The sequence below is a fragment of the Lissotriton helveticus genome, chromosome 5_1 (assembly GCF_964261635.1).
Source record: "Lissotriton helveticus chromosome 5_1, aLisHel1.1, whole genome shotgun sequence".
Lineage (NCBI taxonomy): Eukaryota > Metazoa > Chordata > Amphibia > Caudata > Salamandridae > Lissotriton > Lissotriton helveticus.
The window spans coordinates 67,449,019-67,737,376 of NC_136065.1; the positions used below are offsets into that span (position 1 = coordinate 67,449,019).

General features: G+C 47.5%; 1 protein-coding gene and 1 long non-coding RNA gene across 2 annotated transcripts; one reads left to right on the forward strand and one right to left on the reverse strand.

Moving 5' to 3' along the window:
- The first annotated feature begins 16,527 nt into the window (after nucleotides 1-16,527).
- On the forward strand, nucleotides 16,528-25,231 carry LOC144752961 (uncharacterized). The gene is made up of 3 exons (XR_013594157.1): nucleotides 16,528-16,575; nucleotides 23,080-23,186; nucleotides 24,623-25,231. It is a non-coding gene; the product is annotated as an uncharacterized LOC144752961 (long non-coding RNA).
- A 15,310-nt stretch (nucleotides 25,232-40,541) lies between these two features.
- On the reverse strand, nucleotides 40,542-222,624 carry LOC144752383 (uncharacterized). Its single transcript, XM_078640318.1, has 14 exons — nucleotides 222,494-222,624; nucleotides 178,087-178,188; nucleotides 162,280-162,522; nucleotides 154,929-156,524; nucleotides 146,471-146,629; nucleotides 141,443-141,619; nucleotides 125,469-125,582; nucleotides 113,621-113,839; nucleotides 110,869-110,946; nucleotides 109,786-109,869; nucleotides 86,232-86,315; nucleotides 81,761-83,371; nucleotides 42,859-42,956; nucleotides 40,542-41,723 (listed from the first exon to the last, which is right to left on the reverse strand). Exons 1-14 carry the CDS (start codon nucleotides 222,570-222,572, stop codon nucleotides 41,586-41,588), a joined length of 4,782 nt encoding a protein of 1,593 aa, XP_078496444.1. The 5' UTR covers nucleotides 222,573-222,624; the 3' UTR covers nucleotides 40,542-41,585.
- Between the last annotated feature and the right edge of the window lie 65,734 nt (nucleotides 222,625-288,358).

Consider the following 288,358-nt stretch of genomic DNA (forward strand, 5'->3'; position numbering starts at 1 on the left):
CACTTCTTGTTGGACATTTATTAAAACGAATTTTTTTTTTTAAATAAACATTTATTTTTAACCCAATGACTTGATGTTGTTACCACAAGTTAGCCAAAATGTTTCTTGTTTTCTATTTATATAGCCTATATTGTTATTAAATGTACAACAAGATTATTTTATATTATCCATATATAAGTGAACTTTTGTAAAGCGCAGAACCTTTACTGGACTATTTCTATGTGATCTCAAAATGGGCCGTTAAGGACAATGATAGATAGTGAAGTAAAGCGATGGGCCACGGATCACACAACTGGGTCAAGAGGGGAAGCTGGGATTTGAGTCCAGGACTGTGCAGTGTGCAGTTCAGTACCGTAGGATGACACCATTCTCACTTCCGATGAACCCCAACCCAAGCACAGGTACGCATGTGCCCAGTCATATGATTCACAGGTGTGCAGCTCTGTATGGAATACTTCCACATACAAGGAGGATCGAACAGGGACCGGCGGTGTCTGAAATCAGGCTGCGGAGCACACTCCGTGTTTTTGATCATTTCTAATATTTAATTGTAGTCATTGAGGTGTTGAGCCGCTCCTAACATCATTTTTTTCTCAAGCTTCCCTAGCTAACCCTCAGTGCTTAATTTGTAAAAAAAAAAAAAAAAAAAAAAAAAGGGCGAGGGCGCCTTGCCTGGAGGCCACCACAGCTTGCACCACCCATCTCACCTGCTACCATTCCCAATGTCAGCAGCAACACAACTACTAACCCTCACACTGCTACAAGTGTGACAATTCAGACTCTTCAAGGCCCTTAAGCAATTACAATGGCCTGGGTGGCAGGTATTAGTTTTTTTTTAATGTATATTGATTTAATTACCAACTGCTTTTCTACTCATCTTTTAATTGAAAAAAGAGCACCACCATGTGGCAGCTGTCATAAGTGCCAGTGTTGATAATTAAGTGCCAGTACCAAGCACCGGAAACCACCAGCTTAAATTAAGCACTGGCTAACTGTAAAATTAACATAACATAAAAATCACAGCCTTCTCCTATGCTGCTGGCTCCCCAGACTTGACAAACAGATCAATTTTAGGAGAAGCTCAACACCTCAATGACAGTAATTCAATCATGAATAAGACGAGGAGGTCTCTGAGCCTCCACATGGTTTGCTCCTCAGGTTACCACCCTTCATGGAGTCTTAGAGGATGCGCGGTGGGCGTCAGAGAGACAGGTCATGTCTGCCCCTGCTTGAAATCAGTTCTAGCTAATATTCTGGGGGATGTTGTCCCTTGTTCCCACCAGGTTCCAAAATCTGAGGGGTATAAAGCTTCTATCCCCCACAGTTCCTACACCAATGTGGGGGACTGAGCTCTCCATCCCCTAAGGTTCCTACACCTATGTTGAGGACTGAGTTCTCTGTCACCCATGGTTTCTGCACCTATGTAGAGGAGTGAGCACCATGTCCCTCACAGTTCTAACACCGAAGTGGCGTACTGAGCTCTCTGTCCCCCACAGATCCTACACCCATGTAGAGATCTGAGTTATCTGTCCCCTATGATTCCTACATCCTTGTGGAGGACTAGGCTCTCTGTCCCCATGGTTCTACATCCATATGGAGGACTGAGCTCTCTGTCCCCCACGGTTCCTACATCCATGTGGAGGACTGAGCTCTCTGTCCCCCATGGTTCCTACATCCTTGTGGAGGACTAGGCTCTCTGTCCCCATGGTTCTACATCCATATGGAGGACTGAGCTCTCTGTCCCCCACGGTTCCTACATCCATGTGGAGGACTGAGCTCTCTGTCCCTCACAGTTCCTATACCCATGTGGAGGAGTGAGCATCATGTCCCTCACAGTTCTTACCCCCATGTGGAGGACTGAGCTCTCTGTCCCCCACGGTTCCTACATCCTTGTGGAGGACTGATCTCTCTGTCCCCCTTGTTTCCTACATCCTTGTGGAGGACTGAGCTGAGCTTTCTGATGCCCATGGTTCCTACACCCATGTAGAAAACAGAGCTCTCTCTCTCTTCCTCACGGTCCCTACAACCATGTTGAAGAGTGAGCTGAGCTTTCTGTCCCCTCCGGTTCCTACATGCATGTGGAGTACTAGGTTCTCAGTCCCCACGGTTTTACACCCTCGTGGTGGACTTAGCTCTCTGTCCCCGATGGTTCCTACTACCATGTAGAGGAGTCAACTCTGTCTCCCGTGATTTATACACCCATGTGGAGGACTAGGCTATCTGTCCCCCACCGTTCCTGCACCCATCTACAGGACTGAGCTCTCTAGCCTCCACAGTTCCTACACCCCTGTGAAGGACTGAACTCTCTCCCCATTCTACGATTTCTACAGCCATATGAAGGTCTAGACTTCCTGTCCCCCACAGTTCCTACAACCCTATGGTAGAGTGAGTTTTCTCTCCCCCACAGTTCATACACCCATTTGGGGGACTGAGCTCTCTGTCCCCTGTGGTCCCTGCATCCATGTGAAGGACTGAGCTCTCTGTCCCCTGTGGTTCCTGCATCCATGTGGAGGACTGAGCTCTCTGTCCCCCATGGTTCCTGCATCCATATGGAGGACTGAGCTCTCTGTCCCCTGTGGTCCCTGCATCCATGTGAAGGACTGAGCTCTCTGTCCCCTGTGGTTCCTGCATCCATGTGGAGGACTGAGCTCTCTGTCCCCTGTGGTTCCTGCATCCATGTGGAGGACTGAGCTCTCTGTCCCCCATGGTTCCTGCATCCATGTGGAGGACTGAGCTCTCTGTCCCCCGTGGTCCCTGCATCCATGTGGAGGACTGAGCTCTCTGTCCCCCGTGGTTCCTGCATCCATGTGGAGGACTGAGCTCTCTGTCCCCCGGGGTTCCTGCATCCATGTGGAGGACTGAGCTCTCTGTCCCCTGTGGTCCCTGCATCCATGTGAAGGACTGAGCTCTCTGTCCCCCATGGTTCCTGCATCCATGTGGAGGACTGAGCTCTCTGTCCCCCGTGGTTCCTGCATCCATGTGGAGGACTGAGCTCTCTGTCCCCTGTGGTTCCTGCATCCATGTGGAGGACTGAGCTCTCTGTCCCCTGTGGTTCCTGCATCCATGTGGAGGACTGAGCTCTCTGTCCCCCATGGTTCCTGCATCCATGTGGAGGACTAAGCTCTCTGTCCCCTGTGGTCCCTGCATCCATGTGAAGGACTGAGCTCTCTGTCCCCTGTGGTTCCTGCATCCATGTGGAGGACTGAGCTCTCTGTCCCCTGTGGTTCCTGCATCCATGTGGAGGACTGAGCTCTCTGTCCCCCATGGTCCCTGCATCCATGTGGAGGACTGAGCTCTCTGTCCCCCGTGGTTCCTGCATCCATGTGGAGGACTGAGCTCTCTGTCCCCCATGGTTCCTGCATCCATGTGGAGGACTGAGCTCTCTGTCCCCCGTGGTTCCTGCATCCATGTGGAGGACTGAGCTCTCTGTCCCCTGTGGTTCCTGCATCCATGTGGAGGACTGAGCGCTGACCTCCATGGTCCCTACACCCCTGTGGAGGGCAAGGCTCTCTGTTCCCATGGTTCTACATCCACGTGGAGGAATGAGCTCTCTTTTCTGATGTTAGAGTTTTATATAGCGCGAACTAGAACATCGGGTATCAGAGCGCTTTACATGATCACCAGTTTCCCTACAGATGGGCACATTCATTTGTTTTTAGGCACTGGGAGATTAAGTGATTTGCCAGAATCACAGGATGTTGAGCGTTGTTGGTTCCCCACCTCCCAGCTTCGAGGTTGACCACTCTAGCCGTAAGGCTACATCCTCTCTCTGTCCACCACGGTTCCTACACCCACGAAGAGGAATTATTTTTTGTCCTCTATGGTTCCTACACCCTTGTGGAGGTCTGAGCTCTCTGTCTCCCACAGTTCTTAGACGCTTGTGGAGGACTGAACTCCCTTTCTATCATGGTTCCTACACCTATGTAGAGGAGTGAGCTATCTGTCCCAGGGTTCCAGCACCCCTGTAAAGGGTTGTATGACATTACAACGCATGCTAATACATCGCATGCCATTACATCGCGGTTTTTACAATGCAAGTCGTTACAACGACTTGCGTTGGAGGGCGCTGGACTTAGGAGTAGTATAATTTACTATTCCAACTCCAGTCTACGTACAGTAGGGAAGGTGTTGGATAGGAAATTGTACTATTTCTTGTCCTAGAGCGCCATCCAGCGCAAGTCGTTGTAACGACTTGCGTTCTAAAAATCGCGATGTAATGGCATCGCGATGTAACGACCGCGTTGTAAACGACGTTTCCCCTGAGAAGGAGTGAGCTATCTGCCACGTACAGTTCCTACACCCCTTGGAGGAGGAAGCTCCCTTCACACAGCCCCCTCAGCAACAAACACTGTTGAGTTCTCAACACAAAACTCACAACCTTTCTCACCAGGGCCACGAAAGCTAGTGTATTCTGGCAAATGAGGCAGGAAATGGCCTCCTATGCTCTGATTGTGGTGGGTAGAGGCATCCACTGGAAAAGAGGGCGATTGTCCTCGGATAAAGCCTGGTAGAGGTTCATGCTGGAATCTCACATCAATACCACTCTTCAACATGAAACCCATAGGACTGCTTCTTTAACAAGAAACAAAGACGCCACTACCACCACTGGTACCGTCAAACCATTACCACTATCTGTTTACCAAGAACCCATTACCACCATCTCCTTACCAAGAAAACATTACCACTATTTCCTTACCAAGAAACCGTACCAGTGTCTCCTCACCAAGAAACCATTATCACAATCTCCTTACCAAGAAAAGGTTACCACTATCTCCTTAACAAGAAACCATCACCACCATCTCCTTACCAAGAAATCATAACCACAATCTCCTTACCAAGAAATCATAACCACAATCTCCTTACCAAGAAAACATTACCAGTATCTCCTTACCAAGAAAACATCACCACTATCTCCTTACCAAGAAAACCTTGCCAGTATCTCCTTACCAAGAAATCATAACCACAATCTCCTTACCAAGAAAATATCACACTATTTCCTTATGAAGAAGCCATCACCACTATCTCCTTACCAAGAAACCATCACCACTACCTCCTTACCAAGAAACCATTACCACTATCTCCTTACCAAGAAAACCTTGCCAGTATCTCCTTACCAAGAAAACGTTACCACTATCTCCTTACCAAGAAACTATCACCACTATTTCCTTTTTTTGTTGTTGTTTTTATTAACATTTTATGTCACCAAGCAACCATATACATCTTCATGATCAAATTAAGATTGAATACAATCAAATTAATACATACAACATATTACAGCATGACATTAGCAGCGGGAACCCAAGTAGTTCATTTTCAAATCCATCTTGACAAGGGAGACCAGAGTTCCATTCCAAATAGCTTCATTCTAAGCCCCTTTGCTTTATACACTGCATTCTCTAAATAAAATGTCGATAGTAATCTAGATTGCCAATTATTAAATACTGGTGGTTCTGTATCTAGCCATTGAGATGTTATACACACCCGAAATATTGGCATGCAAATGAATAAAAAACCTTGCTCGGCTTTCGCCCTAACACACCCTTGATTTGACTGTAAACCCAAAATGACCAGTTCCGCAGATAATTGTACCTGTATCCCCAAACTAGCAATCAAAAAATATTCAATATCAGAAATGAATTGGCTTAGTTTTGGACAATAAAAAAACATATGAGCAGCATCTGCCGCTATAACCCCACATCGATTGAATTTATCCCCTTTAAGGGAACTCCATTTAGCCAATTTCGCCAGAGTATAATATAAATCAAATAAAGCCATAAAATGTTGGCTTTTTAAGGGGCCGTTAACTAAGACGTTTATCGATAATTCAATTGCTCTAGCTAAGTCAATTCTATCCTTTCCTAGCTTCCTTTGCCATTTATCCTCCCAGACTGCCAGGTCATCATCTTCAGTTTTTAACAAAGGTTGATAAATTAGGCCTATTTTCGATTGCGCCCTTACGGCTTCTAGTATGTCAACTTTTTCAATAGCTTTTTTATTTTGTGTGCTTTTTAAATCCAGAAAACTTCGTAATTGTAAATATTTTAAAAAATCTGTCCTAACCAAATTATATTTATTCTGCAATATGCAAAAAAAGAAAAGAGGCTATTCGGTTCCCCTGCAGTAAATCACTGAAAATACGGATCCCTGCTGCATACCATCTACCCATCACCCGATCTCTAAACACTTAATAAAAAACAATTATTTAAAGGTGTATAATAATTTACATTTTAATTCCAATCCCCACTATTTCCTTATCAAGAAACCATCACCACTTTCTCCTTACTAAGAAACATTACCACCATCTCCTTACCAAGACACCATTATCACTATCCCCTTACCAAGAAACCTTACCAGTATCTCCTTACCAAAAAACATTACCACTATCTCCTTACCAAGAAACCATCACCACTATCTCCTTACCAAGAATTCATAACCACAATATCCTTACCAAGAAACCTTACCAGTATCTCCTTACCAAGAAAACATTACCACTATCTCCTTACCAAGAAATCATAACCACAATCTCCTTACCAAGAAACCTTACCAGTATCTCCTTACCAAGAAACCTTACCAGTATCTCCTCACCAAGAAAACATTAGCACTATCTCCTTACCAAGAAATCATAACCAAAACCTCCTTACCAAGAAAACGTTACCACTATCTCCTTACCAAGAAACCCAAACATTACCACTATCTCCTTACCAAGAAATCATAACCACAATCTCCTTACCAAGAAACCTTACCAGTATCTCCTTACCAAGAAATCATAACCACAATCTCCTTACCAAGAAACCTTACCAGTATCTATTTACTAAGAAACCATTACCACTACCTCCTTACCAAGAAATAATAACCACAATCTCCTTACCAAGAAACCATCACCACTATCTCCTTACCAATAAACCATTACCACTATCTCCTTACCAAAAAAACCCTTGCCACTATCTCCTTGCCAAGAAATCATAACCACAATCTCCTTACCAAGAAACCTTACCAGTATCTCCTTACCAAGAAATCATATTCACAATCTCCTTACCAAGAAAATATCACACTATTTCATTATGAAGAAGCCATCACCACTATCTCCTTACCAAGAAACCATCACCACTACCTCCTTACCAAGAAACCATTACCACTATCTCCTTACCAAGAAAACCTTGCCAGTATCTCCTTACCAAGAAAACGTTACCACTATCTCCTTACCAAGAAACTATCACCACTATTTCCTTTTTTTGTTGTTGTTTTTATTAACATTTTATGTCACCAAGCAACCATATACATCTTCATGATCAAATTAAGATTGAATATAATCAAATTAATACATACAACATATTACAGCATGACATTAGCAGCGGGAACCCAAGTAGTTCATTTTCAAATCCATCTTGACAAGGGAGACCAGAGTTCCATTCCAAATAGCTTCATTCTAAGCCCCTTTGCTTTATACACTGCAGTCTCTAAATAAAATGTTGATAGTAATCTAGATTGCCAATTATTAAATACTGGTGGTTCTGTATCTAGCCATTGAGATGTTATACACACCCGAAATATTGACATGCAAATGAATAAAAAACCTTGCTCGGCTTTCGCCCTAACACACCCTTGATTTGACTGTAAACCCAAAATGACCAGTTCCGCAGATAATTGTACCTGTATCCCCAAACTAGCAATCAAAAAATATTCAATATCAGAAATGAATTGGCTTAGTTTTGGACAATAAAAAAACATATGAGCAGCATCTGCCGCTATAACCCCACATCGATTGAATTTATCCCCTTTAAGGGAACTCCATTTAGCCGATTTCGCCGGAGTATAATATAAATCAAATAAAGCCATAAAATGTTGGCTTTTTAAGGGGCCGTTAACTAAGACGTTTATCGATAATTCAATTGCTCTAGCTAAGTCAATTCTATCCTTTCTTAGCTTCCTTTGCCATTTATCCTCCCAGACTGCCAGATCATCATCTTCAGTTTTTAACAAAGGTTGATAAATTAGGCCTATTTTCGATTGCGCCCTTACGGCTTCTAGTATGTCAACTTTTTCAATAGCTTTTTTATGTTGTGTGCTTTTTAAATCCAGAAAACTTCGTAATTGTAAATATTTTAAAAAATGTGTCATAACCAAATTATATTTATTCTGCAATATGCAAAAAAAGAAAAGAGGCTATTCGGTTCCCCTGCAGTAAATCACTGAAAATACGGATCCCTGCTGCATACCATCTACCCATCACCCGATCTCTAAACACTTAATAAAAAACAATTATTTAAAGGTGTATAATAATTTACATTTTAATTCCAATCACCACTATTTCCTTATCAAGAAACCATCACCACTTTCTCCTTACTAAGAAACATTACCACCATCTCCTTACCAAGACATCATTATCACTATCCCCTTACCAAGAAACCTTACCAGTATCTCCTTACCAAAAAACATTACCACTATCTCCTTACCAAGAAACCATCACCACAATATCCTTACCAAGAAACCTTACCAGTATCTCCTTACCAAGAAAACATTACCACTATCTCCTTACCAAGAAATCATAACCACAATCTCCTTACCAAGAAACCTTACCAGTATCTCCTTACCAAGAAACCTTACCAGTATCTCCTCACCAAGAAAACATTAGCACTATCTCCTTACCAAGAAATCATAACCACAACCTCCTTACCAAGAAAACGTTACCACTATCTCCTTACCAAGAAAACATTACCACTATCTCCTTACCAAGAATTCATTACCACAATATCCTTACCAAGAAACCTTACCAGTATCTCCTTACCAAGAAATCATAACCACAATCTCCTTACCAAGAAACCATCACCACTATCTCCTTACCAAGAATTCATAACCACAATATCCTTACCAAGAAACCTTACCAGTATCTCCTTACCAAGAAAACATAACCACAATCTCCTTACCAAGAAACCTTACCAGTATCTCCTTACCAAGAAAACATTACCACTATCTCCTTACCAAGAAATCATAACCACAATCTCCTTACCAAGAACACAATACCCCTATCTCCTTACCAAGAAACCATTACCACTATCTATTTACTAAGAAACCATTACCACTACCTCCTTACCAAGAAATAATAACCACAATCTCCTTACCAAGAAACCATCACCACTATCTCCTTACTAATAAACCCTTGCCACTATCTCCTTGCCAAGAAATCATAACCACAATCACCTTACCAAGGAACCTTACCAGTATCTCCTTACCAAGAAATCATAACCACAATCTCCTTACCAAGAAAATATCACACTATTTCCTTATGAAGAAGCCATCACCACTATCTCCTTACCAAGAAACCATCACCACTACCTCCTTACCAAGAAACCATTACCACTATCTCCTTACCAAGAAACCCTTGCCACTATCTCCTTGCCAAGAAATCATAACCACAATCACCTTACCAAGGAACCTTACCAGTATCTCCTTACCAAGAAACCTTACCAGTATCTCCTCACCAAGAAAACATTAGCACTATCTCCTTGCCAAGAAATCATAACCACAATCTCCTTACCAAGAAACCATCACCACTATCTCCTTACCAAGAATTCATAACCACAATATCCTTACCAAGAAACCTTACCAGTATCTCCTTACCAAGAAAACATAACCACAATCTCCTTACCAAGAAACCTTACCAGTATCTCCTTACCAAGAAAACATTACCACTATCTCCTTACCAAGAAATCATAACCACAATCTCCTTACCAAGAAACCATCACCACTATCTCCTTACCAAGAATTCATAACCACAATATCCTTACCAAGAAACCTTACCAGTATCTCCTTACCAAGAAAACATAACCACAATCTCCTTACCAAGAAACCTTACCAGTATCTCCTTACCAAGAACACAATACCCCTATCTCCTTACCAAGAAACCATTACCACTATCTATTTACTAAGAAACCATTACCACTACCTCCTTACCAAGAAATAATAACCACAATCTCCTTACCAAGAAACCATCACCACTATCTCCTTACCAATAAACCCTTGCCACTATCTCCTTGCCAAGAAATCATAACCACAATCACCTTACCAAGGAACCTTACCAGTATCTCCTTACCAAGAAATCATAACCACAATCTCCTTACCAAGAAAATATCACACTATTTCCTTATGAAGAAGCCATCACCACTATCTCCTTACCAAGAAACCATAACCACTACCTCCTTACCAAGAAACCATTACCACTATCTCCTTACCAAGAAACCATTACCACTATCTCCTTACCAAGACAACATTACCACCATCTCCTTACCAAGAAACCATCACCACTATCTTCTTACTAAGAAACCATTACTACTATTTACTTATCAAGAAACTGTAGGAGCGGAAATCTCACAATAATGTCTCCTTCGAAAATGTAGGAAATGTTGTACTATCTCCTTTGATTAACATTACCCTTTTTTCCGCTCAAGGCGATAGATCTTGGCCACCGTGTTTTGACCAGGAATCTCCTTCATAAACATGAGCAATGAATCAAATTCAAAGAAACATTTGAGTCAAAAACAAGAGTTGTGAATAGTTTTAAAGGGATTTATCTTCCAATCAATATTTAATATTTTCTGATTCTTCATTCATTAATCAGGTATTAGTCAGGTTACTGAGTTGATAATAGAAAAATTAAGTTAGAGCAGAGCACATCATAAACTGCATACCGAGCGTTCCATAAAGGAAAGAATTCCTATTCTAAGAAAATGAGGCACAAGTGAGGTCAGGCAGAACTCAGGAAGAGTTGAAGAATAGAAGCAAGAGTGAGCTTAGCAAATAATTTCATAATCTCCCATGAAGGGAAATAAGTATAGAGCAAATAAGCCTTGGCAAAGTCAGTTAGTCAAAGCATAAAGCTTGAGGATTTTAATAAAAGTCAGAACGTGCAAAACCTACATCTAACCTGCCGACGTCTACCTCCACGTTGCTCTCCATCAAGGCCTGACCTCTCCTGTCCTGCATCTGCAAATCACATCTGCCCTCCTCCCTTCATTTCTGCATCGGCGTCAGAAACTCCTCTACATCCTTCCGTCTCTAAATCTGTCTACGAGGGTTCGTGCCAGTGTTCTGAATCTCCTAACTAGGAGCACTTCTATCAAAGAATAATGTTACACAGCATGCAGCGTGACTTTGCATTCATTCAACTGGAATCCAGCCTTTTCCAAAAGGACTCCTGCACCCCTTGGCAGACTGCATACGTCACCTCTCAGACATGCGAAAGTCCTTCCCATGGCATATTCTGCAGCTTCATTTAATATAACTCAACTTCCTAACTTTCCTTTAAGGAAACATTTTATTTCTAACTTAACACATAACATGAGCTGCAAAATAAGTTTTTTTAATTAGCAAGAAATATTAAACAGAATATGGTAATGCACTTTTAAAATATGTGTGTTTTCTATTCTCTCTAAAGCAAAGAATGAAATGAGGCTTTGTTTAAACATTTCCAAAACTTCATAGATAAGGCTCTGAGGTCACAGCTGTAAAGTACGCCAAGAGTTCTTCTTCAAACAGAGAGAAAATCCCTTTGCTTATCTGGAAGGCCAAAAGAATCTCACAGAGCGAGAGCTAAATCCAGTGCTTAATTTGATCATGTGCTTTCCGGTGCTCAGCACCCGCACTTAATTGGTTTCTGGTGCTTAGCACCTAATTGTCAACACCATACTTAGAAGAGTCTACCACATGGTGGCACTGCTCACCTAATTTAGAGATGAGCAGAACAATGGTAATTTAGGAACACATTGTACATTAGAATTGCTAATCCCTGCCTTCCCAGCCATTCCTTTAGCTTTGGGGACCCCGAATAATGTGAACTGTCGCATTTACATGCGAGAGAGATGGTCAGTGGTTGTTTTGGCAGCGATGACAAGGGCGATGGGAGGTGGAAGCTGCAGCGGCCTCCCGGTCAGAGCCCTGGCACTTAATATTTTACAAATTAAGCACTGATGCATTCATCTAAAGCCTTCTAAAGGGTTTAACGCTGTTCATCAGATTTCTGCAATTAAGCTGATGTCTGCACATTTTCTAAGATGACATATGTGATTGGCTCTACCAGACTTAGGTTCACAGCTGTGCTGAGAGTCGATCTGCACATCTGTTTCCTGTCCCTCGTCTTTCTGTCCCTCGTCCTTCCTGTCCCTCGACTTTCCTCCAGCCTGAGGCCTCCGTCCTGACAAGTGGCTCATTTTACGCAACTTTCCGTTCCTGCCTTTGGGAAGGGCACACATTCCTGGTTTTCCCGCCTTTTTCTGTCCAGGCTGCTCGCTCTAATCCTTGTTTTCGTTGTTGCTCACCCTCTGATCCGGGGCGTGAGGGAAGCCGACGGGAGACAGACAGACGGACACGTGGAGGCGCACAGGGCGTCGAAGGCTCCTTGTTGCAAGAAAAGACAACAGGCGCTGCCCTGGGCTTGTTTGTGCAGCTGAGGTGGCCGGAGGCCACTCACCCCTGGGAGATGTGGGCCCCCCCTGGCCAGGTGCGCAAGGAATGCCGCAGGTGACGCCGCGTCACAGCGCCTGTCATCCCACCCGGATCAAGGAAACGGGCATCTCCTGATGGTATATAAAGATGCCAGCTCCGCTCTCAGGGCATCGCAGTGACTTGTCCAGGCTCCCACAGGACCCAGCAGAGGCAGACAAGCCAGAGAGCTCAGCTTCAGCGCCTAGAGGCCTCCAACTCACCAGCCTCAGCGCCAAGAGGCCTCCAACTCACCTGCCAGAGAGCTCAACCTCAGCGCCAAGAGGCCTCCAACTCACCTGCCAGAGAGCTCAACCTCAGAGCCAAGAGGCCTCCAACTCACCAGCCTCAGCGCCAAGAGGCCTCAGCCACACCATCCACAGACCTCAGCTTCAGCGCCAAGAGGCATCAGCCTCCTGCCAAGGGACCTCAAGCTCACCAGTCACAGCCTCAGCGCCTGGAGACCCCCGCCACAGCGCCTAGAGACCCGCGCCTCGCCAGACCCACCTTCTTCTTCTCCACACCATGGCGCGCACCTCGACTGCCCCCAGACTGGCCCTGCGGCTGGTGGTTTTGCTGGTGGTCGTCTGCCTCCACAAAGCAGGTACGGAGTTATATAGACCTACCAGTCGCATGTAGCGCCTCTCTCTGCGCCACGCGTCGTGGCACTGTAAATGTAGCGCTGCCTCATGTTCCGTTACACAGCAGCAAGCCCGGGTCTAGGATTGTTTCTTTGGAAGGGCCGATGAAGGGTACTGGCCAAAAACAACAAAGTATTTAATGGATCTGATATTTCAGGAATTGACACCTGTCCACGTTTCACTTTTTACACAATAATCAGCGCCCAGAGAGAGGCATCCTGTGCTCTCGGTGACGTGCTTCCGGCTTTGGGGGAGGGGAGGGGTGCAGCTGGTCAGATCTTTAAGATGGAGACCTTTAAGCCTGCAGCATGCTCCCAGTCACGTGCAGCATTGGACATGTTTCTGCTGCCACGCAGAGCCACCTTACCGCTTTTCTTGTTTAAAAATAAAAACGTTGGCAGCTTTTTAAATTGCAAAGCATTACAGTTTAAAACTAGGCTGCAATAAGCCCCGAATCATCATTCACTTTTCAGGACACCCAGGCTGGGTATTTGTGCGTCACAGCAGCTTCTAAACTCCGGTGACGTCACGTCTGATCTGCAGATGGCTGGGTCCAAACTGGGGTGGTGTGGTGAGCATAAGAATGATGGATTGAACCCAGGTCCTTGTGACTGGGGGTGAATGCTTGCATTGTCCAGCGTTCCTCCATCAATTGTTTCTTTGCATACGCCCTCTCCTCCCAGGCAGTGGCAGCTAATGCCACTACGGAGTAGCGGGGTGGCAGGGGAGCAGGAGCATCAGACAGGGAGATATATATATTTTCAATAAGGTACCTGTTCCCGTGAGTGCCACGCGCTTCGGTGCTCGTCCATTCTGCTGCTCCCGGCAGTCCCTGGCACAACAGACTCCACAGCCAATCCAGACGCTGCTCTCATACTGTGAGAGCAGCTTGGGGATTGGCCTGAGCCGGCTGGTTTTATGCTCCACTCCGGCACAGGGAGTCTGTGCCTTTCTCTAACCCAGCTGTAAATACCAGTCAGGTTAGAGAAACCTAAGTGCGCATGTCTGTTTGGCCGGCCTACTCTCTTCTCTCAGGTAGGTCTTTCGTCTCAGGTCTGTCCTCTCTTCACCCATCTGTGCTCTCCGGTTTGTCCTCTCTTCTCAGGTCAGGCCTCTCTCCTCAGGTCTGATCTTTACTTTAGTCTGTTCTCTCAGGTCTGTGCTCCCCTCTCAGGACTGTCCTCTCATTTGTCATGAATGTGGCCTCTAATCGGTCACAAAGGCATCGATTGATCCAGGGCTTAATTTGAGCCAGTGGTTTCCAGTGCTCATTACCAGTATTTAATTGTCAAAATTGGCCCTTATGGTATTCTGCCACAAGGTGGCATTGTTTCCTAATACAGAGACTGGTACGATAATAGTTATTTCTTTGTTTAATATACATAAAAATGACTCATACCCGCTGCTGAAGCCACTCATAGCTCTGGGGGCCTGGAATAGTCTGAATTGTCACTTTTGTAAGAGTGCGATGGTTGTAGGTGTGTTGGCGTTGTCACTGGCAGCGCTGGCAGCGGCGATGACTGGTGCAAGCTGCAGCGGCCTCCTGAGGGGGCCCTGGCACCTATTGTTTTACAAATTAAGCACTGCATGGCTCGGCCCCTTAGTTTTGTTGCGCCTTCTGCAGCTGGGACTGGAGTCTCCTACACTTGGCCTGTCTCTGGGAGACTTTTACAAGTTTTAAATCCTGCTGCTTTTTTACTCCTGTTTCTATGATCTAATAAAGAGGTGTGATAAACACTTCAGTGTCTACACGTGGGATCTTCTGAATAAAGATTATTGTATGTATTATTCAAATGCAACATGCAGTAATGGCTTGGCATTTTCTCATTTCAGCTTCTCAGGATACCACGGCTAATGGGACCACTGCAAATTCCACTTCAGGTAGGGGCCCCGACGACTCCGAATCACATCAGCGCCGGCGTAGCACGGGCCCCTGAGCACCAGCAGTGTGCGGGGAGGGGGTGGGAAACCCTCCAGGGGCCCCTCAACCGTTCTGGAGGCTCCAAGCCTTCAGGCCCCCCCCCACCCTTCATGGGCCCCTCAACCATTCAGGGGCCCCTCAACCATTCTGGAGGCTCCAACCTTTCAGGGGCCCTTCAACCCTTCAGGGCCCCCCCACCCTTCATGGGCCCCTCAACCATTCAGGGGCCCCTCAACCATTCTGGAAGCTCCAACCCTTCAGGGCCCCCCCACCCTTCATGGGCCCCTCAACCCTTCATGGGCCCCTCAACCCTTCAGGGGGCTCTCAACCCGTCTGGAGGCTCCAAGCCTTCAGGGGCCCCTCAACCCTTCAGGGGCCACTCAACCCTTCTGAAAGCTCCAACCCTTCAGGGGCCACTCAATCCTTCAGGGACCCCTCAACTCTTCAAGAAGCTCCAACTCTTCAGGGGCCCCTCAACCCTTCTGGAGGCTCCAACCCTTCAGGGGCCCCTCAACCCTTCAGGAGGCTGCAACCCTTCAGGGGCCCCTCAACCCTTCTGAAGCTCCAACCCTTCAGGGGCCCCTCAACCCTTCTGGAGGCTCCAAGCCTTCAGGGGCCCCTCAACCCTTCTGGAGGCTCCAACCCTTCAGGGGCCCATCCACCTTTCTGGAGGCTCCAACCCTTCAGGGGGCCCTCAAACCTTCTGGAAGCTCCAATCCTTCAGGGGCCCCTCAACCCTTCTGGAGGCTCCAACCCTTCAGGGGCCCCTCAACCCTTCTGAAGCTCCAACCCTTCAGGGGCCCCTCAACCCTTCTGAAGCTCCAACCCTTCAGGGGCCCTCAACCCTTCTGGAGGGTCCAACACTTCAGCGGCCCCTCAACCCTCTGGAAGCTCCAACCCTTCAGGGGCCCCTCAACCCTTCTGAAGCTCCAACCCTTCAGGGGCCCCTCATCCCTTCTGAAGCTCCAACCCTTCAGGGCCCCCCTCAACCCTTCTGGAGGGTCCAACACTTCAGGGAACCCTCAACCCTCCTGGAAGCTCCAACCCTTCAGGGGCCCCTCAACCCTCTGGAAGTTCCAACCCTTCAGGGGCCCTTCCACCTTCAGCCACACACACACACACACTGAGCTACAAAGAGCCAAAGTGAGACAGAGTAAGCCACAGTGAGCCAGAACAAGCACACCCCCTCCAATAAAGCACATGGGGCTCTTACCAATCACGCTATAGGCTGACGACAGCCTCCATACACCATACGTGGCTCTTACAGGTTATTCCATATGTTACGGGCAGCCTCATTGGACCACAAGCTCCTTCTTGGCCTCCCAGATATACTGCGCTATGTGTTTGTTTATTCACTCACTCACTCACTCAATCTTTGTTTTTATACGCTGATTCTTAAAGACGGCTTCATTCACAGCTGATGGTTCCTCCAGCGCTGCGTTGGCCAATCAACTTCCTTTGTTGTGTAACTGACTAATGTAATCTTTATCGCAGGTACCGCGACGACTAGAACAACCACCACCATGACAACCACCACCAGTAAGTATCTCGTCTCTCGTGTGTGGTGTGGACTAAAGAACAACACGAGTGTGCGTGGGGTTTGGTGGACATGTGCAGTCCAGGACGGTGCAGTGCTCCCTGCTCCTGCATGTTGGCCCTCTTGCCAGCTGGGTATCAAGGCCTTTAAGTGAGCTCATGAGCCGTGTGTGGGAGCTATGGACATCAGACATTAGTGAACTAATGCTGCGAGCGTTCACTGGGAGACACGACCGCCCTCTAGAAGTGGATTATCTCAGGCTTAGCCCTACCAGGCGAGTGTGACAGTGTGCCTCCAGTGGAATTTTAAATGGGTGGATGGCACCGTGTGGTATCCTAGGCTGATAGGTGTCTTATGCAGTATCTCTGGTCATAGAAGACACCTGATGGTATCCTAGGCTGATAGGTGTCCTATGCAGAATCTCTGGTCATAGAAGACACCTGACGGTATCCTAGGCTGATAGGTGTCTTATGCAGTATCTCTGGTCATAGAAGACACCTGACGGTATCCTAGGCTGCTAGGTGTCTTATGCAGTATCTCTGGTCATAGAAGACACCTGACAGTATCCTAGGCTGATAGGTGTCTGATGGCGGTATCTCTGGTCATAGAAGACACCTGGCGGTATCCTAGGCTGATAGGTGTCTTATGGCGGTATCTCTGGTCATAGAAGACACCTGACGGTATCCTAGGTTGATAGGTGTCTTATGCAGTATCTCTGGTCATAGAAGGCACCTGACGGTATCCTAGGTTGATAGGTGTCTTATGCAGTATCTCTGGTCATAGAAGACACCTGACGGTATCCTAGGCTGATAGGTGTCTTATGCAGTATCTCTGGTCATAGAAGACACCTGGCGGTATCCTAGGCTGATAGGTGTCTTATGGCAGTATCTCAGATGATAGAAGACACCTGACGGTATCCTAGGCTGATAGGTGTCTTATGCAGTATCTCTGGTCATAGAAGACACTTGACGGTATCCTAGGCTGATAGGTGTCTTATGCAGTATCTCTGGTCATAGAAGACACCTGACGGTATCCTAGGCTGATAGGTGTCTGATGGCGGTATCTCTGGTCATAGAAGACACCTGGCGGTATCCTAGGCTGATAGGTGTCTTATGCAGTATCTCTGGTCATAGAAGACACCTGACGGTATCCTAGGCTGATAGGTGTCTTATGCAGTATCTCTGGTCATAGAAGACACCTGACGGTATCCTAGGCTGATAGGTGTCTTATGCAGTATCTCTGGTCATAGAAGACACCTGACGGTATCCTAGGCTGATAGGTGTCTTATGCCGGTATCTCTGGTCATAGAAGACACCTGGCGGTATCCTAGGCTGATAGGTGTCTGATGGCGGTATCTCTGGTCATAGAAGACACCTGGCGGTATCCTAGGCTGATAGGTGTCTTATGGCGGTATCTCTGGTCATAGAAGACACCTGACGGTATCCTAGGTTGATAGGTGTCTTATGCAGTATCTCTGGTCATAGAAGACACCTGACGGTACCCTAGGCGGATAGGTGTCTGATGCAGTATCTCTGGTCATAGAAGACACCTGACGGTATCCTAGGCTGATAGGTGTCTTATGCAGTATCTCTGGTCATAGAAGACACCTGACGGTATCCTAGGGTGATAGGTGTCTTATGCAGTATCTCTGGTCATAGAAGACACCTGACGGTATCCTAGGCTGATAGGTGTCTTATGCAGTATCTCTGGTCATAGAAGACACCTGACGGTATCCTAGGCTGATAGGTGTCTGATGGCGGTATCTCTGGTCATAGAAGACACCTGGCGGTATCCTAGGCTGATAGGTGTCTTGTGGCAGTATCTCAGATGATAGAAGACACCTGACGGTATCCTAGGCTGATAGGTGTCTTATGGCGGTATCTCTGGTCATAGAAGACACCTGACGGTATCCTAGGTTGATAGGTGTCTTATGCAGTATCTCTGGTCATAGAAGGCACCTGATGGTATCCTAGGTTGATAGGTGTCTTATGCAGTATCTCTGGTCATAGAAGACACCTGGCGGTATCCTAGGCTGATAGGTGTCTTATGCAGTATCTCTGGTCATAGAAGACACCTGGCGGTATCCTAGGCTGATAGGTGTCTTATGGCAGTATCTCAGATGATAGAAGACACCTGACGGTATCCTAGGCTGATAGGTGTCTTATGCAGTATCTCTGGTCATAGAAGACACTTGACGGTATCCTAGGCTGATAGGTGTCTTATGCAGTATCTCTGGTCATAGAAGACACCTGACGGTATCCTAGGCTGATAGGTGTCTGATGGCGGTATCTCTGGTCATAGAAGACACCTGGCGGTATCCTAGGCTGATAGGTGTCTTATGCAGTATCTCTGGTCATAGAAGACACCTGACGGTATCCTAGGCTGATAGGTGTCTTATGCAGTATCTCTGGTCATAGAAGACACCTGACGGTATCCTAGGCTGATAGGTGTCTTATGCAGTATCTCTGGTCATAGAAGACACCTGACGGTATCCTAGGCTGATAGGTGTCTTATGCCGGTATCTCTGGTCATAGAAGACACCTGGCGGTATCCTAGGCTGATAGGTGTCTGATGGCGGTATCTCTGGTCATAGAAGACACCTGGCGGTATCCTAGGCTGATAGGTGTCTTATGGCGGTATCTCTGGTCATAGAAGACACCTGACGGTATCCTAGGTTGATAGGTGTCTTATGCAGTATCTCTGGTCATAGAAGACACCTGACGGTACCCTAGGCGGATAGGTGTCTGATGCAGTATCTCTGGTCATAGAAGACACCTGACGGTATCCTAGGCTGATAGGTGTCTTATGCAGTATCTCTGGTCATAGAAGACACCTGACGGTATCCTAGGGTGATAGGTGTCTTATGCAGTATCTCTGGTCATAGAAGACACCTGACGGTATCCTAGGCTGATAGGTGTCTTATGCAGTATCTCTGGTCATAGAAGACACCTGACGGTATCCTAGGCTGATAGGTGTCTGATGGCGGTATCTCTGGTCATAGAAGACACCTGGCGGTATCCTAGGCTGATAGGTGTCTTGTGGCAGTATCTCAGATGATAGAAGACACCTGACGGTATCCTAGGCTGATAGGTGTCTTATGGCGGTATCTCTGGTCATAGAAGACACCTGACGGTATCCTAGGTTGATAGGTGTCTTATGCAGTATCTCTGGTCATAGAAGACACCTGACGGTATCCTAGGCTGATAGGTGTCTTATGGCAGTATCTCAGATGATAGAAGACACCTGACGGTATCCTAGGCTGATAGGTGTCTTATGGCGGTATCGCTGGTCATAGAAGACACCTGACGGTATCTAAGGCTGATAGGTGTCTTATGGTGGTATCTCAGGTGATAGATGACACCTAACGGTATCTAAGGCTGATAGGTGTCTTATGGTGGTATCTCAGGTGATAGAAGACACCTGACGGTATCCTAGGTTGATAGGTGTCTTATGCAGTATCTCTGGTCATAGAAGACACCTGACGGTATCCTAGGCTGATAGGTGTCTTATGGCGGTATCTCTGGTCATAGAAGACACCTGACGGTATCTAAGGCTGATAGGTGTCTTATGGCAGTATCTCAGATGATAGAAGACACCTGACGGTATCTAAGACTGATAGGTGTCTTATGGCAGTATCTCAGATGATAGAAGACACCTGACGGTATCCTAGGCTGATAGGTGTCTTATGCAGTATCTCTGGTCATAGAAGACACCTGACGGTATCCTAGGTTGATAGGTGTCTTATGCAGTATCTCTGGTCATAGAAGACACCTGACAGGTATCCTAGGCTGATAGGTGTCTTATGGCGGTATCTCAGGTGATAGAAGACACCTGACGGTATCTAAGGCTGATAGGTGTCTTATGGTGGTATCTCTGGTCATAGAAGACACCTGACGGTATCCTAGGTTGATAGGTGTCTTATGCAGTATCTCTGGTCATAGAAGACACCTGACGGTATCCTAGGCTGATAGGTGTCTTATGGCGGTATCTCTGGTCATAGAAGACACCTGACGGTATCTAAGTCTGATAGGTGTCTTATGGCAGTATCTCAGATGATAGAAGACACCTGACGGTATCCTAGGTTGATAGGTGTCTTATGCAGTATCTCTGGTCATAGAAGACACCTGACGGTATCCTAGGTTGATAGGTGTCTTATGCAGTATTTCTGGTCATAGAAGACACCTGACGGTATCTAAGGCTGATAGGTGTCTTATGGCAGTATCTCAGATGATAGAAGACACCTGACGGTATCCTAGGCTGATAGGTGTCTTATGGCAGTATCTCTGGTCATAGAAGACACCTGACAGGTATCCTAGGCTGATAGGTGTCTTATGGCGGTATCTCAGGTGATAGAAGACACCTGACGGTATCTAAGGCTGATAGGTGTCTTATGGTGGTATCTCAGGTGATAGAAGACACCTGACGGTATCTTAGGTTGATAGGTGTCTTATGGCGGTATCTCTGGTGTTAAAAGACACCTGATGGTATCTTAGGTTGATTGGTGTCTTATGGCGGTATCTCAGGTGATAGAAGATACCTGATGGTATCTTAGGTTTATAGGTGTCTTATGGCAGTATCTCTGGTGATAGAAGACACCTGACGGTATCCTAGGCTGATAGGTGTCTTATGGCGGTATCTTAGGTGGATAGGTGTCTTATGGTGGTATCTCAGGTGTTAAAAGACACCTGTCTGTATCTTAGGCTGATAGGTGACTTATGGCGGTATCGCTGGTCATAGAAGACACCTGGCGTTATTTTAGGCTGATAGGTGTCTTATGGTGGTATCTCAGGTGTTAAAAGACACCTGTCGGTATCTTAGGCTGATAGGTGTCTTATGGCGGTATCTCAGGTGGTAGAAGACACCTGGCTTTATCTTAGGCTGATATATGCCTTACGGCGGTATCTCAGGTGATAAAAGACACCTGGTGGTAACTTAGGCTGATAGATGTCTTATTGCGGTATCTCAGGTCATAGAAAGCACCTGTCGGTATCTTAGGTGGATAGATGTTCTATGGCGGTATCTCAGGTCATAGAGGGCAACTTATGGTATCTTAGGTTGATGCATAAAGCATGCCTTATGGTGGTATTTCAGGTGGTCTTAGGCTGAAAGGTGTCTTATGGTTGCATCTCGGAGGGCATCTGGGGAAATTTCAGGTGGGTATGGGGCACCTGGTGGTAACTCAAATGGATGTAAAGCCCTAAGGGTGCATCTCATACCAGTAGATGGCTTGTGGGGAAAACTCTGAAGGATAGAAGGCAAGTAGTGACATTCTCGGTGCGCAGAAGCCTGCTGCTGGTTTCTTAGGAGGGTAGGTGCCACCTCAATGTTTTCCAGCTTAGACAATCGCAAGTATTGATATCTCAAATGTATAGTGTGCTACCTGTGGTGTAACTGGGGTGGATGCAGTGGAGCATGCGGTGGTAACTAGGCCTTGGTGTAAAATTCTGCTCGCAGAGTTGCTCATCCACATAGAGTGCAGAGTTCTGAAAAACTCAGCAGTGCAGAGTTTTTTCCTCGCATGCCAAGGTGATGATCACAAGCGAGGAACATCTTACTCCAGACCACCTCAGGTGAGATTTCTCAATGTGGGTGGTCACGGATGGTCGCTAACCCTTGCATTGAGAAACAGCACATCTATGCGAAAGGCAAAAAGAAGCATCTCTCTCCTGAGCAGCGCATGGTGCCGTTCGCTGTGATTTCCCAGTGCGGGACAAACACCCAGTGCTAAAAATCTGCACGAACAGCGCAACATCTCACACTCCGCCGCTTGCGGAGCTCCGCGTAGTGCAGCAGTGGTTTTGGTCAATTCACAGCGTTCCGTGGAACTCCACAAACTCCGCTCAGACCTCGTGGTAACTTTGGTGGACACAGTGGAGTCTGTGGTGGTAATTTGGGTGGATGCAGTGGAGACTGCAGTAGTAACTTGGAGTGGTAACTTGGGTGGAGAGAGTGCAGCCTGTGGTGGTAAGCTGGGTTATGACTCAGAGTCTTCTGTAGTACTTTGGGTGGAGAGATTGCTGCCTATGGTGGTAAGCTGGGCGGACAGCGTGTTGCCTGTGGTGGTAAGCTGGGTTATGACTCAGAGTCTTCTGTAGTACTTTGGGTGGAGAGATTGCTGCCTGTGGTGGTAAGCTGGGCGGACAGAGTGCTGCCTGTGGTGGTAAGCTGGGTTATGACTCAGAGTCTGCTGTAGTACTTTTGGTGGAGAGAGTGCTGCCTATGGTGGTAAGCTGGGCGGACAGAGTGCTGCCTGTGGTGGTAACTTGGGAGGACACGGTGCTGCCTCTGGTGACAACTTTGGTGGAGAGAGTGGGGCCTGTGGTGGTAAGCTGGGTTATGACAGAGAGTCTGCTGTAGTACCTTTGGTGGAGAGAGTGCTGCCTGTGGTGATAAGCTGGGTGGACAGAGTGTTTCAAGTGGTGAATGGTAGGGACGGGGTGGCATGCCTAGAGGCCAGGCCTCCCTCCTGGTTCATCCACTCACCTCTACTCTCTTTCCCGCCACAGCCACCCCTTCCTCCGGGGTCAACTCTGGGATGAAGGCCTGGGAAATTGTCCTCCTGGTGCTGGGCTGCATCTTCGGTGCCTTCCTCGTCTTTGGTCTTTACTTCTCGGTAAGTATTCCAGGCTCAGTCCAGGACCAGGTTTAGCTCAGGTGGACAGGTAGAGAGGTGGAGCAGAGAGGGAAGATGCAAAGTAGAGAGAGGGGAACAAGAGAAGTAAGGTGTAGAGTGTCAACCTGTGTAGAGAGAGCAGTACAGCATGGAAAGGCAGGGAGTGACAGGAAGAAAGAGATGCTGAGCAGAGGCAAAAGAGGGCAAGGAATAGAATGAGGCAGACCCCAGTGGGTAGAGAGAGGGGGGAGGTGTGAGGCTGAGCTAGGCAGACTTTGGCCAGACAGAGATGAGATGTTCCATGCATTTTGGTGGTAAAGCAGAGCTGTGCAGGAGGATGACAAAACGTCATAATATAGGGACTGAGAGGCATATTTACAAGCCCCTATCACCACCACAATGTCACTTTTAGGGGTCCCTTCTCATTTTCAAGGCAGCTTTAAGCCACGCAACATAGCTTAAAGCTGCCTTGTAAATAAGGCCCCCTTTCATGCTCTGTTTAGCGTGGAAGGGGAGGGCAGTGGGTGGTGTGGTGGGCATTCCACCGCAACACCTTTTGATTCTGTTACTGCCTCCTATTTACAAGGGAAGCATAAATAGGAGTCAGCACAAAAATTAAGACCAGGATAAACCTGGTCTTAAACAGACTAAACAAGGAGACATGCTTTATTTCTCCTCGTTTCTGATGTTTCCATGTGTGCTGCCTTGTGCAGCACCATGGCAGGGCTCTGACCAAGAGGCCACTGCAGCTTCCACCACCCATCGCCCTCGTCATTGCTGCCAAAACAACTATTAACCATCTCTCTCGCATGTAAATGCGACCGTTCAGATTATTCCAGGTTCCCAGAGCCGAAGAAATGCCGGGGAGGCAGGAATTAGCAATTTTAATGTACATTGTAGTCCTAAACAACCGTTGTTCTGTTCATCTCTAAATTAGATGAGCAGCGCCACCATGTGGTGGACTGTTCTAAGTACGGTGTTGACAAGTAGGTGCCAGTGCGGAGCACTGGAAACCAATTAAGTGCTGGTGCTGAGCACCAGAAAGCACCGGCTCAAATTAAGCACTGAGTACATCCCGTCTGGGCTGCCCCATCCCTGCTCCAGTTTAGGAAAGATATGATGTCACACCTCATCATGGGGCAGGAACACTCCGCTACCCCTTCAATACTTCACTGACTGTAACGTGACCTTTAACCCTGTAATGATGCTTGCTATCCTTTCGGCTAAGTTTGTGTCACGCATGCACGCACGTATGCGCACACACACACCTGTCGACAGATACCTCCCACAGCAGTGTGGCCACACCCTCTTCCTTAGTCCCCACTAGGAGCTTAGGAGAAGTGGGCGGGGCTTCTTGCATGTGTGGGTGGTAGTCGGTGTCTTAGCCATTACTGTTAGCTGCTATACTGACGATTTTTACTTCTCTTTTCTGCCAGCTTTTCGCTTTCAACGCCTGATCCCAGAGCAGCACCATGGGGGAGGGGCCAGCCCAGCATCTCTCAAGATGGCTCCCAAGGTTTGGCCTCCATTTGACCAAGAGGCTCCCGCAGGGGGTCTCAGAGGGCCCACCCAATTCTTTCATGTCCTGTACTTGCTATAATGTGATTTCGATATGAACAGTGACCTTTCACCCCTCAGTGACTTTGAAGACGGACGATGAGGCCAGCATGCTTGTTTGCACATGGACTTTGATGCACTATTCGGCTAAAATGCATGCAGGCGCTCTGCCCTGCCTGACTGAGCCCCAACCCAACCAGCTTTTCAACAGAACAACCTGGCCTTATTCTTGCTTCTCCACCCCCTGCATGGACAACTGCAGGGTCACACACCGACGTTTGATTAGTTAGGGCTGTTTTGCTGCCATGATGCACTTCCAGGGATAGGGCTGGTCAGTCCAAGCAATGGATTTCGGAAAAACTGATGTGGTCAGCCATGTTTGTTTTAAGTGAACAGATTCAAAGTTCCCTCAATGTCTTTTATTTATTTTCTGAAACAATGTTCTATGGAGTTTAAACAATAAAAGATAATATTTATTTGCCCATTAATACGTCTGAATACTTTTGTGATAAAAGTGGTGTTGAGTTGTCATTAGAATACACAACTTGAAAGGCACAGCCCAGTTACTCACATTGTGTGTTTAAACTTGCAAAATGTTATAGTGGGGATGCTAAGCAATGTGGGTAAAACAGGTCAGGCCAGACTGTAGAGGCTGTGGGAGGTTTGCAAGGTTAGCGCTGAGCGGTCTGCGCTGTGGGCATCAGAGCGCTATCTTGGTGCACGAAGATGTCCCTGAGTTTGGAGTGCATTGAGATGGATTTTTGTTGGGTGTGGAAGGCCGTGACCTCATATTTGTGTTAATGTCTGGAGAAGTCCTGGGTACCCTTGGAGACAGCCAGGTCAGGCTCTGCGGAGGCTTGTGGGCGGGACATACGAGTATAGATTCTCAACCCCATTGATCGTTAAATAGATCCAGAATGGTTCCAACAGAATCCTTGTGCACACCCTCAGCCACTTTACACCACTCACCGCTTTCCTTGTCACTTTGCTACAGCGTCTTACATAGTTCAAGTTTAATTTATTTGCATAGTTAATTAAAACCATTGCAATACAAAAAATATACTCATTTAAAAACTGTCATGTACATAAGTAAAACTCTTGTATTTAAAAAGAAATATAGTCTGAGTACCCAAATCATATACTCAGAATGTTCGCACACCTCTTGCACTAATGCAAGTGCTATTGCTGGTTCGGTTCCTATTGTCGGTATTTCTGGCATCTTACTGCCGCTCAGTCTCAGATATTTTACTGTTCTACAGTTCATTTGTGGCTCGCTCGGTTCAAAACATGCTAGCAGAGCTTGCCTCCTGGTACGGATCCCTCGTTGATTGAAAGGTTGTTTCAGATTTTTTTTTCGTTCCATTGTAAGTTCTCTACAGGAGCATAGTAGGTGCAGCATGTCTTCCTGAGCTGATCCACATAGACGGCATGCAGAATCAGCTACAGCGTCTTACATATCGCCGGGGCGACTCCTAATATCCCTCGTCTACTTCATGCCAATTACTACTGGTATCACCCGGTAATGCCTAAACTGCTCTACTTGCCAACATCCAGTCAACACCCCCCTTTCACCACACCAGTCAGCCACACATGTATGCCCCAACAGTAGCATTTACCCCACCCACTTACATCACCACTCACTCCCCATCACTGAAAGCTCAACATTTGTTCACCCTTGTCACACCTTACTCCCACCGGTTCATTGGTGATACCTCCTACACAGGCTCAAAATTACACCACCCACACCATTTGCTTGCTTTTCATCACTCAGTACCATTCAGAACCACGCCATCTTTACGTGCAGATTCGCTAGCACCACAACTCGGCTTCAGGCAGCACAACCAGTCAACAACATTTGTCCCCACACTACCATCAGCATTCACCCCTAAGAATATACATATCATACATAATTCACTCAACAACAGTCTTCTAAACACCCTTTCATTATAGCCACCCACACAGCCAACTGTTCAAGGCATTTACCCCAGCTTCAGTTAGCCATGTGCAACATAGCTCAGCCATCCACATGCTAACAGCTCATTCCACTCCTGTATAACACGACTTGTGTAACTATCCCACGACACTAATCACTCATCTCACTCACCGTAACACTAAGCCCGGGCGTGGTTGGCGGAGTGCCACAACGCGAAGTCCCACAGAGTTGGAAAAACTCAGTGGAACTCCGCTCCCCCCTACTAAAGACGTACAACATAGGGGTTTGCAAGGACGAGGACGGCAAGGATGAGGAGAGAGAGAGAGACCACAGCGAGGAGGAGGACAGCCCGGAAACGCCACAGCAGGTAAGAAACAGTCAGAAACAGTGAGGGCCTGACAAGAAGAAGTGTGGCTCACTGGTTAGAGGCAGCAGACCAGAGAGCAGAAGTCGGCCCGGGATCAGGGTTCAATTCCTGACGCGGCAGGGTCGTGGACCTGGGTCAGCGGACTCGATAATTCTCGCTTCGGTGCTTACTCTAATCAGGGGTTCCACTCGGCAACTCTGGGCATTAGCTTGCCTAATCTCCAAAACGGCCCCATCAATTCCGGGGATGCCTGGCTCCACGGGACTCCCAGCAAGGGACCATCCCACAGGTAAAGTCAGGACGGGTTCCCCAGAGTTATACAGCGCCAGGAGACCTATGGACGGGTAGCAGTGCGCTTTACAAGCTCAAATACAAAATTCAAACTTAAACCTGCACCCCAGCCAAAGAAGGCAGTAAAAAATGTGGGCTTTTGGATTGACAGCGAACTCTCATTTGATGTGCAATCCAAGGCTCTGGCGGGATCTTGCTTTGGTCTCCGAAGAGGGTTGAGGCCCCTACTTAGTTATTTTGCACCAAAAGTCTGCCAAACCATCCTTCAGGCTATAATTTTTTCAAGGTTGGACTATGGGAATTCCTTATATTTAGGCGCCAACAAGTCCTGTATTGTCCGCCTGCAGAGAATCCAGAACGCAGCAGCTCGCGCCCTGCTAGCTTTGCCTAAATCATGCTCGGTCTCGCACCTTCTGCCTAAGTTGCACTGGCTACCGAGAGCGAATAGAATTCAGTTGAAGTCTTTGTGTGTGGCCCATAAAATATTGACCTGCCAAGGACCGCAGATTTTGGCGGACCTGCTGGCTCAATATGTACCGAAGCGCCCTTTGCGATCGGCTAATGCGGGCTTGTTTTGCACTCCCTGTTTTCTCATTCTCACACGTCCAGGACCTCTTCAGTTATCACACCTCCCTGACACTAAAAGCTAAAGCCTCTCAAAATGCCCCTCAGCCACACAAATCACACCTTTCTGTACTCACAGATTTCATGGCCGCTCACATCATTTGTTCAAGCCACGCACAATCCGCTACGTCCACAGCTCTCTTCCAGAAGACCAACACACACCTCCACTAAACTGCAGCACCCCCTTGACCACTCACATACCCACTTAGAGGCTTACATAAAGACACTCAAACGGATGTATGACATTACAACGCATGCATTTACATCGCATGCCTTTACAACGCAAGTATTACAACGCAGTCCATTACAACGCATAGTGCTTTTGGGCGCTGGATAGTGAATAGTTTAATTTACTATTCCAACTCCAGTCCCCGTGGACACTAGGGAAGGTTATTGGATAGTAAATTAACCTATTCCCTATCCTAGAGCGCCCCCCAGAGCAATGCGTTGTAATAGTTTGCGTAGTTATGGTTGCGTTGTAAAGGCTCTGCGATGTAAAAGTTGCGTTGTAAGTGTTGTTCACCCACTCAAACACAACATCTTGACCATTCTCATGCATGCGCAGCTACTCACTCAAATCCAATCCTGTACCAATAGTGCTTGCGTTGTACAATTACTATTGTACATCTCCCATCAACAAAATTACTTGATTGTAGTGACAAAGATCAAAGTTAGGTAATAGAGGCGAGACAGGATTAAAGGGAGGGCAATAATACTATTAGTGGTCTCGGCTTGTGTAATAGCTCAACGCCCCGTGCTATTACGCTGAATTAGCAAAACTGATGATCATTGAAACCTCATGAAGGAGTAATTGTGGAACTACTTTGGAGTGAACTAAACATATCCTAAAGTCCTCACCAGAAGGATGGATACATTTTCTAGCTGAATTGAATTCCAAGCCAAGTTGCCTTTTGCTCTTTCTTTTGTTTTCTCTGCACACATAACATAGTGAACAGCTGAAAGTATACTGTGGTGATCTCTGAACTACTGAGAGAGTACCTGCCCATCCCTCCAAGCTCAGTCTGTGACTGACGAGCAAGGACAGTGCCGTGGTGAATGAATTTCCACAAGCCAGTCAGAAGGGCATAACCACAGCATTTTCTTATGTGAATTCTAAATTGCTGTTTTCATGCCATCGGAATAGTTCTCTATGGTTAGTCCCTTCTGATTGGATGCTAAGTACCCATTAAAAGTAACATTGCGCAGCGCATGCCCCCATGGAACAGTGAGTGAGTGCTTTTCTTGTGTTCAGACTATGAAGCCTCTCTTATTTTATTTGAGGCCAGCCCATAAAGCAGTCATTTGTGTTTTTTTTTGTAGCCATGCTATTAAAATGATGAAGCTTAATTTGTATAAAAATCCAAGTATTTATTTTAAGGTTAGTAGAAGAAGCACAGCACGTCCGTTACAAAGTAGATCCTGGATAAAACAGTTGAATATAGAATCTGGAACCCAGCATGTAAGATGCAGGCACGCCTCACACATTCCAGGCTCCAGCAACCAAAAAAGATATGTAGAGATAGAAAACATAACTTAAATAATTTAAGAATGCAACACATCTTATCCCTAAACAAAAAGATATTAATATAAATATCTACTGGGTATTCTTTTTGGTCTAACACCATCTTTAACTCTAGAGGCAATCGATAAATCATTTTGTAGTGAGTCTTGAGGACACTTATTATAATTGTGTACCAACCTTCCCAGATTATTATCAGGACAAGACATTTGAGAACAATGTGGCTTGTAAGTATCAGGACATTTAGCCACTCTTCGGACATTCCCAACTCTTCCATCTTGAGTGACAACACTGTTTTTAAAAACCTTAACCACCTTAATGGGAGGAAAAAATGTAGAAAACCCGTTGGTAATAAAACCAGGTTTTTTAATCCTCACCCATTTTTCTACCGCAAAATCATGAGCTTTGACATTCATTTTTGAATCAAACAAGATCTTCATCTTTTGTTGTTTATCCTCAACACGTTTGGCAACACATTCAAGATCAACCATAGAACTATTTTTGTTCAACTTTTTAATCCACCAGGGACAAATATCAGAGGATGGTTCTCTTCCTTTCAGAAGTCTGAAATGACTCACACCAGTGACAGAGTGGGGTGTGATGCGATATGTCCACAACCTTTTCCTGACAACTTCCAACCAATCACCACCAGAAGAATTTACACTATTAATACAATCCTTAAGAACTCGGTTGAAACGTTCAACCTGGCCGTTTTCCCTAGGCTCATATTAGGAGGTAGTATGATGTTTAATACCACAACTCTTAAGGAAATCTTCAATATCGTAAGAAACAAGTTGCGTACCGTTATCAGTGATACATGTTTCTGGGAAACCTTCCCTAGCAAAAATCTCCTTCAAGAAAACAATATTTACTTGCGAAGAGGCATTTCCAACAAACTTTACTTCGGGCCATTTCAAGTGGTAATCAACCAAAACCAAAGCATAGCGAGCATTTAACGGCAAATGTCTGAAAGGACCAGAGATATCAAATGCTACCTTCTGCCAAGGAAAATTAGGCCAACTCACAGGCTTAAGGGGAGCAGAACATAGATGAAGCATCTTATCACTACTAATACAGTGTGAACAGTCCCTCACCATTCTGTCTATCATTTTATCAATACCAGGCCACCAAAATTTTTCCCTAACTAGGCGTTTCATAGAAGACATACCAATATGACCTTGGTGGGAAAGTAACAACATTTTCTCCTGTAAAGAACAAGGAGGAATTATCTTACCAGCCTTAAACAAAAGACCACCAAACTCTTCAATTTCAGAAGCAACCTGACAAAAAGGGGCTAAATCCGCAGAAATACACTTACTATTTGGCCATCCTTCTCTTACATAGTCAAAAATCTGCTGGCACACAGCATCCTTATTCAATTCCTCAAACCACTCTTCTTCACTTAAAGTTAAAAACTCTTGAGAAACACAATCACCAAAGGAAGCAACAACATCAACATCCTGTTCAATAGTTGAAACACTATCATCACTACAGGGTAATCTCGAGAGAAAATCCGCCGTAACATTGCTCTTTCCCGGTACATAAACAATTTCAAAATCATATTCTTGAAGACGTGAAGATAACCGGGCTACCCGCGCTGTAGAGTTCCATCCACCACCAGGAGATAAAATACCCACCAATGGTTTGTGGTCCGTTCTCAAAATGAACCTATTTCCCCACACATAATTTCTAAAATGTTCCACAGCCCAAATACAAGCTAGCAGCTCTTTTTCAATAACTGAGTACCTTCTTTCTGTGGAAGACAAAGTCCTTGATGCAAATGCCACACACCACTCATCTTTACCCGAACACTGACTCAGAACTCCTCCAATCCCATACAGACTAGCATCCACAGTAATAATGCATTTCTTATTAATGCAGAACGATTTTAGAGTAGGAGCATTGACAATCTCATTCTTAATTTGCTTAAAAGCAAGATCTTGTTTGTCCGTCCAAATGAATTTAGCAGAATTCCTGGTCAACTCTCTAAGCGGTTCCATTTTGTTAGCAAAATTTTGAATACATTTGCTATAATACTCACATAACCCTGCAAATGAGAGTAACTTTTCCTTATTATCAGGAGCTGGCGCTTTCATAATAGCATCCACCAGATTTTTCTTTGGTACAACCGCTTCTCCAGAAAGGGTATGTCCCAAATACTCTACAGATTTACAGAAAAATTTACATTTGCTAGCCTTCATCGTTAAACCACATTGTTCTAACTTGGAACATACCTCTTTAAGGTGAGAATGATGTTCAGAATCATTCTTTAGAAAAAAACAAGTATATTGTCTTGAAAACACTTGACAAATAATCCTAGATCTTTAAAAATATGATACATGGCCCTTTGAAAGAACTAAGCGGCCGAAGCCAAACCAAATGGCATCCTCCTGAACTGAAATAAACCATGAGGGGTGATAAAGGCTGTAAATTGTTTTGAGTCTTCAGTGAGCTCGATCTGGTTATATGCAGACCTAAGATCTAATGTCGAAAACACACATGCACCATCCAACATACACAGCATTTCATTAATGTTGGGAAGTGGGTGACAGTCAGTAAATAAATTCTTATTAAGCGCTCTTAAATCCACACATAACCTAATACTCTTATCCGGGGTAATGGCTAAAACAATGGGAGAAACCCACTCTGACGATTCCACTTCCTCAATTATGTTTTCCTTCACCATAGTATCCAACATATCTCTAAGCTCATTCCTAATACTAATAGGAACCCCACTTAGCTTTTGTTTAACTGGAACAGAATTAGGTTTAACCTTGATCCTGTGACTGAAACCATTCAATTTACCTAATTTATTAGAAAAGACTTTTGGAAAAGACTGGGAAATTTCAGTGGACCCAGGTAAATCACTAGACTCCCCATCAGATATTGCAAGAACTGACACAGGATCCTTTAACCTAGGATTCAATGTAACTCCTAATTTTGCTTGATCTCTCCATCCCAAGACATTCACACCTTTCCATGCAACATATAGTTTGATAATAGCAGAATTACTTTTGATGGTAAGGAGAACTTCCTTAAAACCAATAAAGTTGATTTTAGATCCATCAAAGTTGTAAGCAATGATATCAGGTTTAGATAATGTATTGATATCTACTAAATCTCCAAATGATTCTATACAATATTCCTGAGTGATAATAGTCCATGGGGAAAAAGAGTCCACCATAAGTTCTAATACCTTCCCCAAAATATTAACAAAACTTTTAGGAGACGATAAGCTATCAGCTTGTAAAATATCAAAAGACTCTTGTACAGATACAACAATACCAAATTCCTTAATATCTGGATCACTCGCCCCTTCAGAATTAACATTTGAGACATTACCACTAGAATATTTAGAAGTAGAAAACGAAGATTTTTTAGTGTCTTGGAAAGATTTTGTAGGAGTTTTGCACATTTTAGAACAATGCCCAGTACGGCCACATTTGTTGCATTGTCTATTAATAGCTGGACACTGCGGAAAAGAAGCAATATAGTCAGGATTGCCACATCTGAAACAAAAAAATTGCTTACTCTTACCATCATTCCTATCGGAATAATAATTAGTCTTTGTTTCATGAGGTTTAACAACACTGACCTCATTACTAGAGGTAGAAGGACTAGAAGTGGATGCTTTATCGAAAGATTTAATCCACCTATCTGACTGCTCAAGAGCTTTTGCAGTACTGATAGCTGTTTCCAAGCTAGGATCACCTAAAATCCAAAACTGTTCCTGAACTTTCTTACTCTTTACGTGCACAATGATCTGATCCCTGATCATTTCATCCGTCATGAGACCAAAGTTACAATGTAATGATAATGCCCGTGAAGCAGTAAGAAAATCATCAAAACACTCTTTATCATCCTGAACTTTGTATAGAATTTGAATCTGTTGAGAGCTACACTAGTAATAGGTTTAAATCTCCCTTCAATCCGTGAAACAGCTTCATCATACACATTACTATCACCACCCGACCTAACAGGCGGCAATGTTCTAAATACTAACTGTCCTTCTGAACCAAGACAATGTAAAAAAATGTTCTTTTTCCTCTCTGCAGACATCCATTTTCCATCCATTGCCTTGAGACAAGTAAAAAAGTCTTCTTTCCATCTTGTCCATGGAATTGGTGGATCACCTTTGGACTGTAAAAATTTTGATGGAGGATGAAATTGCATATCAAATGATATACAAAATCCTAAATGTAAGATAAATACCTAAACAAATAATACAGAGTGCTAACACAGTAGTTCATCAAAACCAACAAAAATAAGAACAAGAGAATAAAATAATATCTCCAGATAGTGTTTAAAACTAAGGGGCATACTACCAACAATTAGTGATAATTATCTCTATGTTGGTTTAGCGGCGATATTTTTATCGCCGAGCTGCGGCGATTTTTATCGCTTAGGAACCTTGCTATTATCAAGGTTTATCTCCTAAGCGATAAAAATCGGCCGAAATGCATGAATATCGCTGTAAAGTCAGCGATAACATGGCTAAGAACTGCTCAGGGGCAGGTGTTAGCTTTTGGAGATATTCGCGCTTAGCACGAATATCTCCAAAAGTTGGTAATAGGAGATAGCGATGTTAGCAACTGTTTCCAGTCGCTAACATCTTGGCACGCCCACTTTGCATGTCATTAGTGATAAATTTCACTGACATGTAAAGCGGGGCCCAAGATGGTCGCTATCTCCTACTAGCTCTCGCTAACTGGTGTTAGCGACAGCTAGGTAATAGGGAGATCATTTTATCTCCGCTTTCTTGGCTTTTAAAACCAAAAAAGCTGAGATAACCCCCCTTGATAATATGCCCCTAAGTTATATATAAGTAAATGAATCTTCAATGAAATAGATGTTTAAAAGTAATTTTCAAAATATCCTGTAGATGGCAGTCTTGTAATAAAAACTAAATGAATTCTTCCTCAAGTCATGTAATGAAATCAAAATGAATTCTTCCTCAAGTCTTCAATGTATACAAACTCCAAAGATAAAATGCAATGTAGATCCAAAAAGTAGTTTATAAGTTAGTCTTAAAATAGAATTGAGCTACTTATTGTAAACGATCCTTAAAGAACAAATGAGAATCGTATTGGTTGAATTTAATAAAGTTCTCCCAAAATAAGGATTTATTTTAATGAAACACGCAAGAAATTCAACAGCGTGTAAGAATATACCTTATTTCTTAATGCGAAAGCAAATGCGGTTTGATTTTCTTTCTCCGGTAGCCACAAGTAAAAACGCTTCGTGTTTCCTTCTCCGGTAACTTCAGTCACCATGGAAACAAAGTGGCGGCTTGACGTTATGCGTGATGACACAGTGGCGCAAATCCACGTCTTGTGTGATGACGCTGGATGATGTGTCACGCAATGAGTGTCAGGGGTGATGTATGCGATTTGTCTCGAGCTGAGCTTCTGCCCCTTCACTCACCCAAACGCCGAAAACGCACAGAAATGCAGAAAAGCCTCCAAACTTCATGAAAATTCACCGGAGCAAAAAGGGAACTCAATAAAGTGCAAATCGCTTCTCTTCTCAAGTAAGTAATGCCGGTTTATAAATATTCATTCGTGGATTCTCGAAATTTCTGCTCCTGTGCTTCAAAATTGTGGCAGAAATACAATGAAGGTCCCTCGTCGCCAATATTAAAACGATGAAGCTTAATTTGTATAAAAATTCAAGTATTTATTTTAAGGTTAGTAGAAGAAGCACAGCACATCCGTTACAAAGTAGATCCTGGATAAAACAGTTGAATATAGAATCTGGAACCCAGCATGTAAGATGCCGGCACACATCACACATTCCAGGCTCCAGCAACCAGAAAAGATATGTAGACATAGAAAACATAACTTAAATAATTAAAGAATGCAACACATGATCTGCAGACAACATTTAAAATAGGTTGAATTTTAACTTCCACAGTTTGTCAAACAAGGTTTACCCACTACAGCTTGACATCAGTTCAGAGTAATACATCGCCATCGTGAAGTCATCATCAACTAACGCTACCCGATTCTAAAGTTATCCCGGGATCATGCTTGAGTGATACAGCCGCATTTTGATGTTATTGTAAGATCATTTTGTAATTAGACAACCCCATCCTGAAATACTCGTAGGATCATCCTGGAGTAATCCAGCCTAATCCTGAAATCATCCCAGGATCATCCTGGAGTAGTACAAGATCATCACACGTTTTCCACTGAAGTCATCGGCAACTCATCCTGGAGTAGTTTCTCTGATGCTTCCAGAGTCATCTCATTTCAATCTTTCACCCCACAAACAGACTTCAGGATGGCCCGCGATGGCTTCCCCAGATAATTACAGGAATAGCCCAGCTGAAGTCATTAGATGACTCCAGGAGGATCTTCCTTTTTGACTAGAGGGAGAGGTGTGGCGCCGCGGCCAGGGCGACTGACGCTGGAATCTGGGGACCACGGTTCGATCCCCGGCTCCGGAGGCAGGTTAGCCCAGCACCATGTGACTCCGGGCAATAGCTTGCTTAATCTTCCCGACGGCCCCCAGCGCCTAGAGACCCTTACGGGTGATTGTACGCTTTACAAATGTGGACTTTACTTTACTTTACTTTACTTGGGAAGGGAGGTAGAGTGTAACATATATCCCTAAATATTGGATCGGGTCAGGAGAGAGGGCTTGTCGCTTAAGATTATCTGGGAAAACATTACTAGAAGTATTGATTATTAATTTTCTGTGTTGTTATGATTGATTTTATACCCTCCAATTAATTCAAACAGCAAATTCTGCCAATGTTGTTTCGATATTCTGCCTTTCTGGTCGACGGTAACGGACAGTATCATCCACATATAACTTACATTTTGACATTCTTGATACTGGTGTTTTTATCTCTAAATAATTTTCAATCCGGATAGCCAGGGGTTCAATAAAAAAGGTAAATAGTGCAGGGCACAGAGGACAACCTTACCCAGTCCCCCAACTAATATTGACTGTACCGACCAGGTTAGAATTAATAAAAACCTGAGCCTGCGCCCCTTGATACATATTCCGTAACACGTTGATAACCTGGGGAGGAATCTCAACCCCTCCAACACTGTAAAAAAGAACATCCCAGTTCACCAAGTCAAACGCTTTCTCTGCGTCGACCATCATTATAAGTGCTGGTGTTGGGTTAGTGTTGGAAAGTGGGTTATTGGTGGGGGCAAATGTAGGTCTGCCACTGGCAACAAGGCCACTAACACATGGTAGAACCCAGCATAGGTCTTAGGAAATTATTCCTTTACTCACCCCTTGGTAACGTGGCTGCGAGCAGACAGGCTTAACTTCAAAGACAAGTATGTAAAGCATTTAAAAACACCATTTCAGTAAATAATTAAGACACAACACAAAATAAAAATCTAACACCAATTTATAAAAGTAGGTAATATCTTTATCTTTTAAATGACACAGAAAGGAAAAACATCCACTGTAGGGAACCAGAGATATGAATTTCTAAAGATGAATCACTTTCTAGTGCTTAGAAACCAATAGAGCCCTTTTTAGTCATTTTGTTTTCTTTGACAGGGACACCTTTAGAAATTGTTCTGGAGAATCTCACCAAATGTGCCGCCTTCCCCAGCAGGAGGGGTCCAGTTAGAACTCCTTCCTGAAGTTCTGGTTGCGGGTCCCAAAGTATCCAACATACAAGCTAAGGTTCTGGAATCTCCAAGAGGGTCCTTGAAAGTGTGAAACTTCAATTCTGCAATCCACTTGAACAAAACCCTTACCAATCCACTGGTACTCCAGGCTGGGAATTCTTTGTGGGTCTGTCCAGGTGAGCTCTGTTAACCTGTAGCTTGCAGGGAGTCCACTCTTTAGTCCTTTGGCAGCAAGGTAATCCACGGGGCTGCAGTTTCACTTGGTGCAGTCTTCAGAGGTCAGGCTGTAGAAATCTTTGCTCAGCAAAACGTCTCAGCGGGGCACTTCTTGCTTCAGTAAGTTTCAAGCAGTAGATCTGGAGGGCTCTGCCCCTCTCAGATACTTACTCAAAATTCTCTGGGTAAAGCAGCAGGTCACTCTTGACCAACGGGAGCAGAGTAACTCCTGATAGTTATGACCACATCCTTTAGAGTGTGGTATGATTATGTCCCAGAGTGCATCAAATCTTCGAAATCCATAATGGCTGATTTTCCAGCAGAGAGTCAAGACCTGGCTAAGAACATCCCCAGGGATGGCTTATTTCCCTAGACTCTCCCACTAGCATCTGCCCATACCTTCCTTAAGCCTAGCCCTGACTCTGGGTCAAAAGTGGAAAAGTGTAACTGACACCCAGGCCTCCACTCTGCCTTTGAAGAGCATGGTTTACTACCCCCCCCTCTGGCCTGGCATTCCTATTGAACAGCACAGTGCCCTCCCAGCAGAGCTGGTTAACCCCGGGGGCTCTTTATCACCTCTACAAGGCAGCCAGGCTAATCCACTTAATGCTGACCAATCAGGGCAGACCACTGGAAGGCTGAATTTGGACTTACAAACAAGAAAGACTTATAACTTCTTGTATGTACACTGTAGGAGAAATTCAACAATATGATATTGTTGGATTTGGATTTCGACTACTACAATTCTCAGAAGTCTTTTAATGGCCAGTCTAGTCTTCTCCTATCAATAGTTATTAATCAATAACTTCCTACCATGTTAACCTATGTAACACAAGGCATTTGCAATGGGAAAAATGACTTGGGCCATTTCTCCAGCACCAGGACTTACAAAAACATATTTTATAAGTACTTGCCTTATATCTACAGGAACCCCACCCCATGTGCAACTAGGGGAGACGTTAGGGGTTCTGAATCTGTAATAATACTGCAGATTCTCCTTTTACTGTGCTCCTAGCATCAAAGTCGAATTTAAGCAGCACTTTACCACAAAGTGGGGAGTGAAATATAAAATGTCACTTTATCCAGGCATATAAAAACTCATTTTATAAGGGTGTACCTTATAGCTAACTGACCATCCACCCCTGGGATACCTAGGGGAGACCCTGGGGGTCCCTAATAGGCCAAAACATTGTAGCCTAGTCATTGTATCACCAACGTTGGGTTTGGGTACAATTTACTTTTTAAAAGCAGTCCTGGCACCCGGGGCTATTTTTAAACTGACCACAGGCTTCAGCAGTGCACACATGCAAGTGCAAAAAGAGCTGCTGGCCTCTCAACTGCCGTGCCCCAGGGTACTGGGGATTTCTAGGTAGTTTCAATCCCCTGCCCTATTATATTCTAGGGGATTATGGGGTAGATCATGCCAATTACAGGGGTACCCCTCCATACTATAATGTACCCTAGTGTATGTTGGGTGTTTTAACTATATTCTAAAGTGTTCCTTTCAGCTCAGCACTGGCCCTGGGCCTGGTTAGGCAGAGCCCAGAGCCAGTAAAAATCAGTTCCCACCAGCATCGGTCAGCAAAAACTTGGGGGGTGCCCAGGGCACAGGATTACTTTGCCACAGTTAGTATTAAAAAATATCAAGTGCATTTAATAAAAACCCAGTATTAGATGACATTAACCTCCTGGCCACAAACCCTGTCTGGTCCTTATGGATCACATTTTGTGCAACTGCTGTCAAGCGATTCGCCCAGCCTTTGATTAAAATGTTATATTCAGAATTTAATAAACTGATCAGGGTATATGAGTGAATGTCCCTGGGGTTCTAACCCCTCTTAACAAAACGTACAATAATAGATTCTTTGACAATTGATGGAACCGCACCGCCTGCTTTGACATAGTTAAAAAGCTCACCCAATCTCATAAGGTTTTCAATGTCATTTTTGCGATTCCTGGTATAACAGTCTCTCAGATTCTTCTAGTTTGCATTTCTTCCTCAGTCGCTGGCTGGAATCTTGAGCCAGGCCAGTACCTCGTCTGACGGGAGGACTGCAGTCAGCTGGTCCCGGTCCTGCTGCTCTGCAACGCCTCGAGGGTACTGGCGCTCAGCTCTTTCCTCATAGGTCCCATTGAGAGATCCGGGAGCAAAGTACTGGTCAAGACTGGAATGTTTATCCCCAGAGCTGACCAATCAGCCCTCTAGCAGAGTGCAAAAGTATAAGAGGTTCTTCAATCAAACACATGTACGGCCATTGCAGGGTCAGGCACGTCAGGCGCATGGACAACAACAGCGCTTTCTGGATTGCCTCCAGTGATGTATCAATCTGTATTAGTGCCCAGAGAGGCAACAAAACCCTTTGTAACTGCAAAGCAGGCAGGAAGAAGAGGTAGAACAGAAAGCACCCTGGAGGAACATGGAGGAATAGCGAAGAAGAAGTACAGAGGGAAGAAACGGACACCTGACAACACCGCCTGCCGCAATGCAAAACATGCGGAATGCGCCCGCCAGTGTGGCTGCTGGTGTTCGCGTTTTTTGCATTTAGTGCTATTTTCATAAAGCGAAATGATTCCTCTGGTCCATTTTGGATGCAAGGGTGAATTTTGCACTGAGGAAATAGTGAATAATGCTGCGTTACGCTCCTATTCTTGAACGATTGTACTGTAATTGTGCATAATCACACTACAGCAAATTATGCAAGCGACACCAAACCTTAATGCTCATGCCATACACAGAGAGTCAAGTGAATTCTCGAACCCCTGCACCCGTCCTGTCATTCATACGCCCCCTACTCTCCTCCTGAGGCTCACTCCTTCCACCCTTGCTTCACAAAGATGGAGACTGGCAGAACCGTTTACACAACTGAGCCAGCGGCCAACTCACCCTGAAGAAGGCCGGTAAACTCTTCTCTCCCTTCACTGTAATACTGCATGACCGGAGCTGTTAGGCACTGAAAGCCAAGGTAGCAAGAGCAAAGCCGGGTCCCCACCTCGACCTCAGAGCATCACTCTGAGGTCACTGTCCATGGGTCTGGATGACCCTACAGCAAGCTTGCACAATTGTTGGGCTCAAGTGGGAAAAAGCAGAAACATGTTGACTGCACTAATGTGAAAACAACTTCAGAGCTTGCAGCGGTCTCTCTTTAAAGAGGTACACGTCTGGTTTTTTACCGCCTAAGAATGTTTATTGCATTTCCCTTACTGAATAATTGCAAAGAAAATTCTATGTTAAAAATGTAATATTTTTATTAGGCAAATGAGAGCATATTTACACTTAAATATAATAGGTTCATAAAAAACAAAAAAAACACTTTTAACACAAATATCAAGAAATCAACTTAAATAAACAGAAAACAGCACCAGCGTCCATTACACTAAAGAATGGAATCAGCTCAAGTTTCCTGGTCACAGATCACATCAGAGGATTACTTTCTTAGAAAGTAATCTGGATATATCACTTGATTATATATATTATAAATAAATCCTCTCATTTTTCCGGCTGAAACCTCCAACAATACATTGTAAGTCGATAATGTTAGACTAACGTACCGCTTGTGAGGCAACTAACAAAGGAATGAAGATATCCTAAAGTCATTAGTAATTTATAATTTACTACTTTTGTACGTGAGCACTATCCTGGGTAAACAGTGCTTATTTTGCATAGAAAAGGCCTCTCAAGGGCCTATGTAAATGGCTCAGTTAAACAGGATTGTGTGCAGGACTACATGTCCCAGTGTCCCTCTGGATAGGAGTTTGTAGAGAAAAAAAGACTGGGCAGGCCTGCCAGTCCTGGGCACTAGATGAGGTACACGGTGGGGTGGCGAATGCAAGCTGCAATATTTCCTCCTGAGTTCCTATTTTATTTTAATTTTTTTACTGAAAATAAACCTACCATATTTCCAGGGGGAACATATGGACTGTTTTCCTCACTGGACTTTGAAGCCACACAGATGCTGTGGGTCTGTTTTTAGGCTCTTTTAAAAGGGCGGGAATGGCGGGCAGCGTGAGGGGCCTTTTGTGGTAAACATTGGGGTGCAGGAAACCCTACCGGGGCACACTGCCCTCTGGTGGACTCGCAGACATTTACAGTCAGAATGTCTCTTCCCAGGGTGCTTTCCGCAGTGTATGCTTTTACATTTTTCATATAACACTGGTGCGATGCTGCCTGCTCGGTAAGTCTCTGTGGTTCTCTGGCAGGGGCTGCACTACCCTTGGGGGGCGGTGTCCGGCGGGGGTCCCTGAGGGAGGGGAACCCTGTGGGAAGGTCAGAGGTCACCGGTGGGTGCTGTCTTCACAGTGGTACGCTGTCCCAGGATTCTTCACTGCCCCCCGAGACCTCAGCTTGTCGGGGCTCCCGAGCCGTCTGTTGTCGGGGGTGGGCGTCTCTTTTGACGGCATACTGTCCTTGTGATCGAGACAAGACGATGCACTGTGGAGAGGTCAAAGAGAGGTCAAGGAAAAGGTGGAAGGGGCGCACATACACACTGTAGCTTGTATCTCACATCATACCCCTTTAATTCAGCCCCTTTCCCTAAGCATTAAAGTGTTAGTGCAAAGCATTTCCCACTTGCAATGTGTGTGTTTTGGTTAACACACAGCAATCAAAATTAATATATTTACTTTGTTGTGGGGGTGATTGATCTGAATGGGGCACACACAAAATCTCTGTGCCTCGCACCATCAATTTCCCCACTTAAGTAGAAGCTTTCTAGACTCACACCCGCGAGTGGGTGTGTAAAACACAGGGAGATCTGTGTGTCCCCACTTTACAGCCTTCTTTCTCAGAGGGGTGGAGTAAAGCCCCCCTCTTCCAGCACTTCTTGTCTCGTACAGTGTGTCTCCCCACTTAAGAGCGCTCCATATGCCGTATTATGCATTGTGATTGCTTGAGCCCTGCACACCTTACAAAAGGTGCGCCAGCGCAAACAGTGATAATGCACCCCATTATGGTGAAAGCGTTGCCCTGGGGGCAGCTGCGAACTCGCTTTGCCCTGGGAGCAGCACATTTCTGTCAAAGCACGGAGCAGCCGGTCTGTGGTTTCACAGTGCAGGCGCACCTGCCTGCACTTTCAAAGGGGTTTAGAGGTCCCCTTGCAGGCGGGAGCAGTCAGTGACTGCACCTGCTGCAAGGGAATGTGGGGGGGTACATGGGACCACCTTTACCCCTCGCAGAGGGCTGCTCTCAGGAGGCGTGCCACCTTTTATGGTTGACTGTCACTGCGCCTCCTGAGAGCTTCTTTGACTCTGCACCTGTGTCTGTATTACGGCGCGGGGGCAGAGTCAAAGGAATTCCCTTATTTGCATATGGCACGCCCCTATGCAAATGAGGGAACACCCTCTGTTGATAGCACTTTAAGTGCACCAGCGCTATCGGTATTATGGAAGGGGACGCACAAGAGTCTCCGCCCCTTCTATAATACCAAAGTGGGCACGCATAGCAGATGCATATTACTTTTACCCCCCCCCGGCACAATCTGTAATACGCCTCTATGTGTCCACCTCACTTGTGTGTTTTTTGTTTTCCCCACTTAAGAGAAACCCTGGCCCCAGAGCCCGATGCTTACCGTGCACACCAGGCAGGTGGCCAACAGGCCCCCAAAGATGGCCCCTAAGGAGATGAGGATGATGCCCCAGCTCGGCAGTCCGCCTGTCGGTGTAGGATCTGCAAAGAACAAGAAGGCATGAGATGGTCAGAAGAATACCCAGAATGCCCCAGGGAGGGGGGTGAACATTGTGGTGATAGAACAGCACAAGAGCTTGTGTGCATGCATTTTTGAGGGCTGAGGTAAGTGTCCAACTGACGGGAGAGCAAGGGATGGGGGCGCCAGAGAGAAGGCATCAAAGAAGGCACACATTTCACCAAACACATTTTATAGACACAACTAAAGCAAAGATCTAGGACTGTGTAAGGGATCCTCTCGGGTACAAGCACAGGGCACCATTGGATATGACTGAGAATTATCAGGAGCCTCTATCGTACTAGTGATCAGGTTGCACCGAGTCACAGCGCTATATGCCATGGGAGGAAGAGGGCAAGCCAATGGCCATGGGTCAACAGAAGTGTGTTGCACACCTATTATTCAGTGGTACAGAAAAATATTGGAAAGGTGAAAAAGACCAAGTGCCTAACACCATCATCTCATAGTGTGTCATGCTTATCAATGGGAACTTTCTTAGATTGATGACGCTGAGGTATCCATAGCCAACGTACATTGGGTATCAAACAGCAATGCCTTTGATTGATCCTGAAGCAGGCCAATGGACATTTGCATGAGGGCCGAAACATCATCAGAAAACCAAATGGACTAACTCTATGAAATTTGCTTCTATTGCATATCAGACATAACCTACTGTTCTAGACTCAGTTTGGTCTGAATTATATATGTCATGTACACTGTAAAATAGGTTATATTGTTCACTATTTTAAAATGTGCCATCAGCACTTATTGTTACTTCACTTGGAGCCTGGAAGGAATTCTAAAATACAATTGAAAGTTAATATGAAATGGCCCTGTGTAATATTCGAGATGCTTCCATGTTCTGTGAATCAAACAATCACTATCATTAAATGTTGAAAGAAGCTTCGTTGGGTCAGTTTTCAGGGGCAGCAGTAGCCCACTTCCAGGAACCTCCTTCAGTAACAAGGAAGAGTCAAAAGGCCCTAATCACAAAGGTAAACTCTTTTATTAACATACATTTATGCCAAAATACATCTTTTTTATGCCTCCCAGGAATTTCCTAAAAGATTCCTGGCAGGCATCAGGGGCACAACACAAGCCCCCACAGCCCCGCGGTGCGGGGGAGGCCCGGGCTGCAGGGGGCCCCCTCAACACAGTACTCAGGCCTGATAGCTCCGGATTAAAACCGGAGGTGGGGCCCTTCTGTGCACCTTGCAGGGGGGCCACCTCAGCACAGTACTCAGGCCTGATTGCTCCGGATTAAAACCGGAGTAGGGGCTCTTCTGTGCACCTTCCAGGGGGGCCGCCTCAGCACAGTACTCAGGCGTGATAGCTCCGGATTAAAACCAGAGCGGGGGCTCTTCTGTGCACCTTGCAGAGGGGCCGTCTCAGCACAGTACTCAGGCCTGATAGCTCCGGATTAAAACCGGAGCGGGGGCCCTTCTGTGCACCTTGCAGGGGGGCCACCTCGGCACAGTAGTCAGGCCTGATAGCTCCGGATTAAAACCGGAGCGGGGGCTCTTCTGTGCACCTTGCAGGGGGGCCGCCTCAGCACAGTACTCAGGCGTGATAGCTCAAGATTAAAACCGGAGTGGGGCCCCTTCTGTGCCCTTCTGTGCACCTTGAAGGGGGGCAGACTCAGCACAGTACTCAGGCCTGATAGCTCTGGATTAAAACCGGAGAGGGTGCCCTTCTGTGCACCTTGCAGGGGGGCCACCTCAGCACAGTACTCAGGCCTGATAACTCCGGATTAAAACCGGAGCGGGTGCCCTTCTGTGCACCTTGCAGGGGGGCCGACTCAGCACAGTACTCATTCCTGATAGCTCCGGATTAAAACCGGAGCATGTGCCCTTCTGTGCACCTTGCAGGGGGGCCACCTCGACACAGTACTCAGGCCTGATAGCTCCGGATTAAAACCGAAGCGGGTGCCCTTCTGTGCACCTTGCAGGGGGGCCGACTCAGCACAGTACTCATTCCTGATAGCTCCGGATTAAAACCGGAGCGGGTGCCCTTCTGTGCACCTTGCAGTGGGGCCGACTCAGCACAGTACTCATTCCTGATAGCTCCGGATTAAAACCGGAGTGGGTGCCCTTCTGTGCACCTTGCAGGGGGGCCGACTCAGCACAGTACTCATTCCTGATAGCTCCGGATTAAAACCGGAGCGGGTGCCCTTCTGTGCACCTTGCAGGGGGGCCGCCTCAGCACAGTACTCAGGCCTGATAGCTCCGGATTAAAACCGGAGCGGGTGCCCTTCTGTGCACCTTGCAGGGGGGCCGACTCAGCACAGTACTCATTCCTGATAGCTCCGGATTAAAACCGGAGCAGGTGCCCTTCTGTGCACCTTGCAGGGGGGCCACCTCGGCATAGTACTCAGGCCTGATAGCTCCGGATCAAAACCAGAGCGGGTTCCCTTCTGTGCACCTTGCAGGGGGGCCGCCTCAGCACAGTACTCAGGCCTGATAGCTCCGGATTAAAACCGGAGCGGGTGCCCTTCTGTGCACCTTGCAGGGGGGCCACCTCGGCACAGTACTCAGGCCTGATAGCTCCGGATCAAAACCAGAGCGGGTGCCCTTCTATGCACCTTGCAGGGGGGCAGCCTCAGCACAGTACTCAGGCCTGATAGCTCCAGATTAAAACCGGAGTGGGGGCTCCTCTGTGCACCTTGCAGGGGGGCCATGTCGGCACAGTACGCAGGCCTGATAGCTCCGGATTAAAACCGGACCAGGTGCCCTTCTGTGCACCTTGCAGGGGGGCCACCTCGGCACAGTACTCAGGCCTGATAGCTCCGGATTAAAACCGGAGCGGGGCTCCTCTGTGCACCTTGCAGGGGGGCCGACTCAGCACAGTACTCATTCCTGATAGCTCCGGATTAAAACCGGAGCAGGTGCCCTTCTGTGCAACTTGCTGGGGGGCCGACTCAGCACAGTACTCCGGCCTGATAGCTCCGGATTAAAACCGGAGCAGGGGCTCTTCTGTGCACCTTGCAGTGGGCACACCTCAGCACAGTACTCAGACCTGATAGCTCTGGATTAAAACCGGAGTGGGTGCCCTTCTGTGCACCTTACAGGGGGACCACCTCGGCACAGTACTCAGGCCTGATAGCTCCGGATTAAAACCGGAGCGAGGGCTTTTCTGTTCACCTTGCAGTGGGGCCGCCTCAGCACAGTACTCAGGCGTGATAGCTCCAGATTAAAACCGGAGCGGGTGCCCTTCTGTGCACATTGCAGGGGGGCCACCTCGGCACAGTATTCTGGCCTGATAGCTCTGGATTAAAACCGGAGCAGGTGCCCTTCTGTGCACCTTGCAGGGGGGCCACCTTGGCACAGTATTCTGGCCTGATAGCTCTGGATTAAAACCGGAGCGGGTGCCCTTCTGTGCACCTCGGCACAGTACTCAGGCCTGATAGCTCCGGATTAAAACCGGAGCGGGGGCTCCTCTGTGCACCTTGCAGGGGGGCCGACTCAGCACAGTACTCATTCCTGATAGCTCTGGATTAAAACCGGAGCAGGTGCCCTTCTGTGCACATTGCAGGGGGGCCACCTCGGCACAGTACTCAGGCCTGATAGCTCCGGATTAAAACCGGAGCGGGTGCCCTTCTGTGCACCTTGCACGGCGGCCACCTTGGCACAGTACTCAGGCCTGATAGCTCCGGATTAAAACCGGCGCGGGTGCCCTTCTGTGCACCTTGCAGGGGGGCCGCCTCAGCACAGTACTCAGGCCTGATAGCTCCGGATTAAAACCAGAGCGAGGGCCCTTCTGTGCACCTTGCAGGGGGCCGCCTCGGCACAGTACTCAGGCCTGATAGCTCCGGATTAAAACCAGAGCGAGGGCCCTTCTGTGCACCTTGCAGGGGGGCCACCTTGGCACAGTACTCAGGCCTGATAGCTCCGGATTAAAACCGGCGCGGGTGCCCTTCTGTGCACCTTGCAGGGGGGCCGCCTCAGCACAGTACTCAGGCCTGATCGCTCCGGATTAAAACCGGAGCAGGTGCCCTTCTGTGCACCTTGCAGGGGGGCCACCTTGGCACAGTATTCTGGCCTGATAGCTCTGGATTAAAACCGGAGCGGGTGCCCTTCTGTGCACCTCGGCACAGTACTCAGGCCTGATAGCTCCGGATTAAAACCGGAGCGGGGGCTCCTCTGTGCACCTTGCAGGGGGGCCGACTCAGCACAGTACTCATTCCTGATAGCTCTGGATTAAAACCGGAGCAGGTGCCATTCTGTGCACATTGCAGGGGGGCCACCTCGGCATAGTACTCAGGCCTGATAGCTCCGGATTAAAACCGGAGCGGGTGCCCTTCTGTGCACCTTGCACGGCGGCCACCTTGGCACAGTACTCAGGCCTGATAGCTCCGGATTAAAACCGGCGCGGGTGCCCTTCTGTGCACCTTGCACGGCGGCCACCTTGGCACAGTACTCAGGCCTGATAGCTCCGGATTAAAACCGGCGCGGGTGCCCTTCTGTGCACCTTGCACGGCGGCCACCTTGGCACAGTACTGAGGCCTGATAGCTCCGGATTAAAACCGGCGCAGGTGCCCTTCTGTGCACCTTGCAGGGGGGCCGCCTCAGCACAGTACTCAGGCCTGATAGCTCCGGATTAAAACCAGAGCGAGGGCCCTTCTGTGCACCTTGCAGGGGGGCCCCTTCAACTTTCTTTACGCCACTGGCAGGCGTAAACACTCTTATGGTTGCAGAAACCTCCGCAGTGCGTGCGTAGACCTCGGCAGCTGTACACTCCATTCAAGGGGTGGAAAATGGGCATTCCAAATCGTGGTTTGCTTGGGTGCTTGGGAATGCCCACAAACATGTTCATTTGTGAAGATTCCCAACTCCTCTCTTTCGTAGATTTACTTCAGCACAGGGGTGCTGCACATCCACTTCCAAAGTCAGACCACCCTTACGTTTGGTGGCAGAGGAATGGAAGCGCTTTATTCACAGGGAAAAATGTTTCCTCCAAGAACAAAAAAAAAAGCAAAAAAGTGTGTGTGTGCCCAGGAAAAGTCACCAGGCTATCACAGGAGTATGGCTGGACTCTTTATTTCGAGCCCCCGAAACTGTACTTTTAGTGCCAGAAATTGACTGATAACTATCCAGAATCTGAGTTATTATTGTACTGTGACTGTTCCTGATATCTGTCATTCATGTGACTGTTCCTGTTTTTGTGATTTGGGCACATAGGTGGCAACTTCAGGACTTAGGGGGATCTTTCTGGATGACGAGAGGGTTTCTGTCAGGAGTTGCATGAAATCCCAAACCCCCTCGAGTGATTCCCTTCTCACCTCTCGCGAGAACCGAGAAGGCACTATGGTGAAGAACGTCACATAGGTGGAGCAGTGACGTAATGAAACTTGAGGGGCCCCTGCAAAGTACACGGAGATGGCCCCATGGTACGGACCCAGTGCCAGAAAGGGTTCCCTGGAGCTCGGGCTCCCCCGCGCCCAGGGTTTTAAGTGGGCTGGATCTCACCGGGTTTGAGCACCGGCAGTTTTTTTAAGGAGGCTTCGAAACGGGTCTCTATCGGGCTCTGATTTGTGCCCTGGCACAGGCAGCCCGGCCGTTGGTAGGAATACCTGCGGGCGGTGACGTGGGGAGGGGGAGGGGCAGGGTGGGGGGTAGTAATGTATGGATTACGGAGTTGAAAAGATAAGTAAACATATAAATAAATAAAATGAAGTTCGTTGCGCGCACTGCATCGCATTTGGCGATGCAGTGCATGCAACGAAATTGGCTTTATTGATATATATGTTAACTTACTTGTTAAGGCCCGTAATCCATACATTATTACCCACCACCCGCCCCTCCCCCTCCCCACGTCACTGCCCGCAGGTACTCCCACCACCGGCCGCGGCTGGGCACAGGCGGCCTGTTTTTTTCCAGACTGCAGTGACAGCAGGCACATCGGTGTGTGTGTTCACACTGCTCACTTCTCAGACCCCTGATGAGCAGGGTTTACTAGCTGCTGCTGTTACGGTATGACGTCATGCCAGGTGAGCGTTGTTCGGGGAAGGGAAATCCTTTAAAGAGTCAATTTCTCTCTGGATTTCCCTCTCTTTTTGAAACTCGGGAGCAGCAACATTGTCGTTCTGTCACCAAGGCTTTATGTGGAAGCTTTTTCAATATCATATATGTGTGTTTTGCTAATATTATCTATAAACCATAGTTGCTGCTTCTTTATCTTATGCAACTAACAACCATTGACAAAGCCAATAGTCCTAGCTTGTTGTAGGTATGATGCTACATTTGTATCATATATCTGGATGCAATGACAAACAGCAAAATACCAGTCGGGCGGCACACTCTGCTAAGCACAGATTTTTAGCTTATGTGTTTTAAGCCACGCCCTTACTTACATTGGCCACGGCCCCTTGAGAGACCCCCCTAGTTTTTTCATCCCACTTAAAGCCCTGCCCGCACCACAGAGGCTGTGGGGGCTATTGTTATGTCTTTGACGTCGCAAGAGTTTGCCCTCTTTAAGGATCCTACGCTTCCCCCCACCGAACATTTCCCCAGATTGCAGGCATTAAAGGATATTTAAACCTGGGCGGCCTGATCTGTCCCAGGCACACCTGGTAAGTACCGACATTGTGCGGTGGTCGGAGGGCTATTGGAGCAACACTTGGGTGTATGCCCTCCGGAAGTAAGGAGAACATGGCAATACTGCGTGTTTGTCACAACTGTGGGATGCAGGGGCGACTCCCCTGCAATGGTGAAGGAGCGTCACCCCACTGACTCTGAGCCAGCAGGTGAAAAATAAATCGATTACCTAAATCATTGTATTTTACTCTGTGCACTCTCTAAGTGCTCATATGTGTTTGGCCAGACGTCTCAGGCTGACCAAAGCACACATGCACACTCAGGTTTCTGCATCCCGGCTGCATTGAACAGTTGGGCTGGAGAAACCCCACAGACTCCCTGGTCTGAGCGGAGCGTCTGTTCAGCCCGCTCAGACTATTCTCAGCGTTGCCTAGCGAGGATGCATGACGCCCCAGGAGGCGCCCTCAGCTGCAGGTAAGTGTTTTTTTTTCCCAAATGTATTATTAACCCTCTCTGCGCTTCCACTTCCACACTCCCCGGCACCCCCTCCACCCACCAACCACCTTTTCATTGTGTCGACCGCCACTGCTAAGGTGCACAACATGGACGTCATTTATAGGTCACTCGGGTCACAGTTACAACTAATAACTTGCACGTTGTAAGCTCTGGCACTGCCTTTGTGACCATTGGCCTCAGCGGGTGCCGCAGCCGTCCCAAGACCAGAAGGTAAAGAGTCCCCTGATGAGCAGGGTTTGCTTGCTGCTGCTCAAACCAGGAGCCAGTTCTGGAAACGGAGTACATTCAGCGGAGCAGTCAATGCTTACCCCTCTGACTGAGCAAAAACAGTGGAATAACACACACATTCTTAAACAACTTATCATGTGTCATTGTTGTGAATGCATTAGAAATCTGTTTGTACTAAACCTTCACTGTTGTTCTTAACAGGTGATAACGTAAATCAAAACATTTTAACAGTGATTAAACAGACTGCAGGCCAATTACACAGGCCATAGTTAACACATGTTAAATCTGAATTAACAGAGGTGTTTTGTGTTTGTGTTTTGAATCTTTTTTAAGGGGTACTGTAGGAAAGTAGGATCTGCTTTCATGGTTACCCCCACGTTTTGCTCGATGTAATGCAGTTTCTGACTAGTCTGACTGGGATCCTGCTAATCAAGACCCCTGTCTCAGTGCTTTCTCCCATAAATTGGTATGGTAAGTACTTAGGTACATCCCAGTTTGGACTCTGGTGTACTCTTATCAGTCCCTAGTATATGGTGGTAAGGTACCCAGGGCATAGGTACATCAGGGGCCCCCCATGGGCTGAAGCATGTATTATGCCACCCTTGGGAGACCTTTCAATTTGTAACTACAGGCCTGCCATTGCAGCCTGTGTAACTGGTGCTAGCACCACTTACAAAAGATATAGCATTCCCTATATCTAAGTTCACTGCACCTAAAACCTGTAAGGCACCGCTAAGGCAGACCTTTCAATCCTGAAGGCAGGGTGCTCGGTTCTAAGTGTGAGGGTGCTCTTGCATGAGCAGGGCACCCCTACAGCCTACATAGTCCGTTCTCCCGGTTTGTAAGTGAAGCAGCCATATAACAAATAGAGGGGCACCGCGTCATTACCAAATAACCATCTCGAAACTGGCTGTTACGAACGATATCATGTTTGGTATCAAATATGTTGGAACCATACCCACTCATCATAAGCGGTCAGGAGGTATGATTCCAGGCACTGTACAGCTCCTCCAGGAGGCCCTCAGCGCTCCTGGTATCAGTCTTCTAGACCCTGACAGCACAACATAGCGGCTGCCGACCAGAGACACAATTCTGCCCTCATGCTGCTGGGCCAAGTTCAAGCAGGGGAAGGAAGAACAATAGGTTTCCTGTCACAGGAGGTGTGACCACCTCCCAGACAGGAATTAGTGTATAGGGGCCAGTTGGATGTGCGTGCGCGTGCCACTCAGTCTGCTTGAAGGGCACACTTGGTGCCCTTCTTGCATAGTCCAGTTCAGACAAAGAGCCATTGGCTCCCGCTCTGGCATGAAACTGGACGAAGGACATGCGAGCATCCTCTGAACTGTCCAACCCCTCCCCTGGGAGAGAACCCTGAATTGTCCTAACCCTTTCCTTCAGGTACTTAAGGACTTACCTGAGGGTGGGTCCCTAGATTTGTTGTAGGACAAGATTAATTTCAAGACAGCAGTTCTTCTTCAACCTACTGGGCACTCTGGACTGTGCTCTGGAAATCAAGGCTGCAACTGGGAAGACTCCTGCTGCTCCTGATTTCGTCGCCCTGCTCGTCTGCTGCAACGTCCGTGCCTGTGCTCCATACAGGAAACTTCCAAGGTCTGTGGGCATCCAAGACACGTGAAGTAATCTCCCTTGAAGGGACAGAGCCACTTCCCTACATCTGCAGGCACTGCAACTAAGCTGACAGGTCTGCTGATCCTGGGCAACCACAGACTCCGAAAGGCTCAGCAACACAGGTTCTTCACATCCCTCGAGGCCTGCCCTGACCTCTCACCAAGATTGAGCCCAGTATCCCTCGTTGGAGGTGCAGGAACCGAACCCCTGTGCACTGCGTTGACTTGCATTTAAGCTTGTTGGCTTCTTTCCAACAAGATCTTCGGGCTCCAAGTAGCTCCAACCTCAAGCATCTCAAGTGGCCAAGATCTTCATCCTCACCTGCATTGTGGGTTTGCATCTTTGGTGAGCTGCTCAAGGCCCTCTTGCGACTCGAGTACCTCCGGCCTATGGGTCCTCATGGGGGTCATCTTTGAATTCTTTAGGCTCCCCTGAGTTCTCTGGCCTGCCCTGACTCCTCTGCTTTTGGTGAGACACCTGGACACTGCTGGTCCTGAAACTGCACCTTATTTGCTTTCCTCGTTGTTTGCAGTTGCCAGGGCTGGTTGGTGCTCACGATGGACACCGGCCACTCAACTCTCGACATCCATCGTGGGACAGCTCGTGAATGGCTCCTGGTCTTCCACAGCGTTGCCTTGCCCTACCAGCTGCAGCTCCAAGGTCACTGTCACCTCTCCTGTAACACCCGACATCGGTAGGTGTTGGACTTGGGCCCTTAGGGCAGGTTCACCCCTAGACTTTTTGCTTGAAATGGTGACCTGGAGATGGTGATTTTTGGATTCTGCGCACTTTCACTGTGTCCCAGTGGAAAGTGCGTGCGCACTCTGAGTGCATGTGCTGAGCTAGGCCTGCCCGCCCATAGGAATGCATGGGGAATGTATGTGTCCCTGGTAGTTCCTGATGCGTGGGGTGTACAGGCTTGAGTCTGGTATGTGTGAACTCGTGAGAGTGAATGCTGCGAGATGGTGTATGCAGCATGTATGTGTCTAGTAGAGAAGCGCCATTTCTAGAAATGGCTGTACGTGTGCTGTAAGGGTGCTGGCGTGTGATTGGCTGGAGCTGGCTGGCATGCCAGGCTCCAGGAAGTCTGGATGGGTCTGCCCGGTGGTGAGTGGGAGATCTGCATGAGTAATGTGTGGGAGGAGTGTACCTGTGTCCTGGATGGGCTGGGTTTTCCCCACACAATGCTGGCTCCGCCCCCCTGTGGAGAGTCTAATGACCCAAGCCCTGCCAGTGAATAGAGAGGGTGGTTGAGGTAAACAGAGTACTCAAGAACCAGGTGCGACTGGTTCCGCCCCCACTCTGCACCCTTGAACAAAGGAATACACTGTATAAAAATGGGGCTGTGTCCCCACAGAAGTTGTTCTCTTCCAGGATCCTGAGGGGGCGGTTGCTGCTGCTGCTGGGCCAGAGGACCGCCACTTGGGGTGTCTCCCTGCCTGGAGACCCAGTGTGCTGGCTCTGGGCCCAGCCTTGCCCCCTGCCTGCCCTGAAGGAGTTTTGCTGGACTCTGTTGTCCCTAGCGCTGGTGAGCGCTTCCTGATTTTCCTAGCGCCTGGGAGCGCTTTGTTTTGCTTATAGCGCTGAGCTCGCTTTATTGCGACCCCCTAGCGCTGAGAGCGCGCTCTATTTCCTGCAAGCGCCTCGGGGCGCTTTATTGTTCAGAGCCGGTGCCCACCCGGCATTTGCCCCGATCGCTACTGCATTCGCGAGTGCCACCTCGCTTATTTGGGATTAATTTGTCCCCTGGCAGGTGCCCACCCTGCCCGGGACTTTGCCACTCATTTCTGCCCAGGATCAAGTGCCCACCTCGCCTGGGAGAATCACCGCCGCAGCCCGGAGTGTTGTGAAAACGTTGCCGGGCCGCTGCCAAGTGCGACCCGGAAGTGCCCGCCTCCCTGCGAGGGGCCGCGCTGCGATTGGCTGCCTGGCCGGAAGCCAGGCAACCCGTGGGCGGGACTGCGGGACAGCCGGAAGCAGCCTGCCTTTCCTGCCCGGGGCTCCCAAGTGAGGAGCGAGCCCCGGACTCCTGCAGTAGCCGGGGAGGAAGAATCCTGCAGCCGGCGTCTGCTACGAGGCTCCCTGAGTGAAGGGAGAGCCCCGCAGCCAGCAAGGAAGCCGAGGAGGAGCCCACACCCCCCAGAGTCCCGGTGAGTGCTGCGCTGTGTCTCCGGTGCTGGGGGGGGGGGCGTCCTCTGCTTGTCGAGTCCCCCGGAGGGACTCCAACGTGTGGGGCATATCTGTTCGAGCCCACGAGAGGTTCCCCCAGTGTTTCTAGGTCCCCCGTGAGGGACCCCAAGAGCCCAGAGAGGCATTTTGATTTACTTGAGCCCCGAGAGGCTCGTGGGGCATCTGTTGATTCGGAGTCCCTAGAGAGGGGACTCCACCGACGGCCATAGTTGTTTAGAGCCACGAGGCTCTGGGGGCATTTTCCTTGGCTACAGAGTCCCCCGTGAGGGAATCAAACGCCCCCCATTTGTCCTGTGGAAGCCACGAGGCTTCCAGGTGCCAGTTCGCTTGCTTTCAGAGCCCAGGAGAGGCTCCCAGGCCACAGCGTCTTTTAGAGCCCAGAAAGGCTCTTGAGTGCCTGACATTTGTTTAGAGCCCAGTGAGGCTCACAGCCAACATTGTTCCAGAGCCCTGAGAGGCTCTCCCTTGTTGCCCACATTGTTCTGGCCAGAGCCTGCGAGGCTCCAGCAGTGGCCCAACAGTGATTCAGTTGCCCAGCACTTCGTGGGCAGCTGCCACGTTTAGGACCCTAACTTTGGACACAGGGTGTCCTAGCCCTAGAGAGGCCAGTTGGCCTAGGGACAGTCACAGGTGGTGACTAATGTGATTTTGCGCAATTGTTCTTACACCTCTGAATGTATTGTTGATGCATCATGTGTTTTCCTCCTTTACACCTCTGAATGAATGTTATGCATTGCATCATGTGTTTTCCTTCCTTACACCCCTACAGGTATTGTGATACATAGGTGGTTGTTTTCTCCCTAGTACAGGTGGTGCTAGTGAGGTCCTGTTACCAGTAGATACTGGTTGTGTGCTATTTTGTGCTAAAGTACATTTATATTTTACCTTCTAAGTGCTATTTCTGAAAGTGCTACTTCTGATTCCTGACAGTGGTCCATGTGGCCCTGTCTTGTACATATCCCCTTGTAAATTCTGCCCGTGCCTCTGGCACATTGTAAAGTGTGTTTTATCTAATGTGTTTTGGTGTAATACAAAGGCTATTTTTATATAACCTTGTGTGGAGTTTCCTTTGTGGTGGGCCTTTGGTTGTTGTTGCTGGGGTGCATGCGCAAATACTTAACTTACATCGCCTCCAAGTTTAGCCTTGCTGCTCGCGCCACGTTACCTAGAGGGTGAGTAGGGGTTATCTTGGCGTGTAACTCCCTTGCCCTGACTTGGGAGTGGTGGTCTCTGACTGACTTTGGCGAAAGCCCTGGCCAGCCGGGGATCCCATTTCCAACATTGGCGGCAAGCGGTGGGATAAGGATTTGTGTTTGCGTTGTACCTTAGTAGCAGCTGGCTGCACCACAAAACTCTGCATTTTAGATGACCACATTTTAGGGGATTGTTTTTTTTGGGAAGTTTCATATTTTCTTCTCCTGAAGGTATCATTGTGCAATTGTGTCAGTACATTTGTCCCCTACCCTGCGCCCAGAGTCGGTACCTGTGTCACTTGTGGTCAGGTTGAGGAATCAGGGGTGGTAGAAACTGCCTTACCAGTCCGAGGGGAGGGTTGTGTGTGGATGAATGGTGTGTGGCACTAGGCAAGTGAGTGTGAGTTCTCTGGGGTAGAGAGCTTGCTGATACCTTTGTGAATTGTGTACTCCTGTGTTAGCTCAGACCCCTAGGTTCCCTGTGTGCTCTCTTTCCTAGAACGTCTGCCAGAATGGAGCTGGTCTTTGATTTCAATGATCTAGCCACATACGGTATGTGGGAGCTGAGAAAGTTCTGTGAAGAGAGAGGCATAGGGGCGGATCAGTCAGGATGGTATGCACTTAGGAGATGCATGGTCAAATGGCAAGAGGATCAATGGGATCTTGAGCGCAGTGAGGAAAGGGCCCGGGCTCCACACCAGGAGGGTGGTGGGTCTGTGGGGAGCCCTGAAGATTCAGAAGAGGAGGAAGAAGATGACAGCACCTGGATGCCAGTAGAGAGTGAGGACCCCATAGATAGGGAGTCCCTTGCTGGGTCCAGCGTAGGAGGCAGCGCCTCATCCCTTTCCCTGTCCCCAGAGGAGCTGGAAGATAGGAGGAGAGAAAGGGAGCACCAGCTGGCTTTAGAGAGGCTCAGGTTGGAGCATGCCCAGGCTATGGCGCAGCTGGAGCTTAGGAAGCAACAGCTAGAGACCGAGAGGGTCTTAGCGCAGGAAAGGATAGAGGAGGCTGAGAGGGCCTCCACCAGAGGCAAAGTAGCTCTGGAGGATAGACTATCCCCTGCGCGCAGTTTTAATTTTCTGGATTCCCCAGGGAGGGCTGAGTCCAGTGGTGGCAGCTATTTAGATTTCAGCGTAGGAATTCCCAGTACCCAGAGCATGGTACCTAGTTCCCAAGAGGAGGAGAACAGATTGAAGTTCAGGAACCTTAGGAAACCACCTCACCAGCAGTGGAAGTATTTTGTGGACGACTGTTGGGAGGCAATGTGGGAGTGGCTGGCGGCTAACCAGGATGATGAGGAGGACGGAGTGGTGACTATGTTTCTCAAAGAGCAGTTGCTCAGTGTTGTTTGTCCAGAGTTGCGCCAGCACCTGTTGAAGTCTGAATCCCTTAATCCTTGGGCGCTTGCTGAGGAAGCAGAGCGCTGGGAGAGTGCTAGAGGTTCTCTAGGGTCATTAGGGAGTGACTCCAAAAGTAGTGGTTCAGGTATCTTCCAGCCCAGCGTGGTGGAAGAGGCTCAGTGTAGCCCAGCTAGGTCCCAGGATAGCGAGGAGGGTGTAGGGGCTCACTGCCTGGCTCAGTGGAGCAGGAGTGAGGGGGAGACCGAGGTTCCCCGGACGCCCGAAGCCCTGCCTCAGGACTTGGATGGTTTCTGTAGGGAACACCAGGTTGGGGACCTAGGCTGTCCTGTTAGTCCACTTGAGGAAGATCTCCTAGTGAGTAGAGGACCTGGAGCGTCTGTAACCAGAGCTCCTGTGGTTCTAGAGGCTGGCAGTACCGCTCTGGTAGGGAGGGTACAGGAGTCCAGAGTGAGGAGTGATTGGGGGATGAGTTTCCCAGTGGATGCACCAGTGGACCAGGGACTAGCCAGTTGGGCTAGATCTTCTTGGGGGGACCATGGTGACACCACTTCTGGTCTGGGGGATCTTCGCGCACTGTCAGGTAGACAGGGAGCGGGAGATCTGCGCCAGACAGACAGTCACACGACACATGGGCCATGTGTCAGCCTCAGGGGGATGGAGTGTAAGTCCCCAGAAGTCCTGGAGTGCCAGGCAATTGTTCCACCGAAGGTTTTAGACCAGAGGTTGGAAGGCCAGGTTCAGGATCAGCCTGACCTGAAGGGTAGGACGACTGTAACCAGTGTCCTGACCGGTTCTTCTTCCAGAGGAACTTCTCCAGGTGGGAGAGGGCAGACCTCTGGAAGGGGGTGCAGAGGGTGGGAGAGCCCACCTCTGACCCCGGTGCAACCTGAGTGGATAAGTCCTGGGTTGGAATGGCGTTCTAGGGGTACCCCTCGCAGAGGGAGGAGGAACCCTAGAAGAAGAGGTAAGGGGAGGAGAGCCTTCCCTGAGACTCCTGGTCCGCTTGAGGTTGTAGGCCTTAGGCTGGAGAACCAGTGGCAGTCTAGTCCTGTCTTGCAGACAGGAAGAGTGGAAAATGGCTCCTATGTGCCAGGGGTTACTACCCCCCGCTCTGCGAATTGGCATGGACCAGTGGCACCTGGGGGGCCCCGGGCCTGGTCCTGGTCGCGGACAACTTGGGAGTACCAGTGGGGTAGCCCAGTTGGTCCAGACAGTGTGTTTAGAGGGAATCCCATGGGTTCACCGTGGCGTAGAACAGGAGGGTGTCCCTGCAGTTGCGGGCCCGCGTCCGTGTTCTATCGCCCCAAGCAGGGAAGTCCATCACGGTGGTGATTGTTCTACCCTGCGTTTTGGCTGGAAGGGGGTTGTGTTGCACTTGGGCCCTTAGGGCAGGTTCACCCCTAGACTTTTTGCTTGAAATGGTGACCTGGAGATGGTGATTTTTGGATTCTGCGCACTTTCACTGTGTCCCAGTGGAAAGTGCGTGCGCACTCTGAGTGCATGTGCTGAGCTAGGCCTGCCCGCCCATAGGAATGCATGGGGAATGTATGTGTCCCTGGTAGTTCCTGATGCGTGGGGTGTACAGGCTTGAGTCTGGTATGTGTGAACTCGTGAGAGTGAATGCTGCGAGATGGTGTATGCAGCATGTATGTGTCTAGTAGAGAAGCGCCATTTCTAGAAATGGCTGTACGTGTGCTGTAAGGGTGCTGGCGTGTGATTGGCTGGAGCTGGCTGGCATGCCAGGCTCCAGGAAGTCTGGATGGGTCTGCCCGGTGGTGAGTGGGAGATCTGCATGAGTAATGTGTGGGAGGAGTGTACCTGTGTCCTGGATGGGCTGGGTTTTCCCCACACAATGCTGGCTCCGCCCCCCTGTGGAGAGTCTAATGACCCAAGCCCTGCCAGTGAATAGAGAGGGTGGTTGAGGTAAACAGAGTACTCAAGAACCAGCTGCGACTGGTTCCGCCCCCACTCTGCACCCTTGAACAAAGGAATACACTGTATAAAAATGGGGCTGTGTCCCCACAGAAGTTGTTCTCTTCCAGGATCCTGAGGGGGCGGTTGCTGCTGCTGCTGGGCCAGAGGACCGCCACTTGGGGTGTCTCCCTGCCTGGAGACCCAGTGTGCTGGCTCTGGGCCCAGCCTTGCCCCCTGCCTGCCCTGAAGGAGTTTTGCTGGACTCTGTTGTCCCTAGCGCTGGTGAGCGCTTCCTGATTTTCCTAGCGCCTGGGAGCGCTTTGTTTTGCTTATAGCGCTGAGCTCGCTTTATTGCGACCCCCTAGCGCTGAGAGCGCGCTCTATTTCCTGCAAGCGCCTCGGGGCGCTTTATTGTTCAGAGCCGGTGCCCACCCGGCATTTGCCCCGATCGCTACTGCATTCGCGAGTGCCACCTCGCTTATTTGGGATTAATTTGTCCCCTGGCAGGTGCCCACCCTGCCCGGGACTTTGCCACTCATTTCTGCCCAGGATCAAGTGCCCACCTCGCCTGGGAGAATCACCGCCGCAGCCCGGAGTGTTGTGAAAACGTTGCCGGGCCGCTGCCAAGTGCGACCCGGAAGTGCCCGCCTCCCTGCGAGGGGCCGCGCTGCGATTGGCTGCCTGGCCAGAAGCCAGGCAACCCGTGGGCGGGACTGCGGGACAGCCGGAAGCAGCCTGCCTTTCCTGCCCGGGGCTCCCAAGTGAGGAGCGAGCCCCGGACTCCTGCAGCAGCCGGGGAGGAAGAATCCTGCAGCCGGCGTCTGCTACGAGGCTCCCTGAGTGAAGGGAGAGCCCCGCAGCCAGCAAGGAAGCCGAGGAGGAGCCCACACCCCCCAGAGTCCCGGTGAGTGCTGCGCTGTGTCTCCGGTGCTGGGGGGGGGGGCGTCCTCTGCTTGTCGAGTCCCCCGGAGGGACTCCAACGTGTGGGGCATATCTGTTCGAGCCCACGAGAGGTTCCCCCAGTGTTTCTAGGTCCCCCGTGAGGGACCCCAAGAGCCCAGAGAGGCATTTTGATTTACTTGAGCCCCGAGAGGCTCGTGGGGCATCTGTTGATTCGGAGTCCCTAGAGAGGGGACTCCACCGACGGCCATAGTTGTTTAGAGCCACGAGGCTCTGGGGGCATTTTCCTTGGCTACAGAGTCCCCCGTGAGGGAATCAAACGCCCCCCATTTGTCCTGTGGAAGCCACGAGGCTTCCAGGTGCCAGTTCGCTTGCTTTCAGAGCCCAGGAGAGGCTCCCAGGCCACAGCGTCTTTTAGAGCCCAGAAAGGCTCTTGAGTGCCTGACATTTGTTTAGAGCCCAGTGAGGCTCACAGCCAACATTGTTCCAGAGCCCTGAGAGGCTCTCCCTTGTTGCCCACATTGTTCTGGCCAGAGCCTGCGAGGCTCCAGCAGTGGCCCAACAGTGATTCAGTTGCCCAGCACTTCGTGGGCAGCTGCCACGTTTAGGACCCTAACTTTGGACACAGGGCGTCCTAGCCCTAGAGAGGCCAGTTGGCCTAGGGACAGTCACAGGTGGTGACTAATGTGATTTTGCGCAATTGTTCTTACACCTCTGAATGTATTGTTGATGCATCATGTGTTTTCCTCCTTTACACCTCTGAATGAATGTTATGCATTGCATCATGTGTTTTCCTTCCTTACACCCCTACAGGTATTGTGATACATAGGTGGTTGTTTTCTCCCTAGTACAGGTGGTGCTAGTGAGGTCCTGTTACCAGTAGATACTGGTTGTGTGCTATTTTGTGCTAAAGTACATTTATATTTTACCTTCTAAGTGCTATTTCTGAAAGTGCTACTTCTGATTCCTGACAGTGGTCCATGTGGCCCTGTCTTGTACATATCCCTTGTAAATTCTGCCCGTGCCTCTGGCACATTGTAAAGTGTGTTTTATCTAATGTGTTTTGGTGTAATACAAAGGCTATTTTTATATAACCTTGTGTGGAGTTTCCTTTGTGGTGGGCCTTTGGTTGTTGTTGCTGGGGTGCATGCGCAAATACTTAACTTACATCGCCTCCAAGTTTAGCCTTGCTGCTTGCGCCACGTTACCTAGAGGGTGAGTAGGGGTTATCTTGGCGTGTAACTCCCTTGCCCTGACTTGGGAGTGGTGGTCTCTGACTGACTTTGGCGAAAGCCCTGGCCAGCCGGGGATCCCATTTCCAACAGTAGGCATTTGTTTTCTGTGCCTCCTGGTCTTTCCTGAGTGGCATAGACTCTGTCCCCTCTGCTTGCAGGTACTCCTCAACTTAAATCCATCTTTGGGTCCAACGGACACTTTCCTCTAGCCCAGGAGCGGCATCTTCCTGAAGTCTTCCATTGGGTTTGACTGCAGTTTCCGCCGCCATTTCACACCTTTTCACCCGGCTTCCCTGGTGTAGGTATCCTGGTTCGTTGGGTATCCATGGGTGAGGTAGCTCTCCGCCCTTCTTTATTCCACGGGGTTTCCTCAGAATCCCCTGGGAAGGGTCCTTCTTCCTTAAAATTGCAACCACAACTTACCCATTGACTTGCATTGATCCCCGGGTCATCTTTCCACACTGCTCACGACCTCCATGTGACTCCTGGTTACTTACCTTGGATGTTTCTTTGGTTCCCCGGCACGTCTACGTCTTCCGAGTATAGTGTTGACTTGAGTCGTGGTTCACATACAACTATTTTAGTATATGGTTTGCTCTTCCCCTGGCGACCACTGTGTATTACATGCTACTGACCTATTTCTATTGAAAAGAATTGTGTGCATTGTGTATATCTCCAGCCAGGAGATATCTGTATGTGTTAAGGAGTGTAATATAATAAATACATATGTTTATAAATACCTTGTGTGCTTCTTTTTCACTATAATATTGCTTTCTGGCAAAACAAGCTGCTTTACACTCCTTCTGGACTAAGCCTGAAGGCTGCTCTCCAACGCTATCAATTAGAGAGCTTCTAAGGTTGTCTAAGACCACTAAAATCACCATAAGGGCTGTCTGGATTGGTGCAGGGTGCCCACTTACATACGTGTGCACCATATACCTAGCCAGCGTCTCACAGATATGATGACATCATGACCATTTGTGGTAGGCATATGTTTGCCTCCTAGTGTTTTACTGTCTTGTAGCCCTCCAGCTTCCATTTCCAATTATAGGCGCGTGCAATCTTTGCCTTGCACATGACGTCAACATCATAACTAAAATACTGGAGGGAGGTGAAATGGACTATTTTTTATGTTAGTGTCTTCTGTTTTATTATGTAATTTTTTTGCTTATTTTGAGGTTCTAAACATCAGGGTCGGAGATTGAATGACGTTATTGCCTGTGATGACACCGAGATGAAAAAATAAATGACGTCACTTTCACTACCTCTGCCACGGTGGGTGTCTAAGCTCGAGCTGTAAAGTTTGGAAGTTCGAAATCTGCCTGACTACCTTTAATGAAAAAACATGTGAGCCGGGGCCCGAAACCAGTCAAGATGGAACCCCTCGGTCAGTGGTCCTTCACCTGTGGTCTGGGGACCCCTGGGGATCCGCGACGCCTAATCTAGGGGTCCGCGACTGCTTAGAACATCAAATAATATTAGCATATTATTAAAGAGTATATAAACCAAGAAGCAAAATGTACAATTGGATGCTAACGTTGAGTTAGGGCCCTCAGATTGACTTGTGAGGGCGTGCACGTGCATTGAACAAGATATAGTATGGATGGGAAGTAGCCTCAATTGAACTTAAAAAAGCTCCAACCTTATTATTCAAATTAAAATTTTTGTGAATGAAGAAATACAATGATTCATCTTTTGTGGTTTTGTTTGATGGATGCTTGTTTCTATCATGTTTGTGAATAGTTTTGTGGGTTAAGTGATAATGCCAGGGTCCCTGGATTCGGAAACGATTCGGTGGGGGTTTCTGGATTCCAATAACGAATCTGCAGGGGGTTCCCGGAGTTCAGGTGGGGGTTAAGAGGGGGTCCCCAGAAGTCAAAAGGTTAAGAACCGCTGATGCAGGTGCTTCCTTATTCCTTCTATGGGAAAAGTTGTGGTAGTTGTATCGCTAGTCAACCACCAGGTGGCAGCAGAGCACCAATGAACTGGAGTCTGCCTGCTGAAACATGCTGTGTGGAGAAGAGAGACTGCTTTAAGAAACCAAGAGAGCAATCCTGTCAGTAAAGAGAGAGAGAGAGAAGAAAGAGAGTGAAAGAGAGAGAAAGAGAGGCAGAGAGTGAGATAGAAAAAGAAAGATAAAGTGTTTTATTTGAGGATGGAAGCATATTCGCTTTAGAGGAAACACATGGTGATAGCCACGTGAGGGCGACGTGGATATATACAGGGCTTTAAGTGGAATGAAAAACTGGGGGATCTCCCCAAGAAGCGTGGCCGATGTAATTAGGGGCGAGGCTTAAAAACATGTAAGGCTGTCTGACGTTCTAGGCTGCCTTCTGCCCCATATGTTCTAGGCCTTTCTGCCTTCCTGCCCCTACTGGCATGTTCCATTCCGGCATCTCTCCCTTCCTGCCCCTACTGACGTGTTCTAGGCTGGCCTCTCTCCCTTCCTGCCCCTAAGGAAATGTTCAAGGCCGTCCTCTCTCCCTTCCTGCCTCTACTGACGTGTTCTAGGCTGGCCTCTCCTCCTTCCTGCCCCTAAGGACATGTTCTAGGCCGGCCTCTCTCCCTTCCTGCCCCTACTGATGTGTTCTAGTCTAGCTTCTCTGCCTTCCTGCCCCTAAGGACATGTTCTAGGCTGGCCTCTCTGCCTTCCTGCCCCTACTGATGTGTTCTAGGCTAGCCTCTCTGCCTTCCTGCCGGTTGTATGATACTACAATGCGTGCCATTACAACGCTGTTTTTACAACGCAAGTCGTTACAACGACTTGCTCTGTAAGTGCTGGATAGTGGAATAGTTTAATTTTCTATTCCAACTCCAGCCCACGTTACAGTAGGGAAGGTGATGGAATACAAAAATTAAACTATTCCTTTTACAACATGTTCTAGGCCGGCCTCTCTGCCTTCCTGCCCCTAAGGACGTGTTCTAGGCCGGCCTTTCCTCCTTCCTGCCCATAAGGACATGTTCTAGGCTGGCCTCTCTCCCTTCCTGCCTCTGCTGATGTGTTCTAGGCCGGCCTCCCTGCCTTCCTGCCCCTAAGGACGTGTTCTAGGCCGGCCTCTCTGCCTTCCTGCCTCTACTGACGTGTTCTAGGCCGGCCTCTCTCCCTTCCTGCCCCTACTGATGTGTTCTAGGCCGGCCTCTCTCCCTTCCTGCCTCTACTGACGTGTTCTAGGCCGGCCTCTCTGCCTTCCTGCCCCTACTGATGTGTTCTAGGCCGGCCTCTCTCCCTTCCTGCCCCTACTGACGTGTTCTAGGCTGGCCTCTCTCCCTTCCTGCCCCTACTGACGTGTTCTAGGCTGGCCTCTCTCCCTTCCTGCCCCTACTGATGTGTTCTAGGCCGGCTTCTCTCCCTTCCTGGCCCTACTGATGTGTTCTAGGCCGGCCTCCCTGCCTTCCTGCCCCTACTGATGTGTTCTAGGCTGGCCTCTCTCCCTTCCTGCCCCTACTGATGTGTTCTAGGCCGGCTTCTCTCCCTTCCTGCCCCTACTGATGTGTTCTAGGCCGGCCTCCCTGCCTTCCTGCCCCTACTGATGTGTTCTAGGCCGGCCTCTCTGCCTTCCTGCCCCTACTGATGTGTTCTCGGCTGGCCTCTCTCCCTTCCTGCCCCTACTGATGTGTTCTAGGCCGGCTTCTCTCCCTTCCTGGCCCTACTGATGTGTTCTAGGCCGGCCTCTCTGCCTTCCTGCCCCTAAGGACATGTTCTAGGCCGGCCTCTCTGCCTTCCTGCCCCTACTGATGTGTTCTAGGCCGGCTTCTCTCCCTTCCTGGCCCTACTGATGTGTTCTAGGCCGGCTTCTCTCCCTTCCTGGCCCTACTGATGTGTTCTAGGCCGGCCTCCCTGCCTTCCTGCCCCTACTGATGTGTTCTAGGCCGGCCTCTCTCCCTTCCTGCCTCTACTGACGTGTTCTAGGCTGGCCTCTCTCCCTTCCTGCCTCTACTGACGTGTTCTAGGCCGGCCTCTCTCCCTTCCTGCCCCTACTGACGTGTTCTAGGCCGGTCTCTCTCCCTTCCTGCCCCTACTGATGTGTTCTAGGCCGGCCTCTCCTCCTTCCTGCCCCTAAGGACATGTTCTAGGCTGGCCACTCTGCCTTCCTGCCTCTATTGACATGTTCTAGGCTAGCCTCTCTGCCTTCCCGCCCCTAGTGACATGTTCTAGGCTGCCCTACCTGCCACTGGCTGACATGTTCTAAGCAGTTCATTCTGCTTTCCTGCCCTTGGCTGGCATGTTCTAGCCTGCTCTGAGCTCGGACTGGACTGGCGCCATTGGAGGCGGGGTCAATAGTGATTTGCATATGGCTGGGTCCAAACTGAGGTGGCATGGTGTGCAAAATATCAATGGTTTGGGACGCAACCTGAGTAATGACTAGTTACTTAAATTAATTCAAGCATTCACCCATCACTGTTTTGCATAGTTTAGAGCTTTCAGACAGAGTGACTGACATCTGCAAGCTCACAGAGAATGCCCCGTCTGTCTGTCCGTCGCCTGGCCTGTGGGCCAAGACTAAAACAGGAGGACATATTGCTCTGTCTGGAATATGCAAGAATATTGTCAGAATCTTTGGGGCAGATTTACAAGCCCTGTATGCCACAATTGCGCCGTCGTTGCTTCAGGCGGCGCAAAGCCAGCGCCACGCTGCGGGGTATTTACAACGTGACGGATCTGGGAGATGCGTCACGTTGTAAACCCTAGCACCACATGAAACCTGCGTCAGGTTTCATGCGGGCGATCCAGCGCAGGGTGGGCGGTCCCTCGCAGGTACGCCTCGTAAAAGCGACTCCGTGAAATTTACAAGATTTCACTGAGTCACTTTAACAGCCATGCTGCGTCAAAACCCTGCATCTGCTTGAAGCAGGCGTAAGGATTGACGCAGAGTGTTAGGGGTGGGGCACCCCCCAAGCCTTGCTGGGGCTGCGTCGCGCCTGCGGCGTGACTCTAGCAATGCGTCACCTTTATTGCAGTAGATGCGTCACGCATCTGTCTATTCTTGCCCCATGGTGTGCCGCACTGTATATGCGGTGCATCCATTGTTGCGCAAGAGGTGTCTGCCGTGGCGCACAATAACTGTCACATCCCTGCTGATATACAGGGATGCGCCAGTTATTGTAAATCTGCCCCATTGTCTTTTGGTGTCAGGGTAATAACAGTGCCCAACCTTTATTCACTGTTGTTTTTCTGCTGGTTGCCTGCAGGGGGAGGACATGTCACCGGTAGTAAGTACTGCTGTGTCAGGACACCATCCAAACAAGAGCTTCCCAGTTTTGCAGTGAAAATGTTTTGTTTTGTAATTGCATTTATGTAGCACTTGTTACCTCTGACGAGGCATCGAAGCACCTTAAGGTAAGGCTAATGCAGTGATTATTAATTACTGTCGAAGATTTGCTTTTGTTAATGGGTTCAGTTTGTGCTCTGAGGATACTGAAGAATTTCCCCAGTTTTCAGGCGGTAATGTACTTAGGTAATAGGAGTATGGGTTAATTATTGGAGTGAGTTTATACCAGTGGAATAGTTAGGGGGAGGAAACAGCAATGCAGGTTAGAGCCTGTGAGAGGCAAGAAGGGGTTAAACAGAGAGAGACGCTGTGATTGATGGGAGCGGGAGCAGTAGATAGTTAGACAGGCTTTGGGGTTGCAGGAATAGATTCCATTTTTAGGCTCCCTCTTCTCCACAACTACAGCTGGCAAAAAACGTATTGACGAGGAAATGGCTGTCTTTTTACAAGAAAGGCCTAGAGCGACTGTTCGTGTGACGCCTAGAGCAACCGTCACTTCCTGTTCATGCGACACTCTTCTCTAACAGCGGAGACCTGGAGTGACCGTCACTTCCTGTTCCTGTGACGCCCTTCTCCTACAGCTAAGGCCTGGAGCGTATGTCACTTCCTGTTCATGTGACGCCTTTCTCTTACAGCTAAGGCCTGGAGCGACCGCCACTTCCTGTTCATGTGACACCCTTCTTTTACAGCTAAGGCCTGGAGCGACCGTCACTTCCTGTTCATGTGACGCCCTTCTCTTACAGCTAAGGGCTAGAGCAACCGTCACTTCCTGTTCATGCGACACTCTTCTCTAACAGCTGAAACCTGGAGCGACAGTCACTTCCTGTTCATGTGACGCCCTTCTCTTACTGCTAAGGCCCGGAGCGAATGTCACTTCCTGTTCATGTGACACCCTTCTCTTACAGCTAAGGGCTAGAGCAACCGTTACTTCCTGTTCATGCAACACTCTTCTCTAACAGATGAGACCTGGAGCGACCGTCACTTCCTGTTCCTGTGACGCCCTTCTATTACTGCTAAGGCCTGGAGCGAATGTCACGTCCTGTTCATGTGACGCCCTTCTCTTACAGCTAAGGCCTGGAGCAACCGTCACTTTCTGTTCATGCGACACTCTTCTCTAACAGCTGAAACCTGGAGCGACCGTCACGTCCTGTTCCTGTGACGCCCTTCTCTTACAGCTAAGTCCTGGAGCGACCGCCACTCCCTATTCATGTGACACCCTTCTGTTACAGCTAAAGGCTAGAGCAACCGTCACTTCCTGTTCATGCAACACTCTTCTCTAACAGCTGAAACCTGGAGCGACCGTCACTTCCTGTTCATGTGACGCCCTTCTCTTACAGGTAAGGCCTGGAGCGAATGTCACTTCCTGTTCATGTGACGCCCTTCTCTTACAGCTAAGGGCTAGAGCAACCGTCACTTCCTGTTCATGCGACACTCTTCTCTAACAGCTGAGACCTGGAGCAACCATCACTTCCTGTTCCTGTGATGCCCTTGTCTTGCAGCTAAGGCCTGGAGCGAATGTCACTTCCTGTTCATGTGACACCCTTCTCTTACCGCTAAGGCCTGGAGCAACCGTCACTTCCTGTTCATGCAACACTCTTCTCTAACAGATGAGACCTGGAGCGACCGTCACTTCCTGTTCCTGTGACGCCCTTCTATTACTGCTAAGGCCTGGAGCGAATGTCACGTCCTGTTCATGTGACGCCCTTCTCTTACAGCTAAGGCCTGGAGCAACCGTCACTTTCTGTTCATGCGACACTCTTCTCTAACAGCTGAAACCTGGAGCGACCGTCACGTCCTGTTCCTGTGACGCCCTTCTCTTACAGCTAAGTCCTGGAGCGACCGCCACTCCCTATTCATGTGACACCCTTCTGTTACAGCTAAAGGCTAGAGCAACCGTCACTTCCTGTTCATGCAACACTCTTCTCTAACAGCTGAAACCTGGAGCGACCGTCACTTCCTGTTCATGTGACGCCCTTCTCTTACAGGTAAGGCCTGGAGCGAATGTCACTTCCTGTTCATGTGACGCCCTTCTCTTACAGCTAAGGGCTAGAGCAACCGTCACTTCCTGTTCATGCGACACTCTTCTCTAACAGCTGAGACCTGGAGCAACCATCACTTCCTGTTCCTGTGATGCCCTTGTCTTGCAGCTAAGGCCTGGAGCGAATGTCACTTCCTGTTCATGTGACACCCTTCTCTTACCGCTAAGGCCTGGAGCAACCGTCACTTCCTGTTCATGCAACACTCTTCTCTAACAGCTGAAACCTGGAGCGACCGTCACTTCCTGTTCATGTGACGCCCTTCTCTTACAGCTAAGGCCTGGAGCGAATGTCACTTCCTGTTCATGTGACGCCCTTCTCTTACAGCTAAGGGCTAGAGCAACCATCACTTCCTGTTCATGTAACACTCTTCTCTAACAGCTGAGACCTGGAGCGACCATCACTTCCTGTTCCTGTGATGTCCTTGTCTTGCAGCTAAGGCCTGGAGCGAATGTCACTTCCTGTTCATGCAACACTCTTCTCTAACAGCGGAGACCTGGAGCGACCGCCACTTCCTGTTCCTGTGACGCCCTTCTCTTACAGCTAAGTTCTGGAGCGACCGTTACTTCCTGTTCATGTGACGCCCTTCTCTTACAGCTAAGCCATGGACCCAATACCACTTCCTGTTCTCTTGCATATAAGGCCTAGAGCGACAGTTCATGTGACGTCCTTTTTTTTACAGCCATGTGGGTGGGGGAGTGTCGCCCCACTGCTTTCTAGCAGTGCAAGAAGCAGAAACATAAGATGGTATTATAAATATGTTTGGATGGGGGTGGTCGGTTGTACTGTCTGCTCGAGGGCAGGGGAGGAGTGGCTCACCCAATGCAGCCGGCCCTCAGGTGCCGAACATACAAGTCATGCACACTCTCCCTTTTCTCCATGTAGGCTACATGCAGAAAATGGCCTGCCCCTGCACGCCTGTTCGGTCAGCACCCCAACCAATCTCGATGCTGCCATTGCAGCTTTGTGATTGGCTTAGGGGAGGGGAGGGAGGATGCCTGCTTCCAGTTCCTGCGGAGGAAGGAAAGCAGGAGCTGGAGTTGGAGCTCAAAAAACGCGGGACCGAGGAAAGGTACATTTATTCTTTTTTTTAAACTATAAACCCCTCCCCGTGCAGCCCCTCTTCCCTTGTGACCATTCGCCCGTACCCCCCACCCATGAGCGATGCCGGCCACGACTGCTTCCAGCTAAGGCCTGGAGCGACCGTCACGTTCTATTCATGTGACCCCCCTCCTCTTACAGCTAAGTCCTGGAATGACCGTCACTTCCTGCTCATGTGACACCCTTCCCTTGAAGATAAGACCTAGAATGAACAGTACTTCCTGTTCATGTGACCCCCTTCTCTTGAAGATAAGACCTAGAATGAACATCACTTCCTGTTCATGTGACCCCCTTCCCTTGAAGATAAGACCTAGAATGAACATCACTTCCTGTTCATGTGACCCCCTTCTCTTGAAGATAAGACCTAGAATGAACATCACTTCCTGTTCATGTGACCCCCTTCCCTTGAAGATAAGATCTAGAATGAACATCACTTCCTGTTCATGTGACCCCCTTCTCTTGAAGATAAGACCTAGAATGAACATCACTTCCTGTTCATGTGACCCCCTTCTCTTACAGATAAGACCTAGAATGAACATCACTTCCTGTTCATGTGACCCCCTTCTCTTACAGATAAGATATGGAGTGACCGCCATCTCCTGTTAATTTTACCCCTTCTCTTGCAGGAAAGACCTAGAGTGACCGGCACCTCCAGCTAATATAACACCATTCTCTTGCGGCTAAGGCCTGTAGCAACCACCACTTCCTGTTCATATGACACCCATCTAAGGGCTGGAGCGATCATCACTTTGTGTTCATGGGAACAACTTCTCTTGTGGCTAAGGACTCACATGACCGTCATTTCCTGTTGATGTGACACCCTTCTCTTGTAGAGAAGACCTGGACTGACTCCTGTTCAGACACTGACACATTATTGTTGACACTACTATGGCACGGTGGGAGGAGCTTGTTCGTCATGCAAAACTGTGGTGCGTCACTTATTTTGACTTTCCTACGGCACACAGTGCAGACCCATATCTACGAGGCTATGGAAAGCCACCCTGCATGGTGTGGTGTGAGACAACGCATCGCAAGTCGCGATGTTGGCTCACACACCCTCAGGAAGGCGTACCATGGGCGTTGCAGTGGGTGTTTCCACTCAACGTCCACACTCTTTGACACATTCCTACATTTACAACATGGCGCGGATCTGGGAATTTGTCACAACCCTCAGCCTTTCTAGGGGCGGCATAGCAGTTGTTTTTGTGAAGGAAAAGGTCCCTTCCTGCCCAAAAACTACCGAATTTCACTGCAGACACCCTTGAGCCATGGTGAAAGGGAGCCTGCATTGGTGTAAGGCAGCCATTAGTGCACAAGTGCAGGTTAAGACGACAGGAATGCACCATATCTCGTAGATAGAGCGCATTCCTTTCCTTTTCTTTTGACGCACAGCAGCGCAGAAAAGTGAGGTGCACGGCAGCGCAGCAAAGTGAGGTGCACGGCAGCGCAGCAAAATGACGTGCACGGCAGCGCAGCAAAGTGAGGTGCAGCACTGTCAGCAAACCGAAGTGGAACGGGATGTATTAATGATCCGGGAAAAAAATCCGGTCGCAAAATATGAATACTTTACGAACTTTTTTAAGGGAGTGTTAAGGCATCCGTGAAAGGGAAGGGGTCCCAAAGCCCAAGCGACCTGTCCCCCTTTCTGAATGATAAAATATATATTTTTTTAAGAGTGGACGTTGTTCCTTGGGACCACTCTCTCCTGTTAGCAACATATTGAATATTTCCTTTAAGGAAAACAGGGCTGCATTAAAAAACAACATCCGTTATGTGAAACCAATCACAAACATGGTCTGTTGACCCCATCAGGCCACTATCCCCGTGATGGCTAGGGATCCTAGGGGGGTCGCAATTTACGACCTACCTCATTAATATTCAAGTGGTGGGTTGAAGTATGACTCACTAGGTATAGCTTTTTTTTGTGAATGAACCCATTAATGTTCACAAAGGTTCAAAAAATGCCTCAGTGTTTAAAAAAAAAACAGTTGTAGATTGTGCCCTGTATTTTGTGATCAGTGCTTCGTACATCGGGCCCCACCTTCCTGAAATTATCAGCGGCCCCTGATATGTAAAAGGAGAAGTGTGGCTCAATGGTTAGAGTGGCAGACCCTGATGCAGAGGTCTGGCCTGGGACCAGGGTTCAATTCCCGCCTCGGCGGCTCTTGGACTCAAAATTCCACGGACCTGATAATTCTCGCCTCGGTGCCTATTCCAATCATGGAGTCCCACTCTGCAACTCTGGGCAATAGCTTGCTTAATCTCCACAACGGCCCCCACAACGCTAAGGATGCCTGGACTCCACCTTGGGGGTGCCCAGGAGTGGACACCTCACAGGGAAAGCCAGGATGGGTTCCACAGCGGTATTCGTACAAGCGCCTTGAGACTCTTGCGGGTGAGTAGTGCGCTATACAAGTATCAATATACATTTACAATTAACTCATCAGGTGTAGTGTCTGCTTTGGAAAATAACAGTAGGCAAGTCCCAGGGTTGTGACCTCAGCACTTGTGGTGTGTTTGTAGACTAGATATGGTGGCATGGGAGTGGGCACACTATAAGGGTCTAAGGGTAGGAAGGCCTACTCTTCGGCGCTGCTCTGTATGGGGATCTATAAATATGGAACCCTCCGATTGCTCTTTCTCTACACACAATGACTCAAGCACTGATGAGGATACGGTGACGTAGAACCGGCCGCAGATGATCCAGTGAAAGTAGCACCAACACAGGGTGGACGTGAGACAAGCTTCGGTCTGGTCTGATGGCACGCTGGGAGGGTACGATGGACAAAGACTGTGGTGATGGTCAACGGGTCACAGGCCTGGAATATCTGGACCGAGAGTCCAGAAAAGGCAGCTTCAAATCAATTTAGTTTAGCTTTCAGCACAACACCTACTTGACAACACCAATGACAATGTCTAGGACTATTGGAGTGGGATCCAGGCAATACACAGGTGTCCAAAGCCAAGTCATACGTGTCCTGCTCCAAAGCCATGCAATCCGTGTCCTGCTCCAAAGCCATGCCATACGTGTCCTGTTCCAAAACCATGTCATACGTGTCCTGCTCCAAAGCCATGCCATACGTGTCCTGCTCCAAAGCCATGCCATACGTGTCCTGCTCCAAAGCCATGCCATACCTGTCCTGCTCCAAAGCCATGCAATCCGTCTCCTGCTCCAAAGCCATGCCATACATGTCCTGCTCCAAAGCCATGCCATGCGTGTCCTGCTCCAAAGCCATGCCATACGTGTCCTGTTCCAAAGCCATGCCATACGTGTCCTGCTCCAAAGCCATGCCATACTTGTCCTGCTCCAAAGCCATGCCATACGTGTCCTGCTCCAAAGCCATGCCATACGTGTCCTGCTCCAAAGCCATGTCATACGTGTCCTGCTCCAAAGCCATGCCATACTTGTCCTGCTCCAAAGCCGTGCAACCCGTGTCCTGTTCCAAAGCCATGTCATACGTGTCCTGCTCCAAAGCCATGCCATACTTGTCCTGCTCCAAAGCCATGCCATGCGTGTCCTGCTCCAAAGCCATGCCATACGTGTCCTGTTCCAAAGCCATGCCATACGTGTCCTGCTCCAAAGCCATGCCATACGTGTCCTGCTCCAAAGCCATGCAATCTGTGTCCTGCTCCAAAGCCATGCCATACGTGTCCTGCTCCAAAGCCATGCCATACGTGTCCTGCTCCAAAGCCATGCCATACGTGTCCTGCTCCAAAGCCATGCCATACGTGCCCTGCTCCAAAGCCATGCAATCCGTGTCCTGCTCCAAAGCCATGCCATACGTGTCCTGCTCCAAAGCCATGCCATACGTGTCCTGCTCCAAAGCCATGCCATACTTGTCCTGCTCCAAAGCCATGCCATACGTGCCCTCCTGCAAAGCCATGCCATACGTGTCCTGTTCCAAAGCCATGCCATACGTGTCCTGCTCCAAAGCCATGCCATACGTGCCCTCCTGCAAAGCCATGCCATACGTGTCCTGTTCCAAAGCCATGCCATACATGTCCTGCTCCAAAGCCATGCCATACGTGTCCTGCTCCAAAGCCATGCCATACGTGTCCTGCTCCAAAGCCATGCAATCCGTGTCCTGCTCCAAAGCCATGCCATGCGTGTCCTGCTCCAAAGCCATGCCATACGTGTCCTGCTCCAAAGCCATGCCATACGTGTCCTGTTCCAAAGCCATGCCATACGTGTCCTGTTCCAAAGCCATGCCATACGTGTCCTGCTCCAAAGCCATGCCATACGTGTCCTGCTCCAAAGCCATGCAATCCGTGTCCTGCTCCAAAGCCATGCCATACGTGTCCTGTTCCAAAACCATGCCATACGTGCCCTCCTGCAAAGCCATGCCATACGTGTCCTCCTGCAAAGCCATGCCATATGTGTCCTGCTCCAAAGCCATGCCATACGTGTCCTGCTCCAAAGCCATGCCATACTTGTCCTGTTCCAAAGCCATGCCATACGTGTCCTGCTCCAAAGCCATGCCATACGTGCCCTGCTCCAAAGTCATGCAATCCGTGTCCTCCTCCAAAGCCATGCCATACGTGTCCTGCTCCAAAGCCATGCAATCCGTGTCCTGCTCCAAAGCCATGCCATACGTGTCCTGCTCCAAAGCCATGACATACGTGTCCTGTTCCAAAGCCATGCCATACGTGTCCTGTTCCAAAGCCATGACATACGTGTCCTGCTCCAAAGCCATGCCATACGTGTCCTGCTCCAAAGCCATGCCATACGTGCCCTCCTGCAAAGCCATGCCATACGTGTCCTGTTCCAAAGCCATGCCATACGTGTCCTGCTCCAAAGCCATGCAATCCGTGTCCTGCTCCAAAGCCATGCCATACGTGTCCTGCTCCAAAGCCATGACATACGTGTCCTGTTCCAAAGCCATGCCATACGTGTCCTGCTCCAAAGCCATGCAATCCGTGTCCTCCTCCAAAGCCATGCCATACGTGTCCTGCTCCAAAGCCATGCCATACGTGCCCTCCTGCAAAGCCATGCCATACGTGTCCTGTTCCAAAGCCATGCCATACGTGTCCTGCTCCAAAGCCATGCAATCCGTGTCCTGCTCCAAAGCCATGCCATACCTGTCCTGCTCCAAAGCCATGCCATACGTGTCCTGTTCCAAAGCCATGCCATACGTGTCCTGTTCCAAAGCCATGCCATACGTGTCCTGCTCCAAAGCCATGCCATACGTGTCCTGCTCCAAAGCCATGCCATACTTGTCCTGTTCCAAAGCCATGCCATACGTGTCCTGCTCCAAAGCCATGCAATCCGTGTCCTCCTGCAAAGCCATGCCATACGTGTCCTGCTCCAAAGCCTTGCTATACTTGTCCTGCTCCAAAGCCATGCCATACGTGCCCTGCTCCAAAGTCATGCAATCCGTGTCCTGCTCCAAAGCCATGCCATACGTGTCCTGTTTCAAAGCCATGCCATACGTGTCCTGCTCCAAAGCCATGCCATACGTGCCCTGCTCCAAAGTCATGCAATCCGTGTCCTGCTCCAAAGCCATGCCATACGTGTCCTGCTCCAAAGCCATGCCATACGTGTCCTGCTCCAAAGCCATGCCATACGTGCCCTGCTCCAAAGTCATGCAATCCGTGTCCTCCTCCAAAGCCATGCCATACGTTCCCTGCTCCAAAGCCATGCCATACGTGTCCTGCTCCAAAGCCATGCCATACGTGTCCTGCTTCAAAGCCATGCCATACGTGTCCTGCTCCAAAGCCATGCCATACGTGTCCTGCTCCAAAGCCATGCCATACCTGTCCTGCTCCAAAGCCATGCCATACGTGTCCTGTTCCAAAGCCATGCCATACGTGTCCTGTTCCAAAGCCATGCCATACGTGTCCTGCTCCAAAGCCATGCCATACGTTCCCTGCTCCAAAGCCATGCCATACGTGTCCTGCTCCAAAGCCATGCCATACGTGTCCTGCTTCAAAGCCATGCCATACGTGTCCTGCTCCAAAGCCATGCCATACGTGTCCTGCTCCAAAGCCATGCCATACCTGTCCTGCTCCAAAGCCATGCCATACGTGTCCTGTTCCAAAGCCATGCCATACGTGTCCTGTTCCAAAGCCATGCCATACGTGTCCTGCTCCAAAGCCATGCCATACGTGTCCTGCTCCAAAGCCATGCCATACGTGTCCTGCTCCAAAGCCATGCCATACCTGTCCTGCTCCAAAGCCATGCCATACTTGTCCCGTTCCAAAGGCATGCCATACGTGCCCTGCTCCAAAGTCATGCAATCCGTGTCCTCCTCCAAAGCCATGCCATACGTGTCCTGCTCCAAAGCCATGCCATACGTGCCCTGCTCCAAAGTCATGCAATCCGTGTCCTCCTCCAAAGCCATGCCATACGTGTCCTGCTCCAAAGCCATGCCATACGTGTCCTGATTCAAAGTCATGCCATACGTGTCCTGCTCCAAAGCCATTCCATACGTGTCCTGCTTCAAAGCCATGCCATACGTGTCCTGCTCCAAAGCCATGCCATACGTGTCCTGCTTCAAAGCCATGCCATACGTGTCCTGCTTCAAAGCCATGCCATACGTGTCCTGCTTCAAAGCCATGCCATACGTGTCCTGCTTCAAAGCCATGCCATACGTGTCCTGCTTCAAAGCCATGCCATACGTGTCCTGCTCCAAAGCCATGCCATACGTGTCCTGCTTCAAAGCCATGCCATACGTGTCCTGCTCCAAAGCCATGCCATACGTGTCCTGCTCCAAAGCCATGCCATACGTGTCCTGCTCCAAAGCCATGCAACCCGTGTCCTGCTCCAAAGCCATGACATACGTGCCCTCCTCCAAAGCCATGCCATACGTGCCCTCCTGCAAAGCCATGCCATACATGCCCTCCTCCAAAGCCATGCCATACATGCCCTCCTCCAAAGTCATGCCATACGTGCCCTCCTGCAAAGCCATGCCATCTGTGTCCTGCTCCAAAGCCATGCCATACGTGTCCTGCTCCAAAGCCATGTCATACGTGTCCTGTTCCAAAGCCATGCCATCCGTGTCCTGCTCCAAAGCCATGCAATCCGTGTCCTGCTCCAAAGCCATGCAATCCGTGTCCTGCTCCAAAGCCATGCCATACGTGTCCTGCTCCAAAGCCATGCAATCCGTGTCCTGCTCCAAAGCCATGACATAAGTATCCTGCTACAAAGCCATCTCATGCGTGCCCTCCTGCAAAGCCATGCCATCCGTGTCCTTCTCCAAAGCCATGCCATACGTGCCCTCCTGCAAAGCCATGCCATACGTGTCCTGCTCCAAAGCCATGCGTGTCCTGCTCCAAAGCCATGCCATACGTGCCCTCCTCCAAAGCCATGCCATACGTGTCCTGCTCCAAAGCCATGCCATACGTGTCCTGCTCCAAAGCCATGCCATACGTGTCCTGTTCCAAAGCCATGCCATACGTGTCCTGCTCCAAAGCCATGCCATATGTGTCCTGCTCCAAAGCCATGCCATACGTGTCCTGCTCCAAAGCCATGCCATACGTGTCCTGTTCCAAAGCCATGCCATACGTGTCCTGTTCCAAAGCCATGCCATACGTGTCCTGTTCCAAAGCCATGCCATACGTGTCCTGTTCCAAAGCCATGCCATACGTGTCCTGTTCCAAAGCCATGCAACCCGTGTCCTGCTCCAAAGCCATGCCATGCGTGTCCTGCTCCAAAGCCATGCCATAAGTGTCCTGCTCCAAAGCCATGCCATGCGTGTCCTGCTCCAAAGCCATGCAATCCGTGTCCTGCTCCAAAGCCATGCCATGCGTGTCCTGCTCCAAAGCCATGCAATCCGTGTCCTGCTCCAAAGCCATGCCATGCGTGTCCTGCTCCAAAGCCATGCAATCCGTGTCCTGCTCCAAAGCCATGACATACGTGCCCTCCTCCAAAGCCATGCAACCCGTGTCCTGCTCCAAAGCCATGCCATAAGTGTCCTGCTCCAAAGCCATGCCATGCGTGTCCTGCTCCAAAGCCATGACATACGTGCCCTCCTCCAAAGCCATGACATACTTGTCCTGCGCCCAAAGCCATGCCGTACATGTGCTGCTCCAAAGCTAGTTTGGGCTGGTCTGTTCCCATGAGGCATAGGGTCAGACTGATTTGCATATGACCATGTCTGAACTGGGGTGACCGAGTGAGCTATAGAATGGTGAAGGATTAAACCCAGTTGACTGGGCTGAGTGCTTGCAATGTTCAACGCTCCGTCCATTATCCCCTTTGGTTTTGCTTTGTTCGCCCTAAGTTGGCTGGGTATGCTCAGACGTGGGTCCCTTGCTCACTTTGCCACTGGAGTCAAGCAAGCCCGGCTGAAGACGGCTGATTAGCCAGAAACCGTTCCCAGGATGCTTGTTTCCGGTCCAGGGAAGGCATGGCTTGGCAGTTCGGGCTGGACTGTTCCCATGAGGCACAGGGTCAGACTGATTTGCATATAGCCGTGTCTGAACTGGGGTGGTGGAGTGGGCTAAAGAATGGTGATGGATTAAACCCAGATCAGTTGACTGGGGGTGAGTGTTTCATTTGCTCAAACGCTCCGTCCATCACCCCCTTTGGTTTTGCTCTGCTCCAAAGCCATGCCGTACATATCCTAGTATTCACAGACAGGCGAGACGACACAGTGCAACAGCCCAGGTAGGCCATTCACAGGGACGTCATAGTGAGTTGATTAAGGGAATAGGTAATTATCTCGCCTGCTGAGACCTGACGAAAACAGTTGGACTCCAAAGGGCCTCATTCCCCGTTAACTCTGTGGAGGGATGTCGGGCCGGACAGCCTTGGGTTCATCGTGAGCCGTCACTTGAGAACCATGTACCTTTCTACACTGTCAGAGGGGTGGCCTACATTCACATGCCGTTAACGAAGATCACCCTACCCCCAGCACCGCTTCTGCACTCATGAGTCAACAGCCTCATCCCTTACTGCCCCACTCCACCACTTCTGACCACTCAGAAGAAGTGTGGCTCACTGGTTAGAGCAGCAGACCCTGAAGCAGAGGTGAGACCCGGGACCAGGGTTCAATACCCGACACGGCGGGGTCTTGAGCCCAAATGTCCACGGACTCGATAATTCTTGCTTCGGTGCCTACTCGAATCATGGGTTCACACTCTGCGACTCTGGGCAATAGCTTGCGTAATCTCCACTACGGCCCCCCCGCTGCGGGATGCCTGGCTTTCACCTTGGGGATGCCCAGTACGGGTTATCTCACAGGGAAAAAGCCAGGACGGGTTCCCAAAGCAAGCGCCTTGAGACCTTGCAGTGATAAGGCGCTATATAAGAACTTTTGACATGACACGACATGACATTTTCTGACCTACCCCCTCCAACACATTCTGTGTTTATCCATCCGCACCCTTCGTCCTTGACATCCCCTGTCCACCGCTTCTGGGTTCATGCATCAGCACCCTCATTCTCTGTCCTCCCCTCTCCTCTGCTTCTGACCCTCATTCTCTGTCCTCCCCTCTCCTCTGCTTCTGACCCTCATTCTCTGTCCACCCCTCTCCTCTGCTTCTGACCCTCATTCTCTGTCCACCCCTCTCCTCCTCCTCTGACCCTCATTCTCTGTCCTCCCCTCTCCTCCTCTTCTGACCCTCATTCTCTGTCCTCCCCTCTCCTCGGCTTCTGACCCTCATTCTCTGTCCTCCCCTCTCCTCTGCTTCTGACCCTCATTCTCTGACCTCCCCTCTCCTCCGCTTCTGACCCTCATTCTCTGTCCTCCCCTCTCCTCTGCTTCTGACCCTCATTCTCTGACCTCCCCTCTCCTCTGCTTCTGACCCTCATTCTCTGTCCTCCCCTCTCCTCCGCTTCTGACCCTCATTCTCTGTCCTCCCCTCTCCTCTGCTTCTAATCCTCATTCTCTGTCCTCCCCTCTCCTCTGCTTCTAATCCTCATTCTCTGTCCTCCCCTCTCCTCTGCTTCTGACCCTCATTCTCTGTCCTCCCCTCTCCTCTGCTTCTGACCCTCATTCTCTGTCCTCCCCTCTCCTCCTCTTCTGACCCTCATTCTCTGTCCTCCCCTCTCCTCCGCTTCTGACCCTCATTCTCTGTCCTCCCCTCTCCTCTGCTTCTAATCCTCATTCTCTGTCCTCCCCTCTCCTCTGCTTCTTACCCTCATTCTCTGTCCTCCCCTCTCCTCCTCTTCTGACCCTCATTCTCTGTCCTCCCCTCTCCTCGGCTTCTGACCCTCATTCTCTGTCCTCCCCTCTCCTCTGCTTCTGACCCTCATTCTCTGACCTCCCCTCTCCTCCGCTTCTGACCCTCATTCTCTGTCCTCCCCTCTCCTCTGCTTCTGACCCTCATTCTCTGACCTCCCCTCTCCTCTGCTTCTGACCCTCATTCTCTGTCCTCCCCTCTCCTCCGCTTCTGACCCTCATTCTCTGTCCTCCCCTCTCCTCTGCTTCTAATCCTCATTCTCTGTCCTCCCCTCTCCTCTGCTTCTAATCCTCATTCTCTGTCCTCCCCTCTCCTCTGCTTCTGACCCTCATTCTCTGTCCTCCCCTCTCCTCTGCTTCTGACCCTCATTCTCTGTCCTCCCCTCTCCTCCTCTTCTGACCCTCATTCTCTGTCCTCCCCTCTCCTCCGCTTCTGACCCTCATTCTCTGTCCTCCCCTCTCCTCTGCTTCTAATCCTCATTCTCTGTCCTCCCCTCTCCTCTGCTTCTGACCCTCATTCTCTGTCCTCCCCTCTCCTCCGCTTCTGACCCTCATTCTCTGTCCTCCCCTCTCCTCTGCTTCTGACCCTCATTCTCTGTCCTCCCCTCTCCTCCGCTTCTGACCCTCATTCTCTGTCCTCCCCTCTCCTCGGCTTCTGACCCTCATTCTCTGTCCTCCCCTCTCCTCTGCTTCTAATCCTCATTCTCTGTCCTCCCCTCTCCTCTGCTTCTGACCCTCATTCTCTGTCCTCCCCTCTCCTCTGCTTCTGACCCTCATTCTCTGTCCTCCCCTCTCCTCTGCTTCTGACCCTCATTCTCTGACCTCCCCTCTCCTCTGCTTCTGACCCTCATTCTGTGACCTCCCCTCTCCTCTGCTTCTGACCCTCATTCTCTGTCCTACCCTCTCCTCTGCTTCTGACCCTCATTCTCTGTCCTCCCCTCTCCTCTGCTTCTGCCCCTCATTCTCTGACCACCCCTCTCCTCTGCTTCTGACCCTCATTCTCTGTCCTCCCCTACCCTCATTCCTCTGACCCTCATTCTCTGTCCTCCCCTCCCCACCGCTTCTGACCCTCATTCTCTGACCTCTCCTCCCCTCTGCTTCTGACCCTCATTCTCTGTCCTCCCCTCTCCTCTGCTTCTGACCCTCATTCTCTGTCCTCCCCTCTCCTCCTCTTCTGACCCTCATTCTCTGTCCTCCCCTCTCCTCCACTTCTGACCCTCATTCTCTGTCCTCCCCTCTTCTCTGCTTCTGACCCTCATTCTCTGTCCTCCCCTCTTCTCTGCTTCTGACCCTCATTCTCTGTCCTCCCCTCTCCTCCGCTTCTGACCCTCATTCTCTGTCCTCCCCTCTCCTCCTCTTCTGACCCTCATTCTCTGTCCTCCCCTCTCCTCCACTTCTGACCCTCATTCTCTGACCTCCCCTCTCCTCTGCTTCTGACCCTCATTCTCTGACCTCCCCTCTCCTCTGCTTCTGACCCTCATTCTCTGTCCTCCCCTCTCCTCTGCTTCTGACCCTCATTCACTGTCCTCCCCTTTCCTCTGCTTCTGACCCTCATTCACTGTCCTCCCCTCTCCTCCTCTTCTGACCCTCATTCTCTGTCCTCCCCTCTCCTCTGCTTCTGACCCTCATTCTCTGTCCTCCCCTCTCCTCTGCTTCTGACCCTCATTCTCTGTCCTCCCCTCTCCTCCTCTTCTGACCCTCATTCTCTGTCCTCCCCTCTCCTCCTCTTCTGACCCTCATTCTCTGTCCTCCCCTCTCCTCCACTTCTGACCCTCATTCTCTGTCCTCCCCTCTTCTCTGCTTCTGACCCTCATTCTCTGTCCTCCCCTCTTCTCTGCTTCTGACCCTCATTCTCTGTCCTCCCCTCTCCTCCGCTTCTGACCCTCATTCTCTGTCCTCCCCTCTCCTCCTCTTCTGACCCTCATTCTCTGTCCTCCCCTCTCCTCCACTTCTGACCCTCATTCTCTGACCTCCCCTCTCCTCTGCTTCTGACCCTCATTCTCTGACCTCCCCTCTCCTCTGCTTCTGACCCTCATTCTCTGTCCTCCCCTCTCCTCTGCTTCTGACCCTCATTCTCTGACCTCCCCTCTCCTCTGCTTCTGACCCTCATTCTCTGTCCTCCCCTCTCCTCTGCTTCTGACCCTCATTCACTGTCCTCCCCTTTCCTCTGCTTCTGACCCTCATTCTCTGTCCCCCCCTCTCCTCCTCTTCTGACCCTCATTCTCTGTCCTCCCCTCTCCTCTGCTTCTGACCCTCATTCTCTGTCCTACCCTCTCCACCACTTCTGACCCTCATTCTCTGACCTCCCCTCTCCTCTGCTTCTGACCCTCATTCTCTGTCCTCCCCTCTCCTCCGCTTCTGACCCTCATTCTCTGACCTCCCCTCTCCTCTGCTTCTGACCCTCATTCTCTGACCTTGTTCCACCATGCTGCACAGGCTTCATGCATCCTTGTTACCATTGGCTTTGAACACAAAGATAGAGGCGCATTTGGTGAATTTTGAAAGATGCTGGCATTAAAGAAGGAGGAGTGGTAGGTTCATAAATAAGTCTTTCTTACCTCTAGTGATGTCAGTGGTGCTCTCCGTGGTGCCCCCACCAGTGCTCGTGTTGATGCTTCCAGGGGTGCCAGCCGTGCCTCCTGTCATGCGACTCGTAGAGATGTCTGTGGATCTTCCTTCGGTACTAGCTGTGGTGCCACTGGTAATGCTGGCGGTGGTGCCACTGGTGATGCTAGCGGTGGATCTCTCTGCAGTGCTGGTTGTGGTGCCACTGGTCATGCTGGCGGTGGTGCCACTGGTGATGCTGGCGGTGGATCTCTCTGCAGTGCTGGTTGTGGTGCCACTGGTCATGCTGGCGGTGGTGCCACTGGTCATGCTGGCGGTGGTGCCACTGGTCATGCTGGCGGTGGTGCCACTGGTCATGCTGGCGGTGGTGCCACTGGTCATGCTGGCGGTGGTGCCACTGGTCATACTGGCGGTGGTGCCACTGGTGATGCTGGCGGTGGTGCCACTGGTCATGCTGGCGGTGGTGCCACTGGTAATGCTGGCGGTGGTGCCACGGGTCATGCTGGCGGTGGTGCCACTGGTAATGCTGGCGGTGGTGCCACTGGTCATGCTGGCGGTGGTGCCACTGGTCATGCTGGCGGTGGTGCCACTGGTGATGCTGGCGGTGGTGCCACTGGTAATGCTGGAGGTGGTGCTTTCGGAGGGGCTCGCTGTGGTGGTCACCGCACTGCCGGCTGTGGTACTTCTGAGACTGATAGGTGTGACACTGTCTGTTAAGCCTCCAACAGAGCTAGTGGCACTGCCAGTCATGCTTGCTGCAGGACTTTGAGTTACGCTGGTTGTTGTGGCCATGCCAGTGCTTGTGCCTTCATTATTGCTTGTTGTAGAGCTTACAGTTATCTGGGCTGTGGTGCTTTGGGTTGCGCTTCTCGTGGTACCTTCTACCGTCGAAGCTGTGGTAGCTGTAGACGTGGTTGATGTATTGATACCGGCAGTGTTTGCTGTGGTGCTTGTGACGCTGTTTGCTGTGGTTCTTCTGGGAGTACTGAATGCAATGGTTGGCAGAGTCCCTGTGATGCCCATCACCCTGGATGTGGTGGTACTGGCAGTACCGGTTGTGGTAGTATCTGCAGTACTAGCCGTGGAGCCTTCTGCAGTACTGGCACCGGTACCTGCTGTAGTAATTGTTGTTCCCCCTGCAGTACCGATAGTGGTACTGGCTGTGCTGGCTGTGCTGCTTCCTGCTGTGCTGGCTGTAGTCTTTCCTGCTGTGCTGGCTTTGGTGTTCTCTTCTGTAAACCCATTGAAGGTAGTCACTATGGGTAAGTTTGTTGTGGTTATTCTTATAGTGCTGGCTGTGGAGGTAGCAGAGCTGCTGGCTGTGCTGCCTGTGGTACTGCTCTCTGTGGTGCTCACTGCAGGTTGGAGGGTGGTGCTGCTGGCAGTGGGTAGTGCTACCGTGGTGCTGGTCAGCGGTGTGGTAGAAGGCGTGTTGCTTGTGGTTGCGCTTGTACTGGCACTCAGCGTGCTCCCTCCAGTGCCAGTGGTGCTCTCGGTGGTGATCGGTGCACTGCTGGTGGATGTGATCTCAGCATTTGAGGTGGCAGTGCTGCTCCCCAGGGTAGATTCCTCCGTGGCTTTTGTGGTACTCTTTGTGGTGACCTCTGGAAGATATGCATCACACAATTACTGTCAGGTAGATATTGTAATACAAACATCCTAGTAACAAATGTCAGTATCTGCACAGAGTGTTGCATCAATAACTACTGTTCTATTGTTGTCAGCGAGTAAAAAGTCACACCTAGTTGAGTACACCAACAGTCCTATTTCTGCTTCAAGACCCCTTGACTCCTAAGACACACACTGCTGACAATACCCTGGACTGAAAACACCTCTTGGCATACCCTAGAGAAAGGGCCCACAAAGGGCCTTCATGTCTGTGAGCCTCCCACAGGATTTACACAGGTTTTAAGTAGGCCTGGGCGGTGAACACCGCTCCGTTTGCGGAGTTTGCAGAGTTTTCTGCACCCCACGCTCTCCCAAGCTCGCGGAGTTCCAAAAACTCCACTTCGCGTAGTGCAGCAGATTTATTTTCCCCGCTTGCGCTCGCAAACGGTAAGTTTGTGAGTGCGAGCTGCTGCTCAGGTAGAATTTCTACGCAAGCGGCAGGAAGACCAGCGTGAACAGCAGTTCGCACTACACTCCGCAACTTGTGGAACTTTGTGCAGTCTTTTTGTAACTTCGTGACGTTCCGCGTAGCAAAACTCCGCAAACTATGCCCAGGCTTAGTTTTAAGCAGAGCGGGCATGGCAGCGCCAAAGGCAAACTGTGAGCGGTTTGTCAACAGACAGCTGAGGGTGGAGGTATACTAACCAGGCTTGCAGCTCATAGAAGCCTGCCTTCAAGGCGGTTATGGTGGAGGAATGAGGCTGGTATTCCTGCCCATGTACGGGGAAGCGGAAGGTGTTGGAAGTGGGTGAAGGTTTGACCCAACAGACGTGGTTCGGTTGGCACACTCTGATCTTATGAAGAGTGGGCTCTCAGGGTGGAGGCCAGATAGCTGGCTTAGCCAGTGCTTAATTTGTGCAGGTGGTTTCCAGGACTCGGCACCAGCAATTAATTGTCAGCACCGGCTCAAGTGACAGTCCACCACAAAAACAGTGTTTAATAAGTTAATAAACAGTAAAGAAAGACCAATGCCTACCTCTCACGGCATTCTTATAGCTTTGGGACCTAAAATAGTCTGAATTGCCACACTTGTAGGAGTGCGACGGTTGGTAGTTGTGTTGATACTGTCATTGGCTGAGCTGGCAGGGGCAGCGGGTGGGCCAGGCTGCAGTGGCCTTCTGAAGGGGCCCGGGCACTTACTTTTATTTATTTATTTTCCAGATTAAGCACTGGTTCGCCAGAGGCTACTGGACAGGCATAGGGCTGCATCTTGACCAGTCGCTCCCTGATCTGGTGAGGACCTGGCCTCCACCTCAGAGCCCACGCCCACCTGCTCTGGTTTAACTTCAGATACACTGCGGACACTCAGGGCTGGTGCAATTCCAGTAGTGTCTGGGGCTTTCAGACCCGGCCGCGTGTCATCAAGGGTGGAGGGTGGTGTCTTGGTTGTTGTGAACGCTGACCATGATCATAGTAATAAAGGAACCCTGAAAACTCAACTATGGAATGCCAAGATACTGGCAGCCACCACCAGACCTATTGGCTTTGACAGTGTTTGTTATTGATGACAAGGAGATAACAGGGATAATGCTGGTAGAAGTCACCAGGTGTAGGTTGTGTTGTGTTTTCCCTTTCTCTGCAGGACATTTTTTCAAACCTTAAAACAGGTCCTTATCCTATGCGGGGCCCCACTTCAGTTTGTTGCCCTGCACCCCTCATAACTCTCTACAGGCCTTCTGTGCACCTGAGCAAACATACACACACACACCACTGAAACACTTTTCATAGAAAGGTTTCAACGATGCATGTGCCCGTTCTAGTTCAAGAAAGGCAAATGCACTCTCCTAGACCCTGGCTGGAAAGGAAATGACAGCCCTTCACATCCTTGGACCCACCTGTTTACCACTGGGAGCTATGTGTCTCCACACAGGCATATAAACAACTGTGAAAGAGTGTGCATACTCACACAAACACACACACAAGCCCACACCCACCCACATGCATGCACACACACACACACACACACGGGTCCATATGCACACACACATCCACACTCACTCTGACACACACACTCTCATGCACACACACAATCCCACACCTCCCACATACACAGACACACACACACACAGACCCACATGCACACACACCTACACTCACTCACACGCATCCACCCTCACTCTGACACACACATTCACATGCACACAAACCCACACCCACCCACATGCACACACACAAACCCACACCCCCACATGCACAAAAACACATACATAGACACAAACACACAGACCCACACGCACACACACCTTCACTCACTCACACACACGCACTCACATGCACACACATATACACACAAACCCACACTCACATACACTCACTCACACCCACACACACCCACACAAACCCACACACAGCCTTACACCCCCATACGCCCACATGCACACACACACACCCACACAAACCCCTAAAACACACTCATGCACAAACCCACATTCACACACACATGCACACACACACACACACACACATCGATGCATACACATGCACACACCCATACACACATACACATAAATCCACATCCATGAACACACACACAACCACACACACACACAAACCCATACTCATGTGTACACACCCACACTCACACATACAGACACACAAACACACTTATATAAACAACTAGTGAACACACACCTACAATAAAAAAGAAGCCTGCATATGCCTGCCACTGAAACACATAAGAAGGACAAATGACAACGATGAGTAAAAATACAAATGAACAATATCAAGTGGATGGCACACACACAACTGCAACACACATGCACTCAAAGTTACAGTGAGGTATGCCATGAGACTCACCGCTGCAGGGGCTGCAGTAGGTTGGATCCCTCAAGCAGAACCCCAGGGACTGGCCGAGGCAGGTACAAGGGCACAGCGGGGTCACTGCAGGAGACAAGAACACACGTCTAAGTCAAGAGGAGAGCCAGGACAGTGTGGCACCCTCACACTGTTCCTCGACACCTTCAAACACACTGGTTCTCAAGGGTTTCAAGCTTTCTGCTAAAATGTCCATGTTCATCCCTCAAATGCTGAGGAGGGTTGAATAAACCCAGCAGGTACTGGCTCTGAAATGTTGAATTCCAAAAACATATTCAAGATGTTTTACATACATGTTCTAGGGACTGCATGTGTGTCTCAGGCTCAGTGGTGAACTCTAGAAGAGGAGGGGTCTCTCCTGGGTGAACCCATCCTGATGTAGCCAGGTTCTGCCCAGAATGCCGTGCCAGGGGTAACAGGGTCATCAAATCCATGCCATCATATGTCCTGCCCCAGGGGATGCTTTTAAGGACACCCCTCGGCAGGAAAAGGCCTGTGTCTGTTGACTAATTCAACCTGCTTTATACTGTGGCTCCCTCACCCCTGCCTCCTGCATCACCTGATACTGCCTGCTTCCATCACCACTCCCTCCTGTGTCACCTGATACAGCCTGCTTCCATCACCACTCCCTCCTGCATCACCTGATACTGCCTGCTTCCATCACCACTCCCTCCTGCATCACCTGATACTGCCTGCTTCCATCACCACTCCCTCCTGCATCACCTGATACAGCCTGCTTCCATCACCACTCACTCCTGCATCACCTGATACTGCCTGCTTCCATCACCCCTCCCTCCTGCATTACCTGATACTGCCTGCTTCCATCACCACCCCCGCCTGCATTACCAGATACTGCCTGCTTTTATCACCACCCTCTCCTGCATTACCAGATACTGCCTGCTTCCATCACCCCTCCCCCCTGCATCACCTGATACTGCCTGCTTCCATCACCCCTCCCTCCTACATTACCTGATACTGCCTGTTTCCATCACCCCTCCCTCCTGCATTACCAGATACTGCCTGCTTCCACAACCCCCCCTCCTGCATTACCAGATACTGCCTGCTTCCATCATCCCTCCCTCTTGCATTACCAGATACTGCCTGCTTCCATCACCCCTCCCTCTTGCATTACCAGATACTGCCTGCTTCCATCACCCCTCCCTCCTGCATTACCTGATACTGCCTGCTTCCATCACCCCTCCCTCTTGCATTACCAGATACTGCCTGCTTCCATCACCCCTCCCTCTTGCATTACCAGATACTACCTGCTTCCATCACCCCTCCCTCCTGCATTACCTGATACTGCCTGCTTCCATCACCCCTCCCTCTTGCATTACCTGATACTGCCCCCTTCCACAACCCCCCCTCCTGCATTACCAGATACTGCCTGCTTCCATCACCCCTCCCTCTTGCATTACCAGATACTGCCTGCTTCCATCACCCCTTCCTCCTGCATTACCAGATACTACCTGCTTCCATCACCCCTCCCTCTTGCATTACCTGATACTGCCTGCTTCCATCACCACTCCCTCCTGCATTACCTGATACTGCCTACTTCCATCACCCCTCCCTCTTGCATTACCTGATACTGCCTGCTTCCATCACCCCTCCCTCTTGAATTACCTGATACTGCCTGCTTCCATCACCACTCCCTCCTGCATTACCAGATACTGCCCCCTTCCATCACCCCTCCCTCCTGCATTACGTAATACTGCCTGCTTCCATCACCCCTCCCTCCTGCATTACCTGATACTGCCCCCTTCCATCACCCCTCCCTCCTGCATTACGTGATACTGCCTGCTTCCATCACCCCTCTCTCTTGCATTACCTGATACTGTCCCCTTCCATCACCCTTCCCTCCTGCATTACCTGATACTGCCTCCTTCCATCACCCCTACCTCTTACATTACCTGATACTGCCTCCTTCCATCACCCCTCCCTCTTGCATTACCTGATCCTGCCTGCATCCATCACCCCTCCTTCTTGCATTACCTGATACTGCCTGCTTCCATCACCCCTCCCAACTGCATTACCAGATACTGCCTGCTTCCATCACTCCTCCCTCCTGCATTACCTGATACTGCCTGCTGCCATCACCCCACCATCCTGCATTACCAGATACTGCCTTCTTCCATCACCCCTCCCTCTTGCATTACCTGATACTGCCCCCTTCCATCACCCCTCCCTCCTGCATTACCTGATACTGCCTGCTTCCATCACCACTCCCTCCTGCATCACCTGATACTGCCTGCTTCCATAACCCCTCCCTCCTGCATTACCAGATACTGCCTGCTTCCATCACTCCTCCCTCCTGCATTACCAGATACTGCCTGCTTCCATCACCCCTTCCTCCTGCATTACCTGATACTGCCTGCTTCCATCACCACCCCCTCCTGCATTACCTGATACTGCCCCTTTCCATCGCCCCTCCCTCCTGCATTACCTAATACTGCCTGCTTCCATCACCACCCCCTCCTGATTACCTGATACTGCCTGCTTCCTTAACCCCTGCCTCCTGCATTACCTGATACTGCCCCCTTCCATCACCCCTCCCTCCTGCATTACCTGATACTGCCTGCTTCCATCACCACCCCCTCCTGCATTACCAGATACTGCCTGCTTCCATCACCAGCCCCCTCCTGCATTACCTGATACTGCCTGCTTCCTTCACCACTCCCTCCTGCATCACCTGATACTGCCTGCTTCCATCACCCCTCCCTCCTGCATTACATGATACTGCCTGCTTCCATCACCACCCCCTCCTGCGTTACCTGATACTGCCCCCTTCTATCACCCCTCCCTCTTGCATTACCTGATACTGCCTGCTTCCATTACCCCTCCCTCCTGCATTACATGATACTGCCTCCTTCCATCACCCCTCCCTCCTGCATTACCTGATACTGCCTGCTTCCATCACCACCCCCTCCTGCATTACCAGATACTGCCTGCTTCCATCACCACCCCTTCCTGCATAACCTGATACTGCCTGCTTCCATCACCCCTCCCTCCTGCATCACCTGATACTGCCTGCTTCCATAACCCCTCCCTCCTGCATTACCAGATACTGCCTGCTTCCATCACCACCCCCTCCTGCATTACCTGATACTGCCTGCTTCCATACCCCTCCCTCCTGCATTACCTGATACTGCTTGCTTCCATCACCCCTCCCTCCTGTATTACCAGATACTGCCCCTTCCATCACCCCTCCCTCCTGCATTACCTGATACTGCCTGCTTCCATCACCACTCCCTCCTGCATCACCTGATACTGCCTGCTTCCATAACCCCTCCCTCCTGCATTACCAGATACTGCCTGCTTCCATCACTCCTCCCTCCTGCATTACCTGATATTGCCTGCTTCCATCATCCCTCCCTCTTGCATTACCTGATACTGCCTGCCTCCATCACCCCACCCTCCTGCATTGCCTGATACTGCCTGCTTCCATCACTCCTCCCTCCTGCATTACCTGATATTGCCTGCTTCCATCATCCCTCCCTCTTGCATTACCTGATACTGCCTGCTTCCATCATCCCTCCCTCTTGCATTACCTGATACTGCCTGCTTCCATCACCCCTCCCTCCTGCATTACCTGATACTGCCTGCTTCCATAACCCCTCCCTCCTGCATTACCTGATACCGCCTGCTTCCATAACCCCTCCCTCCTGCATTACCAGATACTGCCTGCTTCCATAACCCCTCCCTCCTGCATTACCTGATACTGCCTGCTTCCATCACCCCTCCCTCTTGCATTACCCGATACTGCCTGCTTCCATAACCCCTCCCTCCTGCATTACCTGATACTGCCTGCTTCCATCACCCCTCCCTCCTGCATTACCTGATACTGCCTGCTTCCATAACCCCTCCCTCCTGCATTACCTGATACTGCCTGCTTCCATAACCCCTCCCTCCTGCATTACCAGATACTGCCTGCTTCCATAACCCCTCCCTCCTGCATTACCTGATACTGCCTGCTTCCATCACCCCTCCCTCCTGCATTACCTGATACTGCCTGCTTCCATAACCCCTCCCTCCTGCATTACCTGATACTGCCTGCTACCATCACTGCCCTCTCCTGCATTACCAGATACTGCCCCCTTCCATCACCCCTCCCTCCCTCCTGCATTACCTGATACTGCCTGCTTCCATCACCACTCCCTCCTGCATCACCTGGTACTGCCTGCTTCTATAACCCCTCCCTCCTGCATTACCAGATACTGCCTGCTTCCATCACTCCTCCCTCCTGCATTACCTGATATTGCCTGCTTCCATCACCCCTCCCTCTTGCATTACCTGACACTGCCTGCTACCATCACTGCCCTCTCCTGCATTACCAGATACTGCCCCCTTCCATCACCCCTCCCTCCTGCATTACCAGATACACCCTCCTTCCATCACCCCTCCCTTCTGCATAACCTGATACTGCCCCCTTCCATCACCCCTCCCTCCTGCATTACCAGATACACCCTCCTTCCATCACCCCTCCCTCCTGCATTACCTGATACTGCCTGCTTCCATCACCACTCCCTCCTGCATCACCTGATACTGCCTGCTTCCATAACCCCTCCCTCCTGCATTACCAGATACTGCCTGCTTCCATCACTCCTCCCTCCTGCATTACCTGATATTGCCTGCTTCCATCACCCCTCCCTCTTGCATTACCTGACACTGCCTGCTTCCAGAACCCCTCCCTCCTGCATTACCAGATACTGCCTGCTACCATCACTGCCCTCTCCTGCATTACCAGATACTGCCCCCTTCCATCACCCCTCCCTCCTGCATTACCAGATACACCCTCCTTCCATCACCCCTCCCTTCTGCATAACCTGATACTGCCCCCTTCCATCACCCCTCCCTCCTGCATTACCTGATACTGCCTGCTTCCATCACCATCCCCTCCTGCATTACCAGATACTGCCTGCTTCCATCACCACCCCTTCCTGCATTACCTGATACTGCCTGCTTCCATCACCCCTCCCTCCTGCAACACCTGATACTTCCTGCTTCCATAACCCCTTCCTCCTGCATTACCAGATACTGCCTGCTTCCATCACCACCCCCTCCTGCATTACCTGATACTGCCTGCTTCCATACCCCTCCCTCCTGCATTACCTGATACTGCCTGCTTCCATCACCCCTCCCTCCTGTATTACCTGATACTGCCTGCTTCCATAACCCCTCCCTCCTGCATTACCAGATACTGCCTGCTTCCATCACCCCTCCCTCCTGCATTACCAGATAATGCCTGCTTCCATCACTCCTCCCTCCTGCATTACCTGATACTGCCTGCTACCATCACTGCCCTCTCCTGCATTACCAGATACTGCCCCCTTCCATCACCCCTCCCTCCCTCCTGCATTACCTGATACTGCCTGCTTCCATCACCACTCCCTCCTGCATCACCTGGTACTGCCTGCTTCCATCACCCCTCCCTCCTGCATTACCTGATACTGCCTGCTTCCATCACCACTCCCTCCTGCATCACCTGGTACTGCCTGCTTCCATAACCCCTCCCTCCTGCATTACCTGATACTGCCTGCTACCATCACTGCCCTCTCCTGCATTACCAGATACTGCCCCCTTCCATCACCCCTCCCTCCCTCCTGCATTACCTGATACTGCCTGCTTCCATCACCACTCCCTCCTGCATCACCTGGTACTGCCTGCTTCCATAACCCCTCCCTCCTGCATTACCAGATACTGCCTGCTTCCATCACTCCTCCCTCCTGCATTACCTGATATTGCCTGCTTCCATCACCCCTCCCTCTTGCATTACCTGACACTGCCTGCTACCATCACTGCCCTCTCCTGCATTACCAGATACTGCCCCCTTCCATCACCCCTCCCTCCTGCATTACCAGATACACCCTCCTTCCATCACCCCTCCCTTCTGCATAACCTGATACTGCCCCCTTCCATCACCCCTCCCTCCTGCATTACCTGATACTGCCTGCTTCCATCACCCCTCCCTCCTGCATTACCTGATACTGCCTGCTTCCATCACCACTCCCTCCTGCATCACCTGGTACTGCCTGCTTCCATAACCCCTCCCTCCTGCATTACCTGATACTGCCTGCTACCATCACTGCCCTCTCCTGCATTACCAGATACTGCCCCCTTCCATCACCCCTCCCTCCCTCCTGCATTACCTGATACTGCCTGCTTCCATCACCACTCCCTCCTGCATCACCTGGTACTGCCTGCTTCCATAACCCCTCCCTCCTGCATTACCAGATACTGCCTGCTTCCATCACTCCTCCCTCCTGCATTACCTGATATTGCCTGCTTCCATCACCCCTCCCTCTTGCATTACCTGACACTGCCTGCTACCATCACTGCCCTCTCCTGCATTACCAGATACTGCCCCCTTCCATCACCCCTCCCTCCTGCATTACCAGATACACCCTCCTTCCATCACCCCTCCCTTCTGCATAACCTGATACTGCCCCCTTCCATCACCCCTCCCTCCTGCATTACCAGATACACCCTCCTTCCATCACCCCTCCCTCCTGCATTACCTGATACTGCCTGCTACCATCACTGCCCTCTCCTGCATTACCAGATACTGCCCCCTTCCATCACCCCTCCCTCCTGCATTACCAGATACACCCTCCTTCCATCACCCCTCCCTTCTGCATAACCTGATACTGCCCCCTTCCATCACCCCTCCCTCCTGCATTACCTGATACTGCCTGCTTCCATCACCATCCCCTCCTGCATTACCAGATACTGCCTGCTTCCATCACCACCCCTTCCTGCATTACCTGATACTGCCTGCTTCCATCACCCCTCCCTCCTGCAACACCTGATACTTCCTGCTTCCATAACCCCTTCCTCCTGCATTACCAGATACTGCCTGCTTCCATCACCACCCCCTCCTGCATTACCTGATACTGCCTGCTTCCATACCCCTCCCTCCTGCATTACCTGATACTGCCTGCTTCCATCACCCCTCCCTCCTGTATTACCTGATACTGCCTGCTTCCATAACCCCTCCCTCCTGCATTACCAGATACTGCCTGCTTCCATCACCCCTCCCTCCTGCATTACCTGATACTGCCTGCTTCCATCACCCCTCCCTCCTGCATTACCTGATACTGCCTGCTTCCATATCCCTCCCTCCTGCATTACCTGATACTGCCTGCTTCCATCACCCCTCCCTCCTGTATTACCTGATACTGCCTGCTTCCATAACCCCTCCCTCCTGCATTACCAGATACTGCCTGCTTCCATCACCCCTCCCTCCTGCATTACCTGATATTGCCTGCTTCCATCATCCCTCCCTCCTGCATTATCTGATACTGCCTGCTTCCAGAACCCCTCCCTCCCGCATTACCAGATACTGCCTGCTTCCATCACCCCTCCCTCCTGCATTACCTGATATTGCCTGCTTCCATCATCCCTCCCTCCTGCATTACCTGATACTGCCTGCTTCCATAACCCCTCCCTCCCGCATTACCAGATACTGCCTGCTTCCATCATCCCTCCCTCCTGCATTACCAGATACTGCCTGCTTCCATCACCCCTCCCTCCCGCATTACCAGATACTGCCTGCTTCCATCACCCCTCCCTCCTGCATTACCTGATACTGCGCCTGCTTCCTCCAGTCTGGCTGATACTGCCTTCTTCCCGCTCTGGTACATCAGCCCCCCTCCTGCATTGTGCACATTTCATTATCATACTTAAAGTCAAAGGGAGGCTCAGGGGTCACGAGACACTTACCTCTGGAAGTAGCAGCTGTGCTTAACGTGGGTGTTGACATTGGCGCTGTGGTGGTTTCTGTACAAGAGTAGAAGAGTCTGGTTGAGGTAAATATAGACAGGCCCCAAAAATCAGACCTTTACTGACCCCCAATAAAACAGAGGTATCAGCATATTTTAAACATATAGCATAAAAATGGAGGACCCTGGCAGACCCAAAGTGAGCATTTGGAGTGGACAAAATCTTTCACACACTCAGATCATTGAGCAAAAGTTATTTAAATCCTTCACACCCTCAGTGCATTGAGCGAAAGGTCTTTAAATCTTTCACACCCTCAGTGCATTGAGCGAAAGGTCTTTAAATCTTTCACACCCTCAGTGCATTGAGCGAAAGGACATTAAATCCTTCACACCCTCAGTGCATTGAGCGAAAGGACATTAAATCCTTCACACCCAGAGAACATTGAACGAAAGGTCTTTAAATCCTTCACACCCTCAGTGCATTGAGCAAAAGTACTTTAAATCCTTCACACACTCAGTGCATTGAGCGAAAGGTCTTTAAATCCTTCACACCCTCAGTGCATTGAGCGAAAGGTCTTTAAATCCTTCACACCCTCAGTGCATTGAGCGAAAGGTCTTTAAATCCTTCACACCCTCGGAGCATTGAGCGAAAGTACTTTAAATCATTCACACACTCAGTGCATTGAGCGAAAGGTCTTTAAATCCTTCACACCCTCAGTGCATTGAGCGAAAGGTCTTTAAATCCTTCACACCCTCGGAGCATTGAGTCAAAGGTCTTTAAATCCTTCCCACCCTCAGTGCATTGAGCGAAAGGTCTTTAAATCCTTCACTCCCTCAGTGCATTGAGCGAAAGGACGTTAAATCCTTCACACCCTTGGTGCATGGAACAAAAGGTCTTTAAATCCTTCACACCCTCAGTGCATTGAGCGAAAGGTCTTTAAATCCTTCACACCCTCAGTGCATTGAGCGAAAGGTCTAAATCCTTCACACCCTCAGTGCATTGAGCGAAAGGTCTTTAAATCCTTCACACCCTCAGTGCATTGAGCGAAAGGTCTTTAAATCCTTCACACCCTCAGTGCATTGAGCGAAAGGTCTTTAAATCCTTCACACCCTAAGTGCATTGAGCGAAAGGTCTTTAAATCCTTCACACCCTCTGTGCATTGAGCGAAAGGTCTTTAAATCCTTCACACCCTCAGTGCATTGGGGGAAAGGTCTTTAAATCCTTCACACCCTCAGTGCATTGAACGAAAGGTCTTTAAATCCTTCACACCCTCAGTGCATTAACCGAAAGGTCTTTAAATCCTTCACACCCTTGGAGCATGGAACAAAAGGTCTTTAAATCCTTCACACCCTCAGTGCATTGAAAGAAAAGTCTTTAAATCCTTCACACCCTTGGAGCATGGAACAAAAGGTCTTTAAATCCTTCACACCCTCAGTGCACTGAAAGAAAAGTCTTTAAATCCTTCACACCCACAGAGCATTGAACGAAAGGTCTAAATCCTTCACACCCTCAGTGCATTGAGCGAAAGGTCTTTAAATCCTTCACACCCTCAGTGCATTGATCGAAAGGTCTTTAAATCCTTCACACCCTCAGTGCATCGAATGAAAGGTCTTTAAATCCTTCACACCCTCAGTGCATTGAGCGAAAGGTCTTTAAATCCTTCACACCCTCGGAGCATTGAACGAAAGGTCTTTAAATCCTTCACACCCTCAGTGCATTGAGCGAAAGGTCTTTAAATCCTTCACACCCTCGGAGCATGGAACAAAAGGTCTTTAAATCCTTCACACCCTCAGTGCCTTGAACGTAAGGTCTTTAAATCCTTCACACCCTTGGAGCATGGAACAAAAGGTCTTTAAATCCTTCACACCCTTGGAGCATGGAACAAAAGGTCTTTAAATCCTTCACACCCACGGAGCATTGAACGAAAGGTCTAAATCCTTCACACCCTCAGTGCATTGAGCGAAAGGTCTTTAAATCCTTCACACCCTCAGTGCATTGAGCGAAAGGTCTTTAAATCCTTCACACCCTCAGTGCATTGAGCGAAAGGTCTTTAAATCCTTCACACCCTCAGTGCATTGAGCGAAAGGTCTTTAAATCCTTCACACCCTCAGTGCATTGAGTGAAAGGTCTTTAAATCCTTCACACCCTCAGTGCATTGAGAGAAAGGTCTTTAAATCCTTCACACCCTCGGAGCATTGAACGAAAGGTCTTTAAATCCTTCACACCCTCACGGCTTTGAGCGAAAGGTCTTTCAATCCTTCACACCCTCGGAGCATTTAGCGAAAGTTCTTTAAATCCTTCACACCCTCAGTGTATTGAACGAAAGGTCTTTAAATCCTTCACACCCTCAGTGCATTGAGCGAAAGGTCTTTAAATCTTTCACACCCTCAGTGCATTGAGCGAAAGGTCTTTAAATCCTTCACACCCTCAGTGCATTGAGTGAAAGGTCTTTAAATCCTTCACACCCTCAGTGCATTGAGCGAAAGGTCTTTAAATCCTTCACACCCTCGGAGCATTGAACGAAAGGTCTTTAAATCCTTCACACCCTCAGTGCATTGAGCGAAAGGTCTTTAAATCCTTCACACCCTCACGGCTTTGAGCGAAAGGTCTTTCAATCCTTCACACCCTCGGAGCATTTAGCGAAAGTTCTTTAAATCCTTCACACCCTCAGTGCATTGAACAAAAGGTCTTTAAATCCTTCACACCCTCAGTGCATTGAGCGAAAGGTCTTTAAATCCTTCACACCCTCAGTGCATTGAGCGAAAGGTCTTTAAATCCTTCACACCCTCAGTGCATTGAGTGAAAGGTCTTTAAATCCTTCACACCCTCAGTGCATTGAGCGAAAGGTCTTTAAATCCTTCACACCCTCGGAGCATTGAACGAAAGGTCTTTAAATCCTTCACACCCTCAGTGCATTGAGCGAAAGGTCTTTAAATCCTTCACACCCTCGGAGCATTTAGCGAAAGGTCTTTAAATCCTTCACACCCTCAGTGCATTGAGCGAAAGGTCTTTCAATCCTTCACACCCTCGGAGCATTTAGCGAAAGTTCTTTAAATCCTTCACACCCTCGGTGCATTGAGCGAAAGTTCTTTAAAACTCAAGGAAGAATCCAGTGCATTCGTTAAGGCTGTTGTGGGAGTCTTGGTGTGCGATTTACAACTGGTGGGGTTTATCACTCTGAAAGACATTAACATTTAGGGTCTGATTTAGATGTTGGCTGACTGGTTACTCCATCACATCAGTGAAGTGTAGCCCGAATGACGAAATAAAAATCCCATTATATCCTAAGTGATTTATATTTCGGCGAGCGGGGATGTCCGTCACTGTTGTGACTGAGTGCCCCTCCGTTGAGACTTAAATCAGGCCCAAAGACTTCCCAATGGCACTAACCTCCTTTTCATCCCCTCAGCCCCTCAGCTAAGTCCACCTTCTCTAAAACCATCATCAGAGAACCATGAAACATACACACAGCATCATCACTGCGCCAATCCTATCCTACGTAGTTTAAGACAGAATAATTCAATAAGTGCAATGCTATTGATCACTTCTTCACCGAAACCTCAACCAACATCGACTACACTAAATGACACCTACCCGCCTCCAATACTCTTTAAATACACACTCTCCTCCCTTCTCTTAAAAACTGACCTCACCGACATCCTTAGCTTTCCCTAAGATCACCAGCTATGAAGTCAACAACATCCCCTTGTGAAATGTGAGCTCCCTCCATAGCTGTGCTCCCTTGCCCCACATCAATGTCTTCCTCATCCAAGGAAGATTTCCAGATGCCCTCAACATAGGAGAAATTCTTTCCTTGTATAAGAAGCCCCCTCAGATCTCATACTATGTTGACAACTACTGTACAATGTCTGTCTTCTATTCCTTGAATAAATGTGCAAGAAAGCAGCATCAATATAAGTTCAAAATTAGACCAGTAAGTACAAGTTTACCCAGGACTACTGATCCAGACTCGGAGAAGATGCAGCATCGTACCGCGACCCTCTACTTGAGCAGCAATGATCGCTGGCTTCTGAGTGTACGCGACCTCTCTGCAGCCTTCAATGCAGATGAATACAGGGTACTGGAATCAGACATAGCCCTCCTTGAAACAATCCTGCAGTGTTCCACATCCTACCTCACCGACCACCATAAATTCATTAAATTATCCCACCTCGCCCCTACGTCCTGGAACTCCCTCCCTTCCACCTCAAAACATTGCCATCGCTAGCGGACTTTACGAAGAAACTCAAGACCTGGCTCTTCGACTAACCCAGCGTCTCAGTGCCTGGATATGCTCCGGCGTGATAACCTGTGCTCTACAAATACAGTTTGTTTGATTGAAAGTGGAAAAATTGAGATCCAGGACACCTCCCATCTCTTGTGGAGCACACGAAGGGCTCCATCTTGTCCCTAACATTTTCAACCTCTACATTGAACCTCTCGGAGCTCAACTCTAGGATGAACCCTTATGCGTCATCGAGAACCATCAATATGCACTAGCAGACAACTCTCAAAATGTACCTGAGTCTCTTTTAGAACTGAATGCCCCTGTTTAACAACAAAAATAAAAAATATCCTGGACTAGCGCTCCAAAATGAAGCAGGAAGGATGTAACCCGTGCCCAATAGTACCAACATCAGAACAAAAGTCCATGCCTTATGCTCTTCCCCAGACTTGCTGACACCATACTGTTCCCACTAAAGGCATTCTCCTTGCTGCTGCATGAGTCATCAAGGTCCAAGGACTTTCAACCACATCAACCCAAACATGTAGGAAGTACATCCCATGCTGAAAAATCCAAAATGTCACACATTGCAAGATTGGGAAAATTTTTTTGCAAACAATTGAAAATTAGTGAAGAGGATATTTCTGTTACCATTTCAACATTTTTCTATGAAAAACTTCATATAGTTCACAAGTTATAAATAGGGGTGGGCGGTAAACTCTGCTCTGCCGGCAGAGTTCACAGATTTTTGCCCACTCCATGCTCTGCCTGGAGCATTGAGTTCTGAAAAAACTCCACCAGCCGCCGCATGGCAGAGTTTTTCCAGCGCAAGCGACAAAATCGAGCATAAGGAAGAGTCCCAGCAAGGGCAGTCATGGCAGGTTGCTGCCATTCATGTTGAGAAAGCTGCAGCTCAAGTAGAAAATCAACTTGAGTGGCAGGAGAAAGCAGCGCCTTATGGTGCGCCACGTAGTGCTGTTCGCACTGATTTTGCAGCGCGGGACAAGCTCCTGGTGTTAAAAATCAGCGCGAGTGACAGACTTAATAAAATTCCGCCGCGCACAGAATTTTGCGGACTTTGTAGGTAACTCTGGTGGATTATGCGGAGTGAATCTCCACGAGTTCTTCCCACACCTAGTTATAAAGATTTCCAGCATATTTGACATTAAATTGCCTTCGTTGCTGACGTTGGAACCCTCTTTTCTCGTGTGCTCTGTTCAGGTTGGTCCAAATCTGACAGTTTTCAAATATATCATTATACCACAAGCCCCTGAGGTAATGTACTTATGCTGTGCAGTTTTACAAAGCATCAATTGATCCAAGAGTATTAGCGAACTATGCGTGAGCACCAGGTTACAATAGGTTAGGTCGCATTCATTCATTTTTACACATGGACAGACTGAATGATTTTCCCAGAATCACAGGTTGTTGAGGCGACGCTGGGATTCAAAAGTGGTTCTTCCAGTTCCAAAGGCATCATCCTTGGCCAGTAAGCCACATTTCGTCTTGATGCAATTTGATGCATCCCGGTGTGTAATTCATGACTTACACATACAGACCCACATGTTGGAATGAGTAACTCCCACACTTTTGAACACTCCCTTGAGTTTCACACTCACAGAAGGTCAATAAGTTTGACAAACACACTTTGAGTATCTCACCTGTGCAGGGAGAACAGACTCTTGCATCCCTGATACATCTCCCCAGGTAGTAGTCTTGGCAGGAGCACGGACAAGGGTACGTCGCTGGGGAGACAGAAGCAGACAAGTAAAGTCAGGAGGGTTGGTGCAGAGAGAGACCACACAGTTACACAACATAGACAGCTCGCAGTAAACTTTGAGACAGCTGGTTTTGGAGAGGCTACTGTGTGTGAGCACTGAGATGAGTATCATGGGATGGGTTTCGGGAAAAGGGGTCACTTGCATCACCTGCCTCTTGCATTACAGTGCTGTGTCTGTTAATTTATACAGCGCTGCCTCCATGAGGGCATCGACGTGTTATAATCACACAGATTACAGCAACACAAAATGCATCACACTGGTTGCCAATAGCACTTAAACCTGTTGACTAGCGCTGGGTCCATCTGATCTTTCAATGTACGATTGAAACACTCAACTAACCCGTTGCTCGTGGGATGGTACAATAACATGCATGTGAGTGAGTTACGCCATACTCACATTGAAAACTCTTCATTTCCTCAGAGACAAATCATGTGCCATTGTCTGTTACTATCTCATTTGACTAATCTTTGTAAAAACTCTATTACAATACATGTTTCAATACTGTTCAATCACAACTTCAGGCCAATAAGACATGTAATCTATTATGTTATGTTACAATATTTTATAATATGTTAAAGAGACTGCTTGAGGGCACATATACCTAGAGGTGTCTTGGTGCTGGTTCTGCTAAGTACGGTCGGGGAAATGAGTAGAGATTAATTCCTAAATAGCCAGATTTTCTGCTCTGCCCTAAAAGCTAGCAAGTTTGGCAAATATTTGATGTAGAGGGGGCCAGGAGTCCAGATTTTAGCCATGCAGGGTACAAAACCATTTCTACCCCAGGTTGACCATCTAAACCTGGGGACCACTAGTCTTATGCTCCATAGGAGCAAAGATTTCTGCTAGGTTTGCACCATTTGAAGTTTTGTTTAAAGTTGTCAAGACCATAGTCATGTAACACCCTATAAGCACCCTATAGCCAATACACCGAGCCTTACATCTGATTCAGTACCTTGCAGGGAGCAAATGCAAATTATAAATCCCTCATAACAGTCCTGGTGCAGCAGCTTACAAGGTTTGAAGTTTCCTATGATGTTCTTCTTCCATATTTAGATATAGATCCTTGCAGTAATCTATTTTGGAAAGGACCACGGCCGGTTACACTCTTTTGCGCATAATTTGGTATATATGGGAGGATTTTCTCAATCATCCTGAGGATGTAGAAAGGATTATTAGCCTCAAAGCACACTTGAGAACTTCACCTTTGATCTTAAGTGGGCTTGAAACTTTAAAATCAACATTGACCATGGAACCATGTCAGTCTCAACTGGAATTATGGAAGACAGCTCATAGTTCAACTTTTAACTCTCAAAGCGCATCCTTCGCAGTCACACACAAAAGCAATTTTGTCAATGCCAGGCCACCAAAAGTCTTCTCTAACCCTATGTTTCATTGGTTGTATTCCTAAATTTCCTATGTGGGTCAACTCAAGTATCTTTCCTCAATAAATAGGTTCGACCTACTGCTACATTCTACAAACTAAACGTCAATTTAAGAGCAACATGCATTTAGGGAACCAATTCTGCATTCACACTTATTTAATGTTTCGCCATCCGTTTGCTATCGAACTCTCAACCTAACATAGAACTGTATCCTGATCAAGGGCATCTCTCTGTTCTCCATCTGAAATAGTTCTTGGAATGCTTGCATCTGGCTTGGGGTACACTAATAATCTCTTCATTGTTGACAATATCATTCTCACCAACAATCAGCATTCTAGACAAATAGTTTGCGACTGTGTTCCTTTTTCCAGGAGCATACTCTATCCAATTGTGATATTCTTGCAAGCAATATGCTTCGGTTTAGCCCTTCCACTTCCCTTCGTAGTGAACAAATCTACCAGTGATTTGTGGTCTGGATGCTGCACAACCGGGACACTCCTCACAAATGTCCTGAAATGCTTCATACTCCACCACAACCCCATAGCTTCCTTTTCAATAGTAGAGTCAGTCAACTCAAAACCTTACAATAGCTTAAAAGCAAATAGTATAATTTTTTCTCTCCCATCCTCCCTTTTGTGCATCAACACCGCCCCAACACCATCAGTACTGCATCAGTGATGAAGATAGAATCATATGGTTTGGAATGTGACAGTGGTAGTGTGCCCAAAATATCAGATTCCATTTTATCTTCATCACATTTGCACTTTGCACTCCAAGATACAAATTCCCTTTGTTGAGTAAACTCTTTCGAAGTCGTGTTTTTTGGGCAAAATGTGGACCATACGTTGAATGATATTAGAGCAAAACCAAATATAATTTCAACTGCTCCTTAATCTTAGGAAAAGGAGCATCATCTATAGACTTCAGAATTTTCATTTTAAGTTTTACACCTTTTGCACTTACGTGGTGTCCCAATCAATCTATTCCACTTGCCTCAAACTTCCATTTCCTCTGATCGCAATGTCAGACCTTTCTCATTCATCACAGTCAAAACTTTGGTCAGGTTCTCATCCTGCTCATGTACATTGCTCTACACACCAAAATGTCATTATGGAAATATAGAGCCCCTTTCTGACCTTGAAACATCATCTTCATAAGTCTTACGCTGATGTAAACTGAAAGATATATGCTTATAACAAAACACCCCCTCAGAAGAGATGAAAAAGTTGGGGTGCTTGGAATAATCTGTCAAAACTGTCTAGTGATTACTCCGGGGCATTTCAATACTTGAAAAACAACTCCTTCTTCAATGTGCACAGCATCTGATTGATATTGGGGAGTAGTTCATGATCCATACAAATATCGTTTTTTTAAGTTGTGTAAATCTATACGCAACCTGACTGTTTGGTCACTTTTGAAAGCAAGAATTATTAGGGCTAACTGTTCAGCTCCTTCTATGGATTCTATAATCTCAAGATCACACAAATTGTCTAATTCCTTTTTGTAATTCAGCCATCACACAAAGGGGTACCTTGCAGACTTTCATGAACTACAGGTATTGCATTTGTCAAATTGTACTATTTTGTGTTGGAATCCACACAGCTTGCCAAGTGTTTTGTTAAACACATCAGGGAATTTTTGAATTCAATGCCGACACTAAAGTGCCTTTTGTGCTGTCCTGGTTAAAGAATGAGGCATGAGCCTCTTTGAGTCGACATTGGAAGCACCTGTTTATGACCTCTGCGGTTGTGGCAACAATGCCCCCTTGCCTGCCTGGGAAAAGTCACAAGCCACATGGACCTTGTCATAGGGAGAAGTTATTTGGTAGGGAAGTCTTGGTGGGCAACACTCGAGGCTCGAATTATAAGTGTCATTACAGAGGAGAATGCCACTGAAAAAGGCAAACAAAAATTAAGTGGCAATTATTTTGTATTCTTATCAAAGAAGTGCAGAAATGTTACCCCTAATGAATTCAGGAGTAGGATCTCTTGCTACTGTTACACTGATGCTAACAAAATTAGACTTGAAAGCCACTCTACAGACTTTTATGAAGGAGCTGTGAGAAAAGATTAAGCATGACAGTGCAACAACTGAGACCTTTGTCCTGAACTTAATAACAAAATCACAATGCTTTGCAGTGGCATTCACTCTGGTGTGAGCTTGCTACAGGGCCCACTGTGTTTTCTATCTATGTTAACCTAGCTGCACTTTGTAGGTCACTTTTACTTTACACATGTTACAAAAGATCACACTTGTTTTGTGTCACACTGTTATTTTACAAATAGGCTGCACATGTTTTCTTATTTAGCTCTTCTGCTGGGATAAATCAGAACATTTCATACAAGGTCATACAATAGTGTGCCCTGTTATTCTCTGTGGTCGGACACTAACACCTAGTCATAAAAGGAAAATCCAGCTTCTGTTTTTGAGAAGGCATTTCTTATTGTATAAGCTGGGACTTGTCGTTTTGAAAACAGAGAGGAGGAATTCTCTCAGAGCAAAGTCCAGTGTGGAGAGAGCTGCGCCAGCGGAGACATAGAACAGCTACCTATGTATGCCAGGTATGGGGTTTGCCACTAATCCCAGAGATCACTAATATATCACTGTGCTCCCGTAGTGAGGGTCGGTTTAGGAAGATCTGTCATTCAATATGACAGGGGTTTTTATTGCATATAGTCTATTGATCGTGCTAATCACATTGTTGTACTGCATATGTTTTCTAATTTCAGGGCAGTTGCTTTAGGATAGAGCACAATAGTTTCAATAAACATTGTAAACATACTTTTTGTCTCCTTTTATTTATTGAAGACATGTATGAGTGAAAGAACGAAAGGTGATGAACTGCTACCGCGATCCTTGAGAGGGTCTAGAGTGTTGTGGTCTGGGGTTCAAAGTTACTTGTTTCTCTTTAAAGGTTAGGATTGCAAATGAGGCACTATGTGCTAGCCTTGATTTTGGCCAAAAGGTACTGATGTGGTATAGTGACTCAGTCCCTTCATACTGATGTTCTGTTATCCCCAAGCGTAGTTCTGTTTCAAAGCAGAATCCCTCTAACAACTCTGTGGGAACAAAGGGCCCGATTCACAACAGTCATCTTGAGACAAAATCCTAACTTTATGACTTTTGGTATTCACAAAGGTTATTTAGGAATAGTAAAGTTAGGATTCCTAGCTTTACTACTCCTAAATGCACTTTGTGAATACCGAAAGTCACAAAGTTAGGATTTTGACTCAGATTACTTTTGTGAGTAAGGAACAAGAATTGTAGAAGCAATGAAACAACCCCAATGCCGGAATTAAAATTATCAAGAATTTAGAGATACAATATTTAACCTTCAGGCACTAGCTAAATCATCACTGCTAAAACTTGAAGCTCTGGAAAACCACATGAGAAGGGACAATATTAGAAATCTGAGACCTACAGAAGAATGAAGAATGATATGGAGGAGTGTGGCTCACTGATTAGAGGGGCAGACCCTGATGCAGAGGTCTGGCCCGGGACCAGGGTTCAATTCCCGACACGGCAGGGTCTTGAGCTCAAATGTCCGCGGACCTGATAATTTTCGCCTCGGTGCCTACTCTAATCATGGGGTCCCACGCTGCAACTCTGGGCAATAGCTTGCTTAGTCTCCACACTGGCCCTAATCGCTAAGGATGCCTGGCTTCACCAGGGGGGTGCCCAGGAGTTGGGTGCCTCACAGGAACAGGCCAGGACGGGTTCCTCATCGGTTTATTCAGCGCGGGGACACACTGGTAAGTGTAACCATGCGCTTTATAAGCTTCAGAATTACAATTTTATGTTCTCCATATCTTCAAGACAGGGTTCTTGGTTACCCTGCTCCGGATGTCCAGGTGAAGCTGAAACTAAATAGAGTCCACAGAGCAGGACAACTGTGTGATGGGTAGATGTGCGTACCTAGAGACAGCCTGATGAATATTCATGATTTACGGGGCAAGGAAAGAGGTCTCTCAGGAGCCAGGAAATGCAACACTATCAAATGTAATCACTATGAATGTTTGCCAGTTCAGGATGTATCAACTTCCATTTCGGCACTCCACCAACAATTACAACCGATCACAAACATGCTTTGTAAAGAGAAAACCAATATAACTGGCTATATCCTTTCTGAATTACCTTTGAATAAAAAAAAAAAACCTCATCAAATTACTAGACTTTTGGATGCAAGGAGACACATGAAGACCACAAGCCTGGCCATCTGAAACCAAGGGGATAAACGTCGGGCCCAGACCGGGTGAGATGAAAACTCCTAGCCTGCAGCAGCCTGGGCCCAAGAAAGTCTATCAAGTCTAACTCCTCCAATAAGCCTTCTTGACGAATCTGAGAAGCGACTTAGTCAGCACTGAAAATTCTTCTTGGAAACATGTGAGGTAGGTCTTGATGGACAAGCTGGCCTCTGTTATCTGAAAATTTATTTTTTCTTTGTTTTAGCTGGGTCTGGTGGCTCAGTGGACTAATCCATCCATTGCAGGGGCCTGTGTTCGACCTAATGGTCATAGGTTCAAATCCCGGCAGGTCCACTCAGCCTTTCATCCATCTGAGGTCGATAAAATGAGTACCATTGAGTTGGGTAACAATGAACATCTGTTATTCAGCGCCAAGAGACCTCCGGGTGAACGTGCGCTTTACAAATACACATGTTATGTTATGTTATATGTGTCAGTGATTAAAGGTAGATATAGGTAACCTATATCTTATTAAGGGGTGCATGCACCACCTTACCCAGGCTGCAGTAGCAGACCTGTGGTGCCATTTTGGAAGGCTTCCCAGGGGTGGCATTATACATGCTTCTGACGCTGGTAGGCCTCTGGGGACCTATGCCCTTAGTACCTAAGGTACTATATACTAGGAACTCACAAGGGTAATCCAGTAACCAATCTGGAGTGTACCTAAGGTACATGCAATCATTTTAGAGAGGAAGCAGATAGGCTGGGGCCGTGGATAGCAGGATCCCAGCCAAACTGAGTACAAAACCATCAAAAAACCAGGAAAAAAGTGGTGGCAACCATGCAGTCAGATTCCACCTTCCAACAGTGTGCGAGGTGCGAGGGTGCTGTGGAGAGTAGTACTGGAGCTGGTCTGTACCTGAAACTGGAGGTGTTCGCTGGTGGAGAGGGAGGCATTTGTGGCAGAGGTGGAGAGTCGGAGGGAGCTTTTGTGTGCGATGACAAGTCCTCCTCCTGCGCTATTTGGGCAGTACTTCCTCTGGATCTTGTATCCGTTGGAGATTGCGGTGGCAATGCCGTGGGCAGAGGAGGCGTTGGTCCAGGTTTCAGTAAAGAAGGCGATGTCTGGTGAGAGGGTGTCAAGGACGTTTCAGATCTCTACGACGTGTCTGTGCAGGGAGCGTACGTTGAGGAGGATGCACCTCAGGGTTTTGGAGGTGTTGGTGTTCGGGGCGGAGGCGGTGGCATTGAGGGTGTTGACAATTTTGAAGGTCTGGTGGCAGTGGTGACAGGAGAATTGTCGATGGGTGTTGCTTGGCATGGACAACAGGCAGTTGTTGTTCCTCCCGCGGTTGAGTGCGACGAGGGTGGCTGCATCGTAGCGGTGGATGGTTAGAGATCTAGGGTACCTGGCGCTTGTCGCAGTCGGGTCTTGGACGGGCGCAGACATGCTTGCCATTGGCGCACCTTCGACACACCAGTGGCGCACCTATTGCACATGGACGCACAGCGGGCACCATTAAATAGGGGAGGGGGAGGGAAAGCGCAGCTGGGAGGCGGGAGCAGCTGGGGGAGGGGCTGCGGGATCAGCAGCAGCGGGGAAAAGGACGGCAGAATGGGCATGGGGAAAGGCAGCAGGCACAGAGGGGCATGAGAAAAAAGGCACAAGTCAAGGAATACGAAGCACAATACAAGGGCACAAGACCAAGGCATTAAAAAAGAAGTCAAACTAAGGGCACAACACAGGGGCTGACGAAGAATACGAAGGCACACGTCAAGAATGCAAGAATACGAAGTACAGTACAGAGGTAACAAGGCACAAAACAGTCAAAAATACGGGGCACAACACAGGGGCTGACAACCAAGGTCACATACCTGAGTGGAGAGCAGACTCAAACCCTGCTAGTCAGGGCAGTGTCACCAGAACACAAGTGGCACACCAGCAGAGCTGCGGGGGTGGGAGCAGGTCTCTGACCTGAGCTATGCACAGAAAATGCTGTACTCTGCTATGCATGGTACGTATTCTTTCTAGCAGGCACATTAACCCTCTGCGCTACCTTAGATGAGTCCAAACTGCCACTGGACAAAACTCTCATCTCTCTCCAGAAGGTACATTATTCACCAGAGTTATCGTGACACTTTTACTGTTGCCCGAAAAATGCTGGATAGACAAGAACTTTATAGTGTTTTTCAAACTGCTGCAGTGCTCTAAAACTGGCCTCCACTAATAAAACCAGACTCCCGCCCTCCCAGGGAAACAACCAATTTCTGGTATCCCTTCCCACTTTGAATAGCTTACCACCTCTTTTAAGGAAGTATGAAAAGATTAAGGGGCACATGCATCAATGAAAATTGCATTCGCAAACGGTGCGAATTGCAAAATCCGGCCGTTTGCGAATGCAATTTGAACTTTTGGGATGCATCATCATTTTTGTACTTTTCGCAATTTACGAAATCGCAAAATTGCGATTTCTTAAATTGCGATTGCATTTAATGCAATGCATCGAACTTAAAAAAATTGTGATTTCGCTAATAAGGGGAGCAAATTACCATGAAGTTGACCTGCATGGTAATTTGCGAAAACATAGAAAAATGTACTAGAGTGCATTTTTCAAAGTTCCAATTTACACACAAACAGGCCCTTGGGGCATGTGTGTGTGCAAGATGCACTTATAGGCAGATTTCAGGGGTGCAACAGGGTGTCCTTTGGACACCCCTGCACCCTTGAAATTGCATTCTCAATTTGCGATTCTCTAATTGAGAATGTCTTCCCATTCATTCCTATGGGCCTCTAGGCCCATAGGAATGAATGGGGAGGTATTACTTAATTGTGATTCTCAATTAGAGGAATCGCAATTAAGGAATTTTAAGAAATTGCTATTTTTTTTGCGATTTCTTGATGCATTGCATTTTGCGTTTCCTTATTTGCGTTTCCTTATTTTTCGCAATTAAGGAATCGCAAAAAGCAATATTGATGCATGTGCCCCTAAGGGCCTTATTTATGAAGGCCTTGCGCAGCCGGTACTGCACTTTTTCCCATTTTAAAAATAAAAGCAAGGAGCTTGTAAATAAGGCCCTTACATTTTTGGACCGGAATTCTGTCTCAAAACAATAATACATATGAATCTGATTTGGCATTTGGAAGGAACGCCCTAAACACACGCCTTCCAAATCCCGAACCGGTATTTGGTTGCAAACCTAAATTGCAATTCTATAACGTGTTACTGAATCGCAGTTCAGTTTTGCGCATCAGAAAAGGCCTTTATGCAGCCACAAATGGCCTGATTGTGTGAATCAGACACGTTATGACCACATAAAGGCTTCATACATCCAGCCTTTAATCTCTTTAACCTTTATTTATAATGAGAGTGTTATTTCAGTGATCCTGGCCGACTTACAGAAGTAAAGAAGGAGGAAATGGAGGAAAAGGGTGGGTGGACTTGTTCAGACACACAAAATGTTTTTAGCTACAGTTGGAAAATTTAATAAACATTTTTATTCTTAAAAAAGAAAAAATAATATGAAACAAAACTTTGTTAGAAAATTAAAAATAATTTTAAGTAATTCTGCACGTAAGTTTTAATAAAAGTGAATGCTTGTTAAGCTTTTTTTTTTACTGTGGTTAAGATTTTTTAGAATTATTAATTAAGATATATATATGATATAAAGTAACCTAACATATTTAAATTAATTATTAATTTGTTTTTTATTAAATGAGTTGTAACATTTTATTTTAATAGTTCGGCATTTACAACAATTGTTTTTAAATAATTACATTTTTTATATGTTTTGTAGTTGGAATAATTGTTAATGAGTGATATACTTCTACGTGGGTGTGAAAAGTTACTAGTAATAAAGTTAGATTTATAAAGTATGTTGTAGGAATCTCCACCAGGGGTGGAGCCATGTCATTCTACCCTTAGGGCCTCATTACGATGTCGGTCGGAGTTGCCTCCAACTGCACAGTGAATTACTGAGCGTTGTTTGTTGCGTTGCTGAGTTCTGAGTCTCTCCCATGAGCTGCTTCGCTACCCTGAGAGCCAAGTGCTAACAGGGGGACTTGGGCCCAGTTTGAGGAGACAGCCATTTCTGAGTCTCATGGGATCTCCAGACTCATACCTACACAGGTGTGTTGGACACACTTATAAGAGTAGCTTGCAGCTACTTCCTGAACATCTCCCAGAGAGGAGTTACACACACACACAGCTGCTGGACATGTCTCAGGAGCACACTGTGGACTCTCACCTGGGCAGGGGGCACAGACGGCTGCATACCTGAAGCATCTCCCCAGGTAGTAGTCTTCGCAGGAGCACGGACACAGCGAGATCCCTGGGGAGACAGAAGCGGACACGTGAAATCAGGAGGGTTGGGGCGGGGACCGACCAGACACTCACACAAGATATACAGCTCACGTCGCACTCCGAGGCAGCCGGCTGGAGAGGCGGCGGTGGGTGAGCAGGTCCTGGTGGCAATCCACACATTCATTGGGGTGGGCCCTCACCTAGCACTGACCTCAGCATCATAGGCTGAGTTTGGAGTGGGGGCCACTTCGATCACTGAGCTGTATTTAAAATAGTGAATTTATAGAGCTTGGAGTCCACGAGAGGCATGTAGGCGCTATAGATTACATCACAAATGCACTATTATCCAGCTTGGCCACTGGTGGGATTTCAACTGGGTTTCTAGGGCCACCCCTATCAACATTAGGAACGGCCTAAGTCAAACCTTACTTCACAAAAACAATCCTTGACGCTGTTTTCCTCTTTGTGTGGATGCAGCAGAACGCAGCACGCGTTGGAAAAGGAAAGAACAAGGGGAAGGCTCCTCGTTTCGTCTCCCCTGGGGAGGCGTGGGATTCTGACTCATTCCCAGGTCTACGAATCGGTGTAAATCTGGGAAGGCAGCAGAATCCATGGGTGTTGCATGGGAACTCCCACAGCAACACGCATGCCACGCCCCTTTCACACAAAGGGATGCATGAAAAGGGGCCGTATTTACAAGGACAGGAAAAGCCACACAGGGAGGCTTTGTGTGGCCTTGTAAACATGGGCCGGCGCACTGCGCTGCCGGTGCGTCACATAAAGGGATGCACCGGCGGCGCACGGGGCATGTAAATAGGCTCCTAGGTATCTTCTTACCTGCTGGATACCCCGAGCAGGCGTCCAGGGGGTAGAACCCCGTAAATCACCCCTAGGAACAGAAACCCCAGCTCAGGCCTCTGGGAAGCGGCTGCTCATGGGCTGGGCTCTGAGATGCCTAGAACAAGCCTCGGGAGGGTCGCACTGCAGGGGTGCGGGGTGTGTCTAAGTAAAGGGTCAGCGGTCTCACCTGTGCAGTTGGAGCAGTCCCACTCACTGCAGCCTGTGGGGGTAATCTTCTTACAGGAGCAAGGACACTTCTCTGGTGCTGTCAAAGCAAAGCAGAATTCACATCAGAGAACAAGTTAATGGTGCGAAGGAGAACACTCACACCACTCTCTGACGTCAGTGCACCAAGCCACAGCTCTAATATCACCACAGCATGGTCAGCAAGCTGTCCAGACTCACACACACTACTCTCTGACGTCAGTACACCGAGCCACAGCCCAGTATCACCAGAGCATGGTCAGCAAGCTGTCCAGACTCTCACACACCACTCTCTGACGTCTGCAACCCTAGCCACAGCCCCAATAACACCACCCTGCATGACCCTTCCTGCACACAAACAATAAAAGAAATGCAGTTGTGCAACTCAAGCATTAAGCAGCACATATAGAAGTTTCAAAGTTCCATTTAAAGATTGTTTATGTGCAGGAAGGGAGACCTTTCTGCATAGAACAATATTCCCCCCAAAGCAGACACCCTTGCACTATGGTGTAAAGGTATGTGTGTTGGCGCTTGGCAGCTGAACTCAGCGCCAGCGCAGCGGGAAACCCAGAGGGTCGCCTCATTCTTGTGAATACAGCGCATCCCTGCATTTTCAGAATGGAGAAGCGTGGTGCTAGCAATGTTTGCTTGATGACACACTTCTCCATTTTGTTGATAATATGCCCCTCGAAGAGGTGTCCCTACGTGTGAGGCTGTCAATCTCTCAAAGACAGCGTTCCCCAAACCTTTCTATATTAAGAGCTACTTTTGTTCCAAGAAAGTAGTGGCAAAGTCTTGATGACCTCGAGGATTGTTGCAGTAGGGACCACATCAGAGATAAACGAAATGGAGGCCGCAGCGTGCAGGGTTACTAGCAGCGACCACCCTGCTGTAAGTCACAGTATAGAGTGATGCAAAAATATAGGGCCTCATTTATGAAAAGTGACGCATCGCTGCGTGAAAACAGTGATGCGTCATTTTTCATTGCGCCCTCCTTGCGACACCAATGATGCGTCATATTTACAGTATGATGCATCATGTCGCAAGGAGTTACCGACACGTCAGTATATCTGACGTATCTGTATGGCGCAAAAGTGACGCATTGCTGGAGTGTGTCACAAAAGTGATGCAACTCCAGAAATGTGTCCTTTCACATGGGCAAGCCCCATGAGAAAGGGCTTGCGTCAGTCCTAGAATCTTATAGATTTCACTGCGTCACTTCTATGACCCTTTCTTGCGTCAGAACGCCCCCCCTGCATACATTATACCTGGTGCAGGTATAATGTGGCGCAGGGGTTTACAAAGTGACGCATTTACATAGATGTGTCACTTTGTAAATGTGGTGCAACAAGGCACATTTTTTACGCTGTGGGTGCGTCTCAAAAAGTGACGCACCAACGGCGTAAAAGTGACGCACGGCCTCATAAATGAGGCCCCTGGTATCCAGAATATTGATTATTGACTAATACAATATCATGAAGGGACAGCTATTTAGGTAAGTATACATTCACTATTCTAAACTTCACAACTATGTACCTTGATGATAAATATTTATAATCAATATCAATAAATGTGAAGCTAAGAATGTAAATAAAGCCATACTTACCAGTATATATCCCCATGATAGTGTTGTGGTCACCCTTCTCTTAGAATATTTTGCCTAGACTATATGAATTCTCATTATTGTACTAGAGCGCCAATCACTCCAGTGCATAAGACAAAGTTACTGACAGCAATGTCAGGAAAAGCTTTACCACAATAAAATACCTTTACAGGACTAAAGAATTAACAGCCACAGCAGTAACAGGCACATGCATCAACCATTTTTGCGAGCACAAACGGTGCGATTTGCAAAAATCGGCCGTATGCGCACACAAAAAGGGCTTCTGCGATGCATCAACCTGTCAGCCTCTCGCAATTTAAGAAATCGTGAATTATTGAAATTTCTTAAATTGCGATTGCATTTAGGGAATTGCAAATTGCGATTCCTTAAATGCAATACATGATTGAATCGCAGATTGCGATTTTGCTAATAGGGGGCGCAAATGACCTTCAATTTGTATGTGATGGTAATTTGCAAAAACTTTGAATCACACACACACATGCCCTTGGGGCATGTGTGTGCGCAACGTGTGCACAGATCAGTTTGTAAATTGCACATGCAATCTCCCTTTCATTCCTATGGGCCTTCAGGACCATAGGAATGAATGGTAAGGCATTCCTTAATTGCGACACGCAATTTGCAAAACGTAATTAAGGAATTTTTGGGAATCGCTAATATTATAGCGATTCCTACATGCATAGGCTTTCGCAATTTCTTACTTGCGATTCCTTAATAATCGCAATTGAGGAATCGCAAAAGCCTACGTTGATGCATGCGCCTGTAAGTGTCCACTGGCACAACAGAAATGCAAAACGCTATCAAACTCCAAAATTCAATATGAATTATCATTCAAAGATCAGCTCAAGTATGTTTTGGGTTTTCACTCATTTTGTCTTCAAACATCAGCCAGACAGCAGGGCCGAGACGGAGAGGATGGCTTTTATGATTGAACAGAAAACTCTGGATATCTTCTTTCTGGTGCATTTTTGCAGCTCTCAAAAAATATGCTAATTTTTTCATTTGGAAATGTAGTTCTGAAGAGACGAATATGCCTAAAAAGCAACACATTTGTACCTTTTTCCTGCCAGAAAAGGCTCTGATATTCATCTACATGAAATCTGTCTGTCCTCACCTGTGCAGTGGGAGCAGTCCCAGTATCCGCAGCCTGTGGCTGTCATGCGCTTACAGGTGCAGGAACATGTCGGTGCAGTGGGGGGAGCTGTGGTCAGTGCAGTGGTTGGAGCTGTGGTCGGTGCAGTGGTTGGAGCTGTGGTCGGTGCAGTGGTTGGAGCTGTGGTCGGTGCAGTGGTTGGAGCTGTGGTTGTAGATGTGGTAAGAGCTGTGGTAGGAGCTTCCGGAAATAAAAAATGAAATACACATTGGACAACATGTCATAACTGCTGTCTGATCACACTTGTGACCAATAAGCCATCAGCACAAATAGTCACAGTGTCAAGATCACAAACCCCCTCATAGTAAACAATTGGCCCTCACACATGTCAATCAACTCATCTCATGCAGGACACACCCACCAACTCTCACCCGCCTTCTAGCCATGCGGATGTCAATCACATTCTCGATTTCAGTACGGATTGAGGTTCCCAAAGTTAGCGAGGTTAAACAGTAAATAAAACATACATTTCTATGGTCCTCTTTAGGGAGCTCTATATATAAGATGTACTGATAGTTCAGACAGGAGATCGCTATACCAAGGCATTTTTAGGAAAGCGGTAAATAGGAACGAGGGGCATATTACCAAGGGTGGCGATAGGAAATTATCGCCAGTTTAGCGGCCGTTTTCGGCCGCTAAGCGGCTATAAATTTATCGCTCTATTAGCAAGCTGTCGCTAACTGATGTTAGCGACAGCTTTTAGGCCATAGCGAGAGGTTTGGGGCCCGCTTTGCATATTAGCGATATTTATCGCTAATGACATGCAAAGTGGGCATACCCAACCTGTAACGTCGCTATCGCCTATTAGCAAGGCAGGCGTAGCGATGGAAATATTCCCGCTATCGCCAAAAACCAACGCCTGCTCAGACCAGTTCCTAGCCATGTTATCCAATGGGAGGTGGATAACATGGCTAAGAGCATTTCCTCGCTAATGCGTGAATATCGCTGTATTCTCAGCGATATTCATGCATTTCGCCGCTATCGCTGAATATTTTAGCACAATGGCGAAAAACGTTGCTAATAGCATGTTTTCTCCGCTAACATATCCAGCAATAGGCACCGATAAAAAAATCGTCGCTAAGTTTATTTAGCGATAATTATCGCTACTTGTTGGTAATATGCCCCCGGGATCCTATTTAAGTCCGAGTCGATGGAGTGAATCACTGGCTGCAGACTCGCCCCCGTTACTTCACTAACTACCGGCCCATCGCTCACCTATCGTTCATAGGCAAAGTCATTAGAAGAGCAGTCTATTTTCAACTCCGAGACCACATCAGTGCTAACCATCTCCTGTGCAAACCCCCCCATGGCTTCTGATAACGCTGCAGCAGAGAGACGGCTACCTTACACAGCACAGACAATGCCCCCTTGGCCAAAAATGAGGATGACTACCGCCCCCTGACATTGCTGGACCTCTCAGCTGCCTTCAACACAGTCGGACTTCCCTCCCTCATGCACACCCTAGAGCAGTAGCCGCTGCTATGGGGCTGTAGTGGTGAGTGGGGGGAGTTAAAACAATGAAAAATCCACTTACCTGCCTGCCATTGCTTCTCTTCTGTTGGATGCAGGAAACAGGAATAATACAGGCTCCCAGACTCCCCTAAACCAATCACGAAGTTGCTGTCACCAGCATGATAGCAGCATCATGATTGGTCTGAGCAGCGTGATTTGGCCCTGAGACAGGGACTGGGAGCCTGTACTAGTTCTCCGCCCAGGCTGTGCAATACAGCCATGTAGAGAACATGCTAAGTGCGCATGACTGTTTTGCTGGCCAAGACAGCTGGCCAAACCATTATGGACATGTAGAAAGTACCCACAACTCCTCCCACTGCTTTGTGGGCAGCCCCCACCCCCGCCCGCACCTAAACAGAGCAAGTTTGGAAAAATAAAATGATAATAACAGGGTGTTATTAGTATTTTATTTTCCCTGTGGGGCGACACTCCTCAGCTTTTGCGGAGGAGCCGCCGGTGCCCTGGAGTCTCAAATGGGATTCATCAGCAATGCCCTTCACTAGTTCTCCTCCAATCTTTCATACTGAAAAATGTTTGTTCACACGGGCACCTTCAGGTCATAAAACAGATCCCTGCCACCGGTGCAGTTCCCCAGGGTTCCATACTGTCTCCTGTCACCTCCATCCTTTACTTGGAGTCACTTGGTGTTCTACTCACCTGTAACAGCGCCAAGATTCACCAATGTGCTAACGATACACAACGCTACTTGAAGGTTTACCTCAAAGCCTCAAACACTGCCTGCACCTCTCCCAGACCTGCATGGCCAGAGCTGACCTGAAGCTCAAGACGGAATTTCTGTTATATGCCACGAACAACAAAAAAGATACAGCCCCAACCTGCTTCGAACCCCAACAATCGCCAAATGTCAAGTCACTTGGATTCACCCTAGACGCGCATATCATCCTCAAGGAACACATCGCCAAGAAAGTAAAGACGATCTGGTACAAGATCTCTCGTCTCGAGGAACTCAAACCATTTCTTACAAAAAAACACTTCCCGAATTGCTGTTCAAGCTCTCTTGCTGCCACATCTGTATGGTGGTAATGACCCGCGTCATCGATTCTCAGACTCCACACTGGCACCTGTAAGGGCATCCTACACTCGGTAGCACTTCTCATCCAGGACACCAAGAAATATGGTCACATCACCCCCTTCCAGATGGAAATCCATTGGAAATCCTTGCGAGCCCAGGCCATCTTCCAAACCAGCTGCATCATTTACAAAGCCATCACCACCAGCACATCAGCTTATCTTGCTAACAAACGCCTAATCTCAGTGGTTCATGGCTCACTCACAGCTAGGACACATCACACTGCCGACTAATAAGTGTAAGAAAGAAAGAAAAAATAAAGCAGCAGCCCTTTTCAGAGGATGCAGACAGGATCAGGAACAACATCCCTGTATCCATCAGGACCACTGCAGTATCGGTGCACCCAGGATCTGGAACAACAACCCCGTATCCATCAGGACCGCCCCAGTATCGGTGCACCCTGGATCAGGAACAACATCCCCGTATCCATCAGGACCTCCCCAGTATCTTTGCACCCAGGATCAGGACCAACATCCCCGTATCCATCAGGACCGCCCCAGTATCGGTGCATCCAGGATCAGGACCAACATCCCGTATCTATCTGGACCACCCAAGTATCGGTGCACCCAGGATCAGGAACAACATCCCATATCCATCAGGACTGCCCCAGTATCGGTGCACCCAGGATCAGGACCAACATCCCATATCCATCAGGACAGGACCTCCCCAGTATCTATGCACCCAGGATCAGGACCAACATCCCCGTATCCATCAGGACCACCCCAGCATCTATGCACCCAGGATCAGGACCAACATCCCGTATCTATCTGACCCACCTCAGTATCGGTGCACCCAGGATCAGGAACAACATCCCCGTATCCATCAGGACCGCCCCAGTATCGGTGCACCCAGGATCAGGACCAACATCCCCGTATCCATCAGGACCGCCCCAGTATCGGTGCACCCAGGATCAGGACCAACATCCCCGTATCCATCAGGACCGCCCCCGTATCGGTGCACCCAGGATCAGGACCAACATCCCATATCCATCAGGACCACCCCAGTATCGGTGCACCAAGGATCAGGAACAACATCCCTGTATCCATCAGGACCGCCCCAGTATCGGTGCACCCTGCATCAGGAACAACATCCCCATATCCATCAGCACCTCCCCAGTATCGGTGCACCCAGGATCAGGACCAACATCCCATATCCAACAGGACCTCCCCAGTATCGGTGCATCCAGGATCAGGACCAACATCCCATATCCATCAGGACTGCCCCAGTATCGTGCACACAGGAACAGGACCAACATCCCCGTATCTATCTGGACCATCCCAGTATCGGTGCACCCAGGATCAGGACCAACATCCCCGTATCCATCAGGACCGCCCCAGTATCGGTGCACCCAGGATCAGGAACAACATCCCCGTATTCATCAGGACCTCCACAGTATCGGTGCACCCAGGATCAGGACCAACATCCCATATCCATCAGGACCGCTCCAGTATCAGTAAACCCAGGAACAGGACCAACATCCCCGTATCCATCAGGACCGCCCCAGGATCGGTGCACCCTGCATCAGGAACAACATCCCCGTATCCATCAGGACCCCCCCAATATCGGTGCACCCAGGATCAGGACCAACATCCCATATCCATCAGGACCGCCCCAGTATCGGTGCACCCAGGATCAGGACCAACATCCCATATCCATCAGGACCGCCCCAGTATCGGTGCACCCAGGATCAGGACCAACATCCCCATATCCATCAGGACCTCCCCAGTATCTATGCACCCAGGATAAGGACCAACATCCCGTATCTATCCGACCCACCCCAGTATCGGTGCACCCAGGATCAGGAACAACATCCCCGTATCCATCAGGACCGCCCCAGTATCGGTGCACCCAGGATCAGAACCAACATCCCCGTATCCATCAGGACCGCCCCCGTATCGGTGCACCCAGGATCACTACCAACATCATGTATCCATCAGGACCGCCCCAGTATCGGTGCACCCAGGATCAGGACCAACATCCCATATCCATCAGGACCACCCCAGTATCGGTGCACCCAGGATCAGGAACAACATCCCCGTATCCATCAGGACCGCCCCAGTATCGGTGCACCCTGCATCAGGAACAACATCCCCGTATCCATCAGCACCTCCCCAGTATCGGTGCACCCAGGATCAGGACCAACATCCCATATCCATCAGGACCTCCCCAGTATCTATGCACCCAGGATCAGGACCAACATCCCTGTATCCATCAGGACCGCCCCAGTATCGGTGCACACAGGATCAGGACCAACATCCGCGTATCCATCAGGACCGCCCTAGTATCGGTGCACCCAGGATCAGGTCCAACATCCCCGTATCCATCTGGACCGCCCCAGTATTGGTGCACACAGGATCAGGACCAACATCCCCGTATCCATCAGGACAGCCCCAGTATCAGTGCACCCAGGATCAGGTCCAACATCCCTGTATCCATCTGGACCGCCCCAGTATCGGTGCACCCAGGATCAGGACCAACATCCCCGTATCCATCAGGACCGCCCCAGTATCGGTGCACCCAGGATCATGACCAACATCATGTATCCATCAGGATCGCCCCTTTGCTGCTCCAATTTAGGAAAGAGTTGAAGACTCACCTCTTTAAAGAACACTTCATCACAATGTATCAAGCGTCCTCAGATGGCTTCCTCTCCTGTTACTTGATTTCGAGTCGCTGAGCCATCTCAAATCGCGCCCCAGTGGGCGGGATCCAGGTGGTGCTGCCGTCCGCCGTCCGCCGTCCAATATTTCCTATGTAGGTGCCTTATGTTTTTGTTTACAATTTTTGGAAGGAGGGCAGCTCAGCAGTGCACAGTCTGTGTTTTGACGTGATATTGGTTTTGTCCTAGTGACGCAGAGCATTGGATGAAAGGAGGCTTTGGAACCAAACCCATGGGGTCTGCCGGCTCATTGGATGTGCGCCTGCGTGCCGCGCCAGAGACCTTCGCCAGCACAGAGGTGGCGCCTGCACCTGGGACCATCGACCCTACAACAGAGCTAAAGAGAAAGGGTCACTCACCTCTGTGTAGAGTTTAACCTGCCTCCACTCTGACAAAAGACACTGCAAGGAATGAAATGCTCAAGACCAGTCCAGTGACCTGTTCAGGCAGAGCATTGGCTGCCGGTAAAGGTTGGGTGTCGTGTGCAGGAGTCGCTGTAGTGTGCTGCTCATGTTGTTGCATTCTTGGTGTTGGATCTACCCAGTCCTGAAGCTGTGACAGGGTTTGTAGGTGTCTTAGAAAGGTGGTCACATGAACATGCGGTAGCTATAAAATGGTGCCTGATGTGTGTTTCATTTCATATTTCCAGTGGGCCATATTACTACTCTTCATGGAATGACCTTGGACCTTTGACCCCTCGCCTTCAGTTTATGCCCATTTTCCCCTGGGAGTAGTTGCTGGTGCTTGGCACCGGCACTTCTTTCTAAACTGCACAAAGTATATAAAGTTGCCTGCCACCTGGTGGCGCTGTCTGCCTATGTTTGCGCAGTGCTCATCACTGAAGCGTTGATTGTACTTACAGAAATAAAAGCTGGGCCAGGCAATACTTTCAGCTTGAGGTGACATGAGATTTTCCAAAACATCACACTTGTATTGTGTAATGCTTAGTATTTAACAGGGCTGACAGGGACAGCGGGCAGTGCCAACCACGGTGGCCTCCTGAGGAATACCTCAGGCCTGGCACTTACATTTCTACACATTAAGCACTGACTGAAGCCCACTTCCACTGGGGCCAGTAGAGCCATGGTTGATGCCATCATCACCAAGCTTCAGGCCTCCCCTCCCGTTGAATATTTGCGTCACTGCAGGATCTGAGCTGGAAGAGCATCAAAAGTAACATCTGTCATTCCTTTTTAGGTCTCGGCCTGACAGTGCATGCGCTGCCTCGAAGAGACGTGTTGTATTCTATCTGTGGTCTTAGACGCCGCCCATCTCCTGCCATTGGTAGACGTCAGCGTCGCTCTCATTGACTTTGAAGCCATTCGTCATGGGATGCGGGTGTTATGCCCTCTTCTTTCATTTGACCCTCCCATAGCACATGGGCCAAGTACAGTCTCCTTACACCTCTCCCGGTATGCTGAGCTTTGTTTTCTTTGTGTTCAAGCACTCCATAGGAGTACTTGGGTTTGCCGGCCGTCTCTTTTGTACACGTGCCACAAAAATGCATGCATGTGTATATAAATCAATTTCTCAAAAGTTGTTAAAACACGAACAGCACTTGTTTATTTTTTTTTTGCACAATGCAATGGTATTGGAGTGCTCACTCCGCTGTCCGTTTTGCCGTAGTGGTAACACCAGACAATGGTATTGGAGTGCTTTAACTGCTCACCACTACACAATACAATGACACATTCATTGTTGTAGGCAGGGGGAAGCGAAAGTGATTTGCCTAGAATCACTAATTGTTCCTCAGACCCCGCAATTCGAACCTGGTTCCCCAATTCACCTGTCAACAGCTCTGGCCATTAAGCCACATCCTCGCTTCACTTCAAAGCTCCTCAACTGTTTCTCACTATCACTTCCAGATTTGTTCAGGTAGACCCCGTCAACACCGAATAAGCATTGGCAAAGCCAATAAATCTCGCAAATGCCAGAGCTATTGGCCTTGACAATGTGGAGATCTTTCAGCCATGCTGTCTAGAACCCCATATGCTGTTCAGTATGGCTGAAAGTGACTGAAAATAGTACTATAATGCGTCCAGTGCAGACCAAGTCATAGCACTAATTTGAGTTAGGAGGGGCAGGACAATAACCTCAAAATGGGGGGAGGGAGGGCAGGGACTCGGCATCAACTCAACATCCTATGATTATGGGCTTTCAGTGACTGCCAGCTAATGGTAGAGTACTATTTGGAAAAAACACTTTTTGAAAGTTGTCTTTTTCCTGCCTAAACCCCAAACGGCTTTCCATCCCGTGATGGCTCCCGTGTTCTGAGATGTGTATTGCTCCCAGACTATGGACAAAGGGCTCTGGGTGTGCGGAGGCAGGCTTCTACCTTGACATAATGGCCTGGGGATTGTGCCCAGCATCTTTTTGAGCTTCAAAGGATGCCTATATTGTCACCAGCAGAAAAAGCACACATCTAGGCCTGCCTCCATTTTATCTCTCTAGGCAGGCTGCCACCAAACACAGTGGGAGCATTAGGAACTGCCCAGACTCGTTTTAGTGGGTGGTCACAGCCCTGCCCTCCACCCAGAGGCTGGCACTGGGCAGAAAAGAGGACGCCCTGGACCTCTCCTCAGAGCTCAGAGCACTCTTTGACCTGTGAGGAACCAGGACTGCCTTTCTGTCTGAAGGAAGACTGGACCTGCTTGCCTTGAAGCCAGGACCCCAGAAGTGACTCTAGGGGTCAGTTGGCTGACCTCCAGTTTGAGCTACAGGGACACAAACTTTCAGAAGCCTCTCTCCCTTAAACTGCCCTGCTGACCAACTCGAACTGGACCTACCCTGGATCCAACTGCTGGCTTTTGCTGGACTGAGTCCTACCCCATTTACTGGCACCATTAGCTTTGGATCTATACAGCAGTCTATAAAAACCATGAAACTCTTGGACAATGTCTCTTGCATTTATCATTAATGCCTCAAGTTTATTCCCAATGGCAGTTGCTGTTCCGCTGGCTTCCCTTTGTTTCAGTTGAACAGCTAGAAAATGTCCAGCTTTCTCGCCTCATATCCCTGCCAGAATCAGAATCCTTTCTCAGCCTGCGGCGAGTAAATGGCATTCATGTCATATTTGACCATGGTCAGTTCCCTAAGAGTGTTTGCATTGGGTGAGTGGGCACAGGTAGATGTGAGGTGTTAGATCTTGGCTTCCATGCATCAGTTCTTATTTTCAGCCAGTTTCTTTGCCTTGGTCGAGTCTTGCATTACCTCTCCTCTGATGCACGCCTTCCCCGGTTCTCACAATATAGACAGTGATTGTACTTGAACCCCTGCAGAAAGCCTTGAACGCGATTGAGTAGTAATTTGTTCATCTGCACGGGCCCTATATTTTTGACATATTCAAAGAGTAAGGGGTGGGGCTACCAGGTGTAGGTCCAATTTGATCTCCACCAAATCTTGATAGGAAATTTCCCCAGGTGCAACCTTGGCGCCCACCAAATCTTGTAAAACCCCGGACAGTGCTATAAAATTATGAGTCCTGGTACGTGTTCCCTGAACACAGGAAGTGAAACTGTAGTCCCTTTATCTAGGGTGTATCACCCTATTGGGATCTTCCAGGGCAAACTCAGAAATAGAGTCCCTCAAAAAACAATGGCTCTTGTCTTGTTTCAAGCCCTGCTCGCCGGACCTGTGTATTATGAGGTCAGGGGTTATGTTCCAATCTCACCAAATCACAACCTTCGTCTTGCCAAAGAACGCCGCAGTCTAGCTAGCTTAGAGAGAAAGTCTGGTTTATTACCTACAGGGGCATATATTGATCCAACAATAAGATACGCATCTCCTATTTGCAGTTTGACAAATGCATATCTACCCTCCTCATCCGACCACATATGATTTAGCCAGTACAATAACTTTGTATGTGTAGCTTCCAGTGCTTAAATTTAAAAAAATGGAGGCCAGAGCTCTCTTTAGGAGGCCACTGCAGCTTACACTACACATTGCCCCTGCCAACTTTGCCAAAGACAGTACCAACACAACTACACACTATCACACTCCTAAAGGTGTGACAATTCAGACCATTTCAGGCCCCAAAAGCTATACGAATGTCTTGGGAAGCAGGTAATTGTCATTTTTTAATGTATATTTAAGTAATAATTAACTGTTGCTGTGGTCATCTCTAAATTAGCCAGACAGCGCCGGTGTTGACAATTAAGTGTTGGTGCTGACTACCGGAAATCACCACCTCAAAATAGGCAGTGAGCTACCCACTATTTTAGATGGTTGAGGTATGTGGCCAGTTGCGTATCGGTCCTTCCTGTGGAACTTACATAAAATGCACCCCCACCCATTATCTACAGCATTTTCCTCAAGTGTGCCTCTTGAATCACGGCTGTGTTCTTTCTTTATGTTTGCAATCAGGGCAGAGATCCGTCCTGAGTGTGTACTCAAGGATAGTACTCATGAATGCCTTTGTGAATTCCCAAAGTCATAAAGTTTGTGGTTTGGTCTAAGTTTACCTTTCAGAATTAGGCCCATCATATTATTCTGCTTTTTCAGGGACTCCTAGGATGCAAATGTTGTCTCTATGACTTTTATCCTCCAAGTCAAACATTTTCTGTCAAAGTGCCCAGATTTCTAGGCCCCTCTTAGGTTAATTGTCCCATATTGTCTTCACATCCATCACCTTTGTTACAAATTATGTGACCAATTTGAACTGAAATGTGGGGATTTCTCTGAGGATGGATTACACATTATTAGATGTGAAAGCTACTGTATTGCTTATAACACCAGTAGATGTTTTGATGTCTGCGGCTCCTCGCCTCTCCGACTCCCTCACCCTCTTTGACCATGTCAGGCTGTTCTGCGAACCACCCAGCCGCAGTCCCTGCAGGTAACAGCGGTGGGACTGTGGGGCCGAGTGAGATGAAATTTCAAGGGACGATGCAGAGAGAAAATAAATAAATAATTAATTTTCCCATGGCATCGTCCCTCGAAATCACCCTTTATTCAGCCCCACCGCTCCACCGCTTTTACCTGCATGGACAGCGGCTGGGACCACCACTTGGTGCCAATGCTCATTCTATTATAGCCCCCAGGGCTTCCCAGTGCATGGCGTCTTAGATAGTAGTGCGGGATCGCCGTCTCTGTAGGAATTGTCGTGTCGTGTCTGCTCACATCTCATTCAACAAGTTTTGGTTTTGAGTAACCCTGCTTTTTGTTGAATACAGACTCTCCCGTGTACTCACAATAGTCTTCCTGTACTTGTTTTTGATTGTTCAGTGCGGATATCACATCCCTGATTATCACCACGAAGGTCACGGGCCCTGCTGGGTCGGAAATACCACCGGCAGAGCAGTGAGCTACTCTAACATATTCTTGATTTTATCCGAATTATGCTTTGCTCTCAGTAGCTCAACCTTACAAGGTCTTCCTCCCCTGTTTTTCCCTTGTTTTTTTAATATAGACCTCTATGCTCGACACAGCCACGTTAAGGTATGTTTTACCTCGATGTCACAAGGCACCCACACGCAACTAGGAGGTGTTTCATACCGCACTATGTGTTTGATTGAGTCAACCACGTCTAGTTGCACTTTATTGCACATTATTATGTACAGCCATTAGGACGTTTATATCTCTTTACACGTAACAATTTCACTCTGACCACAAACACCACAGACCACAGACACCATCAGCAAAAATCGCGGGAAGCCCTAGCTATGCACGGACGCCACGTCTGTGTTTGGGCGCACTATTTGCCTTTATATCCTGGAATGTCATACACCAGTGGAAGTCACAACAAATGCTCACTCGAAATGAGGTGTTTATCTTTGTTTGTACACCAACATATGGGATGCTCCATTGTTACTCTTTTGTTATTTCAGCCCTGAGGATTCGCATAAGCGATGAAACACGTGTCGGCTGGCTGTTTTACAGAATGAAGAATTTCTTCGGATTGTTTCCTTACAGGAGACCCCCAAATTTTCTGTTGCTTTGTTGCTTCGTGCATTGTATTTTGACTCATATACAACCTATTGTAATTTCTTGTGTGTGCATAGGGTATTCTTTCTGTTCATTTGGTCGGTGGGCTTGTCCAGTAACCGCAGAGTGGTTCCAAGGGTTCTCCACTCACCCAGTTGCACCACCTACACACAGCACGCTACACAATCCATGGGCACACTCTTGGCTGAGCGCCCTTTGCTTATCTGACACCTAAAAACCTTTCAGGAATAACCACATCTCAGGAGCTCTAGCCAGATGCCACCATATTCTTTGAAGTCCAGCCACGCCCCCTCCATATTTAGAACTCTAAAAATTGACTTTAAATAACATCCATCCATTATTGAAGAGACTTTTGGATTCCACATCAGCCGTGACCTTTGCTCCCTGACCCAACAATGCCTCAACTGATCATGAGGGGTTTCAGGATTTAACAGAAAACTCTGGAGATCATCTTTGTGACACGCGTTGCATCTCTCAGGAGCGATGCTTACATTTGTATGTGGAAATGATAATTTGAAGAGAAGAACATTCCCAAAAAGCAACATATTTGTATTTTTTTAGGCTGAAAAGGCAGTGAGAGTTGTCTACATGAAATGTATTCTCACCTGTGCAGTGGGAGCAGTCCCAGTATCCGCAGCCTGTGGCTGTGATTTGCTTACAGGTGCAGGAACATGTCGGTGCAGTGGTTGGAGCTGTGGTAAGAGCTGCAGTTGTAGCTTCTGGAAATGAAAATGAAAATGTACATCAAAGCACGTGTTATACCAGCTACCTTATCACAGCTGCAACTTAGACGCATAATTCTGCGCACACATTGTGTCTGCGTCAAGATCACAAGAATCCCCTTAGTGGACAACTCTGGCACACAGGACAAGCAACTCATCCCACGCAGGACACACCCCTCCCGCCCACCTTCCAACCATGTCACAGGACACACCCCTCCCGCCCACCTTCCAACCATGTCACAGGACACACCCCTCCCGCCCACCTTCCAACCATGTCACAGGACACACCCCTCCGCCCACTTTCAAACCATGTCACAGGACACACCCCTCCCACACACCTTCCAACCATGTTACAGGACACACCCCTCCCCCCACCTTCAAACCATGTCACAGGACACCCCCCCCACCACCTTCAAACCATGTCACAGGACACACCCCTCCCGCCCACCTTCCAACCATGTCACAGGACACACCCCTCCCCCCACCTTCAAACCATGTCACAGGACACCCCCCCCACCACCTTCAAACCATGTCACAGGACACACCCCTCCCGCCCACCTTCCAACCATGTCACAGGACACACCCCTCCCGCCCACCTTCCAACCATGTCACAGGACACACCCCTCCGCCCACTTTCAAACCATGTCACAGGACACACCCCTCCCACACACCTTCAAACCATGTCACAGGACACACCCCTCCCACCCACCTTCCAACCATGTCACAGGACACACACCCCCGCCCACCTTCAAACCATGTCACAGGACACACCCCTCCGCCCACCTTCAAACCATGTCACAGGACACACCCCTTCCACCCACTTTTAACCATGTCACAGGACACACCCCTCCGCCCACCTTCAAACCATGTCACAGGACACACCCCTTCCACCCACTTTTAACCATGTCACAGGCACACCATTTCCATCCACCTTCATAACATGTCACAGGATACACCCCTCCAGCCCACCTTCCAACCATGTCACTGGACACACCCCTCCCACCCACCTTCAAACCATGTCACAGGACACACCCCTCCCACCCACCTTCAAACCATGTCACAGGACACACCCCTCCCGCCCACCTTCCAACCATGTCACAGGCACACCATTTCCATCCACCTTCATAACATGTCACAGGATACACCCCTCCCGCCCACCTTCCAACCATGTCACTGGACACACCCCTCCCACCCACCTTCCAACCATGTCACAGGACACACCCCTCTACCCACCTTCAAACCATGTCACAGGACACACCCCTCCCGCCCACCTTCCAACCATGTCACAGGAAACACCCCTCCCGCCCACCTTCCAACCATGTCACAGGACACACCCCTCCGCCCACCTTCAAACCATGTCACAGGACACCCCCCCACCCACCACCTTCAAACCATGTCACAGGACTCACCCCTCCCGCCCACCTACCACCCGTGTCACAGGACACACCCCTCCCGCTAATCTTCAACCATGTCGCAGGACACACCCCTCCTGCCCACCTTCAACCATGTCACAGGACACACCCCTTCCGCCCACCTTTAACCATATCACAGGACACACCCCTCCCACCCACCTACCACCCGTGTCACAGGACACACCCCTCCTGCTCACCTTCAACCATGTCACAGGACACACCCCTCCCACCCACCTTCCAACCATGTCACAGGACACACCCCTCCCACCCACCTTCCATCCAAGTCCCAGGACACACCCTCCACCCACCTTCCAACCATGTCACAGGACACACCCCTCCGCCCACGTTCCAACCATGTCACAGGACACACCCCTCCCACCACCTTCAAACCATGTCACAGGACACACCCCTCCCGCCCACATTCCGACCATGTCACAGGACACACCCCTCCCACCCACCTTCCATCCATGTCCCAGGACACAACCTCCACCCACCTTCCAACCATTTCACAGGACACACCCATCCGCCCACATTCCAACCATGTCACAGGACACACCCCTCCCACCCACCTTCCTTCCATGTCGCAGGACACACCCTCCCGCCCACATTCCAACCATGTCACAGGACACACCCCTCCGCGCACCTTCAAACCATGTCACAGGACACACCCCTTCCCCCACCTTCAAACCATGTCACAGGACACACCCCTCCCGCCCACCTTCAAACCATGTCACAGGACACACCCCTTCCCCCACCTTCAAACCATGTCACAGGACACACCCCTCCGCCCACCTTCAAACCATGTCACAGGACACACCCCTTCCACCCACTTTTAACCATGTCACAGGATACACCCCTCCGCCCACCTACCACCCGTGTCACAGGACACACCCCTCCCACCCACCTACCACATGTGTCACAGGACACACCCCTCCCGCTCACCTTCAACCATGTCACAGGACACACCCCTCCCACCCACCTACCACACGTGTCACAGGACACACCCCTCCCGCCCACCTTCCAACCATGTCACAGGACACACACCCCCACCCACCTTCCAACCATGTCACAGGACACACCCCTCCCACCCACCTACCGCACGTGTCAGAGGACACACCCCTCCCACTCACCTTCAACCATGTTGCAGGACACACCCCTCCCACCCACCTTCCAACCATGTCACAGGACACACTCTTTACCCACCTTCCAACCATGTCACAGGACACAGCCTCCCGCCCACCGCCCAACCATGTTGATGTGTATTACCCTTTCCGACATCACTGATCAATATAGATTGCAGTCCCCAAAGCTAGGCATCTATGAGGTTAAACTGTAAATAAATCATGTTATATGGTTCTATTTGGGGAGCACCAGATATAAGCCCTTTTTATTCTCTAAACATGAGGTCACCAGGGCACTGTTTGGGATGAGGAGGTTGAGGCCAAGTCTCTCCAGCACTCAGAGTCGACTGAGTATATGACTGGCCTCAGCGTGTACGGCTGGTGAACCACAAGTCTTCATCAAAGCAGGAACCACAGCTGGATCCATGTGTCTTTGAGGGGTGGACTTCGGGCTTCAGCAACTGGGAGGTACAAAGATACGGTCCACCCGGCCCTCAAGCCTGAGTTATGCCTCATGACCTCTCAGCTTGCTACCTGGTGACAATGCACAGAGTAGGTGTAGGTGAAATGGTGAATTTCTTTTTGTGAACTACACTTAGGGCCATAATATCAAGAAAGGGCTATACATTATCGCCGCGTTTATGGGTAGGAAACTGCAGCTAAAGCGGCAATAATGAGAGTGATAATATGAACTTGTGAATTCCCATAGACGCCCAGGTTAACACCAGAATATGGGCTTCTATGGCAATTCACAAGGGTATATTATCAAGCCCATGATCGCCACTTTAGCGGCAGTTTACTGCTGATAAAAGCGGTGATAATGTATCACCCTTTCTTGATAATATGGTCCTTTATTTTTAGTAATTGTATGAGTGATTATATGTGTTTATTAGAGGAAACATACTCATGTTATTGTTAGAGGGGCGATCCCAGGGGAGGACAGACTCGGCACCTGACCACCCTGTGACCCACCTCTCCTAGGAACACAGCCGAGCAATGGCGGGAGACCCTCAGGGAGAGGATCTCGAATCTAGGATCGTACGCGCTGCGCTAGCACCACTCGACAAAGGGACAACACACCGTAGGATAAAGAGAACGTATTCTTTATATCTTCAAGTAAAAATGGATCTTTATGATCCGCAGATTCTTATGTACAGGCGAGCATGGGCTCAAAAAGTCTCGGTAGGGACAGGGTAGCGGGACAGTCTCAAGGTTCAAAGCCTGGAGCCAGCCCTCAGGGAGGCCGGATGGGTGATCGAAACTCATCTCTCGAGGGGAGGTGGGAGGTGTGATCGAGCTACTCCTCCCTCTCTCGTTCACGGGGAGCGCTCTACCCCCTGGCCGGGTATGGCGCCTAAGGTCGAGGTCGGGCTGGGGCCGGGGCGGCCATCTTAGGGACTGGGACATGGGCATCGGTCTCGGGTACCAGGGAAATGGAGGGAGAGGACGGGGAAGCCGAGATTCGGGGATGTGGGTCATGGAGGGAATGGTCGGGGGAATCCGGGCCATGGGGTGCTGTACGGGTCAGGAGGGATTACTACGGGTCAAGGAGGACCACGCCACGAGGCCGGGTCCAACACGCGTCCCCCCCAGCTGAAAGTCGGGGAGAACTACCCATCCTCTTGGGGGTTCTCTTCGCTGAGGCGGAAGAACCTGGAGAGGCCGTCAGCGTTGGCGTGGTCGGTACCAGGGCGATGCTCTACGGTGAAATCCATCCCCTGGAGGGAGATTGACCATCGCAGCAGTTTGGGGTTCTCTCCTCTCATCTGCATGAGCCAACGCAAGGGTCGATGGTCTGTTTGGACTCGGAAGTGGGGTCCGAACAGGTAGGGTCGGAGTTTCTTGAGGGCCCAGACTACGGCGAAGGCTTCTCGTTCGATGGTACTCCATCTCTGTTCTCGGGGCAGTAACCTTCTGCTGATGAAGGCCACGGGCTGATCTAGGCCTTCCTCATTGAGCTGGGACAGTACGGCTCCGATGCCATTTTCAGAGGCGTCGGTCTGGTCCACAAACTCCTTGGAGTGGTCCGGGGCTTGGAGCATGGGGGCAGAGCACATGGCGGTCTTTAAGGCGTCGAACGCCTCTTGGCAGGAGAGGGTCCAATGCACGCGCTTGGGCTGCTTTTTGGACGTCAGCTCTGTGAGGGGACCCACTATGCTGCCGTAATTCTTTATAAACCTCCGGTAGTAGCCGGTGAGGCCCAGGAAGGCTTGGACCTCGGTTTGGGTGGTGGGCGGTTCCCAGGCCAGGATGGCATCGACCTTCGGCTGGAGAGGGGCGACCTGCCCGCTTCCGACCTGATGGCCTAGGTAGGTCACTGACCCCTGCCCAATCTGGCACTTGCTGGCTTTCACCGTCAATCCTGCCTGGCGCAGGGCTAGCAACACCCTCCGCAGGTGCCGGAGGTGCTCGTCCCATTGTGAACTGAACACCGCAATATCGTCCAGATACGCGGCGCTGAACTCTTCTAGCCCGGCCAGGACTCGGTTCACCAGTCTTTGAAATGTGGCCGGGCGTTTTTCATCCCGAACGGCATCACTCGGAAGTGATAGTGACCGTCCGGGGTGGAGAAGGCGGACCGCTCCTTGGCTCCCTCTGTGAGCGCAATTTGCCAGGAGCCGCAGGTCAGATCGAAGGTACTCAGGTAGCGAGCAGACCCCAGGTCGATGAGCTCGTCTGCGCGGGGAATGGGGTGGGCGTCTGCTCGGGTGACTGCGTTGAGCCCCCGGTAGTCCACACAAAACCGAAGTTTGGGGACAGACCCAGGGGCCGCGGCTTTCGGGACCAGTACCACTGGGCTGGCCCAGGGACTGTCAGAGGGCTCGACCACTCCTAGGGTGGGCATTTTCGAGACTTCGCCCTGGATGCAGGTCCGGACTCGGTCAGGCACTCGGTAGGCTCGGTGTCGCACTGGCGGGCTGTCCCCGGTGTCCACATCGTGGTCGCACCAGGCGGTGACCTTGGGGACCAGGGAAAACAAATTGGGGAACTGCCCCAAGAGCTGGCGGCAGTATTCACGCTGCTGAGGGGTGAGGGAGGGGGAGAGGCTCACTCCGTCTACGGAGCCATCCTTCTCTTTGGCACACAGTAGGTCAGGGAAAGGCTCCGTTTCCTCTTCTGCTCCGTCGTCGGTGGCCAAGAGCAAGCTCAACTCCGTCTGCACGAAGTGAGGCTTGAGGCGGTTCACGTGGAGAACCCGAAGGGGGTTCAGAGGGGACTGGACTTCTACCAAGTAGGTCACTTGGCTTTTCCTCTCCACGACCTTAAAGTGGCTGGTCCACTTGTCTTGGAGGGCGCAGGGTTTCACCGGGGACATCACCCAGACCTGCTGGCCCGGTTGAAACTCGACGAGAGTGGCATTCTGGTCATACCGGCGCTTCATCTCCTCCTGACTTGCTTCGAGGTTGGCTTCGGCCAGCGCTCGGAATTTCCGTGTCTGGTTTCTGAGGGTGAGAATGTAGCGGAACACATCTGGAGGTGGGTCTTGGGGGGCTGTCTCCCATCCCTCCTTGACCAAGCTGAGGGGCCCCCGGACGGGGTGCCCGTACAGCAGCTCAAATGGGCTGAACCCCAGGGACTTCTGGGGGACCTCCCGGTAGGCGAACAAGAGGCAGGGGAGGAGGACGTCCCACTTGCGCCGGAGGGGCTCTTCTAGGCCCATGATCATTCCCTTCAGTGTTCGGTTAAACCGCTCCACTAGGCCATTTCCTTGGGGATGGTACGGGGTGGTGAATTTGTAGGACACTCCACATTGTTGCCACAGGGACATCATGTATTTGTAGATAAAGTTTGTGCCGCGGTCGCTCACGACCTCGCAGGGAAAACCCACTCGGGAGAAGATCCCCATTAACGCTCGACCCACCACGGGGGCCGTCGTGGTGCGGAGGGGGATGGCCTCGGGGAATTGGGTGGCGTGGTCCACCAGGACGAGGATGATTCGGTGACCTTGGGAGGTTCTAGGGTCCAGGGGCCCTACGATGTAGATCCCGACCCGCTCAAAGGTGGTACTGATGACGGGGAAGGGTTGGAGGGGAGCCCTGCGCATTCCCCCACTTTTTCCACTAGCCTGGCGCGTGAGACAGGACTTGCAGTGGGCTTCTACACTCGCTCGCATCTTGGGCCAATAGAAGTACGTAACTAGGCGGTCATAGGTCTTGTCCTGGCCCAAATGTCCCGCCAGGGGTACATCGTGGTCCAGGCCCAGGAGGAAGTCTCGGAAGTGTAGGGGTACCACCAGCACTCGGGCTGACCCTAGCTCGGCAGACTTCTGCTCACTGTACAGGAGGTCATTTTCCCAATACACGGAATGGGTTCCAGTTTGGTCACCCGCAGCTTGGGCCGCGGCCTGTCGCCAAAGGCCGACCAGGGAAGAGCAAGTGGCTTGTTCCTGGCAGAACTCCTCTCGGGAGGGGCCCCCCTCGTGACGCCACTGCGCCAACTCGGGCAGATCATCCAGCTCAGGGATCTGTGCGGGATCGGTATGTGAGGGTTCATTGTCGGTAATGGGCTCTCCTCCGGGGGAGAGGCCGGTGGGCTCAGTTTGGTCGTCCCTGTCTTCTTCTACAGGGCGGTGGCTGGGAGGCTCGGCGTCGACCGCCCCGAGGGGGGGTAGTCGGGCGGACATGGATCGGGTGGTGGCGCACACCCACTTGGGTAGGCCCATCATGCCCAGGTGGGTCTTGCGCTCCACCTGTCCCCACGGGGAACTTTCTAGGTCATTGCCCAGGAGACAGTCTACAGTTTGGGAGGCTCGGACAGCGACTCGTAATTTTCCTATCACTCCCCCCCATTCGAACGGTACTAGGGCCATTCTACATACACTCTCGGTGTTGTCAGCGGACAGTACAGGGCACAGGACAATCGGAAGGATCTGATCCTCTCTGACTAGGTGGCTGAGGACACCGGTGATACTCGCCCCAGTGTCGCGAAGGGCCTCCACTCGGTGGCCGTTCTCCGTCACCAGTGGCCGGTACTTCTTGGTATTGTCGGGTAGGGGGGCCCCGGGAATCATCTCTCGGTCTCCTAAGGAGACTAGGGCCATGGCAGCGGGTTCCCACTCTTCAGTGTCCTCCATCTCCTCCCCTAGGGCTATGATGCCTACCTGTCGGGCTGGGGGAGCTGTCGTGGAGGATATCGGGGCCATGGGACACTGGGGGTCACTGGCGTAGTGCCCTGGCTTTAGGCAACAGAAACAGGAAATCGTGACCTGGTGCCCACGGTTACCCGGGGGAGCGGGATTAGCGGGAGGGGGTGCTGGTAAGGTCTGGGGTTGGCGTTGGGGGGGGCTACGCTGGGGTCCTGACTGGGATTCCCTCTGTCTTCCTTGGTTCCCCCCTCCCCTCTGGCGGGGAGATCCCTGACTACTTCGGGGGTAGTCTCCTACGGGGCCCCGGGGGACCCGGGTGTTCACCCAGCGATCGGCCTCCACGGCCAGCTTCCTTGGGTCTGCAAGCTTGCTGTCCAGCAAATGCTGGCGTAGTTCCACAAAACAGTTCGCGGACAAGTGTTCCCATGCAATGAGGTCGATAAGTCCTTCAAAGGTGGTAACTTTGCTGCCCTTGATCCACCCTTCTAATGCTCGACTGTAAAAGTTCACGTACTCCACCCACGTGGTGCCAGGAATCTTCTTGCGCTCTCGGAACCGCTGGCAATACATTTCGGGGGTGAGACCATATCTCGTGAGGAGGGCCTCTTTCATGTGGCTGTAGGAGGTCTGTACTGAGGACGGCAGATCGAGAAGGGTGTCTCTCCCCTCGCTCAGGAATCGACCCCACAACCCAGCTCCCCAATCCTTCCACGGAACTCGGTGGGAGGTCATGGCAACTTCGTAGGCCTTGAACCATTGCTGGATATCGTCGTTCTTATAGTATTCTTTCACCACATCCTTGGGGATGTGGACTTTTGGTTCTACCGGGGGAACGACTTCACGGTTCCCCGAGGTTCGATTTTCTTCGCTCCGGACCTTTAGTTCGATCTACTTCAGGCCGCGGTCGTGCTCCAGCTGGAGTCTCTTGTCTTCGTGCTCCCGTTGGAGTTCTTCTCCTCCAACTCTCCTTGCAATCGTAGCTGCTCTACTGCTAGCCTCTTCTCTGCTAGCTTTAACTCGCACTCAATTTTGAGTTTTGCCAGTTCAAGTTCATGATTACGGTTTCGGTCTCTGTCTGCTAGTTCTTCCGGAGAGAGGCCCCCATCTGGTGCGCCACTCCGTACCGGAGCGCTGCTGCCTACTCTTGGGATGGGGTCGGGTTCGGTCGTTTGCTCCTCTCCTCCTTCGGACGGGGGAGTGTTTTCCTCGGACTCTACCCAAGCTTGTAGGGCTTTCTGCATGTCTTCCTTCGTGTTCAGGCCTGTGGTAGCGATGCCTCGTGCTTTGCAAAATTATTTCAGTTCTTTGTGCGTGTACTCTTCCAGCCGTTCTTCACGGAACGTGGTACTCGCGTCGGCTTCAGTGGAACTCTTGGCGTTTCTTTCTGCCATCTTTGTTCGGTAGTGCGTCAGCCGCTTACTGTACGATCTCTAGATTGTGAACTCGGATCCCGTCGCTTGCCACCAATGTTAGAGGGGCGATCCCAGGGGAGGACAGACTCGGCACCTGACCACCCTGTGACCCAACTCTCCTAGGAACACAGCCGAGCAATGGCGGGAGACCCTCAGGGAGAGGATCTTGAATCTAGGATTGTACGCGCTGCGCTAGCACCACTCGACAAAGGGACACCACACCGTAGGATAAAGAGAACGTATTCTTTATATCTTCAAGTAAAAATGGATCTTTATGATCCACAGATTCTTATGTACAGGCGAGCAAGGGCTCAAAGAGTCTCGGTAGGGACAGGGTAGCGGGACAGTCTCAAGGTTCAAAGTCACTTGCGGGTGCGTATCCGGCGCGCAGCTCTCAATCCTCGAGCTGGGGGATACGGAGGGATCTTGGGTCCAGCCGGACCAGGATAGTCTCTGAGCCGCGATCGAGTCAACTGGGCTCGAGCAAGGAGGTAGCAGTTCTTACGGTCTTAGGGAGCCGCGATCGAAACAGCAGGGCTCAGAAGTCTCACGGTTGCAGGGGAGTCGTGACAGCGTCAGCAGGGCTCAGGTGGTCTTGGGCAGAAGTCCTTCTCTGCCAGGTAGGAGCCGCGACAGCGTCAGCAGGGCTCAGGTGGTCTTGGGCAGAAGTCCTTCTCTGCTCGGTAGGAGCCGCGACAGCATCAGCAGGGCTCAGGTGGTCTTGGGCAAAAGTCCTTCTCTGCTCGGTAGGAGCCGCGACAGCGTCAGCAGGGCTCAGGTGGTCTTAGGCAGAAGTCCTTCTCTGATCGGTAGGAGCCGCGACAGCGTCAGCAGGGCTTGGGTGGTTCTTCAGGTTGCAAGGGAGCCGCGACAGCGTCAGCAGGGCTCAGGTGGTTCTCGAGTAGAAGTCCTTCTCTGCTCGGTAGGAGCCGCGACGAGGTCAGCAGGGCTCACGTAGTCCAGGATACAACTGACTTGATCATCCCAGAGCAACCCTTGATATAGGACTCCTCGCCTTTGATGTCCGGAGTCCTCGCAGGCAGGGGTCTTAGCACCTGGGAGCCGGTTGTTGGGGGTTCCGCCTCGGCGGCTCCTTTCATCCTTTCAAGTTGGGTCTGGAGGGATCCCAGACACTCAGCAGGCCTGGAGCCAGCCCTCAGGGAGGCCGGATGGGTGATCGAAACTCATCTCTCGAGGGGAGGTGGGAGGTGTGATCGAGCTACTCCTCCCTCTCTCGTTCACGGGGAGCGCTCTACCCCCTGGCCGGGTATGGCGCCGAAGGCCGAGGTCGGGCTGGGGCGGGGGCGGCCATCTTAGGTACTGGGACATGGGCATCGGTCTCGGGTACCAGGGAAATGGAGGGAGAGGACGGGGAAGCCCAGTGTCGGGGATGTGGGTCATGGAGGGAATGGTCGGGGGAATCCGGGCCATGGGGTGCTGTACGGGTCAGGAGGGATTACTACGGGTCAAGGAGGACCACGCCATGAGGCCAGGTCCAACAGTTATCTTATGTGAAAACTGGTTACAAACGCTTCACCTGCATGCACGTGTTAAGCGAGATAATCCCAGCAGACTGGTTCTCAAGATGCTTTTAAAGTTGATTGCATTTTCACAGATGATACAATCAGCAGCTGTGAAGATCACACCAATGTAACCTTAAAAAAACACAATTGAAGGCTGTAGTCTGCTCACACAGAGACACTTCGAAACGGAGGGGTCAACAGGGAGAAGGACCATCCTTCGCCCCGCCGCCTCCGCTACCTGGAACCACAAGAAGCTTGAGGTCACCTGACCGACGAGACCTTCCTTGGTGGTCAAAGGCCTTCTTCAAGATTTTCACTCCACATCATGAAGTTTCCATGAGGGATCGGCACAGTCTAGGACTGACCCGACCACTGGCAGGGGGCCAGAGCGTGGGGCGTGATGAAGGCGTGACCCGGTGAGGACCCGAGAGGATGCCTGGGGCAGCTTTGGAATGATCTTGACCAATCAGATCCATCCATTATTGCAGCGACCTTTGGGTTCCACTTCAGTTGTGACCTTTGCAACCAGACCCAATGATGTTGAGCAAGATGAGGCATGTCACAATTGTGTTCCCAAACAAAAACCACGTGGGAGGAATGGACGCCAAATATGAGTCAACCCTGAGGTCAGTCAATCGATCTGGATTTATAGAGTGCGGCACGTCACCCGTGAGGGTCTCTAGGCGCTGGAGTTGCTGCTTCATGGTGATCTGTTCATTTGAGCAGCCAGGTTTTGAGTCCCCTCTTGAATACCTTGCCAACGGTGGTCCTCAGGAGTAGGGGAGGCCGTTCCATGCCTTGGCCGCAGGGTGAAAGGAGGAGCGTCCTCGGCTGTTCCTTCAGCGGATCCAAGGGGTGTCTGTGAGGAAGCGGAAGATGTATCGTAGGTGTCTGGCAGGTTGGTGGAAGGTGGAGTCCACCATAAACTTGAGGTTTATAATCACAAGGCAGCTGTAAGGGAGAGGTGTGGCACAGCGGCCAGAGCAGATGACTCCGAAGCAGGGGTTCCCGGTTTGATCGCCAGCAGCAGCAGCAGCTCCGCATCATGTGACCCTGGGCAACAGCTCACTAAATATCCCTGACGGCCCCCAGCGCCTGGATACCCTTAGGGGGGATAAGTCACGCTATATAAATCTGCCATTTTTAAGATCCTCAAGGAGTGAGTGAAAAGGCTCAGAAGCAGGGCCCTTCTCAGAGCCCATCTGACATTGGCTTTGCTCCACTGATGCATCGTTGTTCCTGTACTCCTGCAGTAGGCTTTTCACCCCAAATGACTCTTAATTTCTCAAACTGGTGTAATCACCTAATTTTGCATCACAATAGTAATGTGTAATTATTGAAATTACTCTGATTGGTCAGGTGTAATTAAAATTTTGTCCATACCTTTTGGCCATTAATGGGATGCACAGGATGGCAGAGCGTGGCACCGGAAAATTCTCACTCGCCACCGTCCCGCGCATCCGAAGAACAACCACTGTCCCACCTCACCGCTAAGACCTGGAACACCCTCCCACTGAGCCTTCGACAGACCCAAGACCTGCTGACCTTCAGGAGGATACTCAAGACCTGGCTGTTCGATCAGTAGCGCTCCCCCCCCCCCCCCCCAGCGCCTTGAGACCCGCGAGGGTATGTAGTGCGCTTTAAAATGATTGATTGATTCATTGAAAATGCTAATAAATCCACCCCCGGCAGAGAAGAAAATCACACCACATGAGAGACACTGATTCTTCCTTTCTAAAATAAACTCTGGGATTCATGAACAAAGAATTATAGCATTTGCAATCCCGCTGATTCTGTGAATCTGAGGGCTTGTAAACGCTAAAACTCCTATTGAAATCTGCTAAGACTGTCGTTTCATTCGGAAAAGGTTTTCTGAATAGTTAAATGGGTTCAAGAAACCATTACATATCGCTATTTGGAAGGGGCGTGTTTAGGGTTCCCTCACACGTACCGATTACTTATGGTTTGTACATGTTTTGAGTCTGAAATCTGGGCGCAAAGCTTTCATATTTTATCATATCTTCAAGGAGGTGCTATGCCGCTAGGAAACAGGAAGGGGTCCCCTAATGTAAAGTTTAAAAAGTTGTTTTTTAGGAGTAGTCATTGTTCCATGGAGCCACTGTCTACTCCTAAAAAAAGGGTTGTGTGGCTTTACTTCTTTTGTTTTTTATGTGTCCCATTTCTCTTTTGAGGAAAACGCCTTGCGTTTATAAAGAAATAAAATAGCTTTATTTGAAAGCATTCACAGTGATTGTGAATGTGGCCAATTTTAGTGGGTCACAATTTAAAACCTACCTTACACATAGTGTTGAGGTACGTCACAACGGGACACAGGAAGATTCAGTACTTTGGGATCTAGGCCAGTATGAAATACCGGTGTATTAAGTAGGCGTTGTTGCACAAATTGCGACAACTTTGCCAAATGTGTTTTAATCCACTGAATATTAATTGCAAATTGCAAAACGTTATTAGTCACAATTGTCGATTTCTTAATTAGTTTCGCGAGGACTGATTTTTTTTCTTTTATGGGCAAGATTGAATTTTTGAAATATTGCTGATCAGTGGAAGCACTTTGGCTAAAATGTCCCTGTCCAATAGAAAGAACATTCTAACCGGAGCAGGTTGGCTGCGGCTGGGCTGGGTAGGTCTGGGCTGGGCAGGGGTGGCTGCAGCTGGATGGGGTGGCTACAGCTGAGAAGGCATGGGCTGGGATGGCTGTAGCAGCAGCTGGGCTGGGCTGGGGTGGCTGTGGCTGGGCTGGGCTGGGGTGTGGTGGGGTGGCTTTGGCTGGGGTGGCTGCAGCTGGGCTGGACTGGAGTGCCTGCAGCTGTGCTGGGGTGGCTGTAGCTGCAGCTGGGCTGGGCTGGGGTGTGGAGGGTGGCTTTGGCTGGGCTGGGGTGGCTGTGGCTGGGATGGGGTGGTCTGGGCTGGGGTGGCCGTGGCTTGCCTGTGCTGGGTGGTTGCAGCTGGGCTAGGGTGGCTGCAGCTGGGCTAGGGTGGTCTGGGCTGGCTGCGGCTTGGCTGGGCTCAGCTGGGGTGGTTACGGTTGGGCTGGAGTAGCTGCATCTGGGCTGTGGCTGGGCTGGGCTGGGCTGGGGTGGCTGCGGCTGTGCTGGGGCCGTTGTGGCTTGCCTGGGCTGGGCTGGCTGCAGCTGGGCTGGGCTGGCTGCGGCTTGGCTGGGCTCAGCTGGGGTGGTTACGGTTGGGCTGGAGTAGCTGCATCTGGGCTGTGGCTGGGCTGGGCTGGGCTGGGGTGGCTGCAGCTGGGCTGGGGTGGTCTGGGCTGGGGTGGCCGTGGCTTGCCTGGGCTGGGTTGGCTGCAGCTGGTTGGGCTGAGGTTGCTGCAGCTGGGCTGGGCTGGGTGGCTCGCCTAGGCTTGGGTGGCTGCGGCTGTGCTGGGGCCGTTGTGGCTTGCCTGGGCTGGGGTGGTCTGGCCTGGGCTGGGTGGTTGCAGCTGGGCTGGGGTGGCTGCAGCTGGGCTGGGGTGGCTGCAGCTGGGCTGGGCTGGCTGCGGCTTGGCTGGGCTCAGCTGGGGTGGTTACGGTTGGGCTGGAGTAGCTGCATCTGGGCTGTGGCTGGGCTGGGGTGGTCTGGGCTGGACTGGCTGCGGCTGGGCTGGGCTCAGCTAGGGTGGTTGCGGTTGGGCTGGAGTAGCTGCATCTGGGCTGGGCTGGGCTGGGGTGGTCTGGGATGGGGTGGCTGCGGCTAAGGGTGGGCTCGGCAGGGGTTCCAGCGGCTGGGCTGGGGACCCTGCGTCTGGGGTGGGTTGGCAGTGCCTCTGCTGCCACAGCAGTTTGGCGCCCATCCCACCCAGACACAAAGAAGGACCTTTGTTTCTCAAAGTACATGAATGAGGCTTCCAGTGTTCCCTTTTTACTGATCTTACAGATAAATACAGACAGAAACAATCTATTTTCTGATTGTATGTATTTGTAAAAGCGGAAAACTACAGAAAACGGTGCTTCTTGTGCGTGAATCTCCTTGTTGTCCTTCAAGAATTCCAGGCCAGCTGCTGAGCAGACCGATCCCATGAGGATGAAACGGTAGGGCGTGTTTCCCTTGAATACAGGCATTTGTTTGTTTATAATCTGATATGTACCTGTCGGTGCGGCGTATTGTTATATTTGGCTGCTTTACTTGTTAAAATGCGATAGGTATCAAAGTATGAGTGCATGATTATTAGTTCATTAACCCCCACATGCATCAACCTATTTAGGAAGTGCAAACGGTGCGAATCGGTAAATTCGGCCGTTTGCACTTCCTAAATACGTTTTTGGGATGCATGAAACAATTCGTTATTTTTTGCATTTCTTCAAAATGCAAATGCAATTAAGGAATCGCATTTGTGCGATTCCTTAAATGCAATGCATCAATTTGTAAAAAATAGCGAATTTTGAAATTGGAAGTGCAAATTAACACGAGGTTGACCCTCGTGTTAATTTGCGAAAATGTTTAAAAAAGCAAAAAAAATGCATTTTTTAAACTTGCATGTTACAGACACACATGTCCTTAGGACATGTGTGTGTGAAACATGCACTTGAAAATACATTTCAGGGGTGCAGGGGGGGGGTCCTTTGGACCCCCCTCTGCACCCTTGCAATGCATCAACAAATTGCGAGTGCAAAAAAAAAAAAATGCAAAACGGCATTGATTCCTATGGGCCTCTAGGCCCATAAGAATGAATGTAATGCCATTCCTTAATTGCGATTCGCAATTAAGGAATCGCAATTTCCGAAAATTAAGAAATCCTAAAAACTTTTAGGATTTCTTGATGCTTAGGATTTTGCATTTCCTAAATAGCGATTCCTTAATTTTCGCTATTTAAGAAATGCAAAATCCTAGATTGATGCATGTGGGGGCAAATGTGGAAATAAACCCTTTTACGAATCCACTCATTCTCAAAGCAGAGAATAAATGTGGATAAATAACGATAAGATGGCCTGAAAATGAAGACGGATAAATACAGACAGAAATGCAAAAACCATAAACACCATAAAACTGGGAGCCCTAATCTTGAACCCCTATATAATATATATGTCAGATCTGTGGCTGCCCATGTTATCAACTTATTGTTACAAATCTGCAGAGGGTGAAATCCCTATTTTCGGTGCTAATAAGCTGCTGTTATAGTCGCATGTAGGGATAAACACTTCATCTCTCCAAAGTAACATCTACACCTCCAAAGAGGTGTTTGATTTGAGGTTTAGAGATGCAATGAAGTCCAACAATGCCACAAAGCCCCACGCGCCACACTGACACTGACCCGGTGAGTCCAGGTAAGGGTCAGAGGTCAAGGGTCTCACCTGTGCAGTTGGAGCAGTGCCACTCAACGCAGCGTGTGGCTGATACCTTGATACAGGTGCAGACACATATGCCAGTAATCACAGAAGTCGTGGCCGATGGAGTGGTGGACACTGCGGCCTCAGATGTGGTTGGCGTAGTTGTGGTAGAGGCAGTTGTAAGACCAGGGTAAGAAGCCACTGTAAATAGAAAATAAATACGTCAGGTGCCATGTTACAGCTGCTTTTTGATAACATCTGTGTGTGCTCTATCCAGTGAGTGTGAGAATTGCCACAGCATGACATGCAACAAGTCTGAGTCTCACATGCGACACCCAAGTCCACCTGTGCAGGTACACCTCACCCACGTCACCATCCATCACCTTTACAGATTCCACTGATCGGCTTCTGTGCTCACTTTTCAGAGTTATTCAGAGTTAAGCTGGACCCTGCTAGAGTTAACCTGTTAAGAGATGGCTCATTTACAGCCCAGTGGACCACCACCAAAGACGCCAGGCGACCTCCAACTTAACTTAAAATCTACTAACACTACATCAAAGCTTTACTGCCATGAGGGCCACCAGGCATTGTTTAAACTGAAAGAAAACAATGGCCCTGACCTAAAGGGAGTTATCTCCCTGCCGTGAGAGCCACCAGGCATTCTTTACACTGAAAGAAAACAATGGCCCTGACCCAAAGGGAGTTATCTCCCTGCCGTGAGAGCCACCAGGCATTCTTTACACTGAAAGAAAACAATGGTCCTGATCCAAAGGGAGTTATCTCCCTGCCATGAGGGCCACCAGGCATTATTTAAACTGAAAGAAAACAATGGCCCTGATCCAAAGGGAGTTATCTCCCTGCCATGAGGGCCACCAGGCATTTTTTATAATGAAAGAAAACAATGGCCCTGATCCAAAGGGAGTTATCTCCCTGCCATGAGGGCCACCAGGCATTCTTTAAACTGAAAGAAAACAATGGTCCTGATCCAAAGGGAGTTATCTCCCTACCAGGAAGGCCACCAGACATTCATTATACTAAATAAAAAACAATGGTCCTAATCCAAAGGGAGTTATCTCCCTGCTGTGGGGGTCACCAGGCATTCTTTAAACTGAAAGAAAACAATAGCCCTGATCCAAAGGGAGTTATCTCCCTGCCATGAGGGCCACCAGACATTCTTCAAACTGAAAGAAAACAATGGTCCTGACCCAAAGGGAGTTACCTCCCTGCCGTGAGTGCCACCAGACATTCTTAACACAGAATGAAAACAATGGTCCTAACCCATAGGGAGTTATCTCCCTATCATGTGGGCCACCAGGCCGTTCTTAACTCAGAAAGAAAACAATGGTCCTGACCCAAAAGGAATTATCTCCCTGCCGTGAAAGCCACCAGACATTCTTTACACTGAAAGAAAACAATGGTCCTGATCCAAAGGGAGTTATCTCCCTGCCATGAGGGCCACCAGGCATTATTTAAACTGAAAGAAAACAATGGTCCTGATCCAAAGGGAGTTATCTCCCTGCCATGAGGGCCACCACGACATTTGTGAAACACACTGAAAACAATGGTCCTGATCCACTTTCACCCTCATCTTGCTACTCAATGTGATGTCATTTGTGCTGACACCAAATATACATTGTTGGTTTTCTTTATTTTTATTTAGGTATGAATAACCATCAATTTGTATTCTTTATGTTTTTCTACCATTTTATTTTTTTGTATTTCGTGATAGACCCTTTGTTTAAACCTTTCATTCAGTCTTTCTTGTGTAACTAACAATTTCTGTGGGTCTGAAACTACATTTATAACTCTAAAATCCTGAGTTTATAGAAGATTTGAAACCAGAGCTCTGAAATGAAACTTTGAAGTGTGCCAACTTCTTCCTCTCTGTAGGTGTTTTGTAAAGAGTGCTTCTCCACGGATTCTCAAATAGTTGTCTCTTTAAAAGCAAGGATGTTCACTTGTCTACACTAACCGCGCAGGTGAATTTGATTCGCGTCTGCTTCTGACTCACTTCAGTTATGTCCTGTTGCAGCTTCTCAATCGGTTCTTGACCACAATCGAAACATGTTGTCCTGTATCTAAAATATTTCACTGAATAACCTTTTCCGATTTCTTTTTGCAATATCTATTCTGTCTGGAATGCAGCCCTAACTACGTGTGCATACAGAGGGGTCCCTGGAGACACTATATACATCTTTCAGAGGTTTCTAGGCAATATTTAGTGTTTTATTAAAAATAAGTTTAATACAAGAATGCATGCGTTCCAGTAGCAATGATTGACCCAGTCCTTAAGTGTCGTCTTTAAAAAGTATTCTTCTATTGCAGTCAAATCCCATTGGGGGTCCATGAAGTGATCAGAGCATTTACACCCACAGTGAGCAGGTAACACCTGTTCATGGTAGTGTGAAATCTTACAGTTTTAGCAAGCAATCTGGAATGTCTCGTGATTCAGAGGCGTTTTCTTGCATTAAACCTATTGATAATACCTTTGGTCTTTAAGACAAACCCCACAGATGGCTGTGAAATTTAAGTATGAGGCAGCAAAGGAAATTTAGGTTTGTGTTTGAATTTAACACATTTTAGATTTTGCAGTAAGCCGTTACTTGTCATACTAGTCTTTGAATATATTATTTAAATCTCGCTTGTTTTCTAATCTGGCTCTTGCGGTCGCAGTATTTAGGAGCTTCCATCGCTGACATGTTTTTGCAACTCTCTCTTGTCTATGTCCATTTTTACTCCTCTTATCTGCCAGTCAATTTGTTATGGTCATGGATTATTCATATTTTAAATTGCTGACTTCATTCCTCACTTTAGTTCTGAGTAAGAGGCGTCTCTTCATGTTCTTCAGTCCTTGACGCTGGTTCATGCTCGACGGCTGCTCCTGTCGTTGTTTAGGCTTTTATTAAACACAGAGGGGCAGATTTACAAGGAACTGACGCATCTGCTTTGATGCATCAGTTTCCTTGCGTCAGCGCCGAATGGGCTTGCGCCTTTATGGATGAGCTGATTTACAATACGGTGCTCCATGGCGCAAGGATTAACAGACATGTTAGAAATTCTAACGCATCTGTTGGCACAAAAGTGACGCAATGCTGGAGTTGCTCATGAAAGTGACGCAACTCTAGAAATGCGCCACAATACATGGGTGAGGCACATACAAAAAGCCCTGCGTCATTCCTTACGCCTGGTCTTGGCAGAAGTAGGGATTTTGACACAATGAAAATGTAGAGTGACACTGTGAAATCTTGTAGATTTCACTGCGTCAGTTCTACATGGCTTTGTACGTTTGAACGCCCACCCTGCAGACATTATACCTGACACAGTTATAATGTGACGCAGGGCTTTACAGCATTGTAAATGGACTGCAAAACCTATGACGCTTAATTTTTGCATAAATGTACGTTTCGACCTCTTTTCCTGACCGTGTTGCTGCTGTGGAAGGCACCAATGGACGCCCTTGCTGCTGTGGAAGGCACCAATGGACGCCCTTGCTGCTGTGGAAGGCACCAATGAACGCCCTTGCTGCTGTGGAAGGCACCAATGAACGCCCTTGCTGCTGTGGAGGGCACCAATGGACGCCCTTGCTGCAGTGGCGGGCACCAATGGACGCCCTTGCTGCAGTGGCGGGCACCAATGGACGCCCTTGCTGCTGTGGCGGGCACCAATGGACGCCCTTGCTGCTGTGGCGGGCACCAATGGACGCCCTTGCTGCTGTGGAAGGCACCAATGGACGCCTTTGCTGCTGTGGCGGGCACCAATGGACGCCCTTGCTGCAGTGGCGGGCACCAATGGACGCCCTTGCTGCAGTGGCGGGCACCAATGGACGCCCTTGCTGCTGTGGTGGGCACCAATGGACGCCCTTGCTGCTGTGGCGGGCACCAATGGACGCCCTTGCTGCTGTGGAAGGCACCAATGGACGCCTTTGCTGCTGTGGCGGGCACCAATGGACGCCCTTGCTGCTGTGGAGGGCACCAATGGACGCCCTTGCTGCTGTGGGTAGCATTGCCCAGATGTGAGCAGAGGTGGGTGAGTGCTTGACTGGCTCTGGTGCGACTGGTGAATAAGAAAACAATTTCTAGACAATTGTAATTTTGTTCAGGAAACAGTCTTGAAATTCCTGGGTAGGTGACTGAGTGATCTTTGTGCCACAACCATGAGTAGGGTTGGAGTAGTGTCAGCGCGTCTGCCAGGCTAAGGTCTGTTTGAAGTCAGAAGTAGTCAGACCCCCCCACTCCGAGACGGGAACCTCCACTTGAAGCGAGTGTACCCGGCTATTTTAATCTTCTCATATTGAACTGGATCAGTGACCCTGCAGTGCTCGGTGGGACTCAGGACCCTTCTAAGGCTGTAGAGCCTCATTTATGGGATGTTGGTGTGGGGCAGTGGCACAGGTCTTCTTGCTGTGCTGCCCTACTCCAACTTGAAAGGGCAGGAGTGCACCACACTTATGAACGAGGGTGCATTCAGGTCCTTTCTCCCTGCCTAGCGCCAACGCAGGAACCCTTGACTCATGGTGCAAGGGCGCCTCCATTGCGGGCAGGAGTGTTTCTGTGCAGGACGGGGAACCTTACTACTCAGAAACAATCCATCGAGGCCTGCGGCACACAAGGAAGGAGTAAAAAAGAAGGAGAAATTAAAATATTTTCCCCGTTACACCTGCTCTGGGGAGGCGTAAGGTTTTGGCGCTGTCCTATGTTTATGTAAATCTGGCGTTGTATCAAAATCCATTGGTGTTGCGTGGGAACCCTCATGCAACGCGCAAGGAGCCCCTCCTGGATGTAGAGTCAGGCAACGCATCAATGTGCGTTTTGTCTTACTCCATATCTATGAGGCAACGCAAAGCCACGCAGAGTGACGTTGCGTCGCCTCACAGATATGATTTGGAGGGTTATGCTGCTGGAGTGTCAAAAAAAGTGACGCTTTGGTGGGCACGCCTTTTGTAAATAAGCCCCTTTGTTTTATTGGAGTCACAACATGCGCACGGCTAAGCTGTCTGGCCGCAGAAGGTACAGCAGTACACAAAAAGGCACAACGCGAAGTCCTACTACTCACCTGTGCAGCGGGAGCAGTCCCACGCATAGCAGGCGGTGAGCGCCCTTCCGACGCAGATGCAGGCGCAGGTCTCAGCAGTGGTAGGAGCTGTCTTCTCAGCAGTCGTAGGGGTAGTGCTAGCTGTTGTAGGAGTTGTGGTAGGAGCTGTAGTAGTGGCCACTGGAAATACAAATGAAAACACTCATCAGATGATGCTAAGCTGCTTCAGAAGCATAGAAATGGAGCCATAAATGTCACAGGATGTACAGGTCACTTCCACAGGATGAACTTATAGGACGCAACGGAGCAGACAGACTGACGCCCTTGGAGGGTGACAGCGCTGTTGCTTCAGGGGCTGATGCACTTGTTAGCCCTCGTGCAAACGACAGAGACAGGCAGGTGAAGTCTAGAGTTCTCTGCAGATGTGCATGGGGGGGCGAGCAAATAGACCCCCCTTTTACTCACTGCTTAGGCTCACACATTTCTCAGATCTGACTTTCATAAAGTGCTGGAAACAGGAAGCTTAATATATATTTTTTTAAATCAACATTTGTGGAATAATGACATGTGCAGACAATGGTGGCCCAGGGCCCATCCATTCCTGCCTCCTCCCACAGCTTGCCCCAGTAAGGATAGATGTCACCACCCAGGGAGACCAGCTGTCTGACTGCCATCATTTTCTCCTTTTGCCATGAGTTTTCTCTAAAAACATTTTTATCACTCAGTGTGAGGGACAAGGGGGAGCAAGAGGAGATATAAACACACCCGCTGTGCATAGACAAATACTGTGTGCCCTGAGGCCCCGCGTAGCTTGGGGAGACCTGAGTCTCTTACTCAACATCTGAAGTAGACTTGTCTGAGGTTAGGAACTTTGTAAGTCAGGATGGAGTCCACTCACCCTCACTTGGTGGCATTCTTCCACTTAGGGTACACTTTCACCTACAAACAGTGGACCTGAGTCACAAAGGTAGACATACACGTTTGTGTACGTTTACGATTGTTTACAAGTCACAAAGGGATGTTCGAGTAGTATCTTTATGGGTTCAGAGTCCCGTCACCCACAGTTAGTCGTATCCTTCCTCACAGGGTACGCTTTCAACCCTAACCAGTGGACCTGATTTACAAAGGTAAACATACACGTTTGCGTAAATTTATGATCAATTGCTATTCACAAAGGTATTTACGAGTAGTATCTTTATGGGTGCAGAGTCCCCTCACCCGCACTTGGCAGCCTCCTTCCTCGGGCATACTTAAAGCTGAAACGTGTTGACAAAGCAGATGCTCCAGTAATTGATACCACTAAGCATCACAATGTATGCAGTTTTAATCATCACTTTAAAATTAAATAAATGTGTAAAAGCGCACAATTACCCACAGGCATAAAGGCACTGAGGCCATACTCAAACCTAACTTCAAGGACAGACACGCACTCGGGGGACCCCCCACTAAAAGTCGTGAGCCCTATAGAGTGAAAGGTCAGGTTTGTAGAGCTTTCGAGAAGGCTTCATGACTTTTCGGGCTAGTGAGGTGACGCGGGAGAGTGCTCCATAATTTGGCAGTAGCCACAAAGTAGGATCGACCTCCCCACCTTGTTTTCTGAAATTTAGAGATCACCTCCAGAGTTTGTTCAGCCAAAAGAAGAGACCTGCTCGGCACATCCCAGTGGAACATTGTTCTGATGGCTTTAGGCCCTGAGTTGTGTAAGTCCTTATGCACAATGCACAAAGCCTTAAAGATCATTTGTTTTTTAACTGGAATTCAGGGAAGCTTTCCCAGCTCCGCTGAGATTGACTGACATTTAGGAATTTCCAGTATTAGCCTTGCTGCTGCATTCTGGACACATGCCGCCTGATTCATCAAGCTAAATTGCACTCGCAAAGGGCAAGATTCTGAGAATCTGGCCCTTTGCGAGTGCAATTTTTGCATTTGGGATTCATCATCCCAAATGCAAAATTCGCTATTTAAGAATTCGCACATTTGCGAAGAATTGAATTTAAGGAATCTCTATTTGAGATTCCTTAAATGCAATTCATGAAGCATTTTAAAATTGCGAAAATGCAATTTTGGGCCGCTATTTACCGAGAGGTCAGACTTCTCGGTAAATAGCAAAAACTTAGAAAAATGCTTTTAAAAGCATTTTTCTAAGTTGCATGTTGCACACACACATGTCCTTTGGACATGTGTGTGCGCAACACCTGTTTCAATTTGCATTTAAGGGGTGCTACAGGGTGTCCTTTGGACACCCCTGGCACCCTTTAAATCGCTATCTTATTTGCGAGTAGCTAATTGCTAATCGCAAATAAGGAATAACTCCCCATTCATTCCTATGGGCCTTTTGGCCCATAGGAATGAATGGGGAGTTATTCCTTATTAGCGATTAGCAATTTGCTACTCGCAAATAAGGAATGTGTAGGAATCGCTATTTATTTAGCAATTCCTACATGAATCCCGTTTTGCAAGTCCTTAATAGCGATTCGTTATGAATCGCTATTAGGGGCTCGCAAAACGGGAGATTGATGAATCAGGCTGTTTGTAGATTATTAAGAGAAGTTTTATTAATGGTTAGGTAGAATGCATTGCAATAATCAACTCTTGAGGAAATCATCGCCAGAACAGCTCATTTTTGAGCTCGCACCGAATATAAGGAAAGATTTTCCTGGGTATCCTAATAATAATAAAGCAGGTAGATGCAGTTCGATTCACTTACAAATCAAACGCAAGGTGCTGAGCCAAATGGACCTCCAGATGTTGTTGCTGATTTAGTAGGTAAAGGCAGAATTCCCAGTGCATCTGGCCACCTATACCTGTTCCGGATTAAAGTGTTACCTAAAGAATTAATGATCTCAGTCTTGTCTGTATTTAATTTCAGACTATTAACCCTCATCCCAGTGGCAATGGCCTTCACACAGTAGTTCAAATTGATGGCTGTGGAATGTCCATCATCTGTAATGGACACAATTATCTGTGCATCGTCTGCATACGAGAGGGCCAGAAGGCAAAAGACTGAATCATTTTCACCAAAGGGGACACATATAAATTGATCAGTGTAGCACCCCGTATGGCACGGCAAAGGAACTTGACTTAAACTGACTGTTGGGTTACTATTTGTGATCTATAACTTACAAATGATTTCAAAAGCTTCAATGCTGTATCTTTAATACTTAAATGCGTTTGGTGAGGGGTCAGGAAATCGTATCAAAGGCTGCGGACAGATCCAGTAGTATCAGTGCCGCAGCCTGGCCCGCATCAACCAGTGCTCTGATTCCATCCACTGCTGACACAAAGGCAGTTTCCAAGCCATGGAATCTCTGGCAGCCAGAGTGGGAGGTGTCCAATAGCACATGTTCCTCAATGAAGGACAAAAGCTGGACATTCAGGTGTTTCTCTAGGATTTTCACAGGAGTTGGGAGCAGAGATTTGGGAAAATACTTTTTTTTAGGTCATCGGGGTCCAGGTTAGAAGTGCCGCTGCTTTTCTTCCACAGTCGTGGGAGGCTCCTGTGGAGATAGATCTAGCCATTAGTGAGGCCATAGGGGCGGCAATCGTACTAGTGAATAGTTTTATATTGGCAGGGTTCAAAGGCGGAACCTGTCTTGACATTTAGAAGATAATTCGGCACCTCCGATATATATGCGAAAGAAGTGAGAATTGCTTTATTATCTACGGTTCCCCCTCTGCTTGACCTGTGGTCTGGGTCGGCCTTAGAGTCAAGGTCTATGGAATTCTGCATTTCATTATTAGTGGAGTCAAATTCTTAATGAATGGTTGCAGTGATTGATTGAAAATAGCAAGCCAATTCAACACAGAAGTCCTGAGTCCCATCCAAGTTATATGGGGAGGACATAAGATTTGTAACTTTAAACGGTTATCTAGAGGAAGTAGTGGTATAATTTTGTTGAAATAAAAGCTAGATTTTTCCTCTATAATTGATATTTTGCAATCCCTAATCAAGGATCTGTATATGTATTTTTTCCTGGGGGGGGGGGTCATATGTTTTTTTCACCAGACTCGGTTTTGACATTGAGATGCTTGTCTAAGCAAGCTAAGCTGGCCAGAGAACCACTGGGCTGTAGGCAGCTCCCTGTGTCTCTAAGGTGCCCTGAAAGGTGCAACCTAGTCCAATCAATCAATCAATCACCAAAGATTTGTAAAGCACAGCAAATCACCCGTGAGGGCCGCAAGGCACAGGGGGGAGGGTCCTGGCTTAGTGGTGATTTGTTCAATCAAACAGACAGACCTTAGGTCATTTCTTGAATTGCTGGAGTGATGGGGTGGTCCTGAGGTTGAGGGGAAGGTTGTTCCAAGCTGTGGCTGCCAGATGTGAGATGGAGCGTCCTGCTGTTGCAACGGCTGATCCGGGGGGGTTTTGCGAGAAAGAGGAAGACTGATCGTAGGTATCTAGTTGGTTGGTGGACGGTCAAGTGCTTGTTGATGTAAGCTAAACCTTTCTTGTGCGGGGCTCCGTATGAGTGGGTCAATATCTTGAACTGTCATCTCATCTGAATCGGGAGCCAGTGTAGCTTCTTAAGGTGGGGTGTAATGTGGGTTCATCTGGGGTGCTTGAGGATGAGTCTGGCAGCTTTTCATTGTCTGTAGTCTCTTCAGGGGCGTAAGCGATTCCTTAAGAAAGTTCATTCCCATAGTCCAGCCTGCTGGTGATGAGGGTCTGTATAATGGTCCTTCTTGTGTTGACTGGGAGCCACCTGGAGATCCTGCAGGGCATGCATAGGGTGGGAAGCAGGCAACTGTGACTGTGTTAACCTGTTTCTTCATGGGAAGCTTGCTGTCCAGGATTATGCCTAGGTTGGATGCGTGGTCTGTTGAGGCTGGGGATAGGTCAAGTCCTGCAGGCCACCATGCGTCGTTCCATGGGGAGGGGTTGTTCCCAAAAATGAGGACTTCCGTCTTGTCTGTGTTGTGTCTGAAACAGTTGTTCTACATCCAGTCGACAACGTTCATCGTGCATCTGTGGAAGTCATCTCTGGTAGTGGAGAGGTCTTCTGACAGCAAGATGATGAGCTGGGTTTTGTCAGCATAGGAGATGATGTTGAGTCCATGCGATCTGGCCGTCCTGGCCAGTGGGGTCATATACATGTTGAAGTAGGTGCGGCTGAGGAATGATCCATGGGAAACGCCGCAGATAATCTTCTTGGGTTTTGAGGGGAACAGTGGGCGCCTGATTCTCTGCAATCTTGTAGAGTCGTAACAGACAACCCTTTCAAGGGTGTCTCCCTTGATTCCGATGTGGTGGAGAATGTGGATTAAGATGTGATGGGGATGGTGTTGAAGGCAGCTTACAGGTATAGGAGTGTGAGGGCTGCCATTTCGCCACAGTCCAGGAGAGCCCTGAAGTCATTGATGGCTGCAATCAAAGCTGTCTCAGTGCTGTGGGCTTCTCAGAATCTGGATTGAGAGGGGTACAGGAGGTTGTGGCATTCAAGTCGTTCTGTAATTTGCTGATTGATTGCCTTCTCGAGAACCTTCGGTGGAAAGAGGAGCAGGGATATGGGCGGTAGTTATAAGATTCTGCTGGGTTGGTGGATGGTGTCTTCAGGAGTGGCCTCACTTGAGGGTGTTTCCAGTCATCAGGGAAGGTGATGAATGTGTTCAGGACTTTCTTGAGCTCGAGGTTGAAGATGTGGTGGGGACAGGGATCCGTGGGTGCACCCGGGTGTACGAAGTTCAGGAGAGAGACTGTGGCCTGCATTGTGAGAAGATCCTAGTGGGTGATCAGGTGTTTGGGGTTTGTGTTTGTAGGTGTGAGGAGGCTGATGCTCTCAGCCACAGTGGATTGGGGATTAAAGTTTTCATAGATGGCAGAGATCTTGTTGTAGAAGAAGTCTGCCAGGATGTTGCACAGTTCTTGGCAGGGGGTCATGCTGTTTGCAGTGGCTGCAGAGTTGGAGAACTCCTTCACAATGGCGAAAAGCTCCTTGCGGCAGTTTGTGCTGGCTTCTATGTGGTCTGCTAGTGCGCTCTTCTTTGTTTCTGTCAGGAGGTGGGGGTAATGCTTTGAGAGCTGTCTTGAGGGTGGTATGGTCTCCTATGTTGTTGCAGGTGCACCACTTTCTCTCAAGTTGCCGGCAATTGCGTTTGGTGGATTTCAGCTCCGTGGTGAACCAGCTGGCTTTTCTGGCAGGTCCTTTGGATTTGGCTGGCTGGCGGGAGTGACTGTGTCAGTGCATTCTGTGATCCACTTGGAGAAATCCTTCTCCGCCTGTTCTGGGTTGGATGTTGCATCCGGGAGGTGGGAGTTAAGAGCCTTGTTCCACAGTTTTTCTGATGTATTTTACCACTTTCTTCGCATGGAGCTGGGGGTTAAGGTGTCTGTGTTTGTAGGTCCTGAGATGGTAAAGTGTACTCTGTAATGGTCGGTCCAGGAGAGCTGAGAGACGTGGTTGTATTTGAATCCGCGTGTTCTTCGATGTGGCCAATGTTGCTCATGCTCTCCAGGAGGTCGGTGTGTTGGGGTCGCTGGGATCATTGTGGTGAAAGTTAAGATCTCCTAGGAGGATGTAGTGCTTGGAGTCAATGACAATGGGGGCGATGAGGTAAGGGATGGTGTTGCAGAAGCTGGGGCATGGTCTTCCATTTCCAAAGGTACCCCTCCCTAGTGCATCTCGGCTTGGGGATCGTCCCTGGAGGACAATAGCCCCTTATCAAGCCCACTAGGTACCAGGTATTCTTTTTCAAAGTCTGAGGGGGGATAACCAAACCCCCATGAAATGTACACCATCTTTCTGCCCCCCTCCCTGGAGGCAGATAGGGGCATCAGCCTCTCATCTGGCCCCCGGGGGGTAGAAAGACCACTAGGCACCAGGGACTTTTTTTATTATACGTACAGGTGGATGCTGCCCAGAATGGGCATCTCAATGCCCTCACCGCTCGAAAACAAATGTCCTCAGTCTGTTCCTCTTGGGGGCATATTGGGGCAATATCCCCTGATCTACCCCCCTCACCGAGGGCAGCAGAAAGCCCACTAGACACTGGCCATTTCTTCTGCAATGTGCCTAGCTGTGGATTTTGGGCCCTAGCACAGCCGGCACCTAGGGAAACCTAGCAAACCCGTAAATTTTTTAAACTTACACACCCAGGGGAGTCTAGGATGGGGTGTCTTGTATGCCTCTCACCAGGTTCTGTTATCCAGAATCCCTTGCAAACCTCATATTGTGTCCAAAAAACACATTTTTCTCACATTTCCTAGATGGAAAGTTTTAGAATCTGAGGAGAGCCACAAACTTCCTTCCAATTAGCATTCCCCTTAGTCTCCCCAAAAAATATTGTACCTCACGTGTGTGGTTAGGCCTAGTGCCCACGAAAGGAATTGTCCCAAAACCCAAAATGCACACATCACATTTTTCCACTGAAAACTGACCCTTTTTTTGCACTGTGCCTAGCTGTGGATTTTGTGCCCAAGCTTACCCGGCACCTACAGAAAACTAGCAAACCTGCACATGTATGCAAACAAGACACCCAGGGAAGCTAGGATGAGGTCACGTGTGTGACTCTCATCAGGTTCTGTTACCCAGAATCCCTTGCAAACCTCAAACTTTATAAAAAGACACACATGTTCCTCACATTTCTGTGATAGAATGTTTTAGAATCTGCGGGGAGCCATCACCTCCCACCCACCCAGCATTCCCCCCAGTCTCTTGATTAAAATGGTACTGCACTGGCGTGGTTAGGATTGGTGCTCACAACAAGAAATGGCCCAAAACGTATTGCAGAGACTTCTAAATTATCGATCACAAAACTACTTGGTTTGCGATGGAGTCATGCATTTTTGGTCCTGGGCTCAGTGGGCATCTAGGGAAGGTACCAAACCCAGACATTTCTGAAAACTAGACACCTGAGGAAGTCCAGAGAGGCGTGTCTTGCGGGGATCACCCAACACTGTCCTACCCAGAATCCCCCACAAACCTCACATTTAGCTGAAAAAATACGCGTTTTACTTGCATTTCTGTCTAGAGCACCGCGTTGGCACAAATGTTCTATCATCCAGTATTCCCCTTGGACTACCAATAAAAACTATACTTTTTAAAAGGGGACAAAAAGAAGTTTCTTCTGCAGCACTTATTCTCCTTTTTTCATTAAAAAAAAAACAACAAATTTGATGTATTGTAAATATTGTATTGGTCTTCTCCAGGGGAATCCATAAACCTTTAGACTCCTCAAGATGTTGGAAGGAAAGGATGCAAATTTGGCATGGATACCTTCTGTGGTCAAAAAGTTACAGGGGCCTAAGCGCGAACTACCCCAAATAGCCAAAAAAAGGATTAGCACAAGGAGGGGGAATTGCCGAGCAGGGAAGGAGTTAATGCACGCTGCATGGCCTCCCAGGGAGTAGTGCACCATGTAGATTCCAAGAAACATGTGGGTTTGGGGTTCAGTTTGAAGACCCCCATCATGCCCATGCTATACCCTTTCCAGCTTTGACATACTGTGGATGCGTGTAATTGTGTGGGGGTGTGTCTCTCACCTGTGCATCGGGAGCAGTCCCACCCGCTGCAGCCGGCGGGGGTTTTTGAGATACAGGCGCAGTAACACGTCTCAATGGTAGTAGGAGCTGTTGCTGCAGCAGTGGTAGGAGTCGTGGTAGGAGCTGTTGTTGCAGCAGCGGTAGTAGTGGTAGTAGCTGCAGTAGTAGTGGTAGTAGTGGTACGAGCGGTTGTTACAGCTGTAGTTGTGGTAGGAAGTGTTGTTGCAGGAGTAGTAGTAGTGGTAGTAGCTGCAGTAGTAGTGGTAGGAGTTGTGGTAGGAGCTGTTGTTGCAACAGCGGTAGTAGTGGTAATAGCTGCAGTAGTAGTGGTAGTAGTGGTAGGAGCGGTTGTTACAGTAGTTGTAGTTGTGATAGGAGCTTCAGATGTAGTAGTTGTAGGAGTTGTTGTTGCAGTAGTAGTAATAGTAGTAGTAGCTTCAGTAGTAGTAGTGGTAGGAGGTGTTGTTACTGTAGTAGTGGTAGAAGGTGTTGTTACTGTAGTAGTGGTAGAAGGTGTTGTTACTGTAGTAGTGGTAGGAGGTGTTGTTACTGTAGTAGTGGTAGGAGATGTTACAGTAGTAGTAGTGGTAGTAGCTTCAGTAGTAGTAGTAGTGGTGGTAGGAGGTGTTACAGTTGTAGTGGTAGGAAGTGTTGTTACAGCAGTAGTAGTAGTGGTAGGAGGTGTTGTTACAGTAGTAGTAGTGGTGGTAGCTTCAGTAGTAGTGGTGGTAGGAGGTGTTGTTACAGTAGTAGTAGTGGTGGTAGCTTCAGTAGTAGTAGTGGTAGGAGGTGTTGTTACAGTAGTAGTGGTAGGAGTTGTTGTTATGGCAGTAGTAGTAGTGGTAGTAGCTTCAGTAGTAGTAGTGGTAGGAGGTATTGTTACAGTAGTAGTGGTAGTAGCTTCAGTAGTAGTAGTGGTAGTAGCTTCAGTGGTAGGAGGTGTTGTTGCAGTAGTAGTAGTAGTAGTGGTAGTAGCTTCAGTAGTAGTAGTGGTAGGAGCTGTTACAGGAGTAGTGGTAGGAAGTGTTGTTGCAGCAGTAGTAGTGGTAGTAGCTTCGGTAGTAGTAGTGGTAGGAGTTGTTGTTGCAGCAGTAGGAGTAGTTGTAGGAAGTGTTGTTACAGTAGTAGTGGTAAGAAGTGTTGTTGCAGCAGGAGTAGTAGTGGTAGTAGCTTCAGTAGTAGTAGTGGTAGGAAGTGTTGTTGCAGCAGTAGTAGTAGTGGTAGTAGCTTCAGTAGTAGTAGTGGTAGGAAGTGTTGTTGCAGCAGGAGTAGTAGTGGTAGTAGCTTCGGTAGTAGTAGGGGTAGGAGTTGTTGTTACAGTACTAGTAGTGGTAGTAGCTTCAGTAGTAGTAGTGGTAGTAGGAGTTGTAGTTATGGCAGTAGTAGTCGTGGTAGTAGCTTCAGTAGTAGTAGTGGGAGCAGGTGTTGTTACAACCGTAGTTGTCGTGGTCGGAGCTTCAGTAGTCGTGGTAGGAGCTTCAGTAGTAGTAGCAGGTGTTGCTACAGACGTAGTAGGCGTGGTAGTAGCTTCAGTCGTGGTGGGAGTAGCTGTTGTTACAGTAGTAGCAGTAGTGGTCGGCACTGTCGTGCTTTGACCTGGAAACAGAAAACAGAATACATATCAGGTGATGCTGGAGCCTGACACATGATGTAACAAGGCATAGAAATGTTGACAGGTGGACTGAATAGATTACATTAACCTTACAGATATTATTCCTTTACATTAATGTAACTGTGAGGGCTATCATGAGGATTTCTCATATGTAATATACTCTGCTAGGTTCCTTCAAGATGTACTGTATGTATTCCTTGTCACCTTCTTTGTGTCCTTGTATTTACACCAGCTACACCCACCATCTGTGCCTAACCATTTGTAATTGCCTATTTTACTACCATCTTTTAATAAAGCATGATTGTTATTATGTCTTCAGTACCATTCTTTGATGGAATCTAATTTTCACCATTTAGTCAGTATCATTGGTCCCCCTTGACAAACACCTCTCAATGATTTAGCTTCCAAGTTTTCTTCCCTATGGTTTGTTTTAGTGACTCCATGTCCACCATTGAATAGGAGTTGGCCCCCCTCCCCAAGTTGGTAGGTTCCTTCACCCTTCAGCCACGCCCTCCAAAGATACAAACGTCAGCCAGCGGTCTTGGTCACGCCTCCTGATGGGCTTAGTCTATAATCAGGGTTTGTTCCCCTTTTCCTTTCCAGGACTTGATGGCATGTTCCTTGCTATACCCGGTGCCCTCTGCTGGAAATTACTGACTTCAACAACCAAACTTTGAGCCCAGTGTGCCATGTGTTGTTAACCGGCTGCCACCAGGGTTTACCTCCCCCTTTGTTCTTGTCCTTCTGACTGCAATGGCATTACCTGTGCCTACCTCGTTACTCCCTCACCATAGTTACTTTTTCGTCTTTCTCCTCTGGGTGATAAGGTCTACATTCTCTGCTTATTGTTCTTCTTCGTTGCTTCTTCGTCTGTCGTTTGACATTGCCCCGATGATGGCCCTTGTCAAGTTAGTTATGTGAGCCGAAACGTCAACTTAATGAAAATAATATGGACTGTTGAACTTTAGACTTCAAATATCGAGCTAAGTTGCGTTTGGACTATGCTAAGCCTAATCCAAGATTTCTGATATGTTTTGGTACTTGCACAGATTCTTGTTCACCTCATTGGAAATGTTTTGGCTTCTGCACCTTACCGGTTGGCACCGCACGGTTTCACAATTACACCTGTGCCACCACCATTATACAGTGCAGCAGCTTACTCTTTGTCTCTCACTCCCAGCAATATATGGCCCTATTCTGAGGCCCGCCGCTGTTTGCCTTATCCAAACCCTTCCTGAAATAACCATTTCTCCCTGTAGGAGGAAGACCCATCACCGACAGTCTCATAGTCTGTGGCCCCAGAGAAGGTTGATTACCTGAATCTTATTTAGAAAGTCCCCATTGACCTTGACCTCAGCAGTGCTGCCCCATGGAGCCCTACTATGGACCTCATATTAAATGAAATTAAAGCACCAAGGGCCAGATGTACAAAGCGTTTGTGACGTCACCATCTGGTCATCTACTGCCCCTAATTCTGTGAAAAACTTTGGATATAATGTCTGGTACATGAGACCTGTTCCGCTGAGACAGTCTTAAGAATAAATGTAGGAGGGGGGTGGGCGCACACTGCCTCACACTCCAGCACTCAGTTTGCCCCGATGCATCATAATAAATGCAGTGCACGATAACACTTTCTTCGGTGTCAGGCTTTAGTTTTTCACCCATGTTGGTGCAGAGCCAGTGCTGTGTATCTCTAGACACGTGTTTCAGGATTATTGTCCTTCTTCAGTAGAGAGCAACACTTTTTTGGGGGTTCCGGAGATGCTGCCCAAAGTCTTCTCAGGTCCCAGGCCCCAGGCCCCTCAACCAGGACGATGGGCTCCTATGAAGATTTGCTGGGGGTAGGCCCAGGCCATGATGTCAGTGAGGGGGGAGCGGAGAGCCTCAGAGCCCATGTGGCAGGTGAATCTTGCGTGACACCATCTTGAAGTATCCCAGAAGCCTTTGCAGGAAGGGTGAAACAGGGGTGGAGAGATGATGTGGAACCTGAGGATAGGCCAGAGGTGCATTCCTGCTGGCACCACCCACCTGCCCTCTGGTGCAGGTGGGAGGTCTCTCTCTTGGATGCGCTTTTCCTGATGAACACTGGGACTGGAGGCTGGCGCCACGGACCGTTGGAAGGAGGAGTCACCTAATTGTCCCTAGGACTAAGGACTCTGACTCTGATTGACCACAGGACCAGTGGGGGATAGACTGGTCTTCTGCGAGGGGAGGAGAGAGGCCCAGAAGAAGACGAAAGTGGAAGGCTGACGCAGAGAGCCTGTGAAACCGGCTCCCTGTAAAGTTCATCATCCTTTGAGGCCAGACGACCTGAGGAAAGTGCTCCAGCTAGGGCTCACAACCAGGAGGATAGTGAGCCAAAGGCTGTCTAGATTGGCCCAACGGGGTCCAAAATATGACAGTTTTACGTTTTGGGCGACCTTTACCATGACCAGAGTGAGGGGAGCTCCGCCGTCGTATGATCGTTGTCCCCTTCGGGGGGCCAGGCCCTGGAGGTTGGCCTGAGAAGAAAGGGCCCTGAGAACAGAAGTGAGGATGTGAAGCATGAGGAGCGCCATTGCACAACCTGCAAAGATCACGGAGGTCGAGTTCCCCATCATGGAGCTCCGACAAAGAAGCGGAAGTCAGGGACGGCCATCGCACAGGGGCCTAGGACCCGATTACTGGGCCCCGGCAAGGCAGATAAAGAAGGCGGAGCATTGCCGCACTCCCCCATGTGGCCTGATCACCGGCCACATGGCACACATGACCAGAGCAGAAGTGCCGGCTCCAGCAGCAACACACGAGGGTGCTGGCCATGCAGGAAGCCAGCGAGAGCAGCCAGGGATGGGCTCCCTGAACAGCCATGGGTGCCAAGGTGAGATCAGCCACCCCGTGAAATGGAAGACCAGAGAGTGAAGCTGTAGAAGGAAAATGAAAGACCAGCAAGGTGGCTGTACGGAGCTGGAGGGGGAGGTTGTTCCAGGTCTTGACAGGGGTATAGGAGAAGGATCGGCCACTGATGCGGCTGGGATGGATGCGCGGTGTGAGCGAGGGTGAATGAAGAGGAGCGCAGGTGTCTAGAAGGCTGTTGGAAGTTTGGTTTCTGTTTGAGGTAGGCCGGTCCTAGGTTCATGGATGGCTTTGTAGGCATGCTTGAGGATCTTGAACTGGCATCTCTTCTGGAAGGGGAGCCAGTGGCGGTCTCTCAGGGGGGGGGTGATGTGAGTTTGTTAGGGGAGGTCCAGGATGAGTCTGGCTGCAGCGTTCTGCACGGTCTGGAGTCTTATGAGGAGCTGGGTGGAAATGAGGGAGTTGCTGTAGTCGAGGCGGCTGGTGATGAGGCCAGAGTGACAGTCTGTCTGGTGTTGGTTGAGGCCCATCTGAAGATTCTGTGGAGTAGGCGCAGTGTGTGGTAGCAGAAGGAGGCAACTGCGTTATCTTGTCATTTTGTGGTCAGTTGGCTGAAAAAGATTTAAAGGCCTTTTTACAGAAAGGGAGTTTGTAGAAGAATATTTAAAGAAGATTTAGGCAAAGAGAGGGAACACCTCGAGCTGGACAGCCTAAAGCAAATAAAGCCAGAAAATTGAAAGCCAGCAAATGAGAGTCACAAACCACAAAGCCAATGGTAAGCAACGGCCGGAATACATTCCTAGGTCAACTTTCTGAATGTCCCCAAGATGTTTTGAGCGAACCAGACAGCTGTGCTGTCTGTTTTGATATTAAAGAAAAGGAACAAGGGTGTAAAGGAGTGAGGATATAGCACATAAAAGGAGTATGGGCAGGTAATAAAAGTAACATTAAAGAAGGAGTAAGGCGGGAGGGTAGAAGACGTATCAGTAATTAAGAAAAGGAAGGGAAATTAAAAGAATAGGAGAGAGTAATGGGGAAGTTAACAGAGGAAGAGTGTATGAGATACTGAAAAACATAAATCAGTACAGGGAGTGGTAAAAATTAGAAAGGGTACAAGACGTACGGGTATTAAAGAAAGGAAAGGGGAGGTGAGGTGAGGTGGGAGGGCTTTGAGGAGTTAATGGGGAATACCCAAAAAAAGAGGGGCTAAAGGGGAGTGGAGGTGAAACACCATTGTAAAAAAAAAAAATACCAAAAAGATGGACAAGCAAATTTGTCTTCAAAAATGTTTTTCTCTAGCTTTGTTTCCTCAAACTGGAGAAAACCATTAATAATGACCTCCAAAAAAGACTAGGTGTTTGAAGGTTGGCAGCTGCACCCTGCTACTGAAGGTACATCTGGCCAGCAGACACCAAGCTGCATCCTTGCCTTGTTTGTGTTGTAACTATCACCTGGAATCCTTAATTTACTTCCTTCTCCAATGCAGATCATATCACAAAGTTTATAAAAGAAAGATAGGCAGTGCCAGACGCAGGGGCATATTTACAAAGAAGTGATGGAACACTGCGTTAGCCTGGTTGGCTTAACGCTGCAATCCGTCACTTCAGAAACGCAGGGCTGCACCATATTTACAACAATATGGAGCGCGTTGTGTTTCCCGCTGTACTGGCGCTAAACTTAGCAGCCTAGCATGACCACAGGTGCCCTTGCACCGTAGTGCAAGGGTGCCTGTGTTGAGGGGAAGCTTGTTTGTGTTTCCTGCACATAAACAATCTTTAAATAGTGCTTTGTAACGTTTATGTAAGCTGCTTAATGCAGCACACATATAAGTTGCAAAACGTCATTTGTTTGGATTGTTTATGAGCAGGAAGGGTCACTTTCTTGCATATAAACAATCATTGGCAATTTGCTGTTTCTATGTGTGCTGCACAACGCTTCACACATCAGCAAAAAAGGGGAGACATTAAGCATTTCTCCTCATTTCGCCTGTTTAAGACCAGGTTTTCTCTGATATTTATTTTGGCTCTGCCAAATATTTGTGCCACTCTTGTAAATAGGGGGCAGCGTCAGAATCAATGTGTGTTGTGGTGGAGGATCCACCCCAACACCCGTTGCCCTCACCGTTCACGCTAAGTACAGCGTGAAAGGGTGCCTTATTTACAAGGCAGTGTTAAGCCACGTTAAGTGGCTTAACGCTGAATTGTAAATAAGGAGAACCCCCTATCCCCACAGGAACGTCGCTAAAAATGACGTTGTGATGGCGATAGGGGCTTGTAAATATGCCCCTCAGAACTTAAAGCAGACCTGGGAAGATGATAAAGTCAGCTCCAGCTGCACCAGGTGGGAGACCACAGCCAACTGCAAGATCATTTTGAAAACAGTGAGCCGAACAGTATATGTCACCAAATTGTGAGAAATTCTGGCTTTTCTGGAAGGGATCCAATGAAATATTACAGTAAGTGAGAGATTGCCGCAGCACCTAACAGCACTATTTCTGCCGCGCATGTAATCAGCAGGCACCTGTGAGAAAAGAGTGCACCTGGAAAGAGCCTTATGAAGATGTACAATTAAATAATAAAGAGGCTGCAGACTTTGTGGTAAAAGGACATGAGTGTGGACCCGGCCAGTACCCTGAATGCTCAGATGAGTTCTCTTGTTGAGCTTGCAAATGTTCCATGAGTATGTTTCCTCATGTGTAGTAACATTTCCTGGGATGCAGTTCTTACAGCCATTAAATGCAGCAGATTTTCAGAATACACAAGGTCGAGGGCTTTGGGGCATACGTACAAATCATTAGTGTGGTGGAAAGCATCCCCGATTCGCAGCATGCCCCGGAAGTGATACATGTACCACTTCCTGGAGGGCCAGGCTGCGGGATGAGTCTACTGGATGGGTCGCGAGTCTCACCTGTACACTGGGAGCAGTCCCACTCAAGGCAACGCAGGTATTCAGTCCTCTTACAGGTACACTTGCACTTCAATGTGACACCAGTGGCTACTGGAACTGTGGTAGGAGCTGTGGCAGGAGCAGTGGCAGGAGCTGTGGCGGGAACTGTGGCAGGAGCTGTGGCGGGAACTGTGGCGGGAGCTGTAGCAGGAGGAACCTTTGTAGGAACTGTAGCAGGAGCTGTGGTAGGGGCTGTGGGAGGAGCTGTTGGAAAAGAAAAATGAAATTCACATCAAATAATGTTATCGCTGCTGAGAAGACTCGCGCCACTCTGACATCAGCACACCTAGCGAGAGCCCAATATCCCTACAGCATGGTCAGACTCTCACACAGACCTCCCCTCCAGGGCCGGACTGGGGGGCAGATTTACAAGCCCCTTGCGACACATTTATGCCGACGTAGCGTCACTTCTGGGACGCAGCGGCGGTTTAAATCATGCACCACGTTACTACTTATTTACAACCTGACGGATCTAGGGAGATGCGTCACGTTGTAAAGCCCTGCTCCACATTAAACCTGCACTGAAAGGAAGGGGTCCCAGTGTATAAAGGGAACAATTAAATACAATTCATATGAATTAATCAGGAACAATTCTTTGGATCCACAAAGGTTTATTCACAGCGGGATCACATTTGGATCCCGCTGTGAAAAAACCTTTGTGGATCCAAAGAATTGTTCCTGATTAATTCATATGAATTGTATTTAATTGTTCCCTGTATACACTGGGACCCCTTCCTTTCAGTACATAGTGAACCCAGGTCCCAGTGACGATGTCTGGGTAGAACCCCCCTTATATATACCACATTAAACCTGCGTCAGGTTTAGTGTATGCAGGGTGGGCGTTCTGTCGCTAGGAAGCCCCGTAAAAGTGAAGCAGTGAAATCTACAAGATTTCACTGAGTCACTTCTACGTCCATGCTGTGTCAAAACCCTGCGCCTGTTTGAAGCAGGCGTAAGGAGTGACGCAGCATGTTAGTCATAGAAGCCCCTGAGCATTGCTGGAGTTGCGTCCCGCTTACACCATCAGATGCGACACACATCTGTCTATCCCTGCGCCACAGTGTGCCACATTGTAAATGCAAAGCATTTGTGGTGGCGCAAGGGTAGAATTGCACATCGCATCTTTACTGGCGCGTCCCTGCTGATATGCAGGGATTCACCAGTCCTTGTAAATATGCCCCTGGGAACCCAAAGCAGCCCTGGCAATTTTTTCAGACCAGCCCCCGGGGGCTATTTGCAAGTGTAAAGCACTGCTGTTTTTGTTACTGGGGCGGATATTGCAGCGCCACTGCAAAACCAGCCCCCAAGTAACAAAATTGGACCCCACCGCTGCAAAACCAGCCCCCAGTAACAAAACCAGACCCTACCGATGCACAACCAGCCCTTGGTAACAAAGCCGGCTTCTACTGCTGCAAAACTGGCCCCCACCCTGCCGGCCTCCTGGGGAAATGCCCGATGCCCGCTACAGCCAGTCCGGCCCTGCTTCCCTCTGAACAATGCAGAAAACACCACACTTTCCACCTCTCTCATGAATCAATTACAGCATAGTCTGTCTCATATATCTGCTCCTGCAGGATGCGACTAATGGATAATTAAGGAATTAGAAAAAGTGATAAAACTGGAATTAAATAAATGGCGGGAGATTATATTATTGAGGCAATACTTTGAATGTGGAACAGTTCCTCGAGGACTCTGGATGGGGCTAATGCCAACATATAAAGACTTAAATGTGCACCTACTTAAAGAATGAAGGAAAAAAACTCCAGGCTGTTCTGTTAAACTGATAGAGACATTGGTTAAGTGTGAGAAACGCAAGATGGACATACATTTGAAAAAATGTAGGTGTTGTTGTAGGAGATTGAGGAAATGAAAGAGGCATATTGTCCTAGAGAAATTAAGGAAAAATGAAGAAACTAATGAAACGAAAGCACCCAGATATGACAATGATCCAGAAATCCTTTAAGGACTTACGAGGAAGACCGATCGTTAGCTCCAAAGGTGCATTATTGGAGACCACCTCAAGGTATTTTGACTTATTTTTAGTGGAATACTACCAAACATTAACCTCCTATGTAAGAGATACATCTGATTTTCTACATCAGCAAAATCTCATGAACACCAATGTACACAATGATTACTGTGGACATTACCTCACTTTATACCTCAATCATTTATAAACCAGGGTATCCAAGCTTGTCAATATTTCCAAAGAGGAACCTCTTGAGCTACATCCAGCACATACAAATGGCCATGGGAATGTTGTGGAGTATTGTCTGAATCACAACATGTTCCTTTTTAACAAATGATCTGTTTACAAAAACAGCCACATAAATGGGGCCCTCCTTTGCACCAAGGCATGCAAATCTCTTTATGGGAGGGTGGGAAAAGGGAGCTGCCTGGTCAGAGAAGAATGACCCATATATGAATCATGCTGTAGCATGAATAAGGTTAATTGATGATCTCTTTATGATATGGGATGGGGAGGAATCCGATCCAAGAATGTTTCTTTAGAAATGAAACACAAAGGATTGTAACATTAAGTGTATATGTAATTGGAATATGACCACAATTAAATACTTAGATGTCTCTTTGTGTGTGGAAAAGGAAAAACTACGTAAGAAGATACATAGGAAAGCCACTGCGGGCAACTATCTATTGTATGCCAGTGGTGGGCATCCCGAGACTCTAAAGTACAGCATCCCTTAAGGACATCTACTACAAGGTCGAAGAACATGCTCATCCCAATCAGACATTGATGTGGAGGCAAAGTCAATGATCCAGAGATTGACTACACATGGTATCTTAAATGTGTACTTCAGAATGCTTATGAAAAAGTCAAAATACAGAAAAGGAATAGGAAACTGTGTGATGCATATCGAGACACCGCAAAGAAAATGGCCAAATGTACTGACAAGAAAGATGTTTTCAGATTCTTTATGGAATATAATATAGAATTTAGAATTTGAAAAAAACCTTGCCAAACCGAGTAACACATAATGAACATGTCAGAGAATTTGAAGAATACCATTGTAATGTAACTTACAGGAGAACCACTAATTTAGCTCACCTATTTAAAGACAGTTTTTGTCTTCCCACTAAACAGATGACAAGTTGGACACATAATGAAAGAGGGGGGTTCTGGAAATGTGTAACTTGCAAAGGCTCCATTTCTGGTGAGAACAAAAAGGACTATTTCACATTTGACTGTAAAATATCCCCAATTAAAAAGAAAATCAACTGTAATACAGAGTATGTCTTAGAATGCAACTGTAGGAAGAAGAATAATGGACGTACTATCAAGAAGGTAAAATACAATATTTACAACATTTGATAGCTATTAAGAATCATGACAATACCTACCCGGTAGCTAAACCTTTCTGGGAGTGACATGGTGGTATCCCTGCTGGTCTGAAATATTATGGAATCAAATATTTAAGGCACCCCCAGAGGGTTGAATGACCATTAGAACAAAGGAAACAGGAATCGATCCTAATTATATTATTGGGCAATGACCATCCTTGGGGGTAAGGGTTGGATGCTGAATTGTATACATTACACCTCTTAAGTTAGTTGCAAGCTCACATTGACAACTATGGTGATCCCATTCTATGAAATATGTGCCCATGGATATATATATATCTCCCTTATGCCACAGAATTTGAATCAACCCTTTTACTTTATCCAATTTTCGGAAATATGTGTCTCTGGACTTGTAATCGAGCAATCCATATGTCTAGGCCACCGTAGGAAATGGAAGATGAAATGTATGATTTGTTTGCAGAGATCAAAGTTGTGGATTAATTAGATGATGATGATATGTACTCAGGATCATATGGACATATTTGAAGATGCATTGATATATACACTGATCTTTTGTGATTATAGTTACCCAGTTGCAGCCGAGGTCGCTTTATGATGTGATGTTTACGTGTTGACAATTTGTAAATACAGCCACACTATTGAAGCACCTATCTCTTTAGAAATCTGATGTTGCACCTGCATTGACACTTATGTATATGGCTACTTTTCTTTCTATGTAGCCATGGAGGCATAGGGAGTGCAAGATGGAAATCCAAAATACTAGGCGGTGTTGAAATTATGCATTGACCCAACCATGATGATATATGTTCTGCGTCGCAGGAACCTCTCTTGCATGATACATTTTTGGATACATCAGTGCTTCGTGATCACTGATGCCAACCGAAGAACATGTAACTGTAGGATGCGAGGTTGTACATTGGCACTAGCACTATTTGAGCATAGCTAGTTGATTGGCTCATTTGCCACTTTAGAATAAAGTGATTGCGCATGCTCTGGAATCTTAGTATCACAGGTGACTAATAGAAGCCGACGACACCTTATGATCTGAGGTTACACATTGACTTTGTTCTACCATCGCCAGTTATTTCAAGCATCTGTCACTTTGGAATGTGGCTGTTGCATATGCATGAGCACCTTGAAATTGCAATCAACAGATTCAAGCACATGCCACTTTATATGATGAAAGGCCTTGTTTTCCTGTTGCCAATCAATAGAAGCCTGTGGCAATTTAAAAAATGTGACTATTTCATACACACTGATAATTTATAATGCAAGGTTTCACACTGACTTTATTCAAATGCGTAAGCAACCTAGAATTACACCCATCCAATGCAAGCAGGTGCCAATTTATGATGCAAGGTTACAAATTGTCCTTGATTTACTTTAGCCAATCAACAGAAGCCAGTGGCATTTTAAAAATGCAGCGATGGCAAGTGCACTGCCACTTAAGAATGAGCCATACAGCATGGGTATTGAAGCATATGTCATCCTAGGGCGATGAAAGTATTTGAAACTATAGAGACATTGTGGAACAGTATGCTAGCTTTACATCTAAAAGAGTATGGGAGGGGCCAGTTATGTGATGATGGTGTCCACATGGAACACACATGTATGTATTAACAATTCACAGTTATCAGGTTTCTAAAAATCTTTAATGGTGAGAATTGCATTATGTTTCGAAGTTTTATCCATTTGAAAAATATGGCACCATTATGTAAATATTGGTCCAGGAGCAATATTCAACAATTAAATTAAATGTGAATGCTTACATGGATGTATATAAACATGAATGAATTACTGAATTGATAGCAGAAACATACTGAAAATCTTGAGTTGGTGAAACATGTTTGGACATAGGCACTTTATATTTCAAGGTAATTGCCACCTCATTCAAGATTGGCTTAGTCTGAACAGCCACGTTGGAAATATTTTTATGATTAAAAATGGAGTATGAGTATTGAACTGCGAATAGCGATGGAGCAGAAATGGTTTATGTTTGTAGTTACATTTAAAATGGCTCAAATCTGGGAAGATTTTTAACAAATTTAACATCACAAATTTTATCCATTTAAAACACATGAATACTAAGATGATGGGTGATTTAGCGGCATCACTAGAAGAAGGCACACATTCTAGGTGGTTGTGCGGGTGAACATGAGGAAGGGTCACTAAATCATTTGTATTGAAGAGACACCATGAGTGAGTTAAAAGTACTCAGCTGAAAAGCGTTGGATATACTATTTCACTCATTGTTTTTATGTGTTTATTGTTTGAGTCATATTTTAAAGTACGAGGAGCCTTTGAGGTGCCATATATATAAATATAACTAAAAAAAGTTAAAGGGACTTTATAGTTAGGTGGAAAAACATGCCATTTTAAACTAGTAAAACCAATAAATTTCACAAGTTACAGTTATCTCAAGTAACTATAACTAGTACTTTAAAATAACAATATCTCTCACACCACCATGAACTGTGTTGTTTTCAATGATGTAATTTCAGATGTTGCAGCGATGTTATCATTGATGTCATAGAACATGTCATGAGTGATGTAATATGCAAGGTAATTAGTAGTGGTAATGAGAGGGCTTGAGTTACAGTTACTTGAGGGCATGAGTTACATTTGGTTGAGATAAAGATAACTGGTGAATTTCAGTGGTTTTGTTGGTGTAATACAGTATGCTGTACCTGACATTTTCACCTAACTATAACTTCCCTTTAACCTTTGCTTTTTTCAGTGAATTTCTATCTTTTGTGTAACATAATGTAAGATGGCAATTAGCAAGGTTCTGCTGCACCATGGAGGTGAAGATGTCCTTTTTTAAGCGTGTGGGAGCTCCCTCTGAGCCCCGGCTACTAGCAGCAGGGGGATCAGGGTGTCCCTACGCTACCCAATGATATTGTTTTTGTTTTTAACTTCAAGACACGGGAACCGCCATCTGTAATATTAACGGGTGTATCCTATTGCAACAAGCACACAAAGTAAATTATGAAGCATATATGTGGAATTACCCACATTAAGTAGATACTATACTTTTTAGTTCACTGGTATTGAGTTATGTAGGAGGTGTAATGACTCCAAAGACATTAATGAGATTAGCAATTTATTAAACCTTGAATACTGTTCCAAAAACGCATTTGGCTAATATTTACCTTATTGATATCTACCTGCTTAATAGTCCATGTCCACAGAAGTTTAAGAGAATGGCTTCACATTATACATTTGCTAATTAAAGCGCATGCACTACCAGGTACTATGGACAACCCTCCATAGTGCCCTACACATATTCCTGAAACGCGCGGGATGGTGTGCACAATTTTATCATTCGAAGCAATCATACTGTGACCTGAGCTGTCCATTAGTGAGTCACACATAGATTATGCAAATGTATAATGTAGATGATTTTTCACAGAATATTTGGAAATAAATCTATGCACTTTATAAATCTTGAGTTTACACAGAAGTTGTCTACAGCGCTTCATGACAACTCTTGAGTATCAGCATATACAAAAAAATATGCAAGTAAATAACGTATGGTACGGAGGCTCTTTAATTTTTCTCATATATGTTTGGTAACAGCTGTTTAAATTAAGGTGCAATCTATTGAAATGTACGTCTGCATCTCTCACTACTTGTGCTTAGCATTTACCTTGTTTAAACAAGGTAGCAAATGTGTGTATCAAGTAGCTTTTACCATCTTGTTTCCAGTACTATAACATTTCTATTTGAGGAGCAGCAGCTTTGATGATGTCATAAGTGATGTGAACAATGAGGTTATTAGAGATGTCATCAGTAATGTCATCAATTATTTCATTTCACTACAGTTTTAGGATGTGTTGTCATAAGCAGTGTAAGATGGACTGCAAGTTACTTGAGTTAAATTTAACCGGTGAATTTCAGTGTTTTTGATTTTTCTTTAAAATGTTATAACTGACATTTTCACCTGAGCTCAGTAATCTATAACTGATGAATTTCAGTGTTATTGTGATTTTTAAATGTTTTTTTACATATCATTACAACACCTTACTATAACTTCACAAAAGGGCATTTCTAAGGTAAAATTGTATTACCTTATTTAACTATAATGTTACTTTTTTATATGTATGTATTGATGGATAGATAGATACACAATTAATTAAAAGATAATTGATTAAATCATTATAAAAAAATATTAAAAACATTTAAATCATTTAAATCGGATTGATAAATAGGCACTAGAGAAAGGAATATATGTTGCTATGAAAGATATGTATTTGTCTGCACTGGGAAGTGACTGAACCAGCTCCTGCAGCAAACGCCTGCATGTGCCCGCTGATTAATGTCAGCGGCAGTGCGCTAAACTGAGTAAATCTGACACTCAGGTGTACAATCTACTCCAAGGAAGATATCACCGACTCAGTGACACTAATGTAAACCTAAACCTGTCTGGCATGAAACCACCTCAATTTAAGTGCCACAAAAATTGAATTCCTTTTCTTTCCCCCGCCCCATGGGTCCCTCAGGGTTAAGACTGGATTAAACAACTGGACGACCTAAAATGCAATACAGTCACCACAGAATCATTTAAATCCATTGGGATAGCCCTGGATAGAAAAATCTTACCATGCAAGCCTACATCATCATATCCACACACCATGCTTTTCTCCAAGTTAACTGGGTCTGGGTGGATTTCATAGCGTTCCACTATGTGGAATTCAGCGAATGGCCAAAAAACACTCCGCCGCACTCTGCGGAGTTCTGCAAGCGGCAGTGTGAGGTAAGTCTCCCAGCTCATGCTGATTTTTAGCACTGGGAGTTTTACAGTACAAACAGCACCAGGCACAGCCCAAAGAGAGTGCAGCTTCCTTCTGCCACTCGAGTAGATGTTCTACTCGAGCGGCAGCTTCCTCAACCTGAGTGGCAGCTTCCTCAACGTGAGTGGCAGGTTTCTCAAGGCAAGTGGTAGCAACCTTCCGCGACCGCCTGTGTTGAGAAATCTCACTGGGAGTTGGTCTACTGCATGATTATCCTCACTCACGCTCATCAAGTTAAGGTTGGCGAGCCACGAGGGAGAAAAAATCTGATCCGCACCCCAAGGCAGAGTTTTTGGGAAATCTGTGCTCTACATGGAGTGCGGAGTGGGGAAAACTCTGCAAACTCTGCCAGCAGAGTTGAATTTTACAACCAGACCTAACTTTAACCTCTTGAGAAAGTGAAACCTTTCATCCTACCTCCAGACTTCAAGATTACCGGCTAATCTCCGGTCATATCGAGACTGAAATAAGGGAGTGTAACGTTAACCGGTTCACCTAATTCAAGCAGGACAGCAATCAAGGCTTCCCGGAATGCTGTGGCAAGACTAATAACAGGAACAAGACATTCAATCACATCACACTCAAGTCTAACGTCTCTCAACTGAGTCCCGTCCAAGCTAGAATCTAGCGGAAGATACTGTTCATGACGCACAAAGCCCGGCAACATGAGGCACCCAAAATAAGCTCAAGATATCAGGGGCCGCCGATCCCTACGAAGCGCCAATCCTCTCTTGCTGCCTAGATTCAGAAACAAGAAGACCTGGGCTCACTCCTTCTCGGATCTGAAACTTGCTCATGTCTGAGATTTGATTAACCCATCAGTAATTATTTTCACGAAAGAGGCTAAGAGGCTTGTACTAAGTAGATTTGTAATATATTGTTCTGATCTAGCACAACTCAGTGGTCTTTACACCAAGGACATTATTTTGCCGAGATGCAGATGTATTTAGGCACACTGGCTCACCACTGGGAATGGGGATCGGTAAAACATACTGTTTATTCCTGAAGGATAATATATGTTAAGTAATGGGATTTGCGGGTTGCTCTGTACAGTTCTCGGAGAACCTTGGTTCATGTTTGAAATTTATAAACTCTCTAATAAATAAATAATACATTTTAGGGTTTTAAAAAAACAAATGTTGAGATTCCAAAATCCTAAGACCCCAGGATGGTTTCCGGGACCCAGGGAGGGTTTAATGTTTGCAAATCCAACACCAGAGTTATGAATCCCACAACAAATCATTTTTGTTATTATTTATTTTACTTCCAATTTTAATTAATTTTTAATACCCCCTTTCCCCACGTGGAAGAAGGGTCAAGGTGGGCTCACTCTGCCTCGTTAGGAGCTTTTAAAAATTGTATTCAACATTCCCATGCTGTGGAAGAAAAGGACGCAAATCTGACCTGAATACCTTTAGTGGGGGAAATGTTATGAAGGCTTAAGTGTGTAGTGCCCCAAACAATAAAAAAGGGTTCAGCAGTGGGACAGAGAAGCCTCAGCAGCTGAGGAGCTAAAGGAGTGAAGGAGATATTTCCTTCCAGCAATGGGCCACAACTTCCCCTCTTCTCTCTACAGACGCCTTCAAGAACTCCTGGAGCAGACTCAGGGAGCGGATTTGAGAGGTTACCGCCATCTATCCTCCCCGGGAGTCTGAATGGCTGATAGGCTCACTAGACACTGGAGTTATACAAAAACAAGTAAAAGACTTTAAAAAATGGAGTACTGGCTGGCCCCATCTTTCACCTTGTACCTTGCACCTCTTCTAACTTCTCTCCACAACTTTTCATCCCCTTGGTGGAAGATTTTGACTTCCAGAATTCCCACCCAAGTGGAGCTGAAAAGCTCATAAGACACTGGGGTAAAATGTGACAAAGTAAATGGAGTGAAAGCTAGTCATCTCAGAGTATCAGAGCAACTTTGCTAATATTTCGCTTTATAATGGGAGAATTTATATCTCTGCAGGCCTGGTGTTCGCTGCACTGTGAGCATCTTGTCGAGTTGGGTTGGTCTGCATGTGTCCTATGAGATGCAGGGATGCTGGGGCTTGCTTCAGTACTCATGCATGTCTACCAGAAGGCAATGTCTAGAAGTGAGTGGTCCTTCGAGGTTCACTGCTACAAAGACATCATGACATCCTGAGCATATCTTGAGAAGCTCTCATTCAGGTTTTACTTCTTGCGTGGCTTGTAATTGACTGTAAGTCTGTGCCTCATTTCTGAATGCAGGTTGTAGTTTAGTCTTTGTATTGGCATTTATGGTCATGAGGACTTGGTGGTGGTTATAAAGATGTATGATGAGAAGAAACACAATGATGTTCACAACCCATCCAGACTTGGGGGCCTATTAGGATGGCGGGTGGATTGCCCCCGCCCGGCCGGCGGTAGCTACTATTCACCCGCCATCCCCAACAGAATAACCCCCCGCCACATTAGGATGGCTGGGGGGTCCGCTGCAGACGGAAAGTCTGTCCGCGTGCATTTCCGCCGGTCGCGAAGTCGACCGGCGGAAAAAGTGCTTGTCTATGGTGGTGGTGTCTGCGAGACACCGCCAACCATATTAGCATGAGGGTGGCCCAATGCTTCTCCACAGCGGCGTTGCCGCCGTGGAGAAGCATGCGGTCTTCACTTGGCAAGGTGGCGGTGCACATGGGGGATACCTGTGGTACCACCCCCTGCATTTGCATACACAATGCGGTAGGCACCGCGTGGTGCCTTCCGCTTTGTGTATGCAAATGCACAACATGCATTTGTGACATTGCAGCGGGAGCTGGTGTAAACACCACCCGCCGCAATGTTACAAATGCATGATGCGCCCGCCAGTGTGGCAGGTGCATCATAATTTGCATGGTGGGACCGCCGCTCTGGTCGCGGGTGGTCCCGTTTTCCACGAGGATGGTGGGCGGACAAAGTCCGCCTGCCATTCTAATGAGCCCCTAGGTCTTCACTCCACACCTGGGAGTCTGCACAATCATTCCTGTACGTAGGAATCTGCACTTATCGCTGATTCTTACCAGACGTGTACAAGGTCAAGACTTACTTCAGCCCTACTGGACTGGGATCAGTGGAGAGGGCTTTGTGCAAACGTGAAATACACTACACTTGCTGTGGTGAACCCCTAGATGTGGTGTGCGTAACAGCTAGCATTACACAGGAAAGAACACAAGTCCCTCATGTCTGATGGTATTCACATGTGTCTAACTCCACGATCAGCTGTTTCTGAATCCGGAAGTTTCTTCTCCCACAAAAATGTGTGGCCAAACAATGTAATGGCCATCATCTCGAAATCATACCTCTCTTGGTTTGGCACAAGTCCTTTTTCGCCTTGATGGTGCACTCTTCCTGCAGGATAAACGTCTTGCTCTTGAGCAGTCAGAACAAATACTGGGATATCATTCCTAGATTGTGGTGTTGAAGTACTGCTGGGGTCAAACTCCTGCTCATTGTATATCTTTCACACACCAAGCAGTGAAACGTTCCAGGTCACATTCAGATCATGTCATTGCGAAGGGTCTTGAATGTTTCTCCCTTACAAATGCTGTTTTAGGCCTGGCCACACAGATGTGTATCTTACCCATGTCTTGGGACCGGTTACAATGGATCAGAACTAATGTCTGTGGCCTCCTGTTGGCTTGTTGATGCCCTGAGATAGCACATTGCTGATTTCTTTCTTGTGTGGTCACAGGCGGAGGAAGGGTGGGCAGGCGCTTCTTTGAGGGATGTCAGGCCACATTTTAGAGCTGAATGGAAGGATTCAGCTTTTGCCACTGAACCTTTAGCGCTTCATTCAAAAAGGCTGATGTTAAAAGGCGTCACGTGTGGTTTGAGTTCCACGAGGTCATTCAGACGTACATATGATATTTCACTGATTATATTTTCTTTTAACTTTTAAATGTTTTTATTGCCCTTTCAATGCAGCCTGTATATATTGAGAAAATGGAGGTCTATGGCCATACATTTTCATTCTAGATGGTCTCTTTTCTAACTAATCTCCGACCCATGACGGACACATGGCTAACCCGTAGCTGGCCCACCACTGATCCCTCCAGGGCTGACCCATCAGTAACCCATGGCTGACCCTCGACTGGACCATGGCTAATCCATTAGTAATCCATGACTGAACTACAGATGACCCTCACAGACCCACAGGTGACCCATCACTGATGCATGGCTGACCCATGACTAGCAGATCACTGACCCATTACTGACCCATGGCTAACCCATTACTGGACCACAACTGACCCATTAGTGACCCTTGACTGTCCCACAGATCACTCACCCAAGGCAACTCATGGCTATCCCATCACTGACAAATAACTGGCACATCCCTGACCTAAGACTGACCCAACACTGGTCCAGGTGGACCAATCACTGACCTATGGCTGACTCATCACTGACACATCACTCACCCATGGCTGACCCATCACTCACCCATGGCTGACCCATCACTGACAAATCACTCACCCACAGCTGACCCATCACTGACCCATCACTCACCCAATGCTGACCCATCACTCACCCATCGCTGACCCATCACTGACCCATGGCTAACCCATTACTGGACCAAAACTGACCCATTAGTGACCCTTGACTGTCCCACAGATTACCCATCCTTCACCCATCGCTGACCCATCACTGACCCATCACTGGACCATGCCTCACCCATTATTGACTCATGACTGACCCACAGATGACCCATCACTGAACCATCACTCACCCATGGCTGACCCATCACTCACTCACCCATCACTCACCCATGGCTGACCCCTCACTCACCCATCACTCACCCATGGCTGACCTATCACTTACCCATTAGTGACCCTTGACTGTCCCACAGATGACCCATCACTCACCCAAGGCTGAACCATCACTAACTCATGGCTAACCCATTACTGACCAATAACTAGCACATTCCTGACCCATTACTGACCTATGACTGAGCAAACACTAATCACGGCTGGCCAATCACTGACCTTTGGCTGATGCATCACTGACCAATCACTGACCCATGGCTGACCTATCACTGACCCATCACTCGCCCATGGCTGACCCATCACTGGACCATGGCTTACCCATGGCTGACCCATAATTGACCCACACTCAACCATGGCTTAACCGTCACTCACCCATGGCTGACCCATCACTGACCCATGGTTGACCTCCAGATGACCCATCACTCACCCTTGGCTGACCCATCCATGAACTATGGCTGACCCATGACTGGACCATGCCTCACCCATTATTGACCCATGACTGACCGACAGATGACCCAACACTGACCCTTCACTGACCCATGGCTGAACCATCACTGAACCATCACTCACCCATGACTGATTGATCAATAGCCCATCACTCACCCATGGCTAACCCATCACTGACCCATAGCTGATCCATTACTGGAACACAGCTTACCCATCACTGACCCATGGCTGATCCATCCATGACCTATGGCTGACCCATCACTGGACCATGCCTCACCCATTATTGACCCATGACTGACCGACAGATGACCCAACACTGACCCATCACTGACCCATGGCTGACCCATCACTCACCCATGACTGATTGATCAATAGCCCATCACTCACCCATGGCTAACCCATCACTGACCCATAGCTGATCCATTACTGGAACACAGCTTACCCATCACTGACCCATGGCTGATCCATCCATGACCTATGGCTGACCCATCACTGGACCATGCCTCACCCATTATTGACCCATGACTGACCGACAGATGACCCAACACTGACCCATCACTGACCCATGGCTGACCCATCACTCACCCATGACTGATTGATCAATAGCCCATCACTCACCCATGGCTAACCCATCACTGACCCATAGCTGATCCATTACTGGAACACAGCTTACCCATCACTGACCCATGGCTGATCCATCCATGACCTATGGCTGACCCATCACTGGACCATGCCTCACCCATTATTGACCCATGACTGACCGACAGATGACCCAACACTGACCCATCACTGACCCATGGCTAACCCATCACTGACCCATAGCTGATCCATTACTGGAACACAGCTTACCCATCACTGACCCATGGCTGATCCATAGATGACCCATCACTCATCCATGGCTGACCCGAGGCTGATCCATAGATGATCCATCACTCACCCATGGCTGACCCATCACTTACCTATAGCTGACCCATCACTGACCTATGAGTGACCCAACATTGATCCATGGCTGACCCATCACTGAGCCATTGTGGAGCAGAAGCCAGACAATGACAGGCCACAATGAAGGCACTTTCACTCACTGTTGCCTTTTGTTTACTACACACCTTGAGATCACAAGGGGCCAACTTCTGGGGGGAGTGAATCTCTTACTATGTGTGACTTCTTGCTGTTCCTTGATGAGCTGGCACCTATTCTGCCTCTTCTGCTGGTCTGATGTCTCAATGGACCGATGCATCCCCTTCAGGCGACCGCCTTTAACCATTTGAAGTTTGTTGGATAAACTCATCATTGAGGCGCAGTTTGTAAACTCTATCATCTGCACCAAGACACTGCCTTGAGGTGAATGTGTAATTCGCAGATGCTCCCTTGTGTTATGGGTATCCTCTGTGTCTTGATGTCTGATCTCATTGGAGCTGTGGGCAGATTGTCTGCCATAGCTTGATTACACCTCTGTCAGGATGTGGCATCATTATTCCTTTAGGTCACAAGCTGGACAATTTAAAACAACTTTGGCTCAAAGGCTCTGCAGCTGCCTTGTCGTGTTGTAATCATTGTGGAGACTATGGTAATCACAGTGGCATCTGTTAAAGATGAATCTAAACTCTCCTTCTGCACCTCATTTCACCTCAGTCTTTGAGTGGTACTCAAAGCAAGTTGAAATGTATTTTGAGGGAGTGAGTCTTGCTTGAAGTTTTGTTTAGTGCCCATAACTGCTGACATAAATTAGGCAAGACTTATAATTAGGATAGTCAAAGCATGTTTCTTTTTGTTGATTCTTTTGTAATCAATGTATGTGATTTACGTAACTATATAGTTCAGTTGCATCAAAACTCCTTGTTATCGAAGGTCTCTGATGTCCTGATGAAGGTATCCTCGTTCTTTTAGTACACCGAAACATCAATCGCTACATGAGTGGACCTGGGAATACTTTTCTTAGCAAATCCAACTTGCAACTTTTCCAATTAATATTTCAGTCTCTGAAATCAGCCTCATGCACATTCAGCCAACCATGCTCCGTTCTTCTTCATGCAGTAGTGTGTATCTATAGAACCTCGAAAGCCGAGGTAATAACTTGTGGCTGTTATTTTATAGAGGGAATATATTTGTATGCAGTTGTAGCTTTACTGATATTCATGCTTTGCAATTAAGGAAACAAATGATGTGCATTCTTTGTCTTGTCACTGGTATATTTTTGGTTAGCATCACTTTAGGACCATATCACCTGGAATAAAAATCCCTAAAAGACCCTATATTTTTCCACCTGTCAGTTCCATGAGGTTCCGAAATTCCTTTACCCATGGAAGTGAGGATGGTGCAGTGGGCACTGTGGTGCCCAGTGTGGAAGAACTATTGTTGGAATGTGAAGGAGGCACCTGACATTCTCAGAAGCAGCCTGAGGAAGACCCAAAGCAGTGCCGGAGAGCCGAAACATCACACCCCCAAGTTGGACTTACCTACAGTGCAGGCGGAGCAGTCAAAGCTCAAACAGATGAAAAGAAGGCTCAACTGGCAGGTGCAGCTACACGTAGGAGGGGGTTCCTCAGCAGCTGCTGTCCCTGAAAAGAAAGAGGAGACAAGGACAGTCAAACACTTGATGAGGCAGACAAAACTCAGAGCATCCTCCCAAACCTTAAGTAGACTGTGGTCAGGTACTGGGGCCTCTTCTCCTACCTGCAGCTTTCTATTAATCGCATCCACTGCTGGGCGCCTATGGTGCACCTAGGAAGGGGACCCTACTGAACTGGTCGTGGCATGACCAACCATCACTGGGATTTTGTTATCATTTCCTTGGTTCTGTCTTTTCACCATCACCCTGGTTACTTTCCACAAGCTAATGCCTATAATTTGACTTGATGACCATAACCCGCTCCCTCCCCGATTCCGCAACGAAGCGGGTCATAGGTACTTGGTACGGAAGATGAGGGGTGTACCACTGTTTTTAAGTAGAATCTAGCCCCTACAGTTGGAAGATGTTCTGTAGGGTTTCTTGGTAATCAGTAGTACTATTTCCTCTTTCTACCCTGTCTCTGTGCACCACTTTCCACCTCTGAAAGCATCTTAAAGTTCAGAGCATGTGTCTGCTTTGAAATCCCACATACTGGAAAAAGGAGGTTTCTTGGGACTCACCGTGTCCGCACCAATCAAGCTCCGGCATGACTGCTTGTAGCTTGAGAGAGGAGACAGCTGAGCAAAGGACTGGCTTTGAGCTGGAGGTGAAGGAGAGCACAGAGAGGCTTGTCTCCATGCTACATAATTAAGCATGGGCGTAAAATCCGTTCCGTTCACCTAATTTGCGGATTTTCTGCAATTTCGCTGCCCACGAATCTCGGGAAATTGCAGAAAAATCTGCGAAATCGCGTGCGGGACGGATTTTCAAAAACTGAAGTACATGAAGCACTTACAGGGTTACAGCAGGTGCCCAAGTTGAAGCTAATTTCTATGTAACCATTTACAAAATGGTTACAAAGAAATTAACTTCAATTTGGGCACCTGCTGTAACCCTGTAAGTGCTTCCTGAGTGGCGCCTCCGGAGTTGTTGCCTACTTGCAACTATTCTCTGACCCTGCTCTGATCCTCGAAGCTGGGTCAGAGAATAGTTACAAGTATGGCACAATGCTCCAGGCTGTCACAAACATTAAACCACAACAGGAAGCACTTACAGATAAGGAAGCAGGTGCTGGACTTGAAGCTCAAATTCAGTAACACATTAACCAGCCCCCGGTTGAGGTTGGGCAGGTGTGCTTTCTCCCCATAATCTACAGTGGTGAACCAGAGGGTGCTGTGATGAACCAGAAGGTGCAGTTGTGAACCAGAGGGTGCTGTGATGAACCAGAGGGTGGCAGTGGTGAACCAGAGGGTGGCAGTGGTGAACAACAGGGTGCTGTGATGAACCAGACGGTGGCAGTGATGAACCAGAGGGTGGCAGTGATGAACCAGAGGGTGACAGTGATGAACCAGAGGGTGGCAGTGGTGAACCAGAGGGTGGCAGTGACGAACCAGAGGGTGGCAGTGGTGAACCAGAGGGTGGCAGTGGTGAACCAGAGGGTGGCCGTGGTGAACCAGAGGGTGCTGTGATGAACCAGAGGGTGGCAGTGATGAACCAGAGGGTGACGGTGATGAACCAGAGGGTGGCAGTGATGAACCAGAGGGTGGCAGTGATGAACCAGAGGGTGGCAGTGGTGAACCAGAGGGTGGCAGTGATGAACCAGAGGGTGGCGCTGCTAAGCTGCCCGGGAGCCCGGTGGGTGTGAGCCCCTGTGCTTCTGAGCTGCCCAGGGGTTGTGAACCCACGCGCTACTGAACTGCTCCGGGGCCCAGTTGGTGTGAGCCCCTGTGCTGCTGAACTGCCCCGGAGCCCTCTCAGTGTGAAAATCATTTGTGCTCAATTGCCTGGGAGCCCTCTGGGTGTGAGCACACATTGTGCTAAGTGCCCCCCTGCCCCCAGTACCTATATACCCGTACCGCACAGCACCATTATGCTCTTGCACCATGAAGTCTGGTGCCTGGATGCTCCTGATCCGTGTAGGTGGTACCACTGTCTGGTGCAGTCAAAATGTAAAGTCATAACTTGCTACACAGCACCAATAAACACGTGTCCCCCCTGGCACCGGTGTGCGCATGTACCAGGCATGGAGCACCCGCATGCAACTGCACCCTACTGCCCAGAGCCAGCATATGCCTGTACGGGGCAGTTTAGTATGAGATGGGACATTGTCCAGCAGCAGCAGCTGCATGCGCCTGAACCCACTGAGCAGGATCAAAATGGCTTTGTACCAACACGCGCAGCAGAGCTATCTTGGACATCTGAAGGATTCTGGGGTCCTGTGCCAAACGTATTTTTGCATCCATGAGTTTCCCGAGCCCCATCCCCGTGTAGCTCTTGTGACCAGGAGGCTGCTTTCTCCTCATCTGCGGCTCTGCTCGGTCTCTGACCCTTTATAAACAAGATGCATGTGAACTCGCATAGAAGACCCACCCGTTTGACCCCGCCCACCACACACTAGCGGTATGAAACGTCTTCCCGGCCATCCCCACTATAATGGCCAGCTCACTCAAGGGACCTCGGCGCCTTTTGGGGCGCTGGCAAAGTTACAGGCACACGTGGTCACATATTTGTGCAAATGGCACAAAAATCCGCGAGTTTGCGGGAAAATTCACCAACTCGCTGACTTTTTTTGCAATTTCGCACGAATTCGCGGACCGCGAATTCGCAAAATTCGCCCATACCTACATTATTAAATGGCTACCACCACTAAAAAAAACAAAGTGAGAGTGCCCTTTGGACTCTGATTCCCATGGTCTAGCGAGGCAGTCTTGGGCCCACTTTGGTTCTCCATTTTAGTTTCATATTTTACAAGGTTTGGCAGACTTTGTTTTAGCCCTATTATTTTTACACAATATTATTCTAAAAAGAAGTTATACCTTCTGCTTGTTTTAAGACATCCCTTCGCGTGGCATAATCTTTACTCTTCGTCCAAGGCTAAGGAGCAGAACAAGGTATACTAATGTCTGCGTTGCCTGCTTAGAGAAAGCTTCTAACATATAGACACATCATTGCACCAGAGCTGTCCCGATAACACAGTAGTTTTATTTTATAAGCAGTGCACTGTCCCTTTACAGGTCAGAGGGGCACTTCAGCCGCAATGCGCCCGGAATGAATGCTGTGTTTGGCACGTAGATCAGCAAATGCAGATCTTACATACTATAACGTGCATTCGTAAAGCACGCATTCACCCAAGGGCATTTTGGTGCTGAATAAAAGATGTTTATTTTGACCTAACTCAATAGTGCTCATTTTATCAACCTCAGAAGGATGAAAGGTTGAGTGGGCCCGCCAGGCTTTGAACCTGTGACCATGAGGTCAAACACAGGCCTCCACAGAGGACGCATTAGTCCACTAATCCACCGGAGCCAGCTCTTCCATCCTTATCCTGCAGAAAGAGATTGCCAATCATACTCCAGACCAAGTCATACAGGTATGGGGTCTCAGGGTGACCTAAGATATAGGGCAGAGAGTGCCCCCAATACGTTCTCACAGTAGGGATAGTGATAGGTTGGGATATATAGATATTTAGAAAACAGACTGCCATGGTTGGACGAAACATTCTTTTCATCGTATTTATACAGCTTGTTACATTGTTTTTTTTATATGCCTAATAATCGCAGCGTACTCTTTCAAGATTACGATTGTTTCAATAAATGTATCGAAAAGTTCCTTTGTATATTTGTAATGTAATGTTTACCAAGGGCATGCATGAGTAAACAACAAAAGGGTAAGATCTGTTTCCATGCTTCCGTTGGGGATCAGAATGTCATGTTGGAGGTTGCTAAAATCACCACCACCCCTGAAAAGTTAGGGGTTCGGGTGAAAAATGCTGAGCTAGCTACTAGGAATTGGCTGACAGTATCTGAGGCAGTAGCCTAGCTAGCCGATGTGTCGCCCATGGCGGTACCTTCATTTGCCGGGTGCTGGTGATTCCTGCGATGGCCGCAGGTAAGAGCGTGGGGGCTGTCGGGTGATGCTGGCGATTCCCATGACGGACGCAGGTAAGGGGTGGAGGCTGCTACCCCAAAACTTATACTGCCCCATCCCCCCCCCCTTGCCACCCCACTGCTCTGATGGTGTAGATGAACTCAGTCTCTGCATTTTGTTCTCCTGTTGTCCTAATGAACAGTCCTACATTTTCGAGTAGGAACCTAATAACAATAGAACGGTACAGGCTCGTGTGTTGGGTAATGAAACCTTCACGTACCCTCCACATCTGTGGGGATAGTTTTAAGTCTGAGAGATCAATCAAGCAATCAGGGGATTGTAAGCACTCTACTCATCCATCTAAATCAGACCCAGAGTATCCTCACCACCCTCCTCAGAGTATTAGAGGTCCATAATGTATACATAAGTATTTTAACTTAAGACTAATGAAGTAGCATTGCTTCCTAATATGAAACAGCGCAGCCTGGACAATGTACTTACAGTGAGTGATACATACACCAACTGGAATGACACCCTGTACCCCACGTTCTAATACTAATGGGTCGATTTCGATGTCGGTCGGAAAGACTCTGAATCGGATTCAGGTTTGCCGAATTCAATTTGAAACCTGTCTTTCCAATTGATTTGAAAAGCTTTCCGGATGACCAATCATGATGTGCACTAAGCATATGGACTTTCCGAGTCAGTTCTGAATGGCATTTGGAGCCGACATGAACAGTCCATGATTCCGACCAAGTCATTATGATGTCAATTCGGACAGCCTTTCTGAAACGATTGTTCCGACATGGAGCCTTTTGAATAGGACCTCTGGGTTACCCAATGGACCCCTTTTTGCAACCATGCACAGTGTGGGGTGCCTGACACAGGATGCATGATTTTCCCCACCCACCCTTTTCATCACTGGGAACCTGTATATTCGGAAGGAACACAGTCTCCCATTGAATTCAATGGGTGTCTGACCGAATCATATTCTGAACAATCGTAATCGGTCGGTCAGACTCCCCGAATCCGATTCGGTCGGAAACCATTCCAAGAACGATTCATCAGAATGTTTTCCGAGCAACATCGTAATGGACCCCTAAGCATCGACTGTTTCACCTTACTACTGTGAAATGGATCACTGTGGCATTTCAGCGAAGTACTACTGACCCAGAAAACTAGCCTGATATATCTCATTGAGAAAACTACTAAAGCATTTTTCTGACCTGTGTGAAATGTACCGACCAAGACAAATTCTCTTTGACATTGTACTTGCCTCTTTGGTCAATGTGATTTTTCATGTTATATCCTCATGTTTAAGTAAAGTAGACTGTCAGGATGGTGCAAACATTAAATACAATTAATAAAATTAGTAGCTGCACTCTTTAATAAATGGGATCGAACCCTTCTGAAAAATGTCCATCCTCTTTGACTGCATGTTTTACAGCCTCGCTGATTGATGTCTCTGCTGTTCCATAAAAAAAATATATATCTGTCAAAAAAAGGTGTAGGTGATTTACTATTAAAAGTATAGCAACCTGGGAGGGTGTGAGACTGGGACGGCAGAACACATGGCTGCATAGCTCTGTCTCTCCCTTCAGCACGGAGCAAAATATGATGCAAAGCCAATAGGGACAAGTCTTTTCAAAATAAAGACAGTCTCCAGATATGAGGATTGGAGTGGTATACTAATCTATAAATTGACAAGAAACACTTTGAAGTTTGCTGACCCCCTTCGTAGCAACAAGATGGTGATTGTCGCTCCAAGTGCAACTCCGAAAACCTGGAAAACCTAATTAAACGAGTAATCCGCCTCTCAGAAGATTAAACACTGCCCCTCCTGAACCGGATAAAAGGGACCGAACACCTTTTAAATAGACTTTAATCTTTTAAAGAATAAATCAGTCATGTTCCACAGCACCAAAGATATACTGCCTGACATCAAGATGGCACCTGACTATAGCACAAAATAATTCATACTACCACACTGATAATTTACCAAACTAAAGGTATGTTGTGGGCTTAATTGCTAAATCTGGGCAACTAAACTGTATAATATTTCCTACTGCAGCCAATGTATGAATTGCTGCCTCACCCGATAAATACAAAATGGCAGCTGCCATTTCGAAATGGCTTCCTAAATTATCAGCGAGTGCAGTAATCACTGCTGTGCACTTGGTCACCACCTCGTTGAAAATAAAACGGTGCCAACCTTGAGTGCCAATCTAGATCATTGGTGTAAACTAAAGGGCATCAGCTGTTAATCACTCATTACAGATATTATCTGATCTCAGAATGGTGGCTGACACCCACCGCACCTAAAAGTTCACAGCCTGCGATGAGAAGAGTTTACCTGAAGTGACCACAGCTACTCATTTGGCTCTGAGAACTTAATGGTGTGCCCTGTGAGAGGCTTTGAGTAGCACAGAGAGAGGCTTTGAGTAGCCCTGTGAGAGGCTTTGAGAGGTTTGCCACAGGCTCAACAAAGATTGTGGATAATACCGATTCTCAGAATTGCAGCCGACACCCATCACTCCTAAAAACTCACAGCCAGCGAGGAGAGCGCTTCACCGGAAGGGATCAGAGCTACCCATTTGGCTCTGAAACATTAGTGGTGTGCTCTAGGAGAGGTTTGCCACTGGCTCAACCTAAATACAACCATCAGCATTAAAGAAAAGGAGAATAAGGTCAAGCACTACATCATGCTTTTAGGCTTCTACACCAAGTGAGTTTGCATTACACAACACACGTACCACACAAAACCTTCAGCGTTTTCTGCGTTCTGCATCTTCAACATCCTGCATTCTCCTGCTTCATCCCCTTCAACAGACCAACCGAAAAGAGAAGGTTGAAGATCTGAACTGAGAAGCCTGCATAAAGGAGTATACTTTACAAGAACTCTCCACCAGAGCAATGTTTCTCTAATGAAAGGAGTGATTTGATAACTGCAGTTTCAATTGCAGCACACCTTCTCTTAGGCAGTCATCTTGTATCACACTCTTCCTCCAGCAGAAAGATCAGCTCAAACTCTGACAAATCTGCACAATCTCTTATCAAGTACAAAAGATCCCTTCGATGAGCACCTTGAGGTACCTTTAGGCAAGTGCCTATAAGTTAATTAAGAAGGTAGACAAATAGACCAAACCGCATTATAAACGACCAAAGGCTGAACCATCCTCTCCTGACTCACCGATAAAGAACAAGACAGATATAAATGACACAATGGATATGATACTAAAAAAAGTAGCTGCAGTGATTGACTTAGTGGGTGCCTGATTCGGGATTATCACCTTGCTACGTGGTTGCTGCTGACTTCCTGTCTCTTCCTCGCCCAGTTTAACTGCTACCTTTCGCGACACCCGCTACGCGGGTGCCGCTCAATTGCTCCCTGACCCCTTTCCTCCTGGTGTGAGCGGCTCCGCAGTCGGCGTAGAGCATTAGCGCTCCCAGTAGAGGACGGGTCAGGTGGAGCCCCTGGTGCGAGTTCAGCGCGTGGAGCCTACCGGGGGACTGCGAGGACCAGCATCCTCAGCTTACACAGCTGGTGCCTCTTCCCCCGGCGGCCACGCCCCCTGCCTCCACTAATATCAGCTCCAGGGATCATCGGCTGAGTGGGTGCCTGATTCGGGATTATCACCTTGCTACGTGGTTGCTGCTGACTTCGTGTCTCTTCCTCGCCTAGTTTAACTGCTACCTTTCGCGACACCCGCTACGCGGGTGCCGCTCAATTGCTCCCTGACCCCTTTCCTCCTGGTGTGAGCGGCTCCGCAGTCGGCATAGAGCATTAGCGCTCCCAGTAGAGGACGGGTCAGGTGGAGCCCCTGGTGCGAGTTCTGCGCGTGGAGCCTACCGGGGGACTGCGAGGACCAGCATCCTCAGCTTACACAGCTGGTGCCTCTTCCCCCGGCGGCCACGCCCCTTGCCTCCTCGTACTTAGTGGCCGAATTTCTACCGCGACGCGGGACGCGCGCGGGACGGAGCACCGGGCGAAGACCGGGCAAAGAGCGGGCCGTTTGAGGCCGTTCGAGAACGTGAGAGATCGGACCGGGCCCCCCCTCCTTACCCGCCATCTCTGCTCCTTTGATCACACGGAACAATGAGTACCAGAGAAACTAGAAGTAAATCTACATTAGCTGCGGCAGGAGGTGCTAAGGGCCCCATTGACAATTATTTTGTCAAAGCCGGATCTCTACTAATCGAAGAAATTGAGGTCCTTGAAAGAAGACTTTCCCAAGAAATAGACTGGGTCAGAAGATCCTCAATTGGGCCGATGGCACAAGCTAGAACACCGGAGGGGAGGACCGGACTCATTACAAAAGAAAATACCAATCAGGTAATACTTCACTTACCTAATCCAGATATCACTGATCCGGAATCAACGATCGAGGTCCCTAGTGATTTTGATGACTTGAGTATAATGGCCCTTCCAAACTCACAACTGCCACTTATATCCCCTGTAATTTTACTCCCACCTCCTGATCCCGAAATTATGGTAGCCAACGCACAAGAGCCTTGTCCCGATAGAGATAGGGGGGCCTAGGGAAGGTGCCATACAAAAGAGGGGGGGTCACACCAAAAAAGCTATCAAGACAAAATCCCCAAAATCTAAACCTTCCAGGGGAAATGCGGCAAAGGAAGGCATCACAGTGCCCAATCTAGTAAAGCAGGGTATAAGTACTACCTCCACAGCCCATACAATAAAGGTACCAGCTGTGGCCACTACTGCTACCCCAGCTGATAATTCCAGTGATGATATCACACTGGAGGATATTGGTGTACTTTTCAGATCATTACTGAGCCCTCTCGAAGCTCGACTGATCAAGATTGAGGCCAGGCTAATTAATATTGAAAAATCCACAGTGCAATTAGCTGACTCAAAGAAACTCGATACTAACACAGCTCAAACATCAAAAGGGGGCCCTGATCCAAAGCCTATAAAGGGTAACGTAGCCACGGTTGCAAAGAAAAACGTACCCTCCATTGACAGACAAAATTCTGCGCCCACTTTGGTTAAAACTCCCTTACCCCAGCCCAACCGAAATTGCGACAAAGCACCGCCACTAATGTCACAAACACTAACTACCCTACTGATAACCACCCCAACATCCAAAGACACTGCTCCCACCCAGTCTAAACCCAAGGGCGACCAAACTTTTACGGGAGAGAAAATCAACTACAACCGTAAACATAAACCTGTAAATCTTCCACCAGAGGCTGCCCCTTTCACGTTAGTTTTGGCAGGGGTTCCTGAATTAAAACATACAACAATAGAAACAATTTCATCACTCAGAAATAAAGTAATCAGCTGGTTATCCACATACAGACCACTTCCGAGAGGAATAACCAGCGACATCTCCATGGTTAGGCGGGTCACATGGGTGGGATACTCCAGGAAATCAGTAAGGGGAGACTGTATTCTGGTCACCTTCAGAGAACCGGGCACTGCTGCTTACATTTGTGCCTGGGACCCTGATGACCAAGCCAGCAATATCCAGTCTCTCCCTCTCTCATTCTTCTATCCGTCAAGTCCATATAACTTGGAGGATGAAAGATGGGGGCACCACCAAGATCTACTGGACGATTGGGGAAGTGGCCAAAGAGAGAGAAGTGGTCCTCCAAATTTTAGGGGAAGACACACTGATCATTCTATGCAGTTTGAGGAGGATGAAGGCTGGGAAAAATTTTCAAGGAGAAGGGGCCGGGGGGGAGAATTTACAAGAGGTATTCAAGGGTCCCATAGAGTGCATTTCCCAGCCCAATTCCCTGTTTATGACAGATACAGCAGTCTGGAAATGGTGGACTGACGCATGGACAATGGGGGGTGTGAACGGATAGTCTTAGAAGGTACGAGGAATAACACACTTCCACTATCCACCTTGCTTAAAGGGACACAAAACTCCATGGAACCAAATCCAGCTCCAGAGTCCTCTCCAGAGGTCCCAAATGTGACCCATACTGACCTAAGAGTGATACAGGTCCACTCATCCCCAATACAGGTGGCTACTCCAGAGAACAGGGAAGTTAATAATAACACCATTATGGACCTATCCTCTACCGAACCATGTCCCTTAACCCTGGTTTCGTGGAACGTAGCGGGATTAGCCAGTAAGATTGACTCTCCTGACTGGGCCTCCTTTATTGATTCTAAAAACATTTTACTTTTCCAGGAGACCTGGGCTCATGAGGAAATCCTGCGTCAGGGTTTTGCAGCCTTCTCCAAACCTGCTAAGTGGGGGGAAGGGGAAGGCCATCGGGTGGACTCGCGACATGGATAGCAACTGATTTAGGATGCCAGGCTAACTACCTGGAAACAGATTCAGATGACCTTCTAGCTGTCTTATTGGAGTGGCCAAATTCGTCGAAATTGGTGGTTATCAACATATATTCCAGGCCGGTACAAATGTCCAAGGAATCCAGCACCATAGAGAAACTGTCTGTGTTCCTTGATGGTATTCCCTGTGAAATTGCATGCCTGGTGGGAGGTGATTTAAATTCACAGTATGAACCACTATCAGGTTTACGTGATGGCCCCTCCTTAGAGGAAGATTTATGTTGGCACGTACCGATGACGGTGGCAGCCCCCCCGAGAGCTTGGACCCCCTTTGCCTTGCAGATTACTGCCCTCACCCTAAACCAAGGATTAAGGGCCTGCAATGGCCGCTGTAAATCAGACATACCCAGCACCTGTACTTATAACAAAACTGGCAGAGAATCGAGAATAGATTATATTCTCGTTAAACTATCCATGTGGTCACAAGTAGTCGATCTAAAAATCATCGAGAGAAGGGACAGTGACCATAATGCTTTGGAACTTTCCTACATCTCACCAGGGAACGAACCTACTATGCCCAGTATGGATAATGACAAGTCTGGGCTCCTATTAGAAAACAATCGGAGGAAAGTCAAATGGGAAAAATTAATTACCAGGGGAGACGGACTACCGAAACTATATGCTAGGATCATCCCGCATCTGGAGAAGGCTTTCCGGATAGGGAAAAAGGTAGAAGGGCCAGCTAATAGAGAAAAGCTTGCTCATATACATGCTGAGCTAATCAACACCCTAGAGACAGACCTATTCTCAAAGTTGGGAAAACGATCAGGACCCCCAGCTAAAACGACCTGGTATAATGCCACTTGTAGGGAATCCAAGACTAAACTGCTACTCGCCATCAAGAGTGGCACCAATAGGGAAGAAATCCAAGCCAGGAGAAGATCCTACAAGAAGCTCCTGATAGATGCAAGGGCCAAATGGGACCAGGAATACTGGGAAAACCTCTCGAGGTCACTAACCAGTCGAGACTCGTGTAAATTCTGGCACCTGGTCACAAACGGCACAGAGGATCTACCATCGGCTATCGAGCCTAATATCGCTCCCAGCTTATGGCAGAGCCATTTCAAGGCACTGTATTCAGCAGAAGATAGGTCACCCAGCATCCCAAATAGTACCCCAGGCCTAGGTACATGTGGCGATCGTTTCACAGAAAAAGAGGTGAGGGCGGCCATAGCCGGGCTTTCTGCTGGAAAAGCCCCCGGTCTTGATGGGGTACCTGGGGATTTATTTAAACAAGAACCAGGGATATGGGCCCCATACCTCACACTGATATTTAACGCCATCCTTGGAGGTATGGAGGTTCCGGATACTTGGCTGGGCGCAGAGGTAGTCCCAATTTACAAAAAGGGGTCCCCTCTGCTCCCAGCCAACTACCGACCTATTAGTCTCATTGACATATCCCAGAAGCTTTTCGGGAGACTGGTTCTGAATCGACTACAAGACTGGGTAGACGAGATGGGCATTCTGACTCCATATCAGGCTGGATTCAGACAGGGAGTTTCGACAACAGACCAAATCTTTAGGTTGAACCTGCTTTATTGGAGGACAGCTATAATCGAGGGCGGCACCCTGTATACAGTTTTTGTGGACTTGCGTGCCGCCTTTGATTTGGTACCAAGACGGAAGTTATGGAAAGTCTTGGAGGAGTTGAATGTCCCTGGGGATATTTTGGGTGTTCTGATGAGATTGCACCACAACAACTATGCCCGCGTTAGGTGTGGCAGAGGAGGCCAATTAACCGAAACGTTTCCCGTTCGCAGAGGGGTAAGACAGGGTTGTGTGCTTGCACCGACCCTGTTTTGCCTCTTTGTGAACGGGATAGTGGACCATCTGGCCAGGATTCCCAACACCGATGCCCCCAAGTTGACTGGCAGCAGGGTGCCTGCAATCATGTTTGCAGACGACACCCTGCTGCTGTCCAAATCCCCTATGGGCATTCAACGAGTCTTGGATGGGTTTCTAGAGTTCTGCTTAGATCGAGGACTGGAAATCAACCCCCAAAAGACCAAATATATGATCCTTAACCCGAAGCCGCACAATCGATCACCACCAAGGTTAGGAGAAGTCCAACTGGAACGGGTGCACACAATAGAATACCTTGGGATCACTCTTAATGAACACCTAACGTGGTCATCCCACCAGTCGAAAGTGAACATCAAATTGGCACAGCTGGCGGGAGGTACTATGAGACTTGCGAATAAATCCCCCTTCCGTCCACTTAGCCCCATAATACACATTTACAAAGCTCAAGCCCGGGGCGGTGTCGTGTATGTGGGTGAGTTGTGGGGGCACACTCCATCATCCAAATTATTAATTACAGAAAACAAATTCTTGAGACAGATTGTTGCCCTCCCTCAGAGCACACCATTACTCCCGCTCAGACTGGATTTGGACATTCGACCCATAACGGAGGAGCTGGGCCTAAAGCCCCTGACATTTTGGCGGCGTCTATGGAGTAGTCCAGACCTTTCAAATTATAGAGCCGAGCTGCATGAATTTCTGGAGATTCCTAATGCCAAAACAATGCCTTGGCTGATCTACATCAGGAGAACGCTGGAGGCTATCGGACTCCATGAACTGTGGACTGACCCACTTAATATGTGCCCAAGGACCCCAAAAAAGGCACTGACGAGAACCTACTATGATCATATGCTCCTTAGAGCCATGGATCGTGCACGGGAGGGGTCGCTGTCCAATAAGTTCACACAAACTAAAGATTTTTACCATTTTGAAAGTGTCCTTGATGCCATTTCTCCACAACTAACCAGGAAACTATTTCTCCAATGGAGATATGGAACGCTTCCTCTAGCATCGTTTACAGCATCCTGGTCTTCTTGTTCCTCTCCTGAAACCTGCCCGGCTTGTGGACATCCAAAGGAGAATGACGTTCATGTTGTCTACTTTTGCAAGGGATATAAAAGAATTAGAAAATATTGGTTAGTCCCCTTGCTCAGGAACTTGGGATTCAGAACTTTTCTACCCGCTTATAGAGTCCTAAAGACTGACCTATCCCCCACATTAGTATTTGCTCATTCTAAATTCCTAACCTCCATGTGGTATGCTCGATGTCAACGTGTAAAAATGATGTGTTAGGAAACCAGAAGTCCCGAGACAGCCCTAAAATCGCGTCACATTTTAAGTTCCAGCTTTTATCCCGATCACTAATGTTGTTTAATATGCTTTTAAAATTTTGTATTGATTCGAATGTATATCTTTTATGATCTGTGATCGAAATAAAGATTAAGTAAGTTAAAAAGAATGACTTAGTGAAGTCCACGAAATGAAACACAGACTGTATGCTACTAGAAATGACTTTGATAAGACCTGACTTCAACACTATAAAAAACTAAAATAACAGATGCAGAATAGAGAATCAGTGAAGTAGAGGACTCAAATAATCAAACTATCAAAGATCTAAAAGCTCTCCAAACAGCTGCAAAACATACGAAAAAAGATATCTCTGAACTCAAAGACCTCACCAGAAAAGGAAAATTGAGAATATTTGGAGTTCCGGAAGTTTCTGAAGAATCCTCTAACACATGTATATCCTTCCTTGAGAACTGGCTTCCTCTAGTCACGAGTCCGAAATTCTGGCCTATGTACGCAAACAAAATCACACTATCCGGAATGTATACAAAATAAATATTTCCCAAGGCTATCAAAAATGTGCATGCGTGGGCCTGCGCATGGGCAGTTTTGATAAAGAAGTCACGATGAAGGAAGAAGAGGGAGCCCCAGGACGCCACAGCTAAGGTAAGCCGTTTTCCTTACTTTTAAATTGTTTTTAAAGCTTGTAATTTATTTGTTAATAGGGCGGGAGAGAGGCGGGGGCTGGACAACTCTGCTCTGCTGTGGAGAGTGTGGAGTTTTGCCTACTCCGCCTACTTCGCGGAGCGCGGAGTAGGCAAAACTCTGCACACCCCGCAGGCAAAGTGGAGCTCTCCAGCCCACGGTTAACACACAAAGAAACATATCACCAAGATTACTCTCTGAACCCTCCTGCATCAATACGCTCCTAATGGGTACCAACACAAAATTCCCTACCAAAGTATGGCGATTCAATAATGAAGTATTATCCAAACAAGACTATGAGGAAAAAATAGAAGAGGCTATATCGAACTACCTTATTGACAATGACTTACCGAACACAAATATACAAACACTTTGGGACTTTCTTAAAGCATCGTTGAGTAGAACTTTCATTGATATCAAAGCAACAATTAATAAAAAACAAACACTGCCAAACTAGTGAAACTGGAAGAAGAATTTAGACAACTTCGATTCAACAATTCAGAAAAGATCTCTAAACCTGGATGCTCGAATGAGCAAAACGACTGCTCCGCAGACAGCTTCTCCAGTGCCTTGAGACCCTCACAGGAGATCCGCCACACTATATAAATGATTGATGATGATGAAAGAGTCTCCTTCCACATACCCAAGAGAGACCTCCCCTCGGCCGCTTTCGCCGTCGCTGAAACCCAGCGCATCTGCATAGCCAGAGCGGGTGGAAGTGCCTTCTCCTACATCACGGCAAAGACCAGGAATGAGCTCATGATCAACATCAGACGCTCCCCCACTCTGCACACCTTCAGGAAGAGCCTCAAGACCTGGCTCTTTGGCTGACTCTGAGCTGCATGACCCCCTCCTCCGCGCCTTTAGACCCTCACGGGTGAGTAGCACGCTTCACCTTTATTTCACTATGGCGGTTATTCCAGATAACTGCATATCCTGGTAGCAGAAAGGCATTAATATGAGCCTCAAAGTCTTTTATAAAACATGATTCATAAATGCCTAAAATATCAAACATGGCCTTAGATATCCTTGAGAACCTTGGGTAAGAAGTGATTAAAAGATATAAATTAAATGCACATTTTAGGAGTTCTGGGTGTGCTCTCATGGTGAGTGTACACTTTAATTTCTACAACTAGTGCTTGAAACATTGTGATTTAAAAGAAGTATTTGTATATTGAACATTTCAGTTCTGATTTGAACCTATTCCAGGGCCTGTTTATTTCACACTAATACTTATTAACTTTTTGTCTTTTGGAGTGTGGTTACTTTGATGTTTCTCTTGTCACTTCTCCAAGTGAAACAGATTGTGTAAAGCTTCAGTTGAGCATCTTGGCCTTAGGGTATTGCTGAGGAGTCTGTGTACATAATTGCAGCAGGCCCTGGCATGCATGCAAAAGGAAGGAATATGAACTCTCTCCCACTTGGAGTCACGCCTAGTGCTTCCATCTTGGCAAAACCCCTAGTCATCCTTCAGTGCGAGTTCTGTGAGCCAAGAAAGAACAGACGATGGTGGGAAAACACGGGGCCACGACTAATGCCCGATGGAATCTACATCACTATTAATAATGTAAGATACTGCATCGCATGTGCGGGATGGAGAAGCATGCTAGCAAATGTCCAACCAGAGGTTATTTAACAGTGTTGATGGCAGGGCCCAGCAAAGGACATCCACCTACACCTATGTGGGGCCACAGCTGTATTTCCAAATAAAGAGGAGTAAAGAATGCAGATGGCTAAACAATCCCTTAGTCAAAAGCTACTCAACTTGGCTAAGCTTGGCTGGACTGCTTCACAATTTAGAGTTCACGTCCACATGAGGAGCCTCAGCCTTCATGTAGGTGGGGGCCACGAGGAGCATGTTGTTTGTGATAAGAGCAAGTCACCACTGGAGCTTCATATTGGCAGAAGACAGGGGTGGTCACTGCTCGAAGAGCTGGTTGCCTTTGGAGCTTTTTGTTAGAGGGAAATGTGAGTGATCATTGCTGACGTGAAGAGTCCGCTCGTGGTCGGGAAGAGCCCAAAACTTCTGGATTTTCACCTTTAGCTCTGTCTTAGAAGATTACAAGTAGGATGAATACACTCTGATGACAACCAAGGACCTAGAACCTGGTGGGGAACCTAATGGGGATCAGGACTCAGCCCTGCAGAGGCCAGCAGCAGGGACCAGGCAAGTCCAGTTCATGCTGGTCAGTTGCAGGGTATGCCTCTGGAAATGTGTTGTGTCCCTGTAACTCAACAGTGGAACAGGAGCTCGGCAAATTGACCCTGGGAATCCTTTCTGGGCTTCTTGGGTTCAAGGCAAGCAGCTCCAGCGTTCCTTCTGCATATAGCAGAGCAGTCCTTCTTCTGAATTTTCCACAGATCCAAGAACATTCTGATGAAAGGTTCTGAGGGTGCCACTTCTATAACCAGTGCCAGACTGTGAGGTGGAGGTCACTCTTTTTGTCTTTGCCCTTAACTGGTCGTGGTCAGTTCTGCCCCTTGGTTTTGTTCCAAATCATCTATTGTAATAAAGGACGGCCAGCCCAGATATCAGCTGCATTTTCTAGTGACAGGGCAGGCAACTCAGAAGTCAGGAAAAGGATGGGCACTGCCTCAGGCTACACTTTGAAGCTCTGGAAGAGCTGAGTACAACCCTGCAGCCAATCCTTCTCGGGTTAGCAAAATCTAAGGGCCTTCACGCCCTGCCTGGAAGGAATATATATCACACCACAGCAGAGCTATCACAGTCATGGAACACTGGCAGAAAAGCATTTTTGGTTTAGGCAAGTAAATTCCAACGTGTTAGCATTTTCTGAATAGTAACTTAAAATTTGAATTTTCCATTGAAGACCATTTCAAATTACAATTCAAATGAGTGGAAACATATTTCTCTATCTGTTCTCAAACTGAAGTTATCTGTAATAAGGTAAACCAATGTTAGTCTATGGGAGAGATAAGCTTGCAATCGTGAAAAACAACTTTAGGAGTTTTTCACTGTCATGATATGTAACACTTTAGTTCCCATATCCTGCTTTGTAAATACCATGCACCGCGCCCTACGAGCCTTCAGGGTTTACGCTAGGGCTGGCTTATAAGTATTAAAAAGGAAGGTTTAGGCCTGGCAAAAGGTCTATTTTGCCAGATTGAAACAGTAGTCTACATGCTTTACAGTGCCAGTTTAGTGGGAGGCACAATGAGCGATACAGCCCACTTATAGCCTTTCATTTACAGGTCTCTGGACCACAGACCCCTGCTCTGGGTTACGTATGACCTCTAGAGCCCTCAGAGCCATGATCCGGGATGCGTTGGGCCCTCAGGGCCATGATCTGGGTTACAGATGACCCTCAAAACCCACACGATTGCTGTGTTCGTGGAGTCAAAAACACCACCAGCTCGTTTCTTTGGTACCCCAGAACAGGGGGAAGACCCTCAGAGTCACATAGGGGTCCCCCTCAAAGACAGATAACATACTCCCACAAAAGTGTGCAAGCACACACAGATACACCACATGCACCACTAGCATGCCATCACATGGCATGGCACCGCTCAACACGCAGCTGGCATCGGAACACTTCCAGGACCTGAAAAAAAAAAAAAAAAAAAAAAAAAAAAAAAAATAATTTACAACAAGGGGTGGTGATGGACAGAGTCTCTGAATTAAGCAGAGTACTCTCACCCAGTCAAGAGATCAGGGCTAGATCCAACACCGTTTTTTAGCTCATTGCACCATCCCAGTTTCAGAACCTGGCTGTATGCAAATTAGTCTGTCCCTGGCCCAGTGCATCATGGGAACAGGGCAGACCAGACTACAAAAGCCAATTCTTACACTGGGAAGGAAACAAGCTTCCGGGGACCGGTTTCTGCCATTTCAGGCGTCTTCGGCCCGGCTTGCTTGAATCCTGATGGTGCAATGAGCAAGGGACTCACATCTGAGTATACCCTTCCACGCTTAGGGTGGACAAAATAATTTACAACAAGGGGTGGTGATGGACAGAGTCTCTGAATTAAGCAGAGTACTCTCACCCAGTCAAGAGATCAGGGCTAGATCCAACACCGTTTTTTAGCTCATTGCACCATCCCAGTTTCAGAACCTGGCTGTATGCAAATTAGTCTGTCCCTGGCCCAGTGCATCATGGGAACAGGGCAGACCAGACTACAAAAGCCAATTCTTACACTGGGAAGGAAACAAGCTTCCGGGGACCGGTTTCTGCCATTTCAGGCGTCTTCGGCCCGGCTTGCTTGAATCCTGATGGTGCAATGAGCAAGGGACTCACATCTGAGTATACCCTTCCACGCTTAGGGTGGACAAAATAATTTACAACAAGGGGTGGTGATGGACAGAGTCTCTGAATTAAGCAGAGTACTCTCACCCAGTCAAGAGATCAGGGCTAGATCCAACACCGTTTTTTAGCTCATTGCACCATCCCAGTTTCAGAACCTGGCTGTATGCAAATTAGTCTGTCCCTGGCCCAGTGCATCATGGGAACAGGGCAGACCAGACTACAAAAGCCAATTCTTACACTGGGAAGGAAACAAGCTTCCGGGGACCGGTTTCTGCCATTTCAGGCGTCTTCGGCCCGGCTTGCTTGAATCCTGATGGTGCAATGAGCAAGGGACTCACATCTGAGTATACCCTTCCACTTCCAGGACCTGGGCTCAGTATAAGGTGCCAGCAGAGCACCCGTCATTCATTCATGGCAGCGGATCAGAGCGCCCGTCATTCATTCATGGCAGCGGATCAGAGCGCCCGTCATTCATTCATTCATTCATGGCAGCGGATCAGAGCACCCGTCATTCATTCATTCATGGCAGCGGATCAGAGCGCCCGTCATTCATTCATGGCAGCGGATCAGAGCACCCGTCATTCATTCATGGCAGCGGATCAGAGCACCCGTCATTCATTCATGGCAGCGGATCAGAGCGCCCGTCATTCATTCATTCATGGCAGCGGATCAGAGCGCCCGTCATTCATTCATTCATGGCAGCGGATCAGAGCGCCCGTCATTCATTCATTCATGGCAGCGGATCAGAGCGCCCGTCATTCATTCATGGCAGCGGATCAGAGCGCCCGTCATTCATTCATTCATGGCAGTGGATCAGAGCGCCCGTCATTCATTCATTCATGGCAGCGGATCAGAGCGCCCGTCATTCATTCATTCATGGCAGCGGATCAGAGCGCCCGTCATTCATTCATTCATGGCAGCGGATCAGAGCGCCCGTCATTCATTCATGGCAGCGGATCAGAGCGCCCGTCATTCATTCATTCATGGCAGCGGATCAGAGGCTCACTCCGCTGACTGACTATGAAGGTTGGCAGGGATCACGAAAGCTGGCACGCCCATTCCACTCCATGAAATTGCTTCCAAGTTAGCACTTATTGTGTCATGATGTCATCAGTGGATGAAGGCTGCTGGCGCACACCCACCTCATGAATATTCATAGGCAAGTTACTGTGAAACTGGGCCTGAAAATAGAGCAGGCAGGACACCCTGTCTCCGAATGACGCTGCTTACCTGTTCCTTCCTAAATATGCTCGTCAGGTGCAGTAATCAAAGGACCTTTACTTGTTTGGTACTCGAAGAAACTTACATGTCCTTGACATTTTATTTCACTTAGGCTGCATGATTGGTCCTTCATTTAACGCCCTGAGATGCACTTCTTTCCTTCTGGAAAGAGTTCAGGCCCTCCAAGTGTTGGCTGAGAAGCTCCATCCACCTGAAGATGCCTCAGCCCTGGCAAGCCAGGACTGCCCACTGTGCCCAGAACAAGAGCCCCTGCCTGGGGGCACAGCTGCAGCTGGGCAGTGGGTGTGGCCAAGAGCCATCCCCTGTGGGCACAGCCTACAGGCACACTCAGGGCAGGGTCTGTGCCCTAAACCTGTGTGCAGGGTTCTAGCACAAACCCTATCCTGTAGGGCCAGCTCCTTCACCAAGCTCTCATGGGGCCTTGACTTAGGGTCCGCCATCTGCCTCCCACTCACTCTAGCAATCACCATAAATGACATGTGGCTGTCCTCTCAGGGACAGGATGTGACCTCAGACAAGCTCTGTGTCCAGTATCCAGACCGCACAACCTACCGACGCGCACGTGTAATAATCTATTTATTGTCCAGGGGCCAGAACTCACGAGCAGCGAAGCCTCGAGTGCGCCACGAGGCCCCTCCCCTTTCTCAACAATAGTAATAAACAGCATATTGCATTCTCTGCATCTGCTTATCGGGTCTATGCAAATGCAGTTTTATCATGAGTGGTAGCCATAAATACTGGCATGTGACCAGTAGCACTACACAAGGGGTGAAAACTATTCATTGAGTTCAAAGTCACATTCTGTACCCACTGTCACGTCATGGCAGCGCTTTGTCAAGGTAGTTATACTTTACTATGCTAACAACAGAGCTACACTGTAGCAACACATGTGTGTTTACCACTACACTCTGTCAAAACAACAAGGTATTGGCCACAATCATTTGCACACAACAAGCACGTTTATTTTCTCACCCTTAAATAAACAGATGCAATTACAACTGCAGTAAATAAATATACACATGAGATGGCGTATCTTATTACTGCTTCAAAAGACAGGACACTGGATGTGGCATTATTTGTCGTGTTGAGTAATTGCTGTTATTAAATTGCATTTTGCTTATAGATGTGGTTATTCATTAGACTAAATATTGTAAGGTGATAAGCATGGTGTGTGATTTATTTTTTAATGGCATGATGTGTGAGTGAGCGAATTATGGATTGCTGTTGTGTGAGTGTGAATTATGGATTGATGTTGTGTGAGTGTGAATTATTTATTGATGTTGTGTGAGTGAGTGAATTATGGATTGATGTTGTGTGAGTGAGTGAATTATGGATTGATGTTGTCAGTGAGTGAATTATGGATTGATGTTGTGTGAGTGAGTGAATTATGGATTGATGTTGTGAGTGTGTGAATTATGGATTGATGTTGTCAGTGAGTGAATTATGGATTGATGTTGTGTGAGTGTGAATTCTGGATTGATGTTGTGAGTGAGTGAATTATGGATTGATGTTGTGAGTGTGTGAATTATGGATTGATGTGTGAGTGAGTGAATTATGGATTGATGTTGTGTGAGTGAGTGAATTATGGATTGATGTTGTGAGAGTGTGAATTATGGATTGATGTTGGAAGTGAGTGAATTATTGATTGATGTTGTGTGAGTGTGAATTATGGATTGATGTTGTGAGTGTGAATTATGGATTGATGTTGTGTGAGTGTGAATTACGGATTGATGTTGTGTGAGTGAGTGAATTATGGATTGATGTTGTGTGAGTGAGTGAATTATGGATTGATGTTGTGTGAATGAGTGAATTATGGATTGATGTTGTGTGAGTGAGTGAATTATGGATTGATGTTGTGTGAGTGAGTGAATTATGGACTGATGGTGTGTGAATGAGTGAATTATGGATTGATGTTGTGTGAGTGAGTGAATTATGGATTGATGTTGTGTGAATGAGTGAATTATGGATTGATGTTGTGTGAGTGAGTGAATTATGGACTGATGGTGTGTGAATGAGTGAATTATGGTTTGGTGTTGTGAGAGTGAGTGAATTATGGATTGATGTTGTGTGAGTGTGTGAATTATGGACTGATGGTGTCCTCGGCCTGGTCGCCCCCACACCCCCGCCTGCTCCTCCTACCTGCTGCCTGTGCCTCGATCTACACGGCGCCCCAGCCGCCACAGGACCGCCGCTGAACCACCCCAGCCGCCACAGGGCCGTCCCAGCGCCGCCCCAGCCACCGCAGGGCCGCCGCCGAGCCCCCAGCTTTTCCCGCCGGATCTCGACGAGACCCCGCCCCCCCGCACGCCGATTGGCTACCGCGATCCCCGCCTCCCCGCACACCCTCCCTCCCGGCTCCCCTCTTAAGGGGACCCACAGCGCTGCTCAGGAGCGACCACTGCGCCCTCGGCCTGGTCGCCCCCACACCCCCCGCCTGCTCCTCCTACCTGCTGCCTGTGCCTCGATCTACACGGCGCCCCAGCCGCCACAGGACCGCCGCTGAACCACCCCAGCCGCCACAGGGCCGTCCCAGCGCCGCCCCAGCCACCGCAGGGCCGCCGCCGAGCCCCCAGCTTTTCCCGCCGGATCTCGACGAGACCCCGCCCCCCCGCACGCCGATTGGCTACCGCGATCCCCGCCTCCCCGCACACCCTCCCTCCCGGCTCCCCTCATGACGCCCCCTGAGCGACCGCGCAGCGGACGCGCGCAGCGGGAGCACCGATTGTGCGCCGAAGGTGCGCCAAAGGTAAGCCCGTCTGCGCCCGTCCGCGCCTGGACCGCGCCCAGTGCCAGGACCCCTGGCCCCCGCAGACCCCAGCCCACCCGCCGGACGTACGACGCCGCCGCCCTCAACGCACTCAACGCCGGCCGAACCCCTGGATGCTACCGAGCCACCCCGAGACGCACCCACGGTCCCTTCATCTGCCAGGCCTGCAAGTTCTCCTGCACCCGGACCTGCGCGGCACCAGCACCCACCAAGCCGAACTCCAGCAGCAGCCACCTGAAGTGCATCCTGCTCAACACCCGCTCCGTCCACAGACACGCCGTCGAGCTCTGGAACCTGCTCGACACCACACACCCAGACGTCGCCTTCCTCACGGAAACCTGGATGCACGCCTCCTCAGCACCCGACATCGCCATCGCCATCCCGGACGGCTACAAGATCATCCGGAGAGACCGCGTCAACCAGACAGGAGGTGGCATCGCCATCATTCATAGGAACACCATCCGCATCACGACCAACACCGACGACACCATCGCACCCGCCGAACACCTGCACTTCCAGATCCACGTCAACCCGAAGACCACTCTCAGAGGCACCCTCATCTACAGACCCCCGGGACCACGCACACAATTCAGCGAGGACATCGCCGACTTCATCAGCCCGCTCGCCCTCCCCTCAGCCGACTACATCCTCCTCGGGGACCTCAACTTCCACCTGGAGAACAACGACGACCGCAACACGACCACCGTGCTGGAAAACCTCGCAAACCTGGGACTCAAGCAACTGGTGACCACCCCCACCCACCTCGCCGGACACACACTCGACGCCGTCTTCTCATCCAGCAAAGACATCGCCTTCAGCCACGCCACAGGACTCCACTGGACGGACCACAGCTGCGTCCACTTCACCTTCAGAAGAACGACGACCCACCACCACCAGCAACAGGCTGCCCGAAGAAGCTGGAACAAGATCACAGCCGACCAGCTCACCGCCTCCCTGAGTCAGCACCCTCCCGCCAGCTCAGCGAACCCCAGCCAGGCCGCCGACAACCTCACAAAGTGGATCAGCAACTGCGCGGACGAACTCGCCCCTCTGAGGACCCCGCCCAGCAGACCCGGCAGCAAGAAAGCCCCATGGTTCACCGACGAACTCAAGAGCTCCAAGAAGAACTGCCGAGCCCTCGAGAAAGTCTGGAGAAGGGAACCTACCGCGGGCAACATGACCACCCTCAAGCTTGCCACCCGGAAGCACCACCAACTGATCCGCGCCACCAAGAAAACTGCATTCAAGGACCGACTGGACACCAACGCACACAACTGCAAGGAACTCTTCAACATCGTGAAAGAGCTCTCCAACCCCAACGCCGGTAACAACGACATCACCCCATCGCAAGACCTCTGCAACTCCCTCGCCTCCTACTTCCACAACAAGATCGCAGACATACACAACAGCTTCAGTAGTCAACCATCGCACACAAAGACCGCAGCAACGCCACCCACCACCACCCTCCGCGCCTGGACTCCGATCAGCACCGATGACACCGTCCGCATGATGAACTCCATCCACTCCGGATCTCCGACCGACCCGTGCCCTCACCACGTCTTCAACAAGGCCGACGCTGTCATCGCACCCCACCTGCGGGACATCATTAACACCTCCTTCGACACCGCCACCTTCCCGGAGAGCTGGAAGCACGCCGAACTCAGCGCTCTACTTAAGAAACCAACAGCGGACCCCACCGAACTCAAGAACTACCGCCCCATCTCGCTCCTCCCGTTTCCAGCCAAAGTCATCGAGAAGACCGTCAACAAACAGCTGGCCGCCTTCCTCGAGACGAATGGATCCCTCGACCCCTCACAGTCTGGCTTCCGAGCCAACCACAGCACCGAGACCGCTCTGATCGCTGCCACCGATGACATCCGAGCCCTGATGGACAACGGAGAAACAGCGGCCCTCATCCTCCTAGACCTCTCCGCGGCATTCGACACTGTCTGCCACCGCACCCTAGTGCAGCGCCTCAGCAACGTCGGAATTCAGGAAAAGGCACTGGAATGGATCGTCTCCTTCCTCGACGGAAGAACACAGAGAGTCCGCCTACCACCGTACAAGTCAGAGGCCACCGAAGTCATCTGCGGCGTCCCTCAAGGATCCTCGCTGAGCCCCACCCTCTTCAACGTCTACATGAGCCCCCTCGCGCCCATCGCACGCCAACACAACCTGAACATCATCTCCTACGCCGATGACACCCAGCTGATCCTCTCACTGACCAACGACCCCGCCGCTTCCAGAGCCAACCTTCACGAAGGGATGAAAGATGTAGCCGAATGGATGACGACCAGCCGCCTGAAACTGAACTCAGACAAGACGGAAGTCCTCATCCTGGGCTCCTCGCCCTCCGCCTGGGACGACTCCTGGTGGCCCCCCGCCCTGGGCACCGCACCCACACCGACAGACCACGCACGCAACCTGGGCTTCATCCTGGACTCCTCCCTCTCCATGACCAGACAAGTCAACGCCGTCTCCTCGTCATGCTTCAACATCCTGCGCATGCTACGAAAGATCTTCCGGTGGATCCCCACCGAGACCAGGAAGACGGTCACCCAGGCCCTCGTCACCAGCCGACTGGACTACGGCAACGCCCTCTACGCCGGAACCACCGCCAAGCTCCAGAAGAGACTCCAGCGGATCCAGAACGCCTCAGCCAGACTCATCCTCGACATCCCCCGACGCAGCCACATCTCCGGACATCTGAGAGACCTGCACTGGCTCCCCGTCAACAAGAGAATCACCTTCCGTCTCCTCACCCACGCACACAAAGCCCTACACGACCAAGGCCCGAGCTACCTCAACAACCACATCAACTTCTACGCTCCCAAACGCCACCTCCGATCAGCCAGTCACGCCCTCGCCGCCGTCCCCCGCATCCGAAGATCGACAACAGGAGGAAGGTCCTTCTCCCACCTGGCCGCCAAGACCTGGAACTCCCTCCCGACCGACCTGCGCCTGACCCAAGACCACCTCTCCTTCAGGAAGAAGCTCAAGACCTGGCTGTTCGAGCAGTAGCAGCACCCCCCCCCCCCAAGCGCCTTGAGACCCTCCGGGTAAGTAGTGCGCTATATAAATGTCCATGATTGATTGATTGATTGGTGTGTGAATGAGTGAATTATGGATTGATGTTGTGTGTTGCATCTTAATCCCAACTGCAGAAACGCCACACATTGGGATTACGGGCCGCTCTCTTACTGGCCGACGGGCTCCTTGAGCCCGTCGGATTCCTGCCGGAATGACCGGCCGGTTTCAATTCCGACCACCTCGATTGTAATTAGGCAGTCTGAATTAAATCCGACAATCTCGTTCAGAAAGCCTCTGCCCTCAAGTAATGTGCCCCTTTGTGTGTATTCAGTCTGGTTGCTGAATACACAGCTTTTATTCCTCTAGACTTCTAGAGTTTGTTGGGCAGTGGAAGGACTGATTAAAACTGCATTTTAGTGTAACATGTGGGAAGACACTAGGCTTAGCACCGTATACTTCGCACACACACACCATGCCTCCAATTTCAAGTTTAGCGTGAACGAAGACTTTACTCATTTTGCAAAATGGCCAAAGTGGGTAGAGTTGGCCCCAGAAACTTTTACCCAATTAATTCATCCAAATACAGGGGTCTTTTTCCGCCCACTAGCTCTTACCAACCACCTGACCGTCCTGCTCCTCGCAGAAGCGGCCGCTCCCCTCACCTCCCCCTCCTGCTGGTATCGTATGCGTGACTGGTATTGTCTCTACAAGCTATCAGTGCAGCGCTCGAGAACGGTGCTCATTTGTACTCCTGGCACTTTAATTTTAATTGATTCTGTGCAGCGCTCGTGACCTGTGCTCATTTGTACTCCAGGCACTATTCTTGTAATTGACTCTGTGCAGCGCTCGTGACCTGTGCGCTTTAGTGCCTCTGCAACTGCAACTGCTTTAAATAATTATTTCGTGCAGCGCTCAATAACGCTACTTGCATCGCATTTGTCTCTGCTAGCGCTTTTATTGTTGTGCACCTCGAGATTGTTGTCGGAGCTTTGCTGATTAGTTTGTTTACTGTGCAGCCATTTTGTTGGGACCCCTTGCAGACCCTCCCTGCACCTAGATCCCGCCTCCCAGCTGACCCTCCCACGCTCCGCCCCCTCCACTCTCCATTTATGTCAGATGTCCCAACGCGCAGCGTCCACGCGCTACGGCCGTGCCGAAGGTGCGCCAAAGGTAAGCCTGTCTACGCCCGTCCGCGCCAAGACCGCGCCCAGCGCCAGACCCCCTGGCTCCCGTAATGCCCAGCCCACTCGCATCACTTACGATGCCACCACCCTCCTAGCCCTTAACCCCGGCCGTTCCCCCAACTGCGTCCAAGCCGCTCCTGGTCACACCCATGGACCCTTCTCTTGCAACTCCTGCAAGTTTGACGGCACCAAAACCAACTCCTCATCCACCAACACCAAACAGAGACCTGACACCAACCACCTAAAATGCATCCTGCTCAACACCCGCTCGGTCCACAGACACGCCATCGACCTCTGGAATCTACTAGACACCATCTCACCGGACGTCGCCTTCCTAACAGAAACATGGATGAATGCCTCTTCAGCCCCAGACATCACCATTGCCATCCCGGAAGGATACAAGATCATCCGTAAGGACCGCATCAAGCAAACGGGAGGAGGCATCGCTATCGTCCACAAGAACTCCATCCGCATCTCAACCAGCTCAGACGTCAACCTTGCCAGCGCCGAACACCTCCACTTCCAGATCCACACTGACCCCAAGACCACACTCAGAGGCACCCTCCTCTACCGGCCTCCAGGACCCCGTGCACAATTCAGGGACGACATCACTGACTTTATCACCCCACACGCCATCCCCTCCGAGGACTACATTCTATTGGGAGACCTCAATTTTCACCTGGAAAAGAGCAATGACTGCAGCACCACCACCCTTCTGGACAATCTCGACAACCTCGGACTCAAACAACTTGTCACCACCCCCACCCACATTGCAGGTCACACACTCGACCCCATCTTCACCTCCAGCAAACATGTCTCATTCAGTCACACCACAGCTCTTCATTGGACGGGCCACAGCTGCGTTCACTTTATCTACAATAAGACCACAATCCACAGCCATCCTCAACCCACCCTGCGAAGAAACTGGAACAAAATCACCATCGACCAGATCTCCTCATCGCTTCTTCTAAACCCCCCCGCCCACTCCTCAAACTCCGACCAAGCAGCCATTAACCTCACCCAATGGCTATCCAACAACGCTGACATCCTAGCACCGTTGAAAAAACGTCAAATCAAACTAGGCAGCAAAAACGCCTCCTGGTTCAACGATGATCTTAAGAAATCGAAGAAACTCTGTCGCTCCCTTGAGAAGGCCTGGAAAAAAGACCCAAACACCAGCACCAGGGACAGCTTCAAAAACGCCACCCGCATACACCACCAACTAATCCGGTCTGCCAAGAAAGCCGCATTCAAAGACCGACTAGATAACAACGCCCACAACAGCAAGGAATTATTCAACATCGTCAAAGAATTTACCAACCCATCAGCCAACTCCAACGACATCACCCCCTCCCAAGCCCTCTGCGACTCCCTAGCTTCCTTCTTCCACAACAAAATCGCAGACATCCACAACAGCTTCGACAACCGACCCGGAGACCAACCCACCCAACCCTCTGCAGGACCTTCACCCCCCTTGAACATCCTTAACAACTGGAACCCAATCTCCACTGAGGACACCATCCGCCTGATGAACTCTATCCACTCAGGATCCCCAACTGACCCATGCCCTCACCACATCTTCAACAAAGCAGACTCCATCATAGCACCACACCTCCGAGATGTCATCAACTGCTCCCTCAACTCCGCCACCTTCCCGGAAAGCTGGAAACACGCAGAAATCAGCGCCCTTCTGAAAAAACCCACAGCTGACCCCACCGAACTCAAAAACAACCGCCCCATCTCGCTTCTTCCATTCCCGGCCCAAGTCATCGAGAAAGCTGTCAACAACCAGCTCGCCACCTTCCTCGAAACCAACAAATCCCTCGACTCCTCACAGTCCGGCTTCCGAGCCAAACACAGCACTGAGACCGCACTTATCGCAGCAACAGACGACATTCGAACTCTACTGGACAATGGAGACACAGTCGCCCTCATCCTCCTCGACCTCTCCGCTGCCTTCGACACAGTCTGTCATAGCACCCTTCTACAGCGCCTCAGAAACGTCGGAATCCAAGGAAAAGCACTGGAATGGATCACCTCGTTCCTCACCGGAAGAACCCAGAGAGTCCGCCTCCCACCATTCAAGTCAGAGGCCTCTGAAGTCATCTGCGGCGTGCCACAAGGATCGTCGCTCAGCCCCACCCTCTTCAACGTATACATGAGCCCCTTTGCGGCCATCGCTCGCCAACACAATCTCAACATCATCTCCTACGCTGACGACACTCAACTGATCCTCTCACTCACCAAAGACCCTAACACCGCCAAAACCAACTTACACGAAGGAATGAAAGAAGTAGCCGAGAGGATGAAGCACAGCCGTCTGCTACGATCCTCCAACCAAGCCCTTGCCACTGTACCTCGCATCAACAAAACCACCATGGGAGGTAGATCCTTCTCCTACCTAGCAGCTAAAACCTGGAACTCACTTCCCACTCACCTTCGCCTTACTCAGAACCACCTAGCATTCAGAAAGCAACTTAAAACTTGGATATTCGACAAGTAATTCCCCACCCTTCCTCAAGCGCCTTGAGACCCTATGGGTATGTAGCGCGCTATATAAATCTCTTGACTTGACTGACTTGACTTGACCTGTTTTAGAACACTCCTGGACCCGAGGAAGATCAGAAGAGTACTGAACCTGCTGTCTGCAACCTGAGAAAAGCCCTGGAAGAATGGACCTGCCCCGTCTTGTACCCAGGACAAAGATTTGGACTCCAAAAATTCATGTAAATCTTTTTCAGGATTTGTGAGTCTTGTGTCTGCTTCATAAAACTTGAGATCCTAGGAAGGTCTGCCAGAGAATCTAGGGTTATCAGCGCCCTCACAGGGTTCACAAATCTCCTGTTAATAATAATTTCTTTATTACAAATGTTAATGCTGGGAAATCTTCCTGGGGCTCAACCTGCTCCAATTTTTTTCTAACACAGTGCTCAGGGCTGTGTGCTGCGTAATGCTGGTCCCAACAGGATTGATTTCTGATGGGCAGCCAATCAGAGCTTAATGGATGCACAGATTCATAGCCAGATTCGGAAATGCGCCTTCGACCGTGCGCAGTGGGAGGTTGACCGCAGGGCCTGTGGCCAGGCCATGCTTCCTACACCCCGCAGGCAGCCAACGCCACTCTGCACATGGCCATTTGCTGGATGTGGTGAGAGATTGGCCACATTATGACCTGGACCTGTAAACCCCATCCGAACCTCAGGGACCCCTTCCCAGGGCCACATTCCAAGATAAAGGGGAGGGGGCTGCATGGCCAACCTCCTCAGCCATATTTTGTTCCTTCCTCACCATCCACGGGCCTCTTTAAATTATAGGGGATGCACCGGTGACCTTATAGGGTACTACGAAGCAGCATATATTAAGGGGAGGGGGTGTGTGCCCCCCCAGTCTCCGAGCAACATTAGGCCCACAGGACCTTATCCTCTGACCCAAATAAATAAAAAGGGGAGGGGACCAGGGAGCCCCTCTCTATGAGCCTTATTATGACCTGAGAACCCCATACTCTAGGGCCAAATGGAACTAAAAAGAGGAGGTGGCCATACAGCCCCCAGCGATACGTCATAGGCCCCAGGGACACCATCCTCTGGGGCCATACGTTATTATGGCCCGCTCTCTGAGCTACCATAGGCCCCAGGAACCACGCGCCACATCACTGAAATAAAAATCTATTATCACCCCCCCAGGCCCACCTGTGATTCAATAAAAAGAAGCCTGAGTCCCAAGGTCTAGGATTGCTGCTGCCACATGTTGTTGATGTGGTGGCAGCCGATCAGATCTCAGCTTCTTGTTATGTTATTTTAATTTGATATCGTGCACATGGGGCATCTCGGAGCTGCAGTAGGACACAACGGATGGACCAAACAGCAGACTTAACATAAGAAGGTATAAATAAATTCTTAAATTGGGCGAAATTAGAGCACGTGCGAATATAAAAAGGTAAACGATTCCAGTAGGTAGGGGCCAAGTACGAGAGTTATTTACCTCCACACCCTAAACATTGAATGCCGAGAATAGTGAACAGCTCTTTATCTTTAGATCATAGATTCCTGACAGAGATATAGCGTTTAAGCTTTTAGTGTAGGTATCTTGTCCTTTTGCCACTAGCGCTCAATGTCAAGGCAGCAGATCCCGAATATAATGCTCTTTCTGACCGGTAGTCAGTGTAATGCTCTTAAAAGTGGATTTGATGCAGATCTGGAAGGAAGATTACAAACAAGCCTTGCAGCGGTGTTCTGCATGACTCGAGATCTCTTGGGTCCGCAGAGCGTCAGCAGCGTGAAATATACACATTTGTTTAGCATTAGTTGCTCAAAAACTACTGAACTGATTTGCACCAAATCATGAAAAGTGCTCATTCAGGACCAAGACCTAGCTTTCTGCCAAATTTTCTGCTAATTCATTCTACGGCTTGGGTTGTGACGTGTCTAAAATTAGGGGTGGGAGGAGCTCAGAAGTTTCACTCCGAGGAATTCTGTGGAGTGATCGAAAAACTCCATGGAATTCTAGGGAGTTTCGCCGGCGGGCGGAGTTTCCTATGAAACTGACATCTAGGACCATCATTGTCATTTTGTGATTGCGGGGGAACATTCAGGCCTCTTTCTAAACACTAAGCGTGTCACCTGTGACTGTAATGCAAACACCTCAGGTCCACCCTCCCTGCCGGTCCACCCTGCCTGCGGAGCATTCTTCCAGGAGGGGGCGAGTGTCTGAAAGGAGAGCAGGTTCTGGCCCAGGACGGACCTTTTTAGAAATCAGAAAGCACAGGTGCCGGGACTCCAGTCCTGTCCAGGTCAGGTCAGATCAGGTTACTTACCGTGTGACTGCCTCGATCTGCAGGGCCACACACTGTCCTGATCCATCGCTTTTCCCTTGGTATACCTTCTGCTGCACTTACTGTCTAGCTTTAGCCCCACCCCCCCTTTATCTCTTGTCTACCTCGCTGCCCAGCAGTAGCTTCCACTTTACCTGTGCCTACCCCCCATGCCAGGCTCCTGATCAGGGCGGGCAAGGTCATGGACTGCTTGACTGTAGCAGCAATTCTTAGCCCACTCCAGGACTTCGCTGCTTGTGATTTGTTGCTCAGCATAAGAAGGGAGGGAGGTGCAAGGGGAGGGTGGCAAGGCTATAATATTCTGCTCTGGATTATTTTCAGACCTGGGTGTAGTTCGCAGAGTTTTGCTACGTGGAACGCTGCGAAGTGACAAAAAAAATCTGCGAAGTTCCGCAAGTGGCAGAGTGCTGTGTGAACTTCTGTTCGCGCTGGTCTTCCTGCCACTCGGGTAGACATTCTACGTGTAGCGGATTTTTCTGCACTCTGCGAACTCCGCGGAGTGCACAAAACTCTGCATACTTCTCAAACGTAGCGGAGTCCACCGCCAAGGCCTAATTATTATTTCACTCTGCCTACAATAGTCCATTGGGCTTTGTGAGCGAGGACCTGCCCCAGCCCAGGAGTTTACCTGCAGCCTCTATCAGGGGACCCGGCGCCCTGCCCAGGATTTCACACCCAGAAGCACTCCAGGAGCGGAGCTGCCTTCCCCAGTGCCGTTCTACAAAAGTCTTTCTCAAGGGTGTGTGTGCGGAGAGCACGGTCCCTTTAAGAATCAGAGCATTTCTCATCGATGTGTGCGTTTGCGCCCCTTTACGCTGAATCTCCTCTCCCCTCTCGAGTTATATGATGGATCTAATAGCAGGTCGTAATTCAGCTCAAAACGGGCACCTTCCGATGAGTTTCCAGTTAGTTGCCTTATAACTAACCAGGTCTGGTCCTCTGAATGATTACAGTTTGTGTCCATTAATGAGTATAAATTTGTAAGTGATCTCATTTAATTATTTTTCTCTCCGAAGAGGACTGGCGCTAAACCGTCCTCAACAATAGGGGTGAGCGTGTGCCAACAGTAAACTCCGCTCTGCCAGTGGTCGGCGGAGATTTTTTAAATACCTCCATGCTCTAAGCGGAGTGCAGAGTGCCTGAAATCTATGAACTCCGCTGGCGGAGGGGGCTCACTGCCCGCCCCTATCGAAAATCTCTCTGGGAATTGTCATAAGAAGCACACTCTTTTTAACAACCCACCTTTATCTCGGCCCCTGCTTGTAAGATCACCCCAAAACTTTCCATGTACAACTAGAAAAAGTAGGGCACTTTCTTTTTTTAATTTTCACACACTCACTCACAGACCCACGCAGCCAATCACACGCCCACTCACTGACCTATACAATCACTTACACACCCATTCTCAAAGGCGACAGGTTACAGATAGGATTAAAAAAAATGTGAGGTCAAAATTCATTGAAAAAAACAAAGGTTACAGGGACATTATAGTTAGGAGAAAATGTTTTAAAAACGTTCAAAATTCACTAAATAAACCTTAGGTTTGAGGTACGTTATATTTAGGCTCACTTTTTATTTGTACAAAACCATTGAAATTCGGCAGTTAGTTACCTGAATTAACTATAACTTGTGCCCCCGCAATGCACCGCTTAAGACCTTACATATTACATCACTCATGACGCGTTCACTGACACCATTGATAACATCACTGATGACATCTGAAATAACTCAGTGGAGGACCACTCTATGCACGGCCGCAGAGTAAGTGCGTGTTTACCTCTGTGAATCAGGCCCTTCACACGTTGAGATTACTCTTGGTATGCTCAAATTTGTGCAGATCCATCAGAGCGACAGGTAAAAAGAGGCGGCAAAAGAGATTATTTGCTAATAACTTTGCCACTATGTGGTGAATCTGCAGAAAATCTGACAGAAGCTTGGAAGGATTTGTTTTCTATTGGCGTGTCAGGTTTTGTGCCAACTCATCAAGGTGGGAGCACTTACAACTTTGGCACTGTAATGTGCTAAGTATGTTCCTATCTTTGTACATAGTTGTTAAATGGCCAGAGTTATTAGAAAACAAAATAAAAAAATGAATATGTTTTTTTCTTGCAAAGTTTTGTAAAGATACTTGTAGCATAAAAGGTTTATAAGATGAGTAGAAATATGTGCATGTCCTATTGTAGACCCCTTTGGAAAATGTGCTCAAATCTACAGCAAGAAAAACACTAAACAGATTTACACCAGAGTAGCATGATTTGGGAAGAAATCTGCTGAGTAGGTATTGAAACATTTGCATTTGAAAACATTGTCTACCAGCCTTCGAAGGGTTAAAATTCTGAGATAGCAGGAGAGTTGAAAAGGGGCTTTCGATGTGCCTGGAATCTCAGCTGTCTTAGATAAGTATGCTCCAAATTTGGACAATGCTCAGCATATTTGGCATTTTCATGGTTCTTTCAACCCATCATGGAGGGCAAATTTAATGGGAAGGTCAAAGAAGATGTCTTTTGTTATTAGATGTGACTAAGGGTGGGCATACCACTACGCTGAACTCTGCCCGCTCCACAACTCTGTTTCTGTCTCATCCCCACTAATAAAACAGAAACCCCACATACCTTTGATAAAACAACAAGTAACTCTATTTTACATGCTAAAATGGATATAGTCATCTCATAAAAGGGAAAATAAAAATACAGCAAGCAGTGAGAGAGGTGATGTTTATGGGGTCCTCCCTAACCTAGGGAGAGAACCAAGCAAGCAGATTCCCTGAACACAAAGAGCACATCATGCTGAACGATTGGTGGTGGTCCCATCCTCCTAGGACCACCCAAAGCACAGTTATGGGCAAAGATACAATCCCAACCAAAGGCCCTGCAAAGCAATATGAGACGAGATTCTAGAATGCAGTGAATATTATAGCATCCAATATCAAAACATTCCTCAAGGGGCAGGCTCTCTGGCTCAGCTGAGAGCTGATACTATAATATTCACTAAACTCTAGAATCTCGCCCCAAAATACTTTGCAGGGCCTTTTGGTTGGGATTGTATCTTTGCCCATAACTGTGCTTTGGGTGGTCCTACGAGGATGGGAGCACCACCGAATCTGAGCATGAGCAGTAGCTCTCACTCGATAAACGTGCACTTGCGGTAAGATTATCCCCCAACTTACTCCACGCATTTAGCACTAGTTTCACAGAGCAAAATGCACCTTTACATCCAAAATGATAAAATTAAGCATTCCGCACTAAGAAAATCGAGCTAAATACAAAATACCACAACGAGCACTACCACCTGCCTCTAGTGCTGGTAAAATTGTTTGTTTCTGTGCTACCTTTTACCTCACATTTCTCTTAATTATGTGAGCAACAGTAATCTCCTAATTATTGGTAATTCCGCATCAAAGAGTAACATGGAATTACCGAAATTACTCCAATTACCGCTACATAATTAAAGTCACTCCCAAGCCTCATCAAACCTCACTACACACAGCTGAACACACTGAACCACGGGGGCCGCGGATAAAGAGGTAGAAGAATGGGTGCAGCCTCATGCAGGGTGAGTTGCCTTCATTACCACTTACTACTCACCAACCACATATATCCACCCAAACAGTAATAAAATGTGGACAATAACCAATAAAAGTGTTCCTTTTAAACTTTGAAATCCACCAAAAGGACACCGCTACATACAAGTTATGGTTTATTTAGCGTAAACACTTTTATCTGCTGGTGTGAAAAACTAAAGATATTTACTACAAAACCCTCACTTTATGTGATGTAATGCTCCATCGCAAAACCAAAAATCTCCAGCCACTCATTAGGTGTAGTATGCTTCATGAACCATAACTCATGACCTCCACATGCACTGCTCATGGCCCCACACATGACATCATTAATGTCCTCAAATGACATAATTTTTTTAATCACTAATGACAGCTTAAATGACAGTGTTTATATCACATGTTACATTATCAGGGAAATCACAGATTTTATCACTGATGCACACTTTTAAAAAATGCAGCCACCCTACCATTTAATGATCACACACCCACCAAACCACAGAACCAAAGCCACCATTAAATTACCGCCATCATAAGTCAATGCATCCAAATAACCAACATCATATGCAATGACACACACCAATATACAGGCACACATTCACCACCAATGCTACCACACAAGCAGCGGCACACATCAACACTGTACAGCCACACATTCACCAACACATGTTACCACACAAGCAGTTGCATAAACCAACACATCCAACATCTGACAACCACACCACACACACATCATTGTACAGCCAAATATTCCCCATCACCTGCTACCACACAAGCAGTGACATAAGCCAACAGATTCATCATCTGACACCCACACCACACACCCACCATTGTACAGCCACACATTCACCATCACAAGTTATCACACAAGCAGCAGCACAGAACAACACATCCATCATCTGACAACCACACTACCCACCCAGCCTTTTACAGCCACACATTCACCAACAGATGCTCCCACAAAATCAGAAGCATAAACCAACCAGTGGCGGCCGGCGCAGGTATGAGCGGTAGAGCAGGGCAGGGAACAGCATAGGGGAAGCTGACAGACTGCGGAATAGGTGTTGTTTATTTATTTAATTATACATATTCTATCATTTGTCGACTTCCCCCTGCTCCCACTCTGCCCTGCCCCTGCACCACCTCACTTCCCAACCACGCTTACCTGTGCTGGACGCTGCTGCAAGCAATTTATCCAGCATCTGACAACCACACCAGTGTACAGCCACACATCCACACATTCACCATCACACGCTACCACGCAAGCAGCAGCATAAACCAATACACTCAACATCTGACAACCACACCACACACACACCATTGTACAGCCACAAATTCACCATCAGATGCTCCCTCACAATCAGCATTATAAACCAACCAGTGGTAGCCAGCACAGGTAAGCACGGTGTGGTGGGGCAGGGCACAGGATGGGGTAAGCTGACTGACGACCGAATAGGTGTTGTTTATTTAATTATACCTATTCCATCGTCTGTCAACTTCCCCCTGCTCCCACTCCGCGCTGCCCCCGCACCACCCCACTTCCCCACCACGATAACCTGTGCCAGCCCCCGTTGAAACCAATACATTGAGTATGTGACAACTACACCACCAACCCAATATTGTGCAGCCACACATCCACTATCACACACGACCACACAAACAGCAGCACAAACCAACACAGCCAGCATCTGACAACCACATCATACACCCACCATTGTACAGCCACAAATTCACCAGCACATATTACCACAAAAGCAGCAGCATACGCCAACACATCCAACATCTGATAACCACACCACCAAACCGCCATTGCACAGCCAAACATCTACCATCAAATGCCTACACAGCTACTATTGCTCTGTTGTAGGTCATCACATACCCAAAACCATAGGCCCACACAGCTAGGTATACACCTGCACACATACCACTATAGGGCCACATCCCACTAGCCACGAAACCTCTCATATACTGGCTACCATTTGCTGGAAGACCTATCAACATAAGGCCATACACCCACCTCAATTATGCATGCCCATACTATCATATGGACACACTACAACTATAATATATGGGCAAACAAACAAATGATGTCCATTCATGCACAAATAAACTCCCAGACAACCAACATAACACATTTCCACATCTGCCATCATACATCTCAACAAACACACCGCAATAGGGCCACACAGCCACCATCACACTGCCCGCACACAGCATAATCTGTGCTCACATACACAACAATAAAGAACAACAAATGACACCACACACAATATGAAATGGCCAGACACCCACCGCCATATTGCCACATAGGTACCATATTTGAGCCAGCTCTATAGCTATCACTATTCACCAAAACAATTTACACATCAATTGAAAATAAGTTGATCAGTTTTTTTTTTTAAGTAATGTTTCAAAGAAAAATATTTAAAGAAAAGAAGTGATGAAAAATGGGCCAATCAGTGAAGGCACCAGATAAGTCAATGATGGGGTCCTGTTTGATGAGGCCAATGGTACTATTGTTAATAATGCCATTAAGATGTCATCAGTGATGGCGCGTGAAGTCATGAGAAACCCATGGTGTAAATGGGAGGTACGGTGTGCCTAGCATACAATCACTGTCAGAGGCAACTTTTATGCATTTTTAGGATTAGCAGTGGAACCGCAATGTCCCTTTAGAGATGTTTTACAAGCCTTCCCAATGAAAACTGAGTAGTGACCTTAACCACACAGTCACTGTCGCTGGCGTTATAATAAACTTTTATCAAAGTTGTATACTGGTCCATATAGCAGTAAAAGCCTACTAGTCAGATTGCCAACAGTTCTCTGGGTGATAAACACCTGCCACATATAAAGATATCTATAATTTCACATCATTGCTGTCAAAATAATTATTTTGCAAAACAGGAGTTCCAGGACCCTTTCCATGATCTGTTGCAGGTTCTGTTCCACGGTCTGTTCCAAGATGTATCTCCAGTGTGTGTTGCAGGATGTGTTCCTGTATCGGGTTCAGGATCTGTTCCCAGATGTGTTCCAGGCTATTTCAAGATGTGATCCAGGATCTCTTATAGGATCTGTTGCAGGTTCTGTTCCAGGATCTGTTCCAGAATGTGTTCCAGGACTTGTTCCTGGGTGTCTTCAAGTATCTGCTCCAGGATCAGTACCTGGATCTGTTACAGGTAGTTTTCTGGGTTGTGTCCCAGGATCTGTTCCAGGATGTGTACCAGGACTTGTTTGACGAAGTGTTCCAGGAACTGTTACAGAATCTGTTCCCAGATCTGTTCCAGGATGTGTTTCAAGATGTGATCCAGGGTTGCTTTAGGATCTGTTCCAGGATCTGTTCCTAGATCTGTTCCTGGATCTGTTACTGGATCTGTTCCAAGATCTGTTCCAGGGTGTGTTTCAAGATGTGATCCAGCATCTGTTCCAGGATGTCTTCCAGGGTGTGTTCCAGGATCGGTTTCACGATCTGTTGCCAGATCTGTTCCAGCATATGTTTCAAGATGTGATCCAGGATCTGTTCCAGGATCTGTTCCCAGGTCTGTTCCAGGATGTGTTTCAAGATGTGATCCAGGGTCGCTTATCGGATCTGTTCCAGGATCTGTTCCTAGATTTGTTCCTGGATCTGTTACTGGATCTGTTCCCAGATCTGTTCCAGGGTGTTTTTCAAGATGTGATCCAGTATCTGTTCCAGGATGTCTTCCAGGGTGTGTTCCAGGATCGGTTTCAGGATCTGTTCCCAGATCTGTTCCAGCATATGTTTCAAGATGTGATCCAGGATCTGTTCCAGGATCAGTTCCTTGATATGTTACAAGATGTGTTCCAAGATTTGTTTAAGGAAGTGTTCCAGGATCTGTTGCAAGATCTATTCCAGGATCTGACCCAGGATGTTTTCCCGGATGTGCTCCTGGATTTCTTCAAGGATCTGTTCCAGGGTGTGTACCTGGATCTGTTTCAGGATCTGTACAGGTGGTGTTCCAGGTTGTGTTCAAGGATCTGTTCTTAAATCTGTTTCAGGATCTAGTCTAGCATCTATTCCAGCATGTGTACCGGAATAGGTTCCTGGATTTGTTCCAGGATCTGTCCCAGGATCTGTTCCAAGATCTATTCCAAGATCTGTCCCAGAATCTGTTCCAGGATCTGTCTAAGGATCTGTTCAAGGATCTGTTCCATGGCCCCCCTTGATGTCATCTCGATTTTCCGCCTTGCGAACTGAACCCAGCAGATCCAACACATCTTTTCCACAGCACAAGCCGACCCTCCACAGGAAGTTTCATTCGATGATGCTCTTGCTTGAAGTGGCCTGATCGACGGTTGGATAATTGACACTGGTGTAAAACCATTGCTTCTGGATCCTAATAATGGAAATGCTGAGGGCCCGATTCACAGAACTAACTTAAGACAACATCCTAGCTTAAGTCTGTCTTAAGTATGTCTTGAGTCAAATTTAAGACAAAATCCTAACTTCTGTGAATACCAAAAGTAGTAAGTTTAGGATTTTGTCTCAAGTTAGTTCTGTGAATCGGGCCCTGAGTATGGTTGGTGTCCACGCCTGGTACAAGAGAGTCTCACAAGCTCAGCCTTGACAGGAGCTCTCTTTTAATTTGCTTTTTTACCACATTCTTCAAGTCTTAGTAGAAACACCTGTGTTGTCCCATCCTTTCACTGTGTCTACATATACTACATTAAAACCTTAAAAAGATATTGCTATATATATAGTGATATATTATTGTTTTATGTAACATAACATATAATTTTAAAGTTATTTAAAGATACTATCAAGCCTGCAACAAACTATTGTTAGCTATCTTCTATATACAACATAGTATAACATTTCAGTGTGTCAAAAGATGTTCTCGAGCCAGGAACAGACTAATGATAGACATGCCTCATGTTGCTACACGCCTCTGCACACGCATCTCATTTCAATGATTCCTGCTTAGCCTGCTACAAAATGAATATATTTTAAATAATCCCATTGCCTCTCTCATGGCCAAATTTTTAATCCCAACTTCATTCTGATTGGCTCCTGCCAGCCAGAAACTGAGTGAATATATTTACAAGAAACTGTGCCCAGCCAAGGGCTCATTTTCACAAAGAAGCTGTCGCATCATGCATTGCACCGGTGCAATGCTGTTCCTAGCACAATAAGTAGTGGTTCCTGTGGCTAGCGCAGCCGTTTCTGATAAATTGTCCTAAAGTTACGCACCAGGGTACCTGCTTTGGGCTGTAATGCATTAAGTGAGATTTACATAAGCCCATACTGTCAATCAAAAATACAAAATAAGGCCACACGCTCATAAACCACACCACAGTTTTGCCCACAGTCTAGTGTGTCCTGGTCTATGTCCTGCTAACATTAGCAATCTTCCTTTTTGAAGGGTTATTTTACAGGTAATTTATGTTGCAGAGATCCCCCAAATGATCCAGGTCATGTGATCGAAACAACTGTGAACTCTATAACAAGGGTATAACACAGTAAATGACAGTAAAGACACAAAAGGACCGTACCAGTGAGAGTCCAAAAATAGTCGAAGATCCAATGTGCTGCAACCCTTAAGATACCACGGTTAGGAGACCCTCTGTATACCTTAAAAAAGAGAGAGGGACCCAAACACCAAAGGAAAAGGGACAAGATAGACCAAAGTCACAGAAAAAACCCCGTTGGGTACATGTACATACACAAATCCACACTCGCAGTAGGAACCTTATATCACCAATACATAAACAATGGACATAGGACCCAAGAAATAAAATGATCAAATGGAATCAAATGAATGATGCAAATTAATTTTATACAATTTAAAAGATTAAAAAATCACATAAGTTAAAAATCACAGTACCTATCTAGCTTCATCATGGGTAACAGTTACAAAACATATAAGTACAAAATACACATTTCACAAAAATATAAATGTCATCAAATATTAGCAACAAACAAACATTGGGAGAACAGGAAGAACAATATTTCCTTGTCACAGGGAGAGCCACTGAATCTTACACTGATCAATTGTTAAACCATAAAGGGATTCTTTGTCTTTTTTTAATTTCTCAAGAACAAATGTCCGCATGGATTTCAATGGGCTTCCCTTATCAGTACATCAAATAAGGGAAGTTCTCCCAATGTTTGTTTGTTGCTAATATTTGATGAAATTTATATTTTTGTGAAATATTTTTTTTAATCTATTGTATTTTGTACTTACATGTTTTTTAACTGTAGCTCGTGGCGAAGCTAGATAGGCACTGTCATTTCTAACTTATGTGATTTATTAAAATCTTTTAAATTGTATAAAATTAATTTGCATCATTCATTTGATTCCATTTGATCACTTTATTTCTTGGGTTCTATGTCCATTGTTTATGTATTGGTGATATAAGGTTCCTACTGCGAGTGTGGATTTGTGTATGTACATGTTACCAAAGCGGGGTTTTCCGTGACTTTGACCCTCTATATAGATCCAGAACAAACATCTGCAAAGAGGAGCATTCCAAAAATGAAAATATCTATGTATGTATCGTAAATTTCCAATACGTCATCAAACAACTGTGGAGGTCCGATATATAATGTAGTCCAAATCCATTCTTCATTCAGCATACTTGAGCTAATGTCTGCTTTTCACAAACTTTTTTATTCTTCATACAGAAAATACTCAGGCCAACGTGTTTTGGCCAATAAATTGGACTTCATCAGGGATCCTAGTACTCATGAAAGAATATTGATTGGCAGGATGAGTCCTCATCCAGGTGAAATGATACAGCTCTTGGATCGCATAAAGCCAAACCACGTCTCATGGCTTCCTTCCACCTTTAGCTCGAAGCTGCTCTAGTTGTCCCAGCAGAAAGCTGAGGAGACACCGATAACGTAGGTAAAGACAGACCGTTTACATCTGTAAAGAGCCTTACCTGCTGGCATCTGAAGATATTCAACATCAGGTTATCACAACAATATCTGATACTAAGCTATGACAATGTTTACCTATTGTGAATAAATCTCACTTTTCATCACAGGATTTAAAGTTGTGTTTAAGGTAATTCCATCAGCTGACAACCTCGTGACCAACAAGGCCAGGCACAGCCAGTAACAGACACTTGCATATATAGAACTCCTAAAACCCCTGTGATGTCATAAATTCTCCAATTTGACCCAATCACCTCCACCTGCATCTAATCTAAAGGGCCCAAGGAATTTGGACAAGCCACTACCACCACCACCAGGCCTGACTTCAACCCAATCACCTTTGTCGATAAGAGCACCTGCTGGTTCTCCTGCATCCCCAATCCTGGGTACCTGACACTCATATCACACATCCAAAAGAAAACCAATGTTGTCCCATGCGGTCTACCACTCATCACTTCAAATGGCGTGCTCTCAGTGCTGGTTTTCACAGTAGGACAATAAGCCCACACCATATATTTAATAGCATCCTTGAAAGACAACCATACTCTATCAGCCAGTTCCAAGGTACCCTTCACCATCATGTTAATCCTTTCCACCAAGCCATTTGCTTGTGGATTGTACAATGGCTTACATACATGCTTCACAACTATGATGTCCAGAAACCATCTCATTTCCTCCAAGGTGAGTTGTTTGCCATTATATGTCACCAACACAGACGGAATTCCTTCTGTAGCATTTTTCTTGTCACCTGCTTTACTGGCACAGCATTCTTCTTGACTTTGATCTTACGTACATATTCCTTATCTTTTTTTAACCTATTGTCGAATAAGCAATCAATTTGCTACTGAATTTCTTCTGACGGCCTCTTGCTGAAGTATGTGGAATATTGAATAAAATCAATGAAATACGATCCCAGCAGAGGCACCAGGGATCCCACTGTCCTACATTGTAAGGTTTGCTAGCACTTCTATAGCTCATCAAAGACCCTCTGGTGGCCCCATGCGCTACCAGGTTTGCAGTGCAATGAAGAGTCAAGTCGACCCCCTCAGCTCGGTCTTCACGGGTTTCACGCAGACTCTCCGCCGCAGCAGCACGGACACACCGAGCTACCCGCCAGGCTGCTGCACGCGCTCGACTTGAAATGAATCGCATTTCCGCTCAGATTTGTGCCCGGGGCCAGCTCTTGAATGTACCTCTGTAAACATGTCCGGATATTTTAAGAAATGTAAACAATAAATTAAACTGATTTCTTCTAAGCAGAAAATGACTCACATAAGATCCGAGCTGATATTACTTCTCATTTTAAGGACAAGACGGTGCAAGTGCGATTCTGACATCCGAGCGGCCGCCGCGGTGCCTGGGGTGCATTTTTTGAAGACAGGTGGTTAGTTTCCGTTCCCTTCCAGGTCAGTAACTAAAGCCAAATTATGCCGAATTTTGACAAATGTAGGAACACCAGTTCTTGTGGCGTTCGATCCAGTTTGGAGACCTCGGTGTAAACAGCGGCCGTCCGGAACTTTATGATAAAATGTAACTTGTTTGCAGTTCACTTCGGAGTAAGGCTTCCAGGACGGATTCGTTTAATTTTACTTGAAAACACATCTCTAAAGTTCAAAGCCAGTTCGATCATATTAAAACAAAAAAAAATACACATTTCGTTTCAAAATCAGGCATATAGGACAGGAACAGGAAGGTTTTCGTGGCTCAGCCAGTAATTAGTTAGTACCCCGCGGGAAGATTCCAGAAACGTGAAAATGCAGATTCCCCGAGGCTTGCAAGAAAAAAACCCGGCATAGAACACCTGTGTTTTGATTTAAAGAGCCATCGCTCCAAATATCGCTCGGCTTCAGATACAATTCTTCGCAATATTAGCTTTCTGTAGTTTATTTTCTTTTACCTATAGCAGTGTCTATTACTACATTTCCCTCCTTCTTTTAATTTAATGCGGAAAATCACAGTTTTAGTGCCAAGAATATAATATTTTCTACAATTGTACCTCCGAAGTGAAGCCAGAAAGACCCCTCTCCTTGCAAGTGAACAGAGAACAGATGTGTTCGAACAACAAACACTAAAGCCAGCATTGTAGACAAACAAGAAATGCAAAAATAGTTAAAAAAAATAATAATAAAATAAAATGACTGAGAAATAATTAGAGAGAAGGGAAGAAAACTGAGCTATGCACCAACCTGAAATGTTATTTTAACTAAATTGGCCTAATCATTTTTAAATCCTCCTGACTCATCAATTATAATTTGTTTTGCTTTCATCTGTTTGGATTTATGAAAGCTTAAAGCGAGTTGTCAGATAGAGGAAAGCAGACACAAAATACTGCACAATTAAACCCAGATTCCTGATTCTGTTGAACTAAATTGAAAGAAATCCCAGAATCAATTCTCTGATACGGAAACCGATTGCATGGAGAAACAGGAACTAAAAGTCCCCAATGCTGGATGCTTTTAGTTTATTTTTAAAAGCTCTGCAGGAAGCCTCCCCACCTGCTGTGAAGATGGCCGAGAGCAGCAGAAGCAGGGAGAGCCCGCGGTGGATCCTGGAAGCCGCGTGCCCTGAAGCCATCCTGAGTCTGGAGAGGCCGGTGCAGCCAGCGATGCTCTGGAGATGTTGGTGTCCTCAGTACTGCCGTGCTCCTCAAAGGTCACCGTATAATCAACCAGAGCTCAGGGTCATTATCCCAATTAGATGCATAATGCACATGCCTTTTATCCCTTGCACCTCCCTGGGCCTGTATCGGTATCTTCGTAATCGTCATATCGGCCACCTCCATTCTCGACCCGGCGGGACATTTTTAGACACAGTCAATTAAAGAGGATGAGTAGAATCTTGGAAGGGCATGACCCGGCCCTACTGGACCAGTGTGGCAGTGCTAGCCGCGCCTGCTTCATTATGCAGACATTGGTGACAGCATGGATGACGTATCCTTGTGAGGGACCAGCATTGTTTCCATGCAATGGGAACACTGCCAGATGTGGAGGCCAAGCCTCCAGTGCTTGCTTTGGGCGCAGAGGAGTGAACTCCATCCTCATTTACATCAGGGCGATACGTGCCTTGGCCAACCTCAACGAGACCACGGTGCGGCGATGGTCCACACAGGAAGTCCCAGATCCAGTCGGAGATCTGCGGCAGCCGAAGCTGCAAGAAGCTGAGCCCCTGATTGAGAGAAGGCTTGACAATTGGAAGAAGAGCTGCTGTTGGACACCTGGGGGGAACGATTCCAGGGCTTTGCAAAGACTCCCCAGCTCTTCCCACGTTTCTCCACTCGTCACATTAACTATCCTGCTCTGAACGTTAAGTCCACGAGTAGTGCAGACGGGGATTGGGTTTCATCAGCTCTTATGGAGAATTTGCGTTTTACTTTAACGAGTAAAACACACAAAACGCTTTTTGAGAATTTTATCTTCATCCCTGATGGCCAGAATCACAAAGTGGCTCCGCACTCGTTGAGGGCGGCCCGCAGTCGCCAGGTAGTCTCCGCACTCGAGGCGGAATCTCCACAACGAAGGGAGTGTGCACACTTTGACAAACTATGGCCTGTTATTATTACTAAGATTATTATCAGGGATATTAATTAAGTACAAGCATGGCAGAGAGGACAGAGAAGATTTGCATGTAGCAACAGAAGGCATGACCAACCTGTGAGTGCAGAAAGGCACCGAGCTCTGTTCACAGAGACAATTTGAGACAATGAATACAGCCGAATAAAGAAGAAACGGTGGAACTCTCCTATATAGAGGGCGATGCAAGGCAAAGAGTGCGGGATGATGCGTAGATGGCAAAAAGGTCATTTTTTACCTTTCTTCAGTTGCTAAACTTAAGTAGCGTGACTGAGCTGAAAATGCTGCTCATTCCAAAGCCTGGGCTCATTAGGTGAAGGATATATACAAATTTTCTGCACACTTTCAAAAGTAAATACGTAAAGTTTCATTAAATATCACAATGATGCTTGTCTTTATATGTTGAGATGTCTTTAATTCACAATCTTTAAGCCTTCTTAGCCAACGCGTGTTTCGTCAGTGTTACAGGGGATTACCCAACATCTTCTTCAGGGCTGAGGTCAGTTTCAAGTAGTCTCTTAATTCCGGTGATAATCCCAACCCGGAAGGGGTTCCTATAAGTGCTGCTCCTGGAGAGGTAGACCGATTAGTCTTGTATCTGGAGAGGTAAATATGCTTCCAAATATAAGGGAGTTTCTTCTAGAAGGGCTGCCTCATCTGGTAGTATTAGGTAGAACCTTTCGGATCTCCAGGCTGTGGCATGTTCGATGTGCCAATCAGCAGTCTGGTGAAGGAGCCTGTTGACGTGTTTTACATTCCAACCTGGCCAAGGGAATATCCTGTTTTCGACGATCTACAAACAATCACGTTTTTCTCGTACCACAGAAGTCGGAGTCATGCCGAGCGACTGCTAAGAAAACAAAGGATATCCTCTACGTCGTTTGCCGGTGACATGTCGGGTGAAAATAATATAAATGCCCTACAGAGGGACAACTTCACTTTCGCTTGCTGCATTCATTAATTTATCGATAATACAGAGGTGAAGCTAGAAATTATCAACACGAGAGTGCTAAATCACAAATTGGCTTTCAACTACATCGACCGATACCTGCAATCCATCTGAGAATATAGTTGTGGCATATATAAAGAATCGCTGTCAGTTATCCACACCATGGCTTTCCCTGTGAAATAAAAAAAATAAGGAATAGCGCAATGCGACGATGAATTTTGATTAAATGAATATTAAGTGTGGAATATTGATCCTTTTATTCCAAGTACCTCTTTGCATCTTCTTTGACCTTGATCCATCTCAATACATTTCAATACCCACATTAAGTACTCACCATTCAAGTAAGTATTACATACTTGTCTACCCTAACAGATAAAAGATAGCTCCTCCATGGTAGGAGAAGATACATTAACACATGTTAGTGGATAAACTATAAGTTTAAGATCTAGGAGTACTTTCTAAACTACAAATTAGACAAATAAAGTAAACATTAGGCGAATGGAACAAGACTGTTATCAATACTGTTATATTACAGCGATAAAAATAGACATATCTCCACAAAATAGAAGGGCCATAACTGTTCAGTCTCCTTTTTTATGTATATATCTATAAAATCTCTTTCTCTTACTATTTAACTGTGGTACATATATATGTCTCATTATGTTTTGATAATTTCATTGTAATTTGAGTGCCACTCTCTGGACAGGAATGAACTTAAATAGGTATAAAAAAGATGTTCTTTCTATATAGATTTTGAATTGTGTTCTAAAAACAATGATATCATATTGGATGCGATTGCTAGAACCATGGATTGTGTAGTCCATTACCAAATTGAAGATAATTATGTACACGTCTTTGCCGTTTTTATAGTAATTTGGAAATATATGTCATTATATATGTATAACACTGTGACTTTAGGTGTGTTTAGTACAGGTTACACTTGTAAATAATGTTCATATATCTTCTCTTATTTAGTGTATATACATAGACAGTCTTCCTGATGAAGGCAGCAGTGCCGAAATGCGCGTAGTTTTCAACCCTGCCACTTGCCATCATTATATCATCAATTGCTAGATATATCAATGTCAACATCATTGTACAATTGTAATGGTTATAAGCAGTAAATGTGTATATATTTGAATTTAAAACGTATAAAGAAGGGTATAACCCACATCAGAAAATTGAATGATCAATGAATTTATGAATTTCTTCTCTCTTTTTTATAAAAGATTAATAAAATGAAAATATTTTTCAATATTTGTAGTGATTAATTTGTATGACTTCCAAGTATTTAACCTACAATCACACCTTTGAAAAAATCGATTATCCTTTGCTTTAAAATTTAGAAACTTGCTATAGTCCCCTTTTTTCATAAAAATGTCGCAGGAGACAACTGAGCAAGCTCTTGAGATGGACTCTTGTGGGGCCAGGGAGTCATTGCAGGTTTCACAAGATGGGGGGATGTGCTTGAACTGTACATCTCCTCATCTTGAAAAACCTGCACTCACTCAATCAGATATCTATAAAGCCCTGCTCTTCACCCCAGAGGGTATCCTGTTGCTGAGGTTTGGCTGGTCACAGTCGAAAAGCCAGGTCCTGAGTCACTTTCTGAAATCCACCAGGGTAGGAGCGTAGGTGGGGGGGAGCCGTTCTAGGCCTTGGTGGCCAGATAGGAGAAGGAACGACCACCGCTGTGGCTGTGACAAAGGCAGGGGTGAGTGCAAGGGCCAGAGAGGCAGAGCGCAGCTGTCTGGCAGGTTGGTGGAAGTTCATGCAGAGGTTGATATATGCTGGTCCATGGTAGTGGAGGGCTCGGTTGGCGTGTCTCAGCTTGAACTGGCCTCTCTTCGGCTCTAGTTGGATAGTTGAGCTGCCGCCTGAAGAGCTGCTCTGATTGGTGTCAGTGAGGACTCAGAGAGACCGTGAGTAGCGCCTTGGGTCTGGTGATGTGTGGGAAGAAAAGGGCCTAGACTCCAGACCAGAAGTTCCTAAATGGAGTAAGAACTTGAAGTTACGCAGTAACACACTGGGATGGTGATCTTAGTGCCTCTGGCTTCTTATCTTCTTTGAAAGAGTTTAGTCCATGTTGCTGCCCCAATCCTGGATGAAGACCTTGGACGATCTTCCCTTTAACAAGACAAATTCACGTCCGTCGTCCACGTATGGATGGGATTCAAGCAGGATCAGAGCTGGAGGATTTCTGTAACCAGTAGATGGTCGAGCACATGTCTGCTGATAAAATCACAGAACCCTTCCTACCTATTCTTGGGTAGTGAAGCGCCAGGCCGGATTACACTGAAGCTAAACGGGGAGAAGACGGAGATTCTTCTCCTAGGGAAAAAGCGTGATCTGTGGCAGGACTTTCATTGGCCGCCCTCTCTAGGCACATTCCCTACACCAGCAACCCAGGTTAGAAACCTAGGGGTGTGCATCGATGACTCTTTGTCGATGAAGCAGCAGGCCAACAAAGTGGCTGGGACTTGCTTCACGATCCTCAAATGGTTGCGGAAGATTATCTGGATGCTGCCCGTGGATACCCAGAAGACCGTAGTCAATGCACTAATTACATCTAGGCTTGACTACGGTAACATCTTATACCTGGGTTCCAATTTGGCAGTAATCAGACGGCTACAGCTTGTCCAGAACTCCGCAGCCAGGCTGTTATGTAAGATCCCGAGGACAGCGAGGATCTCGAAGCACCTCAGAGATCTTCATTGGCTGAAGGTGGAGAATAGGGTCAGGTTTAAAGCCTTGACTTATATGTTTAAGATCAGAGCAGGAACTGCCCCTAAATATCTGCAAAAATTGGTCAGGCCCCCATGTCCCTGTACGAAATCTCCGCTCTCTCAGTGGAGCAACTTTCGTGGTCCCTAGATTTAAACTGGCCCGAATGGGGGGGAAATCTTTCTCCCGTATGGGACCAGTTCTTTGGAACTCCCTCCCTCTAGCCCTTCGCAAAGACGACAATTTTGCCAGTTTTAAAAAAAATGTCAAAACGTGGCTGTTTAACAAGTAATTGTGGTTATTGTCAGTTGTTGCCTTTTTGTGGTTTGATCTTTGAGCCCTGGCGCCGGGAAACCCTTTGTGGGTATCTGTGCGCATTACAAATGCAAAAAATAAATAAATAAATAATAAATAAATTACACTCCTCTGAGTAGACGTGGAGCTCAGGCAAGCTTTCCACATCATAAATCTCAGGCCTCCTCCAGATGCTGGAGTCACATTCATTTCATATGTGGTGGCCGGTTGGAGTACAATCAGTGACGTTTAATGCTGTTTCGTGACAAACATGGATTATGAGAGATAGAAACCATCAGGTAGATGCATCAAGCATTTTTGCGAGCGCAAACGGTGCGAATCGCAAAATTCGGCCGTTTGCGGCCGCAAAAATGGCATTTGAAATGCATCAAGGCTTCATGCACTCGCAATTTAAGAATTCGCAAATGATTGCGAGTTCTCAAATTGCGATTGCATTTAAGGAATCGCAATTTGCGATTCCTTAAATGCAATGCATGAACCATTCCAAGATTGCGAATTTGCATTCTGGGGCAGCTATTTACCGCGAAGTCAGACTACGTGGTAAATAGCAAAAACTTAGAAATATGCACTTTAGTGCATTTTTCTAAGTTGTATATTACGCACACACATGTCCTTGGGACATGTGTGTGCGCAACAACAGTGAACATTACCATTTCAGGGGTGCAACAGGGTGTCCTTTGGACACCCTGACACCCTTGAAATTGCGGCACATTTGCGATTCGCTATTTGCTAATCGCAAATAAGGAATGACTCCCATTTCATAAGCCATTCCTTTTTTGCAGTAGGAATCGCAAATAACATTGCGATTCTTCATGCATCCCGTTTTGCGAGTCTTTCATAGCGAATCCTTAAAATTCGCTATTAAGGACTCGCAAAACATTACTGTGATGAATATGGGGGCATATCCGGACACTGTTTTGCGAATGTCTGTACAATGCTATTACAAAAAGCCCCACAGATGTAATTTAAATGAATAATGAATGAATGAATGCATAGTTTAATGCACATTTTAAACATGTGCAGGGCAGGAACTTTCTTCAACTCCTGCAGAACTCAATTTATTGTGATAAGAATATGTTGTGCAAAACCACCGGATATCCTGAGAAGCTGACACACTTGAGCTTCTTGAAGAGATAGTAAGGAAAAACCAGGAAGGGTATGTTAAGCCCTGGCATGCATAATGCTTCAGAAAGACACCTGCCTCAGTGCCCTGCCCCCTTTGTCAGGTAACAAGTGTCCGGTCTGCCCTAATGCCCTCCCCGCAGTGGGCCAGGTTCTCTAGAGTTCTGGGCTCGGATCTCTCTGATCCAAGTTCTCCTTACATAGATTGTCGCTCCCTCTCTCCCCTCCTAATAATGTATCCACATCGTCTCCCTTCACCTGACAGCTCTCTCGACATCTAGCTCCCTCTACTCTCGACTTCTCCAATTCTTTGCCCCTTCTCTCCCCCCCAGCTCAGTTAGTTCCTCCTGTGACTCCCTCTCTTCCAATAGTGCTGTCTCTGCTGCCCTCTTCTTACTCTCTCTTTACCCTATCTTCAAATCCTCTTTTATCCCTTCCCAAATCTTGCCTCCATTCCCTTCTTCTTTCTCTGTCCCTTCCTTTTGTTATTCCTCAGCTCCCCCACATCTTTTCCCCACTCATTGTTCACCTTGCTTGGCACTCTGCTGACTCCTCTCCCACCCTTCAGCTTCCCACACCACCTCCCTCTGTTTCCCCGTCCATGGCTCACTCTTCACCACAGTAATGTCCCTGGCACACCTGTCTGCTTTACGAGCTACAAAGCAGTTATTAGCCGAGCCGACTCAGCCGTTGAATAAATTATATTGTGAAATTAAAATACATCAGTCAATCTCACGTAACAGAAAGGAAATTTCTTCCTGGTGCTTCATTGTAAACATACTAGAAAGCGGCATCTCCATGGGTGAACGTTGTCTTGGGAAAGATGTGCCTCAGGTCTGAAGGTGGCAGACTGGGCAAGAAGGACCTCTGAAGACCACAGACAGGGCAAGAAGGACCTCTGAAGACCACAGACAGGGCAAGAAGGACCTCTGAAGCCCACAGACAGGGCAAGAAGGACCTCTGAAGACCACAGACTGGTCAAGAAGAGGAGCTTCTATCTGGAGACCACAGACTGGTCAGGATGAGCTTCTATCTGAAGACCACAGACATGGCAAGAAGAGACTCTGAAGACCACAGACTGGTCAAGATTAGTTTCTATCTGAAGACTGCAGACAGGGCAAGAAGAGACTCTGAAGACCACAGACTGGTCAAGATGAGCTTCTATCTGAAGACCGCAGACAGGGCAAGAAGTGACTCTAAAGACTGCAAATAGGGCAAGAAGAGACTCTAAAGACCACAGACTGGTCAAGATGAGCTTCTATCTGAAGACCACAGACAGGGCAAGAAGAGACTCTGAAGACCACAGACAGGGCAAGAAGAGACTCTAAAGACCACTGACTGGGCAAGAAGAGACTCTAAAGACCACAGACAGGGCAAGAAGAGACTCTGAAGACCACAGACAGGGCAAGAAGAGACTCTAAAGACCACAGACAGGGCAAGAAGAGACTCTGAAGGCCACAGACAGGGCAAGAAGAGACTCTGAAGACCACAGACAGGGTAAGAAGAGACTCTAAAGACCACAGACAGGGCAAGAAGAGACTCAAAAGACCACAGACAGGGCAAAAAAGACTCTAAAGACCACAGACAGGGCAAGAAGAGACTCTAAAGACCACAGACTGGTCAAGAAGAGACTTTAAAGATCACAGCCTGGGCAGGGAGAGACTCTGTAGACCACAGACAGGGTAAGAAGAGACTCTGAAGGCCACAGACAGGGCAAGAAGAGACTCTGAAGACCACAGACAGGGTAAGAAGAGATTCTGTAGACCACAGACAGGGAAAGAAGAGACTCTAAAGACCACAGACTGGTCAAGATGAACTTCTATCTGAAGACCACAGACAGGGAAAGAAGAGACTCTAAAGACCACAGACAGGGAAAGAAGAGACTCTGAAGATCACAGACTGGGCAAGAAGAGACTCTGAAGATCACAGACTGGACACGAAGATACTCTAAAGACCACAGACAGGGAAAGAAGAGACTCTGAAGCCCACAGACAGGGCAAGAAGGACCTCTGAAGACCACAGACTGGTCAAGAAGAGGAGCTTCTATCTGGAGACCACAGACTGGTCAGGATGAGCTTCTATCTGAAGACCACAGACATGGCAAGAAGAGACTCTGAAGACCACAGACTGGTCAAGATGAGCTTCTATCTGAAGACCGCAGACAGGGCAAGAAGTGACTCTAAAGACTGCAAATAGGGCAAGAAGAGACTCTAAAGACCACAGACTGGTCAAGATGAGCTTCTATCTGAAGACGACAGACAGGGCAAGAAGAGACTCTGAAGACCACAGACAGGGCAAGAAGAGACTCTAAAGACCACTGACTGGGCAAGAAGAGACTCTAAAGACCACAGACAGGGCAAGAAGAGACTCTGAAGACCACAGACAGGGCAAGAAGAGACTCTAAAGACCACTGACTGGGCAAGAAGAGACTCTAAAGACCACAGACAGGGCAAGAAGAGACTCTAAAGACCACAGACAGGGCAAAAAAGACTCTAAAGACCACAGACAGGGCAAGAAGAGACTCTAAAGACCACAGACTGGTCAAGAAGAGACTTTAAAGATCACAGCCTGGGCAGGGAGAGACTCTGTAGACCACAGACAGGGTAAGAAGAGACTCTGAAGGCCACAGACAGGGCAAGAAGAGACTCTGAAGACCACAGACAGGGTAAGAAGAGATTCTGTAGACCACAGACAGGGAAAGAAGAGACTCTAAAGACCACAGACTGGTCAAGATGAACTTCTATCTGAAGACCACAGACAGGGAAAGAAGAGACTCTAAAGACCACAGACAGGGAAAGAAGAGACTCTGTAGACCACAGACAGGGTAAGAAGAGGCTCTGAAGACCACAGACAGGGCAAGAAGAGACTCTAAAGACCACAGACAGGGCAAGAAGAGACTCTGAAAACCACAGACAGGGCAAGAAGAGACTCTGAAGCCCACAGACAGGGCAAGAAGGACCTCTGAAGACCACAGACTGGTCAAGAAGAGGAGCTTCTATCTGGAGACCACAGACTGGTCAGGATGAGCTTCTATCTGAAGACCACAGACATGGCAAGAAGAGACTCTGAAGACCACAGACTGGTCAAGATGAGCTTCTATCTGAAGACCGCAGACAGGGCAAGAAGTGACTCTAAAGACTGCAAATAGGGCAAGAAGAGACTCTAAAGACCACAGACTGGTCAAGATGAGCTTCTATCTGAAGACCACAGACAGGGCAAGAAGAGACTCTAAAGACCACAGACAGGGAAAGAAGAGACTCTGAAGACCACAGACAGGGTAAGAAGAGACTCTGAAGACCACAGACAGGGCAAGAAGAGACTCTAAAGACCACAGACAGGGCAAGAAGAGACTCTGAAAACCACAGACAGGGCAAGAAGAGACTCTGAAGACCACAGACTGGTCAAGATTAGTTTCTATCTGAAGACTGCAGACAGGGCAAGAAGAGACTCTGAAGACCACAGACTGGTCAAGATGAGCTTCTATCTGAAGACCGCAGACAGGGCAAGAAGTGACTCTAAAGACTGCAAATAGGGCAAGAAGAGACTCTAAAGACCACAGACTGGTCAAGATGAGCTTTTATCTGAAGACCACAGACAGGGCAAGAAGAGACTCTGAAGACCACAGACAGGGCAAGAAGAGACTCTAAAGACCACTGACTGGGCAAGAAGAGACTCTAAAGACCACAGACAGGGCAAGAAGAGACTCTGAAGACCACAGACAGGGCAAGAAGAGACTCTAAAGACCACAGACAGGGCAAGAAGAGACTCTGAAGGCCACAGACAGGGCAAGAAGAGACTCTGAAGACCACAGACAGGGTAAGAAGAGACTCTAAAGACCACAGACAGGGCAAGAAGAGACTCAAAAGACCACAGACAGGGCAAAAAAGACTCTAAAGACCACAGACAGGGCAAGAAGAGACTCTAAAGACCACAGACTGGTCAAGAAGAGACTTTAAAGATCACAGCCTGGGCAGGGAGAGACTCTGTAGACCACAGACAGGGTAAGAAGAGACTCTGAAGGCCACAGACAGGGCAAGAAGAGACTCTGAAGACCACAGACAGGGTAAGAAGAGATTCTGTAGACCACAGACAGGGAAAGAAGAGACTCTAAAGACCACAGACTGGTCAAGATGAACTTCTATCTGAAGACCACAGACAGGGAAAGAAGAGACTCTAAAGACCACAGACAGGGAAAGAAGAGACTCTGAAGATCACAGACTGGGCAAGAAGAGACTCTGAAGATCACAGACTGGACACGAAGATACTCTAAAGACCACAGACAGGGAAAGAAGAGACTCTGAAGCCCACAGACAGGGCAAGAAGGACCTCTGAAGACCACAGACTGGTCAAGAAGAGGAGCTTCTATCTGGAGACCACAGACTGGTCAGGATGAGCTTCTATCTGAAGACCACAGACATGGCAAGAAGAGACTCTGAAGACCACAGACTGGTCAAGATGAGCTTCTATCTGAAGACTGCAGACAGGGCAAGAAGTGACTCTAAAGACTGCAAATAGGGCAAGAAGAGACTCTAAAGACCACAGACTGGTCAAGATGAGCTTCTATCTGAAGACGACAGACAGGGCAAGAAGAGACTCTGAAGACCACAGACAGGGCAAGAAGAGACTCTAAAGACCACTGACTGGGCAAGAAGAGACTCTAAAGACCACAGACAGGGCAAGAAGAGACTCTGAAGACCACAGACAGGGCAAGAAGAGACTCTAAAGACCACTGACTGGGCAAGAAGAGACTCTAAAGACCACAGACAGGGCAAGAAGAGACTCTAAAGACCACAGACAGGGCAAAAAAGACTCTAAAGACCACAGACAGGGCAAGAAGAGACTCTAAAGACCACAGACTGGTCAAGAAGAGACTTTAAAGATCACAGCCTGGGCAGGGAGAGACTCTGTAGACCACAGACAGGGTAAGAAGAGACTCTGAAGGCCACAGACAGGGCAAGAAGAGACTCTGAAGACCACAGACAGGGTAAGAAGAGATTCTGTAGACCACAGACAGGGAAAGAAGAGACTCTAAAGACCACAGACTGGTCAAGATGAACTTCTATCTGAAGACCACAGACAGGGAAAGAAGAGACTCTAAAGACCACAGACAGGGAAAGAAGAGACTCTGTAGACCACAGACAGGGTAAGAAGAGGCTCTGAAGACCACAGACAGGGCAAGAAGAGACTCTAAAGACCACAGACAGGGCAAGAAGAGACTCTGAAAACCACAGACAGGGCAAGAAGAGACTCTGAAGCCCACAGACAGGGCAAGAAGGACCTCTGAAGACCACAGACTGGTCAAGAAGAGGAGCTTCTATCTGGAGACCACAGACTGGTCAGGATGAGCTTCTATCTGAAGACCACAGACATGGCAAGAAGAGACTCTGAAGACCACAGACTGGTCAAGATGAGCTTCTATCTGAAGACCGCAGACAGGGCAAGAAGTGACTCTAAAGACTGCAAATAGGGCAAGAAGAGACTCTAAAGACCACAGACTGGTCAAGATGAGCTTCTATCTGAAGACCACAGACAGGGCAAGAAGAGACTCTAAAGACCACAGACAGGGCAAGAAGAGACTCTGAAAACCACAGACAGGGCAAGAAGAGACTCTGAAGACCACAGACAGGGCAAGAAGAGACTCTGAAGACCACAGACAGGGCAAGAAGAGACTCTGAAAACCACAGACAGGGCAAGAAGAGACTCTGAAGACCACAGACAGGGCAAGAAGAGACTCTGAAGACCACAGACAGGGCAAGAAGAGACTCTAAAGACCACTGACTGGGCAGGAAGAGACTCTGTAGACCACAGACAGGGCAAGAAGAGACTCTAAAGACCACAGACAGGGCAAGAAGAGACTCTAAAGACCACTGACTGGGCAGGAAGAGACTCTGTAGACCACAGACAGGGCAAGAAGAGACTCTGCAGACCACAGACAGGGCAAGAAGAGATTCTGTAGACCACAGACAGGGAAAGAAGAGACTCTAAAGACCACAGACTGGGCAAGAAGAGACTCTGAAGATCACAGACAGGGCAAGAAGAGACTCTGAAGATCACAGACTGGGCAAGAAGAGACTCTGAAGATCACAGACTGGACACGAAGATACTCTAAAGATCACAGACTGGGCAAGAAGAGACTCTGAAGATCACAGACTGGGCAAGAAGAGACTCTGAAGATCACAGACTGGGCAAGAAGAGACTCTGAAGATCACAGACTGGGCAAGAAGAGACTCTGAAGATCACAGACTGGACACGAAGATACTCTGAAGACCACAGACTAGACAAGATGAGACTCTGAAGATCACAGACTGGTCAAGAAGAAACTCTGAAGACCACAGACTGGTCAAAAAGAGACTCTGAAGACCACAGACAGGGCAGGAAGTGACTCTAAAGACCACAGACTGGTCAAGAAGAGACACTAAAGACCACAGACAGGGCAAGAAGAGACTCTGAAGACCACAGACATGGCAAGAAGAGACTCTGAAGACCACAGACAGGGCAGGAAGTGACTCTAAAGACCACAGACTGGTCAGTATGAACCTCTGTCTGAAGACCACAGACAGGGCAAGAAGAGACTCTGAAGACCACAGACAGGGCAGGAAGTGACTCTAAAGACCACAGACTGGTCAATATGAACCTCTGTCTGAAGACCACAGACAGGGCAAGAAGAGACTCTGAAGACCACAGACAGGGCAAGAAGTGACTCTAAAGACCACAGACTGGTCAAGATGTGCTTCTATCTGAAGACCACAGACAGGGTAAGAAGAGACTCTGAAGACCACAGACAGGGCAAGAAGAGACTCTGAAGGCCACAGACATGGCAAGAAGAGACTCTGAAGGCCACAGACATGGCAAGAAGAGACTCTGAAGACCACAGACAGGGCAAGAAGAGACTCTGAAGACCACAGACTGGTCAGGATGAGCTTCTATCTGAAGACTGCAGACAGGGCAAGAAGAGACTCTAAAGACCACAGACTGGTCAAGATGAACCTCTGTCTGAAGACCGGGCATGATGAGCCTCTGTCTGAAGATGACAGACTGTGTAAGAATAGGCCTGGGCAGACTTGCGGAGTTCTTCTATGAAGAACTCTGCGATGTGACCCAAAATGTTTGCCACATTACGCAGAGTTCCGCAAGAGGTGGAGTGCATTATGTCCCGCCATTCTCACTGATTTTTAGAGCCGGGTGCTTGCCAGACACTATAAAATCAGCACAAATAGACCCAAACGCAACACAAGAAGGCGCTGTTTCTTTGTGCTGCTTGAGTAGATGTACTACTTGAGCGGCAGCTTCCTCAACGCAAACGGATGGTTTCGCAACGCGAGCAGTTGTGACCACCCACGACTGCCCGCATTAAGAAATCACGCCGAGAGGTGGCCTGGAGTACAATTTTCTTAAGTCGCGATCGTCAACTCTTCTATGGCGAGTGGAAGCGGGGAAAAAACTCCACAATGCCGTATTTCAGAACTCTACACGCTACGTGGAGCGTGGAGTGGGAAAAACTGCACAAGCTGAATTTCACACCCAGGCCCAGGCAAGTTGAGCCTCTGCCTGAAGACAGCTCACTAGGCAAGATGAAGACCTGTCTGAAAATAACAGACCGAGCTAAATGGTCCTTTTATCTGAAGACCGAACAGTGGACAAGAGGAGTTTCTTGTCTGAAAACATCAAAATGAGCCTCTGTCTGAAGATGCCAGACTGTGCAAGATGAGACTCAAGCTTAAGACTGTGCAGGATGAGCCTCTGTCTGACCACCACAAACTGGACGTGATGAGCTGCCAATCTGAAGATTGGTCGCTCTCAACTGAGCACTGATGTCTCCATAATACTGCCAATGCCTTCGGTCAGGTCAATCCTAGGAGAGCAGGCGTGATAGAACCATGCTCCTGTCTTCATCTGGTGACCCATATGCGACACCCCATCTGATTTAGGAGGTAGTACTGCTTCGTGGGCAATATTACAACCCATAGAATTATTACAGTAACTGACTGCTTTTGATGATGCTACAGATGAAACCTGTTAGGAGGAGAAACGCAGCTCCGTGAGTAGGACGAAAAGTCTCTGAAAGTCTCATACTGCTTTGAAGTTCATTTATTGCAGTTAGTCCTGGAGTACCTGACTGACAGCACTGTACAGAACTGCTGTTTGCTGTTGGGTAATTCAGTGTTGCAGTATTCTAAAAACTGGCCACTGTCCTCAAAAGATCAATAATTGATGTCATGGCATTTATTTCCCATTCCTTCACATCGGTCATTGATCACATCTAAATATCTTCTGATATGTGTCCATTGTAGTGTCATCCTCGGGTCGAATGTCATGTGATGACATTGGTCATGACTCATGACACCATCATTAAAAACAAATTCTGGGTGTGAGGGTAAGACGTCTATCACACATTTTAAGAAGTTTTCATCTATTACATCACTACCCTAGAAGAGGAGGTCAAATTTTTCAACAGAGGTTTATCGGACTCTTAAAACTATACTTAGAGATTGCAGAGGTAGTAATCTATGTGACCCTAAAGATAGTATGGCATAGCCTTCTACTTATTTTGGTTTAATAAAGGATAACACAATTTACACTATACAGATATTTTTATGGCCCTGAATAGCACCAACACCTGATTTTCCATTCCAGAGAAATAATCTCCCAGTCCACAAAGATTTCTTTGGAAAAGTTATATTCAGTTTTTCCTTGGTCTATCCAACCTTTTCTAGCCTTCCTTCAAACTTATATGGACTTCCATAGAATGCAATCCCTTTAGGTGTGGTACTGGAATATAAGGTTTTAAATATTGGGCTGCAGAAATGTTACAACAAATGTACTAACAAAAACAATATTGACTAGGCAAGTAAGCATATATAGGTAAGTATAGGTTTAATTCACTTAACTACAAATATGTATCTTGACAATATATATATTTATATTGACTGAAAACAAAGGTTAAATGGACATTATAGTTAGGTAAAATGTCAGTACAAACATGCCATTTTTACCAATCAAAACCCCTCAAAATTCACCAGTTATAGGTTTTTTTTTTGCAGAGTTTTATATAGCGCGAACTAGACCCGAACTGAATCAGGTATCAGAGCGCTTTACATAGCACCAGTTACGTTACATGAGGACATGCATAGTTATCTGAAGTAACTATAACTCGTGACCTAGAGGAACTTTAACCGGCAGTACTGCCATGCACGGTAATGTCGACAAATATGTCATTTTATATGTTGCAGTGATGCTATCAATGATGTCATTGAACATGTTATGAGAGATTTGTTTTTTTGAGTAAATATAAATATATATGAAAGCAACACCCTTTCAGATTTAGAGAGCCACAAAACTTATGGAAAAAAAGGAAATTGCATGTTCTGGCTAGTTCCCAAGTTTTAGGTGGAAAGCAAACCCTTTCTTTGGAAAATACTATAACACCACCAAGACTCTAGAACTGCTCACCCCATACTATTTGCTTTTCTAGCAGAGTTTTTAAGCCTAGGATTAGAACAGTATTTCTGTAGTCAACATTATGACATACAACCTTAAAATGAAGTTCTCCATTGACCTTTACTACAAACAGATAAAGATATTTTTATCTATAGTTTCTTTTTTATCTTTTCAGTATTTTTGGAATAATCACAAGCAAATTCATGCAACAATTATTGATCTCAGTTACAAAAGTAAGGCCCTTTTCAGAGCCTCCAATTACGGTTCCAAGGACTGTCTGGAAACACACTTGACACAGAGATCAACTGACTTGAACCTATACTTGTTAAAAAATCAATTACATCAAGAATAGGATAAGGCCATTCATAAACACAGTTAAAATCACCCCCCCCTTGTATCAATGTTTGTTCATGCCCTTGCCCTCTCACACTCCTGCCTTTTAGGTGGTTGAGTGCAGCTTCCCATGCCAGGATAATTAAAAACACAACTAGCAGCAATCCACTCAATGCAGGGTCAGCTCAGTTAATTGCATTTCAATCTACCTCTGAACCTAAGTATGTTTTGTAAGCATGCGATCAATAGTGAGGCAGCTTTAAAACCTCTATTGTTCTACTTTATGACTTCGAGAAATAATGTAGCATGATTCACCGGACAATAGGGCAGTATTGCTCAATATTAGCCGTCATCTTACCTAGGTGCTGAAAAGCAGGAAAGGGATAATAACTAGCTTTACTGACTGTTATAATATGAATGTGCTGGCCCTGCCTCTGTCGCCTGAGGGTGTCAGCACAGGGGCATTGTGGGTAGTTATTGACTGTTTTGGGAGCAATGAACATGCTGAACATTGTTTCACAATAATATTATTCACCATAGAAACATCTATTCAGATTGAATTATGACTTCATAAAAAAATAATTGGATTGGAAAGTGCATCTCTTAATTATATAGCTATAGAGTAATCTCTTGAATTAATTAACTGAAGTTGTTTATCACAGAAGGCTTGTAATCTGATGAAAGCCTTTGAAATTACACTGGCAAGAAAAACAGAGGCAGAGTGGGATGGATGGATAGATAGATAGACAGACAGGCAGACAGACAGACAGACAGACAGACAGACAGACAGACAGACAGACAGACAGACAGATAGACAGACGGACAGACAGACAGACAGACAGACAGACAGACAGATAGACAGACAGATAGATAGATAGATATATGAACTGGCAGAGCAAATGAAAGTGAGAGGGAGATATATAGAAGTTGTGTAAGAAATTAGGTTGCTGGGTTGATTGGTTGTGAGCCCTAGTCAAGCAGCAACCACAATCCTTGTCAGGATAAGGTAAAAGCAAACCCCAAATAACCTGTGCTCAGCCCCTTGGTAGCTTGGCACACAGAAGTCAGGCTTAACCTGGAGGCAATGTGTAAAGTATTTGTGTACATTCAAACAGTGAATACACACCACTAAAGGAGCCCAAAACAGAATTAATAAAATTGATCAGTTTCTAATAAATAAAACAAGATGAAAATGAAAAAAATCCCAAAAATAGAACCGGAGATATTGCATTTTAAAATGTTTAAAGACACTAGGGTGAAAATGCATAAAGCACCAACTGTGAATATCTGGTCGAGCCGGACCGTGACAATGTCACAAGTTCAGGTCGATCACAATGGATCGTGGGCTGGCTACAGGGAGGCAGTTAGGCCCAGTAAACAAAAGTGACTTGGTTTGCGGTGCGTTGTGTTGATCTGTGTCGCAGATGAGTCTCATAGCTGAGGCGATGTATCAGCTCCGAGATGTGGAGAGGCTGCAGTGTGAGGTCATGTTGCTTCGATGTTGAAGATCCCATCGACAGGTCATAGTTACACCGGGGGTCCCCCATGGGCTGAAGCATGCATTATGCCACCTATGGGAGACCACCCAAACTGTAACTACAGGCCTGCCATTGCAGCCTGTGTAAGCTGGTGCTAGCACCACCTACGACAGATATAGTTTTTCCTATATCTTAGGTCACTGCACTTAAAACCTATAACGCACCCCTAAAGCAGGCCTTTCAATCCTGAAGGCAGGGTGCTTGGTTCTAAGTGTGAGGATGCCCCTGCATGAGCAGGACACCCCTACAATCTTCGGAGTCCATTCTCCAGGGTTGAAAGTGCATTAGCCATTACGATACATTGAGTGGCCATGGGTCATTACTCGATGACCATCTCTAAACTGGCTGTACCGAACCCTGTCATGTTTGGTATCAAACATGTTGGAATCATGCTCCCAGTGCTCCCAGTACCAGTCTTCTACACCAGGACAGCACAACATGGCTGCTGCGGACCAGAGACAACATTCTGCCCTCCTGCTGGCAGACCAATAGGTATCCTGTCACAGGGAGGTGTGACCACCTCGCAGACAGGATTTAGTGTATTGGGGCCGGGTGGGAGTGCTTTCCAGCACCACTCAGTCTGATTGAAGGGCACAGTTAGTGCCCACCTTGCATAGTCCAGTTCAAAGCAGCTCAGGAAGCCGTTGGCTCCTGCTCTGGCACGAAACTGGACAAAGGACATGGGAGTATCCTCTCCACTGTCTAGCCCCTCCCCTGGGAGTGAACCCTGAATCATCACAACCCCTTCATTAGGGTTCTTAAGGTCTTACCTGTAGGTGGGTCCCTGGATTTGTCTCAAGACACCACTTCTTCTTCGCCCGTCGGGGCACTCTAAACTTTGCTGTATCTTGCTCTGGGCTCCAAGTCTGTAACTGGGAAGACTCCTGCTACTCCTGGTATCGTCGTCCTGCAACTTTGCTGCAACATCTGTGCTCCATACAGGAACCTTCCAAGGTCTGTGGACATCCAAGACACCTGAAAGAATTTCCCTTGAAGTTAAGGAGACACTTCCCTGCATCTGCAGTCACTGCAACAGAGCTGACCTGTCTGCTGATCCTGGACTCCCACAGACTCAGCAACACAGATGGTGGTTCAATCATATCCCTCGAAGCCTGCCCTGTCCTCTCACCAAGTTTGAGGCCAGTATCCCTTATCGCGGCCAAGGAGCTCAACCTCTATGCACCGTGCCAACTTGCAGTTGCAAAGGCTTGCTGGCTTCCTTCATCCAAGATCTTCGGGCTCCAAGTAGCCCCAACCTCAACTATCCCCAGTGCACAAGATCTTCCTCTTCACCACATCACTTGCACCGTAGGCTTGCATCTGTGGTGAGCTGCTCGATGTCCTCTTGCGTCTCTAGTGCCTCCGGCCAGTGGGTCCTCTTGAGGGTCTTAATTTGATTTTAGCAGGCTTTCCTGGTTGCTCGGGCCTGCTCTGTCTCCCCTGCTTGTGGCAAGACACCTGGACCTTGCTGGCCCCGACACTGCACCTTTTTCATTCTCTACGTGGGTTGCAGTTACCAAGGCTTGTTGGCACTCCCATCAACTCTCGACATCCAACGTGGACCAGCTCGTAAACAGCTTCTGGTCTTCCACAGCATCACCTGGTCCATACAGCTGGAGCTCCAAGGTCACCGTCAGCTCTCCTACAACACCCGACATCTGTGGGCATTTATCTTCCATGCCTCCTGGTCACTCCTTAGAGGCATAGACTCTGTCCCCTCTGCTTGCAGGTACTTCTCCTCCTGAATCCACTTTTGGGTTCCACCGGACACTTTCTCCTTCTCCATCAGCGACATCTTCCTGAAGTCCTCCATTGAGTTCGACAGCGGTTTCCGACACCACTTCACAACTATGCACCTGGCTTCCCTGGTGGAGGGATCCGGGTTCCTAGAGTATCCACGGGTGGGGTGGCTCTCCAAACTTCTGTCTTCCACATGGTTTTTTCATGGTCCACTGGGAAAGGTCCTTCTTCTTTAAAATTGCAACCACAACTTACCCATTGACTTGAATTGAGCCTGCGGTGGTGTTCCCACTCTGCACACGGCCTCTGTGGGGTTCCTGGTTACTTACCTCGGGTGGTTCCTTGGGTCCCCGGAACTTCTACGTCTTCTGGCTATAGTCTTGACTTGAGTCGTTGTTCTCATATCACTATTTTAGTATATGGTTTGGTCTCCCCCTGGCGACTACCTGTTATCTCTGCAAAGTATCATGTGCATTGAGTATATCTCTGGTTTTACATATTTGTATGTGTGCGTGAGGGTCTTATAATAAATACATATTTTTATAGCTACACTGTGTGGTTCTTTTTCACTTAACCTATACCTATAAAATTATGTTCTGGTAAAACAATCTGCTTTATACTCCTTCTGAAGACTGCTGTCCACAGCTACCACTTAGAGAGCTTTCTAAGGTTGTCTAAGACCATCAGAATCACCATAAGGGCTGCCTGGATTGGTGCAGGGTGCCCACTTACATACGTGTGCACCATATAGCAATTAAGCTTCTCACATAGGAGTGCAGTGGTTGGGATTCAAGCCTGCATTGTTTTACCAGCTAATCTTGGTGTGGATTAATTGAAAAACCATCACTAATATTAGGCACATATAATACAGCTTACACTAAGTAAGTTCTACTGAACTTAGGGTTGGGTAGTTAAGGGTCTAACACAACCCTTTCTCCAACCTCAGAGAGTTTAGTTTCCACTAGGGTAGGTAGGTGCAACACCTCACTACACCTAGAACCATGTCTTTAGTTGGGGATACGAGTGTACCCCAATCTGCTAAGTACAATGGTCTAAAGTTCCAGGAACCTAGGACCCTGTGTAGCCTTAGAAGTATAAAGATAGGTGCTAACCCCACCATTAAGCTACTCTTAGAGCTGCTACATCAGGATGATGGCAATCCTGTAGGGGCAGAAGAACGTGATAATGTGGGTAGGGATAATCCTGGAGAGGGAGCACCAGGCGTTCCCCCGATGATCCCAACTCAGAGTATGGGCAAGAGGACTCAAATGATTCCAACCTGCCAAACTCTGACCCCTCAGGGAATAGTGCAGATGGCACAGAGGGGGAAACCCTTGGTTCCTTCTGGGAGGGTCCAGAGTACACCAAGGAGGACTTTACCCTCCTCTAGAGAATCCAATGCTTCAGGCGCTTCCGTAGGGTCCTCCATATCTAGTAAGAGGGACAACTCTTTGGAAAGGGAATACCAAATGCTCAAACCTGAGAGGGTCAGACTTAAGCTCAGGAGAGATCAGTTGGCCCTTGACAAAGAGTCACTGGAAGTACAGAAGACTAGGAAGAGATTGGGACTAGAGTCCCATTTTGGCATTAATAGTGCCCCTATAATCAGATAAACATCTTTTGACAATAGAAACCTGAGCAGGATAGTCGTCTCTCCTTACCAGGAAGGGATGATATCCTTGAATGGATCACTGCTTTGGAGAGGGCCTGCAAAGTTTACAGGTCCCTCAAGAGCAGTGGGCAGCTATCTTGTGGCTCTCCTTTGCTAACAGAGGTGTGGATAAGCTCCTCACTGTTGGAGAAGAGGATGCTGACAATTACTCATTCTTGAAGAGTGCTCTCATAGATGGGTTTGGCATAACCACTGAACAGTATAGGATTAAGTTCAGAGACACCCAGAAGGCACACACCCAAGGCTGGGTAGACTTTGTAGACAGTGCTATCAAGGCTATGGAAGGCTGGCTTCATGGAAGAAAGGTACAGGACTATGAGGGATTGTATAATTTGATAATGAGCGAGCACATCCTTAATAACTGTCAGAACCAACTTTTGTACCAGTACCTGGTGGACACTGATCTGACCTCTCTCCAAAATGTGGGAAAGAAGGCAGACAAATGGGTGTGTACCAGGGCTAAGCAGGCAAACCATGGTAATGGAGGTGACCAGAAGAAGTCAGAGTCTTCAAAAATGTGACTTAGTCAGAACTCCATCTCAGGCTGTTCTCGTCTGTGATGGTGGCATAGACCATGCCACCTTACAGGTAAGTCCTACTAACTTGGGAAAATACAGACATCAACCTTTGATCAATGGAAAAGAAGCGATCGCCTACAAGGACACAGGGGCCAGTGTCACTATGGTGATGAAAAAATGTGTGTCCCCTGAGTAGATCATACTTGGCCAAACAAACCAAGTCACCAATGCTAGCAATGGCAGGACTGACCATTCCTTGGCAGTTGTGAACCTCAGCTGGAGAGAGGTAACTGGGCCTAAAAAGGCTGGGGTAGCGCCAGACCTAACTGTAGATTGTCTGTTGGGCAATGATCTAGAAACTTCAGCCTTGGCTGATGCAGAGTTCAGGGCTCATGCAGAGATGATGGACATCTCTTCCAGTGTGTTTGCTGTCACCAGGACTCAGGCCAAACATCTCAGCACTGAAAAGGCAATGGATCTTGGAACAATGGAGCTGGTGCCTCCCAGGAGAAGGAGCAGGAAGGGTGAGGCTTTATCCTCCTCACAAGCTCCCAGTGAAGATTAGCCTCCCGAGGGGGATGATCTCAGTCCCTGTGAAGGTACTGTACCAGAGGAACTTGGGCCAGACCAGGCAGAATTCTTGAGGGCAGGGGGCCCTTCCAGGGCACACTTGAGTTTAGAGCAGCAGACCCTTCCCTCTCTTGAACCCCTCAGACAGCAGGCTGCTGTAGAGGAAGCAGGGAATATCAGTGGGTCTCACAGGATCTATTGGAAAGATTGGCTTCTGTACTCTGAAGGTAGAGACCCAAAGCCTGGTGCCCCAGGAGTTTGGTAACAGAAGTTCAGAGGTTTTCTCCTCTCCCTAGCACATGATATTCCTCTTGCAGGACACGTAGGGCAAACCAAGACTTGAGACCGACTTGTCCTTCACTTTCACTGGCCCCATATGTCTGAAGACACAAAGGAGCTGTGTCACTGTGGTAAGTCAGGTGGCACCACAAAGGCCCTCTTAATTCTGCTCCCAGTGGTCCGGGTCTCCTTTGAAAGGTAAAGTTAAAAAATGAACAGTAGTGTGGGCAAGAGTCAGCAGCACCGGTATAGTCATTTTCAAATTATCTAATACTGCAATAATGCTCAACCTCACATGACCTCACTACTTAGAAGTCATATATAAGAGAAACACTGGTTCCTCTATCAATGAACAAAAATGATGCCAGGGAGCATACAAATCTGAACAATTCATAAGTCAAATACAGTAAATGTCTTTCAAACCATAAAATTCCCCAAAAGTATAGCAAAGGGAGTCTTGAAGGATGTTGTATTCAAATATTTCTTTTATTCACAAATCATGTTCATGAATGCCTAGATCAGCCCAGACAACACGTTTCCTTACACCTGGACTTCCCCAGGGCTTAAAAACAATTAAACATGTATCTTCGTTTCTGTTGTATAACATAAAATCCAAAAAACCTCCAATCAAACTAAGCAAGATAGACATGGCACAAAACAAAAAAAACATATCTCATCTTGTGTTTCCATTGATAAATTGTTACAGAGATCTGTTTAAATTCAATACTCCCTACCTATATATAATCTATTGATAGTGGTGACAAATTTCTCAAGCAAATTACAGTCATTATTGACTTTTCATAAAGTTTGACAGTAGATCCACAGTACATAGACATTACATGAAGTTATTGTCCCAGAACCCATCTGGTCCATTCTAAATGTTGAGAAGAGGAGTTTTATATGACATACTATCCTATATAGCAATTATTGTTAATGGGTTACTTACAGCAAGCAAATAATGGTCCAATAAAATCTATGGTGGTGGCGATTAATGACAAGCAAATTATATTGTGTTCACAATCTATGGCGGCTTGCAATCTTCCCTGGTAGACTGTACAAAAAAACAAATTTATTTATAATAACCAAAAAAGATTCAATGTTAACGGCACTCACTCTGGTATTAATCTGTGTTAATTCATATAAACGATCTTCTTACAAATCCGTTATCAATATATGTGCTGAGATTCCCCAGTGGAGTCTCATGAGTTTAGGGGATAATTACCTCAAAATCACATCTAAAAGTGAAAAGAATATATCTGTAGTTGATCCTATTATCTCCACGTATAAGTACCAACAGCAGGTGCAGATATCCTCACTAATCTAATAAGATCCAGGTTGAAGTACAAAGAAGATATAAATATGGTAGAATATTAGTAGAGTGTGAGGACCCTGAACCCAAAAATCTAATTAATAACATTTCTTGAACCAAGTTGATAGTCATGTCATATCTAAAACCAGTTCACAGAATGTCCATTCAGATAAAAAACATATATATATATCTCACCTGCTGTGTGCAGAGACAAAGTAGTTGTGCCGGTCGTCTATCCATCATAAAAAGGATACTGACGCCCACCTCCATTTTAAATAGTGTGTGAGCCAATCACACCATGGTCTTGCTCCCGCCAAACCATCATTCTGTCCAGTGTCATTAAACTCAAGCCATGATTGTGAAGATAAACTATCTTCCGATATTCAAAAGCTGTCTCCACTTTGGTGAGCAGAAAACGCCAACCAAGCGTAGTATGGCAATTGCAGAGTCCAATTTAAGTTGTTTATTATGCTGTCTGACCAATTGCAGAATGATATATCCCTCCAGTTTCTACCATTCACTAATAATATGTACGGTTTTGCTATGAAGAGAACCTTGCAATCACTAATGATAAGTACAAACATCGCTTCAAATCAAGCTGTCTCCACTAAGTCCTGAACGGCATCAATAATGTTCGTTGGCTGTACACGAGTACTACCCTCAAAAGCGGATCCAATCAAGGATTTCGAGCACAGCCTTCATTCAGGTCCTCAATCTGGTGGAACAATCCGGAATATACCCCTATTATATCGTCATCTAGACCTATTACAATGAATGATTCCAATCCTCGATACCTATTATTATTCCAATACTAAGCACTGAGTTATCAACCGTTTACCGGTAATATGTATGGTCAAAATTATTCAAGAACTATCAACAACACTCTTAAATAGCTAAGATGCGGGCAACTAAATCGCAAATATGCGGGTTGCCCGGTGTGGACTATTTTAACTATGTCATTTCTGACATGACATGAGATTACTCAGGTACAAAGATTTCCTCATTACGCAAGCGCCAATTGACAGTATACATAATACAGACAAATAAATATATCCATGAGAAAGTACAATAAGTAGCTCTAGAAAAAAAGTAAATTCAAGTTAAATGAAGAGACTAAAAAAAATTGTTACAGAACTTTTTTATATATAAAAAATATATCTAGGCAATCTCCGAGGTCAATGGCCAACCACCACATTGGGATTACAGGATTAGTGATCATTGCAAAATAGTTTAAGCCTAGGAATTATATTGTATAGTCATAAATACAATCATTCATAAATAGTAAAACTACTATAGAACATACATTCACCAGTAATATCTTATTTGGCCCACTGATATCTCATATTCCTTATACTGTATTAACGAATATTCCCCAGTATGACTGCCCAACACAGATGGTTAATTTATAGAAAGAAATGTAGTTCACTTTCTATAATTAACCTCAAGTGTACTGTTCCCAGTCTGCTGATCCACTTGACCTCATTCTGTCTTAATCTCAAATCTTCATCTCCACCTCTAGGGTGTTTTTCTAGCCTCTGTATTCCATGGAATTCAAATTCCATCCCGTCTGGGCAGTTTTTAAGCATGTGTAACGCAAGTGGAGACTTGTCATTTTATTGATAACTGCCCTTCTATGTTCTTGTATTCTTAATTTCAGAGCTCTAATCCTGCTGCCTATGTAGACTTTGCCATAGTAAACAGAAGGAGATGATGGACGGAGTGCTGAAACATTTCAAACACTCACCCCGAGTCACAGATCTGGGTTGAATCCATCATCATTCTTTAGCTCACGTTGCCACCCCGGTTCAGACACAGCTATAGGCAAATCATTCTTGACCCAGTGCCTCATGGGAACAGTCCTGCCTGAACTGCCAAGCCATGTCTTCCCAGGTCCGGAAACAAGCATCCTGGGACCGCTTTTGGGCTAACAGCCCTCATCAGTCAGGCTAGCTTGAATCCAGTGGCAAAGTGAGCAAAGGACCCACGTCTGGGCATACCCTGCCAACTTAGGGCGAACAAAGCAAACACAAGAAGATGATGGATGGAGTGCTGAAACTTTTCAAACACTCACCCCCAGTCACAGATCTGCGTTGAATCCATCATCATTCTTTAGCTCACTTTACCAACCCAGTTCAGACACAGCTATATGCAAATCAGTCTTGACCCTGTGCCTCATGGGAACAGTCTAGCCCAAACTGCCAAGCCATGTCTTCTCTGGACTGGAAACAAGCATCCTGGGACCGGTTTCAGGCTAACAGCCCTCATCAGCCAGGCTAGCTTGAATCCACTGGCAAAGTGAGCAAGGGACGAACCTCTGGGCATGCCCTGGCAACTTAGAGCGAACAAAGCAAACACAAGGAGATGATGGACGGAGTGCTGAAATGATAGATTTAGGTCCAGATCTCTGTACTGGGGTGAATGTATGACATTGTTCCGCATTCTGTCAATAAATTGTTGTTTTTGCATTTGTCACCACGAATGGGACGGGTATGCCCAGACGTGGGTCCCGTGCTCTCCATGCCACTGGAGTCAAGCTATCCTGGCTGATGAGGGCTGAAAGCCCAAAACCGGTCCTAGGATGCTTGTTTCCAGTCCAGGGAGGACCTGGCCTGGCAGTTCAGGCTGGACTGTTCCCATTGGGCACGGGGTCAAGACTGATTTGTATATGGCTGGGTCCAAACTGAAATGGCAAGGTGAGCAAAAATACTGTGGATTTAGGCCCAGATCTCTGTACTGAGGTGAATGTATGACATTGTCCTGCATTCTGTCCATCACTTGTTCTTTTTGACTTTGCCACAGTCACACATTATAGCGTATATTACAAACATGCTGTTGCTGTTTATAAACTGACCAATTTTGTGTTGCTTTCGTGTGTTGTACTGAAATTCCTTACATCTGACACCAATATTACACACATTACATCTACCGCAGGAATAAAAACCCGTGGTTTGAATTAGCCATGTTAAGCCCGAACGTGTGTTGGTAGTGGGTTGCAAAAAGTTTATCAGAGATTACATTAGTCAAACCCGATACACCTTTTAAAAAATCCTAGTTTTTGTTGAGGATATTTTAGATCTGGTGGTAATGTTGATTATAAGTTAGTTAGTTACTCTAATGCAAACCTCTCATAAAACATTTTTAAGGTTTGTTCTTTAGTGTCTTCTCGCTTGGTTCTAGCTATTCAATTCAATTCAATTCAATTCAATAGAGACTTTATTTCGGTTTTGATTCAAACCATAAAAGCACATATGCAACAAAGCAGTTTAAAAATTCAATGAATATAAAAATAAACGGTAAAGTGCAGAAAATTCAAGGGTCAGTTATTTACATACAATAAGTAAATTCAAGAGAGAAATAAATCAACAATGAGGACCATCACTGATCCAAACAGTTTCTCAACCTTATACATAGCTTTAAAAATTCAGTAACTTGAAGAATGCTGTCCTTATGCAGAAGTTGTAGGTACATAAGGACTGGTCTGATCTGATTAAAATTAAGTTTTTTTAAAAGAACAACCAGATAGCGTTTGCGTGGGTAATCATAAAACCTACATAAAAATATAAAATGCAGCATATCCTGTGGAGACTTTCCGTCGCAGCCACAGGGTGCTGCAAATATATTAAAAATGTCAATTTTTGGTCTAATCAGCAGATGGTGGTAAAGATTTAACCTATACCTCGTTAGCAAGAACTTCTCATGTGAGGACAATGAGCCAGTCAAATATGGCTCCATTGATTCACATGATTTTAGCACAACAGATTTTCTTACAGTTGGTTTTTGAAGCTCCACACCTTCCCTTTGCATACTCCTATCCATAAGGTAAGCCTGTTTAATTACCTCCACATCCCCTTTTACAATCCTGCTCGGATGTTCAAACAAATCCAAACGACCGAGCCTGGAGAAACTAGATTTCAAGTAATTTAACCATGGGGTGCCCATTGCCTTATCTGGGACAAAAAGTCTTTCATGATCAAATGAGTCAATGGAAAGTCCACATTTAGCCACAAATTTAGCCAACATGTCAGCGGGCGTAAAGAAAAAATGTCGCTTATGTATTGTGCCCCCAACTCTTCATGTACTGCAAAGTTAGAAGTTCCAACTGGGACACACAAGAGACGCTTCATGAAAGAATTTTCAGCAGTCTGTAACTGCTCCCCCACGACATAACCCCACAGTTCACTGCCATAAACAGCAGTAGCCACTGATTTCGCATTGTAAAGTTTCATCATGGCACTGGTAGGTTTTTTCCCTAGTTTTGCCGCAAAATTAAAAATAGAGGCGTTCACCCTGGCCAATTCACCTTTCTTCTTAACAAGATGTGGACCCCAACTAAGTTTATTATCGAAAGTAAGCCCAAGATACGAGAATGATTTCGATACAGGGATCATTACATCATCTAGCTTAAACAAGAAGTTTCTACTTGGCTGTTGGCCAACTTGCATTGTAAATGATTTGGAATTGTTGACCAGTAAGTCTCTGTCTGACATAAACAGTTTAAAAGCGTTAAGTAGAGCTTGGAGTCCCCTCTCAGTTCTAGAGATTAAAACCGCATCATCTGCATATAAAAGAACAGGAATACCCCGCCTACCGACTCTAGGACAGTCGGCATGGATATTCTGCAGGTGGCTATCTAGGTCATTGATATAGAAGTTAAAAAGAAAGGGGGCTAGGATACAACCTTGAAGCACACCCTTTCTGATATCAAAATTACTAGTTACGCCCAGATCCTGAGAATACCTTACATTGACACTAGTATTACTGTGTGGGTCAGCAAGGAAATTAACAATCCCATTATCAACACCCTTTTCCCTCATGGACTGCCAGAGCTTTCCCCTGTTAACACAGTTGAAAGCAGATGACAGGTCCATGAAGGCAAGGTGGATTGTACCCCTCTTCGCTACAGAATCTATTTCCCTTAGTGCCACTACAGCTTCTGTAGTGATCAGGGCCCTCCTGTGAATCATTTCCAGGGTGGGCTTCTCTTAGGAGGCCTTAACAACCAGAGGTACAAACTTCACATCTAGTTACATCACTACCATATGGAAAGAGTGTGGAGTAAACTACAAGTTTACCACACCTTACCATCCACAGTGCAATGGGATTGTTGAAATGTTCAACAAGACCCCAAATGGTATGATTATGAGACTCCCTGAAGAGTTTAGGCGAAAATGGGATGTCCTAATACCCTGCCTTCTCTTTACCGACAGAGAGGGTCCTCAGAAGGGGGTTGGTTACAGCCCATTTGAGCTTCTGTTTGGACATCCAGTTAGGGGTCCATTGTGTCTAGTGAAGGAAGACTGGGAGCAACCTCTCAAACCTCCTAAACAGGACATTGTGGAGTATGTCTTTGGCCTGCGTTCACACATGGCTATGTTCATGAAGAAGGCCAGCAAAAACATAGAGGCCAGCCAAGCACTCCAAAAAGTTTGGCATGACCAAAAGGCTGTCTTGACTGTTTACCAGTCAGACTAGAAAGTTTGAGAGTTGGAGCCTGTGGCCACGGCAGCTCTCCAAGCCAAGTGGAAAGGCCCCCATACTATCCTTGAAGAAAAAGGTGAGGTCACCTACCTGGTGGACCTAGGCACTCCAAGAAGTCCCCATTGGGTACTTCATGTGAACCGCCTGAAACCTTTTATGGACAGGGCTGACATGGGCATGATCATGGCAACTGATGAGGGACAGGAGGAAGAGAATGACCCTCTCCCCGATCTCCTCTCTCATAACCCCGATGATGAGTCAGTACATGGAGCAACCTTGGCAGGCTGCCTCACTGACTAGCATCAAGCTGACTGCAGGCAAGTCCTCAGTCAGTACAGGTATATGTTCTCCCTGACACCCAGTAAAACCACCTGGTGTACCCATGAAGTGAACACAGGTGACAGCCGTCCTGTGAAGAGTAAAATCTAAAGACAACCTGATCATGTCAGGGATTGCATCAGGACAGAGGTCCAAAAGATGCTGGAATTGGTGGTCATTGAACCTTATGATAGCCCCTGGGCTAGTCCAGTAGTCCGTGTACCAAAACCTCACACCAAGGGTGGAAAAAGAGAGATGAGGTTTTGTGTGGACTACAGAGGCCTGATGCCCATCCAATTCCATGGACAGATGAACTTTTAGATACTTTGGCCTCAGCCAAGTCTCTGAAAACATTTGACCTGACTACTGGGTACTGGAAAATCAGACTAGCTAAGGAGGACAAGCACAAAAACAGCATTTTCAACCCCTAGTAGGCATTATCAATTCATTGTGATGCCCTTTGGTCTGAAGAATGCACCAGCCACATTTCAGAGGTTGGTGAACACAGATCTGACAGGCCTGGAAGCCTATAGAGCAGCATATCTAGATGATATTCCTGCCTTAGCTCGGCCTTGGAGGATCACATGGTCCACCTCAGGAATGTTCCAGGGGCCCTGCAGAAGGCAGGCCTCACTATCATGGCCCCAAGTGCCAGATAGGGCACAGCAAGGTTGTGTACTTGGGCCACCTGGTAGGTGGAGGCCAGGCTCAACCATTGGAAAGCAATATCCATACCATTGTGGACTGGATTGCTCTCCCTACCCAGACCAGGTCAGAGCTTTCTTGTGCCTGACTGGGTACTACAAAAAATTTGTAAAGGGATATCAGTCCATTGTGACTCCGCTGAATTAACTTACATCAAAGAAAATGCCAAACAAATTTCAATGGACAGTAAGCTGCCAAAAGGCATTTGATGACCTGGAACAGGCCATGTGCACTGCTCTCACCCTGCAAAGTCCTGACTACTCATTCATTGTCCAGCACAGATGCCTCTGATGTAGGGGTAGGGGCTGTGTTATTATAACTAAATGCAGAGGGCCTGGATCAACCAGTAGCTTTTATCAGCAGAAGGCTGACCCCCAGGGAGAAACGTTCCTCAGCCATTGAGAGGGAAGCATTGCTGTGGTCTGGGCCTTCAAGAAGCTGAGGCCATACATGTTTGACACTCACTTCATTGTTCATACAAACCACAAGCCCCTCTTATGGCTTAAACAGATGAACAGTGAAAGTCCCAAAAGGTTGAGATGGTATAATTTCCTTACAGGGGATGGACTATACAGTGGACCATAGACCTAGGAGTAACCATGCCAATGCAGATGGACTCTCCAGATATTTCCACTTAGAAAATGAAGACTCAACTGGTCAAGGTTAGTCTCATCTCCTTTCGTTTCGGGGTGGGGGTTGTGTAGGAAAGTAGAATCTGCTTTTATGGTTATCCCCACTTTCTGCCTGGTGCTATGCTGTTTCTGACTAGACTAACTGGGATCCTGCTAATCAGGACCCCAGTCTCTGTGCTTTTTCCCCTGAATTTGTCATGGTCAGTACTTAGGTACACCCCTGATTGGATACTATTATATGGTAGGGAGGTACTCAGGGCATAGGTACATCAGTGGCCCCCCTTGGGCTGAAGCATGGATTATGCTATGCATGGGAGACCACTCAAATTGTAACTACAGGCCTGCCATTGCAATCAATTTAAGACGGTGCTAGCACCACTTACGACAGATATTGGTTTCGCTATAAATTGAGGTCACTGCACTTAAAACCTATAAGTCACCCATAAAGCACACCTTTCAAATCTGAAGACAGGGTGCTCAGTTCTAAGTGTGAGGGTGCCCCTGCATGAGCAGGATACACCTACAACCTTTGGAGTCCATTCTTCTGGGTTGTAAGTGCCTCAGCTATTACGATACATAGAGTGGCTATGCATCATTACGCAATGACCATCTCTAAACTGGCTGTAACGAACCCTGTCCTGTTTGGTATCAAACATGTTGGAATCATACCTCCCACACCATGCACTGTAAATCTTCTCCAGGAGGTCCTCAGTGCTCACGGTACCAGTCTTGTAGACCCGGACAGCACAACATGGTTGGTGCCGACCAGAGACATGGAATAGTTATTTATAAAGTACACTGTGCCCAAAAATGGTATCATGGCACATGATTCTGCCCAAGTTCGAGAAGGGGAAGGCAGAACAATAGGTATCCTGTAACAGGGAGGTGTAACCACCTCCCAGACAGGGTTTAGTTTACTGGGACCGGGTGGGGGTGATTACCAGCGCCACACAGTCTTCTTGAAGGGCACATTTGGTGCCCTCTTTGCATAGTCCTCTTCAAACCAGCTCAAGAATCCATTGGCTCCTGCTCTGGAGTGAAACTTGACAAAGGACAGGACATGGGAGTATCCTCCCCACTGTCCAGCCCCTCCCCTGGGAGGGAACCCTGAATCGTCCCACCCCTTACTAAGGGTACTTAATGGCTTACCTGTAGGTGAGTCCCTAGATTTGTTGTGGGACAAGATTCATATCAAGACACCACTTCTTCTTCGACATTCTTGGCATTCTGGACTTCACTGGGCCCTGCTCTGGACTCCAAGACTGCAAATGGGAAGACTCCTGCTGCTCCTGGTCTCGTCATCCTGCAAGCCTTCTGCAATGACTGTGCCTGTGCTCCATACAAGAACCTTTGAAGGCCTGTGGATATCCAACAAACCTGAAGGAATCATCTTTGAAGTGAAGGAGTCACTACCCTGCATCTACAGGCACCACAACGAAGCTGACCGGTCTGCTGAGCCTGGGCTTCCATGTACTCCGAAAGGCTCAGTAACAAAGGTGGTGGTTCTTCTCATCCCTCGAGGCCTGCCCTGTCCTTTCACCAAGTTTGAGGCCAGTATCCCTCGTCGGAGCCAGAGGAACTGAACCCATATGTAACAAGTCAACTTACCATTGCAAAATCTTGTTGGCTTCCTTCATCAAAGATGTTAAGGCTCCAAGTAGCCCCCCAAAGCATCTCCAGTGACCAAGATCTTCTTCCACACCGCATCACTTGAACCGGTGCTCTGCATCTTTGAATAGCTGCTCGAGGTCCTCTTGCAACTCCAGTGCCTCTGGCCTGTGGGTCCTCTTGAGGGTCTTCTTTTGATATCAGTGGGCTCCCCTAATTGCTCGGGGCCTGCTCTGAATCTCCTGCTTGTGGCGAGCCACCTGGACCTTGCTGGTTCCGACACTGCACCTTGTTTACGCTCTACGTTGGTTGCAGTTGCCAAGGCTTATTGGTGCTCCAGATGGACACTGACCGCTCAACTCTCGACATGCAACAAGGGACAGCTCATTTACAGCTCCTGGTCTCCCACAGCGTTGCCTGGTTCGCACAGCTGCAGCTTCAAGGTCACTGTCAGCTAGTAGCGGTCTACAGTAGGAGTTACTGCAGGCCGATGACGTGGGCAGGGGGAGGGGCAGGGTGGGGGGTAGTAATGTATGGATTACGGAGTTTAACAGGTAAGTAAAGATTTAAATAAATAAAACAAATTTTGTTGCGCGCACTGCATCTCCAAATGGGATGTCCATAATCCATACATTACCACCCTCCACCCTGCCCCTCCCCTGCCCAAGTCACCGCCCTGCAGTAACTCCTACTGCCAATCGCTACTGCTGTCAGCTCTCCTGCAACACCCGACATCGTTTGGCATTCGTTTTCGGTGCCGCCTTGTCACTCCCGAGTGGCATAGACTCTGTCCTCTCTACTTGCAGGTATTTATTCTCCTGAATCCACTTTTGGGTTCCACTGGACACTTTCTCCTTCTCCAGCAGCGGCATCTTCCTGAAGTCCTCCATTGAGTTTGACTGCAGTTTCTGACGTCACTTGGCACCTGTATGCACCCAGCTTCCCTGGTGTAGGTATCCTGGTTCCTGGGGTATCCATGGGTGGGGTGGCTCTCCAACCTTTGTATTCCACGGGGTTTCTTCAGGGTCCACTGGGAAGGGTGCTACTTCTTTAAAATTGCAACTGCGACTTACCCATTGACTTGAATTGAGCCTGCAGTCGTGTTCCCACTCTGCACACGGTCTCCGTGGGTTTCTTGGTTACTTTCCTTGGGTGGTTCCTTGGTTCCCCGGCACTTCTATGTCTTCTGGCTATAGTCTTGACTTGAGTCGTGGTTTCACAGGCCACTATTTTAGTATATGGTTTGGTCTCCCTAGGCGAACCCTGTTTATTTCGTGCTACATACCTGTTTTCTCTGCAAAGTAGTTTGTGCATGTCTCCGGGTAAGAGATATTTGTATGTGTTAATACAAATACATATTTTTATAACTACACTGTGAGCTTCTTTTCCACTTAATCTATACCTATAAGATTAAGTACTAGTAAAACAAGCTGCTTTACGCTCCTTCTGGACTAAGCCTGAAGGCTGTTCTCCACAGCTACAACTTAGAGAGCTTTCTATGGTTGTCTAAGACCACTAAAATCACCATAAGGTTTGTTAGGATTGGTGCAGGGTGCCCACTTACATAAGTGCGCACCATATACCAAGCCAGCTTCTCAAACCTGTCTAAGAGGTTATTTGGACAGGTCGACGTGGCAGTTTAAACTGCACACAGGCTCTGCAATGTCAGGCCCGAGACATGTTAAAAGGGCTACTTACGTGGGTGGCACAATCAGTGCTGCAGGCACATTAGTAGCATTTCATTAACATGATCTGGGCATATCTACTGCACTTTACTAGGGACTTATAAATAAATTAAATATGCCAATAGGGGAGAAGCCATGTTTTAAGGAGATGGCACAAGCACTTTGGCATTGGTTGGCTGTGGTAAAGTGCACAGAGTCCGAAGGCCAGCAAAAATGAATTCAACAAAAATAGGAGGAGTGAAGGTGACAGGTTTGAAGATGACCCTGTAGAGAGGGCCATTTCCAACGGGTTGAAAGAGAGCTAGAGAGAGAACGCAAGAGACAGAGACCTGCAGAGAGAGAAAAACAAATATGAGAGAAAAAGAGAGAGAGAGAGAGTGAATGAGAGAGAGAGTATGAATGGGATAGAGAGAGAGAGAGAGAGAGAGAGAGAGAGAGAGAGAGAGAGAGAGAGAGAGAGAGACAGAATAACAGATAAATTGATTGGGGGAGAGAGATAGGGCGAGACTCTTTAAGAGAGAGGAGCGAAAGAAAGAGAGAAACACTGAAGATAGAAAGATCGAAAGGGCATGGAAGAGACCTAGTAGAATAGAGAAACACATATATATTACATATTTAAATGCTTTTACTGTACAGAAAGAGGGGTTCCTGGCTTCCTGTGAAATATGGATTTCATGGTCATATTGAACCCCCGAGCCACTCAGCAGAGCTTAATAATTGTCAGGGCTACTAGGATTATGTGACCTGGAGGAACAAGTTACATGACAAGGTTATCTGAATTATGCACTAAAAATGCAGATATGTGGTACTGTGCCAGGCAATGCTGCCAGGCCCTGTGGCCAAAATGTGTCTGATCAGGCCTTTTGGCTAATGACTACTGTGCACGGCTGAAGGGCACGTGCAGCAACAGTGCGCCACCCCTGGGGGTTTGAGCCTGGGTCTCATTCCATGCTTTGCAGGCCTCTCGACCATGGCAGCAGGGATTGGCCACCTTCGGCAGGTTGGAATTAGGGCCAGCAGCGAACCCATGCTGTGCATGGCCAAAGGCCATGTGACCCGGGGGGTTGACTGGCTGCCAAGGTGCTGGCGCTGTGCCTAGCCTTTAGGCAGGTACTGTAGCCAAGCCCTTACTGCGCAGACCGATGGGCACGTGCAGCACGGGTTAGCCGCCAGCGGTGGATTGGGCGTGTAAGCGAACACCATGTGCGGATGTGCTGGGAATACTTTCAAACAAAGTGGATGTAGGATATGGTTGCGGTGATGCTGGTCACCTTTGCTAAGCTCTGACCAGAGCCTGTGTGTACCTGTAACCAGGGGCTGAGTGAGCCTGTGACCAGGGGCTGAGTGAACCTGTAACCAGGGGCTGAGTGAGCCTGTGACCAGGGGCTGAGTGAACCTGTAACCAGGGGCTGAGTGAGCCTGTGGCCAGGGGCTGAGTGAACCTGTAACCAGGGGCTGAGTGAGCCTGTGACCAGGGGCTGAGTGAACCTGTAACCAGGGGCTGAGTGAGCCTGTGACCAGGGGCTGAGTGAACCTGTAACCAGGGGCTGAGTGAACCTATGACCGGGGGCTGAGTGAACCTGTGACCGGGGGCTGAGTGAACCTGTAACCAGGGGCTGAGTGAGCCTGTGACCAGGGGCTGAGTCAACCTGTAACCAGCGGCTGAGTGAGCCTGTGACCATGGGTCTGTAGGAACCTCTCACCAAGATCCGTGTTGCCTTTGGCCAGGGACAGGATAGACTTCTGACCAGGGTCTAAAGTAGTTCTATAATCGATGCATTTAAAATTGCAGGCAAATCTTTTTGTGTTGAACATGTCAATATCATCTAGAATTTAAATGACAGTGTTTGAAGTAATAATAGACATGCAGACATGTTAAGTTGTCTCACACTACTTAGGGCCTGATTACGACTTTGGCAGTCCTGGAGGAGCCGGCAGGCCAATGCCCGCTCCAGGTCCACCAAAGCCGTCCACACACCACCCGGCAGATTATGAGGTAAAATCCGGCAGGCGGTCCTGTGGCAGCTGGCCAGCGGCGCTGCTTTTCAAAGGCTCATAGGGGAGCCTTAGAAAGGGAGTGATGTGGGTCGGCCACAGCGCGTTCCAGCATGGCACGGACTGTAACTTCCATGCCGTCCCAGAATGGGAGAGTCTGTGCCCCCCTCCATGCTCCCCCGTGCACAGAGGCAACCGGGGGCCCTATATGGCACCCCTGGTTTCCTCACTGCCAGCATTTTCATGGTGGGCTCAGAGGCATGCAACCGCTGGCATTGAGGAAACTTGTAATATGCTTGGTGGTGCCGCAGTGGCCTCACTACGCATAAAGCGGCCTCAGGGCAGCTGCGCCACCACCACGGATCAAGGACGCCCGGCTGGTGCGGTGGTCTTGTGGCAGGTCCGACCGCTGCAGGTGTAATACTGTGGGTGGTCCCGCAGTGTGCCAGTTGTTGGACCGTCATCACGACAACAGCGTTCCTATTAAAGGGGAAAGAAAATTCGTCACAGAATTACTGTTATAATTGTACTTATTTGATATAATTCAAGTGTACAGACCCATTTTTACATAAGGGCTGAAAAGAAATGTATGAGTGGGGCGCAAAGTCAATGTTTGCAAACAGTAGATACAATATAGGAGAAAGGAGAGGAAAAAGAATTGGAAGCTGCTCATGCATTTAAAGAAAAACAGTTTCAATGGAATGGACTAAACTGAATGGGTGAAGGAAAGGAGCGAAAACCACACTTTGTGCGCAGGAATATGGAACATGCGTCGTTAAATGTGCGTCTTAGAACACATGCTGAAACATGTGTTCCTCCTAAACAGATCTTCACTACATTGATACCAGAACACTAACGTTCCCTTATATTAGTAGCTCTATTTCTAAACTAGGGGTGGGCGTAACTGGCATAGCTCTGTCTAGTGCAATTACTCGTAATTACCGCATAATTACTCGTAAACATGCATAATTAAGTGAGAAGCATAATCCATCATTTAGCGCTATGTTCTTAGTGTAAAATGAACCATCACGCTCAAAATGGACCTGACAAAGTTTTTTGCACTAAGAAAATGCCTCTAAATGCTACAAGACACAAACAGCTGTTCACAACATGAGCAGCCGCTCGCTCTCTATTAGTTTGTTGTACCTGTGCATTTGCGGTAGGATTTTGGCCCCAAATTCTCAAACTGGCGTAATTGCGGAATTACAGTAATTTTACATTACAAGTGTAATATGTAATTACTGAAATTAGTTAGATTACTCCTGCGTAATTAAAATTTCGCCCAGTTCTAATCTACATCACAACGCACTGCTGCAAAAAGAGCACCACGCAGGCATAGGATCATGGAATCTACTGGAGATATAGACAGGATCAGTACATGGAATCCACTGGAGGTACAGACAGGGTTAGAGTAAGAGGTCAGCTTGAGCTCAGGCCTGGAGATCAGGGATCTGTTAGTGTATGGGATCGGTATGTGGAATCCACTGGAGATCCAGACAGGGTCAGAGGGAGAGGTCAGCTTGGGCTTATATCTGGAGTGAAGAGATCTGTTAGTGTAAGGAATAAGCAGCGGGCAAGGCAGCGGAACAAACTTAATTACAAGACTGTAGCTTTATAAATATATATATTTACAAAGCACCTCAGAAACAAAGGATGACGACGCCGTGTTCTGGCCAGAATTCATTTGTTTAAGTCAACTGGTAAGACGCATTTCGCTAGTCCAGCAGGCTTGTTCACCAACAACTTGACTGCTATGAAACAGCCATTTTTAAATAAAGTGCTCACAGCATGTCTCATGACATGACTACCATAGAAGTGTATTAAACGAAAGACTGATAGTTTTTTGCAACATCTTGTCATGGTGGAAATACCTCTTCTTTCCTTTTCACAATTAAATGTAACATTTCACAATGCCTATTTCAATTGTACAAATTTATATACAATAATAAGCAAACACATTGTTTCCTTTCTTCTTCACCCAAGCTGCTGCTGCTCTAATTTACACTTCAAAACATCTCATGCACTCGATCCTTTTCTATTGTGTAAAGATCGCAGAATTCTATATTATCTACCAACTCTTGAGATGGTTTTACCATATTTTACTATCCGCAAAACATGGTCTTATGCGGTATTCGGGTGCATGCTGCTAGACTTAGTTGTAGAAAAATTTATGGAAAAATATGTATGGAAAATTTAACCCAAGTGGTTTGTCACATTGTGTTTGCACACTAATCACCACCTTATATGTATACCAATATGAAATTATCACCGCCCAAGTGGGCAATTGTTCACTGTTGCAAACTCTACCCTCTTCCCATAAGTGCCTATCACCCTGGGACAAAAAGCAAATAATATCAAAACAATAAATTGTTACATAAAAACGGTTTCAGAGAGGTTGCCTAAGCTATATCCATGTTACAAATACAAGTTACGCCAGAAAGGAATTTACAGATGTGTAATCAAATCCTCTTCAATATTCAGTCCAGAAGGAATCCATGTATTTAATTCCAAAATATAACAGAACTCCAGCTTTCTAAGCTTGTTTTTTCGATTGCCGCCTCGCATATTTGTTGGGATACAATCTATTACAAAATACGATAGGCCTTGTATATTCTTCTCATGGTGGGACTCAAAGTGGTGTGCCACTGGGTAGGTTCTATCCCCATTACGGATCACTCTAAGATGTTGTAATACTCTTTTATGTACTGGATGGATTGTGCTGCCTAAGTACCTCAAGCCACAAGGGCACTGGAGGACGTAGACTGCATAATCCGTTTTACAGGAGAAGTACCCTTTGATCTTTTTCTTTCTTTTTGACAGACCCACAGCATATGACTGGGTATTTTTCCAAAGCCACAGGCTTTTCACTTAGTGCATTTGATGAACCCCTACTTTCGTTTAAGCCATGTGGAAACATAGCTGCTCTGCTGTTTTTTCACTACCACATTGATCTGTTTAAAGGAACGTGCTCTTCTAAATGCGACTGCAGGTCTTTTTTGTACTAGCTTCCCTAGTAACAGGTCATTCTGTAATAAGTGCCTATGTTTAGTAAGTATGTTCCTGATTTTGCCATGCTGGTAATTATATGAAGTGATCATTCTCGCTTGATTTTTTATTATCAGTTTCTCGTTTGGTTTTACTCTGGCTCGGGTTAAAGAGAATATCTTCTCTAGTTCTCTTTTTGGCTTTACTCGTGGAAGCTTGTACATTAGACTCTATGTAACCTCTTGCTCTAAACCTAGATCTTAAAATTTCCAGTTCTTTGTCTAGAACTCCTTGTTCACTGCAATTAGGAATTGTCTTCAGACATTCTCCATACAGTATGCTTGTTATCAAATCCAGCAGATGGAAACTTGCTGCATGTAACAGCGTGTTCCCCGCTGTTGGTTTCCTGTAAAATTTTGTCTGCAACTTGGAGTTTTTAACATAGATAATTAAATCTAGGAAGTTTACAGATGTTTTGCTGAGGGTACTTGTGAACTTCAGATTCAAATTGTTCACTTGTAATTTTTTTATAAAGTTTTTTGCTGACTCCTCAGCCCCTTTCCATATGACAATCAAGTCATTGATTAACCAACTCCAGTGCAGAACATTTACTTCCCATTCAGTCTGATAGGTGACCACCTGCTCCTCCCACCAGCCCATATGCAAATTCGCATAGCTGGGGGCGAAGCAGGTGCCCATCCCTGTTCCACAGATCTGATGAAATAATTCATTATTGAAGAGGAAGTAGTTATTCTTTAGGCATACTGAAATCATGGTAAGTAGCATTTGAGTATGTGCCCATAGTTTAATGGGTCGGTTAAAGTGTTTATTGGCCTTTAATCCATCCTCATGTCGGTTGCTAGTGTATAACGTGGTAATGTCTATTGTTAATAGCAGCAGGTCTTGTTCCCAGGGGAGATCAAAGATTTTTTTTTTTTATCTCCTGTATTCTGGATGTAGGAAGGGAGGATTTTTAATAAGGGGCACAAGAAAGAGTCTTTAAATTTGGAGGTGTTGTCAAACGCTCCAACTATAGTGGAGATGATGGGTTGGCCTGGGGGGTTCTCTAGGGTTTTATGCACTTTTTGAATCAGATAAAATACTGGTACCACTGATTTGTCAATTTTTTTAAATAAACGTTCCTCAGACGTAATTAAACATTGATTGTACCAGTCTTGTGGCTGCTCGTTATGCAATCTGAAACTTGTGTGCATAGTAGACTTTGTTTAGTTGTTTATACGCTTCATTCAAATAGCCCGCCTTGTCCCACAACACCACGTTCCCACCTTTATCGGCGTTGCACACAATACAGTTTCCTTGAGATGTCAACTTAGCAACTAATGCAGAGTACTCTCTTTCATGCTGTGAATACATTTTATGTTTTACACTTGTGCACTTCTCCAAATTCTTAAAATCATTACCCACTAGCTCATTAAATACATCAGAAGTCATAGGTATAAATCTTGAAGCTGGTCTAAAATTCGTGGGTGCATTGCCACTAATATCTACTTCTTGTTCTCTGGCAACTTCAAGCACTTGACTGTCAGATATTGGTGTGGCCTCAGCTTGGCTTGTTTGAGTCATTTCGCTTACATTATCCGGGTTCGTGCTTGATGGATTTTGCTCATTTAAATTATCCATTCGTCTTAGATCCAATATTAGCTCCATATCAGCGATTGAAAGGCTTCCCGGTTGATTTGCAGTCATAGATGCATCACTTGTTTCCAGTGGTCTTTGCAACTGACTCTGTGCAAAATGTTTTTTTAATTTTAATGTTCTTACAAATTTGAGCACATCCATTTGTGTAGTGACATAATTAAAATCAGCTGACGGACAGTACAATAACCTAAGTTTAAGTATGTTCTCCTTGTCCGATAGTGTAATGTCAGTCAAGTTCACGATTGTAGCTTTATCTTCTGTGGTTGCTGGCTCAATTAAAAAAAAATTAACATTTGTGGCGTTGGCATTGTTTCTACCCCTTGCGCCTCTGTTGCCTCTGCCTCTTCCTCTTTGTGTTCCTTCATAGTTCACTGGAGGTCTTGGGCGGAGATTGAATCTCCTCTCCTGTTCTAAAAAAAACAAATTCCTCAATAACAGATGGTACGGCTGGAGCACCTTGTCTACTTTGCCCCTCCTCTAAATCAGTATCCACCTCTGAGCTTTGGATGCTGCTCAATTCCGAGTGTGCATCCGGTCTACTTTGCCCTCTGGGGTTCATTTGTTGTCTTCTTAGATTCTCAAATTTTTTGGCAAAGGTATAGATTGGCCCACGTTCATAGTCGTTTTTGTCCCTTAAAAACTTCTGCGCCTTTCTTTCCTTGATTGTTAATTCAAATTTTCTAAGGCGCTCCTGCATCTCACTCATTAACTTGTCAATGGGTTCTTTGTTAATTTCTTTATCCAACATCTCCGTAATTTGGGCAATTTCTTCCAGTATTTTCTGCCGATCTATCTCTGCGTATTTCACCAAAATTGCAAGCATCCTACGCAACGATTCCTGGTTATTCTCTGCCCACTCACAGAGCATGTTGGGGTTAGGGTCTTCATACATGGGTGCCACCAAAATGCGAAGTCCTCGCAGTATGTGTTTCACCTCCAGATAGCGTTGGAGGGACGTTGACTCCCACCATTTGGATAACTCACTATGTTTTCGTTTTTCCAAGCGCCTTAATCGCGCTGTAATGTCCGATATTTTATCATTGCTCACAGCTGTTCCTGTTTTTTTATACAAACACTGGTGTCATCAAAAATGGAAAGCGCTGCTTTCTCTCTTTCCTTAAGTTCAGGAGCCGACATATTGGCATCCAACTTTACGGCTTATTAGCCTTGGCCGTAAACCGCCAGTATCTACTCTGCAAAGTGCTGTTAGAGTCCCTGGCTTCCCCTCTTCCCACACACACTCCCCAGGTTTCTCCTACCTGGCAGCCACTGGCGTATTCCTTGGGACTTCTGCCTCTCCGGTGATCGCCGACTGTGTCAGGCACAAATCCTTTTGATGGAAGAGACCACTCCTGCCTCTCCTCTACCAGATCAGATGGTGCGTCGTCGTGAAAGGACCACCACAGCAAGGTCCGGTAAAATTTACAAAGCACCTCAGAAACAAGGGAAGACGACGCCATGTTATGGCCAGAATTCATTTATTTAAGTCAACTGGTAGGACGCGTTTCACCTGTCCAGCAGGCTTGTTCACTAACAACTTAACCGCTACGAACCAGCCATTTTTAAATAAAGGGGAGCGCTGCACATCTTAGTCTGGTCCCCCAAGGCACAAGATCTCCCGGGGCTTATCTAATGAACTCCAGAATGCTTCACTGGGGGACCCCTCTGAGGAGGCCCTGATTGAATGGCCACACAAATGTACTTTTTTTGCACGGTGTTTGCCTGTGGGGTCCTGGTGCTGTGCTCTAGCCACCAGGAGTGATTATTAAGGACCTGCTTGCCTCTGATCCCCAGGTCATTTCTCTGGAGCTTTTTTAGGCCCTGCTCTCCTGCTCTCCACTGCTGGAAACCTGGCACAGGGACTCTCTGCATCAGGGTCCCAGAGGCCCCTGGCTAACTGCAGAGCACACATGTGTCTTCTAGGAGTCTGCAGAATCCCCTTCCCAAGGCACCTCTAGCCAGAAGTGGTCACCAGAAGTCCAAGGATGACTGCTCCTTTCCAGCCCACAGCAGGTCAGCCTTTCACTGTCACCCAGAGGACGTCGGGCAGCCAGTGTTACTGCCCTAGAGCCACAGAATCGCGAAAAGTGCGGACCTGGGGTTCTCTCCATATGAAGGTTCATCCGCACAGTAGTACTTTCCTTTCTCGTCTGTAGTTCCCACTTCTTTCAAAGCCTATCCCTTGTGCAAGAGCAGAGTAGAAAACAATGACCCAGCAGAGTAGGAAACAATGACCCAGCAGAGTAGAAAACAATGACCCAGCAGAGTAGGTAACAATGACCCAGCAGAGTAGGAAACAATGACCCAGCAGAGTAGGTAACAATGACCCAGCAGAGTAGGAAACAATGACCCAGCAGAGTAGGAAACAATGACCCAGCAGAGTAGGTAACAATGACCCAGCAGAGTAGGAAACAATGACCCAGCAGAGTAGGTAACAATGACCCAGCAGAGTAGGAAACAATGACCCAGCAGAGTAGAAAACAATGACCCAGCAGAGTAGGAAACAATGACCCAGCAGAGTAGAAAACAATGACCCAGCAGAGTAGGTAACAATGACCCAGCAGAGTAGGTAACAATGACCCAGCAGAGTAGAAAACAATGACCCAGCAGAGTAGGTAACAATGACCCAGCAGAGTAGGTAACAATGACCCAGCAGAGTAGAAAACAATGACCCAGCAGAGTAGGTAACAATGACCCAGCAGATTAGGAAACAATGACCCAGCAGAGTAGGTAACAATGACCCAGCAGAGTAGGAAACAATGACCTAGCAGAGTAGGAAACAATGACCCAGCAGAGTAGGAAACAATGACCCAGCAGAGTAGAAAACAATGACCCAGCAGAGTAGGAAACAATGACCCAGCAGAGTAGAAAACAATGACCCAGCAGAGTAGGTAACAATGACCCAGCAGAGTAGGTAACAATGACCCAGCAGAGTAGAAAACAATGACCCAGCAGAGTAGGTAACAATGACCCAGCAGAGTAGGTAACAATGACCCAGCAGAGTAGAAAACAATGACCCAGCAGAGTAGGTAACAATGTGTAAACCCTGGGTACCTCGGGATTGAGCTCTGTGGGACGAGGACCTGAAGGAAACAAGTATCCGTGGTTGTGAGGCAAACGAGTTTTATTAGCAGGACAACTATCACAGAGTTAATGTCTTGCTTTGCTTAATGATCGTTGACGTCCCCTGCACAAATGCCGGTCCTGGCATTCACCAACAGAGGACACAGAATACGTAGTGGCCGACAATACCACTCGAATAAACAAAAGAACTAAGGATTAGCTTCTTGGCTCGTCCTCCGCAATAGTGTCGGTCCTGACACTTTCCAACGGAGGGCAATAAACACAAATTAGGGCGTTCTCTCTCTCTGCGGTTTTTTCCAATGTCTCTCACACTTGCAAATTGAATTTCCGCAGGTATGTCGCTCTGAAGCGCAAGTTTCTGTGCTCATTAACTCACGAGCTGGGCTTGGATTTAAAGCGATTGGCAACGCGAGTCTCTGAGCTCGTGACTGGTTTCACCGCGCTATGCAGCGCTAGACTGTGAGCTCGAAATACCCTCGAGCGGGGACCGGGTTCAAAGCGCTATGCAGCGCTGGTCAATTTGCTCGAAAACCCTCGAGCGGGGACAGGGTTCAAAGCGCTATGCCGCGCTGGTCTACTTGCTCGTAAACCCTCGAGCGGGGACAGGGTTCAAAGCGCTATGCAGCGCTGGGCAACTTGCTCGAAAACCCTCGAGCGGGGACAGGGTTCAAAGCGCTATGCAGCGCTGGGCAACTTGTTCGAAAACCCTCGAGCGGGGACAGGGGTTGGAGTACAACGTTTCTCCACGGAAGTTCCTCTCAGAACCATACGTCGGCACTAACAAGCATCAAGGGCTCACCTTGCTGAATCTTCGCGTCTCTGATACGAGCGGCAATATCCGACGTCTTCTCCTGCTCCCTTTGGCGGTTTTATGCCGTTTTGAAAATGCACTGTTACCGGCTCGGCATTCTGGGAGTTGTAGTTCTGGGGCTAGCGGTTCTGGATGTTGTAGTTCCCTTGACGGTCCTGCGGCGCTGTGGTACCGTTCTGTGTCTTAACAGTACATCCCCCCTCACCCGCAGAAGACAACCCCGGACCGGGCTTGTCCGGATGTTTCCTATGGTAGGCCGCCACCAACCTCGGGGCGTGAATCCCAGACACCGGCTCCCACGACTCCTCCTCCGGGCCGAATCCTTTCCACGCAATCAGGTACCAGAGCTTACCCCTGCTCCACTTGGAGTCCCTGATGCCTGCGACTTCATAGTCTCTTTCCGCCTCCACCTCAACCCCAGAACAGGGGGCATGCCCTGCTGCATTCGCCGGTTTGAGCAGCGACACGTGGAACACCGGATGGATTCTCATGCTGTCCGGCAATGCCAACCGCATATTCACCGGACTCACACACTCCTTGATGCGGTATGGGCCGATAAAACGCGGGTGAAACACGCTGTGCTTGCGGAAACGTAAGTTCCTTGAAGAAACCCATACATAATCACCTGGTTTGTAGAGAGGCCCCATCCGCCTTTTCCGATCCGCGTACGTCTTGTACACCACCTTGGCATCCTCTAAGCTCTTCTTGGCATGTAGAATTGTGGTCTTGATGTGGGCCACTCTAGCACGTGTAGAAGGTAAGCCCGCCACAGCCCGAGGACTGACCAAAGGGAGGAATCTGGGATGATGACCGCAGTTGTTATAAAATGGCGACACCTTGGTGGAACTATGCTTGGCGTTGTTGTACGCGATTTCCGCAAGCCACAACTTGTCCACCCATTCCTCCTTGCCTTGATTCACGAAACAACGGAGATACTGTTTTAAGGTTTGGTTAAGGCGTTCCGTCTGGCCATCCGTTTGCGGGTGGTAGCTGGTGGACAAAGCCGTGGTAACATGGAGAGCTGAACACCAGGTTTTCCAGAACCTGGCGGTGAATTGCGACCCCCTGTCCGACACGATCACGCTGGGCAGACCGTGGATCCGTACCACCTCCTTGAGGAGCAGTATTGCCAACTGCCCTGCTGTGGGCACACTCTTGCAGGCGATGAAATGGCCCATCTTGGTCAGGTAATCAACCACCACAAGAATGACTGTACACCCCTGGTCCTTTGGCATGCCCACAATGAAATCCAAGGAGATGCGCTCCCATGGCTTCTCCGGTGTGGGCAATGGACGCAGGAGTCCCTGTGGACGGCCGTGACTTGATTTCATGGATGCACATATCGAGCAGGATGTGATCCAACCATGCACATCTTTCCTCACAGACGGCCACCAGAACTGTCTTAGCACGTAGTCCACAGTTTTGTCCAACCCTAGATGACCAGCGCTTGGTGATTCATGACACCATCTGAACACTTGCTTCCTTAGCCGCAGCGTGGGAACCAAGATGCACCCCCGATGTACAGGTATACCATCCTTCAGCTTCCATTCTTCATGTCTACGAAGCCATGACTTCCACTCGAAAGAACAAACCCCTTTTTGAACGCCACGGAGGAAGGTTCCCGGCTGAAGGGCTCCGACCACCGCACCCGGAGAAACGATGGACTGGATGGGGGGTGCAGGTTTCCCCGAGTCGCTGGACTGTCTTGACAGCGCGTCAGCCTTCTGATTCTTCGATCCCGGTCTGTAGGTGATGGTGAAATTGAAACCAGAGAAGAACAGCATCCACCGCATCTGACGAGGGGAGAGCTGTCTGGCCGCCGTCATGAATTGGAGGTTGCGATGGTCAGTGAATACCGCCACCACTTGCCTGGCACCCATTAACAAATGTCTCCATTCACCGAAGGCATCCTTGATGGCCAGAAGTTCCTTTTCGGCAACATGGTAATTCCTCTCCGCCTCATTTAGCTTCCTGGACATGAATGCCACTGGATGCAGCACTCCTGACACCGGATTTCTCTGAGACAATATCGCCCCAACTGCCATGTCTGAGGCGTCTGCCTCCACAACGTACTGGAGATCAGGGTCTGGATGAGCCAACATGGGTGCTTCCGTGAACGATTTCTTCAAGGCCTCGAAGGCCTTCTGTGCTTCCTGTGACCATAAGAAAGAAGACGATTTTCTTAGGAGGTGTGTGATGGGAGCTACCACACCCGAGAATCCCTCGATGAACCTCCGGTAGAAATTGGCAAAGCCAAGGAAGCTCTGCACCTCCTTGACACTGGTAGGGGTTGGCCAGGCTACCACTGCTTTCACTTTTCTTTCAGCCATTGTTTGTCCTTCCGGGCTTAGCATCACTCCCAAGAATTCCACGGAGGTAACGTGGAAGTCGCACTTACTGAGCTTACAGTATAAAGAGTTCTCCCTCAATATCCTTAAGACCGAAGACACATGCCTCACGTGTTCCTCTTCGCTGTCGGAATACACCAGTATGTCGTCGATGTAAACTACAACGTACACATCCAGGATGTCTCTGAGCACGTCGTTCAGAAAATACTGGAACGCTGCAGGAGCGTTGCACAGTCCGAAGGGCATGACTCGATATTCGTATAAACCGAATCTTGTTTTAAACGCCGTCTTCCATTCGTCACCACCCCTCATGCGAACAAGGTGGTAAGCGCCCTTTAGATCCAGCTTTGTGTATACCTTCGCGCTCTTGACTTGTTCCAATAGTACATTTATGAGTGGCAATGGGTATCCGTTCTTTACCGTGATGGCGTTAAGCGCCCTAAAGTCCACACAAGCGCGAAGTTCCCCGTTGGCTTTCGGAATAAAAAAAAGGGGGGAGGCAGCCGGTGACTTTGAGGGCCTGATGAACCCCAGCCGCAGCATCGTGTCCAGATAAGAACGTAGGTGGATGTTCTCCGGCTCAGACAACGCATATATTCTCCCACTCGGTACGTTGGCTCCTGGAAACAGATCGATCTGGCAGTCATAAACCCGGTGGGGCGGAAGGGTCTCCGCTTGTTTGTCATCAAAGACGTCACGGTATTCGCTATAAGCGAGGGGAAGGCTCACCTCCTTCTCTGCTGCCGTGGCCACCATGTACCCAGTCGTCCTCTCTGCTGGTAGATTTTCAGGAGTGCATCCGCAGAACTGCGAACAATAGAGGGAGTTCATTCTTATGGTCATTGATTCCCAGTCTATGGAAGGGTTGTGTTTTTTCAGCCACGGTAATCCCAGTATGATACCGTATTGTGGAGCACATATGACGTTGAAGTCCAACAACTCCTGATGACGGGTTCCATAGTGCACCTCCATATCTCCAGTATGTTGGCTAATGGGCCCTGAAACCAGCCTGCGTCCATCCACCGCGTATACTTCTTCTGGTCTGGGACACTGCAGTAGTGTAAGCCCCATACGACAGGCTTCTTTTTTGTCCATAAACAACCCAGTGGCCCCAGAGTCTATCATGGCATCAGCTGAGACCCATCGATTCTGCACCCTTAACCGCAGCCGAATAAACATGTGGTTGGACCCATTCAATGCACTCTGTTGAATAGAAGGGATGTATCCGTGAGTCCAAGAATTCCCTTCGATGTTCCAGGAGTCCACTAGTTTTCCGTCTCCTTTTCCACCGAGGCTGTTACCATTCGGCTGGATCGAGAACGGCCTATCTTGGGTTTCACAGGGCACTCACGGACGTAGTGCCCCTTTTTTCCACAGTACAAACAAAGGCCTTGTTTCCTGCGGGATTCCTTCTCAGTCGCTGTTAGGCTGGCTCTCACTGCCCCTATATCCATAGGCTCGTTCCGCGTGGTTGTAGATGTGTCAGTGGACCCCTGATGACCTGTATGGGACGTGACCTTCTTATTTCCCCCTCCCTTCCGTTCGTTCAACCTGTGTTCAAGGCGAAGGGTAAGACTGATTAAGTCTTCGCAGAGCACTGGTTGTGGGTCGATCTGTGCTATGACGTCTTTCAGCTCGTCACTTAATCCTTGATGGAAGATCGCCGTTTGTTTTGCTGGTGGCCACTTGGTTTCGGCGATAAGACGCCTGAACGCGTTTAAGTATTTCACGAGTCCCGTAGTTCCCTGCTTCAACTCTAGGAGTTCACGGTCGGCCGTGTAAGAGTCTGCTCTCCTGTCAAACACTTTGACGAATTCCTCCTGGAATGCTTCCCAGTCATACAAGAGCGGGTCATCCCGGCTCACAAAAGGCACGGCCCACTGAGCTGCATTCCCCGCCAAATAGGATATCATAAAGGCTACTCTTGCTTGGTTTGTGGGAAAGGATTTCGGTTTGCACGAAAAATGAAGGGCCACTTGCGTGATAAAGACTTGTACCGTGGAGGGGTCACCGCTATACCTTTCAGGTGTGGCCAATGGTATGGCCACCGGCATCTCTACAGTGACAGCCGTTTGCTGACCTACGGTGTGCGCTCCAGCGTTAAAGGGGTTCCTCTGCAGGTGATCTACTCGGTTCCTCAAATCAGTTGTTTCCTGCCTGGACGCTGTTAACTCATTCCGTACATCAAGCAACGCAGCCAACACGTCCTCCATAGAAGCCATGTTCTCTCTCTCTCAACCGGGAGGTTGTTTGGAGTTAGTAAAGGTCGGATATTATGTAAACCCTGGGTACCTCGGGATTGAGCTCTGTGGGACGAGGACCTGAAGGAAACAAGTATCCGTGGTTGTGAGGCAAACGAGTTTTATTAGCAGGACAACTATCACAGAGTTAATGTCTTGCTTTGCTTAATGATCGTTGACGTCCCCTGCACAAATGCCGGTCCTGGCATTCACCAACAGAGGACACAGAATACGTAGTGGCCGACAATACCACTCGAATAAACAAAAGAACTAAGGATTAGCTTCTTGGCTCGTCCTCCGCAATAGTGTCGGTCCTGACACTTTCCAACGGAGGGCAATAAACACAAATTAGGGCGTTCTCTCTCTCTGCGGTTTTTTCCAATGTCTCTCACACTTGCAAATTGAATTTCCGCAGGTATGTCGCTCTGAAGCGCAAGTTTCTGTGCTCATTAACTCACGAGCTGGGCTTGGATTTAAAGCGATTGGCAACGCGAGTCTCTGAGCTCGTGACTGGTTTCACCGCGCTATGCAGCGCTAGACTGTGAGCTCGAAATACCCTCGAGCGGGGACCGGGTTCAAAGCGCTATGCAGCGCTGGTCAATTTGCTCGAAAACCCTCGAGCGGGGACAGGGTTCAAAGCGCTATGCCGCGCTGGTCTACTTGCTCGTAAACCCTCGAGCGGGGACAGGGTTCAGAGCGCTATGCAGCGCTGGGCAACTTGCTCGAAAACCCTCGAGCGGGGACAGGGTTCAAAGCGCTATGCAGCGCTGGGCAACTTGTTCGAAAACCCTCGAGCGGGGACAGGGGTTGGAGTACAACGTTTCTCCACGGAAGTTCCTCTCAGAACCATACGTCGGCACTAACAAGCATCAAGGGCTCACCTTGCTGAATCTTCGCGTCTCTGATACGAGCGGCAATATCCGACGTCTTCTCCTGCTCCCTTTGGCGGTTTTATGCCGTTTTGAAAATGCACTGTTACCGGCTCGGCATTCTGGGAGTTGTAGTTCTGGGGCTAGCGGTTCTGGATGTTGTAGTTCCCTTGACGGTCCTGCGGCGCTGTGGTACCGTTCTGTGTCTTAACACAATGACCCAGCAGAGTAGCTCAAAGCCCAAGTTTCATTAGGGCTGACTCAGGGAGGTATTCCAGAAACTTAGGTGTATGGAAGAGCTCAAGTACAGTGAAATTAAGATTGTATTTGCACGTGGGTCTGTTTTAAACAGAGGAAAAGCCAATTCTATAATTTCTGTATGTTGAAACAATCCAAATGTAACACTGCGCACAGTTTTCACCTTCAGTAAGTTTCCTCGCTCACGGTGCAGCGTGTGAACCATGTTCACATGTGGCCAGTGCAGAGCCTCTTATTCCAGTGCCGCAATGCATCTTATAAGGGGACCACTGGTGATTATCATCCCAATCCCTACTACCATACGCACACGATGAGTGAGACTCAAATAGTGAAACTTGCGCAGAGCAGAGGTCCGAAGTAAAAACTCTAGGAAGTTTAAGTGAGGCAAAACCCACTTCCCAACATTTATCTATGGCATAGTTTGAACATTTTAACAAAAATATTTTACTACTTTAAGTGAATCAATAGTTAGTACAATCACTGCACACTTGTGTAAATAACATTGGGCCCGATTCACAAAAGTAATCTTAGACAAAACTCCAACTTTCGGTATTCACAAAGGGCATTTAGGAGTAGTAAAGTTAGGATTTTGTCTTAGGTTTGTCTTAAGTTTTGATCTTAAGACAAAATCCTAACTTAAGTTTTTTGTGTTTAAAAGTTTTTATTGAGTTTTCATAATACAAGCAGTACAAGAAAAGAGGGAACAACAATGCAGTAAAAAAAATCGCTTTATAATATAGACAACATAATACTTATGCAATAAGAAAAAGCTAAAGAACATAATGGAGTAGTTTATGCATAAACCAGAGAGAAAGAAGAAAAAGGAAAGAAAAAGTAAATGAAAAAGAGGGAAAGGAAAAGAAAAAAAAAGAAAAAGAACAGTATGATAGAAAAGAATAAGGAAAGAACAGATTTAACGTGCAGGATTGTAAGAAGATAGATAAGACGAAAAAGGAAACCATATGAGATCTGATTTAATTTTTTGAGAGACAGAAAGAGAGGAAACAGTAGCAATTCTATGCTTGTCACAGATACAATTCCACCAAGTAACAGAAGATAATGTAGAGTTAGCTTTCCAGGATATTAAGATAACTTTAAAAGCTAGTGCAATAAAAAGATCAAATAACAAGGAAACATGAACTGAATGATCTACATCCGGTGATAAGGAACCTAGAAATACATTTTGGAAAGATAAAGTAAGGTTTCATTTAAAAATATTCCTGCATGTAGACCAAACAGATTTCCAAAAGTTAAGAACATTAGAACATTCATAAAGTTGGTGCCTCAATGTGCCAGTATCAGTAGAACAAGACCAGCATAAAGGTGAGGCAGATGGAAAAAACTTTGAAATCCTAACAGGGGTCATAACAGCTCTAATATAGATGAAATATAAAGATTGTGTAATACGCGCAGCAGCAGACACTTTAAACAATTTAGACCATAATTTATCCCAAGTTGTAATGGAAAGAGAAACAGACAAATCGGTTTCCCATGCAATTTCAACAGGCGATTTTGGTCTCTCAATAGTACGAGAAAACAATAACTTATAAACAAGAGCAGCTTTGCGTCTATGTGTGGGAAATAAGAGATAAAGAGGAGAGGATGGAGTAAGGGAAGGTGTAGCATCTGGGATATCAAATGTTTGTAGCCGTGAGCGAAGAGCAGCAGAAAGTATATTATACTATTGAGTGCAGGAATCAGGTAATTGAAATTGTAGTTGCAGGATGGAAAAGGGGATAACAGAGTTGGGGAAACCAATTGGTGAACAAAAATAATACCCTTCTCTTTCCAAAATTTGTAGTAGAAAGATTTGCCCTGATATCTAAGGTATTTGTTATACCAAATTATGGATGATAAGAAACATTGAAAAGATGTGAGATCATTAGAAAAAATATTATAAAGCAGATTCTGAGAATATTTTAGAATAGGGTTATGTGATAGAAAAGTACTATTAGACATAAATAGTACATGAGGAAAAGAAAAATCTTTTAATAGGGAGCGTTCAAAAACAATCCATCTAGGAATAGGGGTATCCGCAAAGTCATATGATAAGGCGAACCCTTGTTTAATTAAGAAGGCTGCGTGATATTCTCTAAAATTAGGGAAACGAACACCACCCTCAGATTTAGGACAGATAAGTCTGGTAAGGGAAATACGTAGGTGTTTTTTATTCCATAAGAATTGTGTACATGTGGAATTAATTTGAGAGAAAAAGGAGAGAGGGATTTGAATGGGTAGCATAGATAATGTGTAAAGTACATGAGGAACAATCATCATTTTTATAGTATCTAGCCTTCCCCACCAGGATAAAAATAATGGGGACCAAGTATGAAGGAGTGACTGAATTTTAGTAAGTAAAGAATTAAACGTGTGTTTAAGAGTGGTTTGTAGAGAGGAGGAGAACCAAATACCAAGGTATTTAATTTTAGAAGGGCACCAAGTGAACTCGGTATCATTAAACATAAATTGATAACAAATAGAGTTTAATGGTAAAACTTCTGTTTTTGAGAGATTCAATTTATACCCAGAAATACTAGAGTATAACTGGACTTCTTCCATGAAGGGCGGCAGTGAGTCAGTAGGGTTGGACATGTAAATTAAGATATCATTTTCATAGGCAGATATTTTGGTCTCAATAGAATTATGAATATAACCAGATATGCGAGAATTCATACCAATGCGTTCCAGAAAAGGTTCAAGACATAAAATAAAAAGTAAAGGTGAAAGTGGACACCCCTGTCTTGTACCTCTGGATAAAGAGAAAAACTTTGAGAAATGATTATTAACAAAAATACTGGCCCGGGGACAGGAATATAATAACTTAACATAAGAAATAAAAATAGGGCCAAAGCCAAGCCATTGGAGAGTTTCAAACATATATCGCCAATTGATCAAGTCAAATGCCTTCTCGGCATCCAAGGATAATGCAGCAAGGGGAGACTTATACTTTTTAGCATATGAGATAATATTGGTAAACATACGAGCATTATCTGATGCTAATCTACCCTTAACAAATCCAACTTGGTCAGTTTTAACCAACAAAGGGACAACCGTTTCAAGTCGTGATGCAAGAATTTTGGCAAATATCTTGCAATCATAATTTATTAAAGATATAGGTCGGAAATATTAACATTGAGTATGGTCTTTATCTGGTTTGGGAATAATAACAATTAAAACATCCATAAAGGAGCCAGAGGCTTTGGCATCATTGATAAAGGAATTAAAAATTGCTAGAAGGTGAGGGACAAAAATAGAGGCAAAGGTAGAATAAAATTCAACGGACAAACCATCAGGACCAGGGGCTTTGGATTTTTTAAGACAATTAATAGCATTAATTATTTCTTGAGAAGTGATCTCTTTCTCTAAATCATTGAAAGTTTCTGGTATAGAAGGGGGAGGAGGAAGGCCTGAGAAGAAAGTATGTACATTTTGATTAGAGGGAAATGTGTCATCAGTGTAGAGTGATTTGTAAAATTCATGAAAGACTTCTGCAATGTCTTCACCTGAAGACACCATTTTCTTGGTGGAATCATTGAAAATGAGGTTAATATTCTTATGCTCAGATTTAACTTTCAGGTAATTGGCAAGCATTTTACCAGCCTTATTTTGACCACCATGGTACTTGGATTTAATTTTAAGGAGAACAATACACGCCTCAACAGTGGATAATTTATTTAGTTCAGATTTAGCCTTAATTAATTCATGGAGAGTAGAGGGAGATTTAGAGGTGTAATATGTGTGTTCCAATAACTTGAGGTGTAATAGTTGTTCATTATACTTTTTCCGCATATTCTTCTTTTTAGTAGAGACATAGGAAATAGTAAAGGCTCGAAAAGAAGCTTTAAAGGCATCCCAATTATTAGAGACAGAAGTGTATGTTGGATTATTAAAAACAAAAAACTCCTTAATAAATGAGGTGGCTTTAGTAATGTAAATAGTATCAGATAGTAGGGAACCATTAAGTTTCCATCGACTAAAATTGGGTGAGGCAACTGAGAGGCACAGAATAGCTTGTACAGGGGCATGATCAGAGATAAAAATGGAACCAATTTCTGAGGATTGTAGGGAAGGAAGCAGAGATTTACTAACAAGAACATAATCAATCCTAGAACGAGTATGGTGGACACTAGAAAAAAAAGTATATTCAAGCAAATCAGGATTACAAGTCTTCCAAACATCATAAAGTGGACGGGAGAAGATGGCCGACTGAAATGCTTTATGCGATTTATCTGGATTGAACTTACATTTAGATAGTCTGTCAGAAAAAGGGTCAATCCACTGGTAGAGATCACCAGCAACAACAATATCAGGGCAATCAATGGAAGAAATTAAAATTTTGATTGCTTCCCAAAAGTTGGGGTCTGGTTTGACAGGACCATAAATATTCAATACAACTAAGGTTTTGTTATGTATAACAATCTTTGCCATCACCCACCGTCCACCATCATCACATTGTGTAGAAAGTATTTGTACAGATAATGATTTATGGAACAAAATCACAACACCACCCTTCTTATTCAATGCAGGAGAATAAACAATTTGTCCCACCCAATTTCTCTTTAACTTAAGAGATTCCACATTATCACAGTGTGTTTCTTGAAGGAAGGCAACCTCAGAATCAAGTTTAGATAAATGAGACTGTACCTTCTGGCGTTTGACGGGGTGTCCGAGACCACGAACGTTCCACGTAACGAACTTACACATAATGGAGGGTTGGGAGGGTAAAACACGCGTGCAATCGAAACACAGCAGGAGCACATCTACAAAAAATGGAACAACACTCATGAGATATATACAAAATAACTAGTACAAGAGAAGTGACATGCAGTACTACAACATATTCAAAGAGGATACATTTCAATGATAAAAATAAGAAAAAGGATGCAACACAAACAAAGTAGTAATGTGAAAAAACAACAAAAAGATCAACAGTACCATAAGATCTAAAACAGGAAGGAGAAAGAGGATATTAGTGACCAAATAATACATTGAAAAAAGAAGCATAGAAAAAGTGATAGAACAAAGGTGAAAAAGGGAAGAAATAATATGAAAAGAAAAAGAGGGAGAAAAGGAAAGGATTGAAAAAAGCAGTCTAGGAAAGAAAAAGGAAGAGAGAGAAAGTGAAGAAGAATAAACAGATCAAGGCAAAACAACCAGATCTGTAAGAAAAGAGGAAGAAGATATGGAGGGAGCATAGAGACACAAGGCAAAATGAATCTCAGCATAATAATAAAGAGAATAGGACATAGAGAACCTCAATCGAAAAAGAGAAAAAGGAGATTAAAATAGGCTAGACCTAACATGATGGAACGAGAAAGGTAGGACAAAGAAGGAACAGAGAGAACAAGATGAAATAAATAAAACTAGAGAGGTCAAGTATTAGTGTCCATTCCGGAAGAGGAGAAGCTGTGGAGAAAAGATTTGAGTTTATCCGGATCATCAAAGGAGCAAGACCGACCATTATGAGTAATCTTGCAAAGACAAGGATGAAGGATTCCATATTGAATGTTCAAATGACGCATCTGAGGGTGAAATACGAGGAATTCTTTACGACGTGCATTGGTGGCAGTAGAAACATCCTGTGAAACTGAAAATGTTATGGCCGGACCAAATAAGACGTCTTTTGAGTTTTGCTGCTTTCAGGACTGTCATAAGTTCAGTGAATTCCAGGAAAAGCATGATAATTCCATGAGGTTTCTTAGCATTAGGAGTAGGATGACCTAAGCGATGGGCCCTTTGTATGTTGAAAAGAGTAGATGAAGATGGACGCTCCAGAAGGTCTAGGAGAAATTTTTGAAGAAAGAGTACCATATTAGGCCCCTCAACATTCTTCGGAAGGCCATACAGGCGAAGGTTGTTCCTACGATTGAGATTTTCAAGGTCCTCTGTGTATAGCTTCAGCTTATGAATTTCTTGTTCAAGCAACGGAATTTTTGTGGTAACATCTTGTATATCACTGACCCTCTGCTCCAAATGTAGTACCTTGCTCTCCATCACAATCCACCGTTCCTCGATCTGGCGCAACTTCTCATTAGTTGTGGACATGAATGGTTGAAGCCCACAAACTTCTTCTAAAATGGAGTCCAGGACCGGATTCTGAGAAGTATGGATTGGGGATGGTGGGTCATTCTTTTGTCTTTTAGGTTTTGCGCCTGTTGCAGAAGCTCGGGCGGAATGAGAGTCGTTAGCCATCATAGGTGATAGGAACTACTATTGAATAGTCAATAAAGATTCGGCGGTAACACAGAGAAGGCAACGAAAAATAGCGCCAAAAACACTAACGCAGAGTCTCCGCTATACCAAAGCTGAAAGAGTGCTTGTACTTAGATCCTTTGACAAGAAAAAAAAGAGGCTACCTCATTAGACACTATAGTAGCTATGAAGCCATGGAGGCAACCAAAGTGGCAAAAAAAAACATGAGCGCACTATCCTGAAGTGATAAATACCAGCATCCCCAAGCAGTAGGAAATGACCAGAACGTCAGGTAGCAATGGGAAGATGCTGTCAGCTACCAAAAAGACACAGGCAAAAGAGCATTAGTCCAAGAGATGAGAACAACCGTGCAGCTTAGACTCCCATTCCATAATAAACATGTAGATAGGTTAAAAGGCAACGGAGAAATGGCATGTAAAAAGTAATGTCATTGATAAAAGGCGGATAAACCAAGCTTATCCGTTGAAGTAACTTCAGAAAGCAGAGAAAAAAAAACTCCTGAGGACGAGAGCCATAAGAGGCGACAGTTCGCTTCATAAAAAACACCCAAATCCGTATCCAGGGAAGGAGAGGGCAAATAAAACATTGCAGGCACGATAAAAAAAGCTCACCGCATATTACAATGTTGAAGTTTGGCCGAAATGACAAGCCAGCAGGTTTGAGGTGAAGAAACGCGGGAAAGGCAGCGCAAAATGGTGGCCGCTCGCGTCAGAGATGAAGGGAGATCACCGCTGCTGGAAACTCAACAAAGGGAGCAGGAATTAGGTCCAAACGCGGTCAGCAGATGCAGCACATGTTCCGGTGGCATAAAACTGCGCCTTGGAGGAAAGAACCGTGATGAAAGGTTCTGAAAGGATTACCGAGCTCCGCCAAATCGCGGAGCTCACGCCGGATCCGCCATCTTGCCTCGGCGTCCAAGCCTTGTCTCCTAACTTAAGTTTAACTTAAGCTTAATTTAAGTTTAATTTTGGATTTTGCCCTAAATTTGTCTTACGTTTTGGTCTTGTTAAACTTTTTTTTTTTTTAAATCTTTATTCGATCTATGTACAGACAGATCATAAAAGCACAAATTCATCGATTAAATCACATTAAAACCCATTTAGTAAAAAAGCATGAATCATTTTTAAATCCTTATTAAACTTTTAAAATGTGTTATTAAAACCAAAATTGGCTGTACAATTTAATTTGTGAAGATTATCAGCCTGATTCATCAAGCTAAATTGCACTCGCAAAGGGCAAGATTCTCAGAATCTTGCCTTTTGCGAGTGCAATTTTTGCATTTGGGATTCATCATCCCAAATGCAAAATTCGCTATTAAAGAATTTGCACATTTGCGAAGAATTGCATTTAAGGAATCTCTATTTGAGATTCCTTAAATGCAATTCATGAATCATTTTAAAATTGCGAAATTGCAATTTTGGGCCGCTATTTACCGAGAGGTCAGACCTCTCGGTAAATAGCAAAAACTTAGAAAAATGCATTTAAATGCATTTTTCTAAGTTGCATGTTACACACACACATGTCCTTTGGACATGTGTGTGCGCAACACCAATGTAGATTACATTTCAGGGGTGCTACAGGGTGTCCTTTGGACACCCCTGCACCCTTGAAATTGCATCCTTATTTGCGATTAGCTAATTGCTAATCGCAAATAAGGAACATGTAGGAATCGCAATATTTTTTGCAATTCCTACATGAATACCGATTTGCAAGTCCTTAATAGTGATTCCTTATGATTCGCTATTAGGGGCTCGCAAAACGGGAGAATGATGAATCAGGCTGTAAGAGACTTGTTAAACTTAAGTTAAACTTAAGTTAGGATTTTGTCTTAAGTTATGGTCTTAAAACATAATCCTAATTTAAGATTAACTTAAATTTAACTTAAATGTAACTTAAGACCAAAACTTAAGTTTTGGTTTTAAGACAAAATCCTAATTTAAGATTAACTTAAATTTAACTTAAATGTAACTTAAGACCAAAACTTAAGACAAATTTAAGACAAAATCCTAACTTTACTACTCCTAAATGCCCTTTGTGAATACCGAAAGTAGTAAAGTTAGGATTTTGTCACAGATTACTTTTGTAAATCAGGCCCCCTGTGTCTGACTCATTACAAAATCTGTTGACTGCTGTATTTGGGCATTTGCAGAGGTGAGAGTTTTGCCTAGATAGGTTAAACAGAACTAGGTAATGGACCTTAAGTAGGGCTTTTGCCTCCAGTAAGAAAAGTTGCTTGGCGCCTAAATATAACAGATATTCTTTGCAGTTTTCACAGAAATCGTTAGTAACACCATATACTTTGTTCTAATTGCTGCAGTCTTTCAAGTGGGACAATCAGGATTTAGAACAAGGCTCAACGTGTTTTTCAGGGTAAGATGTATTTAATTCTCAAGTGTCTGTTCCTGGGACGCGCATGTACAATACTCTCCTGCAGGGGTCTTTTACACAGAAAGATGTCTCCAGAGGTTCTGTGGTATGAAGACAGGGTGAACCCCCAAACTGAAAGGGTTTTAGTATGTAACTGGGAGGCACTGAGTAAATGGGCCAATCATTTTATTCCAAGAGGTGCATGTGGGCAGGCTTCTTTACTTACAAACACAACTTTGTACATGTTTCCTACAAACTCTTTTACCCAGGCAGCTGAGAAAACAGCTTTAATTGATTGATTGAATAAAATTTATATCGCGCAGACAATAACCCGAAGGCATCAAGGCGCCTAACAAAATATCATAAACATGAGCATGACACCATTACAGATAGGCCTGCACAAAGAGATGCGTCTTCAGAGCACTTCTGAATGCCTGGAGAGTGGGTAGGGATCGTTGTTCCATTGGAAGAGTATTCCACCACCTAGGCGCCAAGGTGGAAAAAGCCCTGCCACCCCATTTAACTCTCCTAAATCGGGGGGCTGACAGAAGAAGTCTACTCGAGGAACGCAAATTCCTAGCGGGACAAAATAGATCCTATACCAGTGGGACTATTTTTAGCTAGGGCCCTATAGGTCATACATAGGGTCTTGAAGCGAATACGGTCCTCAACAGGAAGCCAATGTAACCGCTTTCTAGCCGCTGTAGCTGAGGCCCGTTTGGGGAGATCCAGGACAAACCTGGCAGCAGCGTTCTGGACTACCTGCAAGCGCTGCAGTAGACTTTTGTTCAGTCCTGCATACAGCGCATTGCAGTAGTCCAGCCGGGAGCCAATAAGGGCAACTGCAAGCTGTTTCCTAGCCTGCAGTGATAGGTAGTGCCTAATCCTCCTAAGGATGTGGATAGTGCCCCAACAGGTAGAAATGGTTCTGCTGACCTGTTTACCCAGGTTGAGGGCGGGATCAATCATGACCCCAAGATTTTTTGCAGAGGAGGTAGGAGTGGGGCAAACTCCTAATGAGTCTGGCCACCAACAGGATGACCAAACATCCTCTTTCCCTCCAAACACCATCACCTCCGTCTTCTCTCCGTTCAGTTTCAATGAGTTGTGAATCATCCATTGTCCGACTGCCTCCATACAAGATCTAAAATTGGAGGCAGTCGGGACATCTGACTGGAAGAGAGAGACGAGTATCTGGGTGTCATCCGCATAGGATACTATCTCCATCCCATATGATCTAATTAGCCTGGCAAGTGGGGTCACATAGATGTTAAATAGGGTCGGACTAAGAGCCGACCCCTGGGGAACCACACATTGCACAGGCAAGGATGGAGATAGGTACTCCCCCAACTTCACTCTTTGCACTCGATGATTGAGGAAAGAAGAGAGTAGATCTAGAGCTGCCCCCTGAACCCCAACCTCCCTCAGCCGAGCTGTTAACACTGAGGGAGAAAGGGTATCGAAGGCCGCCATCAGATCCAGAAGGATCAGGAGGGTGGTCTGGCCCCCCCATCAACACACGTGCGGATATTGTCCAACACTATGGTGAGGGCCGACTCAGTGCTGTGTTCCCTCCTGAATCCATGTTGGGAAGAGTCAAGACAGCCCGAGCTCTCTACAAATGCAGCAAGATGCTTATTAAGATGTGCTTCTAGCATCTTTGCTGGGGCTGGGAGCAGTGATATGGGCCGGAAGTTTTTTTAAACCGCAGGATCCAAAGAGGTCTTTTTAAGTAGAGGTTTTACCACCGCGTTTTTCCATTGAGCAGGAAAGAGGCCATCCCTCATGGCTCTATTCATAATGTCAACCAAAGGGGGCAGAAGAGTATCCCTACACTGTTTGAGAATCCTGAGAGGACATACATCCAGAGGGGAACCAGATTTAGTTTTATTGAGGAGGCTATCCAAATCCTCTAAAGAAAGAGGGGGAAAGGAATCTAGAATTTCCCGAGGAAATATTTCTGTAGGGGCATGGTCCATCGCCCCCAGGGCAGGGGGCCCACTAATGAGAGATCTTTGCAGCTCTAAGGCAGAGTAAATGTCTAATATTTTTGCCTGGAAGAAAGAGGCGATATTATTGCACAGCTCTTGGGATGCTACTACGGGATCTGGGGTTTGGAGGGTTATAAGGGAGACCACTACCCTAAAAAACTCTTGAGGAGAGGTCATTGAGATTGTCAGGGCCGTAAAATGCTCTTGTTTATTATTTCAGCTTTATAATTCCTCAGCAGAGTCTTATGAGCTTCCCTATCCTTTAAATCCCAACCAGAATGCCATAGTCGCTCATGGCATTCCTGAGCTTTCAAACAAGGGAACGTAATACTTTTTAGTGAGCACCCTGTGGAAGAGAAATTACAAATAATGTATTGTTTCTTTACCAAGAATTATATTTTAGTAGCATCGAAATGTCTTTACTATTAGCGTGTGTAAAAATATAAAAAGATGTTGATAATAAAGACACAGAATATACTCCTAATTCTATTATTTAGCATTCGTGTCCTTTCTTTTTAACTCACAATACAATAATCTTTCCTTCCTGTCGTCTTTCTTTCTTTGTTTTTTTCTTTCATTACTTTCTTGTTTCTATCCTTATTTTCGTTCATTCTTTATCTTTCACTCTTTCTGCAATTCTCTTCTTCATTCTCTTTTTTATCTGTCTTTCTTTTTTTGTTTCTTTTTAAGTTGCCCTCGCTCCTGTTGTGTCATTCTTTGTCTCTCTGTGTCTTTCTCACTCGCTTTCCCCCTGTCTCTCTCTCGCTCATTCCTTACCTCTCAATCTATCTTTCTACTGTTGTGTTTTTTCATTTTTGTATTTTATTTATTCTTGTCCACACAGCAAATGCCTTATCCTTATATTTGCATTTTGCACCGTATTCCTCTGCTTCACTTCCTCATCTAGTTTTCCATTTATTTCTGTCTTCTTTCCATGTAATTAGTTATTTACTGTCTTGGGTTATGCATATTTTTACAGTTTTTATTGGCACACTCGTTTTGTGTTTCCTTCTCTAGTTAACATTTTCCTATTAGTTCGTGTTTTCTCCTTTTCCAGATATTCGTTTAGCTGACACCACATTTTCGTTTTTATTTTATTTTATTTTTCAAGTTGTCTCTTTTAGCACTGTTTAATTGCATCGACATTGTTATATTAATTTTTTTCCGCATGTACGGATTATTGATGAAATGTGTGGAAAGAAATATGTGGCTCCGTAGATTACCCCCATTGTAGCCCAAGTGAGTAGGTGAAGGACGGTAGGAATAATTTTTGTGACAAAGAATACTTCTTCAGAGGCTGAACCTGCCTTCTTGGCAGACGTTTCGACTGGACAACTGACGCAGACATATTAAATCCAATTATATTAGGACATCCCATGGTGTGTAATATTTCTTCGTCATTCATTTCGCTAGTCTTACCCGCTATAAATCTGCATCACCTTTTGCTCTATTCGTCCTGTTATCAAGAAGGCGTCTGTGTTTTATTCTACAGAGGAAAAAATCAATAACTCAGAGCTTGAGAATGGCTCAAATGAAATCCACCCCCAGATGTTGCACGCGCGGCTCGTCATCGCCACAAGAGATCCCGCCCGATCTCTGCATTTCAAAAGGTCAAGTTTGCAAACTTTAAATACACTGCGAAAGAGACACGGAAGAGCGCTATAGCGGTAGATGTATGAGAGAGCGCTATACGGAAACAGACGTGAACGAGCGCCGGCGCGCACACGTGCCACACGCACCTGATGACGAGTTCAGAAGAACTGACACACACCCAGCTCTGGTCGGGCCGTGGTACAGAGGGCAAGCTCGGCGTGATCCCGACGTGTCTGCGCCTCTAGGCGCTCTCCGGCGCACTCCCCCCCCCTACACACTGACCCCCTCCCCCCCATTCTTGCAGTTCCCCCACCTCACCATCAATCACGCTCATCCACCGCTCACGTGCCAGGGGCACACCTTTGCGACCTCACGCGCGCCGCCAGGTGTGCACGGACCTGCTGAGCAGAGCCACGTAGGGGGCGGGGCTGGCGTGACTCGTGTCTCACCTTCTGGGCATGGGGTGTGAACTGGAGAGCCAATCACGTGGAGCATGCGGCGAGAGAACACAAAAGACTGATACATGCTGCACGAAAACACTGGAACATGTGAGGGAAAACACCGACATAAAAGCAGCTGATGTCCGGGGATAGATACACAATAGTTATTTCAACAATAAGAAAATATATTTTGATCCCCTGCATGGGAGCCTAGTCCCAAATTCTAACTTGTCGACAATTTACTCACTCACAGTCATCCTCCATTCTTTCACATATCTTTTTTATCTATTTTTTTAAATAGCTATCTTCAAAATGTTCTTTCTATATAAATGTTGGCACATAAAAGACATTACACATACAAAACCAAACGGTCTAACCAAGAACTAAAGATTTCCGTACCCATCCATTTAAACCCAGTTACAATAAGATACACATATAAGCAATCCGAGGGGAGGGAATCCTTTTCACACTCAACAAAAACAGAGGGAGATTCCCCCTCTGTTCAGTCACTGTATAGTGTGTGTTGTCAAATGCAATAAGAGTACACAGAAACACGCTGCAGGAAACCACTGAAACATGCAGTAGGAAAACACTGAAACGTGGCGAGGGAACACTGAAGCATGCGGGGTGGGAATACTAAAGAAAGTGGTAAGAGAACATTGAAACATGCGTTAAGAGAACACTGAAACATGCTGTAGTAAAACAATTATTGATCAACTTGCCAGAGAGATATTATTCAAATGTCTTTTATCTAAGAAATAGTTGTGTTCCTTGTGAGGACATAAGAACCAATGAACCAATCACAAAACAATAAATATTCAAAACACGGGTATATATAGAAAAAAGTTTTATCTTTTGAAATTTATCAAGGGTACTACACAGTTATACAAACAATGTAACACGAGGAAAATAAATACAAATGTATAATCCTTCAATGTCACTATTGTAAACACTTCTTCTCATTCTACATTATTTTCCAGAAAAGAGTGTAAGTGTCGACATTTCGGTCTCTATGCATTTGTCCATGAGACCATCTTCAGGACTATCATAAATTTAACAGTTGACTCCTGAATGGTGTTTCCAAAGATTAAAGAATTATAACATACAATTGATATGAATATGTCAAATCGATCGTCGTTCTGTAACTCTACTTTGTTTAAAGTGAATAATCGTCAAAAGATACAGGTAAGTGAACTCTGGTGCTTTTTGAGCAGTGTAATTAGGTTTCCAGTCGCCAGCGACTTCTCATTTGAAGGAGGTTATTCTGTTAAGTTTTGCAGCGCAGCGAAAATTCGGCAATCTGCATTCGGATTAGTATCAATCCGACTGCAGACTGCTGATTTTTCACTGCCTGTATCTTTTGACGATTATTCACTTCTTTCTATATATACCTGTGTTTAGAATATTTATTGTTTTGTGATTGGTCCATCGGTTCTTATGTCCTCACAAGGAACAAAAATATTTCTTAGATAAAAGACATTTGAATAATATCTCTCTGGCGAGTTTATCAATAATATAATTCTTGCAGTCAAAAATATATATCAAAAGCAATAGAACAGAGTATTCTAAATAAATTCCTTAAAGTCGCTTTTTACCCATTGATTTGATTTGTGCAAGCCCTCAAGGGTAGATTGGGTTTCCCATTACATTCAATCGTAGTAAAACAATGGCACATGTAGTAAGAGAACACTGAAATATGCGGTAAGAGAACAATGAAGCATGTGCTGGGAGAACACTGGAACATGCGTTAAGCGAACTGTGAAAAATGCGGTAAGAGAGCACTGAAATAGATGGTAAGAGAACACACTGAAACATGCAGTAAGAGAACACTGAAACATGCGGTAACAGAACACTGAAACATGTGGTAAGAGAACACTGAAATATGTGGTAATAGAACACTGAAACATGTAGTAAAAGAACACAATGAAACATGCAATAAGAGAACACTGAATCTTGCGGTAACAGAACACTGGAACATGTGGTAAGAGAACACTAGAAAGTGGTAAGAGAACACACTGAATGGTGCAGTAAGAGAACACTGAAACATGTAGTAAGAGGTCCTTGAAATATGTGGTAAGAGAACACTAAAACATGTGGTAAGATAACACTAAAACATGTGGTAAGAGGGCATTGAAATATGTGGTAAGAGAACACTGAAACATGTGGTAAGAGAACACTGAAAAATATAAATGTAAGAGAACGCTGAAACATGCAGTAAGAAAACACTGAAACATGTGGTAAGAGAACAATGAAACATGCGGTAATAGAACACTGAAACATGGAGTAAAAGTACACTGAAACATGCAGTAATAGAACACTATGACATGCAGTAATAGAACACTGAAACATGTGGTAAGAGAACACTGAAACATGCAGTAATAGAACACTGAAACTTGTGGTAGGAGAACACTGAAACATGGGGTAAAAGAACCCTGAAACATTCGGTAAGAGAACACTGAAATATGTGCTAAGATAACACTGAAACATGTGCTGATGTGATACTGAAGAGAGCATTGAAGCGTGTTGTAATAGCACATTGAAAGATGAGTGGAGAGAACACTTAAGAAAACACTGCAACACGCAGTAATGGGGCACTGAAACTTGCAGTGAGAGAACAACGGAGAGAACACTAAAACATGCAGTAAGATAACACTGAAACATGCAATAACAGACCACTGAAATATGTGGTAGGAGAACAGACTGAATCTTGCAGTAAAAGAAAACAGTGAGACATGCGGTAAGAGAACAATGAAACATGCGGTAAGAGAACAATAACACATGCGGTAAGAAAACAGGCTGAATCTTGAAGTTAGAGAAAACAGTGAGACATGCGGTAAGAGGACAATGAAACATTCGGTAAGAGAACAATAAAACATGCAGTAAGAGAACAGCCTGAATCTTGAAGTTAGAGAAAACATTGAGACATGCAGTAAGAGAACAATGAAACAAGCAGTAAAAGAACAATAAAACATGCGGTAAGAGAACAGACTGAATCTTGAAGTTAG

Coding starts and splice junctions, on each gene's coding strand:
- LOC144752383 (XM_078640318.1), bottom strand. CDS start 222,572: ATGGCTTCAGGGCACGCGGCTTCCAGGATCCACCGCGGGCTCTCCCTG. Junction 162,523..178,086: donor CTGCTCCGCCTGCACTGTAG/GTAAGTCCAACT, acceptor CTTTTCCAACAG/CTCCTCCCACAGCCCCTACC. Junction 109,870..110,868: donor GGACTGCTCCAACTGCACAG/GTGAGACCGCTG, acceptor CTGTCTCCCCAG/GGATCTCGCTGTGTCCGTGC.